Source organism: Columba livia, chromosome 3 (genome assembly GCF_036013475.1).
Source record: "Columba livia isolate bColLiv1 breed racing homer chromosome 3, bColLiv1.pat.W.v2, whole genome shotgun sequence".
NCBI classification, from domain to species: domain Eukaryota; kingdom Metazoa; phylum Chordata; class Aves; order Columbiformes; family Columbidae; genus Columba; species Columba livia.
The window spans coordinates 51,255,501-51,538,813 of NC_088604.1; the positions used below are offsets into that span (position 1 = coordinate 51,255,501).

A 283,313-nucleotide genomic window follows, 5' to 3' on the forward strand; every position below is an offset into this window, starting at 1 on the left:
TTAACAGTGTAAATTGTACAACCAGCTTATCCAAAGAGTATTTTTCATAAATTCAGCAGCAACTTTCTGTTTGGTCTCAAATCTTTTACTATTGTTTTTTCTAAATACCTGACCAATTGTAAAAGTATGATAAACACTTCCTATATTTATCCCTTTTTTTGAAGGGTCGTTTTGGGAATAATCTTCAAGGCTCAACTTTCTTCTTTTTTTTTTCCTTGCTTTAGAAAAAGAACAGCAAAAAACTATATCTCTCAGCTTAACAAAAGAAGTCTCTTTACTCCGTGAGAGTTCTAATCCTCCTGTAATAATATTTTTGAAACCTGGGGAGAGTGGGAAGAAAGAAAGAAGTTATTGCATACCTGTCTTCTCACATGTCTTTCTGATTTTAGCAGAATTTACTTTGCTGAAAATAGTGGTGGGAACCAAGGTACAATTTATACCATGTTTTTCAATTCTATTGATATATAGGTCCAGGAATTGGCTTAGATTCTTTTCTAGGATACTGAATGCTTCAAATGTATGTTTCAATTTTCTCTATACCAAAATAAGGAAATACTGAATTCTTCAGCACAATGTAGCTGTGAAGATTAAAATGCCAAAGTACTTTCCACTGCTTTCCTCAGCTTGTTTATACATGCCATTTCTCATATTGATTTTTTTTTCTTTTGTATTAGTCATTCCTGAGAAACACGAGACTGAAAAAATAAATTACATGGACATGCTAACAGTAAGCACGGATAGAATGAAGTCTTTTTCATAGACCCCAGTTCAGTATTTTGTTTGAGCATACGTAGAGTTCTTCCAGGCAAACTTTTGGAACAGGTGGCAGAGGCAGGGGTCTGTCACCCACTGGATAACACATCTAGCCCACACAGCTTTCCGTAAAAAATATACCACACATCTGTATTTCTTTGAGCACAGTGGCACAACTCTTAAGTGCAGTATTTTTATCTGCCCCAAGATCCATATGCTACAAATAGCTGAGCAGTGACTCGCAATGACCATGGGAGCACCAAGTGAACATGGTACTACATCACTTTTTGAGAGAGTGAAACAAAAGCACATTAAGAGGGCATAAGGAACAATCACTTGCATGAGTTGTGTGCTCCATTTCTACGCACTGAAAGTTTGTTCAGTTTAGACCACAATAAAATAATGCATTCTGCTGATTCAGTTCCTTGCATGCTCTAGGTTACAAATCCATACGAACAAAATTGCTGCTCATTGTCGAGTCATTCAGCGAGCAAGTATGAGACACAATGGACAAGAAAAGGAAAGCAGTACAAGTGAAGGAGCGTTCCCTGTTACCCAATCACGTATTTAGTATCCCTGCATATGTTCTTAAATGAAGATTAGGTGAGCAAAGATTCTCCAATGGGAGTAAAAAGTAAACACTAGGGTCTCCCTAATACCTGCAGTTCAATTGCATTGTTCCATAGCTTCTTGAAGAATGGAGAGTTTAAGAAAAATAGAGGTTCTTTCTTTCTGGTTGGACATTTTAAAGTTATCTTTTGTGAGACTACATAAAATGATTTAGTTCTCAAAGAATAACAGAATTACATAAATAAAAAATTACATAAAAGACGTCTCAGTGCAATTTATGTGAATTGAATTTCACAAGGACTGGTCTATTGTAGAAAATTCAACTTATCTCTTCCTGATCCTTTTATTCTATCTAAACATAGAAATTTATGTCAGTTCAAAAAAAATCTATTACTCTTTCTCATAATCGAATCCATTATTTTCCCTCCACTATCCATCAGGTGAAAACAAGTGCAATAGATAGCTGCAGCAGAACCTTGAACATAAAAGGCCTCAATGAGATAAGTTAAACCCATCTCGCTATGCACTATAACTGGAAATGATAACCTTGATGTTTAATTTAAATCAAGTCATAGCAAAAACTTCTGACTATAATTGTTATCTGTCATATAAATAAAATCATTATAAAATGGAATAAAACTTATAAAAGTATAGTTTTGCCTGTTGCTTTGCCCTTAAGCGAATTGAACTCTGTAAAGGTTCATTACTCTTTTCCACCTTCTTTCTCCAGTCTTTCTTGGTAATAGATCCATTTGATTGAAAAAAAAATGGAAAGAGCTAAAAATAAATTATTAATTTTCCATATTACTCTTTATTTCCAGAGCTTTGCTGATCCATTGCATTGCTGATTTTTCTCTCCTTTGTTCCCCTGCCAGCCCAGGGAAAAAGAGATCCAAAAGTAGAGCTCATATTAGTGTCGAAGTATCTCAGTGTTACTACAGCAGTTTATGGACAGGTAAAACAAGGGAGCAAGTGCAAGTGCATGGATTTCAGCCAGAAAGAGGAACCACTGCATCTCGTAGCAGCATCTGTGATTTCCAAGCTTGGCCTCAGCTGGATTATTGGTAGTGGCAAAGGGACTCTACCAGGCACCAGGCTTTCTCAGAGGAACTCACTGCAAGAGAAAAGTGAAGGCCCTTGCCCCATAACATACCTGCTTTCTTGCCTTTCCTTCTTTTCCACTTCTGCTAAGCAAAGAGTGTGCACTGGTCTCAGGACACACACCAATGCAGTGGATATGGTGTTCAAGCTTGGAAGACGAAAGTCTGACTGCACCTCTTCACCTACAGTACATCACCTTGGGGAGGCCAAACATGCACAATCTGCCTCAAAGACGAATACAAAAGAAATTTCCCTGATGTAATGCCTATAATGAGACAGACCAAAGTTGATATACTTCCTGCTTTCAGCCAGTTCTGCTGCTTGTCTCCCACCTTGGGCCAGAACACGATTGGGGCAGCTGGCAGATCCAAGCTCCATTAAGTGGCTGCATCCGTGCAAGTGCACAAAGAGAAAGCACTAGAGATAAAACGGCAGGATGCAGCAGCAAGGGAACACACTTGCCAGCAGCAGGCCAGGCTGTCAGGCCGTGTCTCCTGGAGGCCATCACATGCGGGTGCCTGCTCCTCACACAGCTCAGCAGGGTGCAGGTCGCTTGCAGCTTCTGCTCTTTCCAGCTACAGGTGGTTTATGAGGCCACACTTGGTAGAGGGACCTTGAAACAGCTATTTTTAGTTTACAACACATGGGTTATTACACACGCCACTGAGCAAAGACTCTTATCTTGCCTGGATAACTTTGTAGCAACAAACAGAAAGAAGCCTGCCAGGGGCGCGTCAGAGAAGAAAAGCAATTTTGGTGCAGTGATTCACTGTTCTAAGGGTCATCTCTCTCCTTTGATTACAAGAGAAATTAAGGAGACAAAGTATTCAACTTAGCTGGACAAACAGACCTCCTGTTCCCCAAATGTTGGTTTAGGAAGACACTAATTGTACAGATGTACTTTCTTCAGAATTACTGGTTTCACTTCAGTGGAGTCCTACAAGATCCTGCTGCCTTCTACCTGAGGGCAGAGGCCAGCAGAGAGCAGCTTGGACCAGTTGGTATAATCTGGAATTCTGAAAACTTTGCTGTTTCCCTGCTGTTGATTTTTTTTCTTCCCAGAAACTCATCTCCTGTGAACTTCACACACCTGTGATTTTTAAGATTATATTTCTTTTATCAACACTTTTTTGAGTTGGGCAAATTCAACTTTTATTTGTAACATTCTTAATGTTTTAAGTCTGAAAAATCATGTTAGAAACAGCGCTTGCATATCAAGATTGCAAGTCTGATTCAGAGATCTTTCCAAATAACAGTATTCCTACTCTTATTACATAAACCTACTCTGTGGGATTTGCTAACCTTATCCCGCAACTGTGTTAAGCACAGCTCCGAGCCACGTGAGAGATGCATGGATTGATGGAGGTTTGATGCTCATAAAGAGCATCTTGTTGGGGTTATGAGCCAGTAGCTAGCACTAGTCTCCAAACAACCAAGGATGGAGGACAGCAGGAGACTTGGCCTGTGAGTGTCCCAGTTCTTTGCACACCAAACCTTAACATGATGGATTTGGCAAAACCATTTAACCTCTTCTTCTTTCAGAGTGGATGACTACTTTCCAAATTCACATGGATGCTATGACAGCTAATTAATTATCATTGTATTGTGCTTTACAAATGTAATGAGTATAAAGAGGGTTGGTAGACTGCACAGAAAATGAAGGTGAACAGAGACAGAATGCTGGAAAGACCCTAAGTGTAGTAAGACGGAAGCAAGAGCAAAACAATAAATAAGGAATTTTGAAGAGTGAATACGTAAGAGATCTGTATAAAAGAAAAGCAAGGTGTGCTGCCTTCCAAAGTAGAGAAGGGGAAAAGGAAATGAAAAATTAGAAGCAAGGCACTGGGAGTAATGGATTTGAAGTATGAAGAGAAGAAAAGAAAATGAAGAAGATTTAATAAAAGCTGCCCAGCCTTTAAAGTGATGAATCTTTTCATTTATTTACACCCTTTTCTGATATTAGAGGAAAATGGTAGCACAGTTATACTGAGCTCACACTATGTTAACACAGTACAGCTCTTAATTCTTGGATTATGTTGTTAAATAATTAACAGATGAATCATAAGTAAATAATTAAAACTTTGTACTCTAAGCCTCACAGTTGAGAACATAAAACTGTCACAGTGATCTCAGATTTTAGCAGAACCAATATCATAGCTAATTAGAAAAACTGAAAAAAAAAAAAAAAATCTTAAATCTGTAACTACAAAGGCTGCAAGCAGAAGTGCCTGGGTTCCATTTCCCGTGGAACAAAATAAAATGTATCATTTATTATTTAAATCTCCTACACTGAAGTTACATCTGGAGAAGACAGAAGCACGGTTTGCTCATTCCTCTGCAAAATACCTAGACTTGCCCTGGGCATTGTCCTGTTCCAGAGGGTCTGTGATTTGGGCAGCAGGATAGGAAAGGGTGTCACTCTAAAATGCTAAGGCAGTCTGAGTTCATGTTAAAGTATCTTCTCCTCCAATATTCCTAAAATTAATAACTATAAAACAAATCCTTACACTTCAATGAACTCATTGGTTCTGTAGCACTGTTTAGCAACACTAAGAACAGCTTCAAGGATCTAATAATAATTGTGCTTATTCTTGCAAAAGAGGAACAGTGGACAAATTAAAATAGATCACTCTTTGCATCCACAAAACAAAATAATTCCTTTTATTCCATGGACATCTGTTTTATTTTCTGATATAGCAAAAGTACATGTACTTCAAGTCTAAGTAAGGCAACTAATCTGAATTCTGCAATCATCACAGTCACAAGATTATTTTCATTTTTTTTTACAATGAAAGGACTCTGTAAGCACAGATCCTGCTGTGCAGAGCCATTACATTCCTTCATGAGAACAACCTGGTAAGAAAGAAAAATCTGAGGAATAGCAAATAATCAATCCAATAAAGAAATGACAAAATGCTACTATGGTTATTGAGCAACACTCATTTCATTTGCTCATTCTTGCAATGTTATTTAAAAAATAAATAAGAGACTTTTTTTTTTTTTAGAAGCTCCCACCCCTCCAGCTTCCTGATGGTTAGACTTGCAAAACACTTTCCAGCAGCAAAAATTTCAAGTGTCTTTGAGTATCAGCACAGGGATGAAATTGTACCAGAATTTCGCAGCATCCCATAACAACTTCCAAGTCTGAGGCTGTGCTGAGTTCAGCCACCTTGGCTACCATCTGTCCCTCAGCCCCTGCCTGCGGGGGTTCATATCACCATGGGCTGGGCATAGGAAGGGGAGTCGGTCTGGAAGTAGCTCTCCAGCTGCCCACAGAGATCTTCGAAGGTGGGTCGCCCGCTTGCCTCCGCGCTCCAGCACTGCAGCATCAGCTGGTAGAGCTGAGCCGGGCAGGTGTCCGGCTGGGGAAGTCTGTACCCCTTGTCCAGCATCTGAATCACCTGGTGACCTGGCATACCTGCAAGACAAAAGGAGTTTGTCAGACTGCTCAGGGTCTGCTTAATGACACCGCATGTCTCTGTCTCTTACTGAGATGAGGCAATGAAATGCTCCCCCATTAGGGACATATACAAGGCTTTTCCTCCACCACCCAGGTTTGCCAAAATTATTGTGACATCTCTTTTGCTTAAACTGTTCCTGAAACCCTCTAGTGTCAGTGACTCCAAAATCTCCCAAGAAAATCTGTCCCACTGCTGAATTTTCCTCACATTTAGAAAGTGTTCCCTAATGTCAGTCTCAAATTTCCTCTAGTGCCGCTCCTGATGGCATTCTGCCTGTTCTGTCACCATTCTCCTACCTTTGCTATGCCTTTGCATATTAAGACTATTATCCCTTTCTCTTTGAGTTTTCTACTCTTTAAACTAAATCTTGATTTGCATAATCTTTTCCCTAGATGTGTGAATGATGTTTCCTCTGCCAGCATGGATCAACATAACCTCTTCTCCTGATGACTGAGGACAAACCCCTGAAAGCAACACCAAGTAAGCACAGAGACATTTTCTACTGTAAAGTTACAGGAAAACTTTGTTGTTGCAAAGGGATAACACTGAACATATATTCAGACAATACCAAGAATAGTGGTGTTACGTATCATTTATAATTGAATAGTTTATTTATGTATGTGTGTGCATATGAACACACTTATAGTTTATATAAGAAAGAGTTGAGGATTTAGGGGGCTGTTTTTCTTTTTTTTTTTTTTTTCTTTTTTTCCAAAATGGTTTCACAGGAGGTGATGTTGGGAATTGAAAAGCAAAATCAATTTTTACTTTTACAGGAAATACCAGCCTGGGACCCTGTGAAATGTAGTTTATAGTGAACATACCAGCCTTCAGGCATGTACGAATGCAGCATAACTTTTTTTTGCTTTAGTCCTTCCCTTGTGTTCTCCTCACCAGCATAAAATGAGTCATAGTCAATCATTTCACTGATATCTTGTGTTATTGGAGCCATGGTTTCTTGAGGATTTCTTACAGTGCTAGGAATAATAGCTGCTCTCATAACATTAAATCTACTTTTGTGGTTGGTGACATTTTATTTCTAATTCTTGTGATCCTTCTCTTTATGGAGAGTCTCCACTACAACAGTCAAATATGAGGGACAGGGATAAAACCACCCTGATTCGTTTTTCAGACACCTTCTTCCTGAAGTGCCTCTGCAGCACTTCACATATAACAATGTGTTCTTCCATGAGATATCCTCAAAAAAAGGTGGGGTGGAAGACAGGAAAACCTTCCCTTTTTCACATTCTGAGAACTGGCATATTTGATCTGAATATTGATCTGAAATAGCCATTTCACTTTGGTACCCATGCAACGCAGGCTGGCTCCAGAGAGAGGAAGCTTGAATCACAGAAAGCGTCAAGGGAGTTTGGGGCAGTCAGAAGGTCTGACCCGCTAACCAGGCCTCATCTGAGCAGCCTTCTTGCTGTATTTACAGTTTTAACCCTTTAAAATGCCCGCAGTACAGGCATTTCATTTACATGTCATTCTTAAGCAAGAAAACGTTAGACATCATTCTTTAGGTAAAAGCACTTACCAGCATAAGGCATTTTCCCATAGGTGATTATTTCAAAGAGCAGTATTCCAAATGACCAGACATCAGACTTAATGCTGAATTTGTTGTAGCGGATTGCCTCCGGAGCTGTCCATTTCACTGGGAGTTTTGTTTCAGGCTTAGCTTCATATACATTTTCATTTTCTACCTGTCATGGGTAAAACAAAGCAAGCCTGATTTCAGATCTGCTTCAGTGAAGCACTTAAGCACCTGACTAAACTAAGCACGTGCTTAATCTTATCCTCCTTTAGCCAAGCAGTTGCCTTTTTGTGGTATAAAGCATCCGCTTGCTGAAGCCTATTGTTGAATTGGGCATCACAGTTGAGCAATGCTACTGTTCATCTGAGGCTTTTCTAAAGCATTTATCATTTCAAGTGAACACACAGCACTGGAGTGGCTTGCGATTAATTATGACGTGCTTCTGTGAATTCTGGACCCGGCATGCAAGATTTCAAAAGTCTGTCAGGAGTGGCAGTGTAAGCGTCATGCTGATGCTAAAGACCAAATTGCTCCACATCTGGTCTTCAGTAAACAGAGAAGACAAGAGCTAATGAATTTCGGAACCTTTCTTCTGTGATTTATTGCAGTGTTGAAGGGCCATTGACTTTGATAACAATCACTTAAGCAGGTTTCGGGGACCAAAGAACAAACTCCAAGTGACTCATATTAACATGCTGTCTTACAGTAGGTTCAAATAATTCATGTAAAGTCAAGACGAAAGACACATAAAAAAAGGAAAATTATTTACTTGCAGATCTGTAGAATTGTATCCTTAAAGTTTTACAGCAGAGACATCTAAACTTTGTGAATATTATTTTCTCTTTAATTCCTAAACATAATTTAGTATACAGAAATCACATTGAAGCCTTGGTCATTTTTTTCACATGCAAGTTCAGGCAAATGCATACAAGATTTTGTTTGTTTGATTGTTTTTAATACATAAAGTAGCTTTCCCAAGTGTAATGCCCTCTACTTTTGAAAAGACTGCTTGTTAGTGTTTTGTATCTACATACTGATAGAGTTGGAAACTTGGCCATAATACTCATCTCTAGAAACAATACATTATTTCATTACACAAATTAACACATACAGAAATAAAGATTTAACTTTTCACGTCTAGTCCTTTGGGATTTTTGCATGTGACCATATTAGTGCTTTGGCTTAGGAGACTGAATATTCCTAGGAAAGTCTGCCAAGATGACACTATGACAGAGTATTTTAGTAAAGTTCAGTTTTAACAAGAAATGTCAACAGCTGTAAATTATTACTGTCTCTAGTGAGGCCTAGGAAAAATATCCATTGTGAGCATTGTTAATTTAAAAATATATATTTTCATGTTAAAAAATATGTAATCTGAACTTATACATATCTAGAGGATTAAAAATTAAGCAAAAAGCACTTTCAAAGTCCCTTGATGCCACTATCAAGCCATTATTCTACACTTCAGTATGTAATAAATCCAATTCTGTTATGAACTTCAATTTCTGCTGCTCAAATGGAAAAAAACAAAAACAAAAAAACAAGAAGCAGGGGGCTTTTCTCTCTTTTTTCTTCTCAGTGCAAGAACATAAATCAATAAAACCAATAATAAGACCTCAAAAATTATGTATTACATACTGACATCCATAAAATATGGCAAATCAAATCTTTCCAACTCTGATCAAATCATTTTCCAAGGTAGGAAATCTCATTTCTAAACCACAGCTCTTTCCTAAGATGATCTTGTTCAGTGTTACTTGGTATTCCACATCCTCAAGGGCTAGAGAAAAAAAAAAAAACTGCAATGGCAAAGAACTTGAAACTGCATCAGATTTAAAGCTCTGAGAGCTCACTTTATGAACACTGCTGTTAGTCATGGAGGGGAATTAGGTCTTTTTATGATTACTACCTGGACTTGCAAGCATCAGGGAGAACAGCAGTTGATCCATTTTTATATGCCTCCCCTAACAGGCTCAGGAATATAATTTTGCCTTCGTTCCTTTGATCTCTCTCTGTGTGGCAGACACTAGTGTTACGGATAGAGGCTGTTCAGTGAAGGGCATTGCTTGCCAGGCTCCTTCCTTGGTGGCTGAGTGGGAAGAAGACACTGGGATGTCATCTTCAGACTGACACAAAGGCACAGGCCAGCTTCTAACTTTGCATGGAATAATGCAGCTAGAGGATGCAAGTGAACAATTTAGGGGTCTTTTTCTCCCCAGGCAGGCCTTTTGCCTGAGCCCAGCAATTGAGAGGCTACAGTTTATACTTTTGTTGACTTCTTCCACCTTGTTCCCCAGAGTTAGAGCCAGTTCACCCTCTCACAACCCACCTTAAAAACTCTTGCAAGTCCAAAGTCTGCCACTTTGTAAACACTGTGTTCACCAACAAGAACGTTCCTGGCTGCCAGATCCCGGTGAATATAGTTCTGGGATTCCAGGTAAGCCATCCCTGAAGCCACCTGAGCAGCCATGTCAATTTGATGTGGCAGGAAGATTTGAGAGCCTGCATCTTCTGTTTAAAAAGAAGACAACAAGGACAACATAATATTTATGGTATTCAGATATAAATAACAACAACTGACTGGTTCAAACAGTCAATACAAATCAACAAAGCTGTGTAATACAATAAAGTAACAGCCCAACCAATTGACAGAGCATGGTGAATGACACTACTTAAAGTCATGCAGCTAATTTCACAATAACTGAGTATCAATGCCTGTCACATGTTCTCTGACAGACTGGATACTAAGTGCAGCACCTGGTTTAGGCCTAGAAGGATCTGCTGACAAAGTTCAAAGAAAAAGGCATTTATAACAATAACAATAACAATATATAACAATAACAATAACAATAACAGTGCAGATGTTTGCCTTTTGGACAAGTGCATAACCCGTTCCAAAATCTGAGTAAATGTCAGTACTCACTGGGTGTAGCAAAAGCTGACTAAATATGGAAAAGCACAAAATTAGTCTTGTTACTTGTTGCCCAATGATTCTTAATAGGAAATATACCATCAACTGTCAAGTGTGACTCTACTTTCCATTTCCAGTCCACTTGACTTCTTCACGCTGTTCTCTCTGTTGCTGCTACTCAACAGTACGACTCCCTGAGCTGCTTTCAAGCTGCCTGCTTCTTTTGTAGAACTTTCTGAAGCAACATGCATGGCATTCCCACCACTGTAAGATCAGCACATCTCAGAAATAGAGGCTTGGCAATCAAAGATCAGCTGTTCAAACAAAGTAGTAAAAGAAATTTGAGCAGAGAAGCTTGCCTCCACAAACGAAGGAGAGTCTTAGATCACAAAAAACTGCAGCTGAAAATACTAAGGCAGGTACCCAAAAAAAGTCATTGGGGTATAACAGATTAGAATTCAAATTCAGGGCCTTTGTGGAATTTTGGGAACAGCTGATATCATCATAGAAAAGAATTTATACCTCAGGGTAATCTAGGTAGGCCAAATCAGTGTTATATTCAAGCATCACTGTCACCCAAAGCAACACTGCAACACTGAAGCATCAGTGCCTACCTCTGTAGCCTCTAATACTCATATCACTTTATTTCAGAATCTTAACAATATCTAAAAGCTGAATCTCTCCTGCTATGTTTATTGGCAGTTCTCATTTCTCATGGAAGATAGTGACTTTTCCTTCCTGCCTCTGTGTTAAAAAAAATAAAATATTTGTAGATGGCAGTTTTTGGTTCCTTATTTTGAATTGATTCCTAGTGAAACCACGTCTTAGTATTGTTTTGCATAGCCTCCTCCAGTTCTGGCATTTTATCTGACCTAACCTTGCAAACACTCCTTATGAAGAGTGTGAAATTCCATTATTTACTAATATATTGTGCAGTCTCCAGGCCCTGAATTTCCTGCTCATCTGAATGCTCTGAGATGAATAGGTAAAAGAAATTAATTTTAAATTATTAAATTTGCCCTGTATGCATATTGTCCTACCTCCTTTTTGAGGCTAAACTCATTGTCATGATAATCCAGTACTAAGATTATTTACTTCTATTGTTGACTCAGAAAGTCTTTTCCGCTCACACACATATGTGTAATAGATGCCTTGATCTTTAAAAGAGAGAGGAGAAAAATTGGGCTATGTCAAAGTCTATGTCTTAACCACCAAGAAAATCCATCATCAGGCCACAGAATAATATAACACTCTAAAGTTCTTCAGTTCTGCTGATGGGCAGACATCAACATTTATTATTCAACTTGCCAGACAAAGAAATAAAACCGCAAATGATGCTATGTTGTATTTAATCAGAAAACAACTAAACATGTACAAGTATCTTGCACAAGTACCTGGGTTTTGGAAACCAGCTTATGTGACTCATTTTAAAATAATTCTCACACTTTTATACTGCTCTTTCAGCTACACAGGCTGTGAAAGTAGAGAAGGATGCAGATAAACTTGAGCAAGGGTTTGTCATTGGTCTGCTGATACTCCAAGCTGGCCTGACACAAACTTGTTCCAAGAGACAGAACATGGTAATGTCACAGCAAAGGATGACCTGCATGCCTTGTATTTAATGAGCTGTTAAACCCTCTGCGTCTTACTCCTTGCAGGGCACACAGGTGTACTGCATCACAGGACAAAGATGAGATCTACTACTAGTGGTGGCGTTGCAACTGAAAGACTATTTCTCCACTGGGGCCTGTTTGGGATCCCAAACTAGGCTGACCTACTGCCTTCAGCATGTGTGCTGAGGGAGGGGAAGAGGTCACTGTTGCCCTGGTTGCTGTAGGATTTCTTGGAGGATTTCTCTCTGCAAGCTGGTTCTGCCCTGGAGCTAAAGAAGGGTAAAGAGTAAGGAAGAACCTCAGCTGATCGGCATCTGCAAACTGTGCATAAAAACAGAGGATGAAAACACACGTCTCTTTTGAATCTGCAGTGCAAATCATGTATGGTAGTCTCATAAAGATTTCTGACTATACCTCCCAAATCCCAGGTTGGGCCAGCCGGAGCATGCAAGTTCAAGCACGGCACTGCATTATTACAACTACAGAGGTTCCCAGACAAGAGCCAGCTCCCATCTGACTGATTCAAAACAGGTTGAAAGAGTTTACAGCTGTATTCATATGGGTACACATGTGCTTTACTTTGTTGTAAAGTGTTTTAAAGGAGGAAAAACTACAACAAAATAACCAAAGTTAATATAAATACCACGCTCCAAACCAGGCACTACCAGTGAATTTATAAAATCTTCCCAAGGCTTATTCTTTATCCTATAAAGAAAATGTAGTGCCTCCATGTCCTTTTTCAGCAGTATTTTTTGACAAAACCATCACCCTTATATGAAAAATTTATTAGAGAAAATATTAAAGAAGGCTTAGGGTGTGCACCCTGTTATAAGCAATCAATCACAGTATCTCATATAGACAGACAGGAAAATATTCTCATTGACAGATGCCTGACAATAAATAAATAAACAAATGCGCAGAACTTTCTCCAGTTGAAAGCACTGTGTCTGTAATAACTCAACCAACTTCATGACTGTGTCACTGACAGAACAAGCCCCAGGTCTATCAGAATTGATAAGAACACACACACATTTATGGCAATTTCATTCACATCTAAAAACAAAGAGAAGTTTTCAGTTGCATTTTTCTTGTACTGGTGGCAGGTCAGTAAGTCTGCATAGCAATGTTCATCAAGAAGTATCCCAAAGTACATTCACAGGGTGCACAGGGAGCTCACATGTCCATCATTATTAAGTAGCTGTCGTTATGGTGGAATGTGGTACTCACTATGCATGAAATATCAGGGATTTTTAAAGCTGGAAAAACATACTGTGTGTTTCTAGGAGGTGAAAATTTAAAAAAGAATGATCTCTGGACTTCCACTCTGTTCCGGTATGCCATATTTACCCATAGTGTACACAGGAACAGCAGCTTTCTGGAAATTATTTTCATGATTCTTGCAGTGGCTGAGTTTCAAGAAAGCTTATCAGGAGCTGTGCGCTGACCATCAACCGACATAGATCACTTCCAGTCACAGAGCTCTACGCAAGCTTCAAATCTCTTTCCTTATTACTCTCACTGAAAGCAATGACTGTTCTCTGACTGATACCTACCAAAACACCTTAAACTTTGCCTCCACCTTAGTTCTCTTTATCCCTCTGTGCACAGGCCATCAGACAAGGAGAGATACCGCTAGGCTGGGTTTCAACTGGGCATTTTTACAACTGTCTGGACGGCTGCCTGCAAACCAACTGACTTGCCACAGTCTCTCTGATGCAGGGCTGCAGGAATGAGCACTCAGGCAAAGATGAGATGCAACCGCGGGGTGCTGAGGGAGCTGGCTGAAGTCATTGCTAGACTGCTCTCCATCGTCTTTGCCAACTCTTGGGAAATGGGAGAGGTGCCCGAGGATTGGAGGAAAGCAAATGTCACTCCAGTCTTCAAAAAGGGCAAGAAGGAGGACCTGGGCAATTATAGACCAGTCAGCCTCACCTCCATCCCTGGGAAAGTAATGGAAAGGCTTGTCCTTGGTGCCATCTCAAGGCATATCAAGGATAAGAGGATTATTAGGGGCAGGCAGCATGGCTTTACCAAGGGTAAGTCATGCTTGACCAACATCATAGCCTTTTATGAGAATGTAACAAGGTGGATGGATGATGGCAGAGCGGTGGATGTGGTCTACCTTGACTTCAGCAAAGCGTTTGACACAGTCTCCCATAGCATCTTAGTTGCTAAGTCGAGGAGGTGTGGTCTGGACAGTAGAGTAGTGAGGTGGATTGCAAACTGGCTTAAGGAGAGAAGCCAGAGAGTGGTAGTTAATGGTGAGGAGTCTAGTTGGACCTGGGGGTCCTGGTGGACAACAGGATGACCATGAGCCAGCACTGTGCCCTTGTGGACAGGAAGGCCAATGGCATCCTGGGGTGTATTACAAGGTGGGTGGTTAGTAGATCGAGAGAGGTTCTCCTTCCCCTCTACTCCGCCCTGGTGAGACCACATCTGGAATATTGTGTCCAGTTCTGGGCCCCTCAGTTCAAGAAGGACAGGGAACTGCTGGAGAGGGTCCAGCGTAGGGCAACAAAGATGATTAAGGGAGTGGAGCACCTCCTTTATGAAGAAAGGCTAAGGGAGCTGGGTCTCTTCAGTTTGGAGAAGAGGAGGCTAAGGGGGCGACCTCATTAATGTTTATAAATATATAAAGGGTGAGCCCCATGAGGATGGAGCCAGGCTCTTCTCGGTGGCAAACAATGATAGAACAAGGGGTAATGGGACCAAGCTGGAACACAAGAGGTTCCACTTAAATTTGAGAAGAAACTTCTTCTCAGTGAGGGTGACAGAGCACTGGAACAGGCTGCCCAGGGGGGTTGTGGAGTCTCCTTCCCTGTAGACATTCAAAACCCACCTGGACATGTTCCTGTGTGACCTCATCTAGGCGTTCCTGCTCTGGCAGGGGGATTGGACTAGATGATCTTCTGAGGTCCGTTCCAATCCCAAACATACTGTGATACCGTGATACCATGATACCGTGATCAGGCTGCAAACGTGCTGCCCACAGCAAGGGCAGCTGCCGTGCATGTGCTGGCAGCTGATATGGTGTGTACTGCACCTGTTGTACTCTGTGCACAAACAGGCCAGTTTTCACCTCTGGAATAGTTGTGACTCATCCCAGCTTTCTCAGAGCTATTTCTCAGGTGCAATAAATGTTTCCATGAGCAGCAATCATTTCATGATGTGCCAGGCTCTTTCAATCAGATAAGCAGCAATCTTCACACAAAGGCACCAAAGATGAGAATTTAAAGGAAATTTGTGCCTCATTACATCTAGCCACTAGATGCCCACAAAACTTGAGATGACCTGGCCCAGGCTTCTTGCAGCCCCTCCCTGAACAGTTCCTTCTGGGCCTGTCCCTTTTCCAGAGATTTCTTGAGCTGTAAGTGTCCCTAGACTGAGCCTCACTTAAAAAATGGTTCCACAGGGAAGATGGGGGAAGGCACATGTCACGGTATATACTGTTTGTGGTATTCCACAGAGCTTTGCCTTATGGGTTGGAGACAGAGAAGAAATTTAACAAGACAATTGCAGTGAACATTTTGTCTTCAAGAGATGGTTACACGTTTAGAGACATTTAGCATCTCAGAGATGCCTGCTAAATTGAAAATGGGCAACAACACCAGAATCAAGCATTTCTCAATATCAGGGGTGAACGCAAAGTGCAATCATTATGCTAGTCTGTTCCAGGTTTTACAACTTTATTTTTAATTATTATTTGCCTTCAAAAGAGCACTTTGAAGTGCTGCTGAGATAAAAGCCCTGATGTGATAGGCAAAGGACAAATTCACGGTGAAAGGCTATCCCTTCCTAGTAATAGATTTCGAAGCTGTTAAGTACATTTTGTGGAAGTGCCTCTATTTCATGTCAAATATGATGAGCTACCCTTCTAGATGCTTATGTTTTTATTCTATCGGTGTATTTTCCCATCTACTCATGGAACTTGGTGGAAAAATGTGGGTCATTATAAGGCAAGAATCAAGCTGTGAATGTGATTCACTCCTACTTCTCAAATACTTTAACACACTGAAAATCCATAAACCTTTCTCTTTCCTCTTTTCTCATCCCCACATGTGACAAATAATGTAGTTTTTATATTAAAACAGAGTGTTGTACTTCTATCTTTTATGTTAGGGTATTTACTAAACTGACAGTTGTGGCACCCCTTGAAATGAGTTTATAGTCTTTGCTTACTTTGAAGGTATTCTAGAAGACTTCCATATCTCATGAGCTCAGTAATAATATAAATTGGGTCCTCCAAAGTACAGACAGCATAAAGTTGTATAAGCTTTGGATGCCGCAAGTTCTTCATTAGTTGTGCTTCCCTCAGAAAGTCCTTTGGATCCATTGAACCTGAAACAACAGCATATAACAAAACATAAGCTGAGGTTGTTAAAGGCCTTCCTACTAGCCTGGCAGTGTTAAGGGAATAACTGAGATCATTTTCCGTCTTTCAAAGTACATTATCATCTCAAATCTTCACAGTTCCTACAGAAAACAGATAGTGCAGCTAAAATAAACAGTTAATGAGTGAAACATGCCAGTTGCACAGGGACAGAGAACATATGTGTTCCAGCCACCAGAAGTATAAAGGCTAAAATTAAACACCCCCAGGCCTCCCCCAAACAGAAAAAAGTGAGGGTACAATGTTAACTGGTATAATTTAAGCAAACAATTATGTTAAAACTGGTTGACAAAAGGACCACAAACTGATGTAAGAGTGCCTAGGTAATGAATATAAAATTTCTGACAAAAATGATGCTGCAATAAGAATTTGTTGCACTATTTTTTCAGCTTCAGCAATCAAAGCCTGAAAGCATTGAAATCACTTTAGCATATAGGGAGTGGATGTGTGCAATTTATATACGCAAAACCAAATACCTATTTATAATGTTTACATAATAGCAACCTTATTAGAAATACCAATGTGCACCCAGATGTAGCAATAATTTTACATTCCCTTAAATGCAGAAGTTTCTTAACAGCTAATGATCCCAACTTTTTAAGTGTTACATAAGGTCACAATATCTCTAGTTCTATTCATATACACAGTGTGCCAATGCATAAACTATGTCAAAGAAACAGTGCAGAAAAGGCACAGGGAGCTAAAGTCACTGGTAAATTTAGAATCAGAGCTCATACATCCTGAATATGGAATTGTTTAGAAAAAGCATGCACAAATAAAAAGGTAAAGCTTTCTCTGTGAATGATCCAGTAATGATCAGATATTCTCTGATGTTTGAGGAAGATGGTAAATAGCATATACTTCACCATACTTGTGCAAACAAATGCGAAATTATCCAACAACTCAAATGTTGCCTTCCTCACAAATCAAAAGAGTTTAATTAAGAAAAGATTACAGTGAAGCTTGGGAGAAAACAAAAATCTACCCAAGTCTAGTCTTCTCTATGACATGTTTAAAAACAAACACTTTTCTTAGTCTAAGCAGACTGAGTCATTTGAGAAGCCAAGGCTGCAGGAGTCTGTGTTTTATGTTTTTTTCTTTAGGTAATCGTCAATGTTCATTTGGGAGCTTGGCTCTGTTCCAAACATGGTTGTTTAAATGAAGTGCTGGGAGGATGCTAAATCGCTCAGCAATAAAACTCCACCAGAAAATCTGTTCTACAGAACAAACTGGCAAATCAGCCTGGTCCACCTTCACCCCACACCTACCTCAACTGCCACCTTCTGAAAAGTGTTCCACTCTATTTCCCAAAACATAACAATGATGTGTGATTTCATATTCTTGCATCAATGCCGGAGGAATGACTCAGAAATGCTTTTGACATAGACTTCATGAAAAAAAGACCATCTTGACATTGCAACTTGTGAGAGAAAAGATTATTGCAGGGGACAGGTGCTCCTCTCCACCATGCCCTCATATTTTGTTTAGCAATATCATGAGGTTCAATCTGAAAACACTTTATAGGATACCATCAGGAAGGACTGTGAAAGTTAATGGATTTCCATGCCATCAGTAAATGGATAGCAGCCAATAATACATGTCCACAACAGGTAAAGGCTATACCTGTTTCCTTTTGTCACTGTCAGAGGAAAGTGGGGACCTTCATGAAAAGTAAATGAGTCACACTTGGTCTGGACAAAATGGAGATTATTATAGTCAGGTGGAAAAAAAAATATCTGTAATGCTAATGCTATGTCCTTTTCCTGTTCAGAGCAGCACAATCTTTACAGCTTTATTTGAACTTTCCACCAATCCTACATTAAAAAAAAGTGCCTAGCGATGTCTTTATTGGGCTTGGATCACTTTGGTATGGATTTAATATTGTGGTCCATTTGCTTACTCTTTTCAAGATACACGTATTTGCTGTGGAAATCATCCTAGAGTCTACAGAGAAGCGACATGGTGTGAAGTATCCTGCCTCCAAAGGTAAACGCATAACATGCCTAGTGATTTAGTATTGGTGCCAAAATTGGACAATTTGATTCTAAAAAAGATAAAGTATTTCCTGACTTGGGATCTACCAAATCACCTGCCCTCTGGTTCGTTATACAGGATTTCTTCACGCCATAGAAAATGACAGTCTGATTTGTTCCCATCATCAAAGTTTGCCTACAAGGAATTTCTCAGTTTAATCATGCTATAAACTTTTTCCAATGAACTGAAACCAAGCAACGTGTTTTTCACACATGACAACTTCCAATAAATTGATTAGGGGAAAGTATTCTACTGGCTGAATAGCAGCAAATCCTTTTTATGCTGTAAAAGTAATTAGTAATAATAACAACAATAATGAACTAGTGACAAAGATCAGTAAGTATTTCCTGCATATTTTATATAGTATCTGTAACCTTCAGTTTTACTTAGCTTATATCTTTGAATAGCACATGTAGCATATAGTGCCCAAAATTCCCCAGAGTCCTGTAGCTCTTATGCTGCAGTTAATAAGTGGATTGGATGCTAACAGAAAAAAATTAAAAGTGTCTTTATCAGTGTTTTATCTGAGATTAGGTTTTAGCAACTAGGTAAGCAAAGTAAAAACTGCCTCTAAAAGCAAGCAACCATGCTTGTTACAAATTCATTAGATAAAGCCTGTCACAGCAGTGGCAAAGAAGTGGCAACACTTTTCTTTGAGGAAGTTTACATAAATGAAATATATAAAGTATATACCACATGGAGTTTCAAACAACGGGGGTTTTTTTAGTCTGCAGTTGAATTACATGTGTTTTTAATGAAGTATATGTTTTCAGCTGTGTTTAAGTGGCAAACACAGTATGAAGAGCAGACTATTGTAAGTAGAAACCACTTGATCAAAAAACAACTAGTTGACAGAAGCCTTTTACTGACACAAGAAGTATCCCTTGTGTAAGACACCAGTTTGGGAATAGATTGATCAATATTTGAAGAAAATACAGTTTCTGCAATTTACTTTTTGAATGAAACATGTTTTTGAAAATGTCAAAGTCCTTTTCAAGAACAAAATGTTGAAATATGTTTCTTTGATGTGTTATATGATGTGTTGCTTTGCCAGAAATCACTTGTAATTTAAGCCTACTTAAAGCAGGTATCTGTTCTGACTACTTTATTTCTGAAAATACTTTGTTCTACAATAGAAGAAGCATCACATTTTAAGAAAAACACTGATAATTTGGAAATGAGTTAGAGAGAAAGGTCAGATATTTTATGTAGTTTCCATTGGCCTAAATGTAGGTGGCCCTTAAATATTTCATAAGCCACTCCAGACACCCTTTGTTTGCAACTTTCAGTAAACCTTCCCAGACAACTTCAAAGTAAACTTGTGCTGTGATCTTGAGTAAGTTTATGTGTAGTATAGAAATAATATTAAAAAGACCAAGTTTTTGCCAATATGAGAGACCGAGTGTAAATTGCTCATATTAAGAGAAGAATGAGATAGGTATCTGACAATCCTCAAGCAGCTTGCTAACCCTTCAGAAACAAACTTATAAGTTAGTGTAAGGTTATGTACTACACTAGATGGAATAAAAGGATTTCTTTGTTCAGGGAAATTGTGAGACTTTCCTGAAGGCAAAGCTTTTTACACCACATATGCACTAAAGAGATGACATATTGAAGAACTGAAAATGTTATTAAAACCTCCATTGACAGTACCAACCCAGAGACTATTTTGAGAAAGCCTCCTGAAAAAAAAAAAAAAAATCATGCTTGGGCAGCTTCCACGCAAAGACAGAAGCTTGGGAGATGCTTTACAATATGATAATGAAAAATGCATCTGTCAACTTGAACAGGCATAAGGAACTTTCTCAGATGCAATTAATTGGTGATGATAGATGTCTGCTTCACGTGCTGACAGTTGGAGAAGCAAGCTAGCCCAGACAGTAGGTTCTAGAGAATCCATCACACTCAGCACAGGACAAAGTGCAAATCCCTGCTGCAATGATTTCCACTTAAAATGAAAAAATAATTTCTCAGTGAAGAAATAAAAACAGAAATGTGAAATGACATTTCCAGGGACCTACAGCAAGACAGTGCTGTACAGAGCCAAGAACAAAAATAGCAATTACTGGCTTCTAGACCATTTTCCTATCTGCCGATTCCTACACTTCTTTGATGTCTGTGGGTCAACAACTCAAAAGTCAGAGATGTTCTTTAGGACAAAGATGCTCCTGTGTTTTGTTTTTTCATTCACACATGCACCACTATGTTTTTGGCTGGTAAAATGTCACCGATGTCTCCAAAGCAGATTCAAACCGCAGTGAACAAATAAGAGAATTATCTGAATGAAGGCATCACATTACTACTGCTTTTTGTCTACAGTCACACTGATCAACAGATTGTTCTAACAGGATCTGTCATTCTGAGCCTTCTAGCCTAAGAGTCATACATTTTAATCACTGTGGGCTAGAAATAATAAAATGCATCCAACTTTTATACCCAGCTGGAGTGTTTTCAATGCACTGCTGAAACACTTAAGCAACTCACTTTGAGAAACTTGAAGAAGGCTTCCATTGGTTCATGCAATGTGGTTCTTGAAGACAGGATGGATAGTTCGTGATAATGCACCTGTATAATCCTCATGGAAAATTTGGTCCTCATACTGGACACAGTAACAAACCCACACCACTCAACTTCTTCACCTGGTGCCTAAAGTAATCGTGTAGTCAGTCACACCCCTATAATGTTAGGAACTTATGTTTCCTTTGGTATTAGGGTTATGCATACGATAAGGGGTTTTATGGAAATCTCAATATGCATTCATGGGATTCTCCCCTGAAGGAGTACGTTTTTTAATGCAAACACTAATTTAGGACAGCATAAAGGAGAATATTAAAACAAGACTACATAATCAGAGGGCAAGTAGAGAACTAAATCCATTATAAACATCCTGGGGCCAAACAGACAAAGTAAGGAAGTAGAAACTCTTCAGCTTCTCTGCAGCACAAAAAACAACAACAAACAAACAAACAAACAAAAAACACAAACAAAAAACTAAACAAACATACCAAAAAAAGATCAAGGAAGAGGGAAACTCAAATCTTTGGACATTTATGACTATTGCAGAGGGGATGTAGCAGCAACTATGGCTGGTAGGCTGTCTTATGAGTGCTGAGGTCTCCTCTTCCTACGCCATGAAAAAAAGTTTTAAATATTGTTGTATTGATGGAAGATATTAAAGATATTTTACAAGACTTGGTGTTACTTTAACCAAAGGACTAGTTTAATTATGAGTCTTGTGACTCTTCCTGCAAGGTTAAGAGAAATCTTGTACAAATATAAAGATCACAGACTAATCATTTTGATATTTTGAAGGTCTCCATAATCCACCACTGGCTATGAAAAAAAGCTTCAAAGAGTAAGGGGGAAATGATGGTTCTGGATCAATAGATTTAATCTTCTAATGTTTTCAACAGTGAAGTGTTGAACATTCTGTTTAGACATGAGCAACAAAGTGCTAGCAGAAACAGGAATTCATTGAAAAAGGATGGTTCATTAAATCTGAAAACATCTCTAGTTGAGTTCTTTTTCTTGCAAAATCTCTCTTACAGTCCAGAAGGGCTGTGTGTGGAGCCATGTCATCTATAACCAGTGGAGCACAAACCCCAGACTCTGAAGCTGATTAAACTAGATACTCCATAATCATAAAGGAAGAGGGTGAAATGACACCCCACCCAGTTCATCAGAAGATAGACATTTCCTGTGGCCTCTTAAGGAACCACAATCCCTATGCAGTTCTTGGTCAGAGGTATCCCAGACTGACCAATTTAAGACCTCAGAGCCTCCACCAGCTTGACATTTTCCTCACTTATGTTACTGTTATATAATAAAATCTGTGGGATTACAAAACACTGCTTGTAGTTGGATTCATCTCCTCCAGCTGAAGTCAATTATTCAGGCACCTAGACCTGAGTTAGTTGTCCAGACTTTACAATCAGTGGAAAGAAATAGGCTTTAATAGCATGTTATTCTCTCATTTTAATGTACATTTCTAGTCCATAAAATGATTTATCAGACATGTAAGTACTTATTTCTTCCCACCAATTATTAAAAAAAAGCCTGATACATCTAAGATGTTAGATGCCTAAGAATAGGAAAAATGTAGCCAGTATGCTACACATCAATGTTTCTGAAAGAAACACTTGTGAAATTTTCAGTTTGTGTGCAATATCTGAAAACTGGATCCAAATTGGAATGGAAACAGATTTCTGAATACTTTAATTATTCACAAGATAGGAATCACATCTTTCCATCAAGTGAGAACTGGCTCCTGGAAAAGTCTATCACTGCCATCTCACCAGAATTCTGGGAGTTTAATTTTTTCCTACAGGTTGGAAGGTCATCTACCTAAACACAATAATTTAAAGTCTTGTAGATGCAATAGCTAGAAATCAGTGTAAGTAAAAAAAAAAAAAAAAATTAAAAAAATTGAGAAATCAGGAGAGTACCATATCACAAGAAACTATATTTAGCCTTAACAAGAAGACTTAACAAGAGTTAAAGAGAAGACAACAGGTAAATACAGATGAGAAATTAGGCCCACATTCTTACAAGTATAGTGATATACCATTGATACAAACCATCAAAGATAGCAGAGGCAAATTCTCTCTGTGCCTCCACCTCAGGAGTAGAAGACTTCTAGTTATTACCTAGTCAATAACAAGCTGTGTTTTGATTGAATATAAATACTCAGAGGGGTGAAATCTCATATAACAGCAAAGTATTCAGACTTCACATGATCTCGGACAGATGTACACTGCAAAACAACACTCAACAGAGAAACTCAAACTAGTAGAAATCCCTTCTGGCTTTCAGGCCTCTATGACATACTGCTTGCATTATGCTCTTCTATACTGTTTGTTACGTGATCACCTTACTTGATTTAGCTGCTCCTGCTTGGAAATGAGAGCACAGTTCCACATCATAATTTCTTTGGTGGTAAAGCCATTGTAACAGAACCCTCTCTATCTCAGTCCCTATATTTGCCAGATCACCTACAGTTTAGTACACCCCTCTTTTGTTATGATGACTTTATTTTCCCTTGGGTCTACACTGTAAAGCAGCTTAGCAAAAAGTCTTGTTTTAAAATACACCCCACTGCCCCCCAATGGGAAGACAACTGATTTAGATCTCCCAGTCAAGGAACAGGGGAAGATCATTTTACAGTGTGTTAGACTTGAAGACTGAAATATTGCCTGTGTGAATATTGGAAGTTTTAATCATCAACATATAATGCATTTCTTGATTACTCATGAACTATTATGTTTTCCATTCACTTACCATCTTTATATTATGATGAATGAAAATACCGGACCTAGCCTTTACTGTAATTTTATTAGTACCAAGCTGAGTATTTATCACTCAGATTAGGGTGAGGGTATTGGGGTTTTTCTTTAATTATTGAAATGTTATTTCTCATGAGTAACGATGAGAACAAGCTATGGAAATCCTATGTGCTAATTGATTACAGTAAGGCACTCCAAATGGTGAAAAATGTTGTGCAGAAGAGGGTAATTCCTTGCAGAAGTATGCTACAAGGTTAAATGTTTCCATGTGAGACTGTTTGAACCATTTTTTTAGAATGAGATAGTTAATGAAACACAATGATAAGAGATTCAGTATTACCTGTACAATTTATCAACATGGCTTTGAGAATCAAAGTCTTCATTCTGAGAATCACCAAGCGAAATACATGACTTCCTTATCATGGTATTAGATCACAAACTCTCTGCTATCCAAGCATCCTATCCAGGTGGGGCTTGTGTCTGCCCTAACTCAATATAACCTACTATGAAATCAATGAGACCACTACTGTTGACTTTAACAGGAAGCAGACTGGAGTAAAAAAACAAAACAAAACAAAACAAAACAAAAACAACAACAACAACAACAAAAAGGAAAAAGTATTGATTAATCAAGCCCTTTTTTCCAGACAAACTACGATAGTACAAAAAGCATCAGAATTGAAGGGGCCTCTTCCTCCCTGCTGTACTAGCCTGTACATAAAAATAACTTTGCAGTGAATATTATGTTTATTCCAGTGTAAAATTTAATTTTTAGCTAACAAATCTATTGAGGAACTTTCTGTGATCATTTTATTGTTTTATAATCTTCTGTAAGTACGTTCTTAGGACACCCTATCACTACAGAAAACAAAAAAAACCTTCTTTTCCTGCTCACGTCACTCTAGAAGTATTGTGTTCTCTGTGTACTGTATCAGCAAGACATTAAAAGGGTAAGGAATTGAACAACAGTCAGAGAACAGATCTGCACAGATCGATGTGGCCTTAAACACATTCAAATCTGTTTCAGATATAAAGTTAACTACCTCTTCCTTTTTTTCAGGTAGAGTATTAGTAGCAGTCATTCAGCTGATTAGTGCCAAAAGGAAAAAAAAAAAAAAAAAGGAGAAAAAAAAGGTAAATTACAAATTACAGCTGTAACTTGCCACTAGTGTTCCACGGTATTTCATTATTAAAAATGAAGTTTTTTTCATTAAGAACTGAAAATATGTACTGTCCATATTATACAAAAGAAAAAGCTGAATTAGTTTTGAAATTAATTAAGAGGCAGAAATGAAATATGATCAAGATAGCTTCCCACTTTTGCATATGCAATATGAGATAAATGTCAGTTCCACTTTCCTGCTACAGAAAATAAGTAGAAATGCATGCACTGCAATTTTTTCAAAATCTAATTATTTTGCTTGATGAGAAACAAATCTTTTCCTAGTGTTAATTGCAACAGATTTCCTTAAAGAGGAAAGAAAGACAAATTCTAAAAGAAAATTTAATGTCACAAAAATTTAAGATAGCTGAGCCTTGTTCTTCATTTGAGCTTCATTAGTTTCCATCTTTAAACATTGTTTTCACACTTTAGGAAGAAACCTTCAATCTTCTGCAATAAAACAGACTTGTCCAGATGTTGCATTAAATCACTAAAGGACAATAAACTTAGGTGGAAATATTAGGTTTTTGTTGCATGGAGAAAAAGGAAAGTATCACACTGGACTGTTTAAACAGAGGTCTAGAACATCAGAAATGTGAAGTAAATCTTTCTTTTGACACATCCAGGCTTGTTCTTCCTTTTAACACCATACTTGGAAAAAAAAATGGTTTACCACCTCAAAACAGCCCAGTAAAGATCATGTGAAAACAATGGGACATCTCTAACATCTGAGCTACACAATGAATCTACTTGAGCTCTTTAACATAAAGAAGACCGAACAGGAATTTGATTAGAGTTTTCTGGTATGTACAAGACTACCATAAAGAGGAAGAGAATAACAAGTACTCTTTAGTCACGGTATATAAGGCAAGAGGTAATGGGTTTGCACTGCAGAATGAAAGATTCAGGTCAGACTCAAGGAGAAAAATATGGGGTTTGGACTTGTGGTTTCAGAAGTCAATAGATATAAGCATTTGGATCCTGGTCACAAAAGGTTTAGTGGATACTGTCCTAGGAAAGAGAAATGGACAAAGATTCCAAGATAGCTTCTGTGTTTACCAGGCAGCTAGGGAAACTCATCAGTTCACTGAAAAAATTATGCTGTCTTTCACATGAATTACAGAATGCCTTTAGTCTGAGCAGTTTTGCTAATTTCGGTTAATCAGAGAAAATATACTTATTTCCTTTCAATTTGAAAATCCCAAAACACAAACAGTGTCCTGATACTAGACAGCCCTAAAACACATGCTTAAATTCCTCCCTGTTCAGGAGACCATTCAAGCAGGGCTCAAGGATATTTAGCTGTTCTTCTAAACCAAAGATCTGAATTTGTTCTGCTTCCTGGAACATGATCAGTAATGCCCAACACAAGCTTTTTCAATTAACAAAAACTCATTATACTGTTATCTCTTTTTAAAAAACATGTATAACATCCAGGCTACCTTTCTTATCTATGTGGTTCTTGCCATCTGCTGGCAGATATTTTATGTTGTTAATTTAAAATGCACAAATTACTTGAAGTTAATGAAAAATAATTAAGAAAAAAGTTAAAAGCTGTATTAGTAACAGGCCTATATTATATGCAAATATTGAGTATTAATGTTGTGTACCAAAAGCTTTGAGAAATTGTGTTCAATCTCGATTAAAGCACTTCTTAAATACAAACTTAACATAGTACATATCCTGTATTACCAAAGGAATCGTTATAAAATAGCCTCTAATCACTAGAAGAAATTTTACACATGCCAAACCAGTAGTAAATCAATCACTTTACCTACAGATGAAATGTAGTCATTTAATTCCATACAAGCAATATTGTACAAAAGAGATGGCCTTGCTGGGGTGGCCTTTTTCTGTGATATAGATGTTGAACAAGAATGAGTTCAGCTCATATAGAAATAGAAAACTGTATAAAATTGCAATTCAAAACAGCAAAGAATATCTGGACCTTGAGCTTTACTAACCTTCACGTTTAAGTGCATGGTTTTTAAGAATGGTTGCATATATGGATAGGGTCTCTTTTCAGTAGCATTTAGAAACTAAATAAGTGCCCTTGCTGATATTTCACATTATTAGCATTTAAGAGTAATTCACATACCTGGTTTTAATGTTTTGATTGCCACAGGGGTGGTATTATTCCACAGTCCTTCCCATACCTCACCAAACTGACCAGATCCTAATTTTTTCAAGAATTTCAGAGATTCTCGGTCTATCTCCCACTGATCAACAGTTTTATAGGACAAATCAAAAGTAGCAGGAATTTGTACCTTGTAAAAGAAAATACATAATAATGTAGTTGAGACTTCAAATATTTTTTCAATGTTATTTTAACTATGTCATGTAAAGTCACAACTTGTATAAATAATGTTTCATTAGAGTACAAACATAATAAAGTAAGCTAAGAATATAAAATACAGCCCATATCCTGGTTACTTTTCATTAGAAATAAGAGGTACTCTAAAAAAATTAAAAGTTAGTAATCTATCCTCTACAAGCTTTTTGAACAGTGACATATTGCTTGCCTGAACCTTGTGGTTTTGTCTCAGTAATTACTTATGGACAGCTAGAGTTATGAAGTTGGAGATTTCATGTCCATATACATTTATTAAAAGGCATTTATAAATCATGATTTGGCATATTTTCTCCTCCAGCCATACAATGATTTGTTCAAAAGAGTACAGTATTTTATTATTAACATGTCAGCTTCAAGAACAAAACTGTGGCACTACCCAGAACTTCCTGATAACAAGCAGATCATCACCATTTTGAAATGGTAGAAGGAGATATGGAGTTAACACCTTCTGACTGATATCTGATGAGTTAGCTTACACAAAATATGTGTTGCATAATGAAGCATTCACTCTTACCTTTAGGCATGGCTTTCCGAGCACCACGCAGAGGCCATCACTGTTTTTTCTATAATAGTCAACAAACTCGTTCAGAGTTTTAAAAGTTTTCCTTCTGCTTAGAAAAAAGCCTCCTTCATCCAGCTTTCTGATTCTGTAGTGCTTCACAGATACACCATCAAAAACTAAGAAGATTTAAATATATTAAATTTTCAGGAATTATAACAGGCGTCAATATAGCTTATGGCTAAACCATCATAACATTCCTAGATGTACTTGTGAGGACCTTAAAATAAAATACTTTATTTTCAGAGGTGACAGCTATAACATATCTCTTTCAAACCAAAGCCCATTGTTTACATAGTTTAACATATCCAGTCTATCAGTGTTCAACCATTCAGATTCAGAGATTCTTCCTTCCACCATAAGAACTGATGCAAAAATACATAAGTAAATCTTCTGTGAGGCAGCTCATGTTTTCAATCTTTTAGGACACCAAGATGAGCTAGGAGCATCTAATTCGAAGAAATCATTTAATCAGGTTTTGATATATCATTTATCAGTGTTAAAATTCCAAATAGCAGCTGCTGTGCTGGCAGACATTTTAGAGCCAACAGATACACCCTCAACACAGCTATGTTTCTCTGGAAAGCACTCACATCTTCCATGGGTTTTACTGAGTTTGGTGCATATTTGAAATATGTAAAAATCAGGCCAACCATCCTCTCTTTCAAGTACCTGATGACTCCCTTTCCATTTAAATGTTTTTTATCCTAATCTGTTATTTCCTAATCACTGGGACTTTTCTTTCCTTACCTCCTGTAGGTTTTTTACCTGCATGTCATAACACCCAAAGTGTCCTTCCCCATGACAATCAGAGTGCTCGTTAGAGGTCTCAGAATGAAGGCAAGGCCACTGCATGCTGAGGCTAGACCTAGACTAGCAGCAGGCCAGAGATGGGCAAAAAATGCGCTGTCACTCACCTAGTATGTTATTTAAGGAATATTAAGCTTGTGATGGCCATGGTGGCTCTGTAATGTATGGCTTAGAGCAGTGCTCTCCAAAGCAGAGTGTGTGCAGCCCAGGGAGTGAGCAAGACAATCCATTGGGGTGTGGGAAAAAAAGGAATTTTTTGTACCATTAATAAATACAATAAATATTTTTAAAATATTGTTTATTTCATCTTTATCTCATACTTTTTAAATTACTTGTGTGTGTTTTATGATGCACATAATCTATCAGTACAGTAGTACACGTATATAATTTACAAATAAATACATAACTAAACATATTGGGGTTGAATGCTCAAAGATCATTTTACTGATAGGCACACACAATCAAAAATTTTGGAGACCACAGGCTTAGAAATCTGCTTCATAAAGCCATATCAGCAGTAGGAATGATACATTGAGCATCAGTAGAGACGGCAGTTCTGAAGAGCTGGAAAGGGATGAAGTCTCTCATGTAGGATGTTATTTAGCATGACACTCCACGACTGAGACATTACTATCCATTTCTGGTGGGCAATGGAGAGCTTATGTTATATTCTGAAGGGTAACTGATTTAGGTCCTATCAGAGCAGTATCCCACCTCACATTTAATGAAACAACACCATGCTTTTCTGTGATGAGTGAAGAGAGAGCTCTCAAAGGGAGGAGGATGTTCCAGTTGCCATCCCGGTTCTCATCACCCAACATTACACCTGCCCAATAGGCCAGGTAGCTCCTTCCACACCCATCGATTTGGGAGATTACCGCTACTGTCCCCTTCTTAGGGAACTCACACAAGCAAAACCTGAAAAGCAAAGGGGAGGCACAGGGGAAAGGTCTGCTGTTTACCTCGAGTACACCTTTTTGTAGCCAAAATTCCAGCAAACATATTCAATTTAGTCATGTTGACTAGTGTCTGCTCTTAGTTGAATAATTTAATGGAAGTACATTTCAACCCTAGAAGCAGCTTCAGTCTGGTACGTTAGAAAACTTAATTATCTAAAAAATTATTATTGCTCTCCCCTGGAGATATTATAGCTGATAGATCCTTGATATTGTAACACTGCAAGAATTCTGGTAGTCACTTTTGTTATACTAACGGAAGAATACACAGCTACACATTATATGAAGAAAAAATTATAGAAAATTATGGGCTGCATGCAATTTAACAAGCTGATATAAAGTATAATTTATCTCACTTTTTAAGTGAATAAGATAAAAAGAAAGAATCTTTCCTTCCTTAAATACTGTCGTGTATGATCAAAAATTTTTCTTCTGTACTGTGCAATTGTCATTCAACGACAGCAGAGGGCATACAGGGGCTGTTGAAAATATCAGGAGATTTTCTATCTGCCACAGGTACTATTTTGAGAAAGGTGATTTACCAATTTACAGTTCTGTATGAGGACCAGAAATAAGAATATTTGTAAATATAACTCCATAGTATAAAGATAATTACATCACACTTTTCAAATGACATTTCTTTTTAACACCTCATAATTAGTATATTTTAATTACAAAATGCATTTGTATTTTTGTGACATATCATTTGGAAATGGGGCTGAAGCAAAATGAAGGAAAAAGTAATTCAGTAACGAGATTGGAGATGTAACGACTTTTCTGAAGCTCACACTAAAGTCTATCTGGCAAAATGCATTGTTATTTATGATGAATAAAAGGCAAACAGGATGACTGTTTTGATCCAGTCTCAGCTGTATATCCCAAGTAATAGCAGTTTGACTACCTGCTTTATTTATAATTATTTCTTGTGAAGCAGTTAATGTTAATGCAAGAGTTAGTTTGAAGGATGTACTATAATTTCTTAAATGAGCTTTGTGTGAAGCCTTATGACTGGCAGTATACAGGTCAGGTGATGTGTGTGGAGAATCTGGAGAAAATTTCTGCATTGATACCACCTTTGCTGGTCAGAAGCAGCTGAGATTGGTGCAGTATTTGACAGAAGGCTGTTTACTTGTACTCCAGGGCTGAGTCTGGCTGTCCAAGTCCTGCACTGCACACTCACAGAGCTGGAGCATGGTGAGGCTCCTCTGCCCAACACAACACAGAGCACGAGTCACTCAGGAAAGAGCTGGACAAAACCCTTCAGTGCTTCCAATCATCTCCATATCCCCGCCAGACTGTTTAACAGGGCAGGATCACAACTTCAGCTTCATACAGTTTGACAGCAACTAGATTTGAAGACTGCAGTGGTGTTCTCCTTGACTTTCCACTCCCCATTAGATTTCTTCTTGGGTTTGGCTTTACAGAAGGATTCTCCTCCCCCTACTTCCCATCATCGTAACACTGGGCCATGCAGAAGTAGATTTCACCATCCCAACAGTGAGAATAAAACAATTTACTATTCTTTTCCCAGGGTAACAAAATTTATGGTAGCATCAGCAGAGTCAGCACCTTCACCAAATGAACCATGGAGACACTAAGGCACCACCATTACCGCCAGTGTCCAAGCAGCTCTCCCATCAGCTGTCCTCCCCCAGCACTGACATGCAGTGCTGCTGGCAGGAGCTGTGCTCAGTCTCCATGCCCAGGATTGATTTGGGAGAAGGGTGGCTTATGAGATCACCCTCACCAGCACAGAACGGGTGCAGGGGCTGCTCCAAAATCATCCTCCTGCTACAGCCATCATTTTACCACTCCTACCAGTCTGTTGCCTCAAACTATTACCTGTTTTTTTTCCTATGCTGAAAGCCAATCTGGTGTAGAGGAAACCACACAATCTTTTTTAGGAGCAGGGATAAAAATGGAAGAAAACACAAACGATTTACATTGTCATTTAATGCAATCAGTCTTTCAGACACCATTATTCAGTGAGGGGGGAAGTAGAGAGCCTCCTGCTATCATTGGCAATGACACTCAATTAAGCTGAGCACATCTAAATTATGGCTTTTAATTAAAAAGAGGCAATGTCTAAGATGGCACCAACATGTTTAAAATTTAATACATTTCATGCCAGATGCTGGAGTCATCAACATAAAAATCTGTTGACAACATGTGCATTTTTAAAAGGGGAAAACCTATTTTTGAAATGTCAAACACTTTAAAATAATAGCAACACATCTTAGTGGCATATATAGTTTGATGTGCTTTCAATTTAACCATTTACAGCTGAGAAAAAACTTCCTGAATTTGAGCTTCTGTTTTTAATTTAAATAGTCTTTTATCATTGAAATCTTACAAATTATGAGTTGTCCCATCAAGACAAGTTAGAAGTGAAAAGTGTCATTTTAATGAAAGGTAGGGGCTTGGGTGTTTTTTATTTTTTTTCGGTTTGTGGTGGTGGTGGTAGTGGTAGTGGTGGTGGTTGGTTGGTTGGTTGTTTTTCTCCGAGGAGATCTATTTATCTCCCTCATTAACATTACATCTCCTATACATTGCCCATCTAAGTATGAAATCAGGCAGAGCAGTCATAAAATCACTTTATGGGTGCCTGGGGCAAAATCTCTCTTTCTTTTCTACTTCCTTTCCTTTTTAGCTTTATTATACTTAAAAGCTAGTCTGAACAGAGAGTTACAATATTTTCTTAAAGACCTTAATTCTGAAAGCAGGTTGTCACTCTTCTAGTCATTCATCAACCCCAGAATGAAACCAAAACAGCTATGGCAAATAGAACAAACCTCATGAGTTCTATAGAAGATGGGAGTATGGGGTCCTGCACTGCAAAAATTGGAATCAGAAATTAGGAACATACTGCAAAATATCAGGTTGACTGTAAGTGTATCAGCTACCATGGAGACAGAAGCCATCCTCAAGAAAACACTGCTTTTTTGCCTCAGCTGTGAGTGTATCATAACTCCTTCTGATGGAACAAAAAGGAGACAGCCAGAAAACTGCCTTCTCCATATTATCTGGTGGGCTGAGCCACCTTCCTTCCACTTAATTCTCCCCACAGTACAATCCAGTTCATCATTTGCTTTAGAATGCACTAGCTCTCCCAAAAGTAGACATAAGTAATGAGATTATGGACGTACAATGTCAGGGCCATTATGTGTACTAGTAGGCTGGAAGTAAAAAAACTTGCGCAACACAAAGAGACGCCATTCAGTCAAGCCTATTCAGTAAGCAACAAATAATATTTAGCTCTTCAGGATGAAGTAGCATGTTGAGGCTAAATTATGTTCAAGCATGGGAAGCTGCTAAAAGATCTAGCAGAAGTGGTAAATTATGTCATTAATACTCACTGTCTACAGATTGCTTCAGATTTTATTCTCTTTCTTTGCCTAAAAGGGTGCAAATATTTAATAAATTTGAGATGACACATATATACATATATACATATATATACATATATACATATATACATCATATATACATATATACATGCATACATGCTCAGAGGGCAACCCACGTTTGTGCATGAAGGAGGACTGGCTCCTGTAGCTGGAGCCTTTCCTCCACGTATATTATGTTCTTCAGCATCACACTTCTCTCCCTTCATCAAACAAACCAGCATGGAAGAAGTGCACACTGGCGGTTTCATATCTTGCTGTTATCAGCCATCATCAAATCTCCTATTCTCAAACAAGCTTGTACAGAAACCTGAAAAATATCTACCACAAGCTCTTATAATTGAATCAAACAAACTAAATCAGATAGAATATAGTTTCTATCCATGTTTTATAAGGAAAAAATTAAATAGCAGCATCAAAGGATGATCTCATCCAACCACAAATGCTGGCCTAATATTTATTTTCATTCTCTTGGATTTTTCTCTGCAGTATTTCACAGTTTAAATAATGTACTGCTGCCCTCCTATTAAAAAAGCAGTCAGGATGCACAATGGAGAATTAAGATTTTGAATCTTTCCTAGAAGGCTACAGTTGGAGAATAGCAAAAGGAAATTGCATTTCCCACCTCAGGTGCACAAGCATAGGACTTTTCATTGATTTTTAGTAAAGTGTCATATATTCAAGTGCCAGCATTCAGCAGATAATGAAGTCCTGTTTATCCTTTCCTGCATAACATCCCACTGTTATCAGTCTAGCTCAGTCCTTGGATGAAAACAGTTCACAGATGAACACTTGATGGAAGTTGAAACCATGTAAGACAGGGATATGTTGTCATATAGAGGGAAAGCATTTTGAAAGGTCCATGGCTATCACAGAACCTTTGGATAAAAGGGTGCACACACAGGGGTCAGTTCAGTCATAGTCTGGGAGCAGCCTGATTCCTTGCTTATGTTAGTTTTCTTAGCACTTCTTTGCAAGAACAAACTTCCTTGAGGGCAAACTAAAGCCTATGGAATGAACTTTCCTAGAACTGTAAATATCATATGGATTTCATAATCTTCCCTGTATTTCACCCCACAGGCAACATATATTTCTTTGTCTTGGCAATAAAAAGCAACTTTTCCATTACCACAGAACGTTGCAGGTGTATACACTTTACTTATGATTCAGCAGGAGAAAACAAGATGTGTCAAAAGTTCATTAAGGTGCTTAATGTGTTTCTGCATAATGCTCAGAAGATGACTGATACATAAACATCCAGGTAGAAGAGGAGTCAATACAAAAGAATGTGGTTATTTACAAGGTGCCTCTCATTTTACTGACGTAATTCTGCATGTGACAACTTACAGTTCATTCACAAACATCAAGAGTCTTCATTGGCATATGGAACTATACAGGTATAGCACGTTAGGAAGTTTGGGTGTATAACCCTGTTGTCTCAGGGACAACATTGTACTCTTGACTCACACTTGTATGACAAGTTTGATAAAACATGTTCACAGGAAACAATCACTGCACAATCATCTAATTATCTAATATAGAAAGTACCATGACATGAAATAAATGACATGTACGTAAATGTAAGTAAAATCATTATCACATAAGTCTCCTTATTCAAATAAAGGGCTTCAAATACATTTTAAAACACATTATAAATCTAACTTTATACCAATGTTTACAACCAACTTTTAAATAAAATATGATTATTCTAAAGTAGAGCTTTGAAGATCTTCCTATAATTTTGCCCCTGAAAACGAATAAATATAAACATAAGGTTGTGCTCTAGCAGAAATCTGATTTTCTTAAACTGCAGATATCTGTCAATATGGTTTAATTTTTATTTTGTGTACTAAGACGAAGAGTAGTGTACAACTGTAATGTATTTTTTGGCATTTTAATAATGGAAATAGTTTATATTTTAAGGCAGCTGCTGCACTAGAAGTACTAAGCATAAGAAAGTTAATTGCTGTTCTGAGAATATTAATAAACAAAGCCTACAAAATAAATGTTAGTAACAACCTAAATGACACCTTGCCAAGTTTTCTTTATGTGTCTCCTGGGAAAGAAAGATTATCATGAACTTAATTTCATTTTCATGCCTACAATTTATCATTCTCAAAAATTAAAAAGTCCAGATCACCTGAGAATTTTTTACAATATTGCTTAGGATGAAAAACTAGAATATACCTGAAAGTGAGTATTCGCCTTTTAGGCTCTCGCTTTCTCGGATTAGGAAGGCTCCTGCCTGGTTTCCAGGTTGTGACAGTTGTCTCTCGGCATCTGCTCGTTTGATTGGGCCAAAAAACCATCTGAACAAATGAAAAACATTAATTTTACCAGTCAGTGAAACATATCAGGAAGATAATTTAGGTTTATAAACACGCTGCATATTTACTAAAAGATAATCTGTTCTATGCTAATTAAATTCCAGTAGCATGGGGGAAAAAAAAGCCCACAAGAACTACACAACATTACGCATTTGAGAGAAGTGTCGATCTTACTGTAGATGGGAAGTCCTACAGATTTCATGGGAACAAGAACTCAAAAGTGATAGACTGGCCTTGTCCCAGGAAAAATTCATCAAGAAATTTTGCCAAGGCTACTGTGGCAGAAACTCATGCCAAGTCCATTGATGCCACTTGAACTACGTAGAGTTGCAGGTATGTGCTAACACCCTAACATCTTAAAAGTCAAAGATCCCTGAAACTGCAGAAGGGTTCTCGGGTTCCAAGAGGTAAACCACCCTGCAGCCTACCCCATTTCACCGCCACATCGATTTCTCAAATGAGTTATAGGCAATTTTTTAGCTCGGCTGCTGGTAAACAAACAAAACCAACATGTCTCTCAAGTCACGGCAAACATCTTAACATCCTTGTTCAAAGAAAATCTACTTGTATCTATGCCCTTTAAATATATTTTTATTTTCTCACTAAACCATGCATTTTACAAGGAATTGTTCAAGCCATGGTTTTAGTTTGCTCCTCTTAGCTCCTTTGCTGCTTTGTGTTGAGTGTAAATTAAATGGAAATAAGAGGAAGATGAGTCAGCATTTTCAACAGGGGTGGCATTTGGCTTCCATCCAACAAACACACAAAACTCTTTCCCAGATTAGCTCCACCCCTTGTTTGAAGCAGATGATGATTAATAGTTATCAGAAGTATACCGTGTACTCATAGGAGAACTCCTTTTAAATTAATCATAGCTGAACCTTTTATGTAAACTTAACAATGTATCACACCAGAAGTAAGTTGCCTATTCAGCTAACTACTTTGTTTGTCAATTACTAGGGAAAAGTACAGAAGGAGCCATCAACAAACTACTTCAGTATGTGTAACACTTGTAATCATCAAGAGGAATGGAGGAAATAAACAACACTGGGTGACACTTTGGCTGAGTAAGCGTGAGGAATGAAAAATGGTTTTGTATGAATAACGAGGAAACAAAAAGAGGTAAATACAGATGGTGCTAACCTACAGTAATAAAACAAAATCCAGATATTCTAGACTGCATTCCTGTCCTCTGATTTGAAGATAATTTGGATAAAATAGTCCTTGATACCTATTTCACCAGGAAGGGAATCTCATTAGAAAGCTGGAATGTGTTAGCAATAATTTTAATTCATTAAACACGTTAATTAATTAAACTAATTAATTAAATTAATTCATTAATTTGACTGCAGGAAACTGAGCCATCAGTAGCTGTTCAAATCCTTGACTGAGTTTCTCATCAAAGGAATGAGAGGACATAGTACAAGTCCAACTCTATACAAGTCTCAAAGAAAATTTGTCTAACCTAAAAATGGAATTCTAACCTTTCTGAAATTTCTAAAAACAACTGTATAACAAAAAACATCTGAAAACTAATAAACTATGATCTGAAAAAAACAAATTGAAGTTATATTTTTCTCCTTGAATTGTAAGATATCACTTAGTAATCTCCAAAACAGCTGCTTTTCATTACTGTATATAAGAAAAGGTGCTTAATTTTGTGTCTCCTTTCTTCATGGATTAAGAGGATAGCATCCTCTCAAAGAGATTCCATTTTGTACCAAAGACAAAAGAGCTTCCAATTAGTAAGGTTGAATTTCATGTTCTGAAGGGTTAAAAGCATAGTCTTTACATGACCCAGTATTTGTATATACACTGCTAGTAGCTCATATTGCTAAAGCTGAAAACATGAGCAGTAATACCATGTATGCAAGAAGAGGAAATTATAGGTTTGTTTGGGAATTACAATTTAAAACAATATTACACGTGTATGTAAGATCATGTCTACAATACAGAATATTATTGTGGGGAAAAATAGATAGATAGATAGATAGATAGATAGATAGATAGATAGATAGATAGATAGATAGATAGATTAAACCACCCAACACCACCTTAAGTGCATATTGTATTCAGGCATATGTATCTGTTCCTTTGACTTCAAAATATTTCAAATGCTATGTTTATTTTTCTTAGATCAGAAAAAGCTTCATGTAAATCATCATGAATTTGCCATTAAAGATTACATGGAGGATATGTAATATGTAGGTTCTGACTCCAGATAAACTTAGCAATTGAAAAGAGCCTGACTTGCAAAATAAGATAATTAGAGCAACAGTATTTGCAAAGGTAAGTGTAACTGAAACAATTACTCTGGAGAGTGCACAGTGGACACATATTGTATATTAGTTCATTTGCCTGACTTTATATGATCTGGTTAAAATGTTTCAGAAAAATATAATGAAAATTACTTTCATAGCGTTTGAGTATGGGATTCTTAGTTCAAAGTCATTAGGTTGGCAATAATAATCCTACAGTACCAAAAGCAATATTCATTGTGAAAAATAACCCCTTAACCTCAAAGCAAATAATTTAATTTGTTATTCTTCTTTTTTAGAAAAGCACATCCAAATTTAAAGTACTTTTTCCATTATAAATGGGGGTTTTAATTCCATTTATAAAGTGTGAAAGGCTTATTTCAATTTCTAGTGACTGAACTTACGTTTCAAAAGGCTTAATATTTTACTTAATCTAAAAGTGTGTATTTTATAGGGAAAAAAAAAAAGTACTCTAAAGAGTAATAAGGAATTAAAGTAATTTCTCGCCATGAGATATTGTACTGTGGGGCAGGAAGGTCAGACCAAAACAACACCAAATCCTTAGTAAATCTATTCAGTTTTTATAGCTCAAAGTTAGATGGAGATTTGGGAACAGAATACTTAGAAAAAAACAGGACTAAGACATCAAGCACCATTCATGGCACATATTACTTATCTAGCACTTTCTCTGATTTCAGTCTGCTACATTGGCACTAGACAGTTCAAGAGAAGCTGGAATTAGCAATTCATACATAGTTTCACTCTGAACTTCAATTTACAGCCAGATCACTTTGGATTACAATTATCAATGCAAGATTACCAGGTATGGCACGAATAATTGTATCCAGGCATGTTTCTATTTCTAGCAGGAGCTGTCTGGTTAGCACAGTGGTAGTGCTTTTCTGTCAGTGAAACCCAAGAGCATGCTTTCTTGGCCAGAACTGTATCCAACACCCCATTCTCTCTTCCTTTTTAGTGTAGGATGCTGAATAGGCTTTTTGGGTATTGTTTCTAGCAGCTTTCTCAAAATCCCTTTTTTCCACCATCATTGATAGTTCTCAGGACCCTTTCATTAAAAATTCCAGGTTCCTTCCACGTCACTTCTGGCCACCATATATAAGAGGACTTACTTTGGGGACAGATAAGATGACCTTCATGTAGGTCCATAATATACACAATCCTTACTTGGTGCAGATGATGCCCAATACTCGGGTACCAGTGAGGCTTCTTGTGATCATTCAGAGCATAGTGATCCCATCTCTGCTAGTCATCAATTCTACTTGCAGGTTTTCGACCACAGGATCAGCAGCTGATGGACATACGGCAGGCTTTGTCATGGGGTGTTCCCTGACTGTGTCAGTACCGTTGCTGAGACCCATACTCCTATCCTATGATTCTTCTCTTCAAGCAAATGAAAGGATATATCTCCATCAAGGTGAATCCTGGTGGCTATTCTTTAAGGGCAATTTTTTTAAGAAATTGAGATCATACCATCTATGCTTATCCCTGCCTCCCCATTCGGTTCAGCTTGAATCAAAATTGAGTCATGAGTTCAATAGAAGTTGATGGTGTTGTTTGGCTCCACCACCAATTTTGCTCTGAAGCCCTCTGTCCTCCAGGTTACAGTACACTGCTGACCTCTGTGTAAATGTCAGAGCCCCATTTACCTGGCTCAGCTTTGTGTCTCCCTGTGCTTTCCTACATAAAAATCCATAAAAATAAAAATAGTTAGTTCTACTCCTGCTTTTTTTTTTTTTCTCTTGTAGCCACGAACAGAATCACTAAAGCAAAGAAAGATAGGCAGGCAAAGTTCTGCAATGCTATACCACTGGCAAAGTTTCCAGTGCCTGGCAACATGCCTAGAAGAGGATAAAACCCCAGTGGAAAGCAAACAAACAAACAAACAAACAAACAACACCACAAATAACCTAATCCAAAAAAGAGTTTGTGAAATTAGTGTTTGAGTGTTCTTCCCTTCCATTCTGTTCCCTCCCACTAATGTAATATCCCCATCTGATCACGTCACTATCATCACTGCAATGTGCTCATTTGAGGCAGGGATTGAAGATTTAACAGAAGATCTCAGCTAACCTGGGAACTTCTGTTTATCTCCTAAAATTAAATCTATCCAACACCCAGACTTAAACCCAAACAAAAGGATTCCCAGCCATAGTATAGACAAAAAAGCTCATAGGGGAAACATTATTTTGTCATCCTACCATTCCTTGGGCAGCCCTTTTACAGCCCCTTGCTCCTCACTTAGACTGGAGCTTTATGCTTGGTCTCTCTTAAATCCCAGACACACTAACTCCTAGCTCTAATGCAAGGTGTGTGCTGAGCCTCAGCCAAGGCCCCCCCTAGTTGTGGGGCAGGCAAAACACATTTTGGGAGACATGTCTTTCCATACACTCAATCTTTCTTGGGCAGACCCTTTATTCAAACTGGAGCTCCTAGAGTTCATCATCCTCCTAACACTAAAACTAATTCAAGACCTAAGACCTTAGGCAAAGACCTCCCCAGACACAGGCTTTGTGAAAAACTCCTAGAAGGGCAAACTTTTCTGTAGTGTTGATCTTTCTTGGCCTCAGCAGCAGCAGTCACACTGGAGCTCTAGGATTCAACTTTCTCTTAATCCTAACCCTCGGCCTTGGTTGACCACTGCCAAAGATTCTCAGTCATGTGAAATGAACGAGCAACAAGGCATGGGCTAAGTCCCATGGAACAGGACTCCTTAGCATAGGCCAGACACAAAAGTCCCAAGAGGACAAATCTCCCTGCAGCCTCAAGTTTCCTTGCAGCCAGTATTGGCCTTTCTCCTATCACAACCTCTTGTGTTTACATTGAAGCAACCACAGTCAAAGACCCCCACACATGGCACAGTTGAAAAATCTGCGACTGGAAAGATTTTTTGGCAGTATATCCTTTCCTTGCTTAGCCCTTTGAAGGCCTACTCCAACAGAAACTCTAAACTCATGATCAAGGATTCTGTGTGCATTCCCCTTTTGCATGCGGGTAAGATCTTCATCACCAAGCCAAACACAAACTCTGAATTAACATCTAAAATGTTTGATTTTCTTGGAAATTTCAGCAGATCCCTCACTGCTTTTTTATTATTCACACTGAAGACCAACACAGAAAATTATATGGAAGTTCTTTGTCATCCATTTCCATTAGGGCTCACCAGAGCCCTGAACAATTTCAGATTTTCATTCAAGTTGCAAGACACTGGAGGTAAGATAAGACTAAAGGCAGAGCTCCGTGACATACTCTGAATTTTGTGAATGCCCAGCTAAAAACGAAAAACACGAGGGATGAGTCAGCAGTAAGATATAGCTACATATAGAAACTGTGATCGTTACAATAGGAATGTGGAAAAAGAAAGGGGAGAAAAATTGCAGAGAAGGACTCCGTGGCAAGGTCATTCAAAGAGCGTGGAAGCATAACAGAAGAAATAGCAGGAAATCAGTCACATTAAATTTATTTTCAAAAACACTGAAGACGTTAAAACGGACACCATGATCCTATCCCAGATCAGTAATTTGTGGCATGAGAGCATCTAATTTCTCATTTTTCATAAGTGCTTGCTACTGGGATTTGTCATCTCACGTAAGGAAAAATCTCATGAGATCACTAAGTCTCAGCAGCTGGGAACAATTGTTGTGATTCCTGTGGTTCCCAACCAGAACTCTTCATTGCAGAAGAAATGATGATGATAAATGGGCTAGCTGGCCCTCCAGTAGATTCATTGGATTGTGTTAACTGTGGCTGTAGTGCTAGGCTATGAGAAGAAGAAAAGATTTTGTAGACTAAGAAGAGCAAAGTCTTGGGTGAAGACAAAAATAGATACTGTATATTTTGAAATCAAATATATCCTAGTTTCTTCTGGAATGCAGAAAGCTTGTGCAATAGCTAGAACAAATAAAGCTTCAACAGTCTATTAAGTTTACATTTTAAATGCCTCAAAATCTATAGTCATAGAAAGCTGTAGCTGCAAAGTCAAGAACCCCAAAGTTAGGAGATGGCAATATTAATATTGCTTTCAGGAATACCCAGTATGATACCATCTTTAATTACATAGTCACATCTATTGCTTCCTACAGTGTTAATATGAATGCTGCTCACTGAATAGTTATCCTCTATTTGTTTTGTCATTGTGTACATCGAGTTTATTTACAGTACATTGTTTAGTCTCTGCTCTCAATATAAGTTATAAAATTACATGAATGGCTAATTTCCTAGCAGCCTCTATTATGGTGTTCACGACTATAATATCCGAATTCTTTATGCACATTCATTAACTGCATTGTGGCAGTTTTGCTTGCAAAATATTTTTTACAGTGGAGAAACATCACAGAAAGGGACTATGGCAATAAGACATTATTATAAGCATTATCTATTCCTTTCGGATGTCCAATTTGAAACACCTAGGGACTATCTTCCAGGGAATTTATCATACAATATGAAGTAGTGTATTCAGAGAGCAATAGCTTCTAACTTCTGTGTGACAGAAGACAAGGAGAGATACATAGAAAACTAAAGAGACAGAGGAAGCGAGATCCTCCAGGGTCTTATTCAGTTACTTTCATCATATGACCATCCTGTGATCGCTGCCCTTACTCAGCACATGGAAACCTGAACAGGCTTGCATGCACCGCTCATCACTGCCATCATTCGTGCAGGACAAAGAGGGCTGCTGAGCCAGCTTGTAATCCATGCCAGGTTTGCAGTCTGCTGTGGGTAAACATCAGCACAGGAGCAGGCACAGAAGTTTACTAAGGGCGCCACCAGCACATCCTCCCTGCACTGAGAGGAAGGCTCCAAGCACTTGATGTGCTTTCCCAAAATATCAAAAATACAGAATGCAGCTGTCAAATTCTAATTAATCTGTTCTGTTACCACATACAAAGTGCAATTTTATTTTCAAAGGCTTAGTTAGTTTGAAGCAAAGTTTTCTTAGGTAGCAAAAAAGCACACACTTTTAATATCTCAGTCTCTCCTACTAAATATCAAAACCTTTCGACAAAGTACATGCACAAATGATTTATTTTACTGTTCTGAGCCATATTTTTTACTTTCAGGGAAAGAAAGAGGCAGCATGTGCCTGGTATCAACTGTAGAAAACTCACATCTGACCAGGTGAAGCCTGGAAAAATTGTAAGTAACCAAACTATTTCATCTGATAGAAAATATTAGGCTCTCCTAATTATAAAACTAATGAAGTAACATAATTTCTCCAAGAGAAAGTTCAAGAAATTAGGAAATATCACTGCAAACATGAAAGCCTTCCAGATATAACATAGTTAAGAAACAGATGTGCTTTACAAGTGATGAAATGCATGCCCGAATGAGAGCGTGGGAGATGAGCACTGCCTGCTTCAATGTTCTCTTTATAGTCTGCAGTGAACCTGATGATGGCACAAGAAAGAAAAGGAAGGGAGGAAGGGAGGGAGGAAGGGAGGGAGGAAGGGAGGAAGGGAGGGAGGAAGGGAGAAAGCAAGGGAGGAAGGAAGGGAGAAAGCAAGGGAGGAAGGAAGGGAGGAGGGAAGGAAGGGAGGGAGGGAGGAAGGAAGGAAGGAAGGAAGGAAAGAAGGAAGGAAGGAAAGAAGGAAGGAAGGAAGGAAAGAAGGAAGGAAGGAAAGAAGGAAGGAAGGAAGGAAGGAAGGAAGGAGAAATCTGCAAAGTCTGCAGTCAGGCTAAACCATGAAAACTTGCAAAAGATTCTATTCTTAAGCATGCTCAAAAACATAGGCCTTCCCAGATATAGCATACATACTATGCCATATCTACATATTTAAATGTCCAGGATTACACTAGGGCTCACAGACTTTTACTCTGCAAAGGTAGTTTCAGCTTCTTCAGATACAAAGACCATCCTCCTTGCTTCTTTCTACAGGCTTGCCTGGGATTGTTTTTAATGCTGCCTATCCCTCATTGTCTTTTATTATCAGATACTGAAGGATGCATAGGACAAGGACAAAATTTAAGAGGAAGGAATTTAAAACTAATAATAAAGGATAGTAAAAATTCAAAGCAGAGATGACTGTAGAATATTATCAAAGGGATGGAGGAGAAGAAGGAAAAAGTCCAAGCTAACAGGGAATGATGAAGAGAAAATAAAGAAAAGGAAAAAGCAAGGACTGCATTTGTTGCCCAAGGGCTATAAACTGCTGCTGCCTGAGCCGCTGCACCTGCTCAGCAAATGCTGGTTTCCAGCTTATTCTGCTCCCGCAGGGCATGTGATTTTGGCAGCGATTTCAGCCTTACTTGGGGAAACAATTTCACAGAATATCCCGTGAACCAGTGTCACAAACTAACTCTTGCTGTAAGGATTGCTCTCTACAGATCTTTCCCCTTTCCCTTTCTTGCTTCATCACACCACTCATATTTGTAATAGACAAGAGAATACTTTAACATTCATTTTCATTGTGTATTTATTGACTAGAGATCATTGCTAAATGTACTGGTTTAAACCTTACTCACCAAAGTACTGTCAGCAAAAAGTGAGTCAAATTAAGTCTTTAAAAATGTTTGGGTAACAACAACCTTCTGTATCTATATAATTAAATCAGTTAAAATCTTAAAACACTGTAAAAGTACCTGACTTGGTCAATACTTGAAATAAAAAATCATTTAAAATGTACATATACAGTGACACGGCTCTGTTCTGATTACTTATTTACCATAATCAGAAACTAGTTTCCTCCAAGTGAAACTAGAAATGCAGGTTTTCAGGGATGGTTTTGTAGGGCAGTACACTTAACCTTTTGCAACCACAATGAATTTGCTTCATACATAAAGATCTGAGTCATGTATATTGCTCAGATCCTTGTTGTTGATTAACTTATCACCAATTAGAATTAAGACTATCCCCACGAATTGTGTGTAGGACCTGGAGCTTCTGAGTCTTTTCACAATGACAGTGGGTAGAATAATTATGTTGGTTTTTGTTTTTGTTTTTTTTTCTGTGGAGGTAAAAATAGAACATGTGAATATTCGTGAAAAACTAAAGGCTCATTTCTACACTATGTAAGCAGCAAAGATCTATCAAAACCGCAGATCAGGATTAGTTTATGTCTTGTATGTATTTAGAAGACTGCCTGTATGTTTAAAAATGGCAGTCTGTCCATAGCAACACACAGTAAGTTCCACTGTGTTTTCCATATTTCAAGACCAACATTGTGGTTTTTCTTTTCATTATAATGAGAATGCACAGTTTTGGAGAATAACAGATCCCATTTTTCTCTTGGCTTTTGGATAACATTTTGCTAATGTTCTTGTCAACAGATTATAGCTGACTGGTTGGTATTTTTCTGTGAGTACTAAATATATGTTAGACTTGAGAGAGTTTTATTGGTGAGATGGCAGAATATACGAGGTGATAACTGAAGAGACATAGAAGTTAAAAAAAAGGGAAAAAAATTAAGTTCTACTTCTCCACAGATTTTCTAAACAAAATATTATAGCTTAATTTGTGAAGGTACCTAATCTGAAGTTTTCAAATGTAAAGGTTTTTTTTATTTCTCTTTTCAAATGGAGTTTCTATCAAAACATAAGCATTTTTTCTTTTAATTTTGTTCAGAAAGGACTAAGTTATTTGAAGACAAGACACGATCAAACTATTCCCTTCATATTTTCTCAGGCTATGTAAAATATCATGATTTGATATACAACTAAAATTAAGGACTCTTTTCAGGAAAAAAAAAACCTAAATGAACAAAAGGTGAAACATTACTGCTTCCTTCTTGCAGGAGGAGGGACCCGTTTTTCCTTTCTTCTCATAATTGTTTTCTCATGAACATAAACACTAGGACACAAGTGATACAGTCATCCATGAAATGGGAACTTTCGTTAAAATGAGGTAATTTAAACATATTTATCAAATATGCCTTAGTCACTATTTTGCTGGAATACATAACATGCATAGAAATTTACATTCAGTAATTTGGAGGGTGTACCGCTGTTACAACAGAGGTAATCCTCTTGGGAATAAACATAGTTGAGCTACCACCAGAAGCAGGCAGAACTTTTGCTACCATTTATTTTTACAAAGATAGGAAATTGCAGGGTTTTGACAGAAATAAAAAAAAAAATATTTATACTACTAGACTCATGGACCAGATTCACCACACTTACATTGCATAGTACCGTAAAAAAAATTGTTTCAATTCACTCCTCACTGAAAACCTGAATCTAACCCTGAACATTAGCTTACCCTACATGAGCCCAATGACGGCAATGTAGCTGTAGAAAACATGCAAAACACCTGCCTACCAAGGCAGGTGGACCTTGTGTATACCTGAGACCCAAAAGAGACCCCAGGCTGCACTAACAAATGACTGGAGGAGTCCAGCTGAAGAAGCTGCAGAAGAGGGCAGGAAATGTGTCAAAAAGGACTTCAAGCCCCTAAAGTCTGTTTTGGTCTAAGAAATAGCTCTGTTTTATGTTACTCGTTTGTTTTTATTAGAAATAATTAGCTGTTCCATAAAGAAAGAGCCTGTCAGGGCTTCAGGGACTTTTACAGTAGGTGACTGCGTGGGATTGTTTGGATAAGGTAATGTTCAACAGTGAGTAAGTGTGGTAAAACCCACCACAGAGATAGACATTTCCTCTTACAGTCTAGAACAAATTTACTGTCTTGAAAACGTAAGCACAAAGATTACTTGGGCATTAGCCTAAAAAATCTGTGACACATTGTGCATAAAACATTTCAGTAAGTACTTCAGTAGGCCATACCTGTACTGACATGTGATTCTGTTGTAAGGGATTATGCATAATTAATTTTTCAGTAGTTGATAATAGCACTTGACTGTGCTGCAAACACGGAAATGAATTTGCTCTGAGTCTGCTTCAGGACGACAAACCATTGCACCTTTGGCTACTCTTGCACTCTGCAGTGACTGGGAAGGGACTATTTCACCTGTAGGGACAGCACTAAAAAGACTAGTGCACCAGCTCTGTAGATTAGTATAGCTCATCCAATACTTGTTTCTTTGTACAATAGGAACAAAACATAATAAAGTAGCCACCAAATCACAATTAGATAGAGTTAATTTGAGGAAATCTCCATAAATATATCTCATCCTGTAAGCCCCCACTTCATTATTTCATAATTTCAACATTTTCATTCATTCTCCACAATACCGGTCATCTGCATGTTGTATTATTTAATCTGCTCTAAAGTTCTTCTTCAACAGGAGAAAATAAATTATAGATGAAAATTGTATTGTATTACTTTTTCTGTGGTGTTTTACTTACATAAGTCCCTGATATTCTTCCAGCTTAAGAGAAAGTTAAAGTTTGTTCCCAGTAGTAGTTTTGTACCTGGATAAAGACTTCATTGCATTTAAAACTTGTTCTAAAACAGCATGTCTTTGGAGACAATAAAAGTCTGCCATTGGTTTTAAAGGCCATTGCTTTGGGACTTTGGGTGTGAAATACAGCCATATAATCACTCATTTAAAAAATAAAATAAAATTTGTTCCTCATGCCCTATTTCTGTTGCACAAAGTCTTCCAAATAGCATTGTAAAATCTTGCATCAGTGCTGGTACCTGCATGTATTTGTTAACACATTCATGAACAAAAGTCCTGATATACTACCATAATATACTCTAAAAGTAGCAATAACTCTGCTATTCATAACAACTGAGGAACAAAGTTGAAACCTTGAGGTAGCCTTAATGTTAGCATGGTACAGAGCACACTAATAACATAAATTGATTTAACATTGAGGGAAACTCAAAAGGACAAGAAAATGTTAAATCATATATTCGTTTAAACCATTACAGCTTCCAAAAACCTCAATTGATTTTCTTGAGAAAATCATTCCTGAGAAATTGTTTTATTTTCTCTCAGGGAAACTCAGCTTAGTAGAGAAGCAATACAGAAACCCTTGGAAACAAAAAGCTCCCCTTGGCTGCACAGGATGCTGGTGGCAGAGCAGATCTCTCCATCCATTTTATGCAGAGCTCTTTCCTGGAGATTCACTTGGGCATGTAACTCCTTGGCCTATTCCCAGCAGCCTGAGCACACTTATGCCCTCTGTCAGGTCAACTTTCAGTGGAGAACAACCACATCACTCCACCCCCAGGGGTCTTGGAAAGTCACAGTGCAGTCTGGCACCCCCAGGTGACCCCAAGCCGAAGGACAGAATAGTTCACATGGGGACAATTTTCTTAACCAAATGGTCTCCCATTTTTCAGGGCAACCTGGGAAAGATGTCACAATAAAGACACCTCTGACTTCCAGAAGTAAAGCTAGAATCACAGAATAATTTAAGTTGGAAAAGACCCTTAAGATCACAGAGTTCAGCTACAAACCTAGCACTGCCAAATCCACCATTAAACCATGTCCCTAAGCACCATGTCTATATGTATTTTAAACACCTCCAGGGATGATGACTCAACTACTTCGCTGGGCAGACTGTTCCAGGGCTTGACAACACTTTCGGTGAAGAATTTTTTTCCTAGAGTATACTCAGCTCTCTACCCCTGTGAAGTCTGGGTATATTATCTGCCCAAGATCCACACACATGGTTTATTTTGCAAGAGATCACAACACGATGTCATAAAGGTATGTCAGCATCAAAGGAAGTTAAAAGTTTTAACTCTGTAGTAAGAACAAGATGTCATTTTCTCTTTGTTTGGAAGTATTCAGAAAATTAATACGTATCTTTCCAAGCCAACCAAGTTGTCGTTCTGGAACAGCAAAAAAAATCAGATTATTTTCTATGTATAAAAATAACACTGGTTCATCCCTGTTAGTGGCTGAGAATATATACACACTTCTAAACATTCATAAATCTGTAGGTATTTGGGAAAATCATACAGTAAAAGGAACAGAAAGCCAAGATTCTCCTTTTAGAAGTGGGGGTAAAGGAGGCTGCTAGGGGGCATTAGGAGAAGCTGCCTCCTCCAGCTGCTGCAGCCCAAGAACCTCCTGGCCAGCTTCCAGAGCCCAGCCTGTGGACCCAGGGACCCTGACCAGGCCAGAGGATGCAGCTGCCACTTTCCTGTTTGCAGGTTCCACCAATGGTGAAGCTGAGCACATGCGTTTCAGAGACACACAGACACATCCAGTCACATAGACTGACACAGAGAAGCCTTTGTCTGCAACAGCACCCACATACAGGGCTCAGATGAGGGCTCCTCCTCTTTGGCCGGCAGAGCCAGAAGGTCATTACTGACCTATCTATCTATCATCTCTATCTCTATCTCTATCTCTATCTACCTCTACCTCTTCTTCTCCCTCTCCCTCTGCCTCTCCCTCTGCCTCTATCCCTCCGCCTCTCCCTCTTTCCCTCCCCACTGCTCCCAAACACACACACATTTGAGGATTCCCCCTCTCAAATACCAGCATAGTCTCCCTCTTCACTATGAATCCCTGCCCTGATCTCAGTCCATGTTACCCTCACTCTCTTCACACACACTGGTGGCCCCAACAGCTGGTTTTGAGACCCTCCTCCAGCTCCACCATCTGGCACTGAGACTCCACTTGCTCCAGCAGCTGACAACATGGACCAGGGGCAAATAAGCTCTGAATCCAGTTGCTGGCCCAGTACTCAGTCACACCAGTGCCCCTAGTAGCTGAGACTTGGCCTTTGCAGCACCCACACATGAGACAGAGGGTAAGATTATGCACAGAAATAGTCAAAAAAGGATTTAATGAGAATACAGGACAGAGTGCATTGACCAGGCTCAGGGTTCAGCCAGACAAGCATACTGACCAGCCCTGGTTTACACATCAACAGTCCATTTTACATTCCTTTCTGTCTACCCCAGCTTTGTTCCTCCCTGATCCCTTTTCCCCAAACATCGCTTCATCACTTGACATAGCCCCACAGACCCTCCTCCAACATCCTGGACACCTAGGTTTGCATCCTTATCAGTTGCAAAGTCTGGGTTTGCCTACTGTTTCTTGATAGCCCAACAACTAGTGCGGCCAACCAGGTTTATTTCTGATTATCGTCTTTGTTAATACTAATCAGGTCAGGTTTGGTGCCTGCGTGTGTTTTTCTCCCTCCCTTTCCTTATTGGCAAGCTCCTCACATAATCTCCCTGAAAAACAAACATTCCCACACTCCACACACCCTTATTAGTGAGTGTTACTTGGCAGGTTTGTCCTCATCACCACCTCCCTTCCCACCTGTCCCTCAGGTTGCTCTCTGTATGACCTTGTGTATGGCTTCTTCGACCAGATATCCTTAGAGGAGCAGAGACTCCTTTCATATGCCCTCACAGAGAATTCCACTAAATTACAACATCAATAGTTTCAAAAGGAAGATAGAGGTTTGTGAGTTCTCATCATTTCTGAAATTCATGGTATATATTCATTCCCACATGTGAGTCTCAGATATTTTTTTTCTCTTCTTTTGTAGTGAGGTTTGAAAAGTGTGCTACCAAATCATTTGTGCTATAAATTCAGAAAAATGTTATTAATTTTTCAGGAAACTAGTGATCTATCTGCTTTAATGAGAGAAAACTAAGGGAAAATGTTTACCAAGATTACCACAGATAAATTTATAATGTAAAATAATAAAGATTACAGACTAGTCTGCATAGAAGTAATGAAAATGTCAATCGCTGCAATCCTTTCTGGAACCATCATTCATTGTTAATTCACTTCCTTGTTTTTCCAGTTTTCATTAATTAAGATTAGTGCACCAGCACAGAAAAACTGTATTTCTATCTGTTTTAACTGATAAAGGAATGTACTCACGATCAATATTTTGTCTGATCATCTGAAAAGCTATTTCCAGATGAATTCTAAGCATGTCTGGAGAATTGAAAACTGCAAAGATGTAGATTTCCATTCTAATTTCTTGTAACTCTTACGGTTTTCTTATGCAGTTATGAATGTCAACATTTAATAAAACTCCCATGAAGAATAAGCTTAACTAAGAAGTTTAATATTTTATTTTTAAAGTTCTAACACAAGAAGAGTCTTCAAATATATCCTATATAGCACTATTTAAAAATCACCAAAAATGCTTTTTCTTCTTACATGTAGTAGTAAATACGGAATAATATTCTATCTTCTTTTAAATAAGATTTAATAAATTACATTCTTTCTTTGCTATGTGCACATTGTTTGCATAACTTGAAAAGAAACAAAACATTTGATTACAGAAAAACATTCTGAATTCTGACTAATCATATCTTTTTCTACTAATCTGTTTTAAAATTAAAGTGCAAGTAAATGCTATGTTATCTAAACTAGGCTACGGGAGGGCTGTACACAGGCATCTCTGCTGTAGCCTCCTGTTAGAAGATAACATCTGTAAGATAATAACTGTACACATCCTGGGTTCAGTTCTACACCTTTGGTAGGAAGCAAAATGAACTGATGAGTTAATCTGTGAGGGTGAAGACACCGAGGTTTGCAGTCCAGGCTGACTTGAGTGCTTTAGGGTAGATGGGGCAGACACATGTGGTGTGTAATGGACCAGACGGGTGCATTTCACAGGGACCTGTGCAGTGCTGCCATCTCCTTTAGTGCCTACTTGAGAGGTTTTAGGTTTTTGGTGGTAGTGGTTTTGTGCCTTGTGTGTTTGTTTGTTTGTTTTTGCTGTTGTTGTTTGGTTGTTGTGGGGTTTTGTTTGTTTGTTTTTATAACTCATGACTAGGTAATCACCAAGCCAGAAAAAAAAAAGTCAAACACTTGTTTAGGAATAGAAAACTTTCTGCAGAGAGGAAAGGATTTTTTGTGGTGCTTGGCCTTTGCCTGCAGACAGAAATAAAGAATTGTGCAGTGTCAACACCTACACTTTTGCTAAACAGACTTGACAATAGGTCTGTAATTAGACATGGCAGTGATGTACCCTCTGACATTGCTTATACAACAGTTCCAGCCTCTGGTGAAGTACAAAGGGAACAGATCAAAGAAAGTGGATGGGCCTGTGCACTTTTCATAAAATCCTTTCTGAAACAGAATAACGGGGCTAAAGGGGCCATTGGTTTGACCTCACAGGGTATCTCTAATGTTTTGTGGCTTAATCTCTTCAGTACAGATATGATCCTACACAAAGAAAGCCCCAAAGTCTTCTATAACCAACAGTGCTCGTTACATGTTACAAAATAATTCTTCACAGCGATACCTGAGTTTGTTTAAAATCAGCCCAGCTTCAGGACTTTCTAGCTTCACTGAACTGTTGGTATTTTCCAGTTCTAAACCTGCTCAGAGATCACTCAGCACTGCACAGCTCTGCATTGTCCTGCATAGAGACCTCAGAGACAGCTATTGAGGAAACAGTAACCATTGTACAATACCTGACAGATGTTTTTGCCAACAGCATTGCTCAAAATCAGCTAACCTAGGCTCATGCACAACACACTCCTACTGAATCTGAAGAAAAAACATCAAACAAGACCACTGAGTTATTCTGAGCAGCATTATGATTTATTTTTCTAAGAGGTACTGTAAAGGTCACCTGGGTTTCAGAATGCTGTAAGAAAAGCCAACCAGGTGTTTGCAGGTTTTTCTGGCTTTCACATAATTCACTGTCAAATCTTTCATAACAGGGGTAATGGAAACTAGTATAATAATGATTATAGTATATAATATGTAACATACACACTAAGCTCAAATAGACGAGGTAGGAAGAAATTTCTTTTTTTCTCCAAGTTTGAATAGACAATGTTGCATATTTAGAAAACCACATTGCCAGAAAAGAGGTAACCTAAATTAGACAAGTTTGCATGAGCTGCATTGTTCATCTACAATGTCATAATCCCTTCCACCTTGCTGAGCAGAGGCACATGTTTTCTGGACATGGGTATACATGTGGATGTGCAAATACTGCTGGCACTTGATGAAATCTGACATTTCACAGTTCTGTAAGCCATCACCTTTTGTGTTCAGTATATCTTTGCATATTTAAGAAATCAACAGAAATTAAGACAAAGTTTGAGATGTGCTTGAAGACAGCACTGGAATGCTCAATCATGACTAAAGTCAAGTGATTAAATTAACAATTTTTTTCTAGTATTCAATCATTTAAATTCAAAAGAGGTGTTCCAAAACACTCATGGCAGTTCCAAACTTTGGGTACTTCAGATGCTGTGAACAGGTCAAAAATCAACACAAGCATAATCTTCAGGCTTTGCAATACACATCATGTCTCATGGGGCTGTTTTACATGGTCTTAAAAGTATCAGCCTTCTAAACTTTGTGCATACATTTGCATGCACAAACAAAAGCACATATATAAAGTATACACATGTGCATACATAAAACATATTTGTTGAAAGAAATACTTGAATTTTTTATGAGTTAATAGACAAATACTTATAAAAAACAGATTTTGGTGATACAGTAAACTTTTCTACTAAAAACTATACAAAAATAGCTTTCACACTTAACATAACATGTTCCAAGAACAACCTACTACTATTTTGCATAGTCGTATTAGCTATGAACAGCTTTTACAAGTTCATTTCAGTACAAGAGCTACTGCTGAGTCTGGTGGTATCCTCCAGAGTTTGTACTGTAATAGAGAGAGGAATTACAAGAGTGGGAGAGAAGGACCGCACTGAGATCACAGAGGATTACATTCAGTTTTCTGAGGTGTTCAGCAGAATCTAAGGTTTCACTTTAAAAAGATACTCTAGGTATTTTGGCTCTAAATACCGCTTTGAAAAATGACCCACATGAACCAAAGAAACCCCATAAGTCTGATTTTGCAGAAAGTCTGAAACAGGTCAGCCCAGGGAATGCCTTATTGTTCATGTACAGAAACTCAGATTCAGTCAATGTGTGAAATAGTTAAAGATGAGTCAGGTCACAGAAGGTGAAGGAATTATTGAGACAGACAAAAATAACCTACAAGTCACTTCTGCTTTCAAATGGTTGTTTAAAAATCTCATTGTGGAATTGACTGGTGACGTTTCACTGATTAGGTCTGGCGCTTGGTTTCCACCAGCTGGGGAATACCTCTGAAATATGGAATATTTCTGAAACTAGCAAAATTTAAAAGCAATTGCTGTGATCTTCTTTGACCTAATCTACTAGGAGTTTGTGTGGATTTACTTCCCTCAGCACAGCAATTTTGGGTCAATAATGTTGGCATGAACACATGGAATAAAGCTGACATTCAATAAACAGTCAACAGGTCCATCAGCATGGCAAGCAAGAGTGCCTTCTAAGTACACTCCACCTTTCCTCTAGGAAAATAAGATTTCATGTCACTCTAACACTGTTTTTTTTATTATTATTATTATTATTATTATTATTATTATTATTATTATTATTATTATTATTATTATTATTATACTTCATTAAAATTAACCATACAGCTGGGCTGTATTTGTTGTCCATAACAATTTGCACTATGTCACTTTCTTGTTTAGTTAAAACAACTGGCAATAATGCAATAAGCGCAGGTGAATGTGTTACTATGGTTCTTGTTTACAGTGCAGAATAACAGGCACAGAAAGAGTACAGAGATAGGAAGGTCACACTCCTTGCCAAGGAAATGTATATCTTTTAATCCAGATTTTGTTGTTAGTTGAATTGCTCTTTCTGTTCCTGGACATGCAAGGTAAATTATGTGACTGTGTCTTCGATTGCATTTTTTGCTTTCCTTTTTCTAAATGTTATGTCTCTAAACCCAGAAAGAACAACATTCCAAAATCATGGGATGCAGCAGATCCAAACTCACTCAAACTTGCTTAGAAATTAAAAATCTATCTGGCTTGTGGTTTTGACTGCTACCTGTGTTGCAGAAAGAAGTAAAGCACCAAGTGTTCTTACAGTTGCTGATTTATCATTAGCACAGTCTACGTCTGCTTTTGGTCAGGTATTAAGTAAAACAACATTTTTTAGTTACAGATTTAATTCTTCATGAATTGAAAGTTCACTGTACAGCTATGGTTTGCTAGACAAACACTTCCGCCCCCATATCCCCCCCTTGTCCCACCTATCCCAGGTGGGCCAGGAGTGCACACCTGCCTCCAGAGGCACTGGGCCCAACCCCTTCATAACCCCTCCACCCTGACAGGGAGAGTACTGCAGGTGCTAGAAATGGTCAGCAGTGAGAAGATGCTTTACTGGTAAATACAAAAATGAAGGGCCTTGTTTAATTAGTCTGTTTCCTCAGCCTTCATGGTAGCAGGTGGGCATTTCTTGGATGTATTTAATCTTTTGCAGCATATATTCTGCAGCAGGCAGAACCCAATCCACAGATTTACCTTTTCCCCTCCTCCTCCTAGTCACACAGAATGTTAGTGATTTCATACAAGTAATTCACACTGGAAGGGATCACTCAAGGAAAAGGAAGCAACCAAGAGAAACTTTTTTGAAATATCATGCACAAATAAGAAGTGTTTCACTTTTGCTATAAGCTAGTTACATTATATAATATAAATATACTAACAAAATATGATATAAAAAAAGTGTGCCTTAAATTTTAACATACAATTTCTACCAATAAACTGAGGAAAGCAAAACAGTCTGAAGAAAGCAACACAGTAAAGAAACCTCATTCTTCCTCTGTTGTGCGGGAACATTCTGATAGCCAAGGATACACAAAAATTCCTTTTGTTATTAATAGTATTAATTTATTTTTTGTTTTCCCCAGAATGGAGATAGTGCAAGTCCTTTCTGCCCTTTCACCAGTTATTGATCCACCTTATCAGCACTACCTCAGTCATGCTGAATGCAGTCAAAGAGACTTCTAGGAAGAAAAACTGTTTCTCACTTTCCTTTTTACTTTACTTCATTCTCTTTCTTACCAAGGTAAAGTTTAAAAAAGCCTTTCTCCCTGAAAAAAATCACAGACACTTCAGCTAGGAGACAAAATGGTATGCTGCAGCACTTGTAGAGAACAAGCAATTATCTTGCATTATCATCTGCCAGAATAGGCAACACAGATCCAGATGGACTTACCAATCTATGACTGTCTCTGCAATGCAGACCATGTCAAAATGTTGATAAAAAAGGCCTAAATTTATTTTCTTGTTGATCATCTTGAAGGCTACAGGCCAAATTGAAATGATTAGCAAAAGAAATTAGACTGCTCTGCATGCAGCTTTCAAGCATATATTGGCTAAATTTATGTAGTGGCCTTGTCATTTCTAAGTCATTCCATGACATGCAGAATATTTCACGCCACTCTATCCCTTTGTTTAAGTGAATTTATGTGGCATCCATGCATGCATATGAACGTCAATTTTTTAAAAAAGTTTATATACAACCATGCTGAAATCACCTACTGAAGAAATAAGGTGAGTTTGGTTTTTCTTCTCAGTCTTCCTAAAAGTCATATCATGAATCAAGTCTGTTTCCTAGAACAGTTTAGACAGTTTGTATTGATCTAATGAGATGGAGATACAGTCCAGAAATAAGCTAAAATTCCCATTGTCTCTGCAGGCATGCAGAAGCTAGCTGGTGCTACGGAATGTGCCTTCAACTAGCTCACAGACTGTTGATCAGCTGTGCCTGGCAAAGCATAAGCAACACGCTGGAAATACATGGTATATATGCATCTTGGCAGGTGAACATATGACAGAGATTGTAAGAGTTCCATTCTTCATCCATTCTGTGCTATGACTGTAAAGGACTGATATAAAGGACAGAAGGATGCAATAAAAAATTTGCTTATTTCCAATCATGTCTATATCATTGCCATGAGCATGCGGCCAACACTGAAGGAGAGAGCTAATTAAAATCAAAACAGAAAGATGACAGAATTTAAAGTTAAGGCAGATAATATGATTAAAGCACTGAATTTTAATTAAAGAGACATCAAAATAACTTTTGCCATAGTCATTCTTTTGCTGCAGGGAAAACAAGGGCTAGTTCTTTAAAATACCACCATTACTATTGTTCTTATTGTTTCACTGCAATAACAGAGGTGTGAAATGTAGAGTGGGTGAAAGGAAAGCCTTGGAGGAAATCATAGCAAGGAATATTCCAGTTATATATAAGTGAAAAAAATCCTTGCCATAAGGATGAAAAACTTAATGGGAAGTGGCTCTAAGCAAATGGGTGTAATTTTATTTTGGGTATGTTTGGATTGGGACAACTGGTTCACATGTCCTTCAAAGGTCCTTTCTAACTTAGTCTATGATTATAGGAAAGGATATTTGTGTGGCCTGACAGCAGGCAGTCTCGAATACTTATTTTTGTTAAAGATCACTAAAGCCAACTGACTTATGAGGAAATCTGAAGAAAGACAGCATGTTTTGCCAGATCACTTTTGGTACGAAACTAAAATCTTGTCAAATATTTTGGAGGAATTACTTCATTTGAGCTGTAAAAGCTCCCAGTTTCCTCCTCTGTTAACAGTCTATAAAGTATAATCCTTTGCCGAAACTTAGTCTTTTTTAATAAAGGGAGAAAATTATGTTAAAAGAGTAAAATAAAACTAAAATTCATTCTGTAACAAGAATAAAACAGAGGTTATGCAACAATGCACTTGGCAAAGTTAACTCCATCTTTGATGCTGTAGGCATAGAAAGATATGAGGGACCTTAAGAGCTCAGGCTTTGTTTTATAACTGAGCAAAATTACTTTTAAAGTGTTAACAGCAAGCAGAAATCTTAGATTACTTAAAATAAAACTAGTTCTTGAAGGAGAGCAAAGGCCAAGCTGAGTTGAATTAGAACCTACCACCATTACTCTAGTGGTTCAAAAAATGCCCTCCCTGCAGATTACTTTCAGCAATTGTAGGAATTCTTTTGAACATGATCATTGAAAGGTTTGTCTGCTGGAATACAGAAATAAAAACAGCTGGTCAAACTCCAGAAATTAGGGTCTTCAGGTTAGAGAGGAATCTTACAGTTGCCCTAATATGTCTCTAGCACAAATCCTAGAGCTGATAAAAGACTGACGTAATCAAATCTGACCCAATTATTCCAGCCCTTGGCAGTACAGTGGGCAGATCATATCAGAGATGGTATTTCAGGTCCAAATGAGATTTAACTGAAAAGCTGCAACATCATCCATCTAAAGTAAAAATTAATTCTGAGGCTAATAATGAATGCCATTTCTGCTGTCTTTTTCCACACTGGTCATTTTTGCCAAAACATACCTCTGGAACTGCGGTCAGACCTACTTCAGCAAACGCTGCCTTTGATTGTAACACACATAAGTAACCCTTCATCCCAGGCTGACTCAGACTTTACTCACCCTCACTAGGGAGCCAAGTAAATGATTTTGTGTGATTTCTGCTCTAGTTCTTAATATTAAATAAGATTGGACATGTTTTGACAGAGCAGAAAAACATGGGCTGCATAATTGAACTCTGTAAAAGTTTAACAAAAATAATTTGTACTCCATTGCTATATCCACTCTTTTGCCCTTTGCAGTACATACTTCAATGGAGTTTGTCTTGAGAGTAGAGATTTGTTTCCAGAGCAGAGACAAATAATTTGGAGGAAACCATAAAAAACTTATCTGTTAGATAAGTTGTAAGAAGAGTTAAAGATGTAAACTAACTTCCTGAAGCTCTAATTAATTGATAACTTTGCAGCTGGTCAGGCTGAACCCTGTTTGGGTCGGGGGTCATACCTTTTCACTCTCTGGGAAACATCTGACACACACTGACTGTTATACAAATAAAATTAATGAACCACCACAGTGATACCCACCTGATATTCCCAGATGCTTCTTAAACAGGTGATTGGGGTATATCGGTGAGGGAAATTATTTAAACCAAAACAAAAGCCTCAACACTCTGCCTTTAATAATTGATTTTCTTGTGACCACAGTGTCTTTTCCTTGCACATACCAACTGGTGTTATCACGAGTAGGACCACCAGAAGCTGAGTGTGGCAGGGTTACTACACAGAAATATTAAAGGCCATAACCTCCTGTCCCAAATCTATTTAATCTAACAGGAAAGAGACTGTAGTGTGTGGTACATGGGGTACTCACGGCTCAGCTTCGATGCTCTGGTCAGGAGCTATGTAGTTGGCAGGGATGTAGCCTTGGAGCTTGCAGCCAGGACGGACTGACCCTGCTGGCAGGAGGAGCTTCGCATACCACCAGCCCTCATGGGACGCATCAAGCACTTCAAGCTTATCCCCAGCTCGGAAGCTCAAGTCCTCCTCAGTGCGAGCCTCATAGTCAAAGAGTGCCACAAATTTGCAAATGTTCACCAGATGCTGGCCAGGCAGTGGAGGTAAAGGTTTTCCTTTTATCTTACTCTCTCTGTCTTTCTGTCCTGCTTGGAAGTCATGCTTTACCACAGCAACATTGGCGAAGACTTGGCCACCTTTCTCATCCTGCTCACCGTCTCTCTCTGAGAAGAAACATGGGAGGTAGGGCTCCAAACAGGGGCAGTGCTTCTGACAAAAGTTTCCCATCCTGTTTCCTTGTGCCTTCCCCTATGTCTGCTTTTCTTTCGCTTTTCCCAGTTGCAATACTCTTAGATCAATTTTTGCAGCATCAACATTTTAGCTTTTTGTAGGATTTCTTCTCTTCCTCCTCTTTTGGCACAGAATGAAACAACTCTTGGCACAGCTGGGAGCTCCTCTCTGAGTCCCACTGAGAGCTCATTACAGGCAGCTCCTGGATCTGGAGTGAAACCTGAGTATCCAAATGCCGGAGCACATGTGCAGGGAATTTCTCACTTCCTCTTTAGAACAGAAAAGAAACACAACAGCTGCGCTGGGCTGAGCTCTGGGAACAACAAGGGAGCGTGGAGCCTCTTCTTCCACAGCAAAATAATGAAGTCAGAACACGTAAGCAGGGGAGGCTTCTCAACTCCTGCCGCTTGGGATGGGTGTTTTCTTATCTCAGGTGTAGTCCTGTCATATGATCAGCAGTGAACGTCTGTAAATTCTGTCTCGGTAATGATTAACCAAGCTAAACTGCCTGTTTCCTTAGCAGTCTCCGACGTGGACACCTTGAATATTTCTTTTTGTTTCCTGGTATGAGCTGGTTTCGGTTCCTGCTGGGAAGCCTTTGCTTGCCCGAGACCAGCAAACACCCTCACCTGGAGCACACCTGCGGCTTCTGTTCTCCCTCACACCCCGGCACTTTCCCCGCTGAGCACCTGCCGTTCAAACCAGTCCTATGGCTTTTTTGTTTTGTTTTGTTTTGAGCTGGGTTTGGCACTTCTTAGAAGTAAAAATAAATCAATGGAGTTAACAGTAATACAGCAATAGAATTTAATTCATTCTTTATTCTGCATTTTAGGGAAACAGAGGCACAAGCCAAACAATTGTTCTAGGTGATCAGTTAATTATACAACCACATATAAAAATAATATCTGTCTTCCAGTCACCAAGTAAGCCAATGAAATTAAGTTGACCAGTATATTTCCATTTGTAAAGCACCTATAACCTGGCATGCAGACTGAGCACGGGTGTCTGGATCCAGATGCAGCAAAGCAGCCTGGAGAGGCATCGGCCACATCCCAGCAGTGCAGCACAAACTTTATAACAGCTGGAAAGCACCACAGCCTGGGGGACACGTAATGTTTGGAGCGGGAAGCACAGGAGATAGCTTGTCTGCACCATGTGTTGGCATTTCAATAAGAGCTAAACTCTTACAGATAAGAGGTCAAACAAAACCCACACATGGACCTTTATCTTCCTGGTGATAGACAAAACTGGCTCCCCTATTTTCTTGGTCAGGACTAACTGCTGTCTTCCTAAGCATGTCTCTCAGCTCCATTTAGGGTTGCTGTCTTCTGTTGCTTTACTTTACCAGAAAAATACCCAACTGAAAAAACAGAGCAACTTGCTTTCACCATGTCTCAGTCAGTTCTTCAAATGAGGAGACCTGTGGCACAGGCAGAAGCCTACTGGTGGTCTAGGGACTGTGGGATGACAGAAAGAAGTCTCCACTGAAAGTTTATCACTATCAGGTGCACCTCCTCTGAAGAAGGATGTGGAACTGCTTTCTCAGTCCTCTTCTGCAATGTTGCAAAGGGGACAGAATAAGGGAGAAAGTCCCATGAGCATTGAGTGATCACTAAACCTCATAATCTGTAGTGAACCGTTTAGGCCTAACCAAAAAATGGCATGTTGATTTTGCAGATTATGAAAATTGTATTTAGTTTCTCAAGCATCACTGAAGATTGTTTTTCCCCACAGCAATTGATCATCACTACCCAGATCAATAAGAATACAGATATCCAAGAGATAGTTACTTTTCTTAGGTCTGATGGTCAATATCCAAAGTCAGGAAAGGCCTGTATTGAAAAAGAAACTATCTTCATTAGTCTTGTTTCAAGAATTATCTACATTTACTGAAACCAGAGAATATTAGAAAAGCAGTATTGAATAATCTGTTTTTTTTCAGTTTGCATACTTGATAGTTTTTCTGTAATGTTTTGTGGTTCTGGCAACTTGAGCATTAACCTGGCAAAGATTTGCACACACATTTACTGCACAGAATAGTTTCATCATGATAACGGAGTCACTGACATTGTACAGAATCAATTTAATGCACAGCTCTTTTCAAGATCAAGACCCATCTTTATAATCAAGTACCAATATACAAACACATTAGAAAGCACGCTGCATTCATTGAGACCACTCAGATAAATATTTATAACTACAGCTAGAAAGGGGCCTAAGCCTGTGTGTATGAATATCTTATATCAAATAAACCCAGGCATTAAATCCATCTTCTCTCCCAATTTATGCCCCTGCTTGGCTTTACAAGACCAGAAAGACTTTTGCTAGAAGTAATCAATAACTATAAATCAGACGACTTTCCTCCCAACCAACTCTTCAGGATCAGTTCTATTTATAAAATGAGTAGACTTTAACAAATAACCATGAAATTCATTAATCAGATTTAAAACACTCCTCAAAAAGGGATAGGAGTGGGGCTGCTGAGAAAGGGTGAGCAGATTCTTGAGCCCATGTAGGGCAAGACCGTGGCTGAGCTGTGGTGGCCACGCTGCAGCAGTGTCTCTGCAAGGGGCTTTGTTTCCCACCCTGGTGACTTTATTGAGGATTCTCTGCATTTCTGAAAATAAAACAGTACTCTTTATGTTTCAGAGACTATATAATTTTATCACAGGTAAGAAAAAAAATATGAAAATGTAATAAAAATGTTCTTGCTGGTTTTACAGAAAAAAATAAAACCTGATAAATCCCATAATCCTAATTTTCATGCTCGCAGTTTGGAACAAATAAGAATAATCATGCATATTCAGGGACTTTTCAATATAAACCATTGTCCAAGCCCTCTGCACTGGTATACGTATAATTTACCAGGCTCATCTTTGCAGCACCTATTTCTGGTCTTAATCTACCTCTTTTACCTTGCATTCCACTATATTTTCTTTCTGGAAAAGGAGGCCAAACAGATCTGTACTGCTTAACTGGCCTTCTGTATCTTCACTTAATTTGTCTTGGATGCTAAGTATCAAACCAGAAATTGTCCAAATAAATAAGCTACTGGATGTAAAATGACTGTGAAAGACTTAATCAGATATATTGATGAATTTTATTAGCAAAAATGCTTTGAGAAGAAGACAAGAGTCTCACCTCATTCTTAGAGCCAGCAATAGTTAGGGAGAAAGATGAATTTATTATGACCAGAATGGCACATTTACAGTCTGGATACTGAAATTTAGCATTCTGGTCCTATACTATTAAAAAAAATCATTAATATTCCAAGTAGTTTCTTGAAATATGCAACACCTTGAAAAAGATGGATCATTTACAATCTCTGTCTGACAGGATCATATAAACTCAGAGTTTAGAAAAGGAAACAAATTATTCAATTAGGTAGTACATTCCCCTTCCAACTAGGTAATTTCCCATTGCTTTTAAAATGTATTTCTTTGTTCCATAGAGAAAAAAGTCCACGCCGATGCTATAGGTTTGAGGATGGCAGATATCTGAAGTTACTTTTTATTTTTTATGTCAGTTACAAAGTCCTATATAAGTAAGGCTCTTGCAAGCAGCCTTACCCCCGCTTAAAGGATTAATTTGCAGCTTTCTAAATCCATTAGATCAAATTCTAATTAACATAAAGTCAATATTCTTTAGGCTTTGTTTACAATACAATCAAGTTTAAACATGGTGGTAAAGAATATTTCTCTTCATCGCCTGAATGGACAGAGAAATAGCTCGTTAATATGCTGTGTTTTAGTAAGCCTAGTACAAACCTAAGCTGCAACACTGATAGTAATTGAAGTGTTCTTGGAATGTACTGCTCTGCATGAACTAAGGTATCCGACTAGGCCATATTAAATAAGTACAGATAAGATTTGAATCCATAATATTTCTAAAGTTTTGTTCTATAGAATTTTTATTTGTGTTCCATGTTTTCAAAAACAACTTTGTATGAGTTTTCCTTACAGGTATTTGTGATGTTTATTGATTTGAATGTACTCAGTATAGAACTATTGGTATAATTACATAAAACCTTACAGTTTCAGGAAAAATGAACCTTCCTCCACCACATAAATATGTAGCTCCGTATTTCAGAGACAGGGAGTGAACATCACTGAGCATCAGGCTTTGGTACTGATGATACATGATATCTGAAAGAATTCCCCTATGCCATTCGGAGAAGAATTACAGTCACAACATTATTCTGCTGAGGAAATCAGCAGTTTTGTTAAGAAATATGAGTCAGTTCAAACTGGAAATTGAAAAAGAGAATGTTTTCTCTTAATAATAAGATGAGATCACAACAGAAACAAAGATTTTCCTCTGCAATTGTTTCTAATTTTGTAAACAGGAAAAAACTCCATATGGGAAAATGAGAAATTAAGATATAAAATACAACAAATGTAATTAAATAACATATGAAACTGCTGCCTGTAGCATCTCTTTCTACATTGTATAATCTTTTTCAAGTCAGTAGTTATACTGCTGCATTAATATATGCTAATTTAAATATTTGACATAATACACCTCGCTTAGAAAAACTTCTTAGCACATTGTGATAAAGCAAGTTGAATGTTCCAGCAAAGTAAAATATTAAAATAATATGATCTTTAAAGAAATTAGATGAAAAGCAAACTCATACTGCTCTGAATCTTTGCTTGGGAAATAATTTAAATGATTAAATTTTTAAAAGTTTTGTTGTTCTTTTTTAAAGTAACAAATTGAAACGAAGCCCAGTGACTTTTTATTACAACTGTCTTTTCAGCTGTATTTCTTTCCATTTGCACATTAGAATGGAACGCATTACCACCACTTTGTAGCTTTTTTATAATCCTTTTAATCAGCACTTCCATTTTGTTTCTGTAATTTGCATATTGCCATTCTTTTCACTGAAAATAAACTATGTGCATAATTTTACTCTTGACAAAATTGTTTACTCTTATTGATTAATCATGTTCCTGGTTTTATATGTTATTTTAAACCATAAATCTACAAAAGACATAGAGTTATATTTGATTCTGCATTTTTCAACCTTAAATCCTTTGCATTTGTAATGAGAAAACTCTGACTATTTATTTTCATAAGGTTGATCCACTAATCCATCTCTACTCTGGAAAGCATTAAAAGCACATTTTCAAGTGTTTCAGTGATGAAGGTTGCTTATTTATTAGCTGAATTTGGGCCTAAAACAGGCTATGTCTGACAGCAAATGAACACAGAGGAATAAGGCTCTGTCAGGGAGTGACAAAATAGAGACTTTCTCCATTTGTATAAAACAATCAGATTTCACTCTGCTTAAATTTAATGTGAGTTTTGCCATTATATGCAATGGGACCAGACCTCAGCCATTATTTTTCATTTTATCGTACATTATTCTAAATTATATACAGCACACACTGCTAAAAATTGGAAGTTAATTTGCTTTCTCTGAAGCAGCCTTTCTGAATAAAACCATGCTGTAGCTCTCTAAGGCAAGAAAAATACATCTAATTGAATCTGTCTCTGGGTGGGAAAAAATACGGTATGTGGATGACAAAGAATTATCAGCAAACATGATTTTGCCATTCTTTTAAGAAAATGTATTCCAAAACTAACCTTGTTATGGATAGTTCTTAAATTTAGGAAGTGTATATGTTTTTGAAGATTATACGATGGGTCAAGATAATTTCTCACATAACTGTATCAAAGTCTGCATGCTCTGCCATGGATGACTTAGGAATATTATTTACCATCTTTATCTTCAGAAGTTGGAATTGCATCAGCAGAAGCACAGAAGTACAAAGAGAGATGGATGGAAGGGAGAAGTGTATCAAAACACTGTACTAATTATTTCACCTGTGAATGAAAGTGGGGTGGGTTTTTTTTATTTGTTTGCTTTGTTGTTGGTTTTGGTTTGTGTTGGGTTTTTTTCCAAAAAAATTAAATCTGTACTCTCCCCTGACCTGTACACATGGGAAAGGTAGCATCTTACAAGGAGCTAAATCTTACAATTAGAATATATTGCTATACCTTTTAAAGAAACAAATCCTTTTAGTGACTTTAGATTACTGAAATATTACATGTAAAAGCAGTAGAAAACCACTAGCTATTAATTTCAAAATACAATAGGAATAGCATAGCATAATACAGAGGAACAGGGCTGGGTCTATGATCAGTTCCTGTGATTATATGAACCTTGTGTACTGTCTATCCACCTTCTAGGTTAGGTCTCTCTCTCCCATTGTATATTTTCTATATAGTTTCCTATTTCTTGTTTTCTTTCTGCTGTATCTGTCTTTCAGAAGCATGCAGTAAGATGCTGTACAAAGAACATTACCCAACACGCAAGACATGGTCCTCATGAGAGTAAGAAAATGGAATAGGAAGCAGGTACCTTTAGCGATACTTTCAGTGAGTACTTGTGATAGAGATTTCTGTTGTTGTAGACAAAATAATTTGCTTACCTTCTCTGACAAAATTTTCCCAAATTCCTTTTCCTCTGTCTTTGTTTCCACAGCTTTAAGCCATACCCAAATTTCCCCTCTCCCTGAGAACTGCATGAGGCTCAACACAACAACGTAGGTAAATGTGAACACACTGTTATCCTAAAAGCAGAAGAGGCATCTCTGACCTTCTTCACAGACTTACACAGAAATAGAGCACAGATCTTGGATCAGCATGATGGAATCTTCTTTATGCTTAATACATACTTAGAGTTTTAGAATATATTCCTCTAGATCACTTTCTTCTTACCAAAATCCAGCATACTTCTTTTTATCCTTTCATCAGGTCATTACTAGACACCCTCTAGAGACAGAAGCAGAACAGTAAATATCCAATGCAATTTATATTCAAAATAAGCTCTTATATTTAAGATTTATAAGTATTACTATAAGCATTTTATTATTGCTGCTCCAAGTAACATCAGTCTCAGTGTTCAGTATACTCAGTAATGAGCACATACAGAAGATAATATTTCTTAAATAGAAGATCAAGCACTCCTGGATGATGACTTATTTCTAAAGAAAGAAAAAAAACCTGATTTTTCTATGCATCGTAGTTATAGAAATAATTTGATCTTGAAAATCCTAAAATGGTGATGATTGTAATGAATTAAGTAAATTGTATGTTACTTTAACAGCACAGATTGCTGTGTTACATTATTGTGGGTTCATTATTTCCGTACTCAGCCCAAGTGAGGCCAAAACTGGAGCAATGTGTCCAAGTTCTGGTCCTGTATTCCAGAAGAAAAAAAAATTATGGAATGATTTGATAATGAAGGAGGGATGAATGAATATCAGCCAGATTGAGAAGGAAAGATAAGTGGATTTGAGACCACTCAGCCTTTAAGGAAGGATCTTAAATAAACAAACAGAAAGAATCCGTGGGAAAATACATAGCAGCAACTTTCAAACAGATAGAAGGCTGGTGCACAACGATGTGGTTCTCATATCTGTCAGGAATAGGACACAACACAAGAAAAAATAGACGCTTTAGAACAATAGAGACTTTGTTTTGACATGGAGGGGGGAGAAAACTCAAGTGTGTTTTGTGTGTAAGGACTGTTAACACGGGAAGAAATTGCCTCAGTGACTCTTTGATCCTTTTTAAGAAAAAGTTAGACAATTGAATATTAAGGATGTTTGTAGGTGGATTGATCCTGCCCTAGGGCAAGAAGATGACTGTCTTTAGGCCTTTCCTAGTTATGTTATCTTCAAGTCTATCCTTTTATACTTGTAGCATTTCCCACTGGCTGTTCGATAGCTCCATTCTTTTATGCAGACTGCCTATTGAAATACACCAGATTTGTCTTTTATGCAATCATTAGCAAGCATAGGGCCTAAAATACAAGCCTGTAACCTACTTGAACAACTCAGAAATCCTCAGAATGTCTGAATATTCCGATTTTGTTCACAAAGAAATTAAAGCCATAAGCAATTAGGTTAGATGCACATGAACACACCATGAATGAATGGAAAATGAAGACCGAGAACTTAGGAGTCCTGCTCTGCATTTTATGCTTAAAAGTGTAAAAATAAAATAATGGTGTGTTCACAAAAAGCTTAGAAGAAATAAGGCAGTGTCTTACAGATCACAGACACTGCACAGTTCTTTCACCATAAAATACATACAGATCTTTGTTGGAAGTATGGCTTCCCAAAAGGTCCATATTTCCAGTGCAATTTCTTTTGACTAAGTGTAGCATACATCCAGCTCAAAAAGAAAAATCTTTCAAAGTATCTTTAGACAAGTATTCAGAGTTTGAAAATATATGCTCATTAAGGGCCCAGCAATCCGTCTTGACTATTAATCACTCTGACAAAATCATTGATTTTCATTTCCTTCTTTTCATGTTGTGTGGGAACAGCCTGAGCTAGATTACAAGATCTGAGAGAAGTGATAAGGACAATAAGCAGGCTTTTGAGAGATTCTGAGCACCTAGTGGATTACTATCTGTTTAACCTTTTAATTAACTCTTGGGTTTAGTTTTGGAAATTTTGCCTCTTTAGCAGAACAAGTCTCATTTCTATGCTGATGAGACACAGAATGTAACCAATATAGTACTGAGGTGACAGATGTAATCAGATGTCCCATTCCCAGCAGGATGCTGTAAGTCGTATGTACATGATTGAAAAAAGTTAATGTGTCCATATTTTGTGCCATATAAAAAAGCTACTAAAAAAACCCAATAAACAGTAAAACTTGTGAAATCACTAGAATTTAATCAAATCTTAAATCCTGATCAATAGTGAAATAAGTGCACAGGGCTTCTCTACCTAGTAACAAGGCACCCCATGTGCCACAGAGGGATGCCTTGAAAATTATGTAGTATTTTGCTAAACTTTTAAAGGTCTACTAAGGAAATAGTAAATGCTAGTGACTGTTTTACAAAGCAAATACTCTTGACAGATTTCGTTCTCCTACTGAGAACCAGGATATCCTTGAAATGTATTTATGTTGTTAGACCTATGTCTACTAAAGCATCACTGTGTAATAAGTCAGAGGCCTGCTTTTGCATATTAGCTTACTCCTTTGATGGTTCCTAAACAAAAGTATTTCCTTCTAAATGTCCTATACTTAAAAAAGGTACCAAATCCTGCAATCCTGCTCAACTTTAAACACGTGAATAATCCCACTGAAAGTATAATTTCATGCCAAATCCCAGAAATGCATGGTACCTGTGTGATTATCACAGATTACTTATGTTTCTTTCAAGATGTGATTGCAGGGTCAGGGACGAAGCTGGGTCTGTGGTCCCGGGGCCCTTTGAGATAAATAGGTGCTGCATTCAAATGTCAAATGGGAGCTGTGTGGTGGCTTTTCAGGGGCCACTAAGGGTAGTTGTGTGCTGTGGGTCTAATAAGTGCATCTACCTGAGATAGGAGTAAAGTTAGAGCTATAGCATTTTTTGTTTGTATGGGAGCTACCTCAGACTGCAGGAGGATAAAGGGAGCTCTCAGGAGATGTGCATGCAGAGCTCCCTGAGCTGGGCCATTTGGCTAGGCCTGAGACACAGGGTCCATCCTCCCATCAGTCCAGGATGGAAGTTACAGTTCTCAGATAGGGAGTTTGTGCAGTGAAATATAGGGAATTATCCCAGTGGGGAGATTGGGCATTATGCTTCAGTGGGGATGGAGGTTCTCTGTCAGTACAGGGTGGGGACGCTGGGCTGTGAGGCACTCCTCTACCCAGCATTGACAAACTTCATAGGTTAAAAGCTAAATCAGGTGCAAACCTGAGGTTCTAGCTCTTACCAGTGTGCTAAAGTACATATATATAAAAAACCAGCAACAACACTTTTCAGTTTGAATTATTCTACTCCAAAAGTATTTTAATTTGTTTTTAAAAATGAACACGTAAAAATCTAGAATGTTCTGAGCTTACTTTTGTGTAAGAAGTTGTTACTTGTCTAAAATGGAAATGTTTCATGTTTGTTCAAACTATTTTTTTATTTTCCATAGCAATAAAAGGGCCCCTTTCCTTTTTTAAATTAAATTGTTATAATATTTGCCTAAATAGGCAAACGGCTGCAGCTGCATATCTGGGACAAAATATGATTGAAAAAGTCAACTTACACAGCCTTAGGAAAACAAAACTGAAGTTTAAGGCAAGTACAATGGATTAAGGTCCCGATGACTCAAAGTGAACTCCAAGGGATGCTCCATTGTATTGTAATGCTGCCCTCTTAAGGGCAAAGAAAGCAAGGAGCTGCTCTACCTGTCTAATTCAGAGGCCTACAACTTGTGTGAAAGCTAAGATTTGTTTGAAGGATTTTGACATAGTTCTCGCACCTTTACATACATTACCGGGCTCTTTTACATTCCTTTCACTCTCTGGGGCATTTTAGTATACTCCCGTGCTCTAAAATTACACAGTGGTAGGAGCATCTTCTGCATGGAAAGCAGGCATGAGGCACGATGAAAACTAAAATGCCTCTCTTCATGTCTGTAACAGCCTTTGACCCATCAGATATCGCACTTCACATGTGTTTCCTGCAGGTTGCTAAATGCGCCAAGCACGCGCAGCACCCGCTGCCCTGTCCTGCCCGCTCGATGGAGGTCTGTGTGCCTGTGGGCAGCCCCACTGCCCAGCCATGCTGGTAGGGGGGACTGTGGGCAGGGGACTGGAGCTCCCTCTGGGCAGCCTCTCAGTCCCAGCCTCAGCCTGAGGGATGCTGCAGCTGCAGGAGGTGAGACACACCACAAGCAATTATAATAGAAGAATCATAGGAGTATAGAATCATTTAGATTGGAAAGGACTTTTAAAGGTTATCTAGTCCAACCACCCTGCAGGGACAGGGACAATGAGCAGGGACATCTTCAACTACATCAGGTTGCTCAGAGCCCCATCCAACCTGGCCTTGAATGTCTCCAGGGATGGGGCATCTACCACCTCTCTGGGCAACCTGTGCCCATCTTTCACCACCCTAATCATAAAAAAATTTCTTCTTCACGTCTAGTCTGGATCTTCAAGTTTAAAACCATTACCCCTTGTCCTATGACAACATGCCCTGCTATAAAGTCTGTCCCCATCTTTCTCATAGGCCCCTTTTAAGTACTGAAAGGCTGCAAGAAGGTCTCCCCAAAGGCTTCTCTTCTCCAAGCTGGACAACACCAACTCTCTCAGCCTGTCCTCATTGGAAAGGTGTTCCAGCCCTCTGATCATCTTGATGGTTTTCCTCTGGACCCTCCAACAGTCTAATGGATGAAAAACAAAACTTCATCAGGATCAGCATTTTAATACATGTTATTTCTCAAATTTTGCAGAGGGTTTTGAAATTGAGCCTACTCACACATGTACTCTAGACCACTTGAAAAAGCGGATGATGGGATGACTTCTCCCACCAGCTATCACAGGGAGGTGACTGCAGTAGTAAAACAGAATTTCTCCTTCAGCGTGACCAGTTAGAAACTTCCTTTGCTAGGACAGAATTTACAGTTTTTCCCAATGGCTTATCACCACATATTTACAATATAAAAGTAATTACTATGATCCTTAAGTTAACCGTGCAAAAAACTAAGTGATTCGGACATCTCTGAGCAGCTCATGGAACTATCAAACTTGAAAGACAGAGCTGAAAAAGGAATTTGAAAGGATGCTGTTAACATATTAAAGTAGTTCAGTTTTCACAGAGGATTTCAATTAAAGGCAGCTCCATTCTGAGAAAGGCCCTAGAGGGAGATGTCAGTATGTTTAAAAGATTCATCTGAAAGGAGGAAAGAAATTGAGAGACAGAGCAGCACTTTCAAAACAAGTGAAAAAGAAATACATTTGGGGGGTTATTGGCTGAAAGTAAACTGCCATACTTTCCTGTTATCATGTTTGTGCTGTGAATACTGAAGATAAAGGTGATACTCGCTTGTTTATGTTCTCTTTTCTTAGAACTGAAAACCAATTCTCTTCATCAACATTTTAAATACTTCTTTTTGTCATCTTCTAATTTAATCTGCAGCTTTGTGCACCTGGTATTTTACTTGCTGAATCTCTCTATTGGCGAGTATTGTTCCTCACACAAAGTGGTTTAAGATTGAATATGATTAGTACTTTTTTGTTGTAAATTCTAAGATAGCTTGTTGTTACTGGCAATATAATTGTGCAGCACTCACAAAATCTGGATGTTCAAGATTACATTCATCTGACAGTGAACAGAGTGGCCCGCAGATTGGACTAGATGATCTTCAAAGGTCCCTTACAAACCAAACTGTCCCATAGTTCTATCAATGAATATATAAGTTGCAAATGTTTGTCCAGACTTTTCAATACTACAGTGTGTTAAGTTGTTTTTTGTGGGGAGTTTTTGTATATAACGTTTTACAGGCATAGCAAGCAAAGTTAAAATTTTAAAATGCCATAACCTAAACACAATTTTGGAAGCAGCATAAGCCCTTGTGGAAAAAAAACAGTCAATCTGGCATAAGAGAGATGTACTGTTATAATCTGCAAGTCAGACATACTTTAAGTTAATGTGACAATAGTGTGAAACAGCAACTGTGGGTGAACACTTCGACCTACTGAAGTCAATTGAAACTGTGGTCATTGACTTAAGTGGTGCAGGAATTTGCTCCATGTTTCCTAAACTGGGCAGCTTTAGGAAGATAAAGTGTCTTGTGCTCAGAGTTCCCAGGCTGCTGCCTCATCTTCAGAGTTGTGATCCCTGGATGGATGTCCGTATACTTAGGTTCACACTTGTTAATTTCAAAAATATATACATACATGCATGTATATATTTAACATCTATCTAAAACATATGTATGTATCATTATGTATATCTAATTTATGATATGTATGTATAATGTATGGTGTATATGATATAGGTGATGTGCATATATATACCTGCACAACAGCATTAGAAAATATATTAATTTATGTGAAAAATACTGAGAGCCTTTGAAAGAAGCTGCTATGCAATGGTCTCAGGTACAATTATGCAATCCATTTCTTTCTTGCTGTGACACCTCAAGTGCTCATCCTGTCCTACTACTAGCATTAGTGAATTTTATTCCTAATTTCCATATATTTTCCTGTCTATTCCATTTTCTAATCTGATACTGAACTTCTCTGTAGCATTTTTAAGCATATCTGATAGGTCATGTTATTTAAATTTCTCTCATCTGTGTCTACCTGAGCATAGCAAACTGAATTTTAATACATAAGTACATTGTATCTCATTCAGCTATTTGAGTATATTTCCAAAAGCATTTCACTCTGGAATACCAAATCATCATTGAGCTATCCTGTAAAAATCAAATCATAATTTGATATAATCAAAACATAATTATTCTCACATAATCAAAACTGCTGTTTTGCACTACTGCTGTGATTAAGCACCCCAACTTTGCCACCTGCAAAGCATAACGCCTACAGCTGTGCACAGGAAGGCAATGCTGGAAAAGATGACTTGCATTAAATGTTTTGTAACAATTGCTCTCAATTCAAAGAATGTTTATATTATTCTATTTATAGCCATACAAGAATTGAAAATAATATTTGCAGAGTAATTGAACTAGACTTCAATTTTTTCTGGATCAAAACAAAGTTTTAGTGGTGCCACTGGAACTGCAGAGAGGAATGAAGAGGTCCTGCAAACAAGGCTGTCAAGCCCTGCTGTTAAGCACCCTGAGTCTGACCTTAACTAGACAACAGATTCAAGTTCAACCACAGAGAACAGAATTGAGCCAATGCCATTCACATCTGTTTCCTTTTCTGCAAACATGGTACTTCTTTGCAGACAGCACTTTCTTTCTAATTGCACTACAGCGATACTTGTTGGGCAGACACCTATCAAAATACCCATTTGATTACATTATCTGGATGCAGACTGTACCGTTCTGAATGTCATACATTTTTTGATTACCAAAGCTGTCAAGAAATTAAAAGGTAGTTAGTTACCTCTGAGGTTTTGTTTTTTTTAACAATGTTGTTTACTTTATGGTGTTGCTTCTACCCTACGGGGACTTTGATAATGAAGTAGTAGTAGTAGTGTTTGTCTACTTACAGTGTAGCATTGACTGACAGCCCTCACACTAACCCAGAGTAATTCCTTTCTTCCGCTCCCACCTGCGCCCTGCTCACCAGGCCTGGCAGAGCACCCTCCAGTTGACTTGCACCTCTGATGAACTGCAGCTGGACCCCTCCGTTCCCACGCCTGTTCCCAAGCGCACGAAGCTTCGGCGGGAAACGTTATTTTTGAAACCCGAGCGCTCGGACACGCCTCCGGGCAGACTGCCTTGCGCTCGCCTTATCCAAACCTCGTTCTCCCCGCCGCGGGCTTTGCCGCCAGGCTGTCCAGCCCGTTCGGAGGGGAGAGATGATCCCGCTCCGCACTCCGAAGCGACCCCGCGCAGGTGAGGGCAGCCCCGCCGGGGCGAGGGCGGGGGGCTCCGACCGCCCCGCCCCGCGCCGCAGGAAGCACCGCCCTCGCTCCTTCCTTCTCCTCCTCCTCCTCTTCCTCCTCCAGCCGCCTCTCCGCGGCGGTGGCGGCGGTTTGGCGATGCAGGGGGATTTCTCTCTGGCTGACTGCGACGTGATGGGCTTCGACCTGGACCACACGCTCTGCCGGTACCACCTCCCGCAGAGCGCACGGGTGAGTGCGGTGCGGCGCGATGCGGTACGGCCTGGGAGCCGAGTTCCCCCCCCCGCTACGCTCCGTGCCGTTCGCCACTGCCTGCTCAAGGGAAAGGGCAAATGCTGGGGAGCGGGGCGGCAGGTCCCGGGGGTTGCGGGGGCCGGGAGCCCCGAGCCTCCTGGCTCAGGTGCCCATGGAGAAACCTAAAATGATAAACACAAGTGCACGTCTTGCCAGCCCGTTCCTCGGCAGGCCTCTGCCCGAGCAAAGGGCACAGCCATGTCTTCTCCCTTGAAAATGGTGCTTCTTGAAATATTTCCTAATTTTAACGGCGTTGAGGAGAAGGTAGAGCTCCCGCCGCCAAATGGAGAGATGCTGTAGGCAGAGTTAGGAGCCCGCAGCACTTTCGACAGGCGACCTTTGCAAACTTTCTGGTGCTTAAAATAAGACGCCGAGCTTAAGGGCTCTCAGCACCTCTTACTTATCCCTGTTGTCCCTGTTGTACTGGCATGTGCTCCCTGATAATCTTTCATTGACGCGTCCTCCTTTGTTGATGTCAGGACTTTGCCATGGAGCTGTCTTCTGTCATGGATGCTCATGGTGTCCCCTTCTCCCCTTTTGTTTGCCTCCATTCACCTACCATACATTTTATGCCGCATGGGACTCTTATACTAATTGCAAGATGCTTCAGAATTTGGTATAGAAACAAATGTTTGAGATGTCCCATTTATAAAAAGGTATGATTCAGTGTGTCCTTCATTGAAAAATTGCATTGCTTCCTTTAGCTGTGGGTCACTTTTCTGTAGGGATGCATCTTTTGTACAAAAGAGGGTTTGATAGTAGCAAGTTATAAAATGTAGGAGCTCTTAAGTTCCTGCTGGAATGTATACAACTCTAGGCTTACCTTCCATGTTTATTCTGTTATGCCATGCACATTACATCTTGCACAGGCACATCCTTCCTGGTAGGAATTTTGTCTGATGAAGGCGTATATTAGAGAGTTGATAACTATAAAGAGATAAAATAAATAATAAAAATAACAAAATAGAGGAAAAAAGACAAAAAAAATCCCAAAAACATTTACTGAACTTAGTTCTCTCTTCATCTTCTCACAGAACAGAGAATGACACCTGCCCATTGCTGACAGGCACAGCTGAAGATGCAGTTAGTTCCTACTCTTTCAGTGTTGGCCTTCATTTTAGTCTTTCTCAGACGTTATTCATATTCATTCCAAGAGTGGCTTTTGTAATTAAGGAAAAAAAGGCCAGGGAACAGGTTTAATTAAAGAATAATGAGAAAAAGGGAGTAATTACTATTTTTATGTGGTCTTTAAGGGCCTAGTACCATCTTCATAAATGATTTTGTACAACTTTACCAGCATGTTACATTAATAAATCACTGACTGATGTATCAGGCTTTAAAAATATTCTTTTTTATGAACATATAAACAGTAACGATTTACTTACTAGTTCCCTGTTTTCTTCAAAGTATGTTCCTTTGGATGGCTTAAAAATTTCCCCTAAAGATATTTGTTTATTGTTTCAGAATCCACTTTTTGAGTATTGGCAACTATGACACTTTAAAATAAGAAAAAGACTGGGGAGGGGTGAGTAGTGATTAGTCTTAGGTACGTACCATCTCTATTTCCCAACAGCCTTGAAGCATGAAGACAATAAGGTAGAATGCTGTAAATTTGGTTATGCTGGACACATTGCACCAGAACTGTTGTGTGAACATCTTGAGCTGTTTTCCAGCCATGAAAAAAACACTTTCAGGCACTATCCCCTAGTAGTGGAGGCAGAGGGGCAGGGCCCCAAGGTCCCTGGTTTGATTTTTGCATAGGAGGCACTAACATTGTATCTTGACAATTTCAAGGGAAGCAGTGTCTTTGGTCTCACTTGTTCAATATAAAATTAATGCATTTATTTTTTCATTTGTAGTTAATATATGATAGTTTTGCCCACTATCTGGTAACGGAGAAGGGTTATGACAAGGACTTGCTGACTCTAGCTCCAGATAGCTTGGACTTCTGGTGAGTATGTTGAAAATAACACAAACTTCCTTCATAATTTCCTTTATTCTGTAACTGTTACAAAGCATGGAAAACAGCTTCTCTTATTAGGTCATTGTTGTTATCATTGTCAAGCCCAATAGATAAATCAAAAATTACAGTTTTAAATACTTGTTTGAACAAATATTTGTCATGAGATAATTCTAATGTGGTATTTTGAAGAGAGAACTGAGCATCCAAGCTTTCTTTTTGCTTCCAGCTGACTAGGGACAAGGCTTTTAGTCTGACTTAATCTCTTAGTTTATATATCTCCTTTGTTTGCTACCTTCAGTTCAACTGGCAAATCCTGTAACTATCAGAATTCAGTAATTTTTGTCTGGACAGGTGTGGTTTTGTTTGTGTAAGGCAGAATAATCCCAAGAACCTTCTGAGGAACTGAGGAAAGTTGGCGTGCCAGGAGGTAGCAGCTGGATGACAGGTCAGACACAAATCCGTGATGCAACAGGCTGAAATGCAAGCTGCTTCTCTGAGCTTGGTGGCCTCTGAGCAGGAGAAGCCTGAACATTAATCTCTTCCAGCTTTAACAGGTTATTATCTAGGCCAGTGGGGTGAGGGCTTGATGGGCAGATGATTACTAAATTTTTTAGGAGAAACACAGCAGTGTGTTATAAGTAATGCATGCGTTACTGTGGGACCAGTTCGGATCAGTTGTTTCTGCAATTCAGTATTTGACTCGACAGTTTCGAACCGGATTTATTTCAACTTTCATGTGATAAGCAATGTATCTGTATTTCTCATCTTTTGAGCTCTCTGATGGATTAAATTCTTTGTTAAGATCTAGGTATCTCAGCTTCAGTTCCTTATTGGAGCTGGGAATGTGGACCAGCAAGCCCACAGTGCTGGTAGCCAGTGTGTCGATGCTACTCACCCAGGTATAATTTGTGAAGGGCTGGGGTCCGTTTGCTGCCTTCGTGGCACATCTTCTTTCCTCTGGGTACCTTATAACAGCGGATGAAGGTGGCATTACTTTTTCAGTCTCATTTATTTGTTATTATCCTAGCCACTGAACTCTGAGTTAACTTTTCAAACAACATAAGTGAATGTAGATTCAATTATCTGTAAGGTACAGATTTACTAGGAGGGTTAGGAACTCTTGTACGCTGTCAATTCTTCACATTGTTAGCACTGCTTAGTGTGACAATGTTTCTGATTTATGTGTTCTTGGATATTCAGTTGTCTCATTCAGAATTATGTTCTGCCCCTCTTCCCCTTAACTGGTGTTATCAGTCTAGTAATAAGAAGTTGGGGAGTTGCCACCAAGAAAAAAATATGTTTAATAGAAGTGGCTTAAATATCACATTTCTTAGCTGTATATGTTTGGGCCTTAGTCCTCCAATGTTATCTATAGGAATAGTCAGTGAACAATGGAACTGGATTTGTTTAGTAGGAATTTGCTTTGTAAGTGAAATCCGGTCCTCATTGTAGTAATATGTATTTGCATATATAGAGCATTGTTCTTGTATTTGAAGAGCTGTGATTTTGCTGCCTTTGTGTAGCATCATTGTATACCTTCTGTAACTGCATTTCATTATTCTGATCTATAGCAAGGCATTAATCTGAAAGCTTTAAATCTTTGTTTCTTCCTTAAACTAAAATTATTCTTAGTTGTAAAGGCTTGGTGTTGGACATAGAAGAAGGAAACTTCCTGAAACTAGCAGAAGATGGAACAGTTTTAAGGTAATATTGACAATAAGTTTATATTGTTAAACACAAAAAAATTTTCCTCCTTCTGAAAGCCATCTTGCTGTTTTATTAAATATTTAAAATACTAATTTCAGCATACATTCATTTAGTAGAGGTAGTTTAAATACTCTTTGGTAATGTGGTGCTCAGTTTTTATTCATGTTACATACACATTTTTTTCATAATATTTCCATACTAGCTGCTAGTAAAGAATATCTCATTTTTCATAAACATCTAACACTCTGATGGCATACTGATCTTGCAAGTAAACTCACTTTTTCAGTGGTTGCCAATGTACTCTTTGTGCAGTTCTGCTAAGATCCAGGTTGAGGTTTTTCACTGAATTGTGATTAACCTGACTCAGAGTCAGTGCTGATGACTAATGCTAATGACAAGAGCACTACTGTCTTTCTACTGTACACATTCAAAATAATTTAAATAGCCTGAGGTAAGCTAAACACAGAAACCAGTACATTTGCTTTCAAAATTCTGTTTTTTTCTCTTAAAAGCTGTATTTTCCCTTCAGTCATCATTTCAGTTCATCTTTAGTTGCTTTTTCCCTCTTTTCTTTTTTAAGAAGACTTCTGTTTTGAATCACAAATCTTAAAAATAAATATATCTAAAGTATGTCAATCCTAGTCCTGTTTTCCCCTTAATTTTTTTCTGAAATAAAAATCTCTTCGGTATTTAAGATAGAATAGTATGTGGGAGAAGGAACTTGAAGATGCTAGGGAAAATCAGATCTCATAGAAAGAAAGAAAGATCTGTAGTAGGTCTCTGTGTATCCTGAAATTCATTTAGTGCCATGAATTTCAGAGTACTAAATACAGAATTCAAGACTGGAGGATATATACCACAGTAATAGGAAGAGTGATAAAAGATTGCTTCTCCTAGCATTGCCTGCATTTGCTTCAAACCTGGAGTCCATGTCTTCTTTTTGGGGCCCAATTTGATGGTCAAACTAGTTGATTTCTAATTCCTAAACAGGCTTGTACTTACTTCTGTATTACACAGCTGCTTGTGGGGCTCAAACTAGCACTTTTCCATAGTTCTGCCCTGCACTGTGTGAATGTTCCCAGGCTTCGGAATGATGTATAGGCTTTCTGCACTGTGTTTTATTGTGCAGTGTATATGGATGGTTCAAGTATAGCATGTGTCCTGACACAATTGAGAACATTCGACCCATACAGAGTGATTGTGTTAGCAGGTGAGGCACAGTAGCTGTGCCCCCAGCCAACCAAACCTCTGTGTAGTAGGGCTTTTATTGAGGACTGTAATGTATATGTTAAAGGCTTAGGTCCTGGGAAGCTTTGAAATTAAAATATAAAGAGTTACTTCTGATCAACTTGCATGCACCTCCATATTCAGTTGCAATGCATTACATTGCACTAAGAGTAGTTTGGCTGTTTCTAACTTCCTCTTCTCTCTTTTTTTTGTTTTTCTTTTGGTAATATAAATAACTTAATGCATCAAATAGGGCAAGCCATGGTACAAAGTGCATGACATCTGAAGAGATCCTGGAGACATTTGGAAGGAGGGAGTGGAAGCATTTCAGTACAGTCAGTGGAATGGTTTCCCGCTCAGGTTAGCAAGTCCTCTTCTTTGAAATTGCTCTGACCCCTTCAGTGCCTCATAGTGTTAGTTCTTACCACAAATATTTAAAAATACCTGAGCTGAGAATTACTGGAATAGGTAAATGTTTTGGGGGAGAGTTGTTTTTATTTATTTTTTTTTTATTTTCAACTGTTAATATACAGTTCAACTTAAATTTAGGTCACCAGTGATGAGACAAATGAGCTGACATGATAGGCATGTTTTAGTTATAAAGATAGGCACATTGTTCCTTGATGAAGTAGATTAAGATTACCAGCCTATATAATTTCAGACATAGTTGGTAAATCTTAAACTTTTCTTAATTGCTGATTTATTACTGTCCGTGTTGCTACTGGAGGACTAGGTGCAAGTGCAAAGAACAGAGCAGGTCCAGAAGCAAAACTTCCTCTCCTGCAATTGAAGTTTCTTGGTTTTGCTTCCTCTCTATTCTACTTTGAACTTGGCAATTGTGGGTAATACACATAACATGCTCAGTTAAATTGCATTGTCCTGTGTACTGGAGATATTTTCCTTGATATTTCACTGACATAAACTTATGATGGTTATTCTAAACTGCAGGTAGTCATTTGTAACAAGGTAGGAAAGTTTTTTTTGGTCATATAGCAAATGTGCCTTTCTTATTCATTGGGAAGTGTGCTTGGTCTCTCTTGTGAATGTTAATTCCTGTTTTGCTGACTTGTTCTTTAAAATACCTAAGAGAGAGCACAAAGAAGATCATGAATTAAACAAAAAAGAAAGATCACTAATCGAGTCATTTCACTCCTAGGAGGTAATTGTTGAACGTGATTTCTGTCTAGGGGGACATTTGCATCCTCCTGATTTTGCTCTGTTTTGGAGGCTCATGTAATAATGTGGGTATGCTTCCCCTTGGGCTAAGGTGCTGTCTGCAGCATGTGCGTGCAAAGGACAAGACTGTGTGTAAGACCTGTTCAAATGGTTGTGAAACAACTTCTCAAACTCTGTGTTTCCACTGCTAGGGAAATAGATATTTTGGAAGAGTTGAGTGAAACTTAAAACTCATGGTTCTCCCTCATCTCTTCCACCTTAAATTTTAGAACCTTAAAATGTAGTTTTAAAATCTCACTGCCCCGATATATGTGAACAACTTTCAGTTTCCAGTTATGAGCATCAGAAGTGGGAACGAAGGTTAACAAAGATTAGGAAGCAGATAATGCTTGTTACCAGTAAAATCCAAATCAGAGCTTATACTATTACTTAAGAGTCTTTTTATTTGTGATTAGAGCATACAATTCAGATTTCTAAAAAAAATACAATTGTTGTTTCTTATTTTTCCAGCTAAATACTATTTGTACGATAATTATTTTGACCTGCCAGGAGCTCTCTTGTGTGCAAGGGTTGTGGACAGCTTAGATCAGGTAAGAGCTGGGTGATTTGAAACCAAGTATTGCATTATCTTTCTCTCCCCCACCACACTTCTTGCATGCGTTATTGAATGCATAGAAATAGTATATTGAACAAAATCAAGGTCTTTAGCTTTTTTCATGTTTAGAACTTTTCATGTTGGACTTAGCTTATTAAAGTTGTCTCTTAGGATAATTGTGAGCTACATGGCATGTTTGAATTAAATGTACTTCCACCAGAGGGCACAAATAACTAGGATGTGAATAGAAATGCACTGTTTTCTCTCGTTTCCTATGTAACATGCAGAATATAGTTCTTAAAAATAAACTTCTTAAAAATACTTGATGATAGTTGAATTAAATTTGTCTTCTGAATAACACAGTTTGATAAATTGCAAGGTGTTAATGACTTGAAAGCTTACCTCCATCCTTTTTTAAACTTGTTTTTGTCTTAAATATGTTGATCTGTGTACACAGATTGTAAATACACCTCTAGAATAATATCCAGAATTTTTTTCTCTGCTAAACAATAAGTTAAATTCTTGAGGCAGAAAATAAGATTTCTTGAACCTTTTTCAGTGCTTTTTAGATAGATAGGATGTCAGAAGTCCTGCATTTGAAGCTTGATGCTAATTGATTTGATTGTGTTAAAGAAATGTTGACTCTTTGACTTGGGTGCAGCTGCAGGTAAGAGAAGGTTCCTCTCATACAGTAAGTATAGTGGTGTCAGAAGAGAACTGACATAATCTGGCTAAAATTCCGGAACACTGCAGCACTGAAAATTGCCAATACTGAACTTTGTCTGCAGAGTGAAATGCAGAGCTGCGAGATGGGTATCTTGGATCTCTTTGGGTATCAGCTGATTTGAGGCTTTAGCCTCCACTCCAGAATAGCATGTTAAGTAGATTGCTGCCTAAGTCCTAAGTGCTGCATGAAGAGTCAGCTAAAGCTGCTTTATCAGGAAATACTGAGGACAGGTGCACCATAAGACTCACAATTTTGTGCCTGATTAATCCCCTTCCTTTACTGTTCACAGCTTAGGACCCTTTCTCAGATGTAGACATCTGTACTGTATTACTTTAGTTTATATTTAGACTCAGCACAAATCACCTACATATTGGGAGAGAAAGCATGTCTCAGCATGTGTGTTATAAGCTTGCATGTTCGGTTACTAGTTCTCAAGCTGGAACACTTGGTTCAGTGCCATCGTCAGCAAGAGAGAATTAAACCCATGCTGTTTCTCCAGAGAGCTACCAGAAGTGGGTTGTGCACCTTCTTTATCAGCTAGAAGTTCCAGAATATTTTAACAGATGTTGGCCCAGTTTCAACAGGAGGGCTACAGGAATTCCCTGGAAGGTTAGCATCAACCAGATGAGAAGGATGCAAGACAGGAGATGCTCTCCAGCACTCATGCCTGCAACATTCTGCATCCTAGGGGTTAGAAACCGTCACACTTTCTTCCTCCACATTTCTAAGAGGAAGTAAAGGCTACTGTTTAATGTTCTCGGAGCCTGTTCAGTAAGGGCTGTTTTCTTACCATTTCCAGACCATGTTCTAGGATCAGGAAAGCTTCCTACTGAAAACAAATGGGAGAATTTCTAGGTTTAAATGCAAGATGGTTTTAGACACGAGTTGGATGCTGGACTGTTCTACACTGTTACAAATGAATCTGCTTTTGCTGTGTCCCAAGACCAGGACTCTTACATAATTTCAGGCAAAGCAGAGGAGCTTCTTGGTGTTTTGGATCTTCACACTGAAGGTCTTTACAAAATACTTCTTTGTCCAATACCTCAGCTAATGAAATCACATTTGATAATCAATGCCAAAATCATGGTGGACTGCATGGGCATGCATGCAGTTTTCTCTCTGCTTTCTGAGAATTGCTGCTTTTCTTGTACATCTCATGAAATGGCTGCTGGTTTGCAAGGGATTAGTTTGTCAGTCATCTTAGTCTTCTCTGATGTCAAATGTTTTGAACGTAGTGTACTCACTTTTAAACTAGTATCCATCTATGCTCAAAATGATGCTCTTAAGGAAGTTACCTCATTGCACTGATTTTTTTTTTCTTTTTTTTTTTTTTTAAAAAAAAGAAACAAAAAAAGCCAAACCCCCAAACTAAGGAGGAAGTCATCCACTTGCAATGTGAAGGGGGTGGACAGTTGATTCTGTCTGTCCCAAGGTTAGTGCTACTATTGTAGGCTAGTGCCATCGCCACTGGTCAGATAGGTGCTCCCCAGCATCTCCTGAACATGGCTCTGAATAATGACCTTGACAAGCAGCTAACTGAAGATTGACATATATGAAACTTTTTATTAGTCCTTTTATGTATCTCTGCAATGGTTTGCTATAGGAATGGATAAAAAAATCTTAAAGCCACAGCATTGTTATCTTTCCTGCTCTTAACCTGTAGAGCCAGTGGATGCTAAGCAGACCACCATGGTGCTGTACCAGTTGTGCACAGAAGAGCCTGGCCGTGTGACTTGCTGGCTGTGAAATTAAGGGCAGGCTACTCCTCTGGAAGCCTCCATGGCAGATTAGGCCCGAAATAGCAGCTTGCTTCAGTACCTATAAGCTACATGTTTTTGGCTGGCAATGTTAAGGGTTGGTTTGTTCACTGTGGTGTTTTGCGTGGGTTTGTTTTGTTTTTTTTCTTCCAGCTTCTGAATTTTTCCCTCTCTAGAAAATGCCTTATGCTTACAAAATGGGTCATTATCTAGGTATCAATGCAGAGGTAAGGACACAGAGGGCAATGCCATGTAATCTGTTAACAGTTGCATTGGAATTTATCCTAATGTAGGTGTGAGAAGCCTGTAACATTATGATACCTTCTATGGTGTAGAAACTCCAAGAGACTTTACTATCTGTTTTACTGCTGCTTAATACCTTGTAACCCTGAGCACCCCTTACAAACTCTGTAGATAATTCTCTGCTCTCTAATACTGTCTGGCTGCATAATTGCATCTGTGTTTAACTTACTGCTCCTAAAATTTTCTGAGTTGTAGAGTGTGGGTTGATAAGTTTTTCTTCTTCCTTGGTGAGATGCTGAAAGGGCAGCTGAGGGCAACTGGAGCTCTTCTGTGCCTGGCTGGCTTTCTAGAAATGCTGAGAGAGTGTGCATAGGTGCAGATCGCCTTCCCCTGTCCTTCTGCTAGAGCTGGGCTTTGGCAGCCTTCAGAGTGCGATGTAATGTAGTGCTGAGCAGCCTGGCATCTGGATGAATGTTTTGTACAGTGTTTGGGGCAGAGCTGTTGGCAGGAGGACATTACCTCTAAATTACAGCCAAGGGTTTTGCCAGTGCTGAGGGTGGAAGGTGATATTAGTGCCAGGCTGTAAATAATTTCAACTGCTAATTAAGTACAGTATCTGCAGCTCTAGGCACTTCTTTTTCGCAGATGTGAGTGGGATGGCTCACTCAGTAAGATGCTGTTGTGTCTAATGCTGCCCTTTGCTGTAACAATTCCTCACAATATGAATCTTTTCTCATTTCCCTTTCCTCCCTCCACCCCCAACATAACCTTTTGAAGTAGGGAGATAACTTTTGGTAACCACAGACAAGTTAAGCTGGGTACTACTGAGTCCTGCTGTCCTGAATCCTACTGTCTAAGACTGTTTTACTTCAAATACTTTAGTTTATTAATGCCATTCCTGTCACTGTTTCAATACGAAAGCTCAAAACAGCTGATATTTGATATAATGACTTTTGACACTTACAGCATGATCGTCAGAAAACATATGACTTCTGGAAGGACATGGTGGCTGCTATCCAGCATAATTATAAAATATCAGCTTTTAAAGGTAAGTGAGTTCAATGAAAACTTACTGTAATAGCTGAAAACATTACATGTGCTTGCCAGAGCAAAATAATTTGCAAATACATTGTCAGCTACTCAACACTGCTTTTACTTTTCGAACATAGAAATTGTTGTATAGTATATACCTGTTTATCCTAGAATAAAACATCTTTATTTCTATTTCTGTTTAATTTGGCTGAAACTGTTTTGCTATCTTTAATAGCACTTGTGATGTGCTACTTCACTGAATTTAGAGGAAAAATAGTTTCTTACTGTGATTGGTATGGTAATGTGGACATCCTTGAACTGTATTTTGATTCTATTCCTTATGTTCTTCTAATCATAAATAAAATCACAAATGCATTGGAAAACACATTAAAGTACTAAATAATATTTGATTTTTTTTTTTTTTTTAATGCTCTAGAATTCCTCATGTAGTATTGACACAATAGTGAGGAGATTTTTAGGGTGTTTATAACAAAATAACAATTGTAGCAGAATTTTTATTTTAATAATAACCTTCCTCCACCCAAAGCCAACCTTATAATATTGTAATCTAAGCTAGAGTTGGAAAACATCTTGGATACTTTTCAGCTAGAAATTATTCTCCTTCTTCCACATACTTCTGAATTGCTATTAAGCATACAAAATAGTAAGTTGATAATAAAGGTTAACCATCTTGTGTGTACACACAGTTAATTGAAATTATTTGTAGCTATATGTGGTTTTTTTTTTCAAAAAGTTTATCTGCAGCTCAGTTCAGAATTCTGTATCATTTTGCTGGTAGTATTTTCCAATAGAATTACTGCTGTTAATGCAACATTCATTAGGTACAGATGTAGTTTGGTCCCTCTTCTTACCTTTTGTTTACCAGAGCTGCACTACTTGCTGTGTTCCTTTCAAATGTAATTGACCAAGTTGTGTTAGGTTCCACACAAAAATAGAAATTGATGTCAGGATGCATATTGTAAGACACCAAGATATTCGTGAAATGGTATGTGTTGTTGTTACCATGTTTCCATTTGAGCTTAAGTGTGATTGATAGTTAAGAATTCCTCTAGGAACTAATTAATACATGAAATAAATGTATCCTTTGTTTTTTGCTGATATTAAACAAATCCTAATCAACTGTAACTACTTTTTAGCATTTTTGTTAAATTTTTTTTTCAAATCATGAAAGGCCTTTATTTTACAAGGTGTGGATCATGCAGCATTTGGCAAAAAAAGAATGATTTTTTTTTTTTTTAAAGTGTTCTTTGGAAATAGTTTAACCAAAAGTTAAAGTCTGATCTTTGAACTCATATAAACAGTTGCTCGTCTTATATGAGTATCTCTTTGTGTGTATGTGTGTACATTTATGGCTATACATACCTATCAGGTACCGATTTGTGCATGTCACTATGGAAACTGCATGAAACACGTGTGTGGTTTGACTTAATCCTATCAGAGTTGGTATGTAATTTAGTACACCTCATTTTCAAGAGGCATACTCACAACAGTGTTGAAAATAACTGACAGGCATGAGTTATTTTGGCTAAAGCTCTGTAAAGCCAGAAGTTAAACAATGCAGATTGTATATACTGCTTAAACATTCTAATACATGAAAAGTGATATTCTCTGTCATGCCTTGCTTTGAAAGGCTTCAGAGTGGTCTTATTTTCCTTTTAATAACATGGTCCAGTAGATAAAGCACTGAACAGGGAGTCAGAAGAACCAGAGATAATTTCTTCCTGTATCACTCAGCAGCTGATATTCCCACAGAGTATCTCTTTTTACTCTAAGTCCCTCTGTGAAATGAGAATAGCAGTACTAATCTGTCACAAGTTTGTGCCTAAGTTTTTAGGGATTTTTTTCTCAGCTGTAAGCTTAACATAACTTGAGGAAACTCTTAAACCTGGCTCCAGCCCAATGTCTACATGCCAAGAAGCCCCACCATCTTTCTTAGCCCAGAGTCTGGCCTGAAAACCACAGCCTCTTGCTATAGCTCCATGTCCTTGGTACCTTGCAGAGGGTTTAACCCTTCAGAGAAAAGCAGTGCTCGTTAACAGTCAGTCAAGGTAAAATTTCAAAAAGAAACGTATTAAGTGGTCAGTTGAGGAGCCGCAAAGGTCCCATATTGAAATGCCGCCTAAGTAGTACCATTGTCAGTGATGGAGCAGAACGACTGATCGTTTTATTTTTTGAAACAGGTGTTTGCAAGTCACTTTGGTTTGTTGTCAGTATGCCCTTGTTTCTCTGTGTCCCTTCTCTTTTTCACATGATTTCTTTGATCATAATCAGGTGTCTGGTAGATTTTGCTTTTCATTGTCTTAGCTATGGTAATTGCCTTAGATAATTGTTGTACAATATTTTTTTTGGATGACTCTTTCAGATAGGATTGTCCTGAATCAGCTTAATAAAGGGTGTTAACCCACTCTTCTACTTGTAAAGAAGCGAAGAACTGAGGCTTGCAGAGGGAGACTAAGAGTTCTAAAACAATCTTGTGTTATTCAGATCTTCCTTTGTGAAGAGTAACTAAAAAAAAATTGAGGAAAATCTATTAAACAATACTGTCGGAAATACATGATGTCAGATAGCAATGAACACAGATATTTGTACTTTCAAAATTGTAATTTCTTACCTGGTAATGCCTGCAAGAATTGCCTCTGCAACTGATACTCACATTGAGCATTAAATTACTTGAGTAAATCCTTTTCATAAACATTTAACTTATTACTGGAATATTTTGCAGCTTTAAAGTGATTAAACATTACTTTGTGTTTTACTTTGGGTATATTCTACATAAGTTAGTAAAGAGCAATTTTAAAAGAAATAGCAAGTGGCGATGTATTTTACGCTGTAAAAATATGTGGGCAAAGGTCCACAAGATACTATGGAAACAAAGTTTGATCTTTAGAGGAGTAACAAGGGCTTGGAGTACTGTATTTTTATTGTACTTGAAAAAAATTCAGATTGGGTGATGATCTTTTTTCTGTTCTCTTTTTGACAGAAAAATCAATAGCTTTTTGTAGGAGAAAGTTGCATGATAACTTCTTAAAGCAGGCTGTTTTAAAATGTCATCTTAAAAATCTTGTCTCTCTTGTATGATTGTCATTCCCTGTAATTTCCCTGACACTTTGGAAGACTGTAGAATCTGTAGTTATATAGTGAAAATTATATACTTATAGTATCTTCAATACATTTATAAGATTATATTTCATTTTGGAAATAAAAAGGTCATGGCCAATATGGCAGCTTCATAAATTGCCCATAAAAAGACTTGGAGAGATCTGTTCTCAGGTTTTAAGGATGCATCTTAGAAACTTGTAATTGACCGTTTTTCACAAAGAAGAAAATTATCAGGGAAAGAAAATGCTAGACTTAACACCTGTTTTGTAGTGACTTACATTTTTGTTGTCTATGTGATTGATCAGTAGTCTGAAGTGGTATGCTGATGTATCGGCAGTGTTACTTTAGGGAGGGAAATTTTGGAACTTTCTAAACTACTCCAGCCTCTCTCTAACACAGCATGCACACAACACACATACAGACGTTTTTAATTGCAAGTTTATGTTATTACCGTGTAGTCTTGGCAGAATATAGTAGATCTGGATGTCTGTGATATTTTATCCTTAACATGCAACTTCAAACGTAACAACAAAAAGGCAAAAGTGCTTTTCTGGCCAAAAGGAAAGAATCCTTCAAAAATTCTGCAAAACATCAGGAATTTCCTAAGGTTGATTGTAGTTCAGTGATGAGACATCATTATTTATCTTAATTGTGAAAATAGCAACAAAGAATCAAACGAATTTGTTACACTTCTCTGCGGTCTTTCCACCTAAATACCTAAATACAGAAGGGATTATTTGGGTGCTTTATGTGTTTTACCACTCAAGAACCACTGAAATTTGTCTCGGAAATATTTTTTAAGCTTTTGGAAACAAGTTTTGTACTGTTACAGGCTCTTATGTTTTCATTTTAATATTGTATTGTATTTTCTTTCCTCTAATGCCCATAATGCAGAAAAGATGTGGTTTCTGGAAGAGCTTTTGATAGGTTGCTGATCTGTATAATCTCTAGCTTTTCAGTGTCTGAACAATTACGAAAGGCCTTCAAAAAATGGTCTTGAGATACTAAGGTGTAGACCTATTTGAAGGGGTATTCAAGGAACAAATACATTAAAGGACAAAACCTGATTTAAAGTGTATGAACAAAAAGGATTAGTGAATCATGCTTTTAAGAATACTGTCTAGGCTCCGTTTGTGCAAAGACTAGTTAACTGAAATCACAGGATGGGCAGTAGCACACCCTATGTTTAAATATTAGAAAGTGCTGTTGAACTAATGCAAGTGACTGCATAGGAAAACATTTTTTAGTACCAAAAAAAAAAAAGTAATTCTTAGGAGTTCTGTAATTAATATTTGGCCTAAGCCAGGAGGGTAGACAAGTGGGGATAGACAATTCAGGCTCAAGTGTATTGAGTTTTATTTTGGCTCAAAAGAAAAATGTCACAGGATTGCTACTTAGAAAATGTGGTGCTGCCTACTGTATTATTTTATTATAAACTTTTTTGTTCATAGGCCTATGTACTTTTGGTTCAAGTGATTAAGAACTTCTGTTTAAAAAACTAAGCTAGAATTAGTAGTTTAAGGATTTATAAGGTTTTGATGGATGTGACACTTTTAAAGCACATGAATGGTAACTGTCATTGAAAGAAATGTGTTACCATTATGTGTTACTATTATGGTTTGATAACTTATAAGCACTAATTTTACTAAACTAGTTTACTTAATACCAATAAATTCTCATAGTGCTGTAACAGATTAATGTAATCTCTAGTGTTTGTGTCTACTGACTAATTACTGTCATAATCTGGTACATTTACGATTTAAGTAAAATATAGTCCCAAGATAGTTGTGTTTTAAAGGCATGAACTGTTCAGGGGAAGACAATGCAAAAATAGTCTCCAGTTTGGGGTGGTAAAGCTGTTGTGATTTTTGTGAGTGCCTGCATGGTTGTGAAGATATGCTCTTTTGGAGTTGGTGTTAGTTGTGGGTTTTTTTTATTGTACTCTGAACATTACAGTTTTACAGAATGTTAAGAGCTTAAAAAATAATGAACTATTTTGTTGCTGTGGATTACTACGTGTGTATCAAAGAAAGCTGAGTGGATTCCCAGGCTTTAAATCTGTTTGCTTTTTTGTATTGTGGAAGTATTAGACCTTTAGTAACAGCTAATAATTCATTAGTCTACCTTTCTCCAAGGTAGCTATTCATGAATAAGAAAAGTGGAACTAAAAAATGTGACATGTTATGTACTATATTGGAGTTATGTTTTCTTCCTGTTCGATAGTTTAAAGATGAAGCTGTCAGCAGACAATGTTACTGAAGTCTATTACCTGGCTTTTGTGATGACTGTGCTCTGAGACTGTTTACTTTGAATGATACCTTCAGTTTTTGCAGGTGTAGTGAAGTATGATCTAGATTCCTGGAATGGCTACTTTACATATTATGAAAGTAGATTGTTAGAAATTCTGATTTTTCAATTTAAAAAAAAGGAGAGACTGCATTATATACATTCATAAAATTTTAATGTTGCATTTAGTTAGACAATTGATCATCATTTGAAACAACTTTCTTATGCCAGTTCTCTAAAATACAATATTATTCTACTAAGTTTGAACCAATATCTTCCACTTTCTCACTCCCTCCTCAATTTTTGTTTCAAAATGGAAGTTGCCTGGTGAATCAGATCAGCACCCAGCTAAAATGGTCGGAAGGAGAGAGTGTCAGAACACTGTAAGTGGGATGCTGTTAGATATGAGCAAATAGGAAACCTGAGAAAGAAGAGTGAACGTAGTCAGAGGAATAGAGACCATTAGATTCTGAATTGGGCAGTTGGAGCCACACTTGATCATTCTCCATGAGATCGATGACAGCACTGCCAGAAGCCTGGTCGAGGTATCCTTTCATGTACTCATCATAAGTGTACATGATTGGGGAACCATTTTTGTAGAGTGCAACCCAAACATTTGTTCCTTTTGCATGTACATGGTAGGAGAAATAGTACAGTCCAGGGATCCTGCAGGTGAAGATTCCTGTTCTGGGGTCATAGTGTTGCTGCCTATTGTACAAGATCTTGTCAAATTTTATGGGGACTGTTGCTGCAGGGTAGGCTTTTGAGAGGATGACACTGAAAGCAGACACCGGCATCTCTGTAAGAGCTTGGTTTACTCCTCCTGCTTTAACATAGCTGTCGGGCATCTGTGGGATTACAGCTTGGCCAGGGGGACCAGGAGGACCCGGGGGGCCTGGCAGACCAGGCTCTCCATTGTTGCCTTTAGGCCCAGGGGGTCCAGGTGGTCCCATGGGTCCGCTCAAGCCTTTTGTAGTAATACCTGCTGGGCCTGGCAATCCTGGTGCTCCTGGCTCACCTTTTGCACCAGGGGCTCCTGGCAGGCCAGGGGGGCCGATGGGGCCTCTGGTGCCAGGTATTCCTGAAGGTCCCCTGGGGCCTGGCTCACCATTGATCCCTGGCACTCCTTTAGCTCCTTGTGGACCCATTGGACCAGGCAAGCCAGGTAGCCCAGCATGGCCAGTGTCGCCTTTTGGACCTGGGAAACCTGGGTGTCCCTTAGGACCAGCAAGACCCTGCTCGCCTGGGTATCCTGGTTTTCCCTCTAATCCCGGTAGACCTCGTTCACCCTTGGCTCCTGGAATTCCCGGGAGGCCTGCAGGGCCCATGTCTCCTTTGGGTCCAGGTAGGCCATTCTCACCGGGCAAGCCTTTGGGTCCTTGGGGGCCTGTGTTTCCTGGTGGCCCGGCAGGGCCTGGTTCTCCTGGCACGCCAGCTGGGCCTTGGTCTCCTTTGTTGCCTGGAACGCCAGGAGGACCTTCAGGCCCTCTGTGTCCCTTCATCCCTGGCAATCCTGGCTTTCCAAATCCTGGAAGACCTGGGGATCCAGGCAAGCCTGCAGGTCCAGGGTGTCCTTTGGCTCCAGGGATGCCTGCTGCTCCTGGGGGTCCCATTGGCCCAGGCTTGCCAACGATGGCTTCTCCAGGTTCTCCGGGGGGGCCCTGGGGACCTGGGATACCAGCTGCTCCGGGTGCGCCAGGTAAACCCCTGTCACCTTTCAGACCTGGCTGACCTGGAAGACCGTTTTCACCAGGCTTCCCCACTCCAGCGGGACCGGGGAGGCCACGGGGCCCCTGCGGGCCTGGCAGACCCCTGCCACCTGGGCGGCCTGGAACGCCGAACCCATTTTCTCCCTTTTGTCCATTTATACCGGGGATACCTGGCTCTCCCTTCTCGCCTGGGGGGCCCCTCGGCCCTTGAGCTCCTGGAGGGCCTTGTGGTCCTGGCTTGCCAGGAACAGTCAGCCCTGCGGGGCCGGGAATGCCGGGGGGTCCTTGTGGCCCTCTTGCACCTGGGAGCCCAATAGGTCCAGCTTCTCCTTTCTCACCATTTAGTCCTCTCTCTCCTGGCTTTCCTGGTAGACCTGGCAAGCCTGGTTTTCCAACTGCAGAGAATCCAGGTGGTCCTGGGGGACCAGGGGGGCCTTGGGGACCAGGACTTCCAAACCCTGGTTTTCCTGCGGGACCTGGTTGTCCTCTTGGTCCAACAGGGCCTGGGGGACCAGGGGGTCCTTGTTCACCCCTTATCTGCACACCTGTGAGAGAGAGGAAAACAGGTCAACCAGGGCAGCTATAACAGAATTGCAGGCTTGTAGCATGACGGTGAGTTGCATGAAGGGTTAAATTAACTTGAACCTCATAGAAGTCAAGTTTCTAATACTGTATTTGGTCACTGAGAACCTGATGTTCAAAGCAAAAGTGTCTCAGAACTAATATATGAATAAGTAACAAGTGCAAATGTGTTAAGAGTTGTGTTGTGAGCTACAAGGCCTCTAGAAATTTTTTTGGCTTCAATATGTATAGGGTCATCAGAGAGTTTAAAATATGCTGTGCAAGTAGATGGAAACTATTACCAAAAAACCAGGCAACTGATAGAGCACGTAATCAGACTTGCATCTTGATAAACAAAACCAGAGAAAGCTTCCTGTGCAAGTGTAGCTTCTTTTCTGAAATTACTTGGTGCTGCATTTAAGTAATGAGATTTTTGGTCTTTTCTCTCCCATTTCCAAAAGTGGGCCATGAATCTGATTTTTTTGGTAAACACATGAATGTTACATTTTCAAATACTGTCTTAAAGATTTTTGTTTGTCATAAAAATTTCACACAGTGGTGGCAAGGTCACAACTGGTAATTCATCTTACTGCAGTCAGAATTACGGCTTTTTTTTTTTTTTTTTTTAATATAATGCTTCATTTTCTTAGTTATCAAAACAGCAGGTGGAGCCACTTAACCAAATGTCACACACAGAGGAATAAACAAACAAGTTCACTGCTTATTTTTTTGTGCACTTTGGGGAGCTTGCAGCTTCATCTTGGAATTGGGATGCTGGTTTCTAGGAGATTGCAGATAAGATTAACGTGAATATTGTGAAACTACTTCAGTAGTTTGTAGCATCTGGCAGCATTATAGAATGAAATAGCATACCTATGATGAATGTTAATTTAAGAAGTAATTTTAAGAAGAAAAACTGGGATATAGGAATAGCCTGGATTCTGCTTTTTATAATAATGGCAACATATTCTGTTTTATGGTTATCTAAAAAAGATTGATCATTTAAAATTTGCATTTCAGTCTCTTACAAAAAGAGCCGTGTGTTTTTATGCACGTATATGCAATGACTATTCTGCTGTCTCTTACATAATAAGTTTCTTTTTTCAATCTGTGGCTAGGCTTTGTGAACCGAAAATGAGATGAAGGAAGAAAACTACTCTTGTACATGTTGTGTTTTAGGAAATAGAGATGTGCATACGAAATACATTATATTGTTGTTTGATACTGGGTCTGCAAGATTGCCTTCTTCCTCTGCTGTCAGAGAAATTGTTTTTATCTACCAAGTATAAAGAGTGCATTTTCTTTTTTGCTGATGTGTAAAATCACCACAGATGTGTATCGCCTTATTTTGTACACCTTCCTATCTTATCCTCTTTAAAGCAGTGAAAAGGAAGATTGTTTTAAAATCCTACACATAGAAAGAAAGCGATGTCTCTGATTTATTGACAAACTGAAAATACACATCCTTCTCAGCTGCAAAGGAGGCTGTGGAATCTGCGAGTACCTGTGACAACTCTGGTGCAGTCTTCAGTATTTTACTTATATTGTTGGATTTCTTACTACCAAACTTGTAGATTTAGTACGGTGCAATTGTAAGTTGGTTTTCTTGTATAAGAGGCATAAGATATGGCAAATTTTAAGAACTATGTCATATGAAAAATTAATTTGGGAAAGGCTTAAGCCTGTCAGAATTAACACATCCCCTGCAGCAGGCATGGTGTGTCAATGTTATTTACACATTTTCTGTTCACCACAGATAATAGAGCTGCCATCAGAGGAAATAGTTTACTGAACTGGCAGACTCAGAATTTATTTCATAGGTTCTATTTATGGATAGAACTTCAAAAACTATATATTTACACCAGAGAATACAGATAGGTCAGATCAAAGCCTCAATACAAATACTTAAACAGGTTCCTGAGCTAATGATGTTTCAGTTGTATAGTATTAGGAGGAAAATACAAATAGGTTTTTATGTCAACTGCATCAGACTTAAGCTTCAGAGTGCTTCTCGCTTTTCACCATGTTTTAGATGCACTTTCGTATCAGTCCTAGGTTCACAAAGTGGGTGCTGTTTTTTTAAATAAGATACTAAAGGCTTTGTCAATGTTCATACTATTATACAGATTTTCTGTGAGGAGCTATATTGTTTAAAAGTTTTACTGCTTTTAGATTAAAGTGTCTGGTAATTGTACTGTCTAAATACAATGGTAAGTCCTCTGAGGAAAGGACAGTTGAACACATTAATGAAGTAAGATTTTTATCAAGAAAATTCAAGTAGTTGCTGGCTACTCTTTTATATGTCTTGGCAGATATCCTGATGCAAAATTGGTTTGTATTCTCTGAATGCAGTAATGTCCTAATTATATATTGAATTAATTATGAAGACTTTAGCATAACCTGCAATAATGGCTTCTTTAAGCATTGCTGAGCAGTCAGACTTGATTCAGTGATTATTTTCAACTAGAACTTTTCAAAGATTTCAAGCCAAAGAGCTACTGGTATATGTCCTGGTATGCTGAAAAACTGATGACACTAAATACATAGAGAAAATGAAAGTATATTCTGACTGGAGAGCTGTCAAGAACAAGATTCTTAAAAATTCACCAAATCAAATGAAGCTTTAATAGGGTTTAATTGCCAACAGAAATTGTATGATCTATTACATATTGTCCTGAGTCACAAGTTTGGGCCTAAACTGAAATTTTAGTTCCAGGCTGCTTCAATGTTTGGTGGCCAAGTAGGAAAAGTAAGCTAGGATAATAAAACCTGCCATATGCTACTTGAGCTACCTGCATGTGGAAGAACTCACAAGACAATACAGTTAGATGAATTTGCTTCTGTAGTCTCCTGTTTTATTCTTCCATGATCATCTCAGACTAGAAATTATATTCTCTAACAGTCTGTCCTCTTTAAAATCTTCCAAAAACCCTCTATAGGATGCTTATTTTCCAGACTAGAAGAACAGCAGTGGTTTTCCAGTCTTCCATTTTCATGCTTATTCCCCAAATTAAGATTAGTCATTCAATTTTGAATGACTGGTCTCCCACATCTGTAAAACTGTAGGTTGTTCCTGCTTTGAATGTCTAGTATATAGTCTTTATTATCCTTCATAGATAGACAGCATTTTGCACATCTCACATGTTAATTCATTTTCATTCTAAATGTGAAGATTCATGCAAATTAGATTCTGTGTTAATGTATGAAATGAAACCTTAGATCAGGATAATTAATTTCCCTTTTCACCATGTTTTCTGTCTCCCCTTCTCCTTCCTTAAAAGAATAATATAAATATGTGAATGATTTTGAATGAAGTCAAGGGAAAACACCGTGAGAAGGTAATGAGGGGAGAGGGAGGAAATGCAATTCTAACCCAGTGGAATTTCTAGTTAGTAGGTCCTCAGATTAGCTGTTTATGTACATGTACCTAAATTCATTCTGAGAGTGCTGGTAGTGTTCCAGAAAGCTCTTGTGCTGAAGGCAAGGGAGGAAACTGTGGCAATACTTTGGTACAGCCCAGAAGAACAGTTTTGGGGGCGAATTTCCCAGCCATGCTGCTATCACTTGGCTCTTACTGCAGAATGTTCGTGGAGCACGTGGGCTGGAGCTGGTTGGGGTGAGATGGGAGTGCATCTTGGGACTCAACGTGTGCTTATCATGGGCATCCAGTCCATAGGATCAGATTAGGGCTATTCTGAAGTGAAACCTCCTAAGTGAAAGTAATGTGGATGCTGCATCCTGAGCAGCAACTATTCTGCTCTCCAAATCTACTTCCGTTATGCTTCCCTATTTTCTAATGCACATGTAGCCTAAAATGTTCCTTCTCTGGTGAAGAGAAGCTGCAAATCCTGTTTTCTGCATCCCATACTTGGTTTCCTCATTTCTGCCCAAGTTTGATTATTACGGCTAAAAGTAGATGGGATACAGCAAAACAGAAAGCTATTCTGAATAGCCTGTTGATGTCTGAAAGAAAATAATATTTTTCAGTGAGGTGGGGAGGGAAGGGGATCTTTATGACAAAGATTCAATTCTCTTAACTGTAGTTCTGATAATTTTGACTAGAGACTACTGATAAGCCTTTTAGGGACAATTCATAAATAAAACCAACACCTAGGAAGTTGAGAAGTTTTGATTTCAAGATTTTTTTTAAAAAAGAGCTTTGGCCTAACTGTGGAAAAATAGAACAACTCACAGTTTCAAACACTAAGTATAGCCACACATTTGACTTAAAAGAACAGAGGTGATACCCGGAAATAAGATGTCACAATGTTTAGCATTGCAATTATATAGTGCCTATACAATCTACCTACACAGTAAGAGTGTTTTATGAAATGAGAACTTTTTATGATAGAGCTAGAATGGTTATATTACTATGAAATTAGTCTGATAATGAAAGTATAGGCTTAAATCATGCATGAAAAAAACTATGTAGAGGGCTAGGTCATACTTTCATGATTATATATCAATCTATTTTTCATTTCTAAACTTAAACAGGTAAATATTTGGCCATATGTATCAGATATATACTTAAATTCACACCTAAGGTCTGTTTTGAGTAGAGATAACATGACAGAATACATAGAAGTTCTTTCTGAATATTGTAGGTGACAGGTCTGTTGTTAGTAACCCCAGTATTCAATAAATAAATTTGAGGATAATTAGCATCTTGTCCATAATTACGTACACAATCATGTTGTATTGTTCCCACTACTGAAGATCAGATCTGTAGCTGTGATCTATATGCTTTTAGTGATTATTGTGTAAAAAAAAAATAGTCTGTGGCAAGGGTGCATCTTTGTAAATAGGAAGCAACTGCCAGAGCCACTGCCAGTTTCTTCTGCAGTGGTGACATTATTTTAATAAACCTAAACTGTTAGTAAAAGTTGAATACCAATAGTATAAACAAAAACTTTTACTCCTGTGTTGACCCATTAGGAATAATTGTGTTAGTTTATTATCAAAAAATAGTAAACTTACCTTGACTCTTTACATTGAATGGTAGAAAAGGTGGCCCCTTGATGCTGGATTGTTTCTGGTATCTCTCAGAAAAATATCCATCACTACCATGGACAATGTTCAAACAAAACAGCAGCAGTAAGGATATTTGTAAATGCATGTTTCCCAATCCGTTCTGTGTTAGAAAGGAGAGAAAAAGTTTGTTATAAAGAAAAGTTGTTCAGTTCTGTTTCTTGTGCATGAATAAATGTGTTTTCCAAAAGTATTGGCATTTAACATTATTTTGTGTTGACTTCCTCCTGCTTTCACTAGTTGTGAAAAATCCTCTAAGAAAAAGGAAGTCATTAATACCATCAGTTTGAATGATAGAGGTCTGATACAGATAGCTTAGAGGCAATAGTCTCACTCTTAGGCTGGCATCCACTTAAAATTATTAATTTCCTATTTAAAACCACTGTCTTCAGAAACAGTGATTATTTTCCTGTTTACACTAGTGCTCCAAAAGTAAGTTCATGAGTTGCATGTATCAAAACTCCTGAAATGAAGATTTCAGTGGAAAGACATAAACACTCTACCACAACCTTATTGCCTCTTTCTAATGCTGTAGCAAATGAAGAACAAAGTCCTGGCTCCTTCAGCATCAATGGCAAAAATCTCATACTGCCTTGCTTGAAATCAGGCTTTTCTCTGTAGCCTTTCAAATTGCCCCAGTGGCAGTGAGGATGCTGTCACTGCTTTTAAGTATCACCCCCCTTCCCTTCCCAACCAGAAAACATGCATCCTGTAGAAGTTACCTTCAAAACCAAAGAGAATGAAATTGTAACATACCAGAAGTGTTGTGGAGCTCCAATGCAGAGTAGTAGAGCAGTGAATCCTCCTCTAGTGAGGAGTTCTTCTGCCACTGGTGAGTGAGCAGAAGCTGATGATTTCAAGTGTCACCCTTGAGTATTTATACGATTTTCTCCCTAGGTGGGTGACTGCTGTGCATAAGCTCCTCCCCAAAAATTAGTAAGCAGTAATTATCTGTGTGTATATGTGTGTTTCTTAGGGGTGGGGGAAGCTATTTTGGGTAGTCATCCTAGATCCTGTTGAGTGTTTTTTGTTTTTTGTTTTTTTTTTCTTTTTCCCTAGGATTTCTTATTGTTGATGAAATTATATTGCTTGTAGTTAGTATTTTCTAAAATTTTACAGCCACTCGGTTTTTAGAACTGAGAAAGGTAACATTGGGAAAATACCATGAACTTGTAAGGTTAGTAATTCTAAGTTCTTCATTTGGATTTCTCTGTAATTGCTTCAAGGAAAGAACTACACATTTTGCACTTTGAGCTGTTACCTTCAGGAGTAACCCCACTAAAGTCTGTGCAGATGACTTGTAATTGTTATTGGGATATGTATGGAGAAATTACAATCAATTAAGTTGTTAATAAGGGAGTTGTATGAGAACCTGAAGATTACTTTTAAGCAGTTATTGTTTTAGGAGTTTATCTTCACAGTGTATTTCTAGACTTGTGTTTTGATGCTGGAGGTACAGTACTACATATATGATGTAATCTGCAAGTGATGTTTCTGTATTATGAGCTCTGGAAATGCAAGCTTGCCTTACACAATGAGAACATAATTGTATCTAGTTGTAACAAATGTATTGAAATCCATACTCCTTAAATTTGCAGGTATTATACAGACAGATATCTGGAGCTGGTAGAGCTTTTCTGAGCTTTTCTGCATTCAGCAATTGACTTTTTTTAAGGTTTGTTTAGTCAAATGCACCTATTGCTGTACTTTTACTGGATGCATGTTTTTTTCCTAGAAAGTAATTTGTTTAGTGAATTTAAACTACTGCTGTTTTACTGTTGGTAGATCGAACTTTGCAGCTTCTCTCTTTTTTTTCAGATTATAAACCGGTTTTAGGTGTTAAAGTCTGTTAATCTTGCTTAACATACTGTATCCACACAGTGACTTTTTTTTGGAATGTTACAGTGTTTCAGCATCATTTTGATTAGTGTTCAGTACTAAATAGGCAGTGATTTTCAATCTTGAATTATCTGTGAGTCTGAAGGGCAAAATAAGAGAGAAGAAACAAACCTTTCTAATTTAGGATGGATCTGTAGAACTAAATATTTAGTGCACTTTGCTTTTATCAAACGTTCTTAGCAAAATGACCTACCTATAAATTAACTGTGTATTGAAACTCTTTTGCCAATTGCAGACCTTTTTCACTTGTTACCTGGTATTCAGTCTTGTAGGAGTTAGATTTTTGGATGTGTCTGAAATTCTTTGTTTCCTTTGCACTAAAAGTTAGTGGAAAAACAAAGACGAATGATGTTTGTGTTACTAAAGTAAGCTGAGTGTGTGCTACAAGTTAGTGTCCTGGTTCTGTGTGAATGTATTTATTTTTCAAGTTAACTTATGTCATTTGCAGAAGCTGTTTGGGGAGCCTTCTGGTGAGGTACAAGCAATATCTGTGCAGAAGAACATGCAGGCACCCATATCCTAGTACCAACTGTAGAAATACTGTAATCAGGCAAGGGTACTAGCATGTAATATTAGCGGAATACTAATAAATAACCTGTGTTACTGTGAGTTCTCGTGCATGGTAGGTACAGAAGGGACACCTGTTACCGTTCCAGCCAAAAGACTGAGCTGGTGGCCCTGAACTGTGTGGCTATCCTGTGGAATGACAGGTTAACGTGGACTGAATTTTACCTGCTTTGTGTCTTTGTTTAATTCCGCACTCTTCAAGTAACAACTTTTTTGGCTTTTATGTATTATGGCAAATATCCTAGAACACAAGTTACTGTACTGAAAGAGACCAATGGACCATCAAGTCTGTTCTGCTTAGAATTGTGCTAATAACTTTGCTTACTAGAGGGCTGTACTAATGTTGTGATTTAAAGACTGCTGCAATCATTTATTTAATAGATTGTCGACCAGTTCTTTTCTTCTATTCTTCTTCCTAGCCATCCTCTAAACAACACTATGTTCCATTTTTTGTAAATAAAGACTTTCCACTTGCGGAGGTCTTCAGTATGAAGCCTGCTTTCCCCATTAAGCTTGCATGTCCAATCTGGTCACAAGCTTTCAGAGAATGTTTGCATGTCTGAGATGACATTTCTACTCCTGCTGTGTTCATTCAGTTCTTTTTAATCTTTTTAAGAAGGAAGCTTTGTCTTCAAGTTGTTTGTGTAACTTTTCAAGGTACTTAATTTAAAAATTATTTTCTATAAATTCAAATGAGAATCCTGTGATCCACTTTTGACAGAGGCAGAAATGTATGGGCATAGAATTTATTTCCTTCTTGAAGAAATACAACTCCAGCTCCTTTTTTTGGTTCACATAAATCCAAAAATAGCTTTTGATTTTAAAACATTTAAATATACAGCCCTTAGTGGGAAGTGTGGTTGTTGCTAATTTGACAATATTTGGTTAAGAACAGCAGGCAACAGTTTTATGCACACACAGTTTCATGCTAATTTCTAACCTAATTCATAAATACCCCCAAAGCAGGCACATTCCTGGTACAAAAGCACCAATAATGTACACTGATATTTGCCCAGCAGCCTCACTTCCTCCTTGGCTTCTTCTGGGCAGGAAGGTGAATAATTTCTGTGTGTTTCTGTGTAAATAGGGATGATTGTGGGGTCAAAACGTATATACAGGCAAACCCCTTGTCCCTGTGTTTGACCCAAGCTCCACCCTATTGTGCTGTCTTATGCTGCTTCTTTGGCTTGAGGTTTTGTTTTTTGTGGGTATGGGAAATTGAGGTAGAATTGGAATTCACTGCTTTTGTATGTTTTCCTTGTTGCTGTGGATATGCATATGAAAGGTAGGCTTCGGTATATATTTGCATGTGTAAAAATACATGCGGCAGGCATACCTGTGTATACCTATTTGCAGTAACAGCACATTTTAAACAAGAGGTTATTTGCTCACCTCTTTTCGAAACAGAAACATTTAGATACTTTTGTTTTATAGTTATGCATTTAGAATGTTGGTTTTGCTTACAAATGAAGGTGTCTTCATTCCCTCCTGCTCCCCCTGTCCCATTACTATAATAATCAGGAATAACATATGATCCATTGCACCACTCTAGAACTTACTTTTTAGTTATGTGCTGGCTGCTTCTCTCCATGGCAGTGTAATAGCTTAAGTCCTAAGTTTAACTGCAATGAAAACACTCTAAATTACAGTTTCTCTGGACCATATGAAGTAGGTACTGGAATCAGTGTCTTTAATGCCATTCACGGCGGTCTGCAGTGTTTTGTCATATTTGCTGACTGCATGTTCAGTTTGTTGTTTAATGTTGTTAGAAAGCAGGCACTCACACATGCTTTCCAAAACCCCCTATTGCTGCAGTTTCCTACTCCCACAGAGTCAGTGGAAACACATGCATAAATAACATGGAAATGACACCGTGATTTGGGAAATGGGAACTGATTTTCACCACAATTCTGAAAATTACTCACAAAGTGATTTGAATGTGTCCCACAATAAGCAACTGCTATGAGGAAGAAGTGTGGAACACCTTAATTCAGCATAAATATTAATAAAACCAGCAACTTCCCTGTCACATACCCCATCCCCACTCTTATTCCCCTGACCCCCAAAAAAGGAAAAAGGAGAAGCAAAACTCGGAGAAAGGCTGGGCTTAGCCCTTGCAGTAGTTGGGAATTGGCTGAATATGTTCCCAGTGCTGAGGATTTTCAGTGTAAATATGCTTAGATTTATTGTTTTCATTTAGAGTACGTGATTTTGCTTTGTGCACCACCTGAGCATAAACCATGTGCACAGTTTCAAAGAACTGTGAGTTATCTGAAAGTAATAATTCACAGCTTTAACTCAACTTGTGTTATTTTTAATAATTAGCTTTTAGTCTTAATCCTGACTCTCTTTTTTTTTTGTAGTTATTGCTTATATTAAAATATAATAGCCAAGGAACCTCAAGGGGTTGTTTACTCCTTTTGTTTGGCTGGGTAATCTCAGCTGTGAAAAGGCAAGAATCTGTTGATGGGAGATTTTTCCTGTAGTTTAAAAAGAAGTCTGAAAAATTTGGAGTAACTTTTTGTTGAAGACACAAAATCTCAACGTTGTTAAGAGGACGCAATTATTTTGCCACTTCTGCTTCAGTATCTGTGACTGGTGCTTCCTGATGTTGTTGGTTCCAATTTCGTTATCTGCCTGAAGCAAACTTTGAAGGCTCTACCCTAGTCTGTGTTCTTCTATTAAAGGGTATTTTAACAGCTTGTAGCACGATCTCTGGTGAAGAAATTCTCCAGTTTCCAATTTTAAGTTCTTCGAGAAAGGCACTTAGGAGTTTCTAAGTGTGAGTTTGAAAGCCTGCCATGAAATTAAAGAAGTAGGTTTCCTAGTTTGTGGTGCACTTTATGACACTCTGGAAACTCCTAAATCATCTCATCTCCATGGTTTAAAACCATCCTCTCTCCCTCTCCGTCACACAACGCTGCGGAGTGTTCGCACGCTCCTGCGATAGCAGCCGGGTGAGTTCTCAATGGGAGCGCAGGGGAACAAAGTGTTCCACTGTACCTCAATGGGGAAAACTAACACGGGTTTTTCAGCTTCTCACTGCTCACAGTCAAATGTATCCAGAGAAATAGGAAGCAGGAAAATGTATAAGTTCAATAGCTGTGGAAACCTGAGGGCTTTTGTTTTGTTTTCATTGTTGTTTCTTTGTTTTGTAGTTATTGTTATATTGTATTTACATGGAGGGTATTTTCTCTTCCAACACTAGCCACTTGGGCTGCATAGGACTGCAAAACATCTTAATGAAGAAAATGTTTACCTTGCCAATTGCAAAATAAATAAGATTTCTTTTGAGTTTCAGAATGTATGTCATCTTTTGTAATTAATAGATGCTTCTTGAGGTAATCTGCAGGGCTGTGCAGTCCCATCCATATTCATACTTTGTGATACAATAAACAATTCTCTCTACAAACAAACTGTGTTACTCCTACAGTCCTGTATTAGTCTTTTTATAGATTTAGAGCCCTTGTACTTCTAACACTTGTAATTGTGGTTGAATAAATGTCCTACTTTCAAGTAGTAATGGAAAGATGGTCTGTATTTATTCTGGCACTGCAAAACTGACTGACTGCTGGCCAGTTTGTTCTGTTCAGCTCAGGTAACTGTTGATCACAAGAGTTCTATTTAGTATGGTGGTATATTTAAATAGATGACACCCAGTTAAATATTTACAGTTGTATTCTGACTAAGTTAACTTGCAGAGGCGCTGAATAACCATGCCGAAACATCAGGAAAAGATGTGTTCTGCATCAGTTATAGAGAAAGCTTTGAGGCTGATGTGAATGTCTGATTATACATTCCTTCAGATGTTATTGTTAAAAAGCATTCATCAATAATACTATGTTGTTTGTGGCCCCATTTCATTATGCTTTTATAAAGATAAGGTAATCTTCACCCATCTTAGAGAATTTATGGTACTAGAGCAAAACATACCAAACATAAGTACTGGTGTTAGGAAAGATGTTTTCCAGTACCTTGGGTATGCTGCTGGCCTGACCTCATTCCTTTCTCATTTTTTTTTTTACTTCTTCCCCTGCCTCTGAAAATAAAAAGAAGAAATATTGATCAAATGAATGCATTAATTTGAAACTCATATCAGTTCACAGAATCACAGAATCGACTGGGTTGGAAAAGACCTCAGAGATCGTCGAGTCCAACCCTTGGTCCAACTCTAGTCTGTTTACTAGATCATGGCACTAAGTGCCATGTCCAATCTCAGTTTAAAAACCTCCAGGGACGGCGAGTCCACTACCTCCCTGGGCAGGCCATTCCAATGCCTGACCACTCTCTCTGTAAAGAATTTCTTTCTAATATCCAGCCTAAATTTCCCCTGGTAGAGTTTAAGCCCATGCCCCCTTGTCCTATTGCTAACTGCAATAATTGCTAAATTGCTAAATGAAAACAGAGCAGTTTTCAAGATATTGAAAACACAAAGCTGTTTTTATATATTGATATTTATTCTTCTTCTCACAAATGCATTTCTGAGTAAGTAGTGTAAATGTTTATATCTTTAAAGTTTGGATTTTTCACTACATTTGCTTAAAAATTTAAGCATGGAGGTGATAGCAGGACTTGTGTCTTTATGATAGAAGAGAACAGAAATGTCCAGGTAACTTTGTGCACAATTTAGGAAAAAAAGAAAACAAAAATCATATGGCTTGGCCACTGAAGAGCCTAAGCAAATACAAAATTTTGACTTGAAATATTTAGGAGAGGGTTCCACAAAACTGTTTCTGGAGCTGCTTAAATGTAACCAGGTGAAGAGGTTTCCAGTTCCTTTTGCCTCAAATTGCTCATTTTCAGCCTTCTGCCTGATCTTGACTGCACTCTCAGTTGTGTCAGTACAATGCTTTATGAAGCTTTCCTGTAAGCTGAGTAAGAAAGAAAATTATTTGGACTAAAATGCAATCAAACTTTCCTGGGAGTAATGGAAGGAGGGAGGCTTGTTTTCTGTGGGTCCAGATCATTTCACAGGATGTGTTAAATGATTTTAAACACCCGAAAGATATAATTGGTCTTTAAAGATTACTGCAAGTAGTCTTTCTATTTTTAGTAAGTTCCTGAGGTTCTGGTTTAAAAACCTGGTAGTAACAGCAGAAAGAGCCTGCATATAAAAATGCTAGATAGTCATTTTCTTGAGATGAAGCAGGGATATTTTTATGTTTTCTTTAATTCATGGTCTATTTTTCTCTTATATTAGTGTATTTAATATCTTGTTCTACCTCTGTGCCTGCTGGACTCAAGGTTTCTTTCAGACTCCTCTGGACCACAGTGAATAAAGTAGAAACCACTGTAAGAGAAGGGTGGGAACCACCCTACTTTCCCAAGGGTGAAAAAGTTCAAGTAGTTCCTCAAGTGTTACTTAATTAGAAGAATCCTCCAATTAGTTGGTGAAAAATAGGTGTAACAGCTGCTGTCTCAAGTGTACCCACTGGAGCAGGTAGTCAGCCTTCTGAATAGTCTCGTTCATTGACCTTACTACCTGCTGTGGTTTGGACAATTGGCACAGAGTTGTTTTTAAACTTTCATGTTTAAAAACAGGTGCCAAAGCTGGTGGTGGTAGGGGAAATCCAGACTTGTACAGCCAGAACAAATAAAAGTCGTCTGAGTTCACTTTAAAAATAAGGGATTTGTTTGACTTTTATAAGTCTGGCATTTTAAGTATTGCTGATTCCTTTTCATTTATTTAAATGGAAACGTAGGAAAGTTCTGTTGATGAGTGCATATAAACGTTCCATACTCTCTCTCCCTTATGCAAAATAAACTTGAATCTATGGAGCCTAATTGTTCCTGATGATTACTACTAGTTTCACTAAGCTGAGACTGGGTTTTTACAAGCATTTTACTGTCATAAAGGAGAGTCATAATTACCTGCTTGTAATAAAGTCCTAATGAAGTGGCTGCTTTTATTATTACAGAAAATGCATCAGGGCTGCAAAGTTTTATAGGTGACGCTATGTCAATGTCTTCTGCATTTCATAGGAGAAAAATCATATTGATATGAAGAATTTTTAAAGTACTGTAACCGGTAGGCTCTCCCATTCAAACATTTGAGGATTGAAAGATAGCTACATAGAAGTGGTTCATATGTGGAGAAGGTAAATACATTCCAAACTACAGGAACAAAAAATTATCCAGATAGGAGGGAAGCATCAGCACTACTAATCTCATGACAATCAACCTGACCAAACTGCCAGCTTGTTTCCCATGGTTCATACTCTTGACCCTGCTGCTGCTGTGGTAAATGTCAGAAAAATAAAACTGAAAATTCTACTCTTGCTGGAGGTGACATTAGATGATTTCTGCACCCATTGATGGTGAGATGTAAGCAAGGATCTCCACGGAGTGAACAGATAGGAGTCTGATGTATTTCTGATGCATACAGAAATTGCAAGCAGAAATTGCTTGAGGTTTCGAGTGTTTTGCTTTTGGATTTAGGTGTGCAGGTTCCATTGAAGATATCAAACCTTTCTGGACATTGACAGTAAATTGACTGTACCTTTGACTTCATAATTGTCACCACTTTTTTTGATTTTCTGAGATGTCGATATTGCTACAGGTCTGGAGCGGAAGAAGTCTTCTACAAATCTGCAATAACCAGGATAAAAAGTTAGGACCTTGAAATGGGGGCGAGCAAGAGAGTCAGATATGATAGGAAAGGGGATATGGAGGGAATCAGTTATCTGTGTCACATAGTCTGGATTGTGATGTGGAGTCTGAGTTTGATGGTTATCTCATGCAACGTCTTCCTTGAGAAGAACCTATGGGTTTCTTTAGTAACAAAAGAAGAGGAGGGAGGACACTGCTGCTCCTGGTGCTCCACTTTTACTTAGCCATCGTTGACTATTTTCTGATTAAACTTTCATGAAATGGGGAAGAACTGTGAGCAGTTCACCGTACTAGGTGAATGTAAGCCCATGTAATATAGGAATTCAAGAGAAAAAAAAAATGGTGTTTGGGTACAGCTGAGCTGGAAATTAAACCGTCTTACATGTTGGTGCCTTAACCTGGGCTTGAACCCATCCTGTCTGGCTATGTGCAGGCTCTTGGACCTTAGTGCTGAAAAGCTGAAGCAGTTTTACTCTACTTAGCAGCCTGGCTGCAACCTGTGCTGAGCTGCTACAAAACCAGAGGGAAAGGCAGAGTAAATGCATTGTGGTCAGCTGGCACTGTGCTCCAAGCTGTTGTAAGGAAGAGCAATCATCATCAATGAGTAGTTTGTGATTGTCTACTATGTGTTTGCATCTTAGGCATACTTGTGGGTATGTTCATTTTACTATGTATTATACTGTTTTGACTGAGGTTTTTCATTGTAGTTTGAATATAAAACTGCTACAGTTTTATTTCATTTTATACTTGCTATTGAATGGATTTAGTAGGTCTTTACAGGACTTGAAAGTCAACTTCAGAAAAACCTTTGGCAAAGGAAGTCTGTTGTCCAAATTCTCATCACTTCTGTGTTTCCGATTGAGCTTTAAAATGGTAATTTTTTTGAATGTATTTTGGCTGGCTGGGGAATATATCTATATCATTGAAATATAAGGGAATGAGACTTGATAAAGATCTGTAGTGAATATCTACTCCAAGTGTCTTGGACTTGTCTGTGGTTTCACCTCAGACAGAAATTAAGAGGAATGTAACTTAAACAAGTGGCTGTCTGCCCTGGCACATATTCCAGACCGTTCAAATGGTGCAAAGATTTGGCCACCCACAAGCTGTAGATCCTAGTTTGAAAGCTAGTATCACTATTTGTATGCAGAGGAAAAAAATACCATATAATGACTTGGAGGGCTTTTTAACATGTAAAAAGGGAAGATGTATTTGTACCCTGGAAGTTCTGAGACTGTTTGCCATGTTACTCTAAATTATTTTTCAACAAAAGCAAGTGTGGAATCTGGGAAGCTAGGGCTAAAATGAATGCTGTTACTTGCTTGAAGTGTTTCATTCATGCTGGTTTCATGACATCATTATCATGAAGTCTGATAGAGTCTGTTCAACATTGCCTTATTGCCATTGCATGGCTTATCAGTATCTGGTTATCCAATTCTGCATTAGAAACAAGTCAAAATTCTCTTTATATTTGCAGTGTCATTCTGCATGCTAGCGTGTTTGTTTTAAAGGTACTTCACGTTTTTGCTGAGAAATAGACTTCTGTATTAGAAGTAGATGCAGTAGAATAAGGAAGAATACCTGTGTACAGAAGATCCATCTGAAAATTGAGTAGAAGTTAAAGGAGTGAGATTTGCAATCTGGTTTTGGGATTGAAACTTTCATTTACCAGTTTGAAATATTTATGTATAAAGCTGAAAAAAAGGAGAACATTTAAAGATGTTCAGAACCTAAACATAACACTGTTTGTCCATTGAAATGTTAGGTCACCAAGAACATGTTGGGTCATTCAGAGAGAGCTTATTGTTTCAGAAAATAGACCTCCTGTGTAACCTATAGTGGGATGTATTTGCTTACCTACGTATTAGTACATAAAAGTAAAATTAACATTAGTACCATATTTTTCTCCTGGTTGCTTTTTATACCTGTCTAAATCCAGATCTTTTCTGGTATGTCCTGTGTACATAAATTGTTTTGGGTTTCAGAGCTGGATTCTACCTTGGGCTGTGCTGATGACCGCAGGGTGTTTATGTGAACTGGGCTGAGCTTCTGGCAGACTCCTCTCTCCAAGGCCTTCGTGCAGTACTCTGTCCCTGAGACACTCATCCCATTTAGAACAGGTTTTTTTGTTTGTGTACCAATAGTTCGCAGGTACTTTAAGGGAAAATATATTTAGGCTAGTTGTGCAGGGAGTGTCAACACTGCTGGGAAACTGAGTGCTGGAAGGAGCATGAGTGGAATTTCTTTGATATGTGGAATAATCTCTGGACAACATTTAAAAACTACTTTATAATAGCGACGGATGGTTCTAATACCTTTTCCAGTTTCCGTGGATCAAAAACACTAGCTAAAGATAAGACAAACTTTTGCATTTGTAAAGGAACATCTATTTACAAATTTAATGGGGGTAATGGACATGGTTTTGTCGTGTTATTTCTTGATCTGCTTTGAAATATTTAAACTTCTGCTGGGTCATCTTCTAGAATCACAGAGAAAGGCCTCACTGTAAATATTCGTATTCTCTAAGAAAACAGTCTGCAGTTTCTAGAGAAGCTGTCACAGTGATATTATCTATGAATCTGTCGGTTAGGGCTAAATGGGCTCATGGGATCTCAGAATCTTGGTCTTTTGAGAGTGAAAAGTCAAAAAGCAATCGTAGAAGTAAAGGATCAGAGTATTTTGGTTGAAAATTGACTTCTGCAACTTCAAGAGTAGAGAGCAAGTTAACATTTCAATGTTTTTAAACTGTCCTTCTGAAAGATAGCGCAGGCAGCACAACCATCTGCCTGTTCTGATGGAAAACTGACTTGGGCTGTTTGTTCAAAGCCCTGGGAGAAGCCTCTCTCCTGAGTTGTTAGTGCTGCCCTTGGAGTCCCTCATTCCTGGGATACTTGTAGGGCCAGTATGACACCTCAGATGCATCTGCACGTCTTTTTTATGTCTAATAGCTGTGGGCAGTTATTTTGAATACTTACATGCATACAACTGCAAAAAAGTTATTGTTAAGAAGACTACATTTTGTGTTTGGAGTTACATTATAGCCTACAACTAAAACATCTACTGAAATGAAACATTTTTTTGCCCTCAGATATACTGTAGGGCTGTCCAAATCTCAACAAAAAACTTATCGCCAAGGTCTAATAGCATCTAGTTATATTGAAGATGACTGCACAGTGGCCTATGAAGTAAAATATTCCTTTTTTTTGACAGTGGGGTCTATACTGGTTTATACAAATGTGGATCAGGCCTCTGTTTTTTTAAAGGATATGTATGGCCCAAATCTTTATGTAACAAAAATTTAATTTATAAGCAGAGTCCAACAATCTAGTTCTGAGTTTCTGCAGTCAAGCTTATTCCCCATCAAAACTCTCCCAGCTCTCTATACCCCTACACTGCAGCACTTTTGCATTTATGCCACAAGCCTGGAAGGCCCATGAGAAGCATCTCAAGTTTCTGTTCTTGTGCTTGGAGGATAAAGCAGAAGCGGTTATACTCTGCTACTGCCTCTTCCAGAAGAAACACGGTCTGTTGCTTTTGGGGGGTGTTCCAGCAAGCAGCTGAGTGAATGTGAGGTCTCAGGGGCTCTATGTACAGGTAGGCTCTTGGGAGCATTTAGCTGCCAAACTCGTCCTCATTGTGTAAATGCATTCCAAATTTTGTAATTATTGTATTGAATTTCATGGCAGTAGCTGAATGGATATTTTGCATATTACACCAATATGTGACAAATTATAAACCTATGGAAAGAATGAAGGGCTTAAAGCTGCTTTACAAGATGGATGTACAGAGCTAGGGTAGATAGGCTTTTTTCCCCTAATATTTTTATTAAAAAATGGACACACAGTTTTAAACTAATCTTTCTGAAAAAGCAATAGTCTGAGGTGTAAGAAATTGGAGTTGGAATGGTGATAATGTAGCAAAGTTTTAATTGTCTGAAAAGCTAATCCTGAGGAAACCTCCCCCTTCCCACTAAAGATGAAGCAAAATGCTTTATAACATCAGGTAATTGCTGTAATGGTTAAGTTCTCCTCTTATGCTTTTCCAATTGAGGGCAACAGTTTTTTGTTTCAACTAAAACTACTTTCACAGTTTTTACATTTTATTATTGTTACTACTAATGACATTTAATAGTATTATTAAAAGCTGTTTAATCTACTAAAAGTGATGTTGGAAGTGCTGTGTATTGAAACTAAATATTACAAATTAAAAATAAATCTTCAAAAGGAAAAAAAAAACCCACGCACAAGAATACAAGTCTTTCCTATGTGTCCTTTATAATTGTATAATTAAAAGCATGATCACTTTTTATCTCTGCATTCTCTTTTCACTGATATTTGCCTTCCCTTGAGAACCTCTTGCCAAATAGTTCCAAAAAGTAAGAAACCAGTGGTTTGGCAAAGTTTAAATTCTTAAGTATACTAGCTTTAGGCTTGCCATCTCTTCCCACTGGAATTTCTTCTCTTCTTCATCCCAGTCATTCATGAAGTTTGCACCTTTTAGAGATGAGTATTGCAATGTTCCTGGCTCTTTTTGAAGAATAATGTGTTTTACTTTTGAAGTATGTATTTAAAAAAAAAGGCAGCAGAGTAGTTAAAGTTGTTTGGTTTGGTTTGTTTTTAATTCTGTTTTCCCAAGGTCTGGCATTTGTTTTCTTTTGTCTAGTACTGAATGTTTGCTCTGAATTTTAGTTATTGTCCTTCGATATGAGGACTTAGAAGTGCTTTCTTTATTCTCTGTGTATTGGAGCTGGTTGGTCTATTGATCTTGTGTCCTTCTACATATATCAGAATAATCTGTAGAGGACTATAAATATGGTTTGGAATACCAATGCATCTTTTGGGGTGCATTCCTTGGTGAAAGCAAATTGTAAGATAGTTTTGGAAACAGGTTGATCATTACAGCATGTAAATAAGGTGAGAGGATTAGAGTTTTGAAGCTCTGCATACATGCATAAGTGATCACTCTTCGGCTTCATCTCTCAAAGTAACCAGAATATAAAAAATAGCCTTTTTTTTAAAAAAAAATGTTTATTTTAATTTTGTTTCTGTTTGTTTTTCCCTGCCCTTTTATTCCTCCTAGATATTGTGGTTAGGCAGGTACTAAGGATTTTCATGGTTATACAGCCTTGTAGCTTGTCTTAGTGCCCTCATGCCAGGAATCTTGGATGCCAGTGGCATATGATCCCTCCTGTTTCAACAGCAGTAAATTGATAGAATCATAGAATCATTCTGGTAGGAAGAGACCCTCAGGATCATAAAATCCAACCATAACCTACCTCTAGGACTAAACCATGTCCCTAAGAACCTCATCTATATACCTGTTAAACGCATCCAGGTATGGTGACTCAACCACTTCCCTGGGCAGCCTGTTCCAATGCCTGACAACCCTTTTTGTGAAGAATTTTTTCCTAATATCCAATCTGAATCTACCCTGGTGCAACTTGAGGCCGTTTCCTCTTGTCCTATCACTTGCTACTTGGGAGAAGAGACCAACACCCTCCGTGCTACCCTTTAAAGTCTCCTGCCTTGTTAGGCACAACACATTTTGATTTGAGTTTTGTAGGTGCTTGAGTACTCAAAATTGCGTCCGTCTAGTCAGCGAGAGATCTAAGCTCATGCCCCAGACAGCTTCACTCCTAAGTGGCAGAGGCAGTTTTGTGCTCTGAATACCACTTTTATAGAGGCAACTAATTGTGGTTGTCAGATGAGGCTGGAGATAAGATTCCAGATGCATGACTTTCTCCAGGTGGCTGGCTGAGGCATTTTGCCACTCAATATATTGGCAATTATAATTCCATCATGAAGTATCTCACTCTTCTTTGTCCATTGTTTAGTGAGCTTCAATACTGAATGCTCTGTAATGCCTACGTCTCTTTGAGTCTGGCCCTTAGTGCCCGTGAATGGCAGAACCACCCAAAAGGACTCAGTCACAGCAGGATGCCATCCACATTTTAAGGCAAACCTTCCTAAAATGCAGTTGTAAGTACCTTCATTGATGGAGGAGGATGAGATCACACAGATCACCACATTTTTATTATAGTTTGTATTTAGAACAGTGAGGCACTGGAAGATGGGTTTGTTAATTTTATTTTTTTGGACTGATGGGACGTGTTATTTGCTTATAGCTACTGTTTGAGACAAGATATTATGATAGGCAGGTGTTTTGGATTGACCCATTTTTCTCAGTGTTTCTCTTGTTCCCCAGGATGTTTTCCAAATTCCCATGCTATAGATCGGACCAGATTGGAGGCAACTGTTCTATTCTGTTTCTTCTTAAGCTGGATCACCTTTGAAAGACTGAGAGAAACAGAAGATGTTTGCATATCATCTTGCTTGTACTGCAAATATTAATCTTGCTGCAGAGTGTAAGAACTTATTGCAGAAGTGTTCTGTTGTACAAAGTAATTTAAATGGCATCTAACAATTAGGTAAATTTATCTGCCCTCATACCTATGATCCCTGTTGATTGTTCACCTATTGGTTTTAGGAGCATAGGGGGACATATTACAACAGTAGAAGATTCCAATATGGAATAGTAGAATACAATAGAATCATTATAGAACAGCCCAGGTTTGAAGGGACCTCCAAAGATCATCTGGTCCAGCCTTTTGTGGGAAAGGGATCTTGGATGAGATTATCTAGCACCCTGTCCAGTTGCATCTTGGAAACCTCCAGTGATGGGGACTAGTCCTACCATATCCCTGGGGAGGTTGTTCCAGTGTTGGATTGTTCCCACTGTAAAAAATGCCTTGTGTCAAGGTGAATATTCTTGACAGCAACAAAGGTTTTTGTTGATTTGTCTTTCTTTGTGGTTGGTTTTGTTTTTGTTTGTTTTTAGCAGAATAGAACTAATAGGGAAAAATGCATTTTAAGAATACCTCCTCCTTTGCCTTTCCTCTGCTCTACTGTTGATTTTTTTCAAAGCCTGTCAGTTCTTGAATGTTGCTTTCCAAAATTTACAAAAGGCAAAATCCAAACTAAGGGCACAATAAAGGAAACTTATTTTGCTTTCAGGCTATCCTCTTTCACAAAGCATGTCAGAATGTGTATTTACTCCCTTTAGAGGAAAAGGATTTCACCTGAAGACTCTCGGGGCTGGTGGAAGTGGGTGCTATAGAGAAGACAGTTAGCTTTTAACTGGAAATGTCAACACTGCACGCTTTACACTTAAAACACGTAAGCAATAAATTTTAGAAAGGAAAGCCCGTCTCTGCCTTCCAGTGATTCCTTCTATGCATTTCTTTCCATCTTCTGTATCTTCAGCTTTGCTGTCTGCTCCTCCATATATTTGATGCCTCCTCCTACTATTCGCTGTGCTCTCTATGTGCCATTCAGTATGGTATGTGTGAAGGAATTTCTTGCTTCTCCTTATATCAGCTTTTGATGCTGCTGCATTACCAAGAAGAGATTCCTTGGAACCAAGCAGTGTAAGTAGGGTGGGAGTCCTTTCCTGAAAAATGAGGCCCAGGCAGAGAAGGAAATACATTTTTTGAGTTGGTACAATAGAGGCTTTAGATAGCAAGAAACTGCTGCATTATACACTATATTCTTCTTGCAAATTGTCTGACCATATTGAATCACTGATTTTAAATAGTATAATATAGCTAGCACATAGTTGAGGTAATATTTTAGTCTATTTAATCGTGCCTTCAAAAACACTGTATCCAAAACTCAATATTTAACATGAGATTGCTGACGATGCAGGCCTGTCCATTGATTCACTTTAAAATGCATTCCTGAGAAAAAAGCCAGCAATCCTGAATCTTCAGAAGGAATCACCATCTACTTTAGGTGAAAGCTTTGGATTTTCTAATGTTGTTGTACTTTCTGTCATACTGTCATAGAGCAGAATTTTCATTCTGTCTCATCGTAAATAGCCTCTTTCTCATTCAGCAGAACTGAAGGTAATTTGAATTTGAGTGCTAGCCTGGATGTACTGGGTGAAAACGAAATTTTACATTACACTCACTATTTTTGCTTGAACGCACTCAAAAAAAGAAGAACCTACTCCCTGGCTCTTAGCTCTGAGAAGCTGCGGAGTACCTCAGGCTTGTGATGAAATGTCTGTGTTGTCACAACAGCCCAAGAATGCTGCCTGCTCCATCAGGTCTGCTTTGACATTCAGGGCACTTTTATTTTATTGATGTCCATGAACTTCGCAGGATCTTCATTCAGCAGGGAAAAAAAAATATAGATATTTTTATGATATTCTACTTGTTTCAGGTTTCTTCTTGCAGTTGCTCAGTCACTTGTTTTCTTCAATTATATTTAAACTTGGCAAGACTGAAGAGCCTTTTTGCTATCTGAGAAATCACTATCAGGTTTCACCATAATTCTCTGGAGTCGTGATGAGTCTCCAGCTTATTCTTCCTTGAGCAAAACATAGTTTTAAGTATTTTCAGTGGCTAAAGCCAGATGGGGTCATTACAGTAATTCATTCCAACTGTCATAACACAAACCAAATAAGCTTGCCCAGTCACTTCTGTTTCTTCCCAAAGTATATCTGAAAGGACATAACATCCTAGTCTTAATTTAGTTGTGGGTTGCTCTGTTTGCTTCACAGGGAGCTCCTGATTCTCAGGAGGAGAAATCCTGCTTCACCCTGTAGGGGAGCTCCCTGTAGATGATTTGTGATCACATCTTTCAAATGTTTGTCAGGAATTTTTGTTGGTTTTTGTTTTGTTGGTTTTTTTTGCTTTTTTTTACTTTCAAATGTGAATTCTCTGTTAAAGTGCTGTGCAATACTATTTTACTATGCAAGGGAAAATGAACTTCATTAAACAATGCAGGCTTGTTTTGATTTGAGAGAATTTAAACATCTGGAACTATCATAGATGACTACTTCAGACACAATCAGTCTTATATCTCCAAAGGAACATAATTTTTTTCTTAGTTTAGTATTTTCAGAACACTTCCTTCTCTCTCAATTTCAGATTTAAAAATTACTTCAATAGTTCCACGTTCACATCTTTTTCTTTTAATCAGATTTGTATCCTTCTTCTTACTTATTTGAATATGATGCCTATTCTGTATTTTGGATGCAGCATATATGTGTATAGTATCTACATAATATGTGTATATATCTACATATACTTCATGTAATTATACAAATTGGGTAATAGACTTGCACAAATAAACTTCACAAGTATGCATTTTTATAAAAAGACATATTCTGTGTGTATGGAGATGAAAAGTTATCTAGCATCATCTTATTTTCAGTATTTGATTCCAGCACCATTTCAGACCATATATAAATATCATAAATTAAGGATGTGGTTTTACAAAATCTTTATTAGTTTTGGAAGGAGTGATGTAAAAAATGTATCCTGATGAGTTTATGAAATTACACAGAAAGTATATTACCATTTATTTTTAATTTGTGGTTCATTCTTTCTTTATCATAGGAGGAACATTCCTCAAACTATTTTTGATGTTTAATCTTAGGTGCATCAAAATCTTTGGTTTTTTTAAGTATCATCTTTTCTCTTTCCCCAAAGAGTTTTAAAAAAAGTAATCATACTTTGAGAATTATTATTTTGTGCTTTTTAGAGCTCAGTTAATTATTTGTTATGAGTAGCTTCAAAATTATTTCAGGCTCTGTACACTGAAACTCATCTTTGCACATGTTGAGAAGCAGAATGACAGGCAACTATTCACCAGAGCAAACATCTAGACTGGCCCCCTGCATCTCTAAGTAGAGTCTGTTGGATCCTGACTTTGTCCATATTGACTAAAGTCCTGCCCTCGTCAGAGGTTTTCTATTAGAGTAGTCTGCTAAATTAGTCTGAAGTGTGTCTTTTGATCTGAAAAATGAGTTTAAACAGGAAAGGGTTGAAATAAGGCTGTAGTAGCAAATACAAATGAACAAAGGAATGCTCTCAAGCCTGGCAGCCCCAAAGCCTACATGACCTACCAGAAACATTTCACAGTGTTTCTATTGACAGATGCTTCACTGAACTTGCATCTAGCAAGTTCTGCTGAAAGACACCCAAACAACTGCCTTTTTTTTTTGGCCAGAAGAGTGGATATAAAACCCTTTCTGTGACTTGCCAAATGCACACAAATAAATTTGGGACACTGATTTCTATTTGGGACTGTGGTAGCAGGTTGTACTTTTCCTCTGGCTGTCATTAAGCCTTCACAAGCTCTAATTTCACATTTGCACTACTCACATTCACATCTGCAAGTGCTAGTTTCTAGTTGGCCCTATTAGATTTGTTGAGCTTCCCTTTAAATTATCAGGAAATTGCCTCTTCTCTTACAGCTGCAGCTTTATAGGAGGGTGTCCCTCAGTGTGTTTCATGCCTCTGGCCAGCTGCACCAAGCAAATCCTGCTTTTTTTGATATTTGGACCTCTGGGTTCATTGGGCACATCTGTGCAGCTGGCACCAAACCATTGTACTCCTGCAGAAGTGGGCTGGCTGTGAAACAGGCTTCAGGTAGAAGCTACATGATCATCCTGGAGTGGTGCAGTGGCTGAGCACTTGATGGATGGATGGATGTGTTAGCAAGGGAACACGTATGCTAATGCAGCCAAACTGCTACCAGGCTGCCATTGCTTCACATGCAGCCAGCCCAGGGTGTGAGCAGAGTCTGGTTGCACCTGCCTGGGCAGATGTCTCTGCTGCATCCAACAGATTGTGTAGAACTGCCAGTTCTGGTCACCTAAAAATAAATTATCAAATTACGGCATAAAGAAATAGTACTGTTACAGAATATGAATAGAGTGGAAAAAGACTGCTGCTGGAAAGGGGAAAGAACATTTTCTTTTAGACCAAGCTATTTCCATCAAAATGCCAGAGCATACAAAACTGGGAATTGGCAGGAGCCTCCTCCATGCAGCAGTTCTCTATTAGATGCTTAGTGGAAAGCAGCTTTGGAGCTGGATAAGTGGGGAGGCTGGAAATCCTATTGTATGTACTTATGATTTTGAACCAAAGAACTTATTCGTTCTGAACTGCAAAATGTGGTAGCTGGTATGTGGCAAATGGCAAGGTTCTAACAAATATGCATAACCGATTAAGGAGCATGCTATGGAGCGTTGGATCCAGGGAGGACAGGTTTGGTGTCTGTGACACTGCTTTCCTAGAACTTCACTAGGCGATTGAGCAATTTTTAAAAAAGTGAAAGAGAAATACTTCCACACCCATTGGAAAAGCAGAGATTTTCCTTTCAGCAGAGAACATCTGTTGTTAAACCTATATAAAATACCTTTTTACTGAGAAATCTGTGTTACTGCAGTTTTTACAAATATTAGAGATTGAAAAGAGGACAAGAGTCTTTATGAATTAAAGATCTACTTCTATAGAGAAAATAAATTCTTCCTTTCTATCAAATGAGATTTTACCGTAACCTCCATGACTCACATAGATTCACACACACAAAAGGCACAAAACCCCACAACCTCATCCCCAAGAAGAACTCTAGAGCTGTTGTCTTTCCTCATTTTAAATAGATGTAGTTTGTGTTAGTATTCTGGAAATGTGGGTATATCAAAAGCCCCGTTTTACACACCACACAATGTGAACAGCTAAATATTTGTGTAAGTGACAGTAGGTAGCATTAGTCTTTGTCTCCTAAAAAGGCTCGTCTAGATAATAGTATAAGAGCCACCTTCTTTAGAGCAAAAGTTGACTCATGCTTTTAGTTACTGATTCAGCTGAACAAGTTCTGCTTACAGCACATGAACAGCCCCATATAGGCGCACAAACTGTTCACATGATTAAGAGAACAATTATCTTTTTGGTTAGTGTGATGGTGCTTTTTTTCCTGCCATAAAGAAGGTCAAGAGTCACAGAAAATGGTTTAATTTATCTTTTAAAAATATGTTTGGTGCTTTACTGCTAGAAGCAATATTTTGGGGCTGATTTATGGCTGGAGGAGCCTCCAAACATGGGTTAGGAGAAGAATTATCTATTATTATATCAGGCAACATTATTATAAAAGGCAAATTTTGGGACTTTAAAGAATTAAAAAAAAAAAAAATCTGTGCTAATCAATCCTCAAGGCTTTTTTTTTTTAACTTTTTTGTAGTTGTTGCAGTTGGATAAATAGGTATAAATACTTCAAAAACTGCAGAGGAACAGCATACGCTATAAACGTAGCTTGTTTGAGACCAACTACAACTTTGGTATTTGTGATGTTGGGTACAACCAGGTGTTTTATACTAGTCTGCCTTAATTCAGTGGAGTTTGGATTTGCCCAAAATACATATTGATTAAAGGAAAAGGTAAGTGTTCAAATGGTTTAGTGCTGCTACAACTTAATACCCAGTTCAATCACTGGGCTAAAGATTTTTTTCTGAAAAATAATTTCCAGTTAATCTATGCATAATTTTCATCCTGTGATGGATTAGTTAGAGTTCCAAAATAGCCTAAGGGAAATGTCGAATGTTGATTTACAACGTTACTAATACAATGTTAGAAACAAGATTTTATGCCTTGAAAGAGCAACGGAAGCAGTTACATGCAAGATGTGAGTGGTTTTATGTGAATGGAGATAAAAGTGACATGTTTGATGAAGTGAGTTGTTAGAAAATGTCATTATATTCCTCAGTAACTAAATTCTCTCTGTCTCAATATTGGTTTAAAATCTGGGTTTCTTTTTTAAAAGCACTTTTAATTCAAATACTCTTTTGTTGGGAAAACATTGTAATATGTTTTTCCCTGGAACCTTTTTTCTTCTAAATATTTTTGTGAAAGGCTGTGAAGTTTGTGGCTCAGTTTCATATGGTCTTCATTTTCTCTTGCTAAAAGCAAATTAAACTTTATATGTATGTACGTGTGTGTGTATGTATTTATAGTGAGAAAGGAGGAGAACCTTCAACCTGGAAAAGGTGACAAAAGACTAACAAATATTTTCCCATCACTAATTTAGTTATTCCAACTTAGTTATAGATGGTCAGCTAGTAAATTTCTCATTCTAAACTGGCCTTTGCTCATGAAACACATGTTTACTTTGGCTGCAGGAGCTCTAAGCAGGCGTGGTATGAGAGCCAGACAGTGCCCAGTGAGTTGAAAGGTCTATTAAAAAGTTAGAAAGTGGGCAAGGAGGAACAGTGCTATGTATTTATTTGGACTCAACAGTGTTAAAACATGGAACTGCTTTCTGTGGCAGTAGAGGAAGCATATTTTTTCCTGGTTGAAAATGTAAGATAACATTGGCAGGTGACTATTGATTATTTGTAGGTTTACAAGAAATCATTAGCTTCTACTATAGCTAGAACTATTTGAATGTATCCTGTTCTATAGACCTGTGTTGTTTACTTAACAGTTCATGAAAGAAAAAGAGTAAAATTCATGTTAATACTGAGGATAGAGAAAATACTTAAATTGTTAACAGTGGTTTGAGTATAGCCTGGGAGAATACTATTCTTTCTGAAGCTGGAATGCAGTTTTTCTTGCGTTTGCCTGAGGAGTTAAGTCCACAAATTACGGCAGGTCAACTGATTTGTGAATAGCTCTTAATTTGTAAAATTTAATGTATAACTTAGGTTTTTTTCATTGCATTTTTAGCTTCAAATTAGTTTTTTAAAAATTATGTGATAAAATACTGAAATGTAAAATGAAACAAGGCATACGTTGGTATCTAAAACTGAGTAACGCAGTTTGCCCCTTCTTCTTTTGCACATCTTTGTCACTGTTACATACCTTCCATCTTTCGCTAGTCTTTTTTCTTTTGGTTTTCCTGATCTAGTTCAGATTGTGGGGTTTTTTTCTGTAACCAATGTATTTTATTATAGCCTTTTAAAAATATCTAAATTTATTTTCCTCATTTCCCATATCTAATAATATTTCTGTATGGTATCACATAATTACATATGTAATTATTGCAATGTGGGTTCATGTATGCTTAAGTGTAAAATGGAAACAAACCATAGCATTTCTAATCCATTTGGCTCCGTAGAACTAAATGAAAATAGCAACTTGTTGGAATTGTTTGTTGATGAAAGCAGAAGGATTTAACACTTTTCCAAAACTGGGGGATCAGTGTGATTGTGAGAGATAATAACCAATACGAAATTTTGCTGTAAGCTGGTTCATCTTAACAACAAAATTTCTTTGCATGACCTTTTGAACAACTTTAGTCCAATTCCTTATTTCAGTAGGACAGAGGAGCTGGACAAAGGTATCTAGTGGATTGAGAACTCCCATCATCAGAAAGAACTTTTTACTTATCGCAGCACATCCCAGCCATCCTGTCAAAGCAGCTTCAGCACCATCCAGTAGCATCTCTATATTCATATTCAACATACAAATTATTCCTTATGTCCTTTTGCATTATGCTTTCTTGTTATAGTAAGAGAAATGAACAGCGAAGACAAACATGGGTGGCAAACAAGTCAGGATAGATCTTTCTGCCTCCAGACTTGAAAACTCTTTTAAAGGAAAAAGCATTTGTAAACAATAAAAAGAATATATACCTGAGTGCTGAAAGTGTTCTTACATTTCTATTTAAAACTAAAGATGTCTCTGAGTAATTCCCACAGATATAACATTATGGTTACCTTTAATAACTCAGCCTACAATTTCCTATGTGTTTACTGCAAGAGTTTAAGTGTTTAGCACAGAAAATGTCATTTACATGGGCAGGAGAGATTGTATTTAGAAAATTTAGCCCTCAACTGTTGGAGTACTAGATTCTTGCCTTTTTATTTCCCAGTAGTACCTAATTTTTTGAGTAGAACTAGTTGCATTTAGATGTACGGATGGCGAAAGAGAGCTCTCAACTGAAATCGTAGCAGTGTAAGTTGTTTCACAAAATAGATAATTCTTTAAGAAGAGAAAAACAGAAACCACAGGAAATAATATCTTCAGCATTTGTGGCATTTGCAAGTTACTTTCCATATTTTAAAAGTGTTCCAGCTCTTTTTCTTTTGTGGTATAATGCTGCTTCCTAATTTAATAACTTTCAAGATAATGTTTGGCCTAACAAATGATTGGAATAAAGCTAAGGAAACTGTAACACTGAGAGATTTTTGCAAAAGTTGCCCTTAACATCTGAAATGTGGAGAGAAGAACTTCATTCCAAATTTGACATTTGTCTCTTATTTTTAAGCAATGACTTTAAATAATTTCACATGTATTACACAACATCTTTACCAAGTGCATGTTTTTATACTTCCTCAATTGTATTCGCTAAATTTCTGCAAGATATGCACTTCTTTCTCATTCAGTAATGCCCACCACACTTTTGTCTTCCCTTAAACTGTCATCACCATTGGAATGCTTTATTTGTATTCCCAGGGGTAGGTACTTGTAGGTTCACGTAATATGTGCTCCTGTGGTCTGTTAATTCAAGGTAATTTGGAGGCAGGAGAATAAGCCACCAGCATGTGGACAGAGTCCAAAGCACAATGGTAACTGTCATCCCCCTGTTTCCGTGCTTTAACTCCGGGACAAGTCATGTAATGAATTACCTTGCATTAAAACATCAGTGTGTGAATATGGACTTAGTAGCCTGTGGTAAATGTGAAATTATGAGAGTAATTAATGATATTCTTTAAGGACTAAGCCAAAGTTTTAGAGCTGAGCCCATCTAGTATACTGCTGCCACCAAAAGGTCAGTGTCTCTGCCCTTGCTCTGTCCTCTTCTCCCCTCCTGTGCACTTCTCATTCCCTTATGCCATGTGGCAATTGTCAGGTTCATCTGAGATCTGCTTTAGCTGAGATAGCTAAAACTAACCAACCTTATTTGCTGGCTTAGTTTTCTCCCATTTCAGAAAATTAAAGAACATTACAGAGATGTTTCATCAGCATTGGATGGAAGGAGTGAGCTGAGGAGGAACAGGTCCATAAATCACTTAGCATGTTTCATAGGCCCTGAGCACAGTAGACAGTTACTATGCTTTAGCTGAGTAGTGTGAATTTTTTGCACCTTGTATGCAAAACAGAGCCATTTGTTCTCTTATATGGTTAGAAGTACACGGAGCTCCTGAAAATGAGCTGTGTTGCAATTTATCTGTAATAACTTTGAAAGGTTGATTATATCAGTGCACTCTAGATATTTGAAATCCTTTTGGATTACATAATAGTTTGGGGCATCCTGAGTTAAAACATGGTGTTCTACAGGAAATCAAACCAATCTGGATTCAGATCTACGACAGCCAGTAATTTCAAACTGGTTCATGCGGGCGAGAAGTTTATATTGGGGGAAGGGGTCCAGTGCTCCTCTGGCCCAGCTCCTCTTTTCCCATGTACATCCATGACTATATATAGCCACAACAGCAGCATCTGAACAAATTGGATAGCCAGCCCTCCAGAGCAGACATGCAGGGGCCCGGGATGTGGCCACCCTCCTGCCCATGATCACAGATTTGTCAGAGCTGGTTGCAGGCAGCTCCAGGTGGACCACGCTTGTGGGCTCCACTGGATGAGGCAGCTCAGCAGCTGGGCACCAAGGCTGGACTCCTATTGTGTGTGGCTCATGCCACAGCAGGGGAATAGGACAAGCTGTGATATTGTGCTGTCCTAGAGACTGCAGGAGTTGTCAACTTCATAAATATTAAGGAGAGCTGTTTCTTAGTTGAATCATAGCATCATAGAATGGTTTGGGTTGGAAAGGACCTTCAAAGGTCATCTAGTCCAACTCCCTGAAATGAGCAGGAACATCTTCAACTAGAGCAGGTTGCTCAGAGCCCTGTCCAGCCTGGCCTGGGATGTTTCCAGGGATGGGGCATCTACCACCTCTCTGGGAAACCCATTCCAGTGTTTCACCACCTTCATTGTAAAAAATTTCTTTTAGTTTAAAAACATTACCCTTGTCCTATCACAACAGAACATGCTACTTTTAAGTACCGAAAAGACACAATAAGGTCTCCCTGGAGCCTTCTCTTCTCCAGGCTTGAACAAGCTCAACTCAGCCTGTCCTCACAGGAGAGGTGCTCCAGCCCTCTGATCATTTTTGTGGCCTCCTCTGGACCCTCTCTGATGGGTCCATGTCACTTTTCTAAACCTACAGCAAGAACCTATTAATCTAAGTAAAGTGCAAATGAAACCAGGAGACTTCCATTAGTACAATAGCAACTGTACAGACTTTTATATAAAATTTGGATACAAACAAAAACATATGTGCTATTTCACATCATTCTGTGAACTCTAGGTTACATGTTGGAATAGTTCTGAAAGGTTCGGTTTCAAGATTAAAATATAATAGGCATTTGATTTAGTAAATAACAATTATGGTTGTACCTCTCACTACTATTTGAAATATTAAGCATTTTTAAGAGCTATGTCTTATATAATTCAAATACAAAAGTAGACTCCCTGAAGTTAAATTGATTATTCTGAATCTCTCAACTTTTCGGTATTTTAATTAATTTTTAGTTCCTGCCTTTAAACTCATGACATTGTCTTTACTGCAAAATTGTTGCCATTTTCCCTGCCTCTCCTTGACAAAGATGGACAGTGCTGTTCAAGGGAAAAGAAATTAGGTCACCTTATGGAAATGTTTGTCGTAGAATAAGCATTATAGGAGAAAAAGGAAAAACGGAGTATAGAAGTGACAAAAAATCTGGAAATGAGTTCCCATTGTTCAGGAAGAATAGCACAGCAGCTTTGCATACCTCAGCCACAGGGGAAGGTCAACATCTGTGTATTCACTGAAACACAGACAACGTGTTTAAGTCTGTGTTTAAAACTGAATGTTGGCTGTAGATGATCCTACAAAGAAACTGTCAGAATGCAATGACGTACTTTGTCAAGCCCAGTGTACTGACTTAAAATAGTCCTTAGCAGATGCTTGGGGAAGGGAAGGAACAGGCTTGGCATCCTAAAAGATTAAAAGGTCAATAGGTCGTTCAATTTGATTTTAATTTCATGTTTCTTGGGCCTTCAGTCACAGTTTCTTAATACTTGGAGATTACAATACTTCTGTGTTGAAGTACACCTATCATGCTGTCACCTTTTTATTTCATGATAAAAATGTAGTTTCTTGGTATGTCTTGACTTTTTTACAGTGTGTGTATGACCAGACTGTGCCAGTTGTACTCAGGGCCAGAGAGCAGCAGGCAATGGCCCTCCTCAGTTTCCTGGCCTGAGAGGTAGAGAGGGAGCTACCAAAACACACCAAAATGTTCTGCAACCTGTAAAAAATACATTGACACCAAATTTTGAGTACATTAATGAAAAATGTTGTCATGTTAGAAATATGTCCAAAGCCAAACAATATTCAATAGAATGATATTAATTTGGTGATTCCTAAATGTAGCTTTGTATAAGGTAAATTTTATTATGTTAATCCATTCCATAAATATATTAGAAAATATTCTTAATTATATCCTCAGATAATGTCTTAAAGTAAGTTGAGATAATCACCCAAAGTTGTAGTTTAGTGCACAGCAAATAAGTCAATTCCTGGACGAAAAAAAAGATAAATTAAAATATTAAGTTTTAACTGATGTGTACACTCATACATTTTGGAGGTCCTTTAGGCTACCACTGGAAGATATACTGAATCTTTAATAACTGCATTCAGTAACTGACTATTATGGGAAAATAAAGCTCAATAAGCACCAGCTATGTTTAGGAAAAAAATATTGTCTGTTACATCTCCCTCTCACTCCATGTTATATTATTAGGGATATTCTCCTTTGATTTATGCTACAAAGTAATTCAGGTCATTATTATTAAAATGGATACTTTTCTTTCTCCAGGCTGTTTTTAAAAGGCAGAATTATCAATTTTCATGGCAAGCTATGCTAAGCTAAGCTCTTTTACCAATCACAAAGTCTTAAGTCTTTAATTTCAGAAAGGCCATGTGCTGTATCATAGGGGAATTTCTGGCACATTCATTTTAAAAAGAAGAGCATTCTGCTCTTTGTAACAGGCTGCTTAGGTCTTCTGCACCAGTAAGATATGATGTTACATTTAAAAATATATTTGGCTGCTTTATATGCAAAAATGTGTTAAAAAGTAAATGCTTTTAGATTCTTGATGTTATTGGAAGACAATACCAATTTAGGCATGAAGGATGGACATTTTCTTTGGGGTGGTCTCCAGCTTTCTCTCGTTTAAATACTGTTCCTGTTGGTAAAGGTGAGGATGAGTGTAGGGGTAGGTCTCACAGCCAATGCACAGATCTTTGCAGCTGATGACCACCTGCAGGAGACCTTCCAGATCCTCCACTTCACACTTGAGGAATCCCTAAGAACATGCTGGGATGCAAGATGACCTGATTGAACAGACCTCCTTAAAGAGGTGGTGAGCCATTACAGAGCTTTTATTATCAATATAACTGCAAATACCTGGAATGAAAGACTATTAATTAGTTTTCTTGAAGCACAAATGTTAGTCTTGAGCCCCGAATCAGATGATCGCTGTCTAAAAGTGTCTTCAGTGGTTTTATTTTGTTATAAAGAAACGGAAACACAGAAAGTATTGAGCACATTGAGCAATATTGAGTAATTCCAGTGTCAGGAGGTACAGGGTTAGATTGAGGAAAGGTGGGTTTTCATATGAGCAGATTTCCAGTGCAGTGTGGAGCTTGAAGGAGGGGATCAGAACTGTAATTTTGGGAGGGTACTTTGATGACACAAGCTTCAGTGGGAGACAATTTGGCAGTAAAACTTCAGGAGACATGCAGACTTGACATGAGGAAACATTCCTTAATCAAGGAGGTAGTCACACATTGGAAGGGGTTTCCTAAAGAGGTGAGCAATGCCCCAAGACTGTCAATGTTTAAGAGGCATTGGGACAATGCCCTTAATAATGCGCTTTGACTTTTGGTCAGCTCTGAAGTGATCAAGCAGTTGGACTAGATAATAATTTTAAGTCCCTGCCAGATGAACTATTCAATTCAATTCTATTCCATTCCATTCTATTCTAATTCTGTTCCAAAAGGATTGGAAAGTAATTTGAAGTAGACAGGGGAAAGCAAGAGGTTTTTAGGAGACATTGTGGGGAAAAGGAGATGGAGTTATGTTTGAAGTGGCAGTGTGGGGAATGGCCAGAGTTTAGGTGAGCTGAACTTTGGGAGGCAAAGCATTGGCAGTCTGGGATAGGGAAGATTAGATTTGGGAGGAACTGGGACAAAGTAATTAAAGCCAGGGGCTTTAGAGAGGAGGAGTTTGGGGGAGGATGACAGAAGATATGGGAGGTTCTATGGCAAAGTGAACCCTGAGTCAAGATCAGAGGCTATTTCTCTCTCCCAGACATATGCATGGTTTTGAAATATCTTTACTGTGACTTTTTGCCTTTGTAAAGCCCTGCGTTTCAAATTTCAGGGACCTATTTTCTTAAACACAAACAGCTTTAGGATTCTGATTTTCCTTAAAATCCTAAGTTAGCAAACCCAGCATTCGTATTCCATCCTTGATTCTCTGCTTTCCCACTCCCCCTATGCAGAAAAAGTGTGGAGCGTAACTGAGATCTGCAGCTGTGACAGCTTCTGTGCTTTCCTTTCACAGACTCATTCTGGAGCACGTTTGTTTGTGTGTGTCCTGGTGATACACCTAAGGACTTCTTATAACAAAAGCTGTAGTAGAACTGGGTCAAATGTGTTTAAGTAAACGAACTAGAGATATAACACAGTAAAAAAAAAAAAATTAAAATAAAGTAATACTAAAAATCTAATAGATGGCAATACAATTAGGTTTGAAGTGTTCTTGTTAATACTGAGCAGACTAATGAGTTCTTTTGAGTTATCACCATGCGTTATTTAATTTCAAATATGAAGGAAGTGTGTGGGCAAAATTAAGCCCATACTAGTACTTTACAATATAAGCTATAAGATAAGGTACAGAAGAAGTTGCCTTGGTGGCGTCCTATGCCAAATTTAGGCCCTCCTATACTAGTGTGTAATACAGTAACTCTGATAAGATGACTTTGCACTTTATTGAGATGAATGTTTTGAAAATGTTGCAGCTTAGTCTAACTATGTCCATAGAGTGGAGCTGTAACTGTTGGCACAGTGAGAGCCATCTGGAATCTGCACTGAAAGTTAATTTTTGTCCCTTCAAAAGCTAGTTTTCAGATCTTACACTTTCAAGTAAATGAAGGCCAACACCACAATTGGTTACTGATGAACATAGAGTTCAAAGTAGGATTATGGGGTAAAATTTTTCATCAAACTTTTCTGGGCAGACTCTGAAAAATACCTAAATATTTCCACCCTTTTGGCCCCAAAATAGGCATCAGTTGAGAGGAAATCGTTGGAGGCAGGAGGAAAAAAAAAGGAGTTTTTAATGCATCCTCAGTATTACAGCTGTGATAAGCTGCTTCTCAAAAAAAAATGGTGATTTTTGTAACCCTTGTTACACTTCTTCATGTAGATGCATTTCCAATGCATTTAAACCATATGAGCAGACATCAAAACAGATGCAAAAAAAAAAAAAAAAAAAAGAAAAATGAAGTATCTGTTTTCAATCTAATTTTTCAGCACTTTTGTGCAACTGACACATTTATGTTAAGCTCAGGCAGTTTTGCATGCTGCTACTATAAGTGCTGCAAGGCTGCTCTGGAATATTTTAAACAGAAGTCTTTTGAACACACAGGAAATATTCATTGTTAGTAATTTGTTAAATTATCAGGCTAGTAAAAATCTAATATATGATTAATCTGGGACACAAGGTTGTATTTCTTTCAGTTGGTTTAATGAGTAGGACAAAACCCCCATTCAAAATATGTCCCCTTGGAAATGTGAGTGAATTGCAGGAGAAATAGTTTTCTGATTGTGTACATTGCATGAAGGAATATTAAATGCATTTGAAGGCACAGCTAAATCATTCTGCAATCCAGGCACTGAGTGGAATACTTAGTGCTATTTTAACATTTGTATCGTTTCCTGAGACTTGAATGGAATGTCTTTTTCCGACTTGCAGTAGTGTTTATTACTCAGTTATTCAATGCTTGCTAGTATAATCATAAAACATAAGCAAAAATCAGCAAATTTTATGAATCATCTTGTTTTATATAATAAACATTTTTATTTTTAGAAAACGCTATATTGGATTTTTTCTTTAAAAACACTATGGTTGGGGACAGTTGTAATTACTACGTATTTTAATCATCCATCTAGTTCCTTTTCGGTGTCCAGCTACAGGAATTTGTGTTTGTCCTACCTTTTAGTTGAATGAAAGCTGTCCCTCGATAGAGGGAGTGTCTGCTTGCCAGCTGTCACCGCAAGTCCCTGCTCTCTTAACTCAGGGGTGCTCCTCTTGCAGCAGGCACGGCTCACAGGAGTGCTCAGCAGGCATTTCAGAAGACTGCGAAGGAGGCAGCCCTCTCGGTCAAAAACCCCTTTTTTGGTGGCTTTTGGACTTTTTAACGTATTGAAAAGCTGAGTTGAATCATATGCTGGCTACCGACTGATGGGTCTGCCTTCTGATTCCGTTCCAGGAGAGAATAATTTTTTGTTTCCCAGCAGAAAATGGCTCTGTATGAGAGGTGGAAGGGGATTCTCACTTGTTTAAACCATGTGTTCTTATTTGCCTGTGTTAAAGAGGAGCATGAAGTTTATTTGACATGTCTGTCTAATGGGATGGGCTTTTTTGGACAGCAGAAAACAAATTCTGTTATATTCTTTAACCAATAAAAATTACGTCTTAGGAGAAAAAGTTACAACATTTTGCCATGTTTGTTACTCAATTTATATTCTTGTAGCAAAACTCAAATTTCCAAAAGGGGAGACAAGCTTCCTAGAGGATCTTATAAAAGCCTTCATGTCTGTTATCCAGTTTTCTGCTTCTGTGAATGTATGGGTCAGATACAATATCTGTGAATTTTTTCCATAGTATGCATACTTTTTCCAAGTATTAGTGTTTCCTGGAATTGAAGAGAATAATCTCAAATCAAGATATTCCCTTTACCACTTTCCTTTACCACTTCTGAATTTGTTCATTCAAGTGCTGGATTCAAATGATTTGAAAATTACATCTTTTGAACGCTGGTTTCATGCCTATGATAGTCCCATACCACACTCTCCAAGATGACTATGCTGTGCTTTATTGAATCCATATTTTGTCTCTTGTTTTCTTGTTTTTGTCTTGTTGATATAAGATATCTCTTATGCTGATGCTTACATTCAGCATGAACAGCACTTTGTTATCAAAGGAAGGAAACCTTGCTTTTGCAGTATGTTCAGTCACTGCCATAGCCCTTAGGACAAAGTAAAAAGTATTAGGAAGTATTAGTAAGTACAAATCTTACGATGGCAGTGCAGGTATGAATTATCATCATATACCTTGGTTGATGCAGATTAATCTTTTTACGGTCACTTTCATTTTGACATTTCTATGACATGAGACTTGTAACTACATTTTCAGAGTGTTTCTGAAACAGCATTAGTTACATTATTGTGCTATTTCAAAATGCAATATCAGAGAAGTTATATACTTCTACTATTTTACAGAGACAAGACAAATTGTCATGTTTGCTGCTCCTTAGTTTCAGAGATATTTCAAGCCATTTTTCAAAATTCAGTGCAAAATACTTCAGAATTTAGATGTCAATATTATAATAGGCTCCATGGCCGTGAATTTAATCTGCAACAATATGGGAAATATGTTTTTCTCCTGATTCTTTTCCGCACGTAGGCAAAATCTTAAGAGACTAGTTTGTCTACAGCTTTCGGTCCTCTTTGTGCTAAGGAGACTTGGAACAGGGTGCGTTGAGTTTCTAGGCAGGAATAGTAAATTATGTAATCCTGCTGGCATGGCAGCACTACGTGGGAATAGAAAATGCATAGGGAAGATGGAATCTTTGAAGAATTTTACTGCTTAAATCCATAATGCAAATTTCAGAAGTGTGTATTTTAGATTGTTGCTGAAATGTAAAACCAGAGCACTTTAACATCAGCAGACAGCCTATGCCTTTACGTAAATTTCAAGGACTTACATTATAAAAAGTAAGTTTCTTATTGATATGATTTTTAGATGGTAGTGGTGGTTGTTACTGTTGTTGTTAGTATTAGTATTATCTGTGAGTAAACCAACTTGTTCTTTGCATTCATGGCACTGGCCAAACCATTTTCCTGAAACTCTCTACAAAAAAATTATTTTCGAAAGGTAAAGAAATTGTCATGATGCAGCCATCTGGTGTGGAAAGCCTTTCTGTAATTTATAAATCCACTTTTAAAATATTTAATTGCTTTCTCAGTTGATGATTACTGTAGTTTTAATCCTTATTAACCATTTGCTTATAAGTTCTCCCTTCTATCTCGTCTTACAGATGTGCATTTTATATAAGCTATTCATGAGTTTTCTATAATGTCTGTCATTTAAAGTGTCTAAGTGACTCCCAGGGAAACTGGTGTGAAGCAAGACAAGACATTTGTAGACATGTCTTCTGCAGATACCAGAATTCTTTATTCTTCTTTCTCTGTTACATTTCTCTTGCTTAAGAACTCATTTGTTCTTTAGTTTTGTTTTTGTGGGTTTTTTTTTGTTTCAAGTTTGCTTCATTAATTAGACTTTGCATCACACCTATTTACACTGCCATATGATAGATCAGCCAGATTACGCATAGAAGTTTTTTCACAAATGTATGTTCTTCAAGTATACAGATTTGTCCTTTACCTATGCCATCAGCTGTATTTATTTTAACTTGGGGTGGTACTCTTAGGTAGTATTCACTGATGGCCTGCAGAGAGTGAGCTTGATTAAAGCTCGCAAAAGGGGGTTGCGACGAGGTCCTTTGAGCGCAGTGACTGGATCGGAGATGGACAGCAACGTGGACTCAATATGAGGTTGCAATCAAAGTCAATTTAGTAAACTACTGGCATGGTTTTTATATTCTTTACAGCAGGCTCAGGCGTAGCGACAGACATATGGTTGGTTAATACAAAGCAATCACGCGTCCCACCCCCAAGGTGATAAGTCATTCACTGTTGTCCATGCATTGTCCGGCGCTCTGTGACATTCACTATCTTATCACCTCAGCAGAGATAACATTTAACCAGCTCAGATCACTTCTTTGTTCCTCACTATCTATGAGCTTTGGTCTGCTGCTGAGTTTTGTGTGTCACGCGCAGGATTGTTCATAAGATATTTTCTGATACAGATGGTGAGCTCGCTCTTTCAAAAAATCTTCTACAATAGCCTATTCCTTCATCATAGTTTATATCCTGTATACTAGTCAGGAGGACAACAGAAGGCATGTTGAACCCATGTGGGGCACACATGCCACGTGATATCAACTAGATCATGTAGGTGTCATGAGTATCTTTTGTATTCCACTGAGCAAAAGTAGAAGCACTGGTGTTGATCCTGTGGAATATCAGTCTTGATTAGTTACCTCCAATACTATTGACATACAAACTGGATATTCTTCTCTGTGTGCATCTGTGTGACTTTCTCTGTTGCCTCCCTCTGCTAGTACATGGATGATTCCTGTCCTGTCAGTTACGAGTGCCTCGTTCCAAGTAAGAACACGCCAAGATAATCCTTGCACTATAGCAGAAGCCGAGTAGAGTGGGTTATATCTGCACAGGCCAGATCCTCTTAAGCAACTTCCAGACTCCTCTTATTATTTGCCGTGGATTCCCACTTCTTTGCTTTCCTCAGCTTTCTCTTCACTTAAGCAGAACATAAATTTGGTGTCATTAGTACCAAATACTACTAGGTTTTCATACATAGTCTATATGGTAGTTCTTCTGTCAAACAAAGTAACTCACTGTCATCATGTTATAAATACAATTTCAATTACAGTACTGGCATAAATAAAATATGAGCCAAAAATCTACTTTTAATCCAAAAAGCCTGATCATCAGACTTGTTATTGGAATAAAATTTTATGTCCGCAGTCTTAACTCAACTTTAGGTGATTGTTTGGAGTAGATGATAATTCATTCAAATATTTATATATTTTTCAGTAGGCTATCTTCAGTACAAATTTGATCTTAGAAATTACATTATGAATTATTTAAAGAAAATGCATCTACTGGATCTCCTTCTAGAAAACAAAGAGAAAAAATATCTCTATATAAAAAATCATTAAAATAATTACGTCTTTGGCTTTTTATTAAGTCGTTTCAGACTAACTTTTATAGTTAAGTAACATTTACAACAGCATTTTTTTTCTTAAGAAAAAAAAGTAGTTCTTGAGCTATTTTGCAGTAACCTTATCCTAAAGTTAACATTTATTTCTAACATCTCAAAAAGCCATGAAACAGATGCCATATTGATTTGCTGAACTTTTGAATCATTATACATATATTTTTTGGTATGTATACTCTTTGTTTCACTGAAGAGTATTTTTACACAAAAGTTAAAATGACATCTTAATAAAGAAGATATTCTTTAATGTTCTGTTCTGTGGAAAAGAGAACCGTGTCTTTCTTCAACAGTGGTAAAGCTTGTGGTCTCTCAAAAGCTCTGGCTGCAATTTTGTCCTCAACTCCACTTTCCTGTACTTAATTGAAACATCTTTCATCCATACACTTCAAGACTAGAATTCATTGCTCCATTAGATACGGTTCTCCTGTATCTATGTTCTTGTTTCGTTCACATACAGCCATCTCTCTTGAACAGGCACCAAGCTATAAATGCATAATAAATTCTACCTTGCAAAAATATTTTATGTCCTTAGATACTCCTAGATTTTCTTAAAATGATTTAGCCTGATCGCAGGCTTTAGCCTGGCCTAAGAAGCTTTTTGAGGCTTTATGCCTTATAAAAATGTAAACTAATTCTGAAAACATAAACAGAGCTGGGGGAGGAGAGTGTTGTGTTTAGGAATGAAATAATACACAACGGGTATCTGCAACTCATCTGAAATGAGCGAATAAAAGAAATTAACTGTTACCTTAGTGTGAGCATTACTTTTCAGCATTTTCAATGGCAAAATGGTAGAAATTATATGTAAGTTTGTTAAGAGGGAATAATACTGCAAAAAGTTTCTGACTTTCTGCTTTGCTTAAAAAAAATACTTCCTCCTTGAAAAATATAGTACTAACATGGTAAACTTTTGACCCATTAAAAATACCTGCATGGAGCTCACACCGCTGTTAAGGAGACAAGAGTTTGTTTCATTATCACAGGTACTGCTGGTGGTGGTGGAAAGAAACAAAACCAACACAAAACAAAACAAAAGAACCCACAACCAGTATGTATATCAAGGGCATCACTAGCAGAGACAAAGACGTCTCATTATCCCTCTCTACTCAGTATTTGTCAGGCCACACCTGGAATACTATATTTAGTTTTGGTCCCTGCTACACAAAAGAGATGTGGACAGGTTGGAGAGGAGGGTCCAGAGAAGGGCCACAAAGATGATCAAAGGACTAGGAAGCTGACATATGAGGAAAGGCTGAGAGTACTGGGCTTGTTCAGCCTTGAGAAAAGAAGGCTTAGGGGGCATCTCATCACCATGTTCCAGTATTTAAAGGGTGGCTACAAAGAACATAGAGCTTCCCTTTTGAGAAGGAATCACATGGAAAAGACAAGGGGTAATGCCTACAAGTTATTCCTGGGCCGATTCTGACTGGACACAAGAGAGAACTTTTTCATGATGAGAACAATCAGCCATTGGAATAATCTCCCCTGGGAAGTGGTGGATTCCCTAACGTTGGACACTTTTAAGATTCAGCTGGACAAGGTCCTGGGCCATCTTGTCTAGACTGTGCTTTTGCCAAGACAGGTTGGACGAGACGATCCTTGTGGTCCCTTCCAACCTAGTACTCTATCATTCTATGATTCAAAGCTCGCTAAGAAAAGCATTGTAATATATAGTACTCTGAATGCCAGATGACATACTACTGGTGTGAAATGGGGATGTCGTTAGAGCAGGAAGGCAGTGCGAGCAAGATCTGTGATAAAGACAGAAATTAACAGATTTCTGGTTTTTATGACCAGATGGAAATAGTTTGTCAGATAGTACAGCTAAAATAATTATTTTTAAGATGTACATATCCCAGTGAATAATGTGATTGATATTCCTGACTTCATTGAACTTTTTTCATTTGTTAAGACACAGCACATAGAAAAGTCAAGAGGTGTCTTGATCTTACCTGTATTTTTAGTTCTACAGAAGGCTTATTGTGTGATTCTTCATAAGCCACTCAAACTTTTCCTTTTTCCATTTCCCTTATAAAATAATGATAACATATGTTTGCTTCAAAGGAAAAAGCTCTTTAATAAAAATGTCATGGGCTTGATCTGTCCAAATGAAAAAAAAAAAAGTAAAGAAATAGTGCATTTGAATGTATTTCAAGAGAAGACCCATCTATACTGTTCAAATTGCAATTTCTTTGTTTCTTTCTAAAAAAAAAGATACGGTTAGATTAACAAAAACAACAACAAAATATTTGATATGATTAGATTAACATACCCTCATGAAGAAAAACATCAGTTTGGATTCTGACATTTGGTTCTGTTACTGTCATCAGAATTGACAAATCTGTTATTTCCCTCTGGAAACCTGTATAAACATGCTAAGGTGCATTGGGAAAACATTTTAAGAGCTTGGGCTTTTGTCTTTGTTTTGTTTTTTACAAAAGTTTAAAATAAAGATTTTCTAGGACATTTCAGGGCATTTCCAAATTTCAGGCCATTACAATTAGGAATTAAGCTTCTTGAGTCTTCTTTCAAGCAAATATAAAACTAGCAAGATCCTCCCAAAACAACACATACAGTGTCTTCTTTTCAGGCCCTGCATCATGTAATCTACTTCATAAAACTGTCCAGCTCACTTTTAAAGCTCAGATTTATGGCCTTCAGTAGCTCTTCTGGAAGGCAGTCCCACAACCTCTTGTTCTGATGGTTAAGAAAGTTTCCAGCTTAAATCTGTCTGTGGCAAGTTTGTAGCTTGTTGCCCTTGTGACTTTTTAAGATTAAATTGTCCTTCTCCCTTGCAGAGGTCAGTCTAATGATATGATGTATTTAACCATTTATATGATTCTTGCCCTTGCAGTGTTTTTTTTCAAGATAGGTTGTCTGTGTTTTGAAAGACTCTTGCAGAACGTGGACAGACATTTACTCAGATGAGATCTCACTACGCTTTTGTAGATTTGTATTAACTCTTTGCTGTTTCAATGAACTTTACCTTGTGTAGTATGTCTGAAGAAGTTATTTGTGTTTTACAGAGTCCTGGGTCACGCAAAAAACACGTTTTCCTCCTGTTTGATTTCTGGGTGATGAGCTACTATAATGAAAATGTGTAATAAATAGTCCTTGGGGACATTTTTCTCATACAGTTCAGAAGTTTAAATGTTAGGCACCTAAGTCTTCCAAATGTCCTTTTTGAGTGACAGTAGAAAGAGGGAAGAATCTCTAAAGAATATCCATTCATCCCATTCAGACATGTGTCTAAACTAGAAAATACAAAATTACCAGCAGGCTTATTCACATCTTTCTAGTGATTATAAAAGGAGACTCAACAGCTGTGAAGATAAGAAGTTTTCACATGGACTGGATGAGATTAATCCCATCTCAACTGCGGGATGCTGTACTTTATAATACTGTATTTCATCCCGTGCATACTATTCCGTCCATTTTTCCCTTCACGTGATGTTCTCCCCCCTTTACCCTGGCAATGCTTCTCAATTTTTTTCAGACTTCTTGCATTCATTCCTATTTTAGGGGTGAAATCACAGAGTAAAATAGTAAACAAAATGAATGCCAAGACTAATTCAGGAGAAGCACTATTGGTAGAGTAACCTGTTTTCAGACCAGAGGTTCCCCTTTCAGCACAGCTCATTGGCATTACCTCTACAACAGTCACTTCAGTCAGCACCTTCGCCATCTTTTTCTAATCTTCATTTTTTTCCAGTGTACCTAGTAATCTCCATTGTGACACTTTATCAAATGTTCTGCTGAAGTTCAGATAAAAATCTAATCTCTCTGTGCAGTTCTTTTGTCTGGAAAATCAGGTATCCTATCAAAGGAAAAAATCAGGCTAGTCTGACATGACCTACCTTTGCTGAAGCCGTGTTACATTTTATTCTATTGTCCATTTACCTTCAGCCATTAATTATTCTTTCCTTCAATTTTTAGCCTAAGATTAACATAGAGCCTGAGTTGTGAACAGATAGAGTTTTGAGTCACTTTTTATCCTCTGGTGTTGGCACAAATCCTGTTATGATTTGAGCATATTTTGTAGCTCTACCTACGTAACATTTTCGTTAAAAATCCTTTCTATCGGATCCATTATTATGTGACTGCTTTTCAGAGTTCAGAGATTAAAGTGGGCTTGTGAATAGACTCAGGTGCATTAATGTGTTTAAGCTTTGCTTGTGCCTTGACTAGGATTATGGGCTGACTTAACTCAGCACATTCCATTTAATTTGGGGATCATATATTGATTTCTACTATAGTGTTTCTATTTCTTCCCTAGAGCCATTTCAGCAATTCTCTCTTTTCCCAGTCATTTTAGGCTCTCTGCTTTTTAAAATATCATTATTTGTCCATTTGGACCTGGAGGCATTATATTAAAGGATTTCCCTTTTCTTGAGATGCAAGTTCCAATTAGTATTTGAATATTTGATATGGAGAAATTCAGGTGTCCTTCATCAATGTGTTGGTCTTTTTAGCAATTGTTTTGTCTGATAAGATTCATATTTTCAAATACATCTCAAGGGAGCTCTTGAAAGTGCTTTAAAGTATGTCGTCTCTGCTGAGTAGTTTATTTTACAGGTAAAATAAATAGCTATGCATGTTTGATAGTAAAATTAAGCGTCTATTACTTGCACACTTTTAAGAGATTTTCTGATTTATCAAAGCTTGTTTTCAGAGACTGTTTCATTGCTTAAGTAGAAAGTAAAAGGATTTGATATTCATGACCAAACAACTTTTACAAAACGGTCTGACTAAGATATAAATGTGTTATTAAAAGGTAGCAGACTAAAAGATATTTTGTGAATATAATGCAGTGGCATTACATTGCTCAATAACAATTACAGAATTATTGTGCTTGTAAGTGCCAAAAGGATGTGGAAAGGAAAAAAGACCAAATGTCTTTAGACATGTGGCCCACACAATCTGGCTCTCCCATGACAGTATGGGGCCTTTTGCTGTCTAGATTTACAAGGGCTTTGAGAAGCCAACATGCTGAGCCATTCGCTTTACAAGAAAGGAGAAATACAATTGATTAATGCCAGTTTGGACTGGAGCTGCTTTGTTTGCTCCCTCGTTTGTTTCTCTGAACTAGCAACCCAGTTCCATAAACAAGGGAGTAGAGTTACAAAAAATATCACAGCTGAGTATTTTCTTATGAAATCAAAACACTTCACCATCAGTGACACTTGGCTGAAAAATTATTCTACTGTATTCAGTGTAAAGAAGGAGGCTTATTTAGCTCAGAGAAAGAGGATTATTTAGCTAGTTTATTCAAATGTTTAGTCAATGAGGTTTTGGAAAGTTGCTAATGAAATGCGGAGGCCGATATTATCCTTGGTAAATGTGACACGGGACTCTTATATGCCCCATCAGGAATACTCTGTACTATTTGCTGTATGCAAAAGGCTTTCCGTCCTTCCATCTTCCCATGGCAATCAGAGGTCACTGGGACACCCTTTTTCAAAAGTCTCCACAATCCCAAGTTCTTAATCCAGGTTATGGAATGAAGCAGAAACACTTGCTACGTCCTATTGGATACTGATGCTATATCCTCATATTTAGGCTTGGGATCAGCTAGTTATGCTGATTTTTTTTTTTTCATTCAGTTTAGCTTAAGCTAAGATGAAATACAGAAAACTAATTGCAGAATTTACAATAAAGAGCATCGTTGCAAAGTTTTATGAAGAAAGTGAATGCAAGTAAAAAGAGTAAACCCACACAACTTCGCTTAGCGTAAATATTGGTTTAAAGGTTTATTTTGTCTCCATGCCTGCTGACTATGGTTATATTCAAGCTGACATCTCATTTTTCCCAAATTATGGGTGTTTGCTGAAAACAGTAGAGATTTGTGTTGTGTCCTTTTTACCTGCATAATTAAAATTCATCTTCATGAAAGAAGGGAAAAAGAGGATGAAAAAGGTGATAATTCATATTCAGACAGTCCTATGCCTCTAGTCATTTGGTATTCTTTAATCCAACCCATTCTTCCCTAAGCATTGTTTGCTATCTCCTGTTTTAGAGACGTTCATGTTTAATTGGCCCAGCTGAGCAAATCTCATCCTTCCAGCCAGGCTGAGTTTCATGTGGCTGAGCATTGGACATCGACAATTAGGCATCTGTTGTCTAGATTCCTTTTTTAAGCAAAGGAAATGAACAGGCGTTTGTAGTGTGTGACTCACATGATCTATTTTAGACATCTGTGGACACTAGGATGGGAGCAGCAGCATGCTAGAGACACCCCCTTGTCTCCACCATCTATAAAAGAAGCCTTGCCATCCTGTGCAGATTTAGAGGTTGTCAGCCTTAGGTGGGGTGATTCCCATCCTTAAGGACTGTTCTTGTGCTAGGCTAGGTTTTACCAAAGCAGTGATTCATGGAGAAGCCCTCTCCCCTTCTCGTAGAGCTGGGAAATTTCCATGTTCCAGAGAGAAACTTCTCATTCTCCCTCTTTGCTCACCCCACAATTACAGTGTCGTGTACTTGGGACCACATGTGCACCTCAGGAGAGAGCTCTTATTTAGGACTGGTCCCAGAAGTGACCTGTCAGTGCTGGCATCAGTTCATTTGGGAGCTTCTCACTCTTCTTCATGGCACTGTGATGAAAGCAATCAAAATCTGCCTTGGAAGACCTGAGGGGCAAAGAGGAGTCCCCAGCGCTGCTCTTCTCCATGATCTGATGTAGTTTCAGGACTTTGCCAGCGTTCTGCTTGCATCTGCAAATGTTCCTGCAGCAAAGGGAAACAGAGTATGTTAATCGATATGAAAACTCAAAGCTTTCACAGAGACAGCGTTTATAGTAAGTAGAAAACATTGTAGGTGTTCTAAAACTGGTGTAAATGTGGACAACTGTAAAAGCGCATTTAGGAACATCCTTAGCGTCTGAGTGTGAGCGTCTTCAGTCACTGTCTCTTGAGTTGTACCTGAATGCATGTGTTCTTAGGCTCCGTGATGAACCTGGCCTAATGCTCCTAATGCCTGATCCAGAACACCACGTGACATAAAGCGCTAGTGTAGAGTAAAGTCACTTTGCTGATAAGATTTTTCTCCAGAAATATCGACAGGTTAACTTTGTCTCAGCAGGCTTTCTTTGAGGCCTCTGCCACTTGAACTTTATAAACTTGATCTCCATTTAGCATAAAACCTGCATGAAGTCATAATATCAGCATGAAGAGCTTACTATAGTGTTCTTTAGGAAATGTGAAAGTTATGTGCTTATGTCCATGTTTGATCTGGTGCAAAATTGGGTGATCTGCTGGAGTACAGTTCTGATATAAATGTCTCTGGATCTTAGGTTTTATCCTGTTACACTTCTGTGAACTTACCTGCCTATTCTGAGAATAAAGAGACCGCGATAAAAGAGAAACCACCTGGTGAAGGTATTAGGGTGACAAAGCTTCTTTGATTGCAACTGCACCTAGTAGTCCCTTCCCTAGTGAATGTTGTTCTGGTTCTTGGGAGGCATAACAAGAAGGGGACATTCTTATTGCAATTAAAAAAGAAATGGGAACAAAAGAAAAAAGCACATTTTAATAAGACAACACTGTTTATGCTTGATTTATTCATTTTTAGTTCTTGATTTCCTAGTAGAAAAAAAAGACTAAAAGAATAAAGCAGTAGAGTTACTGAGCCTTTAGTACCCCTCTGTGGTTCAAACACATTCCAAATTTTTGCTAGTGTAGATTTCATTAATTTAAAAAACAGTAATATTTTCAATATCCTAGCTGTTCTCCTACATTACAAAGTACACCTGGGCTTTGGTTTTCAAAGCTAAAATATAGCAAACTGTTAATGGAATTTTATATTTGTGCTCCCAAGAGATTTAAATGAAGTCTTGAGGGTAACCACAATCCCTGGCAAGAATTCTCTTTCCTATTAAAGCTGACCTGGACAGCGCTTGCTTTCATGCCACATTTAAATTGTCTGGAGAAAAGAATCTCTGTGGGAGACATCGTGCATTCTTCTTGCCTCCCTGCCTCTGACCAGCCCAGCAGAGCCACTGTGTCTTAGTCATTAGCAGTGGAGAGAAGGAAACCAATACTTCCCAGTTCTGGAAAAGAAAAGCATTCAAGAAAAAAAATACTTACTACGTCCCACAAATAATGAAAGGTCTGTTTGATCGCCAACAACTTGCTCCTGACCTGATGAACTGGAAAATATTTTCTATTCTCCTTGGGTAAGTCTTGTCAGCGAATTGTTTCAGGATTTCTTGGGATGGATGAAGTAATTTAACATGTGACTTGTTTAGGGTTTTTAAATATTTTGATTTATTTATTCAGTATACTTCAGTTTGCTAATTATCTAGCGTGAGCAGAAGCAATTAGCTGCCAGTAGAACATTAGCAGTGAGCTTTCTCTGATGTTCCTGCTACAGATTTAACACCTGCATTAAACCCTTGTTCTAAACCACCACCTGGACATGCCTCAGTCTCTGTATTAATAAATTAAGAAAACTGATTTGGAACAGTTAGAAATACAAACAGCAAAACAAAATTAATGTATTATTTGCATACATTTTTATATCAAAGAGGTACATTCATTTTTGCATTTACAGAGTTTGAAGTTATTTATAACTCCAAAGCAGAGATTTGATAAATACAAACTTGATTGCTAAATATAAACCTGGAATGAATTCTTATGGTCAAATGTATAAAGTTCTTTGAAATTGCATGTACAGTGTTGTTACCATATTACCTTTTAATGAGTTTAAAAACAAAAGAAAGAGTATGGATGAGATATGGAATCTAACTCTGTATGGGATCTGACTCTGTTTACAGTGCCAGCTACTTTATAACTGCTATCAAACTTCAGGAAAAAAAAAAGAGATCAACTTAATTTTAATAGGAAAAAAAATCAGAAGACTTAGAAAGGGATAAGAGAAGAAAAAGAACTGGAAGTTATGTGTGCAGTTTAAGTAGGCTGAAAAAAAAATTAAATCATTTTCCATCAAAAGCAGATAAGTGCCTGCTAAATAGTGATACTGCTGATAACTGATTTTTCTGACAAAACTAAAAAAAAAAAAAAAAAAGAAAAATTGTACATGATCATGAGCTGTATTTGGAGAATTATAAATGTCAAAGAAATCTGTCAGGAAGCCAGATAACTACTTTAATACAGAATTATCAGTCTGGTACCTTACATCAATCTTAGAAGATGACTTGAACTGTCCTGCCGGTAAATTTGAAAACAGTGTGAAATATGTCCAGTCACTGGGGATATGGCAATGCATCCACTTGCCAGCATGAAAGCCAATTTGTGGCATTAATGTTTATTTCAGAGGGAAACTAACTTCCAAACAGCTGGAGGATACCAGCCAAGCTGCCTGCACGGAGAGCAAGGGAAACCAACACCGAGGGGAGAACATCACTATTGAAATCCTTTAAGTCTCCTGTGCCTTTGCACCAGCTATTTGCCTTATAGAGCTCTGAGCAAAACCAAACAGGAAAGATCTTAGACCTGTTGTACTGCCAAATATTTTGTGGTCTCTGGGAGCTTGGCAGTTGGAACTATGAGACCTGTGTGGTATGTGAGAGGGCTGGAAAGGCTTGTGATGAGCAGGGAGGCACTGACAGCCCTGATGGGTCTGAGTAGCCAGTGTAGGTGCCAGGCGGCCTCTTCCTTGGACTTCAAAGAGGGCAAGTGAAGTGATCCAACAGCGAGAAGGTTTCTCCAATACCTTCAGGTGAAGTACAAACTCCCTAATTACAGTAACCTCTCTACTTACCACACTCAGTTGAGTTTATGAAGTTATGAGTTACATTTCAATTCAAATACACCCGCCAGTCTTTAAAAGCTCACTGTTCTTCTTCAGACCTGGTATACTAATTCTGTGATGGAGTTGTACTGGTTGCAAACTATAGTCACAATATCATTTATCTCAGAAAAGGATGCATTAGAAAAAGCTGTGTGGCAAGGCTGTCCCACCCGGAAGTGGCTGTCATGGTATGAAGGGCCTTTATTTGGATGAGGATTTCTAATAGCCCTGGCCTGGACCCCTCTCACCACAAGCTGCCACTGTGTCAGATCTATGAGCAAACAAAAGAGCCCCAGTTGGACAAGGTAAATATCAACGATCCAAAGAAAAAGAGAACTCAAGTGGTTTCTCATCAAAACTTTAAATTCGCATAACTGCACTGAATCAACCCCTGCGAACACCTGAGCTTGGTACTTTAGATGAAAAGGTACGTCCATAATGAAGGGTTGCCGTGCCATTTGTGGGAGCTGAAACATTGCAGTCACAGGGCTACAAGAGCCATATATTCTTTTTACATGCTGTGAAGTAAAACTCAGCACTTCAAACTATTAATGAAGGCAACTCTGTAAGAAAAAGTTCGGTGGTGTTTCACAGCATAATATTACCCCAGCAAAAGGCTGTCAAATCACAAAGTAATGGGAAGGAGATAGAAGGATGTAGTTTGTGGACAGACTCCAAGAAGCCATGACTTCTGTTCACATTAGGTTCCTTAAATTCTCATTTCAGGACCTCCCTAGTTTGTAAACAGCTGTGTGGATGGTGTAGTGGTGATGTAGCCTGAGCAGAGAAATGATGCAGCCATGAGGTGTTCATGCTTGGTTTTGGAGAAGAGATTGTAAATCATGCCACATACACCAGGGATCAGCTTCTAAAGATCTCTGTCACAGAGGGCAGGCTTGGCAGAGTGTGACCTTCTCCACGCATGTATCTGGCTCATGTGCAGCCCTAGTTGTGAGACTGTGGTTGCACCCCAGCAGCCCTCATGTTGCCAGATACCATGACAGTTTTCCTTTCTTCAGCCTGTGCTTTGGAAGCAGGAAAATACTTTGGGTGTAGGCATTAGAAATCCCCCTAATGCTGCCTAAGGTGGCTAGGGGCATTCTCTTTTTGTTTGACAGACTTTTAACGGACTTAAATACAGCTATGAAGCATGTTGCAAAGTACTGTCTTTTAGTTATTCATTTTGCTTGCTCCTGGTACCCAGATCTTTGCTTCTTGCAGTAGTTATGATGACCAAATCCCTGGGATGATTAGTGCCTTTCTCTTATGTGGTCATAAAGTGTTTGGAGTGAAGGTAATATGAGCTGTTTTGCTGCTACAATACCATTTAGATCAGCTTCCAAAAAACCTGTCATGAATTCTGCTTTCTGCTGCTGTTGGTGCTTCCTGACCAGGAACCTGACTCACCCAAGAGGCAGCTCTTGTTCCCTTCTCCCTCCCCTTCTCAGGCCTGGCCCTATGACTTCTGCCACTCCTCCTCCCTCTTTTCCAAAAGTCGTTGTTCTTAGATTGAAAGCAGACTTCAAAAATACCACAAACCCTTTTCTTCTCTTTGAAACAGCCCTTCCTGTGCATACTGTATTTACAGAGTGACTTGCTAGCAGTGTGGATAAGGCACCGCTCCCCGGAGAGAGCAGAAAAGAATAAATGATGTGCATGCACGTCATTCCCTTGGTCCCGCCAGTGTAAAAGCACCAGAGGGCATTTTCTTCAAATATTTTTGGTTCAATTAAAAATGGCAAACCAGATAAAAGTTTTGCTTCACATTTGGCAAAATTCAGATGGATAATCATTCTTTAAGAAGTTGAACATAACCATGGTCAACAGTGAAATTATTAATTTAACAAAACTACATTATTTTCTCTTAGAGTTACTGAGGTACTAACACTGTAAGGCTTGGTTTTGACACTTACCCACTAAATACTTGCTCATGTAACATTTTATCTGATGAGCATGAAACATTTGGGATTACTTATAGCTTTCTTTCTAATTCTCCTATCTATGGGGTCAGGCCAAAAGCTAGACATAAATCTTCATAATACAGGTATGAGGATTTTAACAAATGTGATCATTAAAGGTATCCTAGTCTGCTGCCCTGTGTGAAACATTTGATTTCTTGTAATGTATTATTCAGCTTCTGAATCGTATAATCAATACCCCACACTATTAGATGCCATTTGATTGCTCAAAAGTATATATTATTTCAAGCCTGTTTTTTTGTTAGAACTGTATGGATACTTCTAAAAGATCTTCCACATATGTCAGGATTTGTAAGAAAAATGCCACTGGAAGACAGGAGAGGCTTTATAAAATACTATCAAGCTTTAATTTTCAGGCATGTTTGTGACACAGTCAATTAAACTGATGAGTAATATTTTCTGTATAACAACAATTACATCTCCCCCCATGAATGCAACAAAATCAAGCAAAGAGCTCTTGGCCACCCAGTCGCAGCAAACAAACGTTATTTTCTGCGTTACATATAAACCTGTTACTCAGTGCTTGGAAGTTAATTTTTATGGAAATGGAACATATCCTGACACATAAATTTTTTGTAATTGTGGATTTGGGTTAAATTATTGTGGTTTGACAAAGAGAGGCCACAGGTTAGAATCTATAATAAATTTCAGGGAGGAATGGGAATGAAAATGAAGAGGCTGTATTTTAAACTAAAATGGAAGACCACCAGTAGGCTGAAAAATTAAGAAAGCTGAAAAAAATGTCAAAGAGAAGAATTTGCAGTAGTGGTAGTGGAGAGACTACTTCTGACTTTAGAGGTCTGTCTGGAGCGGGGCCCCACCACCCACCAGCAACAGGACAGCAGTTGTGATGAGAATACCCTGGGATCTCACCATGTAGGGGGTGGCGGTGTCTTCTGGGCCCAATGTAATGACACAGAAGGATTTTTATCATTGCTAAGTTTTAAACAATATTAAAGATGCAGGCATACACTTTCACTTGGTCAATTGTTAAGAGCAGCTGAATGGTTCATAGCTAGGATTCAACAGCAAGGTCACCTCTGATTCATGTCTAGGTTTTTTACATGTGAATCATCATAGAGATAACTAATGGGGTTGGGGGGGGAGGGTGCTTTTTGTATTGAGCCTTGCATAGGTTTAGTCCCTCATAGGGTACAAGAGAATAGAGGGGTTTTTTTTCCATCAATTCAGTTCATTGCATAGGTAGGTTAACCTTTCATCATTTTTGTGGCTTTTTATTAATTTTCTTTTAGAGAAGGTATGACTTTGTGCTGTGGAGTGTGAGTCGAGTTTTAAAAACCTGTCTGTACCAAAATAATCTTTATTAGACAAAGACTTAAAAAGGCTGTTAGTTTTTCATCCCATAGTCAGTAACACATTTTTAAACTTCGTGTGTAAAAACCTGCAGCTGTCCAAATGAAGCATGTCCTCACTTTTTCTGCTCTTTTGTGGCCCCTTGTTATGCATTTCCTCACAAGTTGAAAGGCTTTGCTTTACTGGCATATCTTCAGCCATTCCAGGTAATCTGACTAAATTATTTTGCATCCTACCAAATGATGAAACACTGTCAGTAGCTGGGAGAGACTCAATAAAAGTATTCACTCCTCTGTGGAACTTGCTCCCTCTGGTGTTCCAGCAAAGCCAGTGCTTGGTGGCACTTGAATCCAGGCTTACAATTTAATTACATCAGAGTAATAGGGAAATATTTTCTTTACAAGATTCGTAAAATTATTTTAAAAACTTATTGTATTGAAATCTTATTGTGAAATAAGATTCTATTCACTCAGTGTCTACAGAGGCGCTTGGGTGGCATTGAAGTGAGTATAAAAGCAATACACGTACCTTCCCATATGGCTCTGAATTCTGTCTTCCTTGTAAATAATCCTTCCATTTATTATATGTTTTCATTGTATTCACAATTTTTATGCTTTCAGAATTAAAGAAAAACAATCTGCAGTCTCATTTTGGAACCTTCATGTAGAAGCATCGCTTGTTTGGTTTTTGTTTATAATGTAAAAGTATTTGGTTTTATCAAGTTAGAAAAAAATGGCATGTAAGTATGCTTCTAATTTAAACTGTTCCTAGAATATTTCTAGAAAACCTATTTTGGGAACATAAATTATCCTTGATACTGGACTGGAATTATGTTTAAGAATACCAAATAGGGGAGTGAAGGGAACTTTCTGTATTCATCTGACATGAGGTATTTCAAGAATTTAATCCTACGCCTGGTGAAATTAGTATTACATATCCCCCTTACTCCTTGAAGGATCAGGACCAGACCATCAGGAAGAGGTCATGTGGATAGCAATGAAGGTGGTAGAAAATACTTGAAAAAGCAGGAGGTTCATTGATGCCTGTGAAAGGCAGATTATAGAGAATGGCAGAGATATTACAAGCTCCATTGCAGCTATCCAAAATATTTATCTGGTATCAATTTTTGTGGATTATTACATACATTAATTGCTCTCTCACCAAGATCAGAAAGGTGCCCTTACTAAAAACATTATTGGTGAACAATCGAGTTGAAATTTCTCTTGAACACTTTATGTAAAAATGAATTCTGCTTCAACTGATAAGTATAAGACATAGTATGGTCCTTCAGTTCTCACCTGCTGCACAAGAACTAGATATTTCATTTTATGACTTTATTTGGGGAACAAAAATCTCTACCTTAACGTGGGAGAAAACTTTGAATAAGCCAGTTTCCTGTATTTTCGAGTGATGCAGTTGTGCTACATTAGAAGTTGGATACACGCTTACAACTCACATAAGATTGACTGAGTAACATGAGAGACGTATTGTGTAGCAAAATTTTGTGTGTAACAACTGAAATGCTTCTTACATGCCAAGGATTGTAACTCACTCAGACAAACTTACTGCACTGTGGGGAAATACTGTCATGGGTTTGGGTTTGTTCTCTGCACTTAATAAGCCAGAGCACTTTTCCAGTCTTGAGCTCCTGCAGTCATCTCTATATGCATTTTGTTTGGCTTACATAAAGGGCATTTTAAAGAAGGTGGGAAGGAGTTTAAACTTCCCAGATGAGCACTGTGAAAGGTGGTTTTAGATTGGCATTTTACATGGGGCATGTTCCTGGGTTTGCAAAAGGCATAAAAAGTTACTGCCTGTCAGGTGAGATGGAGTGACTGATCGCATATGTGCACATTAAACCTGTCCCCACAGTGAAATAAAACGCTAGCCTGAACAAGGGAGCAAAGGAAGCAGGTGTGTGGGTACAAGTTCTCAGCTGCCAGATGGCAACTGCTTAGATTTACTTGTTTGATCACTTGCAATCATCTGCAGCACAGAAATTAAAACGAGAGCAGGAGTAGGAGCAAAATCAGCTTGTGTCCTTTGAATGTGTAAAATTTCAGTAACTGATGCTCAGCCTCTTATATTTAGAGGAGTAAAATCCTTGAAGACCCTTATCCCATTGCAGTCAGTGTGAATTTTGTCAAAGGAATGTGAATAAATCTTTAAGAGGCATGCTTATGTTCACCTGTAAAATATCTCTTAGTAGTACACAATCAGCTATGGTCAAGTACCAACAGCTACACACACATCAAACTCTATAAAGCTAGAAAGCATCAGATACAAGCTATTTAGACAGCCTGTGGCATGATGCCTTATGTTTCTATACGGTGCTCCCACTCTTTGGGCACAAATATTTATGCAAGAATACAACCAAAGATTCAGGATAACCCAACAAAGACTTTTACTATCACAACTATTGTAGTGAGCTAATCAAGAAAGAGCAGGAGGTTAAATAAAAATTCCAAGAAAATTTGTATTATAACCCTTCTACATGTTTCCATTCATAACAGTGTGTGCTGTCGTCCTCATATTTTCTAACAATGCATTTCTTTAGATGAATTACTATAGTCTATAAATGCATCCACATTACTGATTCCACGAACAGCAACCAGTCATACTGTAGTCACACACTGGGCATTCATCTTTGACATCTGAATAGCTACTGACATCAAGGCACCTCAAAGTTGACTAATTTTTCCACTCATATTGCAGCTTACCTAAATATTGACTGTTACTCCAGTCCTGCCTGTACCAAATCTGTCCACAACAGACTATAGTTTAATATATTTCGGTTGTTCTCACTTATAAGGACATATTTCATTCCTATAGAGTAGCGCATATTTTTTCCACTTGACTATCTTGAAATTGCCATCTTATATCCTCCTCTGTTGTATTTTCTAGTATAGTTTTTATTGTACACTTAGTCATCCTAGCCAGCAGTAAAATTGTGTTACCGCAGTTTGAATTTCTGTCAAAGGCAGGTTTATGCTATAAGAGCTGGGTGCAGGCATTGTGTGTCCATCCTCATTTTGACACCTTATATTCCATTATGTTAATATGGAAAATATACTGCCGGTGAAACCACTTGCATCTTTGATTTATTGAAGACCTTATTTCTTGTATACCACTACCAAAGTGAATAAACACTAACAGCATTAAATTGTACTCCCTGGCTTATCCCAGGATGCTGAAATAAACCATAGGCCAAAAGTTCTGAATTTTCAGAGAAAACTAGCATCACCTTTTACTATCTCAGAGACTTTGGCTGTCTAAACATGGGAAGAGAGTATGAACGTAAAAATAGAAATCCGAAGATGATTTTATAATTTTTTTAATACTGTTTCATTATAAGAGAATAAGCAAGTGTATGCCCACATTTCACAAAACAATATATTTCTATAAGCAATAATATCAAATATTACGTGTTATCAAGCAAATATGATTTTAACTTACACATGCAGCCTTGGCAATTGGGTAATTTATATAATACTACCAAAGCCCCGTACAGCCTCATAGAATCACAGAATGGTTTTGGTTGGAAGGGACCTTTAAAGTTCATCTAGTTACTCTTTTTGTTTTTCTAATGCATTTATGGCATTCCAAAATGCTTATCTTGTCTACTGGTCTGACTCTGTCTGTCCTGAGCTGCCTGTCTCATGGCAGGATGTTCTTGAATTCATTTCATATGTTTTTACATAGATTTGCTTCTATGACTTCCATTACATTAGCTCTTTGTTGCCCACAGAGACACAATTTCCTGCAACTGAACTCCTATATGAAAATTGTCTCTATTTACAACTAAAGATAATTTTGTCTCCAAGTTTGTCCCGCATAATTTTTGATATTACTATATTCTGTATTCCTTTTTCCATTAGTGGTAAAAATAAGGTTTTTAGAAATTTTACATATAGAAAAGCTATAAGTTATCCAAATATCTACCAATTACAAGAACACATAGGAAATTACAGCCCTTCATCTAAAGGTTCTGTAAGTCTTTACGTATACACAAACCTGAAAATTTAAGATTTCTTTGAGTACAGTTACTGATTTTTTCCATCCACTAGCCCATAAATTTGTAGTTATAATGGTATAATGGCATTTTCCATAAAGTATATGTATCTTTCTGTGCAAATACATCTTACACTCACATGTGTGATATGTGCACATACAGATTTTGTTTTATAGGAGCCTTTACCAGTGGATACAGGTGCAGACAAATACCTGAAAGATCTGCATATATCTGGTATGGTATTACCAGACAAAGTTATGTCTTTGATATTCTCATAGTTTCAGATGACTGATAATTTCCATTTAAAAGGAAAGAAGAAAACCTTATTTCTACTTCTGTTTCTTTTTGTTGATCTTATACAGCAGGGAAATTGCTTTTAAAAAGCAATTGTGAGGTAGCTACTATTGCTAATATAATTAAAGATTGGTCCTGATAGAAGTACTTTAATGAAAAAAATAGAAAGCTTTACTTTATGTCCTATATCACTATAAACAGTCTGAGAACAGCATTAATTACAGATACATTTTCCACACTCAGTTCATATCTTCTTAGCAGAAAGGAAGTGATAAAAGAAAGCCCATATAACACATGATATTAAGACAATAATCTGGCAGTAATGTTCAGATATCAGTCCAAGAAAATAAGTGAATGAGGATTAAAATGTTAAGTCTCATTATTGCAGAATGTATAGAGCTACATGTGAACATGCCGTTGCCTTTGGCATGAATGGTAATTTAAAGCCTAAAGCTGAAGCAGGACTCCTTATATGTCTGTTTTCTTGGGACTTAATAACCAGTCCTGCAGTCTGGAAAACAAAAGAGCTGTTTGTGTGGCACCTGGTTTCTTTATAAATATTCAAGGAAGAGTTTTGTTGCTCTATGGAAGCAGCCTCTACAAATATTTTAAATGTACCATATTTATAAATCGGGATTGTTCATGCAGTCTTTACTTTCATGAATACTCCATCCTGTTTGGATAAGTCCCATGTAAGTGGGATTTAAATGGCAGGACTTTCTTCCTCACAGCCTAGTGAGGGTGCAAGTGGTAAGCAGGCTCTCACCTTCTATGTGTTTTCTTTTCCTCATCAAAGAAGGGTTTCATTGAGGGTGTAGCGTGAGGGGAAGAGAATTGGAGTGGGGCTGTTGTTGGTGGAGTGGAGGTCCACAAAAACCCTCGTGCTCCACAGCCCACCCATGCAGGAGAGGGGTGAGAGGGTGCCCAGAAGTGCTCAGTTCTGCAATGAGCGGCCTGGGTTCTCAGCCAGCACATGCTGGGCTGCCAGCCGTGGCTCAGCCACATACGTCCCCTGGCCGCTCCTGTTACCCCTGCAGTTTGGGGTGCTGTAATATCGGCGTCATTCCTGGCTGCTGTCCTGGGGTGTGAGTCAGGAAGAGACTCCTCCTCATCAGCGCAAGGCAGAAAAGAGCCCTGAGCTTTACAGCACTGTCACCATGTAGAAAAGAGAGTCCCAGGATCAACCAGCTATCTTCTGCTGATCAGCAGACACCAGGCATTTTTAGTGCTTTTATAGCTCTGCAATTAACATAGATATTTTTAAAACATGTACCTTAGTCTACACACTGTGTAATTGGAGTTTTTAGATATAAGCAGGTTTGGATTTTTGACTAGCAAGAGAAGGAATTCTTTCCAACAGTTAAATGGATGTATTATACTGTTACAGTTGCTGAACCACTAGCAGATTAGTTATAGAGGAATAAAGAAATGTTTTTTTCAAATATTATGCTCAAAAAATAAATATTATATGAGTTTAACAGACCTGAGAGATTGAGCCCTGTAAAGTTTGCATCGACAAGAGCAGCAACAGCATTTCAACAGTGCTGTAAGGAGATATTCTGTAGTCAAATATTTTTATCAAACATATAAATTGCCTTATATTTCCAATATTTCCTGCTAGTAGCTGCGGACAGCCATACGAAAGTGGCCTCAGAAAGCCAAGAGTTGTCACTTGATGGAGACTGTATGTGACCTGAAATGGCAAAGTGTTCTACCCAAATACATATGATCTATCCAGAGGATGTTACTATCTGCTTGTCACAAGAGGTCTCTTTAAAAGCCATAGCACACTTGGACATGAACCCAAATGTACCTTCAAAAAATTTTGCACTCCACTGTCCTAGCTGTAAATGTAGCTGCTTTAACATGCAAGTTTCTTCAAGCTTGTATGCTAGATTGCTCTCAGCTTGAATTGTCCATCTAGCATCTCTGCAACTCCTTCATAGAAACAAAATCTGCCAAAAAGTTGAGATATTTCTCACAAGAAAATGGTAGTGAAAGTGGCCGTGAGGGTACATGATCTCACATTAACAATTTCTGATCAGAATGAGGAAAAAAGAGAGATCAAGCGTAGCAGGTATCCTTAGTCAGATATTTATATGGCATGTAAGAGGGCCCATGTTCACATTGTTCCACCAGATTTAGGCTATGATTTTGGACTGAGATTTCCAAAGGATGAGCTTGAAATACAGAGCCAGAGAGTAATTCCAGGTTTGATGATTAGGACACCTACACGCAGAGAGGTATTGTAAAGTTTGAGTCCCTGTTGCAATATGAAGCAGAGAGGGTCAGATAAGTGAGATTAAAGTACAAAACCAAAATCACATCAGCAGCTGGCTGGAGCCATGTTCCAGCAAGGCAGAGACAGGACTTCTGCCTGGCTTGCAAAATGGACTTGTGTGCAGTAGGTGACTGTCAGTCCATGTGCACATGTGTTTCTCCCTTATTTCTTTTTCTTTTTTTTTTTTTTAAGACATTGTGTTTAATCCTGAGTATCTGGAATCCCAGAGAAGTTCAGGAGCTAAAAATAATTGTTTCTTGCTTACAGAAACCCTTTTTCCTCCTGATGCTCACTCCTGGAATAAATCTGGGCTAGCCACCATTCCTTTGGGATCTATTTTACATTAAGTGATATTTACAAGTTTAGTTTTCATCTGTTTGCTCTTCTTTGCATTATGTTAAAGCAGAATATTCAAACTTTGAGATAAAAGAATTAATAAATACAGATTTCCCTGGGCTCTAAACTGTGAAATTATTGTAGACAGACTGACCAGCAAGGGCTTTTCCAACAGCACTTTAAGTATAAATTGACGAAATTTCTTCTTTTCCATCCTCCCTGAAAGACTGATGAACTCAATGCACAGGCTTTGTGTAGAATTAGGTAATTTAGTTGTGCAATTTGTAAAGCATTTTTAATGGAGACTGTACATCGTGTTAAATTTATAGAAAGCAGCCTTTTTTTCTTTGTTCTTAAGCTGATAGTGCTGTAATTAGAATATACAGGTCTTTGTACTCGAAAGAACAGCATTAGGAATGGAATATTCCTCTCTCAGTTTTTCTATGGCAACTTACCTGGTGCAGATGGGAGAGGGGTGGTGTGCAATGAAAGTAGCATGAAATCAACACTCTCTGCTTTGTTTCCGTGAAGTTGTCAGAGCTCTAGTTTGTGTATTGTTCAGAGTGGTGAAAACCATGTTATTAATAGCAAGAAGTCAAAAGCTGTGCTGCTGCTCCTTGCTGAATTGATTCCTTTTACTGCTTACAAGGAAATTTTGTTTCTGACTTAATTGTAGGTATCGTTATCCATAGGTGAGGTGAATAAATATGAACAGCAGCATCACTCATGAAAGCAATGGGTGGAGGTGAGGGTGCATATTCGTCTGTAATATGTAATCGTAGTACCTTAGGAACTATAGAAGATCTTTTCCATTTAGCACACCATTACAAAAGGGATGGGTTGTGTTCACTTCTTTTTTTAAAGATCTGCGCTTACAAGATCATACAGCCTCCTAGGCAGCTTTTCCAGTGCGTCAATACCCTTAAAATTAGAAACTTATTTTTAATCTAGACTTGCCTGCAGAAGCGTAAACTCACTGCTTCTTGACTCATTGGCCTTGGTCTCAGGGGACAGATTATTCCTTTTTTCTTTTTTTCCCCAAGCAGAAGCTTTCTGCATGTTTGAAGACTGTTATTATTTCTCTCTCAGATTTATCTTTAATCTGTCAAATCACTCAGTCTTTTCCACTAAGCCTTTCCCTACACCCGCATCCTGGTCTCTGATGGTTGCTGTTTGTGGATCATTGCCATTTGGGGTCATTTTGGTGGTGCTCCTTTTTTCAGTTCTGTTCTGTCATTTGAAAAATTGGAGGGGATTTCCTGGGGCCCTTCTGCTCTCATGGAGGCCAATAAATAGAGAAAAGAAAGAAATGAACAGCCTAAGAAATGGCAGGGGTTTGCCCTCTCGATGCATATGTTTTGATGGTTCTTGATAACAGGCTGTGGTGCTTTGGGCTGATGGTGCAGCTCCCCACCCGAGGGCATCTTCCTCCCTACTCCCCAGGGCTGAGGGTGCTGGGGGTGATGTTCCTGCAAGGTCTCCAGACACAAGGTGCCCTGATCACCAGATGGCATCACCCACATATCATCTGGAGAAATACTACCAGAAAGGGTGGGTTTCCAGTCAGAAAGGTTGCTCTCTCTCTCTCTCTCTCTCTCCAGTGCCGTTACGCTGAACTATTGATATGGCAAACAAATACGGGTACATGTAGGTTTTGTTTCCTCCAACTGTGCTGACTTCTTAGAGATAAAAGAATGCCTTTATACTGTCTTACTGCAGTGTCTAAATGTAACCTGACTCTCTTCTCACCATTTAAGCTCTTTGGGTCTAAAGCCCTAATGGGCTTTCTTGGTACATATTCCTGTTAATATTTCTTTAACACATGGAGACTGGAAATAAACTTCCTCAGTCTCATCCAGGAGCTGGTTTATGAAGCTCTGTAGGCCAGAGCCATGAAAAGTATATGATTTGAGAGCTGTATTAACAGGATGGCCAGTGTGAGATCCTAGACAAGAAGAGTAAGACTTTTGTTATACGTGTTATGTACTAAAATATGATAATAAGCTTAACTGAAGGTGGTATTCTTGACCATGGAACAAAACATATTTTTCCACCTGAAGAATATTCACTTTAGATGTTCAAACATTGCAGTATAGATTGTGAAGTTCTGGAGAATCAGACTGATTTAACTGAATATGTTTGTCCAACAAATTGTAGTATATTCTGCATAGGTTTAGTGCTGTGCCTGTGGATTTCACATCACAAATTAATTGATCTCATACACCTTGATAAAGCTCATTTATTACACTGCAAACTGTCACAATATTATAAAGCAAGCAAGTGATTTATTTTAAGAAAGAAATAATTTCCTCTAAAACATAGCAACAGATCCTGTCCTACCTTCAAAGTACATCCTTCCTGCTTTGTAGTGTGCTGTGGAAACATTGCTATGTTGATGTAAATATTTACATAAAACCAGAAGGAAAAGAAAACACAAGGAAAGAAAGAAATGCTGTTTCCAAGTTTTGTGTATAAAAATTATGGAAGGTCATTCAAACCAAACACATCCAGACTCCTTTCTAACAAATATCATGTGTTAGCAGTCCTCATGAAATCAGGCTGCAAACTTGCCACATGTATACACATGCCGTGTACTTCTTAGGACATTTTAATTTGTGTTCTTACCCTTTTCTGAAAGAAGGGATCTGTACACATGGGATGAGGCAGGGCAAGTGTTGTGGAGTCAGGCTGATTCTCGCAGTGGGAGCAGTTGTATCAGCAAAGTAGAACTGCTCTGGGCTGTTCTCAGCCATTTAGGAACACTAACAAGAACAGATAGCATGGGAAAACCTGGCTTTCTCTTCTGGTGTCCATGGACCTCAACAAGAAGCAAGAATAACTCTACGTGGGATAAATCGTGCAAGCATCTGGCTGTGGCATTGCACTCCTATGAGCCTTAACCATTCTGCAGACAGGACACTGCTGGTGCGATGGGAGATGAGGCAGGACTAGGAAATAAGAGAGTGAAGGCTAGGGGCAGACTGAATGGGTTTGTTCTTTAAGATAGGAAGGGGGGCCAGTATAAGGAAATGGTAGTTTTTTAAGTTTGCTTGAAAGGCTTTTGGGAAGAAGTAGTTAACAAGTTATATTTTCAAGAACAGATACAGAACTCCCCTTAAAGCTGACTTTGGTTAGGACTAACCCTGAAACCTGCAGCCTTGAGGTTCTGGGCTGGCCATCGTAGATCTTCGGTCCACTGTGAAACTCAGATAGTGGGGAGGGGGAATGATGTTCAGATGTCAGAGCAGCAATAGCTGCTAATTTTGACACTATGACTTCCATTTAAATATAGCTAAAGCTCTTGTGCTGTTCCTGACAACCTTGGATGTGGGAATCTCACCTCAGAAACGTGAGAGTGGGAGGTAGTGTGGTGGTTCCTGCTTCGTTATATCAGACTAGAATAAACAACAGCTGTTCTTGGCTTCCTTGAAAGAATTTCTAGTCGTTCAGCCTCCTTTTAGTTTGAGACCTATCTTTAGCTACAAAAGTATTTTAATTTTTGCTGTAAGCTTCTTGTAGGCCACAGGAGTAGAAAATGAGTAGAGGAGGAAGTGACCCATGAAATATTTGCAGAGGTGATGTTTTGTGTGTGTTCTACTGAAGTGTTTCGTTCAGTATATTAAATATTTATATAGCCCTGCAATCACTATTAATCTGAGTAGTCATGTTTTCCCTAGCCCACCGTGAATCCTTACCTTATGGTCACCCCCTTAAAATTAATCAAGGTGAACATAGAGTTGTCATCACTGGAAAACCGTTTATTATTTTAGAAAACATGATCTATGTCTGCCTGACCAGAGCTGGATGTTGCTAAAAATATTGAGAAGATTGATGTTAGGTGAGCTGTATATGTTTTCTTTAACAGATACACAGGCAGAAGAGGCAAATGGAGCATCACATGATCCTGTATTTCCATTAGTAATAAGTAGTCTGTTCAAAACTGAAGTGCCACATGCAAAGCATTTTCTTTGTGATCATAGAAATCCTGACTTTTCTGAGAACATGGGAGGAAAAGTTTTGTCTTTGATTTGACACACTGATATATCTTCCCTATGTATAGGGATGCACTATTAGTAGAATACAACTTATTCTTTATACTGGTCTATTTGTCATTTCTGTTCATATTTCTTAGCTCCTCTCTTCTGTCGGTTTTCTGTCATTTTTGCCCTTTTCTTTACCGTTTTATTCCACTTATACATCCAAGAGTAGCTTGAAAGATACTCTTCTTTGTAGGCACCACTCATATATAAAGGCGCACAAGCTAATTCTTAGCTGTGACAAGCAGAGGTTCATCATGTTGCTGAGTTCAGCCTCGTGACACGCAGCAACTCATCGAGGTGTCATTCTGAATTTCTGGTCTCACTGGCCAACCCACCCATTCTCCTTTTTTTCCCTTCTGTCCTCCCAGAAAATCTGCTTTTCTCTTTTCTTTCAGGTGAGAACAAAAGATTTGGTATCATAATACTAAAATATCCTTTTTCTCCAAATTCATTGTCCTCTTTTCATGTCTGCTCCTAGTTAACTAAGAGGTGTAAATAGCTACTATTCTTCCTGCGTGAACTGGACCAAGATCCTTAATGGTTTGGTCTGTTAAGAAACTGCACTGTAAGGAATTGAGACAATTGCAGAAAACATAAAAATACATATTTTGCATCTGTCACACTTCTTTTTTGCTTTTATGACATTTGCCTCTTCCTAACCTCCTATCTTCCTGGACTCTCATCCTTTTATTCTGTTTTTAAACATCTTTATCTCCTGGGGAAGGAGCGGGATGATTTATCTCTTCCTGCTGCTCCCTGTTCCTGATATCTGCGTCAGCCCAGCCCTCCAGAATGTAACCGTATTTTGCCCGGTCATCCCTACTTCATGCTTCACTCTACTTTCTTATCTTGCTTTATGTTAACATTTCCTTCCCTCTGTGTCTCATTTTGCTTCTGCTGCTCCTACTGGAATAAACACTTGAGCTTAAGTGAAAGGAAATGAAAGATGACTTGTCTAATGTAATTTTAACCCTCACCCCCTTTCTTCTCTTCTTGCTTCAACTAGATGAAATGTAAATTCTTTTGCAAAATCTTCTGTAATGAAGGTATTTTCCTTGCGTTTCTGTTGAATGCTCATATTTGTTGGATAGGTTTATTTAGAGAAGAGAAGAGGACAACAACAATGGTCAAAGAACTATCTGTCTCTGTTCATTCTAAAAACCTGAACCACTGCAAGACTACAGTGGAAAGCAATATAGAGTGAATATAGTTGTCTGCATCATTGTTGATAGTAAACACTTTATTTCAGCTCTGCTCTATTCATCAAATTAATAGCTGTTACCTACCAGCCTGCATTCAAAAATAGGGAAGAAATATAATTTCTTACTCATGCCAGAGCTGCAGAGAACTTGGCTATGGGTATTGATGGCTAAGCTGTCAAGTTGCCTTTGAATTCAAAAGAGAGAAAAGTCACATTCCCAAATACTGCTTTCGTTGTAAGATACAGTTAGTTGGTAAAGCCACTAAATACAGGCTACAAATTGGCAGCTGAAAGTTTATTTTTCTTGGCTGAATTCCAGGGATTTTTTTAGCCTCATACCTCTGTGCTTAGCTAAATCGTATAAATAGTGGTTAAATTCTTTTTAATTCAATCCAGTAGGTGCCCCTTAGAAGCAGTGACAATACTAAAAAGAACACTGTGTTTCTCTGTTTTAGTTCTGGACTGAAACCTTGCCAGAAACATGCCTCTTGAACATTTGCCTTTTTTATAATCCAAATAACACTTTAGGGGTGAAAACTGCTGTGTCCTGGCGGTGCAGATCCACAGACACTGAATCCAGAGGAGTCCAGAGCCAGTGGGGTGTGAACTGACCCTGCCAAGGAGAAGTGGTGTAATAAAGAGCACAAGAGAAATCCACAATTGTTTTTTCCCCTAATGGAGGTATAATATTAGAACATCAAACTGCATACTTCAATAAAGTAATTAAAGCAATTGAGACTGTAGTAGAGGAGGGCGGTTGGATTAAAGACTGGATTATTTTTTGTGCTGGAGGACTTCTGCCAGTCATGGCAAGCTCTTTGTACGGGCTCTTTCTGAGCTTGGTCTGGGGGTTCTGCGTTTCCAGCTATACAAAATTTCCATCACACTTGCTATCACAGCTGCATTACAAGTAATTAAACTGTAAGGCAAGATGATGCAAAGAACATCTTGATCAAATTATAATGTCAGATGAGACAAGAAAAAACAAACCCCAAACTAGACACTAAAGGGACCTCTGATAAGACACACGTAGAGAAAATTATATTGCTTTGAAAATACAACAGGACATAGATCTGATAAAAGGCTCTGTCAGGACTTCAGTATGTGGCAGTTCTAGACAAATGATTTTAATTGCTTATATTTCTGTCCTCTGCTTAAAATGAAATGTATTTGCTGAAGGAATAATTAATAGACTGCAAAGGCAATTATTATTTTTGAAAGTGTATATGGAAGATGATTATATAATAATCTCTTATAAAGGCTAGTTGCTAATTCACTATCCCATGCTGTATTTCAGAGATTTCAGATAAACTCCGAATTGTTTAATAGCAAGAATGGAAATCGAAAAACTGCATTTGCTCCATGGCAACATACATGTAATAAATGACACAGCTGTGCACAAAACACTTAGATGTTTGCTTTCTTGTTCCACATCATTGGATTAAGTTTTCTCATACAATCACAGGGGGTAAATATGTTGATTGTTGTGGTCATCTTCTTTCCATTTTTCTCCTATTTTCAGAAAGTGTTTACACTGCCAAAGAGCCAGAGGGTGCTAGTGTAGGCTCTGGCGTGCATGCAGATAACTGAAAACAGTAAGAGAGACATTCAAGGTGAAGTTGGCGCATTTTATTTGTGGTTTTGCTTTCACTGATTTGTGGGTACGCACATCGATGTCCATAAAGCCATATGATAAGTGATGTTCATAAAAGAGAGGGAGAAAAAAATAGAGATTTTATTTTAGGCAGTGTACAGATAACAGCCTATCAGTCGTAGATCTGGTGGTGACCACCAGTCCCCATTTTGTTATACTTAATTTGTGGACCAACAAAACCTCTATAAATAGTGCCTGTAGTTCCATTTTTAAGTTTATTTAGTAACTTGGATGGCCCATAGGTATTATGAGGAAGGTACTGCAGGCTAGAGACATTTCTTATTTCTCAAGAACAGTGTTTGTCTGGAGAATTGCTTTTTTCTTTTTCAAGAACAGAGCTGTGTGACAGTTGCATAAAGTCACTCTTACTACCATTAACTCACTTTCTCCTTTCCTCTGTTGGCTCTGGTAAAATTAGTCCTTTTTGTATTTCTCACTGACTCTTTTCTCAATAGAGTTTTCTTATTGTTTGTATGTCTTTTCTGCTTTAGATAAACAAAAGTGCAGCATATGGCATAATGGTAATATATATTCTGAAAAAAAATGCTTCATTTCTCACTGTCAAATCATTCCATTTGATTGCAAAGGGTTGACTTGATGCTATTTCTCCATTATATGTTAAAACTTTCGCAGCTCTTTTTGCCAACAAGGTGCCTGTGGCTCTGCTGTCCTTCTCAAAATTGGCTCTTGCTCTGATATAAAGAGCAAGGTTTTCAGCTTTTATTTTGTTTGTCTTTCAATAAAATCTTGCAAGCTTTGGTGGTTAAACCCCTTCACAGGTGTGAGTATATATTCAACCAAACTACTTTCACCAGATGCAATAGTATGTCAGGAATTAAGTTAAAAACTACTTTCCTGGTCCATGTCGGCCTAATTACAGTACAGTATGCTTTAATGAGGGTTCTTCTGAGGTACCTCTGCCTGATATGGCAAACAGCCCAGAGGCAAACTTCACATCCTGATGTCAAGAACTGATTTATTGCTTGTCTGCAATTAACAGTTGAGCTTCAGGGTCTGGATAGAAAACTAGAATAAGACTCTCTTTCAGCTCATATGTTGAATCTAGAGTTGTTGACCTTTTCCAATGCAGATGTAACTCAAAGGCCAAATATCATAGGTTTATCACATAGCAGATACTGCACAGAGTGTGGACAAAGGAGACAGTGTTGATTAAATTTAAATTAGTTTCATATCAAAGAAAGGTTATGGAGGGTGAAAGACATTTAATAAAGAAAGAAAAACAAACAGTGCCCAACAGTAAAGTTCACATAAAACAGATCTTTTTACCTTAGCATAACAGAGTGATCATTGTATATCTAAATTAACTTTGCTATCTTTCTTTTAATTGTTTGAACCTGTGAGAGCTAATGCCAAGCCTGCTTTGTTTGTGTCCCACTTCATTCTCAGGCAATGTTGTGCCTTTTCCAAAACAACGAAGAAAAATTGTCATAGCATAGCATATGGAATATCATTACCAATGACAATACTGAAAAAAATTATGTAGTTTTTGCTCCTAAAAGCTATTAATATATTGCTCATCTCAAACAATATTCACCCCCCAGAAAAGAGGAGGGGAAAACACCACAGGGAAGCTTATTTCATAAATCTGCTTCATTTAATCAAAAAAAAAATCATTGGTCTTGGCTAGCTCACAAGGCAAATGTCATGGCGTTCCGTAATGCTGGCTGCAGGAACACGCTCCTATTCCCCTGGCACAGGCTGTTACACAGCCTGACCTAAATACTACGAAGAGCTGGAATAGTGACTTGGTTATGAGTTGGGAGCCTTTGTTTGAGAGGCTTTCCTCAGATATAGTAATTCACTCTGTAGCTTTTGGGAAGAAATCTGTAAAGTCACAGTACAGAATAAGACATTTTTGCCTCCTGTCTTGCTGCAGTGAAAACAGCCAATTCAAAACTTCCTTTGGGAGACATTTTTCCCTCCATCTGTAGACGTTTGAATGTGTAATTTATGAAATAGTGTTATGTTTAGCACCCAGCATCATTTCAGTCTTTCTTTGATACTGTTTCAAACATACATGTTCTCTTTCATTAAATAGCTAAAGTTCAAGTGGTTTAAATCTTACTTTTTAAAGCTAGAGAATAGCATTACTAACATACCAGAAGGCTAAGTAATGTCTGGGATTTATTAAATCATTCAGCAAAGCTGACCACAGACAGTTGCATATAGAACAAATGCTGGAAGAAAAATAATCTTGTATGAGGATGTTCATTATCCTATAACAGACACAGACTGAGAGCCAAATGCTTGGTATCACTCTGTCTCTACAATTATTATATTTCTTCTTAGACCTTTGACTAGCTGGACATTTTTGGTTATAGAGGGTTTGAGCACAGAAGAAATATGTAGTCTTAGATCAAGGAAATTATAAAAAGGTAAGTTTAATGTTGATTTGATGTCTTGGTAAAGCAGCTATGCATTCTATCAAGGTAGATATTTATTGGTGACTTTAATGTATAGGTAACATTTACTGCCAACTTAGCATTATTGCACACTTTTTAAAATCTTGCATTCCAAGAGTGTATTTTGTATTCAGCAAAGTGTATATGTTATATTCGGCCAAAGAGCATTATTGAAGCTGGATTTGGGGTGGGTTTTTTGCATTCGTTCCTAGTATCCCACATACCTGTGAGTCTTTGCCAATTTGTCTTGTCAGCCTTTCATAGATAAAGTGCTAGTTGTGAAAAAGGGAAAAATATTAAAGTGGATGTTATTCATCAGACAATGCTAACCTAAATTGTCAGAAGTAACTGAACAGATGTTCTTGGGAAATTCAGGTCCTTTACCATTTTCTAAACTTTAAACCCATTTTAAAATCACTAATTAAGTGTCCAAAAATTGAGCAAAGGCAACAGGAAGTAATTACTTGTTGTGTAAGACTATAATCTGTAATTTATGTATCATTTTGTGTTATGAGCAAAAGAACATCAAACAAAATAACTATAAAAATTGCATAATTAAAAAGTCATACAAACTTATTTCTACTACAATGTATCCTCTTAGTTTGACTGTTTTTTTGCTTTATATTGAGTTACAACCCAGGGAAAAATTTAAACTTTTCTTCGCCTTTTTAATTTAGTATTGTTTGCACATAAAAGGATATTTGTTATGTGGATTCAGTGGTTTGTGAGCAGGATTGGATAATACATAATTATGTTTTAATTTTTTAGAAGACTGTGGGATGTATTTCCCAGAAGTGAAAAATAACCCAGACAAATATTTACAAAGATGTCCCGAGTCTGTAAAAAAGTGGCTGAAACAACTGAAGAGTGCTGGGAAGATTCTGCTATTAATTACTAGTTCCCACAGTGACTATTGCAGGCTCCTGTGTGAACATACTATTGGGTAAGTGCAATGTCCATTTCAAATTATATCTGCCAGACAGCAACTGTAGATAAGTTGGAAGTTGAGTTTCTTTATGTGTTGTGAGTTATTTGGATCTGAGGTTTCAGGTGGGCCTCTCTCTAGTAGAGTGTCACAGGGTACTCCAGGAAAAGTCATCCATCAGTGAGCCCATGGGCTGCATCTGACCCACAGGGCACTTATATCCTGCATCTTTTCTGGGCATCATGATGGGATTGAAGGTGACAGGGTATATTTTTTGGGCCAACACCCAGTGCATCATCTGAATCCCAATTTTATCATAATTTTTTCCTGGACTGTCTTTTTCAAGCCACTTCCTTTCTGTACTTCTCCAATCGTGAGTGCAAGTAGTAGTAATATTTCATTTCCTTGCAGCAGATCTGCATGGAAGAGCTCACAAATGCTTCTTCCCAGTGGTGGTTTCCAAGAGATGGTTGTGCATGAGAAATATGCATTTACAGGTCACAGGAGAAAAGGCAAAACAGGTAGTTCATTGCACTTGGAAACTGTTTGTGATTTGTAGTTGCTGATCACACAGCTATTTTTAGCTGTAATGTTAAGAACATGACTGGTCAAGTCAAATTCAGTGAAATTCAGCAGAACCATCACTTACATCCCTAGAAGCAAATGAATCAGTGATGCAAATGGCTAGAAACAAAGTAGGGCAGTGTGAAGCAACCTTAGCTATCTGGATACACGTGGGAACAGCAGAGTAAATACAGCAACACAGTAAGAAAAGCATGGGTACGGTGAAAACCAGAGCTGCCTTCCAAAACCAGTCCTGCCAGTATCACTTCTCTTTTGTACTCACTGCTAAATGCTAAGTGGAGCATCTGCTGTGCCAGTTCTTGCTGCCTTGCATGAACATTATATTTGCTCATTTGAGGGGAAAATCTTATCACCTCACAAAAAGCAATTTTCCTTATGAGTAAGATGCCTGTGAATTAACTCTTTTGTGTAGGTCTGCCTAGTTATTTTCTGAATGAAAATTTGGTATAAAACTAAATTCTTGGCCACATGCAATGATTTTGGCTTTCTTTTCCTTGGTGAAAAATGTTTCAGCTGTTTAAGGCAGCTGTAGAGATCCAGCTGGAAGACAGTAAGCAAGGTAGGAGAGGGGGTTGGTTGCCTTTCAAAAGACAGAAAAGAGACGTTCTGCTAGAAGGATACTGGATTACTCTCTCTTTCCACATGTGTAGGATTTTCTACAGTGTTTATTACAATCATGTTTTCCAGTGACTCATGCAATGTAGCTTACAAGACATCTTCTGGAGAACTGAGTAGTCCACTGTCCACAAGGCATTACTGAAGTATTTTTTCCTGAAAAAAATTCTAAACATTTTTATTGCTTTTGTGTATTCTATGCCTCTTGTATCAAAAAATAAGACTCTGCACGCCCATGTTGCTTTTGCAATACTGGAATGTAGCCTAGCTTCACACCTGTTATGTCTGCCTTTAATTTGACCAGGCTAACTGCATTTCATTCTTTACATAAGCCCTTACGAATTATGTCTATGTAGTCCTTTACTAATTTATTTCCCTACTTCTTTCAGTTAATCAATATGATACTGAGGAGTTCAGAACTGTACAGTATTGCATGAAAAAAAAAAAGTAAGGATAAAGATGACAAGCTGAGATGTGCGTGAAGTTTTAGCCTCTTACTCCTAATATCCTTGCCTTGTAACTGTCAACCTTTTTGTGCTTTATTTAAGAAGTTCCTTTTTGGCTAAGAAATTGTTGTCCACATAAAATCAGCACTGAGAAATTCATGCTTAACTGTATCATTTGCTATTTTAAGAGCAAACTATCCCATTTGTGTTCATCTGACCAAGTTGTCCTTAACTGAAAGACCTTTTAGTAGGAAGAGAGGAAGTCTAAGAGAAAACCTCATTTTGAAATAAAATGAGAACCGTTTCCCAGCCGGAGCACACACATATTGCTGGGATCAGTGTAGAAGGCGTGTAAACCTACAGAAACAAATGCCAGTTCACTCACACTAGTTGCCACATCAAGGTGTGACTTTTCAGCCTTACCTATCGTGAGAATATGTGTCCAGTTCACTGAATGTTTGTTAGCAGGAGTGCACTTAAAGACAGGTTAATCATCACATGGTCACTGAAGCCGAGTGTCATTTCACCTTTTCATGTATGTTAGCCATCTAAAAGCAAGGAATTTTTTGAAACTGGTTATATTGATTCCCTCTGTGGTTAGTGGAGAGAAAACACTGAGCCTCATCCTTGGCCATTCATTCTGTACCATAGAATTATGTCTGAAATAAGTGGGATGAATTGTCTTCTAAGAATGTGGATGTTTCTCCATTGGCTCTGTCTGTGGTGTGGATCACTAGTTGTGAATTCAACATGCAATTTTTAAATGGCTAAAGTTATGCGAGATACATCCTACCCTTTGTCTCAGCCATTTACTGTAACCACAGGCCACTATACCAAGCACAAGCAGTAATGGGAACAGATTTTCTCATGTATAATGTTAATAATGTAACACAAGGTACAGGTTCTCATAAAATCAGTAGCTTTGTACATGAGATTTAGTATGATTCAAAAAAGACCATAGATAACACCTCTCTTCACACAAATCAACAACAAATTTCTTCAAAAAATCAGTAAACGTTTAACTGAATCTTGTGAAAACTGTTCATTCTGTTTAGAAATTTTTTACACAAAGCGCTCACCACTGTTCCCACGAGTCTTTGTTGTGCTCCTGTAGCATTGGCTTTACTTAAAAAGTTCGTGGTTAACTTTCCCATGAAATTGTTATTTGCAAAGTATGTTCATTTAAAATGTTTACCTCTATCAATACTTTTCACCTATGGACAGAAGTGCCATGCCTGTTTGCTCAACTTCTGGAATCTTCCATGCAGAACCTAATTTTAAAAACACACCATTGTCATATTCAATACCAGTTCTTTTAAAAAGGTCAAAGTTTGCATACAATCACAAGTGAAGAAAAATAGACAAAGCTAAAATTTCATTTGAGGAAGAAAATTTAAAGACATTCCATTTTAAGTCTGGAATGTCATTTAGAACACAAAATAAAAGCTTGAAGATAAGCTCATAGGGAGAAAATTCAGTATCTTAGTTAAGATATCTCAGTCTCATGGGAGCTTGAGGATTATTTGAAAATGACAGAGTCAGCTAGTTTACTTCCACTAAACTTTCTCTACTGTTGATAGCATTTTAGTTGCCTGTACCCCTCCTGGACTTTCTGTCTATGGTTTCTTTGTTCCATCCAAGAGTATCTGTCATTTTTTGGATGTTATAGCCAATAAAGTCACATAAGCAATGAAACATTTCTAATAAAATAAAATATTTACAATTCCCAATAAAATAATAAATATAAATAAATAATAAAAATAATACTTTAAAAAAACTCCCTTTAAACAATACTTGTCTAATTATATATTTTAGTAACCTCAAAACTTGTTGGTAGTATTATTGTTATTGTTTTTTGCTATGGTTCTCAGCTTGATGATACAATAAGTGAGGTTAGATTCCTTAAAATAAGGAAGACCCTTGCTAGAGTAGGAATAATTGGCACTTCCAGAAATAGCCCATCTCATGATAGGACAGGTGGCATGAATGTTCCCCGAGGTTGCCTGTTTTTCCCATTTGCTTTGTAATGTTACTGACTTGTATACAGGTCTCTTAAAAATGGATAAATATAAGTAAGTCCCACTTACATACCATGCTTAAACATTCAATTTCATTTAAATTGATGGGGATTCCACAGTTCAGATATCAATCTGTATTCTTACAGAGCTAATGATCTTTGAAAAATCTGAATTCAGTGGTGGGGTTTGGCTGGCAGAGTAAGACTCATACTTGGTAGGTGTTTATTTGTGAGTCACATGTCTAACCTCCCTGTAACCAACAGGGATTTAGTCAGAGCAGCCAGTCGAGTCTGAAGAGAGAGTTCAACTAACAAAATGACATTTCAGCTTTAGGGTATGTGAAACCACCCTGTAGATTTCATTGGCTGCATTAATTAGATGTCTGTTGACTACAGAGACATCTTAGACACCCATTAGGCATACTGTACATATAGGCATTAGGCATAGGCATTAGGCATACTGTACATATGCCAACAATATAAGCACCTGTGTTTAAGTGTCTTCAGTTACTTCCTACCCCATCACTTGATTTCATATATTCTGCTTTAAAAAGGAACTCCCTCATTTACACCTTTCTATACTTGTCTATGCATATGCTGCCATCTGAGATTAAAGTACACCATCTGTAACATGTTCTCCTGAGATTTAAAAACTCCCTGGACCAAGGAACATCTTTTTGCAAATAAGGATTGATCCTGAAGGTCCAGCACTGTGTGTTTTCAGCCAGTTGTCTTCTCAGTTTTGATAGTCTCAGGAAAAGAAGGGCAGTAGTGACACTGAACTAGCATCACAAAAATAAAAAAAAAAAGTGACAGAAGAAGGTTTTACTGTTTTCTTAAGTCTTGAAGAGTATTTAGTGGCATCTTAGCTAATTCATTAGTTTAACTAATTCAATTTCCTTTGCTTTCTAGGAATGATTTTGAAGAGTATTTTGATGTTGTGATCACAAACGCTTTGAAACCTGGTTTCTTCTCCCATACCCCAAACCAAAGACCTTTCCGAACTCTTGGTAAGTTGCAATCATGACTCCTTTCTCATCTGCTTACCTCTATCAAAAAAAAAAAAAGTTAGGATAAGATAAATAAGAGGACTGAGAATGGGAGAACTGGACAACATGTTTTGAAAATCTAGCACTGCGAAGAAAAATAGACTCTATACAAGACTCTTCCACAGATAATAGTAAAAAATTATCTTCAGACTGAGAAGCACTGAGAAATTAAGAATCACACTTCTGAGGACAATGGAAAGGCAGAGCTGTGTCAGTAATTAAAAATGGCATTTGGGCTTAAACATTGCATCATTAATGAAAAAGGATTAATGAATCCTTTTCTTTATTGTGCTGACAAGGTGTCGTACACAGTAAATGAAATTTAGTTCTGGGAAAAAGCATAGAAGAAATATTTCAATAATTAAAGGAAATTCAAACAACAGTACAAATAAAATAAAAAGTACAAAACAGTACAAATAAAAAATTGCAAAGCTGAAGGATATTATTTATTATGGAAATTTGACATTATTAAATGTGTGTACTTTGGCAACAAAATGACAGAGTAGGTGTGAAGGAAGTGCCCCTATACTCACTTAATATAACTAAAACAATCTGAAATGTTTGGCAGTGTTGTCCATTAAGTAATTAAGGCTGTAACAAAAGAGGTTTATAGGAGTTCATTGAACTGCAAATAACAATAGTAATATGGCTGAAGACAGTTATTTTTCCATATTTTAATAAATACTTTTATGATTGTTACCTGAAAATTAATCTGTCGCGGTTGAGACGGACAAACGACATGGACCAAGTTCTTTCAAGATGAAAGTAATAGATGCCATTTATTGCTACAAGTGCATTTTTATACAATTCTACCAGTTCATGTGTCTTTTCACTACTGGTTACAAGTTACAGCACTAACATCTCATTGGTTAATTTTTCTATCATCCATGTTATTCTTCTATCCCCTTCTCTCTCACGGGTACATCTCTCCTCTCTCCGGATACTCCTTTACTCCCATCCTTCTCAAGGGTAAATCTTAATATCTCAATGCTGATCTCTACTCTCATATTTTCTGTCAAGGATTCCACAGACCCGCTGCAGTTTCCCACATTAGTCTTATATCCAAAATATTATGTCAGCATATATTGAACTGTATTTTAGTATTTTATGACAGGAAAGTCAGCTGTTCCAACCCAAAAGAAATTTTGCCTGTGGAACTTTTACAGTAAAACTAAAATCAGCAGCGGAAATATATATTAAAACTGCGTTTAAATGTTTCACAGATTTATGTAGGAAAATAAGTAAATGTGATTTTTAAAATATTAATTTAAATAGGAAACTGCCAAGTTGACAATTTGAAGAAAAATAAGCTCAAAAGGGAAATTGAAACTATTTATATGAAAGTAAAGGGGGAGGAGGCGAGGTGAGAAAAGCTCAGTTCTGCAAACATTTTATTTAGTTTCATATAATGCAAATTGAAAATAAAATGTAATTCACTTTTTCTCTTCGGATATTTTTTAAACAATCTAATTAGCCTGACTTCCTAAGGAAATCCTGCTGTGTCCCTCTGTCAGTAATCCAGCCAGCAACTTTGGAATCTCTTGGCCAGCTTAAGTAAATTTAATAGACAGCCAAAAATCTCCCAGACCCTTTGACAAGGCTTTTTTTGTGCAAACAAGAGCAGACGGAGGGAGAAGACTTGAAATTACTGTCTCCATTGAGAATACCGTGTGGCTTAATCACCTTATTAGATTGTAAGTACCAATTTTCCTGAAGCTGTTCCTTTCTCATGTGTTCAAACAGGAGCAGCATTCCCTGGAGTCCTCTTACAGACTTGCTGGTTTTCATTCACTTTATATTTTGGCATTGCAAAGAGGCTCAAATGAGGGTTGGTCACTCATTACATGAAAACCGTATTAATACAGAACAAAGTGTAGTTATGTTATGGAGACTTCACTACCTAAATGGATAAGGAACACAAACAGAACTGAAACAATGATCAGATAAATAATTTGCTGAAACTACTAACCTATGAGTGGATTTTTTTACTAGTGTATTTGTATTCAATTTAAAGTAAGAGGTTTCTTCTGAAAGACCAACCAGAACATTCAAAGCAAAGAATTATGCATACAGGACAGGTTTTTAGAGACATGTGTTGAAGTAGTGAAGAGCTTGTTTAAAACTGCGTGAAGTTTAAACCGTTAAAATAGGAGTAGTTGTATGAGAAAATGCCCAAAATAATAACATACACTTTTAGAATGTTTCTTTTGCTGCCCTCCCTCTCTGTTTCTCACAACAAACATAAAGCTTCAGGGTAGACACTGACAGTTTAACCCAGTCACCGTAGATAACAAGGAACACAGTTCATTTCTGAAACAGCATACAGAGGAGTTTGTAACACATTTTAAGGGGGGTGGTTTACCAGTTTCCAGAAATTTTTAAGGCTCTTTAAAATATCAGAACCACTGAAAAATCAACATTTCAGTTAATACTTCCTACCTTTTATCATTATAGATTTCAGGGAAGACAGGAAGAGCCTCTCTGAGAGCACCAGACATACTATATCAGGGAGACAAAACGTCCTTATTTTTGCTTTAGGAAAAAAAATAGCAGTGAACATCATACTAAATGTGTTCCTAAAGCACAAAGAGTAAGCTTTTGTTTGTGTCATTTAGGGAAAAAAGCTCCAGTAAGTGAAACAAATCTTGTTCTGTGAAGAAATTTGTTTCAGAAAATGAACTGAAGTAACTGCTTATCAATCCTATCCATTTCTCCATGGCTAAGTTTCAGCCATGTTCTTCCATCCATCAGTGGGTCTGAATTACAATAAATTCCTAATCATACTTTATTCCCAACTATTCCAAGGGAATTGTGTCATAAATGGACTTAAGGCACAAAATACAGAATCTGTACTTATTTCAAACACCCCGAGTGTTGCATTGGGTACTAGAGCTAAATTTTAGTTATAGATACCAGGATTTTTGCTGCAGATTCACTAAGGGAAAGGTTTTGAAGTTTACTAAAGAGAAGGATAAATTCTTTCCAGTGAATAATTTCAAAAAGGTGACTGTGTTCAATAAACGTTTGAAGGAGGATGAGAAACAGGACAAAGAAGACATTGTCTAGAAATGTGATACTGGAGAACTGCTCTGCAGAAATGTTTTTTTCAGCAGACAAGTAATTTTAGAACTAATCCATTTAGAAACCATGAAAAATTATTTTAATTGTGCAATTAAAGATGCATCACTGCTTCATTTGAGTTTCAAGACATGCATCATTTAAAAGAACGAAACACTGTTTGAAATCTTAAGAGATTTGTGTGGCTGCTTTTTATTGAACAGGAGCACTAAAAGTACAATAATTACTTAATTTGCATGATTTTTTTTTCAAAATACTATTTTGTTAAATAGAGGAGTAGGTTATACATATCTTTCGAGGTTTTAGAATAGCTACCTTTGTTTTTACCTTGCATAATAATTTTTCTAGTTAGGAGTAGCTTATGTAGTTATGCACATAGTTTATGAGAACAATGCTATGCAAAAAAAATTTTACTCCCATAATACGACTACCCCATAATTTACTTGTTATTCACAATGTTACATTTTCTCATACAGAGGGAAATTCCTTTAAATAGTTCTTGAAAATACTGGTAGTATTTCGAGCTATTGGATCTCAGGATCAGGTCGAAAATGTTTGTGTAAATCCTATGTTGAGAATGTAGGAATTTCTTTGATACAGCTACATCCAGCTTAAAATAATATATCTCTCCATTAAAGAGTTGAAGGAATACTGATAGCAAATACAGTTGTGACTCATCTGATAATCTGTAGTATACCAAGATTTCTGTAACATTTGCCAACAGAGCTTTCCCTTTATCACATCGCTCATTAATGTCATTCAGTTACTAGCCTGCTTGCCAGTTTTGATCACTGTGGAATATATTTTTTAGAATGAAAAATTAAAATAGAAATGCTACAGATAAGCTTACATTCCCTGAAAGCCTTCTGGAAGTCTGCGTGCACGGGGAATTTTCACTTGCTCCTGAATAAGACTTTTGTATCTTTTATTTCCAGCTCAGGAACAGTTACTGTCTTTTCTTGTTTTCTGGTATTTTCGATAAACGGAAAATGTGTTGCTCATTGTTGAGTGTCTGAATTTACAATGCGTATTTAAGAGTGTATGTATATCTTGATATATATGTGTACATAGATGCACAGGCTGAAAACAATCCTATATATGGAGTAGCAGTGGGTGCCATATTTCTGTGAGATTGTGTGTCCTTATCCAGTGCCCAAAGAAAGAAACCCGCTCTCCTTTTCCTGCAAAGAATCTCAGGTTTTCAAAGCCCACTTTCAATTGCGCTTTCAGGCTGTCTGCCTTGTTCCTGCACTTGAATTACTTTCCAGCTTCTGGTGCTTCTGCTCCTGATGTAGCCCACAATTTAGGAAGCTCTTTCAGTCCTCCAATTTTTCACAATTCTCTGGTAACTGCCATTTTAAGAACTCAAACACAAAAGCTTTTTTCCTCCTTCAGTCATTCTTCTCTATCCTTTTAAAAATACAGGAAAAATGCTATAAACTGAAAGGACGAATTAGAAAAGAAAATAAGGGGACATGATATAAAATGACGTATTTCTGGGCTGAATACAGTCTTTGATATTTAGGAACTGCAACACTTCAGAAGAAGGAGATGATCCCATGTCTGCTATTTAAGTTTTCTTCTGCAGTCTTCTGTGACGTCTGGGCCTGACTATTGCCAGAAATGGGAGAGAGAACCAGGTGAACTATCAGGACTGAGCCTATATAACTATGTTTATACATTTATATTCTAAGACCTTTTAGACCTGAGGAGTGGGGTCAGGAAGGGAGTGCATTCATTTTTCTGGAAGTTAAATTTTTAAGCCATGTAATTTCTTTTTGGCTCATTCTTTTTGTTTGAGACTTGTGTCTTTACCACCAGAAGAATACCAAAATACTACACAGTAAAGATTTTTAAGACCTATCATAAAACCAGGATATCTATAAAAAATACGAAAATTTTGAAACAGATGAAGTTGTACCTTTACAAGGAAATATATCATTTAAATAGTCTTGCATTTTTCGCTTATTTGAAGATCATAAATGCCATGTCTAGAAAATTCTGATTAAATTTTCAACCAAAGCACACTGAATTGAGTCTACAATATAGCTCAGTTTTTGCTATGTAATAGGTATCTCAGTTGCTACTTCTACAGCGAAGGCTACCTTGATAAGAAAAAAACCTTTTTCTTTCACGTCAGCCTGTGAGGTTAAATTCAAGAGAGCTTCTGTAATCTTTTTGGCTACGATAGTTGTTTCAGTCATCTCTTCTTACCAATCTTGTCTTGCTTTAGATCATCAGATCTTCATATTTAAATGGAGATTCAAATTTGACTTTAAAAGTAGTTTTAGATTTAACCTTGAGCTCCTCACAGATACGGCAGCACGACTGTTGGTGCAGAGACTTGATATTTGGCGGAGAGCTCAATCTCCCAACAGTAACCTGGGCTTTTGCTGCACCTGTGAATCCTTACAGAAATGTAGGGGCTGTGGTCCTCAGTCTGCAAAGACTGTCATGTTTTCCACAGCTTTGGCCTGCATTAAGCTCCTCCAGCCACAAGTCATGGCTGGGATTAAACAGGACTTTTTCTGCCGTCATTTAATGTGGATCTCTGGTTCATCTTTATCACTGAACACTGAATCTCAGATGCCCACTGCTTCCCCCACTAGCAGCAGAGGACATGGGGGGAAGGAAAATATGAGGTAAAGGCAGAGGTGCACAAGGACACGTGTGTGAGACAAAGATTAATGAGAGTGGTGGGGGGAGCCAGGTGAGGGGAAAAGAAAGCACAGGAGGAGGCAGAAATAGAGCAGAGCAGAACATGTAAACACACAGAGAAGAGATTTCACTCTGTGAAGGGATTTTCTGCACTTTAAGCTTTTGCTTTTTGACTTCTACCATTGCCTCATGGAGGACTTTTGAAATAAGTTTAACGTGTCAAACCAATAACTTAAACAGGTTTACCCACATACTGCACAGACTGGCACTCCCAGCCTGCCCTCCAGCCACAGGAGGGGATGCTGTGCTGCCCTCCCAGGGGCTCTATGACCTCCAGAAGCATTTTGGGGAAAGCCCACAAAGAGCCTCTTCTCCTGCTTCTCAGAAGACACAAGCAGAATAACAACACAGAGGAGACCTGTGTAACCTAAGCCTCCAATGACTTGGGGTGTGCCTTTATTTAACACAGCTGTGCTTGCTGCCATTCTTCTGGACATGGTGCCTCTTCATATCAGCCTGTCTGAAAATATTCTATAACATCAGGCCACGTAATAATGCATATTTGCTGACAGCTTGTGACAGAGTGGCATATAAATGTTGCACTGGCTGCAGACTGCATTATTCAGGAGCAATAATGTCCATAACTGTTTCCCACGTGTCTTCTAAAATGACTGCCTTTATATTGTTATAACATCCCACAGTGCCATACAGTCTGTGAAAGCAATGCCATTATTTTCAAGGAAATCTTATGTAGCAATTCTTTGCAGTCTATTTGCACTGGTTTTTTATGTATTTTCCTGCTATTTAGGAAAGAAAAAGAAGGGCTATAACTAATAAGTAATCATATTTTGTACACTAGTTTTCAAAATCAGATGGTTTTGTGCCTCTTGAGATCATGATATTAAGATCAAGAGTCTTCTGACTCTTCAGTATCAGAAACAGGTTCTGCATGTAGCTAACAGTAGCAGGTCCACTGTTTTAAGAGATAACGTATTTGGTTCTATACCCAAGCCACCAATGAGATATAATTCCCTACTCATATCTGAGACAGAGATTTTCATTTTGTCCGTCATTTTTGGAGAAAGAGGAGTTTCTTTTTAAACAACTAATTGGATGATGCTAAAATGGATGATGATATGGAAATATCTTTATATTCAGTAATAGAACCAGACCTTTTTTATTATCAAAACCCATAAGGATTATGGAACTGCCTTATAAAGCTGGTTTCTCAGATGACATCCTCTTTGGCAGCATGGTCAATGCCTGAGTCCACTTTCTGAAAAGCAGCCTAGGGTAGGCCAGGAGGGCTGACAGTGGATCACACATACAAACAAATTTAATATCATGTGTACAGGGTTTGTTTTCATCGTCCACCAAAGAAGCTCAGAGGGTATTTCCAAAAATCTACAATATCAGGCTCCTTGGGCCTCGTATCACCTCCTATCCTTTGTGTAAATTATCTTAGTCTAAAACTATTCCACTTCATGTACTGTGTTTGCACAAATATCAGCCACTCAACAGTTCATGTTTTTTTACAGTGTAAACAGCTGTCTCAGGGACTTCTGGTTTCCCAATATTATTTATGTGCTGTAGAGATCCATTAAAAAAATCAGCTTATGTTACCTTGTAATCAAAGAGATCTGTCAATTAATCTTTTTATAGTTTGCTAGATAGTACTTGTGTGTAGTTTGGAATCAACAGTTTGGGAATCATTTGGGAATAGAGGTAATAATTTCCTATCATGTCATCAACATTTGTAATTAAGCCATGGGATAGGTAAGATGGGAGACTGTAGTTAAGGACCTCTTTTCTAACAGTTAAATTTTATTTCATGTTTGATAAACATAGAGTTAGTTGACAATAATAGTCTGGATTTTGTTTTTTACATGTTCAGTATGGTGGTCTATGTGAAAGTATTTAAAACAGATGAAAAGGAAAATAAAGTTGGACTAGCGCATACCCGCATGCTTTTGCAGAGTAGACTTGAAGTCACAGACAGACATTTTTTTATTACTAATTGGCAGTGTATCATTTATAACCCCTTTGCAAAATGGTGCAATGGGGCACTCTGCAGTTTACACTGATGGTATAAAGATCCAATCATACAATGACATAGTTAAGGTACTATAATTTCTGCAATTTGCCACTCTGTAATAGTTAGGCTGTGTGGTAGCAAAAGAAAGAGCAAGCCAAACTTTCCCTTACAGTACACCCTTTTAGGCAATCTGAGCAGAGAAGCCATTCCTTTCTTCTAGGCAAAGTAATGGAGCACTTTTGGTTTGTTCTGGTTTTATTGGAATGGGCTTTAGTGCTACTTGCTCAGGAGTCTTGGGAGGCCAGAATTTCATTGCATCAGTGATGACTGGTCTCAGGCATTTTACAGCATGTCAGAAGCAGAGGCTGAGTGGCCAATTTCGATTTCTACCAGGGGGTCACAGCGCTGGCCTAACCACAGCAGTTCTTTATAAACCCAGAATATGGGCCAAACTCTGGGAATTCAGTAGATGACCACTCTTAACTGTCATGGGAGGTACCTGGTTGTCAGCCAAGCCAGCTGTTGGCAGTTTGGTTGAGTTGCTGCTTTTTGAGCTCCTTTGGCCAATGCCTCCACCATATTAGCCAGAGGAGCTACCATGACACAGGCTAATTCTTTAACACTTAGTCTGTTTTCCTTAATATTGAGGCTTACGCAATCACAAGGCTTGTGTGGGTAGGAATTTCTGCCCATCCCCTACTGCAAACCTCTATCAGTAATGCAATTTCATCCACATTTGAGTGTGGCCTGGTATTCTCAGAGATATTACAGCCTCTGAAGGCTGGAGAGGAAAAAATGGGTCCGTCACTGCAGCTCAGAGAAAGGCTACAGTGTAAAATCAGTCCTGATTAGATACCAGACTATCCATCCAGGAGAGCCTGGCCACAAATGATCCACCTACCAGAGGATCTGTGAGACTTTGCACCCTATTAGATATTCAGAGAATGCAAGTGCAAGGCACAAATTCAGCTCACTTACTTCCACTGTTGTTCATAACAACTCCTTGTTTATTTAAAAAATATAGAAAAAAAAATCTATAGTCTTTGAAGTATGGCATCTCTTTGTTTCTGAGTATCAAGATGAATGCTGAACTGTGGATACATTCTCCAATGCCTATCCTTCTTTAAAAGAAAAAAATTAAGTATAGATGTCGAGCCAAGTTCTTTATATGTTTGCATAGTGTTCAAAGAACCTCAGAGGATAAAAGGAATAAGAAGTTATTCATCTAAAAGTCAAAACAGGGAAAAATTGCAAAGTGCTTCTACATAAAGACAGCAGGGGTTGCTTCAGCTGATTACCTTTGATATTAAATCACGTGTTTGGCACAAAGCTGATAAGAATATTACAGAAAGCTAGTTCAAAGAAAGCTAAAGCTGCTGCTTTCAAAAGCTGGATATCAACAATATTGCTTTTGTTAAAACTGGAAAACAAGTTTAGCATAATTGCCAAGTATTTGAAAACCAGAATTTTTTGTGCATGGAAAGTGCATTTTCATTTTCAAAAAGAGTTGTACTAGTTAACACTACTGCAAAATCCTAGTTATTGATTATACTAGGTTGTATTCAAGGCCTGGATAAAACTCAAAACACAGTTCTTTAAGGTACCGTGCAAGCACACGGTAGGAGTCATTCTCTGTCCACAAGGAGCCCACAGGCAGACCAGAGAAACAAATGGTAAAATAACAAAGCACTGACTTTTCTGCTAGACCCAAGGAACTGAAACACCAAAAGATTGAATGACTTACCCATAATCATATCTCTGGCAGATCTGTGTATTTAACTGAGATTTCTATGTCCTAATCCAGAAACAGTGAAGAACTGTAAACTATGTTTGTGTAAGAACTCCATGAGTCTTGATTGTGAAAATCCTTTTAGCCCTTTCCAAAGATTTGTCATAATGCAGAAATTAAGATAATGTAATTGCAATTAATTCTGCTGGATTTGGTTTTTTATGGTTTAGTGATATATCATTTATAAGTTTGAGGAACTGGACCTCCTAACTTGATGTGTTCTACACTGAAATTATTCAAATTATTCAATAATTATTTCAGGTTATTGAAAGCAATAATTTGTTTGTTTTGGAAGACAGTTCCATACCAATGATTTCTTAAAAATGGTTGTTGGTTATCAGGTCATGTTTGTGTTTAATTTTAACAGAAGAAACTTTCTTCAGAGGGAAGCATGTCAAATGCTTTCTCAATATGGTGAATTATTTTAAGTTTTCCAAGCCTGTGTACTTAGAAGTATTCTATCAAAGAACCTGTTTCTGTGAAATAAGTTGCAAACTCTGTAAGTCATGATGATGCTTTAAATGTGGTTGCCAAAGTGGTGACATCAGGATTGAAAAGTAACATTTGTTTTAACAACAATATTTAGTTACTATATAAATTACAATTAAGGAGAGCTATCTATAGTAGCTATAAATAATTGCCTTTAAACACATAAACCATGTGATAAGGAGGTCATTAAAAATCAGGATGTATAGAAAATCCTCCATCATAGTTTTGTGATCACCTTCTGGTATCGCTATTTTATTTTATTTCAGGGTATTAGCAGACAATGGAACAGTTGATACAGTCTGGTCTGGATTGTACCTGCAGTACCAAAGAGACAAAGCACGAAGGATCCTGCAGTTAGGAAACCCAATTCATCCAAAAAAATGCTGCTTGTTTTTACAGCAGAATGATCTGCTAAGGACCTGTCAAGCCTGTCCTCTATCTGTAGTGAGTCCCCACAGAACCTGAATATCCTAGTCTGTGTTTTCAAAACCGAAGCCAAAATACCTAAATGAACAGTTTGCATTCCAGACAAAACTCTGTTCTCTGGCTTACAAGAATTCACCTCCAACACATGAAAAGATAATTAAGAGGAGATTATTTTTTCCTCTATAGTCTCTGAGAAAACAACCAAATGCTATGCAAGATTCGGAAGGGATGCAGTCAGCTCTCAACATAGTTCACACTTAGAGTGTGATAATACTCTAACAATGTGTAATGCTGAGGAAGACTTGGGGTTTAGGGAAGATTTCTCACTGACATGAAGACCCAGTTCTGTGTGGAAGGCAAAAGCAAGAGCACATCTTCCATACACGAACAAGACTTGCAACACTAACTGTTGTTAATAATACATTGAGCTCTCACGCTCCTTCAGTTCTCTTCCATAGAAATGCTGGAAGTTTGAAAGGTTTGGCTAAGCAGTTTGTCTGAGGGACATGAAGTTCAATTTAATTTATTGAAGAGAACATTAAAATGTAGTCTTGATGATGAAGAAGTTTGTGGCTCCTTTACACTGGGTGCGTGAGAGCTCAGACTAGTATAATATAATACCTGAAGAATGTCTAGCAGATAATTCAACACCCAGAGTTCTAGACTCTAAGGGGTTTTTTTAATATTGCTTCTGATTATATTAAATATTTATTTTCACACGTTTTTAATTTCATTCTGTTTCTCAGCATATGTAAGTGTCTGCCAATGACAGGGGGAGAAGAGCTAAACTGAAAATATCAAAAGACTGAAACACTAGGGAAACAAACCATGCACAAGTCAGCAGCTGTTTTGGCATGAAGAGAATGGATATCTCCTTTTTGTCTGTTTTGTGCATTTTTGATATAAGATGGTTAAACATATACATTTGATTTCATTCACAGAATAAAAAAGATCCCCCTGGAAAGCTCATGAACTCACACAGATCATTACCAGACTCTACTGCTGTTTACAAGTAGGATGTCATGCCCTTTATGGCTTAGTTCAAAAGATGGCTTCTCTTCTTGCCAAACCTGTATTAGAGAGATGGATAGTTTTCCAAAGCTATTTTTTGCCATCAAGTTGCAAGCCTCTCCCTTAAACAAGAATCTACTCACAACTGCATAGTAAGTGTGATGCCATATGTCAGAAGTCACAGAGGTCTACCTTGAAATAAATAAATAAGTACCAGGAATGGATATAGAAACAACAGTGTAGAGAAACTCCTCTGGCTACCTATCATTTGGTGTTCCTCAACGATCTCCCATTGTAGGCAATGAAGAGCTGCCCAGCATGGTGAGTGGAGGGCAGCACAAGGGCCTAGGCCGCACTCTTTTGTATACATTGGCCCCATTGACCTAGTGCTGCAACCTGCAGTGGCTTTGCTTCATATTGTAGACCCTTTACATTATATTTCTGCATGTGGAGCTCAATCTCAGCCATGATGGACTCATTGCCTAATCATAGGCCTCTGGTGCTAATCAAGAGCCCCAGGGAATGCAAGCACATGTCTTGCAGAAATGGCACAGGACCTAAGGAAGACCTGTGCCTTCCCAATTTGGACTAATGTGCTGGAGGACCTTAGAGCATCTCAGATGTCTCTAGGCACCAGTATATTAGCAACTAAGTAGAACCAGTCTGCTTGCTGAGTAGAAAGCTATGATCTCTACAGGTCTACTCTTGTGCCTACAGCAACCAAGGTCTGCCTGTCTACAGGATGGATCAGTACAAGTTCATAAACTTTACCACTCCACAAGGATTCAGTGCAAACCTGTGTGAACTAGGTTGGTGGATATTTCATTTAAACTTCACATTATTGTTCTTAGGCAGCTGTCAAAATCCACAAAAAATTTCTCAAAGAAAGAAAGATTACCTCTGTTACAGAAGGACTTATCAGTATGACTTTGCAGGGAAAAATCGTTCTTTGGTACAGATCACATAGGTGTAAGCAATAAGTGCTGGAATTTGGGGGGGTTCATTTATGTTTGTTCTTCATGTAATTGCTTTCTTCTATAGGATTCAAAAATAAGTAGATTATGAGAGAACCTTATAAAGAGTTACCTTGTGATTTTATTTTTAATTAATTTGGAAATTGGGATTGAGTTAGTTTGTAGTAGAGCAAAAATAAAGAGTCGTGTATAGTACATTCCTGGCAGAATGAGGGCTGGCAACCACTGCAGAAAGCTTCCCTTTAGCATAGTTTCCATGGATCTGTATGCGCTGGTTTTCATTAAGAAGCTTTAGAGTTCTCTCGTGTGTTCTTCCAAAATGTCAAGCTTTTATTAAGGTTAGTCTGCAGAACTGTTTTTCACAGGAAGCACATGTTGATTTTTGTACTGCAGGCATCAGATCTGCTATTGGAAGCAAGTAGTGAAATGAGCTGGCTAGGAAGCCCTAGAAATGAGCTGGGTACACGACGAGGAACCGTGACCAAAGTCTGGGCCGAAATCTGGTTCACTGTGATACGACACTGAACCTCTGCCTCAGTTTCCTGTTTTCTAAAGACCAAAGCTTAGCTAATGTTTATGAGGCATCCAGGAGAACTGCAAAGGGGTCAGCGGTAGAGGAGAACTGCAACAAATAGCAGATATGGATTTATTGTGCATGGGTGAAATCTTAGGTGTATAGATAGTTACCTAGCTCACCAGCAGCTCTACCTCTCCCACTAAAAAAGGTCAAAGAGCACAGAAATGGACTTTTCTTGGATAGCAAGCCATCTTAGTACACTGCATTATTTAGATGAGTAGCAAGTCCTCTGCAGCTGATGTTCAGAAGCTGAAAGCTCAGGAAAAGGTAAAAGTGATATGCCATCTTCTTCCTCGCTCTCTTTGTTCTTCAATTTTTATTTATTATTTACAGAGTACTCCAGATGTCTTAAACTTTAATATGTATGTTATGTATGTTGCATATATTTCTAGGTGGAGTTAGCGACCCCAAGACTCTCTCTTCATTAGTAAACACATTCATTCTAACCTGATTCTTATCTGCTGTGAAACCACTGTATATATTATTACTATCCACAGATCCCAGGTGTCTCCGTGATACTGCCAAACTAAGGCTGAGCTTTCCAAGATGATTATTTTTTCTGCAATTATAGTAGCGAGAGATTTTATCTGTGAAATTCCTGCATAAGGAGATCTGGCACAATGCTCTTAGTTCTGAAGGTAAAGCACATTTTCACATGGACACTAAGAGATTTTGCAAACCACATGAAGTGCACAGATAAGGAACTTGAAAAGCATTACAGAAAGTGTCACAGGGATCATTTCCCTTTTACCTCTTCAAAAAACTCATTACTTCAAATCTTTCATGTCGGTCTTCCCATCAAAGAGTAACTAAATGTTCTTTGCCAGAAAGGAATAGTTTACATTTTTGCTTACCAACTCCAGCCTGGTTACATTGTTCTGAGATTTACAGTGAGTGTTTCACACATAATGACTTTTGCTCTTTCTTAGAACATTAATTTCCTAGCATTTTCCTGTTTTTTTATTAAACATGATGTTCTACTATATCTCAACAGATCCAATAGGAAGAGGTTTTCTTGTTCTTTTTCATTCTAGTGCTCCCTCACATGCCTGAGTTTACTTCAGAACTAAGCAGAGCTTAAAAAGCATCATGTTCAAGCCCTGTCATGTTCTCTGCCCCTCCTTTGAATTCATCCATGACTATGGTCCACAGAGTCATGAAACTGCACCCAGGCCTCAAGACTGAACTTCCCGACACCTCTCTGTCTTCTGTCACACACACACATCTCGTCCTTCCACTTCTGCTCCCCATCTGCCACAGGTTGTAAGGCTCAACAGGGAGCTTGGTGTGCACACCCTGCAGAGACAGGAGCTGTGAAGGGCAGGAGAGGCATAGACCACTGGAAGGAAGATGAAAATATTTCTTAGTTTGTCTGGCCCCCAGGAGAAGTTTTTCTGCTCTCTCTCATCTCTGCATTCATGGCCTGAGCAACATCATGGCACGTTTTTTTTCTTCTTTTATCCAGAGTCTACATAAATCCACTTCTACCTGTCTCACCTTCATCTCACTGCCCTCCTAAGCCACTTAAATTACTATTGTTGCCACGGTACCTAAATACTTCATGAACTTTAATATATTAACACTTACAGGACTTATGCTACGTGGGAGCTTTCAATGCTTCTATTTACACACACACACAAAGCGCCCAAGGTCAGGTAGGAAATCTGTGGCAGAACTGGTGACTCCCTGTCCCAAAAGCCAGATTAACCCAGATCAAACCATGGGTGCAGCATCCTCCCTGCATGTAGCCAACTAAGATTGCCCAAACACACTGCATTAGGATGCTGTTTCCCTGCTGCACCCCCGAGGACAAGCACCCTTCCCAAGGACATCCTCAGTCACAGCTCCCCTATATCTTTTGGCAAGGAACATACCTGAGGAGCTGCTGCAGCTTGGCCATCCTGCTCTCCATCTGACCCGCACTCCAGCACACCACTATTCTGGGGAAGTTCCCTAGTTTACATTCTCTTTTTTTCTCCTGTTAAGCTATAAATTGGCACAGTGCCACCTAATTACTCACCAGCTCAACTCCAAACAATTCTCTTTCTATAGCACTTTCTGGTAAAGGCTTCCAGTGATGGATCCTAATGTGTGCATTGCTCATGGCAAGGGTGCATTGCACAACCCCACATTTTTTAAGTTCTGTCTTTTTTTCTCTAGAAGGGATAGCAATAGTATCAAATATGGGACAGGATATAGTAAAAGCATCTAAGAGTCCTCCTTATTGCAAAATCCCCACTGGGATTTATTGAAGATACATTAACATGATATATGTCTCCAAAGAGAGATTTGCTGAAGCTAAAATCAGCGTTAGGTCCTGAACTAGCTTTTGGTGCTTCTTGAACGTTTTCTTAAGGAAAGGGAAGCAAAATATGAGGGAAAAAATGTATTGGGAAAAAATGTATCAGGAAAAAAGAAAAGTCTATTTGCTACTGAACATGACCACCTACTGTGATTGTTTGACTGTTTTACTCTTTTCTGGTGTGTATGATATTCTGTCATAGCTATGATTTTAAACTATTAGTCGCAGTTTCTATATTTTCTAATAGAAAATGGTCCTTAACTGTTTAATGCCATCATATTCTGATTATAATTAAAGATTTTTTCTTTTATTTTTACTTGAAGTGCTAAGTGTTATCAATAACCTATAAAAAAAACCTCACAATTTAGTACATATATGAAGCAATGCCAAGGTAGTCTCTTCCCTGACAGCCATATTCAAATGGCCTTAGTATCAGTATGATTTTTAAGTGTATAATGTAATGCTTCTCTTCTGCCATGTGACAAAAAGAAGGGCAACAAAGATGATTAAGGGAGTGGAGCATCTCCCTTATGAGGAAAGGCTGAGGGAGCTGGGTGTCTTTAGCTTGGAGGAGACTGAGGGGTGACTTCATTAATGTTTACAGATATATAAAGGGTGAGTGTCACGAGGATGTAGCCAGGTTCTTCTCAGTGACAACCAGTGATAGGACAAGGGGCAGTGGGTACAAACTGGAACACAAGAGGTTCTACTTAAATTTGAGAAGAAACTTCTTCCCAGTGAGGGTGACAGAGCACTGGAACAGGCTGCCCAGAGGGGTTGTGGAGTCTCCTTCTCTGGAGGCATTCAAGACCCACCTGGACACCTTCCTGTGTAACCTCATCTAGGTGTTCCTGCTCCAGCAGGGGGATTGGACTAGATGATCTTTCGAGGTCCTTTTCAATCCCTAACATTCTGTGATTCTGTATGTAATTCTTGGGACAAGAGGAGCCAGAACCCTTCTCTCAGTAGCATCAGGTGTTAGCTTTTATTTCCATAAAAAAAAATTATTATTCTAGGTGGGAATGTGCACACTTCACAACTTCTAAATAGCACGATAGCTGTGAAGAACTGAGAGAATAAGCCATTTTCAAGTTGTCTTTTTTTTTTGTGAGAAATTTCCCCTTTTCAGACAGGGAAAAAGACATGTTTGAGTTTTTAACCTCAACACAGCAGCAGGGGGATGCCCAGGCTCCAGCGGCCGGGCCCCTGCTCTCTTCGGGAACACTCTCACCACCGCTTGCTGAGCTCTGGGCCGAGGAAACTGCGGTGGGCTGGGCTTGGGTTCTGCTTTTTTAATTAGTGAGTCAGAGGGATGTAGGGATGGTCTGAGCCAGGTTTTAATAACCACTATCTGCAGCTGTGGAATGCTTGTGTGGTAATTAACAGGCAGAAGGCTGGGGTGGATTTTATTTTTTTAATTCCCAGATTTCATTTTTTGCCTGTGGAATTTTGAATCTTAGGTTAGTCTTTAAAGGTTGATGTAAAACTGCTTCTTTCGGAGGCAGACGATATTTGGAGAGCTGGAACTTCAGACAGAACTAATCAATCAAATTAAAGTAGGGACTTTACATAGTGTAATAAGTTAGGAAAAAAGAATAGAGCTTTCTCATAAATCATAACTCAATTTGGCCATATAAATAGTTTTCATATAAAAGTTTATGAAAATGTCTATTGTATGTTCCAGGCAAATGAGTATGTGCAATAACTGTGCATGCTCATGTCTACTTCACAATTATTATGCCTTTTGAAATAACATATTTTAGGGAACTGGAGAAATAAAAAACAAAGGCCCATTGCAGCAGGGTACACATATTGCTTTGTGGAGAAATGGTTGTTCAGAATCAAATGGACTATTCTAGTTTATGTGGTTTATTTTAAACCTGAAGTATTAAGATGTAGGGGGAAAAAAAAAAAAAAAAAAGGTCTTTCTATAACTGAGGATTAAACAACTTTTGTTCTTTTTTTTAATGTCTGAGGCCAAAGTAAATGAACCGCAGGAAGTTTTTCCCCACCACATTGCAGTGTCAATTTTCAGTGTGGAAGAGTATGGTCCAAGAGCAAATTCCAATGTAACTTATTTCAGTAGGTATTGCTAGAATGATTTAGACAGTTAGGATAAGATGATAGATTACAGTCTGCACAGTGCAAAGAAGCAGCTTTGTGTGTCTCAGTTTTATTTTAATTATGAAAATTAATTGAGACATTTTTCTGAAGTGACAAGCTACAGAACTGACTGGTGGCCTTCTTCTCATCTTCTGTGCTTCCATCCATCTTCTGTTTGCATCCACTCTTCAAATCTTTGTACAGTGGTGAAGCACACCCTAGTAAGAAAGGCTTGAACTGAACTGCATATTCCTGTAATGATCACTTTTGTTTTCCTCAGTTACCATACCTCTCTTAGCTCATTTGAATTTAAAATGTTTTCTGGAAAAACCCATGTGTCCCCGTAATTACATATGAATCTGTAGCATGACTATGGTATCAATATTGATAGGGTTATTTAGGGACATTTGCATGGATATTTTGAAGTCCTCATTTATAAGGCTCCAGAATAAAAGTGAGGTCCAGAATAAAACAGTTCTAGGGCGGAAATATATTTCTTTTCTTGCTTGCAAAATATGTGCAAGGAAGAAGTTAAGTTCTCTGTTTATGTCCTTCTTACCTTTCCAAAATAGAAATTCTCTGAGTTATAAATACAATAAAGGAAATTATGGAAAAAGCTTCACCAAATCTGCACATAAACTACGTTGAAAAATGAACACACAGATGAATCATTTTCCGAAAAGTTTTTTTTTTTCCTTTTTCCAAGTAAAAAAAACCTTATTTGTATTTCATCATATCAATGTTGTAGATAGAAACACACTTTTCATTAGCCAGGCCATTCCCAGGAAGGTATAAAGTTAATGCTTTGACAGAATTGAAAACAAATTACTAAATCTGCAGTGAGCTGTTATTTTCAGTTCCTGTAACACCGTAATCAAAACTCTCTGAAGAAACTTACTTACTGACTTCTCTAAAGGAAATACTGATTTTCCTACAAACAAGTAAAACTTCCGCCTTGTCTCTACATGTCCTGTTGCTTGGCACAATTAAGAAGTAAGGCATATTTTAATAAAACTAAAAAGATTTAAGTAAAATCAAATGTGTAAAACTTTTTTATTATTATTCTTATTTTTATTTCTCTTCTCTAAGAAGTTTGTGGTTCTTATATGCCCAGGACAATTTGAAAGTGCACTATCTTGTACTTTGGTCTTACCAGGCCTCATAAATGAGCAAAAGAACAGAAGTCCGCCATGAGAAAAAGAAGTGTTAGTAATTGGATAAGTAACATTTATGAATTATTATGAAATAGTTTATTTTTTTGCACAGGATGGTATCTGTATTTTTCTCAGCTTTATCTCTGGTGTTCTTTCAGAATATTGCCACCTTTTAGTAGTGCTGTTTTTTAGTTCTCCATACAAATTAGCACATATATGTTGGGGTGGATGAGCATAAGAAAGATGTATCATTACCTGTGTAAAATTAAAATTAATGTTCCAGTTTTCAAGAGTGAATTTTAATTTTGATTGGTTCAGCCTTTTTCTCACCAACCATAAGCCACCTTAAAGACAGCAGGAATGGCAGGAAGGGAAACTGATCTTCAGGCTTTTTCTGAAAAAAATCAGATTGGACAGCCAGAAATGGAGATGGCCAAAATCACTAGTCAGTTTGGGAAGCCTTAACCTTATATTTCAGCACATCACGCTAAGGGAATAACTTGTTCCTTATCACTTCCCTGCAGTCATCTAGTCAGACAGGAGCCTGGCAAGCACTGGTCCACGTGTTGGGCAAATGGATTTCAGAGCTGCTTCCAGGGCACAAAAGTAATTCATGGATGGAAAAACAGACAGTAATAGCTATGTGAACCCTGGAAACAACCCAGGAAAGGTGGTTGGTCTACACGTAGGAATTTGGGGTACTACCCTACAGAAGTTTGCCTGCAGGGTGTGAAGTTTTACCTCTAGTCAGCTTGTAAGTACTGTCTTCATGGTGGGCATGCCCACAGGGGAGCTCTACAGCTTATGTCATCCCGTCTCATTACCTTTACAACTGAAAGAACCCACCATGAGGATTTTTCTTATGCAGGTGCCTTTGCCTCAACTGTAAAACCATGTGGTTTCCTGCCCTGAGTCCCCTTATGGAAAAGAGAGTTTGTGTTTCCCAGTTGAACTTGAAATGCCATCTAGAATCAGACAGTGCTTGGCGGCCAGACTGGAAGAGAACCCAGCTTTTATGTTAATGCCCTCAGGGCCTGAAATGACATTATTTTAAGTTGCAGAGAGGCATATTAGTATGATAGTTGTGGGTTATAAAATGTACTTGGTTTACAATAGCCTCCAGAGGCAGTAACCAGCCTGCAGTGTGCTAAATGCACACGGGTACCTGCACAGGGTGAGAGCCCGAAAGGGTGAGCTGCCCAGGGGTAGGAAGAGGCAGGAGCAGGTACAGACACGAGCAGTGACAGAGTCACCACGTTTTTATTCTATTGCAGAGTTCAAAAGAACAAAAAATGTCGGTAATCCTAATAGCTGGTTTAACTAGATTTGTATGGAAATGAGTAAAAGGCTGTCAGGAGAAAGGCAGGAAGGCAGAAGAAGAGGCTGCTGGGGAGCTGTACACACACTCACTGTGGTTAAACCTAGCACATCTTTGGTTGACATGGCCTCCGGGCACTTGGAGGTGCTTTCTTACCCCGTCTCTGCCCAGCCAAGTAGGCGTGAGGTGTCCTCGGGCTCTCAGGTGAGTCACTGGTGGGTTCTAGCCCCGGCACGTAACCAGCACTTGCCATAGGGCACCCAACTGGAGGAGCAGCGCAGGGTAGGGGCCTCGGGGGTCGTGAGCTGATGAAAATAAACCTCAGTGTGAGTGTGGATGAGCATAAGCAAATAACTGTCAAAGCATAAATGCACCCTCACCTCTTAGCTTGTCTCTTAACCTCAGGCTTCCCAAACAAGAAGCCCTTCCCATGGGCTGGGGTTTGACAGTGTAAACACAAGCCAGATTAAGGATAGAGCTCCGGGCTTAAGTCCTGGGCTGAATATTTAGTGTGGACACAGCCTCAGCACCACATGTGTTTGCATCTCGGCGAGTATAACCCATAAACGGGCAGCAAAGTAGACGGCAATAAGCAAGCGTGTGCAGTCTTTCCCAAGGAGCACCTCTGTGCCAAAGTAAATTACCATCAGTTGTCATTTCAAGGGGAATAAGCTTCATTGATTACTTTTTGCATATTCTTTCAGAATAAAACCAGATGTTCCTCAGCCCATGGTATAAATCTGCAACTCACATTTAAAGGCAAGGAAGAAAATTCTCACAAGAAAAAGGATATTGAGTCTTGTTAGTGAATTGGTTTATCTGAAATAACGTATCTGCTAATGGCGATGGGAGTGCATTTCTGAATCAGAAAACATTTCCCAAGGTTTTAGACACACCGATATGCAAATTGCCATTCCAGCAATATTAATATTGCACCAGCATGAGTCAAGCTTTTGTTGTTTTTAAAAACAAACAGTAACTTCTTTTCAGGAGAATTGCTCTGAATTACTGTTGAGGTTTGGGTGTTTTACTAGAAAGATATTCCGGGTTTAATTATTTTAATTTTACTTGCTTGCTACCTTTATGTTTCTTGTCTAGGCATGTTTTCAGTCTACAGCCAGGAATCCAGGTTGCAGTGATATATTAGACTTCAGAAGGAAGCAAGTCACTCTATCTAAATCATCTCAGAAATTCTTTTTGGTTATCCAGTCTTTTTGAAATTGTCAGGACGTTTCCTTTTCCTCCCAGCTTATAAGACCTCAAGCATTAGTATCCCCGCCTATATATGTGTTGCTTCCTGCTGAAGGAATATTTATAGCATTTCTGACCTTTGAATGAACTTTCATGAATCAATAACAGCAAAGTGGAAGGAAGCTCAGCAGCAGTTTTCCTCTTGTCTAAGTGTAGCCAATGTTAGGCTTGGAATATCTAAAATATGTTAGGAACTATCATAATCACATTTATGCAGCATTTTTGCAGGAAATTTGCAGATTTCTTCAGCCATGTTATGTAGCTACTATCTGAAGAATACATTACAATGCCAAAGACAATGGTGTCATTAATGGGGTTTTGAGTTGTCATGTATCATTTTTTACATGGCAGGACTACTGCAAGAGGTCTTAAAAGCCAGAGCTGGAAAATAATTTTCTTGGCTATATTTTGCCACAGGAAAAGTGGATTAGAAACCCTCGTTTCTGATTAATGACTTAGTGCAACTGAAACACCATTTATTTAATCCCACTTCAGATTACAGAAAGAAAACTGATACAGTCACCCCTAAATGTGTGAGCACAAGCAGCCATATGAGATGGTTGGAGACAAGGTTTGCCAGTCCAGATTCATTATCCCTTTAACCCTGCAACTCAGCTATCATAAAGAACCTTTCCTAATTCCTGAGATTTCTGAAGCTCCTTCCAAAAACAAGGTATTCCCATAGTGAATTAGGCATCTCAATGCTGTTTGCAGCCTCCAAGAATAGGGGAGAAAACCAGGCTTTGAAATTTCCCTTCATTTCATTGCCTAAAAGTGAAGTTCCTAACTTAATTAAATGTTTTCCTTGTCCAGAGCTGGCACCTCTAGAAAGTGCTTCTTGCACTCTCTTTTACCTACCGAGGGAGCCTGGCCAACTAGTTCAGATTGTAACTGTAAAATAGAAGCCTGAATTCCGGATGCATCAAGTTAAGTAGGATGAATCGCATTGCTAGGGGTGACAGTAATAGATCTCACAGACTGACAGATCTTCTACCTTGTAATTAGCGTGAATTTTTCCCGTCAGGACTGTCCCTTGTGCCTTTCCGTGGACGTGGCAAAGCAGGGTCATGCTCTTTGCCGGAGCCTTCTGGTGCTGCTGCAATACATCAGGCTCCTGTTCATAAATGCAATGTTGTTACTCCGAAAATCACCTTCATAATAGTTCCATTTTTCTCTAGTATTTTCCTGATTGGCTGAATGGAGAGAATGATAGCTATACAAATATTCACAAATTTCAAGAAACTTTTAATAGCAGCTCAAAAGAGTGGTTTTCCTAAGTTTCTTTTTCTCTTTCTCTATTGTTTGAAGATCATGTCTACTCGTTCACCCAGCCTTACAAATATGTCTAAAAATACCGGGAAAATAAAACAAATTTGCTGAAGTTTGACAGCTTCTGTTTGACCAAAAGTTATTTGGTCAAAAGTATTTTTAAAAACAGTAAATTAAGGAGATTTTTAATGAATGTTATCATACTTACTATTATCATCAGGATTCTGAAGAAAATCATAGGAGAAGACATTTCCACACAAGTTCTACATGAATTGTTAGTGTCAACTATGATTTTTTTTTGTTTTGTCTTTGTTTATAAAACACCTTTAATATAGAATCATTTAGGCTGAAAATAAATCCTGTGTTTATTCAAATTATTAGATTCATAATACTGAAGAATTACTTACTGCCTCTCCCCACATAGCTATTTTCCTCTTTTTGATTCCTTTTTTCTTCCTTCAAGGACCAATATACTGTCCATGTACATCTTCAGTGCTCTTAAATGTAAATCTGTCTTGTTATTTCGCTGTTCTTCCAAAATTTGCATTGCATCTTTTAGCAGTCTCTAACTGAGGGAAGTTTGCTCTCTTTGTCTCAGTCTTCTTCATAACACATTTTAAGTAATTTAAGAAATTCTATAAAGAAAAATTGAAGTCCTGATATTCCATCTGAGTTAGATCAAAGTACTGTATTGGCTTCCAACCTTGTAGCATAAAAAAAGGCATATTTGATTGAGGCTGAATAACAAAATCACTCTTCTGTTGAACCACTTCAATAGACAGAAGACCTTAATATTCATACTTCCGATGAAATTCTAGTTTATTGTTTTACTAAGGCTAGTATTTTGGCTCCAGCAAGAAGCTAAAAGGAATTCTTCTGGCCATAGTACATGGACCTGAATGAGCAATAAGGTTACATGGACACCAGGACAGATCCAGCTACTTTGGGACCAGCTAGAAATTAAGCCTGTGGCACAATTAGGTGATAACCAGGGAGTTTCAGCTTCTGCAGATTTTTTTGGCTCACTGACAGCTGCCAATGTGGATATATGACAATGTGGATTACACCACCAGCAGCAGTATTGTCCACTTGTCATTTCTTCAAAACTGGATGATAACTGGAACTGCTCATTGTGTGTGCTGATCTAAGGCTGGTGATGGCTGTAAGAGCTACCTCAGTCTGTTTTGTTGTATTTATGTCAGTGTTTAAGCAGTAGGTAATCTGTCTGTGGGGAAAGGTACACGCTGGCTCTTACAGCCTGTCTTCTCTAATGATTTTGCCTTAGATCTGCAGCAGCTCCTCCATCAGTCTGGTCCCTGTGCTTTCTTGCCTTCGCTGCTGCAAAGCCCGTGACTTTGATTCCTCAGCTCTGCTGTAGCCATTGCAGACAAGGCTCAGCTGCTTTTTTTCACACAAATGTCTGCCTACCCTCAACTACCAAACACCTTGACTGAACCTGCAGTCGGTACCAGGACTTGAGCCAGACACTGGAGCTGGATTAATGTCAGAATAGACCGTGATCTCCAAGTGGTGCACAGGCAGCTTCTCACATGTCTCACAAATACAGGAGCATGGGCCGCTCTTACTAACAGTGGGTGATTTTGCTTGGTGATTTCAGAGAATGACGAGGAGCAGGAGGCTCTGCTGTCACTGGACAAGCCTGGATGGTATTCCCAAGGCAACACTATCCAGCTTTATGAACTACTGAAGAAAATGACTGGCAAATTGGATCCCAAGGTGTGTTATAAGTGGGAGTAAATCTTTCTGAAAATACCTTGTTTCCATCTAATATTCACCAGAGAAGCTTTCCTTAAAGTTATTGATGTGATCCATCACAAATTTTTGCTCAGGTTATGCTTGCTGTTGTCTAACAGACTGCAGTCCAGAACTGGAAATAGCATATTAGTCTTCTTGTCAGTAGAATATGTAAACTTCTAGATGTTTTATTCCATGTGCATGGTCATGCATTTCAGCAGGCTGGGCAGAAAAACATTCTTCCTGAAGAAACAGATCAAATAGATTAAAAGGTGGCATCAGTGAAAACTAGGATCATGGTTTTTTAATTACAGGTCTGGATGGGTGAAAATGCCACTGAAGATGGTGGGACCATATTTCCCCTAGTGGGTGATCTACCCCCTAGGCACGGAAGAGTTCTGAGTCGCCAGAAGATGTTCTATGTTCTCTCATGTTTCCAAATTTGTCCAAAATTCAACTGCGTTGTGTAGTGTATTTTCTTAGCAGCCTTTTCCACTGCTTCCTGGCAGTTTATTACTGTCAGTCAAAAATCTCAGCGGTGTCCCCTGTGCCAGTCCCAGCTGGGCATCCGTGTCCAATGTCCCTGGAGGGTGAGAGTGAAGAGCATGTGCAGGACCAGCCTTTTCCTTACAGAGCTGGTTGATGATAGAACCCCAAACTGTGACATTAATAATTTCTGTATGTGTCATGGCCAATTGTAAACACCGAGGACTTTTCATTAGGTTGTTTTAAAGCTCTTTTTCTCTCTCTGTGAAATAGTTTGCTTGTGTTTTTGAACTTTTAATTTGCTGCTACCCCCACAGGTTGTTTATTTTGGTGACAGCATGCACTCAGATATTTTCCCAGCCCGTCACTATAGCAACTGGGAAACCGTCTTCATCTTAGAGGAGCTTCTAGGGGACAAAGTTACAGTGCCTGCGGAGAATGAATCTGAACCGTTGGAGAAGAAAGGAAAATATGAGGTAAGGGTTCCTTGCAGATGTGTACTACAAGAGAATAAAGTAAGTTGCAAAAAAGTCTCATGCCACCCGCTCTGAGAGTGAGCTTACTTGTCTTACCAGGCTGCTCACAGCATCAGCATCCCTCACAGATGTACCCTCCTTGCGACACCAGGTACATCCTGCCGCGGCTTGGCATTGCTTGGGGGACAAAGAACCTCTACCCAGAGCTAAATTGTGGACTCAGAAAGACAGCTGTATGTGCAGTCCCTGAACCAAAAAACATAGTCGTCTTTTCAGGAGCAATAACCTGCCCTGCACCCTACAAGGAGAGATTTCATGGCGGCTTATCACAGGTCCAGCACCTGAACTCTGCTGAGTTCATGACGTTTCCCTGCGTGTCATGGCCAACAGTAAACACAGAGGAATTTTAATTAGGTTGCTTTAAAGCTCTGTTTTCTCTGTGTTAAATACAGTTTGCTTGTGCTTTCCTTATATACAAAGAACTTTTAATTTGCTGCTTCCCTCATAGGTTGTTTATTTTGGTGACAGCTGCGCTCAGATAAGAGGGACTGTTCTGAACTGGTCCAATGCAAACTACTGATCATTTCCTCAGATAAATAATGTGATTTTCAGGTTGATTTCAGCTGGGAAACAGGGCCTTACCACAACTGCCACACTTTAATTCTCCCACAGATGTTGGAAGGTTACTGTGGCTTATCTTTCTCTCTGCTCCTGAAGAACAAAGTAGAGAGACAATGGTGCTCAGATGGTCGAGCACCATCAGTTGTACCTCCAGCGTGTCCTATGTAGAAACTACAGTGCAGCTTCACTCTCAATTTGGAGTTTCTCTTCTTTTATTAGGTTTCTAAATAAATAGGTAATTTTCTTCTGATTGCACATATATATATATGTGTGGTTTTTGCACTTTGCTTTGAAAAGCATGTAACTTTTTTTTCTTGTTAAATAGTTGTTCTTTGTGCTTAAAAAGGTAACTTACTGATAGAAAGATTTTTTTTTTGTGGGTTGCTTTTATACTAGAGATATTTTTAATCTGACTGAGAAGAGCTTTAAAAGCCCCTCTTTTTTATGGAGAAAAGGATTACTTCAATGTGACTAAAACAATATAGATATCACATCTATTTCTCTACTTTTTTAGTAGACCTATCTATTAGTTTCTGCCATTATCCCAATTTCTAAACTAAGGTCAGGCAAGGACATTTGTGTCACTGAAAAAAAGGAAATATAATCATTACTGTTTAGGCTTTTTTCTGGGTTGTAGTAAAACAAAAATGAAGACAAACTCAAGCCTTCTATCAAGAAAAATGTGTTTCACAGTAAGAAAAGCAGGGGGGCAAAGGAAGAGTGAGCAGTAGTGCTGCAGAGGTGAATTTGATTTGACTTAATTAATTATTGCTATAAAAATAATTAATTCTCCTCCATGAATTTGTTCATTCTCTGACTGGAGACTGCTGCACTGCTGCATAAAACATCTTGCAAAGTTTGGGGTTTTTTATTCAACCATGGTTTCTTAAACACATCCAATATGTACTTTTGAAGCACACATATTTAAACAAACAGCCAGAACATGTTTATTCTCCTGAAGTACAAAGAAAAAGTTATTGAGTGATGTGTTTCTAAGCCCTTGATGACGATTCATTTTTCTCTTACTGCAGTACCTCTGGTCGACTGCTCACAAGATCTATCTTCTCTATCAATGCAGTTATCAAGCAGGAAATTGAGACTTTTAGACAGGTGCTTGACATTTCACTAACACTGTAGTACTCCCGATAAGAGATTGCAGTATCTTGGGGAGACACCACCCCTTCCACACACAACCCCTGTTCAGTTTACATCCGCTACCAGTGACAGCAAGTGAGCAAGGGAGAAATGAATTGCGCTGATTAAAGGAACCTGAACCAGGGGAGCCCTGCCAGGTCAGTGGTGTTATTTCATTACCACACTGCTCACTGGAGTCTGAACAACAGGTCACATCCATATCTCTGCAGTTGACTGGACACCACTAACTTAACAGGACTAGTTCAAAGGGACTCCCATTACAGGCCTATGAAAGTTTTATTTTCATTCCCCTAATCAACTTCTCCCATTAATCCTTTGGTTAAGAGGAGAGAAAAGCCAACTCAAAGGATTGTACAAAGTCAGGTGTTCTTGGAAAACTAGACAGTAACAAATTAGATTTAGTCTTATTCATCAGTCTTCTCATTCACTGGCAATTAAAAAAATACACTACTATTGCAGATTTTCAATGCCATGCTGTGTGTGCAGAGAGAAAACTGAAAATTGAATACAAGTTGCAATCTCCCCTTCTATCGAACTTTACCAAATATTATTAAAGAAATAAAGTATTCTAATTTGCAATTGCATCTTTCAGAAAGAAGTTACCAAAAACTGTTTTCAATTGTTTGACTGGTATTTCATCACTAACGGAGGGGAAGAAAACAACATCCTCACACAAAAACTGGGAGGCTAGTAATTTCCATTTTCATTAGTTTTTGTCTTTCCCTTCAATTAAATGCATTATGTAAACCAGATACACATAACTGTGAAATTATGGTAACAACTGCAGTTCTTTCAAGTGTGAGTCATAACCAAATGAGCAAGAGAATAGCAAACTAAAGCTATTCATGCAATTACTTGGCTCCTAAGTGAATTGCAGCATGCAGGGGGAAAAAAAATACCAAGGATTGTGTTGAAACAAGATTCCCCCCAGATTTGGGGGTTTGTTTGCTTGGCTGGAGGCTTTGTTTTTGCCTTCTGTTCTTTAAATGTGTGATCAATTCCATCAATGAAAACTCGAAGAAAAGCTGGAATTTGTCCCAGGATTTTGAGGGAAACTATTACAGAGGAGCTAGTCGGTTTGTAAATCCTTGGGCTATAGGAATGAATGGAGCAGTAATGGAAGAATTTATTCACAATTATAGATTGCGTTTTTGCAGTTGGAAGGAAAAGCTGCTTTTTACAGTATTGCCTCTGACTCGTTACGGGGGAGGGGACCAGAGCCTTCAGCACCCCAAATTTCCAGGCCTCCCTTGCCATTACCATAGACAAGGCTAATTACTCTGTGCCTTTGGGCTCTGTTGGTCTCTGTTCCCATTTATCTTTAACACAAATCTGACAGTACTTTCAAGAACAACCCGATGGGCTGTTGTGAAGCCTGGTGAGTTAAAGCAATATCCTGAAGTGATTTGGTGTTGATCTCTTCTCCCAAGTAGCAAGTGATAGGAGAAGAGGAAATGACTTCACGTTTTGCCAGGGTAGGTTCAGATTAGATATTACGAAAAATTCTTCATGGAAGGGGTTGTCAGGCATTGGAACAGGCTGCCCAGGGAAGTGGTGGAGTCACCATCCCTGGACATGTTTAAAAGGCATTTAGACAAGATTCTTAGGGACATGGTTTAGTCCTAGAGTTAGGTTATAGTTTGACTTAATGATCCTGAGGGTCTCTTCCAACCAAAATTATTCTGTGATTCCATGATTCTATTATTTTATTTTAAAGTCTGCTTATAGTCATTCATATTGTAGTTTAGGTACAGTGCTCGTAGGTGAAATGTTTTATATTTGCACATGATTTGTGTGGGACACGTTCTGTGCAAAATTTAGACCAGTGGCAGGCTTTCCCATTTGCACTCCCAGCATGAGTGTGTTGTTCAGGTGCGCCTAGTTGCTGTGACCAGCACAGCTGTCCTAGTGGAAACACCTCAAATACTTGCTGTTATACTGGCAGAACCATATTTTGAGCATTGATTTTTTTCTGGCACAAAGGGTCAGTGGTGGTGCTGTTACTACCTTGGCACAAAGCACACAGCCATCAGTAGCATCCGTCATATTGGATGCAGTGCAGTAATCCTAGTGATCTGCACTTGATACAAAGACGATGATGCAAATGGCAAATCTCAATCTAAATAATGCCTTTAAAAATACTAACAGCTTGATTTTTCACTCCTGTCTCCTTTACATCCTTCTTTCTTTCATCTTTTTACCAAATGTAGAAAAACTTCAGATCACAGCTCCCTTCCTATTTGTATTTTAGAAAGGTCATTTGTAAGCTGACAAATCAGTGTTACCCAAGGGTCCTATTAACAGATTCTGTCTGCTCTGTTAACAGACCCTATTTGTCTGCTGTTAATAAAGCAAAACTGATAGTAAATATTCCAGGTGGTTCAACTTAATGGAAAGTCCTGGGACTTGAAGAATAGTTTGTGCCATCTCATTTCTCTGAAGTCTAACAATAGTCTTTGAGGCTTTGTACCTTGGACAGGCACAATCAACAGCTGACTTGCTACTGTCTGACCAATATGCCTGGGAGCAAAACTGCATGCTTGGCGGGATTGCATAAGAAAGAGGGATTTCTCAGCACTTCCCAGGATCTACTGTCCTGCTGCAAGAGCAAACCCCTTGTTTGGGGACTAGAGGGATGGCTGGTGAACCTTCCAGAGCTCCTCACCCCTACTGTTGAATGTGTGCCTCCAGGCATGTGAGGTATTAACAGAGGACTAGTGCCTCTTTTCACAGATCTATAGATTTGTGGAACATAGTCTGTCCTTCCTTGCAAGCTGTGAATGCTGAAGATGAACATATGGACATCTTCTAGGCATCAGCTGGGGATGGCAGGGGGAGCGATATCTGATACTTCCTAAGGATATGGGCAAAGTTTTGCCAGCTCTTTTCAGATTTGAGATCAAGATTTAACCTACCAAACCACCCCTGTCATGTGGAGATAAGCCAGTAACAAAATTACAGGAGCTCTCTACCAGATGATTTGATGACAACTCATATCTAACTGGGTTTGGTTTTACTAAGGGCTTGGACTGTAAATCCAAAATGTAACTCCTTCTTCCTTAACAAGGAAAAAATTCCCACTCTGAAAATCAGACCTCTGAAAAAAATCAATTAATTTCCTTAGATTGCAATTTAAGTTGCCTGTTGAACCAATTATACACTTCAAAAAGCAGAAGCCTCATATTTTTTCTCTTGTCAATAAACAAGGCCCTGTCTTTTGTGTAAATGCTTATGTGAGCCAGTACTGTGGTTCTTGTTTTGACTAATCACCTGAACAGCTGTAACAGCTTTCAGAGTTTTCTGCATGTGTCGTCCAGATGGCAAACAGATTCTAATTCAGCATAGCATCTACATTTAATTATAACTGATGCAAAGTCTTGGGATTTGCATGGAGAGATAAGATTTGGAAAAAAAAACTAAGATGCTGACCCTATGTGTGAGGGGAAGGAAAGAAAAAAAAAAAAGAGCCCAGCTCTTAACTGCCTGTTTTGAAACAAAAGATATGGGGGTTTTTTCCCAACCTAGTTAGGTCATAAGACAGAAACCAATAACTGTATTTGTCCAAGTCAATACTTGCTCCCCACCCCCAGCTGTGCTCAGAGAAAACCTGTTATGCAGAATCACAAAAAGAATGGTTCTGTGTTTACTGACGTGGTCTGTTTGGCTGGATCAACACCTTTCTTGTGATCAAAACCCACAGACCTCTGTCGTAAACACAAATTATTCCAGCAGATTCTCAAAACTAGTAAGAAAGGGGTTAAATGGAAAATAAAGTACAAAAGTTCACAGATCTGAAGGCACACGTTAGAATATCTGTTCTTCTATGCTGTGCTGGCCAGAAAAGTTACTTTGCACACAAATTACTTTAACAGATTTTCTATAGTGTAGTTCACAATTTTGTTTCTGATTTTTTCATCTTTCTGTAGAGGCCTCCTGGAGCTTTTTTCTATCTGCTCATGGTAATATATAGCAAGTTTCAAGATGAACTGCTAAAAAAAAACAGTTTTCCCAATGCTGCTTTAATGCTTTCTTTAAAACATAATGAGTCAACATGTTGTTGTCCAAAAAGAAACAGAAAAAAAATCCATTTTTCACAATTTGCTAGGCAGTTGTATGGCTCTCCATGGGTCCTCTGGCTGTGTTCTCACTCATTCTTCAGCTCAGAAGTAGCATGACACAGGTGGAGTGATGTGTTCTTTGCAGCTACTCCGTCCAGCACCGGGAGACTCCTTTCTCCTGGGAGGAGTTACAGGCTGTGCCACTGCTACCCAGCTTCTCCAGCAGAGAAAGGCAGCAGGCCATTCACACTGTCAAAAATAGGAAAATGGGGAAAAGAGAAGATTTTTTAAGGGAAAAATATTTAAACCCAACTTTTTATGTCCTAGGGAATCCACAAATTGCATAAACAAGAGCTTGGGGAGTTATGGGATGAAGATTGTTATTGTTTTTTCTTTATAATATTTCAAAGTCACATTGATCTTGAGATACAATACAGTTTTCCCAGAAAATCAGGGGAACACTAGAGTTCCTTAAAATGATGGTTGTGGTTGGATCAGGAAAGGAGATCTTTTTTCTCTATTACATATTTCTCTATTTTTCTTTCAGGGAGGCCAGCTGAAAACTCCTTACTTTATATCTGAACAATGGGGCTCTTACTTCGTGGACAGATTGCCAGGGCTGGAAAATGCAGAGGAAACTTTAGTTCGCACGTGGTCCTGTAAATGTATAAGCACTTACAGCACTATCGCAATCCCTAGTCTTGAAGCAATAGCAGGTAAGGAAGATGGCTTTTTTTTTTCTAATGAGCATGTAGTATTCATAGTAACTTTGTAATACTGTAGATCTATTTTTGAGATTACGTGTATCCAAAAGACATTCAAAAATACTCTGTTCATATCACACAACCATTAATGGTAGTGGCTGTTAAGTACTTTGATGTTTGTGCTTTTAAAGTTGTCTGATAACACCAGTTTTTTGTTTGTCTCTGCACATGTTAGATATTGAATTTATTCTATGTTAGAAGCCATTCTGTGGCTTGCTCTGGAAGTGTTGGCCTAGACAAAGCACATCGGTCAGCCACACTCTGTGAAACTCTGCCCGAACCACAGCTCCACTTGCAGGGCCAGCAAAGGCTTTAGACCACAAACATGCCACCAAGTTTCCAGCTACAGATGAAGGGGTGAGAACCAGAAAGGCAGGTCTGTATAAATTAGTGAGTAGTATCACTGCCTGTCATCGGTGGTGGAGCCCCTGCAGAGTCTGTTCCTCCATGAGGAGGGACACTGTGTGCCATCCCTTACTGTGTAGGACCGGTGCTGGGACAGGGGCTGGTGTCTGGAAAACTTATACCCCAGAGCTAAAGGACAGGGGAGAAATAATGTTTTTAAGTTGCAGCTGTGTGTAAGCTCAAAGCTGAAGATAGGAGAACATCTCTGGTTTCTTAGAGAGAGAGGTATTTCTTGTTTGTTTGTGCAGAAGAGCAGATGTTCATTATTATGGATGTTGAGGAATTCCTGACTCCTCTCGAATACCTTGTCTGACTCCTGTCACAGCAAGCTGTGAGAGCCCCTGCTTTGCCAAGCCCTGAAGATTTTGTCTGCAGTTGTAGTCATAGCTTAGCTGCAGCTATTCGGGAATAACTAACTGGAGAGATTCAACAGGGTTATGCGAGTATGATGCGCTCCAGCTTTTCCTTTTCTATTCATCTACTTTAATTACCAGCAGAGGATTTTCCACTGCCAAGCTGCAAAAAAGCAGGCTTTCCCTGAAGGTGTCCTGCACCCTCCACTGAGTTGTGAACTCACTAGTAGTAATATCTGACCTGACTTTTGTGCATCTACACAAGCGATAGCAAGTGCCACATATAAGTAAATAACCCAACAGCTTGCAATCTGCAAAAATATTTGGTGAAAGGCAGACAATTGCTGCTCCAACTATAAAACTGATTCTTGTTTGAATGCAACGTTATGTCTGTGCATAAAGAACAGCTTGGTTTGCTTTTCAAGACACATTTTTCATTGAAAAAGATTATTCCAAAAATTATTCAGCATTATTCAATACTAGTAGTGTTTTACAAAATAACTCAGTTGTCATCAAAGTCCATATAAAAACTCTTTTGAGAGCATTATTAGAAATTCATTTTGGGTAATAAAAAGCCTGTTTCTTTTTTTTTTTTTTTTTTTTAGTAGAGGAAATACTTTTAAAAATGTGAAAAACAAGCTGGAATAGAAACAACTTTGAAAGTTCTCTTTTTTCACCAACATGTTTTATATTTGGTGCAGGTGCCTTCTAATAGTTTTACCTGAAGACTTTGTATATGGAACTAAAGGGAAGGATCTGATACTTACCCGAGAGCATTGCAGGGAAAGGATCTCACAGAGAATGCTGCTCTTGCAGGTTTTGGGCATTCAGAGTATAAAATAACAGACCATAGACACAGATTGTATGTATAATTAGTAAAACAACCGCTTGGTGACAAAATAATCCAATCTCTCCTTAAGTAGCTTTCTGTGCTAATACACTTCTGTCCTCATCTTTGGTTGAAAATTCAGTATCTGACTTGAAAGGGGTTTGCATTCAAGGGTGCATCAGAAATCCTGAATCCTTATCTCACCTCTGACAAGGAAAGTATTAGTGAGATTGCAGATTACTGCATCACAGCTTGTCATCTCAGCTCCCCTGGCAGTCCTTGAAGAGGAAGTGACATTTTCCTTGTGCATGAAAAAGGACACTTTGTTTATCACTGAAATTTCCCAAAGAACAGAAGGGATCTTCTGTAATACCTTCTCTGTACTTTCCTCAGTTTGGAGAGGAGAACAGATAAAGGTCAATTAACCCCCTTCGTTTAAGACATTATCAGCTTGACATTAAGACAACATCAAAAAAAAGTTTAACTGAAGAGCACTGTTACAGTTATATCTTTGTAACATTAGGAAGATATTAGTTGAGTTGGAAGTTTGCTAAACATTTCATAGGTCTTGCATGAGCTAATTCTCCTTACCCATTTTCAGTAAGCAGGAAAGTTTTTCTTAAGTATTAAAAAGCTGATGCGCTTATGATTATATTGACAGTATATGGTTGATAGAATAACGCAACACTCCTCCTCCTCCTATTCTAAATGCCTCATTCACAAGTCCATCTGTTTCTTTGCTTTTCTGCTATTTAATGTCTCCTCATTTGTAGCTACCTTACAGTTTTTGTCCGTTTTCAAGCCCAGTAATATTGGAAGCCAAGTTTTCCAAACCAGGATCCATTACCAAGGGAATGTTACATTCAAGTTCACACATGAAAATTAAAAGGTGTAGGGGTCTGTCTGAAAAATGGTGTTTTGCATAAACCACGGTTTCTAATACAGCCTCCTCCACTTCAGGAAGTTTGGTATAAGCCAAGTAGAGGCAGGTACTTTTATCTGTCATACCTGCATAATCTGAACTTTACCTGCAAGGAGCAGGTGACCGCTCTTGTGTGGCCTTTTGATCAAATTTCCTGATACCCATTTAAATAATATGTCCTGTGTCACGTAGGCATTCCAACAATAACTGCATAAGGTCTCTTTGACTGAGAACATAAAATATAAATAACATTTTATTTACTAAACAAGTTTTTGGAGAAAAATTCACTAAAATAACTAGTCAGTGCTAGCATTTTAGGTTGATATTTAACAATTATTAGATTCTAAAAGTTTTATTCATATTTCAAGCTAATGCTTTTACTTTGATTCTGATCATGGTTGGTATTTTTATAGAAGTCCCAGTTCAGAATATTCCATTATGAGTAGCTGTGGAATTTTAGGGTTCATGCTGGAATTTGGTGAGTTTGCTTTGTTTCTTGTTTGCAAATAAAATATTAAAAAAGAGGGCCTTAAATCCTAGAAAAGAGAACCCAAGAAGCTTTTAAACTTCATGATTGTTAACCTAATCTCCTGAATGTGTCTTATAGCCTCTGAATGTTGAGGTTTGTCATAGGATTAAAAATTACTACAAGCAAGACTGAGCGATGTTGCAACTCAAGAAAACTGCATTTCAGAGAAGTATTAGTGCAAATATAAATATTTTATGGGGACAGAGTTAATTTCACACTTTGGCGATTTGATAACCAAGCTTGTGTCATGCATGAGGATAATGTGTTCTTTTAAATCTTGCATGCTATATGAAATACGATCATGCTTTGCCCGTATGGTATTGGTGCATAAGTTTTTCTTCATGCCTTATTATTATTTCAATTAGCTAGTACAAGAGAAAAATCTGTTATAATTTGCCAAAGCTGTTTCTTTAAAGACCCTACAGATCTGTACCCTGCCACTTGCTGCAGGAGTTTGAGTCATCAGCCTGCTTGCTGTATAAATATAATGATGAAATTGCCAGTGAACCATGGCAAAGAAGTTCATGTTTCTGCTTAGAGCGGCAAATTATCTGCACAATGGAAAGCCCACAGCTGCTGTGGCTGAGGCACAACGTGTGGGTCTTAGATACACGGGTCTGCCCGTCACAGATCAACTGCAAATTGCAAACCTCACACTCTTCAACATGTGTTTTAAAAGTGAATGCCCTTGAAGAGTCAATTATTACCACAAAAGTCATGAATTTCACTAAGCAGGTAGCCATGTACTCCCTTATATATCCTGAAAAATATCATTCATATTTACTGCTAAAGTGAAAAAAAAATCCTCCATACTTTAATACATTAGTCAATGGTTTTTCATTGACATTCCATCATTTAAATTCAAATCCAGCTCCTATTAAAATTAAATTAGTCTTTCCTGTAACTAGAGTGATAATTATGTACTCTTACTTACTCAAATAATACAATAGCATATAATTTCCTTAAATGTATAGAACTATCTATATTATATATTACTTGTTAATTAGTAGTAATCTTTTATATTTAAAGCCTTACCTCACAACCATGCTTTTACTTACCAGCTTCAGTGTAAAAGTGTATCTATACAATATCAGCTCAAGACTGCTTTGAGGATTTTAACTGCTTTGGGGCTTAGCTGCTATAAATGGTAGTTGCTTCTGAAAAGCCAAAGAGGTAATTTTTATAAAGAAACTTTTGGTACAAGAAATTGATTTTTAAAAAATTGGTATGCACATACAGCAGGAACATTTCTGAGGTCTTTTGGTTCTGAATTTTTGACACAAGTAAAAAAAGATGGGTAGCAAAGATAATTGACAGGAGAGATGATGCATGTTCTGAATGTATGAACAGCATCTTTCTCTGTGTGTAAATTAAAGAGGACCAGATCATGTAGATCTGATTCATCTGTTCCCAAGAAACCAGTTTCAGTGTTTTTAATTTAAGAGAAAGAAAAACATGCTCAGCAGGACAGACAGATATAATTAATTTATTTTTTCAGCTGCAAAATACAACTGAAACTGACAATAAACTTCATTTCAGACATAACAAATTATCATTCAATAAAACAGAACTAGCTTGTAAAAAGTCTCCGAGACCCAGTTGTTTCCCAAAGGGTCTGAAACCCCACCTTTCCCAAAGGATTTGATTACTTGGTAGTAGTAATTTTCAACACAGAAAGGACAGCTTTCAGTGTATTACAATTTGTTCAGCCTCTCCTTCCTCCTCCAGAAAGGTATATTCACTTGTGCCCCTGAAGGCCATGTCAAATCATGCAGAACCCAAAAGATTACTTCCTGGCCAATAACTGACAGCAATGTTCCTGCCATTGTTATTCTGCTCTGTGAGATGTCAAAGTACAGCCACCTCTGAAAGATTAAAGGGAGAACTCATGAGCAACTCATTAAGAAAGGGGGAACCACTCAGACATTTCTGCTTTAAAGTTATCCTTCAACTCAGGCAGCATAATTTCATTTACAGGCTGTAATTGAAGCTATAATTGGGTTTTGACTAGATTGTAGACTTATGGGGTGAGTTTGGATTGCTTCTTTAAAAACCCTGGTGGTAATACAAAGTGTTGATAATTTTTGAGTGTGAAAAACAGTGAAAGTAAGTAAGTCACCAAGTATTGGAAATATTTATTTGACCAGGTTGGAATTTTATATAACCTGCAATGTCACATGTATAAGAAAAAATTGCTGGAAGCATTTATGTACTCTGGATTGGTGCCTAACGTATTCCCTCTCGATTAAGATGGTAAAACACACACAATAAACAATGTAGGCTTTGTCTTCACTGCTTAAAAAGCTTAATGTGTGACTGTGTGTGGCTTTTCACCTTAAGGTAAGCAATGTTTGTCACTCATCCAGAAGAAAGAATAGGGAAAGGGCAAGAAAACATTTGTTCTACAAGAGAGGGGAACGTGACAAATTTAACCCAAGTTCGGAGAGTAAGGCTGATCTTGGTGAGTCTACCTGAAAATGAAAGTAAAGGGGTATATCATCACTGCATTTATCTTAATACAGCTCCTTCACAGTATCAAAATGCAACTTATTTACTTTTATTAATCAGTCAGAAATGCCTGTAATCTCAAACAATTTCTTATTTTCAGGCTAACTTCTTCACCTTACCTCAGAAGCCCTTCCCACTGCTCTTAGACCCAGGATGAATCATTCAGACAAACATTAATTAACAGATCCCTGAAAGAATAATACCTGCTAGTGGGATCTTGGCATTGTTAGGATTTTTTTAAATTAAGTCTTCATCTAAATATTTTTAAATAGTACAGTCTAATATTTTATTTTGACCATTTCCAGATCAAGCGAAGAACCACATAGGGCTATTTTCTCAAGGGACCTCAAAAAATGACCATTTAAACTAAAACAAAAAAGAGAGAAATTTCCCTCTTGTACAAATTTTCTCCTATAAATACAAATCAGCAAAGGAATTTCTAAGGCTTTCCTTCACTGCAGACTCTGTCAGGCTCAGATGCAAGTTCAATACATAGCTGTTTTGTTCAAGCCGGGGCCAGCGGTCCCTTGGCCATAGGGTACACCCAAAGTAACGTGAATTGTTACTGCCAAGATAACTGTGGTGAAACTGCCTGCCACGGGCAATCACAACAGCCGTGATGGGATGGTCTCTCCATCCCCCAGGCACTCATCCCTCTGCAAAACTGACAGCGAGGCTGCTGCTCCACATCTCCCTGCAGTTTGCCACTTGGCTTTTCTCCCATGTCACCCTCTTCTATGTTAGATATGGCAGAAGGGTAACCAGTAAAGGACCCCAATGGCAGGAAAGCTGTTCTTCAGGACAAGTTCGTGCTACAGATGTCTGCTGGCAGAGCCACAGGCGTGATCTCCCACCAATACACCTGTGTTGGCAAAAGCTTCTACATTGAAGGTGCAATTAAATGAGCAAACCTGCACTTTCGCTGAGGCTAGTTTTAGTCTTTATTCCAAGGTGCCCAGGAATCATAGAATCATAGAACAGTTTGTGTTGGAAGGGACCTTCAGAGGTCATCTAGTCCAACCCCCTGCAATGAGCAGGAACATCTTCAACTAGAGCAGGTTGCCCAGAGCCCCATCCAGCCTGGCCTGGGATGTTTCCAGAGACGGGGCATCTACCACTTCTCTGGGCAACCTGTGCCAGTCTTTCACCATGCTCATAATAAAAAAATTCTTCCTTATGACCAGCCTGCATCTGCCTGTCTTTAGTTTAAAATGATTACCCCTTGTCCTATCACAACAGGCCCTGCTAAAATATCTGTCCCCATCTTTCTCATAGGCTCCTCTAAGTACTGGAAGGCTGCAATGGGGTCTCCCTGGAGCCTTCTCCGCTCCAGGCTGAACAAGCCCAATTCTCTCAAACCTGTCCTCATAGGAGAGGTGGCTCCAGCCCTCTGATAACTGGCTCATATAACACACTGCAAGTGCCAACTACCTCCTCCTCCTCCTCCAGCAACGACTTTCATGTAACTGATAACAGGAATACTTTTGTCGTGCTGAATTCAATATTTCAGGAGCTTTGTTTTAGTACAGCCAACATCTGACCTCCTGTTTAGGAAAATCAGCCTTAGAAGTTTTGCTAGAAATAACTGCTTTCAGATAAATCCACTTGTGACCTTGAGGGGTTTTTTTTGTTTTTGCCATTAGTATACTCCTTCACATTCCGAGCCCTTGCTGCAAGTGCTGCTTTGACTGTTATAAAATATAAATGGGTCAAGAGATAAAAACACTTAGCATTTAAAAGAAAACCAACACCTGTTACAGTTTACGTGCAGACTGGCAAGTCAGGTCACTCAATAGCTCAGCCGAACTGATGAGCTCCCCTGCAGCAGTTGTGCTTTCTCCACTGTTGAATTATTGTTAGAAATTGTTACCATTACAAAATTAATTTTTTCCTTTTTTTTTTTCAACAGCAACTTTGTAATACCATGAAAAAATTATGGCAAAGGTTCTAAGCCAATGTAAATTACTGGAATTCCTGTAAAAGCAAAAGAGATAATACTGGCTGGCAATCTGCCTCTGTAGTTATACCACCTGGATGCTGAGCTGTAAGACGTAACTCTTTCTGTGTCTTCTGAGATTTGCCACAATTAAGCAGTTCAAAGACTTTTCAAGTTAAAACTTGGATATAGCTCGTGAGGCTTCAGTTTTCCTCCCTGTGCCTTTTCCTTGGTGATAATCGGGAGGATATATTTGGATTCCCTTAAGAACACAACCCTGCTGTTTACTGGGAGGTTTCTGCAGCATCTGGCTCCAGCCCTGCTGACTGCCAGGGAGCAGATCTCATCGAGGGGAGGGGAGTTTGGCTTTCTGCAGGGCTTCGCAGTCGTCACTGGGATGCTGCTGGGGTGTCATGATTAAAAAATGTTGGCTTTGCTTTTGTTGGTCAGTACTGCAAAATGATTCCTGACATTTCTGCTGTGTATTTTGGGAGAAATCTCTTTTGGTCTTAGACTGTGCTTTTAATTGAAAAACATGCCTTCCATCTGAAGAGCTTAGTTAAGATTATATTTGTTTAATGTATTGGTTTGTTCAAGGAAATCTCAAAAAAGGATTAGACATGAGTATTGAGTTTATCAAGCAGGCTTGTGTCTGGATTAGATTATAATTGTCTTCCATTCAGTTACTCAAATATTTTCCTGATCACTCATCGAGAATATTACGTTTTCCCTTCTTCTTGTGGTTTCTTTTTCCTTCCTTATGCCTGGAACTCTAGTTTTTCTTCTGATAAAAGCTTGTGGCTTTCATTTAGTTTGCTCACACTGACTGAACGCACACAGACACTGAGATGTTCTCAGCTTAATAACTACGAAATAAATCCAGCTGTAATACCTAAATGCATAGATATGTGTGTACATAAACATCAGAGCACAATGTTTTAATTATTGTTGTGTAATACCTGGATCTGGATAACTGGCACATGGCAAATGGAACACAGTTACTGAGAGTGGTTACTGTTCAAACATCTTCATTTCCATTTTATTTACCCCAGGGCTGTGGAGTCCTGCAGGTGAGGTAGGGCAGGTCAGGAGTCCTGCTTCTGAGCTCAGCCTAAGGCTTGTAACTCATGAGGGCTGCCCAAGCCACTGGGAAACGCTGGTAATGCTAAATGGTCACTGCAAAGGAAACTAGTTTTCATCACTCACACTCAGGCTGTGGTGTGGGAGCAAAGAAATAAGTGGGACAGAAATTCAGGGGGATGCATCTACTAACCTACGTTGCTGTAGATCTAGAAGGGGACATAGACCTTGACAACCTTCATGTCTGACTTCTAGGAGTCTTTGACTTTAAAAGTTAATATGCTATTTGTCTTGGGAACAAGATGAGTCTAGGTGGAATTATCCAAGTATGACAGAAGAATTCGGAGAGTATGGTCCTCAAGCAATTTGGTAGAGCCATCTAGTTCATTCTTCCAGACTCAGGTTTGTTCAGGGTTGCCTTCAGTCTGTTCAGGGTTGTTGTTGGTTTTTTTTTAGGAGAGTGCAATAAAGCATGAATTTTGTGCTGAATTCATTATCAGTGTTGGTTAGAACTTATTAGAACCTCGCTGTGAAATAATCTCTCAGAGAGGACTAGGTATCTGTCCCCTCCCTTAATTTATGACTCTCCATCAGGATTAGGTGAGAAGTGGGTGCCAAGATGCAAAGATCTGCTAAGACAGCAGCAGTTGTGAGCATGCACAGCAGCAGAACCTGAAGAAATTTTCTGGCAAAAATACTAGGAAAACAACTTGGAAATAAGCCACTATTTTTTTTTTTTTCCTGAGATTGGCTTTATTAAATACTATACCTTATTTTTTACTTGTTTTTTGCATCAAGCTGTGGCCTGTGCAAGCAGTTCAGTTTAGTGAAACAGAGCTGCTTATAGCTTCCCTGGGTCATCAGTGCTAACATGGAATAAGACCAGATACAAAATGAATTACTGCAGTGTCCAGGAGGCAGAATCCAGACCTGTATCATTGTTGTTTGTTGATTGGTCAGTATTGCTGGACCTAGTGATACCATTACCACTTACATCAAAAGAAGTTGGATCGAGCCATGGTGGTCAATTCACATGATGCCTTTGCAATCCAGGACAACTGTGATTTATTTTAAGTTGCAAAGTTTTTGCAGAACTTATTTTAAATGAACTTACAGAAGTCTTCATCTATGACATTTTCTGGATCTCCATTTTTTCATAGATTTTGTATTCCCTCAAAAAAAGTCTTTATTTCTCTTTCCATTAGTACTTGTTTTTCTTCCTCACTGTGTGTAGCCACTAAGATTCCACATATGCCTTTCTGGATCAATCCAGAGCTTTCTCATAAATGTATCGCACAAATAAAGCAATAATATAGAATATTGCATACTCCAGGCAAAGCAGGTGCAGGAAATGAAATCACTGATGAAAAACAACTGGAAGTAGAGGAGGATTTTTACTATATGTGTGATACACAAAGTCTGCTTAATAGGTGAAGAATAGTATTTGCTTCATGCAACTTTCACTGATGCCTTGGGCAACATTTTGACATATAGACACCTTCTGATCATCTTCCAAAGTCAACTTGCTCAGACAAAAACAATATTCAAATGGATAGATTGGGGTTTGAATAGTAAAAAAGTCGTTATTCTCTTTCAGACTCTTGTGCATTGTATATAGAATGGTTTTGGTGTTTTAGCTGGTTGTGTAAAGCTCATTTCCCAGGAAATATCAAACAAATGGCCATTTTGATCCAGCTGTTTCTTTTCTTCAGCATAAGCAAGTCTGCCCCATTTGTGCTACTTTTGCTTAAACTAGTCTTGGGACGTTCCAGAATGCTGGCTAAAAAACTAGTGAAAGCTTTTATATGAAACTAACTGTGTTGCGTTTAACTTTTATAGCTCATAAAGATATTCTGAAATATTTGTTTTCTTTTTTATTATTATTAGTTATTTTGGAAATCTTTGTTTTAAATAGAGCTGTCATAAATAGACTCAGCAGCCAGTAAATCCACTGGGCCCCCTGAAGACTAGAATAACATCTGCCTGTTCTGCCGTGCTCACAACAGGCTCCAGAAATTCCCGACTCAGACAAAATGAGAAAATGTCCTTCTTTGACAAGCTGAAGTAACCCACTTTCTAAAGTGTATTTCACTTCCAGTCAGGTCTCCTCCCATTCCTACTTTATTCCAGCCTCTATCTGATTTTTCAGCTGGATCTAAATGCTAATTTGCTTGCTTTAGTTATCTTTAATATGGTTTTAAAGCTGCGGACTTGAATGCTGCCCTAGTGCTGGCCTGTGAATCACTCGTGAGACAGACCTGAGCTTCCTGTTGTTTGTGCCGAAACTGCTCAGATCGTGGTTTTCGGTTTCACAAAAGTTGCTGAGCACAAAAAAAAAGAAAAGAAAAAAGAGGTAGAGCATATAGTGACAGAATATCATCAACTCTAAGTTGCTCCAAATAAAGAATAAAATTTAAAAGTTGTCATTAATAACTTACTGTTAAGATGAGCTGAGTAATAGTTTTTATGTTTTGCTTTGGTTCTAAACGCAACTTGGGAAGGAGCTAACCCTCTTTTGTTGGTTTGGGGTTTTTTTCATTTATTGGAAGGGTAATTGTTTCTTGAATGAAGTTTCATTTGTATGGTTTATTTTAGTTTGGTTTCTTGAACTTTGAATATGAGACGAGCATGGGAAGTATCAGTTTTCTGGCGTGAGGGTGGGTGGGTCACAGCTGGCAGTGAAGACTTTCAAAAAAGCTACAGAAAAGAAAGCTCTGACTGTTCAGAACTGTTTTAATGCATTCAGTGTTCTTTACAGACTGGAAGTGATGAGTACGCCAAGTTACAAGTGCAGATTTCTAAGAATGCTTGGTACAAAATGATGTTGTTGACACTGGACTGCAAGAAGGCCTAAGAGCGGGTGCCTTTGGGGAATCCTGCTGTTATAGGCATGAAGAAAAAAAAAGAGAAAGAAGAAACTGAGTTCTTTGTTTTAAACATAGCCCTTTTGTAAGTAGATTGCTGATACAAAGGAGAAAGGTGACAAATTGAAGAATGAACTTGAAAGCATTCTAGTGGGAAAATTCCATCTAGGCTCAATGAAGATTTTTGTTTAAGCATTAGTTAAATCATTTTCTATGACTAGCATTATTTCAACAATCAACTGAATATCCTTTATTGCAGTTGAGTAGACTCTGAAAGTCAGACCGTCAGACAGCTGAAGATGTCAAATAAATACGTAATCACACAGTCTGATTGAGTTCTAATTCTGGCTTAAGAAGTACTGCTATTCTCCACAGGCTTATCTTTGATGTGATATGGGTTGTGTTGCTAATCAGATGTGCTATGTTTCTGTCTTTCAGATTTACCACTGGATTATAGATTTACACGATTTTCCTCAAATAACTCAGCAACTGCTGGGTACTACCCAAGCCCTCCAAGAGCACTGCTGCCAATTGAGGAGTCAGTGACTATGAAATAGGTTGACGTCTTTTTCCTTAAATAACCCTGTGGCCATTACTTAAACTGCTATGAAAGGCTAATGGGTGAAAATGCTGTGTGATGCTTCATAATATAGAATGATGGATTAAAGCAGACTCCTGTGTAGACTTGTGTTTCACTTGTTGCTCTGGTCCAGCCAGAACAAGTGAGCAACGCATCTAAGTCTTCTGACCACCACTACTTTTTGCAATGTGCTTGTTGGCTTTTTCCATGCACTGTCCACATCCTTCAAGAGAAATGTACTAGTAATAACTCATCCCAAGTTACATTCTACATTTTCAAGGATTTTTTCAGTACTATCCCTATTTAAGGTGATGCTGTTGCTACCAAAAGCCCCAGAAAAGCCATGAACCAGACCCTAAGCCATACTTCATTAAGAGTTACTTTGGACTGCCCAGGTTATCACCATAGTATGATCAGTGTTTTGCAGGCTCTGAGGAATTTATTCAGTCACTGTAGCTGTTCTTGGAGATACAGAAAGACTGAGGCCCAAAGAGAAAGATGCATCATACCCAAAAAGAGACTTGAATGGGATTTAGGCAGCTAAATGCACACTGGCAGTCTTGAAAGCTTTTGTCACGTGCTTCGTATTCCTGAAAGTGCCTAACCACTATTCAACAGCAAGGTTCCCTGCAACGCCTTTTCCTCCTATAGTCTTCAATACCTCAAGAGTCAGTGCTCTTCTGCAGAAGGAGGGAAGCCTGTGTACACTTCCCTTCTCAGCTTGAGTGGATTTGAACCCATGTTCTCCACCTTCCTGGGAAATCCTTGTGAGAGTGGGAAGGCCATAGCACCCAGCTATATAGAGCCATCCTTGCTAAGTACAGCCTCAACCCAAACGAGAAGCAAGACTGAAGACATGAGCTGAATATGCCCATTTTTATTGACTAATTTAAGCAAACAGGCATCCTGTTCTCTGTGAATTTCTTTCCAAAGACCCATTCTCCGGTGTTTTGGACAGGGAGCCTTCGGTAACTAACACATGCAAAAACATGTCAAAGACATTTGTTTAGTCAGCAGTTGTGTCAGACTAAGATGGAAAAATTTTGGATAAATTTCCCTCGAAGTTTAAAGAACAATAAAAATAATTTTTTTTTTTCATATTTTCAAGAAAAATAATTTATTTTCTTAGGCCTAGACAATTATCAGAATGGATTTAACTTGTGTTAACATTTGTGTCACCACAGGTCACTCTATATTTTTGCAGTTTCACCAGTTAAAATATTTTGTGTCAGAATCAGACACAGACACCATTCCACCTCATTTCAGAGTTATCAGCTTTTGTTTCCACACTTTTTTCTTACCTTTACATAGGATGTTATTTTTACATTCTTGTGATCCAGTATATTTACAAGTAAAATGCAACATTTCCAATTTAACAGTAAGCATTTATTTTTTGAAAGGGAAAAATAAAACAAGTGAGGAAAAAATTGAGAAAAGCTTTGCCTAAAACAAGGTGGGTGAGGAAGGAAAATGAAAGTGCCGTTCTCCTCCTCTTAAACTATATGCTGAAAATATTTACTTAAGAAGGTACCAATAAGTAACACTTGAGTACATTTTGTAATTTTTAAATTAGTATCAATGTCTAGCAAATCATGAGCCAGCAAATCTGGCTCATGATAAGGGTATGATTTGTACTAAGCAAGGAATTACCCAGATTAAAATTTCAGATCCCTGATTACAGCATCATTTGAAATTCTGACTTGAATCAAGTAATCCTCTGCAAATAATTTCTAACTAGATTATGATCCAAAACAATATTTTGTGCCCTCACGCTTTTGTTGTTCTGAATTTGGATCTGATTTTTGTGGGTTACGGGGATTTTTTCTTGCTTTTTATGGAAAGTTAATTAATGTTGAATTGTTAATGGAAATTAGAGTGAAAATCATCTAAGTCAGCCCTTGGTTCCTGGCATCTCAGTGGAGAAGAAGTATTTTTTTTTTCATGAGAGGGTGACTGATTGCAAGGACAGACTGAACACGGGGTTTACCAGAACAAATACATCTACAGGCTTGCCCGGCTGGTAGGTGACAGTACCCATTTCTGACAAAGGCTGTCACCAGCCATTTGCACTTGCTGCCAGAGGGACCACACAGTAGCAGAGAAAGAAGTAGACCACAGAAGGCCACTGTAAGCATGACTCCATGTGCCACCACAGTCTGTGGCTGCAGGAAGACTTAGGAAAAATAATGGAAGCGTTTGCCCAGAAAACAGTTTTCCTGTGAAATCAGGACTTAACGACTCTTACTAAAGACTCTTCTCATTCAAGAATTTCTGAAGATTATGCAGGTCTTATTATGAAGCCCTCCAAAATAAAACAGAGCATTGTCTTTTAGGTTGGATGAAAAGGTTTCATAAATCCAGGCAATTTTTCCAGTCTCTCCAAACAGACTTGCAGTACCAGTATTTGTCGATTCAGCCACCGGGTTGCACATGCTCAGCAGAACTGATGGCGGGGCCTGGCTGCCCCGAGTGGCTGCAGAAGTGGAGGTTGGCGATGGAGAAACTTTAGGAAAGCAGTCGCTGCTGTGGTGATGAGAGAGACGCTGGAAATGGAGGTGGCCTGGAGACCAGGGAGAAGATATGCACATGGCAGAAAATTGGTAAAGAGCTGGCCATATTTAACATGCTGCTGTAAAGGCACCAACTGGGCTTCCTCCTTCTTTTTATTTTTTTTTAAACTCCTGAAAATCTCTGAAATTTCTTGGATTCTGTTGTGAGAGGCCATTAGCAGAAAGATCTCTGAAGTGCCTGCAAAACTATCTTGAGTATTGGCGGGGAGACATAAAGTCATAAAGATTAAAATCACTATGTTTGGTTATATAGCCCTGAAAGCCACAGTTTTGCTTAAAACCAGAGATGAATACCATGTCTCTTTTGGTATAAAGCATATATGTCTGAATTTTAAAATAAAGAGAGTTTATTTCTGAAAAAAAAGTTTGTTCTCTGAATTTATTTTATAGCTGAGCAGCAAAGAGAAAAAAGGGAGACAAGGTTACCACGGAGCAGTGCAAGGAGAGGTTCGTGCTACAGCCTTGAACAAAGCAAAGCTTGACCCACTCAGAATAAAAGATATATAAATCAACCAAAAACTAGTATAAATTAATATCTTTAATAAATTAATACCTTTAATACCTGTAGGAAAGTCAGCTTTGATGCAAAGCAGAGCTCACTGCAAGTGTTTCCTGAATAGGGCTTGTTCCTGGAAACTAAAGGCTTCTTAGTCCCCAGTGAGTAAAAGTCAAATAAACAAATGCAGATAGCTCATCTGTGGTAGACATGGGGCCCTGCTGGACACAGGCCTTTCTGAGGCTGCCGCTTCCCCAGCTGTTGGGGCTCTGCAGCTCATATGAGTCCCAGGTGTGTGACAGTGCAGCAGCGCTGGGTCTATTCCTAAGGGAATTCGCAGGAAAACTTGTGTGATGATTGGCACCAGGAACAAGCACTCCCAAAAGTGGTTTAAATCTGCATAAGTAGCAACCAGCCATTGTCCAGCCTGATTATGACAATTTACCTAGGGAAAAAAAACAGCTACAAAACAGGGACACAGTGACATGAAAAAAGTGGGTTCATACACAGATGTGTGACTAGCAGATCTTTTGGGATGCAGGAGGGCTCCTGGCAGGGTGTCTGGACTGGCCCTCTAATGTCCTAGGGCTTGAGATGCTGTGTAACCACTGGTCTCACCCATCCCCTGCCATGACCTGAAATGCTCCAAACATTATCTGTGTTCAAATAAATAAACTTTAATCCTGCCCACATTGCCTAGCATGATGTATTATCACAGCAATTGGCTATAGCAACTGAAAACAATATGACCATTTCACCATGACAAGAGAAAACCATGCCTGCCGTGTCCATCTAGGTCATGTTGTTGCCAGCAGCTGCACAGGCTCTAGGGTTTTTAACAATCTTTTTGACAGATACTTGAGAAATTGAAGAAATGTAACATATCTCACTGGCAAGTTGGAGCTTACTTATCAGTTGATATATTGTAAAATAGGATGCTGAAAATTATCTACTGCACACAGTACACAACAGTGATCTTTGTTTGGTGGAAAATAAATACAAACCCTGGCCCAGCCCCAACTCATTGGCCCCAGTGCACCCTGGATCAAATCTGGCTACAACCAGGCTGAAAACCATGTAATAATCCAGTAAAGCCTGAATTATCATGTATCACAATTGAGATTGCCTGGATTCAAAACTGTTCACTTGTATTTTCCTGAGAAACAGTCATTATCCTGTAGAAACTTCAGTTTTCTTCTTACCAAGAGACCTAATTCAACCTGAGAGAGGAGTGGGGTACAGCCAACATGTATTGCCCCAGCAAAACGAATGGTTTCCAACCCAGCCTTGGAGTGCATCTCTTCCTTGTAAATGCATAGTCATATTTTCTAGCTATGTGGAACACTATACAATTTGTAATCCTCTTTCTTCCCCTGAGTAGAGATGTGATTTTACATTTCTCGCATCAGCCTTGTTTGAAAAGTGTTTGGACGTGACTTGTCCAATCACATAACAAATAAATATTGTAGTTTCACCTTTAAGTCTTCCCTCCTGTGGCCAAGTATGCATTAAATCATACCAAGGCAAATGACAGCAGAGTATAAGAATGTATAAATTAACAGGGAGCTGCCAACAGTGAGAATGTAATGTCTGAGCTTCCACGCCAGCCTTCATTTGCCACCACAGGGAACAAAAAGTAAGTGTAAAACATCCTTTTGCACACAACCCTGATGTTTTACAGCAGAGTTTCTCAGAAAGGCAGGTCTAGAAATAAAGTCTTCTCCTCTGTAAAAAGGTGAAAGTCTCACGTGCCACACCATAGAGCGAGCGATCTGATGGGAGATGTTGCTTCTGACTTCCATGGCAAGGGAGCATGACACAGGCCAGCTGCTGTTCCTCAGTGTCATGGAAGGAACGAGACAAGATTTCTGGACCATTTGAGTGACTGAATTTTAAAACAAAATATGCCTCTTTTTGTACACATGCTTGGATGCAGATAGAATTGCAGCTGAAGCACAGCATCAGTTTTAGGAAGGAAAACATGCAGCTAAGCTACAGGAACCTTATCTCTGGAAAGAGTGGCAGCTTTACTGGTGTAATGGATATAATGGTGTAGCCACAAACGTCTAACAACTGTCCAAGAACCAGCCGTTCCAGCAAGCACATAGCAGATCTAGAAGGCCCCAGGGGAAAGGCTCAATCCCATTATAAATCCAGTTGCCTGTAATTTTGTTTTCTGCAATTGTGAAAACATCAATCGTCTTTCATGAGTCACAATAGAGGAAGAAAATATATATATAAAAAATAAAGGTTTTTCTCCTGAACCCCTTCAGCACAAGAAACAAATCCCGCTTTTTTGTAAGCATTATAAATAGTAATGCTTAACTTGAAAACAGAGCCTGGATTAGAGACAAAATAAGATGGAATCCAGGAAGCTGAACAGTCTCGGAGATTTCAAGCTTGAAAGGCTTGCCAGCGTCTTTACAAACCAGGGAATCCTATCTGCAAATCAGTGGACTAGTACTGTGGCCAGCATAACCCATCATTTTCCTGAGTATAGGACAAAGGTGTAAGTGAAATCTTGTCAGGATGAGGTGGGTAGCCACAGCAGTTCTCTGGCAAGCATGGCAAGACCACAGAGGTTTTGCAGCTGACCAGATGTCACAGTTCACAGAGGAGCAAACATCTAAAGCACCGTGTCTAACTTCTGCTCCCACTGCAGCTAAACTGATTTAATCAGAACTGTACTCAGAAATCCCTCGTGCTGCCCACTCACGCTGCCAGAGCACATACGTAGTTCTCTCACACATGGTCGTAACAACTTTTAAATACTTGCACTGAGGTGAGAAACCATCGCAGCCACTTCAAAACGATGTTATGGTTTCCAGCCCCTTTCGCAAATTAGATGGTGCAAGACACAAAATGGCAGCAGCACAAATGGGAAAAGTCTGCACAGCACCCAGAGCAGCTCTGACAGCCCAGGCAAAGCAGATTGTGTCAGCCAGAAAACTGTTTCTGTTTTCCATTGACTACTAAATGTTGAATACAAACACTTAAATACTCAGTTTGATTTCCTCATACAAGGTTGAAGAACTTTTAAGAATGAATAAGATCATAAAATATCTTACACTGTATATTTTAGGAAAGCAAACCTATTAACATTCAATAAACCTTCTTCTAGAACAACATTAATGCAACTCTTAAAATTGTGAGTCCATGTGCCTAACATATTTACATTTAAAAGATTAATTTTTAAAGCCTCCACCACCTCTGAAGGATAAAAGTGCAGGTGAATGTAACAACTTTTCTCTTGCCTTATCTCAAAATATTACCTGAGAACTGCAGTTTTCTTGCTCCACCATCCCTGTGGAACCTCAGGCTCACACTGGGAATTTAAATAGGTAATCCTGAGTGTTGAGCACTCTGCAAATCACAATAATCCAGAGAAAGAAGATGCCTTTGTAAATCTTGTGGAAAGTAACATGAGGTTATGAACTTGAGAAATTTTTTTTTTAATCTTGGTTTTATACTGACAGAAGGCTTCAAAAATATCTACTGGAGAGCTGCTGCTGAAGCAGCTGCAGCGCTGTTGGAGCCAGACAGCAGCAGTGAACTTTTATATCCCTGTTTTCTCCTTGAAAACTGCCCAGAAAAAAAGGGCATGAGTGCCCATATGAATACACACATGAACAGGCAACAATAAAGGGCTAGGATGCCATGACATGGGAATGCAGAAACTAAGGGAAATTACCTGCATTTCATGGGGGCTGGGAGGGATTAGGTCAATTAAACAAACTAAGCACTCCCTGGCAGTAAGCAGGAAAATCTCTGGGTCAGACAGGTGATAGAAAATGGAGTACAGATAAAGCTCGAGGAGGATAAGATTGAAGGTCAGCATAAAATGACATTAATAGCTCGGTAGGGCAATGGCTAGAGGGTATCAGGGAATGGAGATTACATGTATTACAATAAATAATAACTACCAAAATATATCTATTATGTGGAGTTTTCCTCTTTCCTCCAACCTTTCTCCTGTTATTTTGTAGGATTTGGGGATAGCTGATACATTTCTGATATTAATCCATAGACTAAATTAGCAAAAAAAAAAAAAAAATTGTACCCTGAAGACAAGTAAACGACTCAAAGAAAACAGATTTGATAACTACCATTAATATGTCTCTCACTAGATTGATATTATTAAACCTAACTGTACAGGTCTTTGTATGTGTGTATACATACAGGAGTCCACATTCAGAAGCTACTGCTGTGCAGAGTGACTGTCAGTGATCCACAAGTAGGGACGTGTGTATGAGTGAATGATCATGAGGTGGTTGCAGACACCCCTGAAATAGCAGCAGTGCCCTGGAAAGCACAGGAACAAGAACCAAAATACACAATAACCAACTAATGATGCAGACTAACGCAACAACCTCATGAAGGCCCAAAAATTAGGAGCAACAATGAAGCTGTCTTTAGGGAAAATATGTCTGACCACAACCACAGCAACGAGCTGGTGGGCACCATTGCTTCAGAATCAAGTGTGCAGAGTTGTTCACTATGGTAGCCTCTAGTGCTGCAAATATAAGTATGATCTTTAAGTGGAAATAAATGTCTAATGCCTGTGTTTTCGTTTGATCTAATATCCCCCCTTTGAGTCTTGGCTGCAACTAGGGATGCAGGAAATTAGAGTGAGATGGTTACAAAAAGAAATGGAGAGTCAGCGACAAGTTCAAATACAGTTACTAAGATGCACCATTTTCATTTACAAATCTCTAGTGTAAGAAGGAAGAGATAGTACAGTAGTATGAAACACAAGAATTGGGGATGGGGCTAAATAAGCAACTTGTGGATATTTTCATGAATTCCAGCAGTTGTTACCTGCTTGGCTTTCCACATATCAAGTGACTCCATAAAATAGGTGGATTCCAGCCTTAAAAATTCTAGTCATTGGAGACAGTGTGTTACAAATGGAAAACATTATTGCAACATATCCGGCATCCAGAGAGATTGTGGCAATCAGCTCTCAGGGAGCTCCGCTGAAGTCTGTCTTCAGAAAGTTTCTCTCAGCATGAGCATTAATCGTTTGTGCTCTCCAGGGGATAATGCTCCGTTTGTAACATCGCAGAAAATTGGAAGGAAAGAAGTTGACATGTTGAGAAAGGTCACACATTTGAGAGCAGAAAGTAACAACCAGTTCAGCGGAATGAAAAGCCACATGTTGCTGGGTCTCCCCAACTCCAACCTGTTCTGGTCATCACCAGAGAATAGAAAGGGTAAGTGCTAAAGAAGTAGCAGGCCAGTTAGGCAACACAACAGCTGCTAGAAAGAGATAAACCTAAACCCAGCTGATGTCTACAGTGGTGTAAATGCAATAAAAATGATACTGTCCTGCTGTCATGAATTCTGCTGTGGAAAGGCACAGACCAGATGATACACATAATTTTTAATTTGATGCAGGTCTTTTTTGGTGTTTCTCAGTAAGTACCTATGTACCTGCTTTATGGCTGCTGTCTTCCTGACATGTCTATGGACCAATCTGTCTCCACTTACCTCTGTTTTACCTCTCCTTGCTGAGGTTACTGATGCTGCAGCTTCCCATTCATGAAGAAATCTGCAGGAATTTTTTCTCATCCTTCTGTCTCCTGGCCTCAGGCTAAACCAGGCTGAACACATGGTGAGAGCAAGAAAGAAGGAAAGAAAGGAAATGTAAAGCAGAGAAAGATGTTCCATTTACATACAAAGAAACGTTGTTCAGGAAACAATCTAGTGCTTTCGCTTTCCAGCTACCCTACTGACACTTTGGCTAACACAATGTAGAATAGTAAAATGCTGCTTTTGTGAGGAGGAGAGAAGTATTTCCAGGCTGTAGATATAGGAGCAAAGGAAGGTAGAGGCATTTGATGCTCTAACGCATCTTTCCAGTCCCATAAACGTACCCGGCACCCGACAGACCCATAGGAAACAGCTGGCTAGATCTTCCTTTGAGAGAAATTGCTTTACATCACACTAAATATGCCCCAGCCAGAAATGTATCCTAAGTAGCTTAGGCCTGATTTTCAGTTTTCCAACTATTTCTGATTCTCAGGACTGATTGCAAGCTACTCCTTTTCATTACGTGATTCTGGAGATGTGATATTTCTGCCCATTGCCTACACAGTGAGCCAGATTCCCAAGTCCCTGAGTAGTAAATGGTATGAATCATGCAACACTCTCATAAGCTTGAAGGATGTAGTAGGAACAACAACAAAGTTAGGACACCGTCTGGTCCACACCCTGGCTGGAAAATAAGACATAGCCAATATTCCCCCCCCCATGGAATTGGGATAAGATTTGAAAATTAGAGCTGCCTTCATGTGGCACTAATAAAGTCCAGGGGGAAGAGCTGGGCAGAGCAGCCCAGATCAAGGAGAGCAGGGCAAGTCTCCAGATTTGCAGTTCTGCAGTTCAGCTACAAGAAGACACTGGCCTAACAGTCATGCCCTAAAGATTTCAGTTCACAGTACTAAGATCAGAAATCTTCACAGCTGGACACAAAAGACAAAAGGAACACAAGGATTATGGTCATAAGAAAATCAATTGTTTTGGACAATTAGTGAAGGAATCTGGAGAACTTTGTATTTTTCTCTTTTCAGTTGAAGAGTTTTACTACTTAATGACAAAAGTAGAAGTGCCTCTGACATGGAAATTAGAGACCAAACAGATCACACAGAGAACAGGACTTCAGTGACAGGGAGGTACTTTAAAAAAAAAAAAAAAAATATATATATATATATATGGGGAGAAAAAAATGCTGTTGCATAGGCTGGGCAGGAAGAAAGAAAAGAAGAGCCACGGCTGTGTATGTGGAAAGGACTGAACATCCCCCCATTTTCACAACTAAGTGAGAACCAAAGGCTTTAAAATGTATAATGCATCAGCAGACACTTGGTGTCTCCTCCAGAAAGCATAAGCCCTGCACCACTGGCAGCCCTGCTGCCTTCCTTTCTCACTGTCCTAGCACAGCAATGGGGTTTGCTCCCTCTTCACATCCTCATGACCCAGCTTGTCAATCAACAGGAAAATAGAGTGCATTTCCCCTCTGTGCAGGCTAGATAACCACAGGGTCTTCTTGGAAATTTTCACTCCTTAAACTTCATTTACTATCTGGGGCGGGGGGAAGAACAGATGTTATCAAGACCTCCTAACCAAGAGCTGGCTGCTCACAGTGTCTCTGACGCAGTGGACATTTTCAAGAAGTGCACTGTATACTTCGGTGTCTAAGGCAGTGACTTCCATGTGTGTGACCTAAAAAACTTGCCATTGTTGGAAACAGGCAACATTTCCCACATACATTTGGCTCAGTTACACAGACACCAGACATTTCACGTTCCCTGTAATGTTGCTTGCCATGAAGGCCAAGAAAAAATAAAGAGCATGTGATATATGACTAGAACAGTGTCTGACCTGAACAGTTTTCAAACAATTTCCATGGAACATGCTCTGCACAACTGGCCAAGTCAGTGGTCTTTAGCTCCAAAAGGTAAATTTAGCTCTTCTCCAAAATCCATTCTGGAGCAATGCCACCTGAAATGTCAGTTTGCTGTATGTTCAGTGTCGCATGATGCAATTTAAGGAAATGACAGCTATAAAAATTCTTAATCTCCGTGGGACCTTTCCAATAAAAAAAAGAAGAAAGGAATAAATAAAATAGGGTTCTGATACTTGGGAGCAGAGAGGGAGAGAGAGATTTCAGGGAGAGAAGCACCAAGGGAGTAGAAATTGTATGACAGCAAGTTACAGAGTCAGTCATTTAAACCAACTTTATGGTTGATGGCAAGAATAGGTAGCTTGAGGACATGATTCACCACATCCTAAAGAAGATGTCTAAAAGAAGACAGATGAATTCTACCCTAAAAGTATTTATTTTTCTCTGCAGTTATAAAGAGACTCTAACATCACTAGATCAGAGGTAGTTACCAGTCAAGTATAGAACAAAAGTGCATGACACGTTCAGAGGTTAGATGGATCCCACCCAGAATTTCTGCTCCAGATTGACATTGTTTTATTGTTTAATTGTTTTCTTTTTGCTGTCATCAGCAACAAATTCACTGGCATGAAGCAAGGCTAGCAAACCACCAAGAGAAGGTCAGCCTTAGCAAGGGAGGTTTCATCCATTGCTAAAGAGGTGAAGGGCATAGGAAGATCAAAGAGGAGCCATAATCTTGCCTGTGCAAGTAGCATTTTGAACGTAATTCTACAAAACGAGACTGGAAAGGACCTTGACAGGTCATCTGGTTCACCCCTTGCTCTAAGGCAGGATCCATCAGACTTCCTAGACCTGAACCATTCTTGTCAAATATATGTCCAACTTGTACTTAAAAAGCCTCCAGGGACAGAGCTGCCATTCACTCCTGTTTTATTTACCCTCAAAGATACTCTTCCCCCCCCATTTAGCCTAAATATCTGTTACAGCAATTTACATGCTGTTCTCAGAGGATGCGGACAAGAGATAATTATCTTTTTTTCATCAGCTTTTACATAGCTGAAGGCTGCTACCACATCATCCTCCAATGTTCTCATCCTTAGGCTATTTTTTTCAGTCTTTCCATATACATGAAGCTTGCTAAAACTGGGGTCATTCTCATTTCAAGATTATTAGTGGTAATGCTGAAATTAATCTAGAATGGGCAGACCTTGCCTCTCTTTGATATCTCTGAATCATCCTATAAGTTTTATTTATTTAGCCTGACAAGCACCCCGTAAGGTATTGGGAAGTAAAACAAGCCCGATTTTACACAAAAGGACATAAGGCAGAGAGGATTTTCCCTCTCCACTCGGTGCATGTAGCTCAACCACAGTCTAACTGCACACCAGAGCATGATCCAAGCAAATCCAAGCTCATCCTCTATGAGGCAGAAACCCAAGTGCACAGGTGATAGGAGAACCAGTGTGCTTTGCCCAGGTATTCAGTTGTGACAAGGCAGCACAGTGTGGTTTCTCTATAATATGGATAGATACATCCTCAGACTAAGATAAGGATCTCAAAAGCTGTTTGGGCATTATCCTGTTCAGAATTTTAAGGGGTAATTCCATTTACCTTAGAGTCAGATACTTAATATACTTAAATACTTAATGATACAGACTTTTGACTCGTTCTCAGACACCTCCCTCCTCATCACTTTAGGCATTCTGATGATTTTAGAAATTCCAGTAGAACTGTGCTGTTAACTACAGCTGGTCTGACTGGGGGAGTCTATAGCTCTTCTTGTGCTCATTTGTGTCACAACATTAATATTTTGCAACTCTACCATCCATGCAGTATAGCATAATACCATTCAAAGAGGTGTTTAGAAACATAACTTCTAATGATGAATCTAGTGTTTGCATGATGGAAACTGAAGCACCTAGTGCCTTTAGACATGTCATTACTGGTAAAAAAGCAAGGCTTCATTCCAGGCTCTGGCATTGCTCTCAAACCTTGCAGCAACAGCTTGTGGATCTCTATTCATTATGCTGAGACTGTCAATAGATATTGCTCAGAAATACAACAGAGGTGAAGGCAAATGTATAGTTTCTAGTTTCATGTAGTTTCCACAAGTTTTTTAATCTTGATAGAACAGCAGGAAATCACACTGTAAACCACAAAGAGCCTGTCTAAAACCATCCTCAGAAAACACAGCTTTTACATTTTAAAGCCAGTGAACCGGGGACTCAAAGCCCACTGACTGATTCAGCAACATCAGTAAACACATTATTAGAATGAAGAATAAACTGTGTGAAATGCAAACTTAAGGTAGCTGAACACCATCCTGGTCTATCACACGTAAATATTTTTATTTTCATTTCAGTAGAGTAGTCTGAAGATGATAAAACATGAACAGCTTCTGGGAGCCAACAAACGTTTGGAATTCTTCACTTCACACTTTTTCTTCGTTATAGTGACTGAGAAAGCAAAGAGAACTGTTCCAGAGGTTCATTTAAGTTTAACCTCTTTCATATTACTTTCCTAAGTATCTTTCAATTGAGTGGCTGCAAAGATAATGTCAGGGTGATTGGCTTGAATGGTCATGGTGTTTCACATTTTCGTTTTACATGGGAAACATTTATGTAAGTAGTCACACCAGACTTAAAAGGGCAGATTGACAAATTGGCTTTTTGTTTCTTTTCCGGCTTGTGGAAATTTTTGGATGGGAGGTCCTAGTACTCGCGTAAAATACGATGACAGCAGTAGAGATGGACATTGTATATGAATGGGTCACCCCGCACGCTTTACCCGCCACAGCACCCCTTGCCCGAACCCTGGTACTGCTGCCTCACGTTCCAGGTGCAAAAAAATCAAATCGCCGGCACTCCGGAGTCGGGGCCAACACGTTCCCTGCAGAGAAACAAGTCCTGCCGCGGAAAGAGAGAATTAGGGTATTTCCGTGCAGCACGAGCTGGGGAGGAGAAGGGGTGGGGGAAGAGGGGGAGAGTGAAATGCGTCTGCACGCCAGGAATAAATAAATAAATAAGCACACGGAGAACTAAATGAGCGCTCCGGGCCGGAGCGGGAGGCTGCGCAGCCCGTGTGCCCGGCTGCGAGCCGCGGCGGCGGGGCCGTGAGCGCCAGGCGGGCTCCCCGCCGCCCCGGGGCCGGCCGTGCGGTGCCGCCATGGCGTGAGGGGCCGGCGGGGCCGGGGGAGGAGGAGGACCGGGGAGAGGTAAGGAAGGAGGGCGGAGAGAGGGGAGGCGGGAGGTGGAGCGGGAGGGGGGAGTCATTTTCTTCCTGAGTTGAAAAACGTCCCCCCCCCGCCGAGCTCCGTCCCCCAGGGCTGCGGTGGAGAAACTTTCTGGCTGCCGAGCGGCGGGTCCGCGCCGAGACGAGCCAGGCAGGGGCCGCCGGCGGTGAGTGCCCGTGCGGTGCGGGGCAGCGCTCCGCTCCGACCCGACCCCTCCATCTATCCCGTCCTGCCCGCTGCGGGCCCCGGGACGGCCGGCGGCGGGGAGGGCCCCGGGAGCGCCCCTCCGCCAGCGCACGGCTGGAGGCGGTGTTTACCGGCGGATTTGGGCAGGGGGAGGTTGGACCCAGCGCTCCCAACCGCGCCAGATGCGTCTCCATCCCCAGGGCGCGCTGCTGACGGCCAGCGGAGCGAGCGGGCACCAGGTGCCGGCGGGCGCCCCACGGCAGCGCCCGGCGGGGGCCGGGGAGCGGGGGCTGGGTCCAGCCGGTGCGGGAGCGGGGCGGGGTGGTGTCCCGGGGCGTCCCGCGGGGAGCAGCCTCCAGGCACGGGCCTTTCCGGGCTGTCCCCGGCGGAGCGGACGGCGGGTCGCTGCGGCGCGGGGCTTGCGGTCAGGGCACCGGCGCCTGGACACCCGCACCCTTCCGGAGGTGCAGGGCGGCTCGCAGGATGGGTCCCCGTGTTCCCGGGGAGGTGGGAGCGGAGAGACATCCCGGTTAAAGCTGCATCTCTGGGCGACGTGTCTAACAGCTTTCTGCTCCTCCGTAGCACCGTTGACGCCAGAGCCTCCGAGCCTTTTGCTAATGAGTTAAGCCTCCCAAACATGCGAGTGTGAAAGGTAAGCGGTAGCATCCTTGTCTTGCACCTGGGGAAGCTGAGAGACAGGAAAAGAGGGATTTGCCCGATGCAACTTCCTGCCACTGTTTTTGTGGTGGTTTTTTGTTTGTTTTTATTTGTTTTGTTTGTTTGATTGTTGTTTGTTTGTTTGTTTTGTTTTGTTTTGTTTTGTTGTTGGAAAAGCTCTAAGTGCCCTGGGACCACAATTATTAACTCGCAAAGTTCAATTTCCTCAGCCCCAGGATGGCAAGTTGCTATTGTATGAAAGTGATGCATCATCACTTGGTGCATCTTATGCCAACTCTTGAAATGTATGAATGAAGGTAGACATTCCCTCTTGTTTTCTGTTGTTCCCTCTTGAAATCTGTGACATTTTCCTGCCTTTTCAAGCTGGAGTAGCTTTTTTGGACATAAGCAATGGCAATACAAGAAATAGATACAATTGTGAATGAAATACAGGAAATATTGCTCAACTACTCAGAGGTTTTTGGTTACCCTAAGATCAATTGCAATTTAAATGACACTTAAGTTCTAATATAATCTAAACAAAGACAAAGCAAATCTGAGCTACATATTGCCACATTATGTTTATCATGCCAACAATGATTATAACTCGAAAGGAACAATTCAGCTGAAGGGCAGCAGTGGGAATCAATAATTCAGATGCTGTTTATTACTCTGAAAGACTCTTGCTGGGTAGCCTTGGGCAAGTCACTCCACCTCTCCATGGCTCTGTTTCCTTCCTCATAAAACAGATAAATGTGCTTGCTTGCTTCACAGGGGTGATGAGAGGTTTAATTAATTAATTTGTTTCATAACTACTTGGAGATCCTTGGGTGCATTTTTGTACAGAAGCGCTAAATATTATTTCAGCTATGCGTTCTTTTACTGTGTGTCATTTCTTGTGTGTTTCTTAAGTGACCTAAATGAGCTAAGGTTTTAGTAGAAGTCAACAAAGTAGCAATGCTTGACTGGAACATTCTTGACTCTCCCTAAACTTCACCAGGATGTGAAAACAAAAATATACTTATCACAGCATATTTTCTTGAGACCGAACTACTGTTACTTTACCAAAATGCCATTTTCTTTTCTTGTTATTAAAAATAAGAGCCTGTTGTTGTTTTGTTTGAAGCATTGTGATAGTTTGCGTAATTTTGAATTGCCGTGAAAAAAACCTGAGTGCTGTTATTTAATACAAGAGCAGGATTTGAGGACAGTTTAAAAACCTATCTGTATCCTCTACTGTGGAGACTCATCTCAGAAAACACTTGGTGCTGTTTTGCCACTGTATATGCATATACAATCTCTTCTAAAACCTATTCTTTGGCCATAGAGAATATGGATTCCAAAGGAAGAAATATACGAGCTGAACAAATTGATTGCCTGTGGTAAAAGTGCATAGATTTTGGTTGCCCAAGTGAGCCGAGTTTTTGTTATAGTTTATATTAGTTGTTTTAACTAGTTATTTAGTAAATGTCTGCAACACAATGGAGAGGAATTTAATTACCTGTCAGAATGTTAGATGTGGTTTTCCTAGGTTGCATACAGTTACAAGTAAAAAGGAGTAGCGGAAAGCCAGTTTTAGAGTGACATCTTGGTTTTGGTACTTTCTAAAGGCTCATCTCAAACACCATGCACATGAAGTCACTGTGTACTATTTATTTCCCTCAAGTAAAATAACAGCAAGCATGTATGGTTTTGAAGAAATTGGTGGTAGAAGGTCATTCCCATCATCAGGCAGCTTTTGGGTTGGGAATGATCATAGTGAGCTTATTTGCTAGTGGAGAAATGGTCGCATCCTTCAGTACCTGAGAGTCTGAGCAGTGAGAACTAGGGTTAAATGAGGCTGTAAACGGGTCTGTGAAACTGAAGTGTCCCTTCTCTCAGAAGTGATTGCATTTAGCTAAAAATGAGTCACATTCCTAGGCTTGTGTGTGGAAACTTGCACATCTGGCACCCACAACATACTCTAGCAATGCGAAGAAAGAAATTTGGTTACTACTGCTATTGTTCTTGGACGTTTTGCAAGAAATAAAGGCCGTTTTCCCTGGGTTTTGTTGTTGTAGTTGGCTTTTTTTTCTTTTTTTTTTTCTTTTTTTTTTTTTTTTTTCTGGAGGGATTAAAAACATAAAGAACAACTTTCCGTAACTATTGTTTCCTGGTTTAGACTTGGAATCCAAGTATCTGAACAGTGAAAGAGAATATGACTTTTTCTTAGCAAGTTGTATTTAATTGGTAAATATGATATCTCAGCAGCAAGTTTGTCCTGGCTGTTTATTCCTTCTTTGCTATCTTCATTCATGAAGTAGATAAAACAGTTTAGTTACAATAATGTACTCCCAAAAGTTGTTAAACCATGGTGCTGGTTGTTGTTCAAGACTGTAGCCATGTATTTATTATTATCAGACTCAATATTTGGCAGAAAGCCCTTCCTTTGAGCTACTTTTCTGTTTACACGGGTAAGCATTGTACTGATGTCTGTTAGCCCAGCTAAGCCCAGCAGGGATGTGGTGAGGTGTGACAGAGCTGCATTAGCCAAAACCCCAAACCCTTGTGTGCTACACTTTGGCTGGACCTAGTTACCTGGTCAGCATGGGAACAGAGCAGAGGAGGGAATTAAAGCCTGCTAGGAAAATGGAAATTTAGCTGAAGTCATTTAGCTCTCTCATTAAAGCTTTATCAGTAGAAGTTTAGCAGAAGTGAAGTGTTTGTAACGGAGAGCTGACTGGAGGGGTCTGGTCATCTTGGGAATCACATTCAGGACGGAGCACTGGAAATAGTTTTTCACATCAGGTGCTGGCATCACACTCTCATCCGATATTGGGACATAGTCAGGTGTGAAAGCTCAGGCACAATGCAGCCATTATGTACGCAGACTGAAATTACCTTTGTTTGGTGTTTCTGGTTTTCCCCTTGCCCAGATTCACAGAGTATAACAGTAGAAATAGGCAATAGCATTATCTAGAGCAGGTTTGCAGGGACCTCAGTCACTAGACTCAGGCAGGTACTGTATCTCAGAACTAGACAAACATCATTTTAACGTAAGATTTCCTTTACCACAGTTGTCCTGGTATATTTTCTTGTTTGGTTTTTGTTTGTTTTGTTGTTTGGTTTTTTTTAATCAGAAATACTAAAAATGCTAAACATTTGATATAAACCTGGTATGCTTTCTTAAGTCTCCTAATCAAATGACTGCCCAGAGTTTTAAAGAGTTGTTTGAAAGCATTTATGCTGATGTCATGTCATTTTAAAGCCTTTTAATCAGATCCTTCTAATTGTGATGCATCACATTTTTTGCCAAAACAATGTGTCAGGTTTCAGTTCTGCTGGGAGGGCTATGCCTGCACAACTCAAGGTCAAAAATGAGATTATACAATTCTAAATTTCATAATTTACTGTAATTTAATGGTTATGTTGATGCCTACTCACACAAATTGGTCATGCCAGTTGTGAGTAGCTAAATGTTACAGGAGTAACGTAGCCTTCTAACTCTATCTGCATTTGAGGCTTCAGTCCATGAAAATGTAATTGCCACTTTCTATCAAGAGTATTCTGGGCAGCAGTGAAGACAGTAGTGATAACCCCAAAGGAACTATGGGACAATACATTTTATTGTCTGTCCAAGTTTGTACCTTGAAAAAAAATCATCTGCTTCTGGGTACATATGTATTATATCTGTAGATATATAAATGATACGCCACATCTACATACATATATGTAAAATATAATAATGAGATAACAGACGAAAGCAGCAGAGGTATCAACAGAATTGTACCAATAATAATGAACAGCATATTGATCTGCAGTGAGATGTGACTACTGGATAGAGTGGTGCAATTTAGGTCTACAACAACAGAGGCATTTATCCTGTAGCAAATGAAATAGTAGTTCTATGTGAATACACATTTGAGGTCTGTGTACACACATCTTAAGATGATACGTAGATAATATAACAGTAAGTGTTGATTTAAATTGCCTAGATTGAAGTATTTTTAAAATAATAAATTGGCTTTGCTGGTGCTCTTACATGCAGTCACAATACTTTAACATAAATAAAAAGTAAAATTTGAAAATAGTTTTGCGTGCAAGACTGAGTCATAAACAGGATATAGAAACATAGTCAAAATGAGTTTGATCCCATAGCAACTGAAGGATATGATGTGTTTTAGAATTCCCATCTATTATTATGATGTCCTGTGGAAATGCTTCACAAATAAAAACATCTCTTTGATCTCTTTCAGCTGCTGAAGTCTGTAGATAGATATAGATCCAGAGAGTGAGAATTAGTTTTGTAAAACTCTGTCTGGAATATTTCATTCCTTTCACACATCTTAGAGGTAACCGAATGAAGGACGAATAAAACAACAAGCAGGAAAGGTTAAAGCTGTTAATTATCCGTAGTAGAGGCGAACAACAAGCCGGAGGACTTACGGCATTTACAAGTATTTGGAAAGTTTCAAGACTAGTATTAGTTGGGAAAGAGGATAGAAATTAAAGTCAGAAATTGAAACACTAGTCTCAGTATCTGAAGTCTGATGCTGTAATCAGCCTCCTAAAAAGTGAGGGAAGCTCCCTGGCATGCAGCAGCCTGAGCGGGGCAGATTAAGCACCAGGAGGAATTTTGTTTTGACAGCAGTAAAATTGGTTTTCCCCTTTTGCACGTATGATTAATTTCCTCTGTCCTTTATCTGCGCTTCCTGGGCATTGCAATCACCCTCTGAAGGTTTTCCAGCTCTTCCTCTGCACCGCGGTTGTGCCCCCCGATCTGTGCAGAGATCAGGCTCTCGCTGACCTCAGATAATCTCTTCCTTTGCTCATTCCCTCTTGTGAGACGTGGTTGCGCATTTGGGTTGGAGGCTGCTGTCAGAGCAGACCCTAGGCCTGGTTTCTGATGCCCCACACCTAGGGGTTCACACTTTTACAGACCCCCTGAGTGGGTCCATGTGCATGGGCCAGGAAGATTACACTACTTCTTGGCAGCTGCTGAATGAATACCGTGTCACCACCCAAATTGTTACAGGCACTTTTGTTCTGTGTTTCTGCAGTGTCCATGATAATTGTAGTCCAGGGCCCCAAAAGTGTCCTGTGTGCTGTAATATAAGAGATGGATGAGTGATTTGCAGGTTTAACTTCTGGGACATTACGGAACAGACAAATGTAGTTAATACATCCTTTTGGCCTATACAAAAATTCTCGGAACTGTCTTCCATTAGTGTTAGCATTTATGGAAACATTTCTGAAAAGAAAAATCTATCTTTTAAAATATTTAAATGGCCTTTTGAAAGTACTTCAGCTCAGGATAAAATAAAAAATGCTGATGATTTAAAGGAAATCTTTCTGTGGTAGCTTGTAGTTTTACGCCTTTGATGGTAAAAGTGACTGAGCTTTCATTCACTAAATGTGGATGCCTTAGCAGGCATGTCTGTACTGGTTGGGAATGATTGCCTTCAGGATTTTGCATATCAAAATTACTTTCTTACTCATTCTATGCTGTGAAGTATGGAATCAAAGATCCCAGTAAGGGTTAGGGATAGTAAGGTTAGCGCAATCAAAAAAATTATTGCGAAAGCATTTATATGGTAGGATAAACTATAAAATAGAAGAAAATTCCAAATTCACAGGTTATGGTTTGGGCATGCAAACAGTTTAAATCTTTTTTTTGCTTGAGGCAGAGAAAAGGTTATGCATTCAGTGTGCAGGTGTGTATACCCTGTTAATTTATACATACAGAGGTGAAATAGACAAATAAGCTTTCAAATTAAAGGAATAAGCAGATGAACCTTCGGTCACAGATACCTTACACATCCTGCTGTAAACTTGCAAAAATACTTTGCAGTTGCTGTCCTATCTGTAGCATGGTGGAGAATGCGTGCAACCCTCCATTCCCCCCAGAATGATGGTCTCGCACTGCTGGGTACTGCTCTAAATAGATCCATTGAATTTTGTGTATAGATCAAAGGACAGACACAAGTTAAAATCTTGACTGCTGACATGATGTCATACACTGATAATTCTTATATGAACTGGTTGTTTCTGGTTGCCTTTATGATTTTCATAACACAGCTGTTATTCAGACATATAAGTTGATCCAAAGCGTCTTTTAAGGTGTTTCAGGTCGCTTCAGAACAAGTGCGATACTAACACCTGGATACTTGAGCTATGCTTTAGCTATATTTTATTTTATTGTAGATTTAATTCTGAATTATATTCAGGATTTCAGTACTTAAGCTTTTAAATACCTTTGACATTATATAATTGTGATGTGGCATATTTCTCGTAGTTAAAAAATCAGAGGAAGAAATGAAGTCATGTCCCTCGGTGGTTAGGGTCAAAATAGGTATTTTTCAAGTTATGAGCAGTGACTTTTATACCTTTCCAGCATTTTTACTGGGGAGGCAGATGGTCATTCGTGTTCTATCTGACTGACAAACAGGGGGGATGGAAGAACGACTCCTGACTGCTGTTGCCTGGGGACATGAGAATTTCCTGCACTGGTGGCCAGCCCTGCAGCTTTGTGAGAGACTCAGCAGTGCTGCTGGCTGATGTGGGAACTGTACAGCTTGGGGCTTTGGTTAGTAGATTTATTATCATTGCTACAGTACAGAAATAAGTTTATACTTTTCTTGGTCCCACTCCATCTGTTGCCTAATTTTGCTATATCAGATATGTTTCTGTGAGTCTGTAGGAACCAAATGGCAATGTATGCGAGTTAGTCTCTATTGACTCTTTTACCTCTCAGTTTTTATGGACTTAGCCTGAATTATTTAGTACTTAGATGTCATGGGATTCAGTTAGAGGACTTAACTGCTCTCCGATTTTTAAATATGTTTGCAAAATATTTAGATCAATGCTACAACTGACATTGTTGGACAAAATAACTCTCCAGTTGATAATGTCATGATTTTAAAACACCACTGTTTCCAACTGATAAATTCGGTTTTATAGATTCTACTTCTTTATCAGCAACAAAGTCATCTGCAGTGTGTGTGAAAAGATTTGCTAATGATTTGAGGTACTTCCTATAGAAGTTTTTTCTCCACTGTGATCCAGCCTAGCACTCCTGTGGCAAAGCAGCCACTTTTTGGCAGCTGTCAGCATTGGTACAAAAAGATGCAAACCCATCTGCATTGAGTGGAACAAGATGTTCTGCACATCTTACTGCAACATTACCTATTAGTTTCATGGTATAGGTATGGCAGTAGCTGTTGCTAGTGGTTGAACATTTCTTGTTAAAATATCTATGACTCTCTTAGCTGTTTTAGCACTGGGTGCTAAAATGTCTCATTTTATTTTTAGTGCTAGTACTTTTGAATAGCTTAACAACATGATATTATCATGTAACTTAAGTTGTGGCAAAAGTAGAATGACACTGGTGTTCAACATGAAATTCAGAACTGACTAAGCATTACATTTTTTTTTTCTAAAAGCTTGGTTTCACTTTGAATAATTTATCAAGAAATTATGCAAATATTTATGAAAGTTAAGTCCTTGCTGACTCAGAGGTCACTGTCTAAGGTAAAGATTTGCAGGCTGAACGTGAAGGTTTGTTTTTTGTCAGTATGGTGGAACAGATTTTCCATTAAATGTTTGCACATAATTCTTACCGTAACACTTGTGGAGGTAATTCAAGTAGCAATAATGAGAACTGTAGCCTTTGTGAAAAACAGGAGCGTTCCAAAAGAAGACAAAGTTGTAAAATCTGTGGAAATAAGTCTTTAAATGGTAATTTTGAGATTTAAAGTAGTTAAAACCTATGTTTTGTTTTGCTTTGTTTTTTCCTTACAAGTATAGAGATTTCATACTTGAGCAGAGTTTCAGTACTCTTAACTTCACTGGAGATAGCTTGGTATTTTGCAGGGGGGTTCACAGGAAAGCCAGTGTATCTGCAGCAGAGATGCCAAGGGTTTGCCTGCAGAATGTCCTGAGCAATCTGGAAGGAGAAGATAGCATGGGAGTGGGAAGCCCAGCTCTCACCGAGAGTGTAACTCCATCCACCTTCTTCTGGCCAGAGAGTCTTGTTCCTGTTTGAGCACTAGCTCTGCCCAGGGTACACAGTGAGGTAGAGGAGGATACAAGTGTCCCAGCAAAAAGCATCCACAAAGCATAGCAGCTCTTCAGAACTGATACTGCAGAAAGCCACAATTCTCTGCATGTTTTTATTTTGGTAATGAGCCACAAGGTCAGATTGTTTCAAGAATAGCTGTGCTGGCTAGGGTCCTAACGGTGCTGTCCTCCCCTCATCCCCCAGCGCTGCCCCTCTCTCACTCCTCTGCTGTCACCGCTGGACCAGCCTTTCTGTGCCCAGGAGGCTGGAGTACACAGGACCTCTTTTTTATTTGAATTGTGTATTAAACCAAGTTTATTTGGTCAACTTATTTGTATATATCAATATTCAGTTTAGTTAGTGGCATCAGTTTCACAATTTATGTGTTTCTTCCTGCAGCTGAACATCTAGTCATTAATGCAGATGGGGAGAACTGAAATAGTTAAGATTTAGTCTGATTTTTTTCTAGAATAAATTATGTCCTTTGCTGTTTGTTTCTACTGGCAATGGAGTGGAAACAATGGCAAATGCTCTTTCAATCTAGGACTAAGTGAGAGCCTTCTCGAAGCTCATAGCATTTTCTTCAATGGGAAGGCACCCTTCAGCCTCCTTTCAATTTTAATACTTTATCAGGTCGTGTTTCCCAAGCTGAATAAACCCCACCCCCTATTTTCAGAAAAGGTTGAGCTTTTCTTGGAAGATGTGTCTGGTAATGATGTAGTGTAATATGAGAGTAAGGAATTCTTTTAACTTTAAAAAATTATTTTGTGCATGTGATTTTAAGCAATCAGAAAGCCTAAGCTCCTATTCTTCTGAGCCCTGCACGTGAAACAAACTTGTGGCAGGTTCACTTAAAACTGGTGAGTTGGAGCTAATATGGCTAGTTATCTACATATCTGGCTTCACCTGAGCTCTGCAGATAATCAGGGTTTGTATGTGTGTTTTTGAACAGTACTATGAGTTTCTTTAGCTTTCAGTATGCGAGTTACCTAAGGAAACATCAAAGTATAACGTTCAACACAGCTAAATATGCATTCTGTGTCAGTGTTTCTGGCTTGTGGGATGTGGTGTTTGTTTGTTTGGTTTTGTGGTGTTTGTTTTCTGCACAGGTATATCTATACCATTGTAATGAATTTTAAATAGTCCCTAAATTATACTATTTTGGTCACATTCATCTGCTGAAGGTACTTTCCTTCTTTGGCAACCACCTGCTAATTTCTGAAGTGGTTTTTTTATATATCTTATCAATCAGTGTAGTTTCTAAGCAGCTACTGAACTGAGTGAGGAAGGATGATCGTGCCCATTAGCCCTTTGGAGTTACCTGATTGAGTCAGTAAGGCAGTGAAGTGTGCTCAGGTCTTGTCCTAGGCAGCGAAGTGCTTGATGGTGGTTGTAGCTGAAGGGAGTTCTGCCACTTGAAATCCTTATGGGGGTGGTTTGTTGTGGCTGTATATAGAGCCATGCAGTTTGTATTTCGTCACTACCTGGGTGATAGTTTATATTGCGGATCTACATGTTTATTCTATGTGGAGTTTTGTCATCATTTCATTATTACTTTTGCTGGTCCTGCTTTTAAGGGCATCACAGATGAGCAAATGTGCAACATCTGTCTCCTCACTCTGTAGGACAGTTTGAGCCATAGTCATGCCTTAGAATCATCATAGAAACATAGAATGGTTTGGGTTAGAAGGGACTTTCAAAGGTCATCTAGTTTAACCCCCTGCAATGAGCAGGGGCATCTGCAACTAGATCAGGTTGCTTGGAGCCCCATGCAGCCTGGCCCTGAACGTCTCCAGGGATGGGGCAACTACTACTTCTCTGAGTAACCTGGTCCAGTGTTTCACCAGCCTCATTGTAAAAAAAATTCTTCCTCATGTCTAGCCTGAATCTCCCCTCCTTTAGTTTAAAACCATTATCTCTTGTCCTGTTGTAACAGGCCCTTCTAAAAAGTCTGTCCCCATCTTTCTTATCAGCCCCTTATAAATACTGCAAAGACACAGTAAGGTCTTCCTGGAGCCTTTTCTTCTCAAGGCTGAACAACCTCAACTTTCTCAGCCTGTCCTGGGACCTTCCTGGGGGATTCTCTCCACGTGGTTGTGGCTGGTGTCTCCACAGAGGTTTGTGTAGGAAGGAAGGTGGCCTCTTTTGCTGCCTCCTCCCATTCACCTGTCACACCAGCCTGGGCCCTGACAAGTTATGGGACAGGGCTTGCTGGCCTTATCGAGTCATGGCTGCCAATGGTTATTGTCTTCACGTCATGGGAAAGCTGTCAAGAATAAATAAGAATGATTTTGTAGCCCTGCTTTTGTCAATCCCTATTGACTTTCTTCCAGATCTTGACTCTGAATATGTTCCCTATGAATTTACTGTAGATCAAGTTTCCAGTTATGCTGTTGTTATTCTAAGCAATGTGGTATGGTGGTTGCTTCTCATGCCCAAGCTGAAAAAAGGACTTACTTTATTAAATGCATACATGCATAAGAGGATAAAATGAGGGGTGTTATTAAATTCTTAAAATACAGAATATGAATTTTAGACAACACTGAAGTTGTTTGTTGCTGGTGAAATGTTGGGAAATGTGTGTCCAGATTTACAAAGTGGGAGTTCTGGGCAGCCTTCCTGTATGTTCTTTAATCTCTGGTCAGAAAGACCCTAATTTAGAGAACTCTTACAACCATCCCTAAATTTATGTATGTGCTTAATCCTTACTGCTTGCTGGGATTTTTTTCTGATTGCATAAGCCAGGAAACTTCTTCCAGTGTATGATGATCACAGGAAAAGTTACAGGCATCTTTTGCCTTTTGTTTTGTTTTGTTTTCCAGATTTATTTATTTTTTAAGTTCTTTCCTCTTTCCCTAGTTCTAAAGAATCATAAGGGCTTTAAAAGCAGTTCTTCTCAACAGTTAAAAAAAAAACCAAAAAACATTTCAAACACGATGTACCAGTTTGGCTGGTTTTGACTCCTTCCTTTCAAAATGTACTGTTGTATGGTTTCCTTATTTACAGATGAGAATATGAGTAGACATGAGTATGTTCCGATAAACTATGGTTTATGTTTCTTTGTATGTGTGTATGTGGTGAGAGAATATGTAGATATAGTAAAAGTATAACCAAATAAACCACCCTGTGATCTCCGTAACGTGTCCTGTAATTATTGGTTTACATCCAAAAAAGGGCAAAACTTACCTGGAAAATACATTAAAGTACTATGAAAATGTCATATTTCATTATACTCTCTTAAAGTAATTATGCTGCACACTGTGATAAATAAATGTAGGCAGTTAGAGGGTGCAATATTCTTTTTACCCGAGGCAGGAATGCATAAGAAAAGATGTACATCTTGGCCAAATTTGCTTGCTCCCAAATTAATTTTAGAAGCTGAACACAAGCACCGTGGGTGTCTGTATGCGCAGTAGTTGCTGAAGGACCTGGTCTATCGGGGTTGCCTCATTGTCTATGCACATATTAATTACATTGTTGAATCAGGATGTGAGTCTCTAAATAAGGTTTTAGCAGCCTAAGTTTCTGTTAGAAAATTTTGGCATCTGTAGGTAGGGAGCTTTGGGGGAAAAAAAAAGGTTGCTTTGTACTTCAGCTTCTTGTAAGTTTTATGTCTGAATCCTGTGAAACAGGTTTTCCATGGAAGAAACATTTCATATTTGTTTTTAGGTTTTCTTTCCTTCTATTTCTCCTTTTAATAATTGAAAACTACTGTTCATTATTTACATAAAACTGTCTCTCTTGGGTCTGCTTTCTGTAACCTTTCCCCTTGGAAGAATTCTAGGAATTTGCTGGCTTTCCTCAGGGGAATCCTGGCCATGTTTTATCTGGGACTCCAGGCTATATAGTTGGTAATTTGCAAGAAGTAACTTACTATTTTAAATACTCACATTTAACCTCCACATAGATTTGCCATTTGAGCATATTTGGGGAAGTCATGTATGTAGGAAAATATGCGCTTTAATTTAACATTCAGCCTTCTTGGTAGCTGTCACTAAATCTCCACGTGCAAAATGGAGAGCACCTTAGAATAATAATAATAATAATAACTGTAAAAATAGTGATGCAAAAATCCTGAATGTCCTAAAGGCAAGGTATTTCAGCTGTTTTTCTAAGGCTCTGCCGCTTTGTCTTTGTCTTTTTTTCTTTTGGACCTTTTTATTTTTTTGTTTCTTTTTTTTTTTTTTTTTTTTGGGGAAATGAGGACGTGTCAGAACCAGAGGCCTCAAGCACAGTATAAAATGACCCCAGCACAAACCTCCAGCATTCCTCATCCTTCCCTCTCCAGCTGCTAACATCAGCCAAGGCAGCACGCAGGCTTGGCTGCCGCCAGCACAAGCTCTCTGGCTCTCCCCCTTCCTCCTCCTCTCCCGCCCTTCTCTGCTTGCCAATACAGTCAGCAGTGCTTCATGTTAGGCACCGTTAGAATTATTTGAAATCTAGAATAGAAGATCTGTCAGTGTGTTCCTTTTACTCATATTGGCTACTAGAGGGAAAGATGTGGGAGGGAGGAGCTTTCTTTAAACTGTATGGATTTTTCTTTAGAATGTATTGCTCAATAGATATTTTGTCTGAAGTACTCATATAGAAAAGATTTGAAAGCCATCTGGACAATACGTGTTTTTTTTTAAGTCTAGATGGAATTGTATTTCCTAGTGTATTTCTGAATTACAGTGTCTCACAGATGCATTTTCTAACTCTCTCTTTCACGCCCATCTGCCGTAGGATATTTCAAAGATGGTTCGGCTGCCGTTGAAACTTGGAGATCTGATGCCACAATGAGGACTCACACACGGGGAGCCCCAAGTGTGTTTTTCATACACGTGATTTGCTTTGCCTTTGTCTACGGCGCCAGGGGAGACCTGGACGCGATGGTGCCTTTTGTCAATGCCAACTACGACAACTACCCCATGCTCTACTTTTCCAAAGGGGACATGGAGGTTCTGCGTCGCCAGGCCACCACCACACACCAGCACATTGCAGCTCGTCTGATTGAGGCCGTGCAAACAATGCTGTCGAATCCTCTGGAGTACCTTCCTCCCTGGGACCCAAAGGAGTTCAGTGCTCGGTGGAATGAAATTTATGGCAACAACCTCGGGGCCCTGGCAATGTTCTGTGTGCTCTACCCTGAAAACATCGAAGCCATCAACATGGCCAAGGATTACATGGAGAGGATGGCGGCTCAGCCTAGTTGGTAGATTTTTGTCCTTTCTTTTTTTTTAAGTTGTTCTTACTGTATAAACTGCTTGCAATTGGGGAAGCGAGTGGATGAGTGAATTACTTAAATTATTTCAGTTGTGCTAACATTCACTTTAACAGTGACTAACTTGCTGAATGCATTTACCCTCATCTGGACCAGCAGTGGTGCCACGCAGCTTTTCACCTTCACTGAATATACCATGTTGCAAATTAATGCTGAAAGAAGGAGCATGACCCTTTGTGTACCATCCTAACTGCTCTACCGCCAATCAGAAGCCAGGTTTTAAATCTGATTCGTGGAAAGAAGCATTAAAAGTGTTACTTTTTTTATCTCCCTTTTTCCAGATTTGTACTTTTAGTTTGGGTAATTCTTCCTTAGGAAGGCTTCAGGAAAGGGGAACCTATGAAAAAGGTATAACTAGATGTAGATAAAAATGAGACTGAGTTTCTGCAGTCTGCTCTAGCATCTATCTGAGCTTTCATTCAGAGCTGCAGCTCTACTTTGCTGTACATTTCTCGGGCCTCTCCCTAAGACATACTAGGACACGACAAGTATAGTTGTTCATCTGATTAATGGAACTGCCTGAATAACTAGCATGTTGATGACCACGTCCCAGATTAACTTCACCTGGATGTGAGTTGTCATCCACAGGTTTCTCTGTCCTCACTGTGCCACACTCTTTCGATGGCGCAGAAGTCAATGTTTTCACTGTACCAGTGAGTCTAGCAATTGGGACCCCAAGGTCTCTCTCCTTACCTTCCTTTTTTCATACCCACTAGCAAGTTACCTCCTTTTTTTTTTTCTCAGACAGACACATTTCCATACCCACCTGCAGCAGTTGCCTCTCCGTGCACCTTGCAGACTGTGCCCCGGGGTTGCTGCCTCTGTGAAGACGTCAAAGGATGGAAATGTGGCCTTGGCCAGAACAGTGGCTTCTGCCCAGGGCAGCGAACTGGAGCTGCGATGGGGCACCGCTCCCCTCTGTGGCAGCAGCTCCATGATGACAGCAGCTCAGCAGGAGTCTGAGACAGATTTTTCTAGTCAGTAGGGGAGGATGCATTAGGTGTTCAAGAAGTATTCATTGCTCAAACTATTATTCTCTACCTTTTTTGGGTTGAGACCAACTAGCGGCATCCTATAAATGACATCCGTCCATGCACAGTAATTGGAATTATGCTGGATTCGAGCTCGCATAAGTTGGCATTCATATCCTCCTGGTGGGTATGATTTAAAAGGCATCAGAGTGTTGTGGTTGCCCTGTACCAAGTGTTAAAGTGGTAAGTGCCATAGAAATACAGGAACTAGAAAAAAAGAAGTAGGAGAAGTAGGAGAGAGGAAGGATGCACTGAGCTTCAGTTGCATGCACGTCATGGAAGAGACAACACATGGGAGTTGTGAAGAAAAGTACTGGCACAACAAGATGGTGATAATTTCCAAAACCTTCCACTGAAGTATAGAAATGCAAAGCTTCATTCTTTCTTACCTCCAGAGGCAGTCTGTGTTTCTCCTGGCACACCGGCAGAGGGGCATATCTGTACAAAGGTGAATCCAAGAATGTATAACCATCTTTCACAGGACCTATGGACTGCTCCAAAGTCAACGTCTTCCTCCCTATTTCCATTGTTCATATTCTTTCTTAACTTGCTTTGAGCAGTGTAAACACATAGCTACATGGCCATCTGATTTAATGGAATAAGAAAGAGGAGGAAGTAATACTTAGAGTAGTGGAACTTGTGTCTCGTTTTGTCAGTTTCCTACACCTCACTCACTGTCTCAACAACCTCATTTCAGTTCCTTCTGTACAGTGATTCCTGCCCTGCTTTTACTGTGGTTCCTCTGTCTCTTACCGTAATGCTCTCTTTTGTCCCAGCTGACCAGATACCAATCAGAACTGAGCAGATACCTTCTTTCCGCTTGACTTAGATAATATTCACCTCCCCAAAGCTACTGTTTTTCTTAAGGAAGTATCTTGCATTACCTTGATGAAAGAGAAGCCGTGCTTTCCCTGTCTTTCCCTTCTGATGTAGACATGTTGGTCAGCAAACAGTCAAGGGTTAATCGAGGTTCTCTGCTTTGCAAAAGAAGTGGATGCAGTGCACCTAGGAGGGGAAGTACAGAAGGAAAAAAACAGAGGCGACAGGGCTGTATAAGCTCCAACTGTCTTTCTCTTCAGATGCTGTGACAGAAACACGGACCTGTTTTCCGTTTTTGTTTCCCCAGAGAACTTATGGCTGAATGCTGTCAACATAGAGTTCGCACTATAGCTCCATAAGTGATGTTAGTAATATAGATCCCTCTCCCTTGTCCAACTGTGAATTTCAGGAAGAGTGTAGGAACATAATATCTCTGAGGCATGTACTGCTCTGCCTGGCTTTGCTCAAATAGGTCAGCAGGTTCAAAAGCTGAAGGAGTGGACAGATTGCGTAAATCTGCTTTTCCTAAGAAATTCAACTAAAAAGTACTAGCAAAACATGTTACAATTAGGATAAGACTTGGAGAACAAACATGGCAAATAGGGGAGTTGTGGCCTGAGCACTACTAGCAGGCAATTTAGATGTTATGGCATCTAAAGTACTGCTTAAGACTGTACATTAACTGTTCTGGCAAAATCATAGTAACAGAAATATATAAAAAAAAAGTTATTTAGCCTATTTAGGCATGTTTAGTTTACCTTGGACTTTGGGGAAAATATCATTCTGGATGATAAATTACAAATGTTATCTTTATTAAATAATTTGAGGGTACACATGTTCCGATCAGGAGGGTGGAAAGAAGGAGCAGTTTTGATGTTGCCCAACTTAGGAACCCTGAATATTAGGACACTCATCTGCCAAAACATGTTCAGGAAAGAGGGCTTGTCCAGAGAAGTATCAGTAAGAAAAGTAAAACGGAGGAACTTTTCTGTCCCTAGACTTCCTCTATAATGTAGGTGCCTATACTGCCATGTAAATTGCCTGAAAAAACTGTCATTTTGTCACTGAGGCATTCATCAACCTGTGTTGGAAAGTTAAATCTGGCAGTCATATAGATTCCTTGTCAACAGCTTCATTCTTTCAACAGTCTAATCTGGATTTATTTTGCTGTGCTGGCATGTCATTGACTCTAAAATAATTCTAGAATAAAAACAAACAAACAAACAGATGGACGTGTTTCCTCTAATTTTTGCAGATATATTAAACAAAATCTAAGCCTTTCCAGAAAACAGAAGTATATTTTAGTAGTGTGTGGAGTAGTTGCATAGAATAAGTAGTTTAACATGTCACTGGTTATTTGTCCTAGCATGTCAGGAGATTAAGGAGTCTGACATGTAAAATTTCATCTTTACATTTATGAGAATCCTTGATAGTCCAACTATGGTTCAAAATCACAATTATGAGGAAAGTCTACCGATAACTGATAGGCACATGGAAGGGCCATGTAATTAAGCACCTTAATCTTTTCTCATCAATTATAACAGTCATTTTATATCACATAATAAAGTACACCCTTAATTGCATTCCCATTCATGTAGCTTAACAGAGCTTGAGCTGTTTGTCATAACAACCGATGCTGATAGGCATGCTGCTCCTAACAGAGCATCCGTAATTGCTACATCCTGGAGTAGGTTTACATTTTAAAATAAACAAAGGGGCAATGGCTAATAGCTAACTATAACAATCACTCAAAATCATATGGGAATATGGGAACAGACGATGTTTTGGAGACTAGCAAGAGCAGGGAAACCTACTGCATTAATATTTGAATAAAAACAGAGGAACTTTAATGGTTTTGCCTTTAAAAATTAAAAGCTGGTGTTAAATAACTGACTTGTTTTTCCTGGGATTTGATATCTAGATGCTGTCTAAAATCTTAGGTAAAGTTTGTCCTTATATTTAAGCCACTGTTATCTTATTTTACAGGGACCAGGGGATATAGATGAGTTTTCTGGCACGTTATCTCTGGCTGGCCCCTAGAGCACTCCCCACCAGAAGTGCGTTTTTGGCCGAGGGAATCTGTACTCGTGATTCTTTCCATATGCTGCCTCAGCCTGTTCCCGCACCAAGCAGAGTGATGTAATTGGAGTCACACATTGTGCAGAAATAAGAGTCCAGTCAAATTCTGTATTCTGGACAAAGCAGTGAAAAACTCTCTTCTTTACTAATCTCACCTTATAAACAAATGCCTTAGAAGTTCACAAATTCTGCAAGCTTCTTACAGTGGGAGAGGTGTCCCAGTTCGCAAATGCCAAACAAGGGTTTTCTGTACCTTTTTTTTTTTTTTGCCACATAGTTGACACATGTTTTTTAAAGACAAGTATGTTAGCAATGTGCAGTAAGGTGTGGGATTTGACAGTAAGTCTGGCTCCCTGGGTTTCACAGGGGAGATAATTACTGTTGATCATATGCAGACATTTCAAAGAAGTAGCAATGAGTAAGAAGAGGCTAACGGGAGGCTTCAGCATAAGAGATCTGTGACCCTTCTGCTATTTCTTATTAATTAGCAAGCTTTTTGTTAGCCCCTGTTTGGATCATGCTATCGGACTGTTGCTGTTAGCTTCTGGATAGTGCTCAGTGTTGAATAATATAAATTACGAAGTAAGAATATGTAAATATAAACAACGAAATGTGTAGATAAATGTATAACTAAAATAAATTCACACATGCTGAGTTGAAATAAAATGAGTCTCTGTGCTGACACCACAAATTTAGAACAGCTGTTTGACTCCCAATAATCAAACAGCAGTCACATTCAGAGAAGACTTAGGAGAGTTTTATAAGACTGCAGCATATTGGTTAATATAAAAGAAGCTTGGGGAATGCTGAGATTGTCTCCTACAGGGAGGAAGAAAAAGGAAGGGTAGGAGGATGAATTTGGTATCTGGAATATATATTATGTTAGCAAGCGAAATATCAATCCCTCATGCTGTTTTTATCTTTTTCATATGTAGCATTTAAAAATAGAAATTGTGCATGACTGTGAAATTAAAGGGCTAGGTGGATTTTTAAGAGTTTCTTTTATACCTTCTTTTTAATTCATAGGATCTCTAGGAGATAAATTGGTGCTGAAGTTCTGTGATAGCTACAGGGAGCTCACTTTGTGTCTTGCCTCGTATAAAAATTTGCTACAAGAGCTAGAGGTAATCTGTTGAAATAATAACATAACTAAATTTCTGTGCCTGCTTTATATGCCATTAAGAACTACTAAACCAGACTTGGTTCTTGTTTGTTAATCTGTCAACACAGAAGGATCATGATTGATACTAAGAGCAAGCCCAGTGTGGAAAGGGCTCTCTTGTGAACAAAAATGAGAGAAGAGACTCTGAAAGAAACTTTAGAAGCGGCAGAATGATGGGTATAGATGTATGGGGAAACAGACAGAAAGAGGATGGAAAACAGATGAAGGTTTCCAAAGGAATAAATTTTTGTTTGTTTCCTCAACACCCACCCTACTTTCATTGTAAGCTCTTAAAGCTTCTGAAAAATGTTGTCTGTATGTTGGGTTTGTTTGCTTTGCTTTGGTTTTTTCCCCATAATTAAATTAATGTAGCCCTTTATTTTCAATCTCTACTTTGCCTGTCTTCTTGTGAACTGAGCTGCAATGAATATGAGCATGTAGGAGTGGCTGCTGCTGAAACACAACTGGCAAAGAGATAAAGGCAAACTTGTCATGTTTTACATTAGACTTCAGAAACATAAATCATCAGTTTTTCAAGGATCTTTTTGTTGTTGCAAATGACTGAGCACTTAGGTTGTGCAGATAATGGGGGTTTTGTTTTGGCAGCAAACCAGAAAAATGTTGGGAGAGTGAAAGTTGAGAGATTGTTTTGGGTGAAACAGATCTTTTTCAAGGATTTTTCTTCTTTCTCTCCAAAACAAAAATTGGAAGATATTCTTCCATTAGTGAAGAAAATATTCCATTGGAGCACAAGAAAATATTTTATTTTGGAGGATTTGTAAGAAAAATACTAGAAATTGAGTCTAGTTTATAAAACAAATGTTGGTGGTCTCATTCCCCTTGGTAAGTATACTCCCTCTTGGTATGTATACTTCCTCTGGCCATGAAATACTATTTCTCTCCTTTGCCTGATGGGAGGTTTAAAGCTCCTTCCCCCAGAAGTGGGTCAGAACAATATCAAGGGTCTGTGGAGTGCCGGTGTGTTGGTATTGGCATTGGCAAGACTCTACAATTATGCAATCAATTCAGGATCGAGGTCAGTTGGCTCTATTACATGCCACATTTGCATCCACACTTGACATTTAGCATGCATTAAGCTCAAACATGCTGTTAGCTAGCTACTATGCCTAAGGTGGATTGCATTGAAATGCACTAAAGGGCTGTCCTTGAACTAATTTTCACCTGAAAAGTACACAAACTCATTTCCTTTGCATCCACCTAGTGACAGTGAGAGATTCGGTACTGAGGCCTCACTCAATCATTAGCTTAATCTGCCCTCAACCTCCAAGAGTTATTCTGCAGTAAAGTTATTTGTAGTGGGAAAGTTCAGAGCATGAAACTTCAGGATGTGGATTACTTGTGTAATGTATGTGTCAGGATGTGCTTAATGCTTCAATTTGCACGCAGTGATGCCGTATTGCTTGTTGACATGGAGGCTAAAAATCAGATCTCACACTGCCTGGAAGGGTATTCAGTTTCTCAAGTTAGAGAGTGTTATTCCCTATTTATTTTAATTTGTTTTTAAGAACTGTATGCAAAGTGGAGGAAAGGCGATTCTAAACATCCCATAGGCTATGATCTGGGAATTCTCTTAAGCAGAGGAGTTTGATTGAAATCCTAGCATGAACTGGGTAGACAGTGTTTTTTCCCTCTTGGCTTATATTTCTTAAGAGAAATGCTAATACTTCTAGTTTCAGTAAGAAAGCAATTATTAGTAGAGAGAATTGAGGGGAAATACAGAAACCCATTTTTACTGAGAGAAGAGACAATATTAGCATTAGGAATGTTCTTAAGAAATGGAGAGGTAGTGGTAATCTTACCACAATTGTTGTTTTTGTTTTTGTTTCAAGAGGACAGGATATTGCTTTTTATTTCCCATCCAAAATTTTATACAATTTCTATACTTAACTAGAGCATGGAACCACATTTAGTGAAGGTGGTATGTGTACTCTTAGACTTTGACAATACAGTGTATGAGAGATGGTTCTAGACAACGTAAATTGATGACTGAAGAACTGGGTCTTAACCCCCACCTTCAGATTCATTGTTCATTGTAGAAGATGGCAAATCTAAAACAGATGACCACATTGCACCATGCTAAAATTCTCAACACATGTAGGAAAACCATATGACTTACCCATAATACCAGTCTTATCCATGATCTCTTTATTTCTGCAGTTTCTTCACAGAGGATTTATATCAAATTCTCAATGTTTAAAACAAAGTAACAAAAATATTTTATATGACACAGATAAAAAGAAATTAAAAGAACACCCCAGGCATCTATTTGTCCTGTGTCCTTCACAAAATTTGTCCAGACAGTAGTTCTTTGTGCAGAACAATGCATATGGCTTTGGATGTTTATGGAGTTTGATCGTTAGGCAGCAAACCCATTGAACACTTTTTACTCTCTTATAAACCTTCTCAAGTTTCCAGATAGGCACCTCTTCCAAATACAGGTATAGGTATATAAGTGTAAAAAAATCTCTGTTTTGTACCCTCCATAGGGATGCCTTTATGATTTAGCAGTTATTTTAACATATGTTTTAGAATTTTTTGGATAGTTGCTTTTGCTGAAAGTGCTTATGTTGGCAACTAAGTTTAATAGTTACTCTATACTAGAGAATCCATTATAGACATTTTTATTTACTTTAGATTGATTTTGTTAACATGTAATACCTCTAAAAGACCAAAGCAGCTAATATAGCATTGAGGTAAAGGTTATTTGCTGTCTTCAGATGCAGTTAATTTGTAAGATGAGGTTCATACTATCTGATGTAAAGTTTTACTCGTGAGAGGCTTAGAAAATAGCTGCTTTCCAGTGCAAAGCATTGGTGTGTTTCTATCTATCTTTATTTGAATAAAGCTTTTTTTAAAAAAATATTTCAGAGCAGAGTAGTTAAGCAATATTCCTGAAAACTCTTTCTTCATATAATGTATTCAATGCAGGCCTATGGTACCGTGCTTTCCCACAGTTTATCAGCCAGGCTATTTACCAATTCTGACACTGGAGAGCAATTTGAAAAATGAGAGCATAATTCAGATACAAAAAGCATTTAATGTGTGCTACTTGACCATTCTTCTTGTGAATCATGTTCAACATTGTTTGGTGTACATTGTTTATTCCATTGAAATTCAGTTAATGGAGGTGCACTGATTCATATCAGCGAAAGAGTTATCGCTTGAAGAACAGATGTTGGCTGTCGTTTAGTATGTTTAGAAAATGAGGGTCTTTAAATAATCATCTTTAATTTTGTGTATTACTTGTGTGCATCTCCTCTGTTAAATTCCATACAAGACAATATACAGAGCTGCAGTTTGAGGAAAGTTATGACAAAATTACTTTGTCTAACCTGAGGTGGGTAACCATGCCAGTATTTAGGCTTAGTATGCCTGACATAAGGTTTTTTGCATCAAAAGTTTGGGTTTTTTTCTCGAAGTCAACAACATAAATGCAGTTGTAACTGATTGATTTAGTGCTTCCTGTGTAGAAAAGTGCTTTCTACTTTGTCAGAAGTGGTGCCACAGAGACTAATAAACACTCTTATACTATAGAATTCGATGCAGTAATGCATTCAAAACCAAGCATAAAGTTAGTGTACATCTTAACAATGAAAGTTACAGTAAGTCTGTTCCACTGTCAAATCCCATTTAAGATGAAGTCAGGTTAAGATCATTAAATAGCTTTAGGTGCATTCTGATTAGCAATTTGTACGTGTTTAGAAGGGTACTGTACTTTGAATTAAATGTTTTAAATTAACTCAGGTTCTTTCATTGTTCTTTTTTTCCCCCTTAATATATAGCTTAGCCTCAATCACTTTTTAATTGTACCAGGCAGAGGTCTTTAAAGTGATATTTCCTTTATGCATTTGAACTCTGATTTTTGAATGTGCAAAGGTTTAGTGAAAAGCAGAACTAAAAATACTTTTGAAATTAGGATACATAATATAGCTGGTCAAAGGTATGTTTATGTCTCAAAGAATTTCTGACAGCAGTTATAGTGTCAGGGTGTTCCGTATAACCAGTGTAGAATGCAACTTGAATTTTATGTATATGACTAACAACAGTTTAAAAGCTTTTTCAATCATAATCAGAGATGAAAAAGCAGAAACAGCTGCAGGGAAGGAATTCAGATTGACAACTAACCATTTAACTCAGATTTTCAATTTTTCTGCATCAGTGACACAGTATAAATATATCTGGAGACTAGGAAGAGTTACTGCCCAGTTCAGCTGTGTTTTACTCCAGTTTATCTGAAAATATGGAAAGAACAAGCATTTAGGAAAAGTATGTAAATATTTTGGCTCACGGGTTTGTTATTTTTTGCACAATGATTAAGCAAAAGCGTAAATAAGAATTTTATTATATCTGGCTGGAAGCCTTCACTGTTAAGTTTAGAGTTTGAACAAGGAACAGAATGTCAGAGAAGTTCCCAGCATTGACAATGAAAAAAATGGTATGTGGAAGCTTGTGAATGTGGAGAAGATGAGTAGTAAATTTCTAGAACTTTTTTCTTGATGCTTTGACAGTTATTTGTTATTTCCTGATGCTTTGACACTTATAGCTGTCTGTTTTAATATTGTTCAGAACCATTTTCTGTCAATGCCTGTCTGTTAACTAAGAAACAAAATTGTGCACACAAAAGAATCCAGTCCAATAAAAACCCTGGTTCAGAAAAAAGGTCAAATCCTGCTGCTCAAGTAAATGCTGAACGCATTCATGTATTTAATTAAAAATCTGTGTGAGAGAGATTTCATTGTAAAAAGCTAAAAATGAATGTATAACTTCACTCAGTGGAAGATGGGACTGAAGCTGAGAGTAGACAAATATTTAAAACTGTTGGAAATTTGTCTAATCAAAAAGCCTACAAAGGCTTGCTTTACCTACAGGTGTGAAAAGGCCAAGTTCATGTGAGTTCTTCCAGTGCTGTTGGATGTACTGAAATAAAAATTAAAGGTCATTTTCCTCACTTGTAGATGCTGCGTTTTACCAGTTACAGTGTCCTAGGTTGATCATCGTAATTTCTATATGGTTCATTCATGTATTTGAATACCAATACATTATGCTCTTAGAGCAGAACGAGGAAGTTTTTTAGAATCTTGCTCTTTTGGTATTTTTCCTCATCTGTTTGTTCACACTGCTGCTTATACCAATTAAGATTACATCATATTTGTAGAAGCAGAATAGTTGAAGCTGGAAGGTGTCATATTCAAAGATGCAACACAATTTCCACTGATTACAGTAGGACACTGTCTCATCTTAACAACTTAAAATTCATTTCTGTAACAAAAAGTATCTTGCAAAGTAAATGAAACATGAAATCAACTGATGACTGTTCAGTTTATCAGTGATTTTATTTTCACTATGTATTCCTTCATGGGTTTTTTTTAGAACTGTGGCCTGAAAGTACTGTCAGTACTGCAAAAATAAAATCTTTAGTAGCCAATATATGCTTGATTTAAGATAAATATTTTTTTTGTACTACCTCCACCTCCATTATGAATTTTCTTGGTACAAATTTACTGTTTTCCTAAGTTCAAGATAATAATTTGCTACAAGCAGGTATTTCCTAGAAAATAATTTTGAGTAGTGACACTGGTTTTTAATGTTCTTAGATATGTTAATTTGAACTGTAGTTATGAAAGTAAATTTCATCATCTCTACTTCTAGCATTGAATATGTATGTGAAATGGAGAAACAGCATTGTGAGTTATTTTATTACAGTTGCTTTAAAGATGTCAGTCCCGTAGTCACCATTCAGGAATTTATCAACATTTGGCTTCCTTGGAAAAGAAAAGAAAATGATTGTTACAGATTTTTGGATGAGTATAAACTATGGGATATTACTTTCTCACAAAAATGCTGTGAATCTTGCTTCAGATAAATAAATTCCATTTCTGTGCAATCCATATTCTGCATATCTGTTTCTTCTAGCAAAGCCTAGAATATTGCGGACACTGTTTTCATATTTAATGACTTAATCTTTCTAATAAATTTAATGAGCTTTGAAACTTGATGTTGTGCATATTTAGGAAAAAAAGCAATGGCCTCAATGCCTTGATAAGTAGCTTACTGCTGTGTTAAAATGCAACATGAATTGCCTAACTTCAGAGAGATTAAGTCATACACACATCACAATACGTTAATGGAGAAAAATAAGTAGGTGAAATTCAATTAATTCACATCTTTCTTTATTGACAGGCTAGTGAAGGATGCTCCATGGGATGAGGTCCCTCTTGCTCACTCCTTAGTCGGTTTTGCCACTGCTTATGACTTCTTGTACAGCTACCTTAGCAAGACTCAACAAGAGAGGTTTCTTGAGGTAATTGCCAATGCCTCGGGATATATGTACGAAACATCATACAGACGTGGATGGGGCTTCCAGTACCTCCACAACCACCAGCCTACCAACTGCGTAGCCCTGCTGGCTGGAAGCCTGGTTCTGATGAATCAAGGTATGTGCTAAACCATAAGAACACTTTTCTGAAGTGCATCAACTCAGTCAGCCTTTTATGCAGGAAAGTTCAGGAACTGATACAAATGCTTCTGAGAGTACAGCCGTATTGCCTTGGCTCTTTTGCCGCTTAGAAAAATGTGATTCACTGAATAGAACAAAAGTCTGTGGGCAAATGTACAAGGTATAATATATATGCACATATATCTGTGTATGTAAATTCAGTTATCTAGCTGATTCTGGAATTCTTACCTCACTGTAAGAATTAGAAATCCTCTTGTGTATCATCTCCCTAGTCCAGCTTTAGAGACAGAGTCATTCAGGGTAGTTATCAGTAAAGAGTGATGTGCTTGGTCTCCTTGCACAGTGCACTGAAAAGGTCAGCAGTCAGAAACACCACATGCTCTGACCTGAGTGCTAGACAGCAGGACAGCCTGAAGTTTGGTCAAAAGACTTCAGTCCTGCCTCCCTGAAACAGCTGCAAAGGTGTAACTGTACCTACCCAAAGGCCACGGCTCAGGCCTTTCTTTCCAGCATCCTTTTCTACGGAGATGAACAGGGCTTTACCTTTGTTCCTCTGAACTGTGCCTTTGCACCCCACAGCCTTCATCCAAGAGGTGTTTGTGCCAGGTGTCGTCTCCTTTGCTGTGGAGACAACCCGTCCTTCCCAGTTCCCAGAAGAATAACCTCACCTGTTGTTTTTGGCTGGTCTGCCTGGGAGCTCTTTCCTCTCCTCCTGTCTAAGTGATGCACAGTGTAAATGAGAATGTGAGTCTTGGCGTCTGAGGGAGGGAGCAGATAAGAAATCCTGACTTTAAACCAGAATGGTACTTTGGCTGAGAGGTGGAAGTCATGGAGCCAGTTCCTACTTTTATAAGAATGCCTCAGTAATTTATCAAGTGATTATTTAATATGTGATAGAAGTATTTTGAACACATGATGCCCAATGGAACTGCTTACTTGAGGCAAGTCAAGGAAAATCTAGTTTCTGAATGCTGATGGCCTTGCCAAGCTCTTCAGCCCTTCCAAGAAAAAGCACATCTGCACATCACTGGAGCTTTCAGGTGCCCAAAGAAGTGTGACAAAAAAGTGTGGCACGTACTGAATTTGGATGGGTCACGTTTTTGTTAAGTGTTTGTCAAAACAAGCACATTCACTGATGTGCATATTCTGAAAAGCATCGAGGGTATGTGTGGAAGTCATTCCCTTTCCTCCTATCTTGTCTTCCACAAACTCAGTACTCAGACTGTTTATTCATTGGGTTTTGCTAAATTCCTCATAATTCCATCCTTCCCCAAGCCTCCATTGCTGCAGAAAGCTGGCAGTTTGTAAGATGACTCTGCTTTTCATTAGAGTATGGACCATAAGTATGCTCTGTGTCAGGCAATGATAACACCACAAATAAAGTCAGGAAATATTTCTTTCACTAAAGGTTGGTGGGTCAAAACAGCCTGTATATGTCTAAATGAAAATTCAGTTGTTTTCAATACAGAGCAACTTTATTTTTTTTTAATGGAAATTTAAATGGAGTTTTTCTGTTGGTCTAAAATAAATTTTTAAAAAGTGTTTGAAAAAGTTCTTATTCCAAGATGAAAAAATTGCTCTAAAGGAGATAAAAAAAGGGAGGGGTGGGGAGGGAGAAAGGGAGTAAGTATACTATTTTTCCTGTGTCAGATACATAGCAATTGCATAGTATATCCTAGCGTACACCTTTCTCCCAAAAGATTTAAATTCCAACTAATAATTTTAAATACAATTGAGCTATTGAAGCATGTAGGGACTAAATAGCCAGCTTTAAACCAGGTAAAGATTGTCAAAGGACTGAAAAATGAAACTGATTGAAATGAATTCCAGCCACACACATATATTGAAGTCTTTGTAGTAAAGTAAACATTCAGATATTCAAAAAATAAACTTGAGTAGGGCCTAACTTGATATAGGTATTGCTTATTTTAGGTGAGATTTGTTCTGGTTTGTTGTGTAGCCTGACAGAGTGTTGAGTCTCTTACTTTTTTTGCTTCTAATGTATTATTATTCTTGTAATATACTACAAGTCTAGGGTTATAGCATAGCTATACACTGAGTAAACAGAACATATATGCGTTACAATGGTAAATGCACTGGGCTGAACCACGGAAAATACCGTTCTTGTCAGAGGAGTAGTCAAAAGCTAGATATCGTGGCTGTTGTGTGCACAAGGGAAATCAGTAGAAGCATTTGGAATTTTATTTGGACAGACTGCTGTGCTGTCAACTCTATCAGAGTAATGAAGTAGTGTCAAGATAGCTGTGAGTATAGTAAGTGGAAATAAGTAGCACTACCTACTTCTATTGCTCAGGACCTCACCATCATAGTTGTCTCCTCAGCCAGCAGATAAAAATACCGTGTTAGATTCAGGTTGTCTGTTTAACTTAGACATTGCAATTTTTTTTCTCTATGTTAACTGAGCGGGATTTGGCAGCCTTGACTAGTAGGACGTCTGCATTACTCATCACTCTGCTGAGTATAAATGCAGTAATTGTGGCAATGAAATTGAACAGTCACAGTAGTGGGTTTGAATGTAGATCATGTGCCCTTAGCCTGGCACGTGTGCTTCATTCAGCAGGCACCGCTTCACCATGTCATGGGGTGCAATGCATGCCAGCTGAGCTCTGCTGTACGGTGGAAATAAGCCTGGTTAAATCCGTCTTCAGACTCTTTGAGTTGGATAAACACTAAGTTGCCATATAGAAGTGCAAGGCAGTTGGTCTCTGTTTAGTCCTACCTCTCTTGCCAGTGAATCCAAGAGAAAATAAGGCACATAGCCTTCCTTCTGCTGGGGTCCATGTGCTGACTTCTGCAATATGCACATGCAGTGCTGAGGCTCTCATGCTTGTGCTTGTTCCTTCATGAAAGTAGATGAGTCATGAGAAAGTCTTCTCACAACCTCTTCCCAGCTCTTGATTTTTGTAGAGCAGACCAGAGTAGTAAGACCTCTGAAAGTCTTTTAGTTACAAGAAACATAACTGTTTAGGGCTTGTATGTGTGGAGGCTTAACGTTAACTCAGTTGGAAGATTAATTTTATTCTGGGATTGAAGAATCTGCATTTGGAATTAACGATGCAAAACTTTTCCAAAATAACTTATATTTGGATAATCCTTTAGGTTATAAAACAAACTGAAAATGTAAGTAGAATGGAGCATGTCTTAACACAGAGTATGAATTAGTAGAATATTAGCTAACTGCAGCTCAAATGTGAACTTCTTTGTATTTATAAACCCTGAGGTTCTCCTTGTCACACTGGTGGTCATACCAGTGAAAAATTACTGTCTAGAATATTTACATTATTGGAGCCCTCTAGTGGGGACCGTAAGTTTGTTTTCGTATGGCTTTAATTTGCTATAAAGTAAATAGTCTTGCTGTGTGTCTTCCCTTTTTGCATGTCCTAAGTGCATTAAGGAAATTTTCCTTTTAAGATAGAAAGCATAATCTCACATTGTTTCTTTCAGGCTACCTTCAGGAAGCTTACTTGTGGACCAAGCAAGTGTTGGCAATCATGGAGAAGTCAGTAGTCCTGCTGCAGGAGGTCACCGATGGCTCCCTCTATGAAGGGGTGGCTTATGGCAGCTACACGACCAGATCGCTGTTTCAGTACATGTTTCTTGTCCAAAGGCACTTTGATATCAATCACTTCAGCCACCCCTGGCTCAAGCAGCACTTTGCATTTCTGTACAGGACTGTCTTGCCGGGTAGGTCCTTTGGGTGGATGAAGGTGAATCTTCTAATTCTTGAAGCAGCAGTAAATGCCATACTTGAAGTAGGTCATTTTAAAATAACATTGTACATGGATTTTTTTAAATAACCTTTTTCTTGCATTTTGCTTCCGTCATCCATCAAAACAGTGACACCGTTATTTATCACCTCTTATTAAAGATCACTGCTTATTAAACTCTGGCTTTTAAAACCAGTGAAAAGATAGAAACATCATTTGGGAAACAAATGCTTCAGAATTTGATTTCTAGTTTTCAAAGTTTGAAACAGGCCTGTTTCTGGGGTTTTCTGTTTGAAAAATAATATACTTAGAGATTCCTTTTGATAATTTCCTTTGCCAAAAACCATCACACTAAAAGATTAGATGAAAGGAGTAGCAGATGATGAAGCCACGATAAAAATATCAGTAAAGGGTAGAAAAGTTTTACATGACTACTAAATTTCCACAATACAGTGAAACAGATTTTTATACCATTTTTATTAAAATATTTTTTTAATGGAAAATGTCATTGAGTCAAGTAATAGGTTTCTCTGTGTAGTCCATGGGAATATGAACCTTTTTTTTTTTGTCAATGTGGGAGCTAAACAGAAATATCTGGTATCACTAATGGGTCAGTTTTGCAGAGTTTAATATTGATGTTCTCTTGCTGGATCTCTCCACTGCCTTGTAGTGTGTTTTAGCATCTCTGATTTGAAGTTCTGATTCTGACTAAAAGATGGAGATGTACAAACATGAAACAAGTTATAAATTAATAGATATTCCCAACCCATTCTGTCTTTCAGAAGAATTCATTAGGAACTTAATACTGTTCAAATCCCTGGTTAAGAAGACTCTTACAACGTTATTGGCTGTAGGAACCCCAGATCTAGCCATGTATGTAAGGGGGGGGCTGAGCGCAGCTTTGTCTTGCCAGCACAGGCAGGTGAGGAGCTGCGCCAACTCCATGTGAGACCTCAGGCATCTACTGGGGAGAGGTTCCTAAGAGCAGAGTGAACTCATGCTAGCTGTTTCAGGGTGAAGCTCATTTCTTTTTTCCTGGGGGCATGTCTGTTTTCTTGCTTTGGAGAATTTGGACTGACACAGGAAAGGCGAAAGCTGTGAAGTTACCTTTGCCAGATTTGAGTGAGGAGAGGAAGTGGATGGGACATTGCTTCTTACTTTTTTTTGTAGTGCTTTGTCTGTAGCCCAAAGCTGAAGAAGAAAAGAGAGTATTCAAGTGAGCTACAGCAGAAGGAAACAGCTCCTGTGTAACCTGTTTACGGCTCATTTAGAAGTAGCTCTAGAAACATCTGAAAAGGCGTCTTCTGTTTGTGTCTGTTTGTACTGCTTGGCTTCACCGTCATGCTCTACAAACACTTCCTTGTACATTTATTTGTTCTTTCTTACATTCTTTTACACTTTTTTTCCCAAGGGTTTCAGAGAACTGTGGCCATCGCGGATTCCAACTATAACTGGTTCTACGGGCCGGAGAGCCAGCTGGTGTTTCTTGACAAATTTGTCATGCGCAACGGCAGTGGGAACTGGTTGGCAGAGCAGATCAGAAGGAACCGAGTGGTGGAGGGCCCAGGGACACCGTCCAAAGGGCAGAGGTGGTGCACTCTCCACACTGAATTTCTCTGGTATGAAAGGGAATGAGTGGGCTCAAAAGGAACATGACAGCTGTTTGCTATTAGTGGTAATTCGTTATCTTTAGATTTGTACTGTAGAAGCTGAGATCAGGCTGGGCATGTGTGACCCAGAGAGTCATTTGGCTCAGAAGAACTTCTTCACTTAGCATAGATGCACAGTATGTGTTACTACAGGGAACAAATTCATCTTGTCCTACATCTGCTTTTGTGTTTTCTTTCTGTTGCCTATTGCTTTTATAGAATATAAGCGGTTCCAAAAGGACTGAAAATTTGCCAGCATGCATTCCATGATTTATCTGATCTATTATAATAGTTCTTAATCCAGCTGTGTTCTTTAATAATTAATTGGGTGAATATCTAAACCATAGTTTTATTTTAAAAGCTATAAGTAATCATACAAACTTTCTTTTAAAAGGTAATGTAAGCAGTAAGACTATTAATACTATTAGTAGTTTGTACACACTAATTTGCAAGATACGCTTAGAAAAAATATAATGATAGATTACTAGATCCGTATTTTCAGTATAATTTACATCTCTGTTAACTTGTATGTCAATCTTCCAAAAATAAGGAGTGAAAAGACCTAAGAGGCTTTAGATTTTAGATAAAGATTTAAATTCCCTCAGTCTGTGGAGAGAACAAGTACATTTTCAAGGAGTTAGTGTAGCTCTATTTCTCTCTCTTACAAGAAAGATTTTATTGAATATATATTTTTTCACATTTATGATATACACATTACAATGCATGTTTATTAGGCTCTAAGGATCCTCATCTCATTATTTGCAAAATACAGAATCTCTTCTCTACAACCCCATTCCATCCTTCTTTTTTCCTGTGTCTCCAGGGAAATTTGGAAATTTACACTTACAAAATTCTTTTTAATGTCAAAGGAAAAGAAGTATTTTGGGAGCAGTTTAGTAAAAAAAAAGAAAAAATATCTGAATATTGCGACAATTGCCTTTTCTCTGTTGGTCTCATGATGAGGACGTCCATTTGCATTAGAGTCTTAGGAAAGACGTCTGCTTTTAAGGGAATCTCCATCAGGGACCACTAGATATACAGCAGGCTCCTGGCACTGGTTCGAATTGCCCAAGGTCCATATGTAGGACATGAGCTGTGAGTGTCTAAGGCCCGACAGAGGCTCTTGGTTAGCTGTAGAGAATAAACCTGATGAGGAACCATCTAACAGAAACATTATGGGGCTTAATGATGGTTTCTTTTTTTTTTTTTTTGCTTAAAGTCAATGCCAGAAGGTTAGGTTTTGTTTTCCATGGTTGTTTTGTTTGTCTGTTCTAATTCCCAAAGATCAAATAAAAAAAAAAAAGCTTTGTAACCTTTTCTGAAATTCAGAACTCTTTTAAAACCATATGTCTTATATCTTACAATTTATACAAGAAAGCCATGAAAATTTTTCTTCAACCTAGCTGGAGAAGGAAACTAACATACACTAAGTGATATAAACCATAAAAAATTATCCTTTAAAATGCCTTTTCATTAATTTTTAGTTTATTGCTAATTCTGTTTGAAGTCTACAGACTTTTTAAATCACCCGTTTTAGGGAAAGAGATACGCTGCTTCTCTTGGTTAAGTAGTCAATAAATAGGTACAAAATAGACAGTGTCTATAGCCTGGTCCTAATGTGCCTTTTTTAAAGATTTGCATTGCAGTCAATAGCTTTGTGATACAAGACAAAAAGTCTCTAGTTTGAAATTAGTGGTACTCTTATTTTTGGACTGTGGAAAGATTGCTTGTTTTAAATGTGAAGTGGATACTTTCAGCAGTTAATCTGTAAGAAGCACACAACAAATTTGTATAGGGATTAGTATGCTAAACATAATTTCAACTGTATGATTAGTTCACTCAAGAAACATACATGTGGGATTTACATTATTAGCTTGCTCCTTGATGTAAATATTGAATTGGCTTTTGAGTTTTGTACAGGTGCTGATAATGGAGTCAGTCAAGTGATTTTTAAAACCATTTTCCTCGTCTTTTTGGCAGGTATGATGCAAGTTTGCATTCTGTACCTCCACCTGACTATGGAGTTCCCAAGCTGCATTATTTTGAGGACTGGGGAGTAGTAACCTATGGAAGTGCTTTGCCAGCTGAAATCAACAGGCCTTTCCTTTCCTTCAAGTCAGGAAAGCTGGGAGGACGTGCAATATATGATATTGTTCATAAGAACAAGTACAAAGAGTGGATCAAGGGGTGGAGGAACTTTAACGCTGGCCATGAACACCCAGACCAGAACTCCTTTACTTTTGCTCCCAACGGCGTACCTTTCATAACAGAAGCTCTGTATGGGCCAAAATATACCTTTTTTAATAATGTGTTGATGTTTTCCCCTGCCGTGTCCAAGAGCTGCTTCTCCCCATGGGAAGGGCAGATTACAGAAGACTGTTCCTCAAAGTGGCTTAAATATAAACATGATTCGGCTGGTGACTGTCAGGGCCGAGTGGTTGCTGCCATGGAGAGAAGCGGAGTGGTTTTTATCAGGGGAGAAGGAGTGGGTGCATACAATCCTAAACTGAAGCTGAGAAAATTGCAAAGAAACCTCATGCTTCTCCATCCCCAGCTTCTCTTGCTAGTGGACCAAATCCATCTAGAAGATGACAGCCCCCTGGAGGCAGCAACCAGTTTCTTCCACAATGTGGATGTGCCTTTTGAAGAAACAGTTGTTGATGATGTCCACGGGGCCTTTATTAGGCACCGTGATGGGATATATAAAATGTACTGGATGGATGACACTGGCCACAGCGAGAAAGCTACCATTGCCTCAAGGATGTATCCCCGGGGCTACCCCTACAATGGAACAAACTATGTGAATGTAACAACCCTCTTGCGGCATCCTGTCACAAGGGCCATTTACCTTTTCATTGGGCCCTCCGTTGATGTGCAGAGCTTCACCGTCCGCGGAGATTCTCCACAGCTGGACGTTTTTGTTACCACCAGCGAGCACGCCTACGCGGTGTACCTGTGGCCCGTCGAGGATGGGTCCCGCTCTGCCTTTGCGCAGGTGATTGCAGACCGCCAGAAAATTGTCTTTGACCGAACCTCTGCCATTAGGAGCTCCGCAGTGCCAGAAGTGAAGGACTACGTAGGGATCGTGGAGAGGAACCTGCAGCATTTCAAGCCTGTTTTCCAGCAGCTTGAGAAGCAGATCTTGTCTCGTGTACGCAACACGGCCAGCTTTAGGAAGACTGCTGAGCGCCTGCTGAGGTTTTCAGATAAGAGGCAGACAGAGGAGGCCATTGACAGGATATTTGCAATCTCACAAAGGCAGCAGCAGCAGCATGGCAGAGCAAAGAAAAACAGAAAGGTAGCCAAAGGCTACAAATTTGTCGATGCAGTTCCTGACATTTTTGCACAAATTGAGGTAAATGAGAGAAAAGTGCGACAAAAGGCACAGACTCAAGCACAAAAAGAACTGCCTGTAGATGAAGATGAGGAAATGAAAGATCTTCTGGATTTTGCAGATATCACTTATGTAAAGCACAAAACTGGGGTGTCAGTCAAAGGCCGATCAGGGCTGGCACAGATGGTGACAACTGCTCGAAGTAGTGCCCCATCAATATCAGCTTCTTATACCCGCCTCTTTCTAATTCTCAACATTGCTATTTTTTTTGTCATGTTGGCAATGCAGCTCACATATTTTCAGAAGGCCAAAAGACTGCATGGCCAAAGATGTCTGTATGCAATACTTTTAGTAGACAGCTGTATATTATTGTGGCTGTATTCTTCTTGTTCTCAGTCACAATGTTAGCAGAAGACCTCTACTAGTCGACCAGTTTATGGTCTTATACGTCTATGCAAAAGCATTAACCCTAATAGGGCCAAAGATTATCTTCTTTTTTCTGAAACATTCCAAAAACAGCTGGGGAAAAATTGGTTTCAGATCAGAAGGGATGGAAGAATGGGGCAAGCAATTAATATCTCAGAAAACTAAGTACTTAATAAGTACTCCTCCTTTGTGTTTTGAGTTGGGCCTCACATCTGAGAGAGTGTTATGCTTTGTTCATCTGATTTCAGTAATGTAAAGTTGTAATTATTTTTTTGGTGAGAAGAGGCCTCTTAATAGATTTGTTTCTAAGGGCTTTATTTTTTCTGTAGAACTGGGTTTGCATTTAGTGAGTTTTCATTTCAGGCTGCTATGGATGTCTCTGGACATTCTCTTAAGAAAAGGACATTCAAACACAAGTATGCAAGGCCGACCTTAGCAGTAGATTTCATTTCTCTTTGCCAAACCAAAGAATGCTTCAGCATGGGACACTCCTGTATAATTATTGCAGACCCTTACCTCATGTTGTCTCTTCCATGCTTTACAATCTGGCATGGTGGGAAATGGCAATCATGTCAGTACTCGCCAGGTGAGAGGCACAATGCCTAGTAGGCAGCAGCAGAAGGCAAATAAGAGGCTAACTCAAAATATAAAGGAACACTATTCTCAGGAAATAAAATCCTTTATTTTTCAGTCAAGTGTAGACCACAGAAAGATGAATTCTATATGGTCTGTTCGCATTTTTACAAGGCAGGGTTTCACAAAAGTTTTCTATAGTTTGAAGCACATCTTAGTAGGGAAATAATGTCCTAGATCACTGCCCTTCCATATGCAATTGTAAAAATACAAACAAAAAAACAAAGTGATCCTGTGGTAACCTCAGCAATTGCTAGTATGGAAAAACAATTATTAAGGAAGTATTTAATGTTTTTTTTCTGTTCATATGGCTAGAAACAGAGGACAGTTAAACTTGTGTGAACAGCCTGTTCTCTATAAAGCACCAGCAAGGGTTCTGCAAGCTCTTGGTGGCCCCAGGTCAATTATTTGAGGATTAGTGGTAAAAGGAATCATGTGGTTTATGACAAAAATAAGTTTGACGTCTCCATATATGTCCCCTTATGTTCATTAAACTGATTTCAAAAAAACATAGCTATTTGAGAGAATGGAAGCTCTTTGGAATTGAGGCATATCTGTATATCTTTACAGAAAAACAATTCTTCCAGTACATTTGCTAAATAAAAACGTTTTAATTGTCTCTGTGGACAAGCTGTTTTTCTTTGATCAAAATATTTTTCACAATAATTACAGTAATCCTGTTCATCAGCACTTTGTTCAAACCACAAACATTTGTTTCCTCTTCTTTACACCCATTTAGGTATCTGTTGTCTGCATTACTGCTGTTAAGGCTTCTGTGGGTCTATGTGTTGAAATGTGACAAGCTTTTCTTGTCTAAAAATCTTCAGTGAACAGATTTTCACTAGGTTCCAGATACTGAGCCAGTTCTGAGTGCTGTATTTGTATACATAAGCCCTACTGCAGTCTTCTGGATTTATCCAATATAATTTGGTACATTTAGTCCAAGCAAGGGTTTAGGACCCCAAGTTATTTCTGATGCATGCAGGATCAGTGGAGAAAGAGAGCCTTCAGATAGCTACTTGGTCCACCTAAGACCTTGAAACACCTTCAAGACATACCTTTCCCTTTTCCCTAATTGCAAAAGGCTTGTAGGCGGAGGGAGCTGAGCCTGGAGAGTGTCACACAGCAGAGCTCCGTGGTGGTAGTGGTGCCTGCTGAAAGTATGACTGGGTAGTGACAGGCTGCGTATCACTGGAAATGTCCTATTTCTGCCTTTGCACTCTGATGACATGAAGACAGGCAGAAATAACTGCTGGGTTATGTTCAGTTTGAAAGACACAATTTTTTCAATATTAGGTGATACTGTTATTGGCTGTCAAATACTGAAAAATCAAGATGCGGGTACTTTTGCAGTTCATTTGTATGGCCTGGACCATCCCTCCCCTGGTAACCAGTGCCATAAAATTATGCCAGAGTAATTCAGGGAGTCACTGTGCCATACAGGTGAATAACCTGTGCTTCTGTCTCCATGTCCTCTTCTTGCACATATGAACCTTCAAGAAAATGAAGAGCCGTGGTAGCTTTTCGCCTTTATCAGCCTAATGCCAAAAGTGGAGTTCATACAAATATTTAAGTTTATTTCAAGTCTATGAATGTTTAGCCTGTGTCAATTTTCTACTGCTTTGAACAATCAGCTCAGATTTCTTGATCTGCTTTGTAAGTATGGCATTTGAATTCTAGCATGGGATTTGTGTAACTGTCAAATGAAGCTGCAGAATTAGAGATTAGAAAGTAAGGTATGGTCATGTACGTTAGCTCTTATTTACAGTACACTTCTCTGCACCTTTTTAGCAATGCAAAGGTAAAGAGGTGATTGCAAGAGCTGCCCATGCTCACAGCCAGGTCTTACAGCAGCTTTTACAGTAGACCAGCACTCAGTTGAATAGTGTACATATGGTGATGGACTGAAGGGAAATGACATGTCCCAGTCTGTCCTGAATGGGAGACCAGACACATTTCAGCATAAGGTGGGAATCCAAGGGTTTTCCAGCCAGTGCTTGGTTTGCATCTGGCACCTTTCTGTTAACAATTTCTGAGTTGGCTGCATGTGACTGTCATTACTGGCCAGGCTGAACTTAGATTACACAGATGTAACTTTGATTCAGATAGGGAAACTAAAGTTTGCTTCAGCTAGTCATGAAGCTATAATTGTGCTGAGTATATTTCAGATGTGAAAAGAATCTTGTGTACTTTCTCATTCTTTTCTGGGCCAGAGCCTTTAAAAAGTCCCTCTCCAATGGTCATGTAAGTCTTGTTTCCATTCCTTGCTTCCATCCTTCTTGTTCTTCTTACTCCCTATCAGATATGACAATTTTTAATGAATTTTGAAACAAATTGAAGAACAGATGGTTCCATGCCATCAGCAGCCAGCAGCTCACACTGTTGGGTAGAAGTGTCTGTGTCATGATGAAGAAACAGTTCAAGCCCTCAGATGGCAGCATACACAGAAAAATCAGAGCTGCCCTTGCTTTGCTAGGAAGTGCAGTGAGTGAGAGCAGACAAAAGGGATCAGCCCAGATAGCCCTGCTGGCTGGTGGGAAGGCTGGAAAACGTTGGTGTTCCTCAACACTTGCTGACACAAGAGAGAATGCATTTGTGTCCTTTGTCTGAAGTGCAAGAGAGAAGCAGTCTCGGTGAGCTCTGTGTCCATGACAGAGGCACTTAGCACTGGTTTCATCTGGATTGAGTATACTGGGCAACTTTTGACATGTCACTGTATAGTACCCAGTAGTGAAGTTATCTTTCACTCCCTATTTTAGAGTCACACTAGTGAAGTGTTTCCGGCACAAGCCTTTGCTTCCATTCTTATTCTGCTTCTTTTTGGCTTCTAAAAATGTAAATTTTCTGCATTTCTGATCACAGGAAAAGATGGCCATCCCACAACTGGGTGTATGTGGATGGGTTCCTGTATTCATCTGAGACCCCACTGACTTCACTCAACTTCCCTTCAATAGCTAATGTTCAGTCATGCATGCCTCATTTCAGGACTGCAGCCTAAGTTAGTTAGTCTAAAGTTGGTTCAATGTATCCCAAACAAAAATTAATGGGAATTCAGCCCTCAGGTAGCAGTGTGTATGTTTGAGGGTGGAATCCTTTCCTTAGCTTTTTTAATGATTTTTTGAGTCCAGCTAAAAATGGGCTATGTATGTTATATACATCGCTGTGACTAAAGGAAGCAAAGGGAATGGAGCACATTACATAATTTCTTAAAACTCGCAAGAGCAAAGCTTATTCTGAAAGATTGTATGTCTAAAATACATCAAATTCTTCTGTTTGCCTATGTATTTTCCACTGATGAAAAGGTTTTTCTTAGTGTTTGAAATAATAGAGTGTTTGGAAAACAGCTGTGTTTCTGCACTAGGACATTACATTCACATTTGTTTGGTCTGCAAAAGTCTTAGTTGGGATCAAACATAATTTGTCTAACTTTAATCCCTTTGCTCTGGCTACTCTCTTAAAATTCAGTAGGGTAACTTCAAGCTGGTAAATCAGACTCATCTAAAGAAGCCAAGATGTTATCTTCTGTCCTTCATTGGCAGTTGACTCCAGGAGGTCTCTGCAGCAGGAGGCCAATGAGATCCAGTGCTGGGTATGTCCATACTACCATCAGCACACAGATTGTTTTCTAAACTATTTCAACCTTGGAACAAATAATGGCAAAGCACTTCAAAGAAAGAGCCCAGGACCCTTTCAAGGAAGGAACATAGCTGTTGTTTGCTTCAGGCAGCCAGGAAAACTGGACCAAACTACACAACATCTAAGTTCATTCTAAAAAAATACTCTGAAAGACAGGATTATCATTGGGTCTTCCTCAAAGCTGACATCCTAATACAGATGGCTGGCTAATTTAAATTTGTGCTTGCCTCAGTTGCTACTTTACACTGCACAGTGGCTGCAGCCATTTAAGTCAACAGGAAAACAAATAATTTCGAGAAAATTTAGATTTCATCTTCAGTTTTCAGTGAAACTGACCATGACTGCAGTGGCCCTGAGCTACTAAGGAGCACATGAATCCATATATACAAAGCTATATCCTCTCTGCTTTAATTCATATTAATAAAAATACAAAGAGAACAATGTAAATCATGCAGCCTTTGTGGTAGCGATGTTCTCGTGGTAATGGGATTATTCAGTAAAATACCACAGATTTGTTCTCACTCAAACTTCCAAAAGGCAGAAATAAAGCAGGAGATATAGTGTTGGCATGCTTTTATATGTCTGTGCTTTCCACAAAAATGCCTGCAATACTACCAGAGTTACTGTGGAATCCTCACAGTACTGAAAGACAAATGGTGGGTTCCTTATAGTCCCCCTGGGCCTTGGTGATGCTGTGGAAACTGTGTTCTTCTCATCTGTTATCAGGTAAGCTTGAAGTTTCAGGAGTTAAAATGAGCTGTGTCTCCTCAGCTCAGCATCTAACTTGTGCAGGCCCAACATTCAGTGTTGTCCTTCTGGTCTGCAGATATTCACCAATCACAGAAAGAAAAGGCATGATGGGGTCCCCTAGGAAAGATAGCCGTGAAGAATGGGCTGTCAACACCATTTGTCTGGCTGGTAGCCTGGTCTGTGTATGAGAGACCCTCAAAGAAGACCTCAGTCCAGCAGGGTCTCCGTGACTCATCACGGTGATGACAGCTCCTTCCCAGGTTCCCTCATTTCTAAGAACCTCTGACACAGGGACAGGCAGCAGCATAGTGATGTTCATGTGCACAGCATACCCATAAAAAGGTTGGCATGTGGCAAACCTAGTACACATGAGTTGTATCACATTCAGACATTTGACAGGACAGGGTCAAGTATGTATGTCCTCTATGACATACATAGTGTATCCCATTGCAACAGTAAAGTTGGACATTGCCACCTAAGCCAGGGGCACTTGCTTTCTCCTCATACATAAGCCTGCTGTAGGCAATGAGCTGTGGCAGAGTCATATGCCTCCATGAGGAAAGAAGCTCCCAATCTTGTTATCCTGTTTGCCAGTGTACCTAGCCATGCCTTCAGCTAAGTGCAAGTGTAGCATTTTCCCCAGATGCTACTTTTCCTGGCAGGCTCCTCAGGCTGTTAGAAAAAAACAGCATTCATAGCATTTATTAAGAGGTTTAGGGAGTCAGAGAAAAGTTGCTTAGCATTTCAAATGTGTTGTTGTGTGAGACATTTAACATTATATCATAGCCTTTCCCCGCTTTGACCCATGCCCAAAAACACCAGTGATTTTACTGGTTTTACTCCTAAATGACCCTGGGACAATCTAGAGGAAAGCTGTCCCCCTTCAGCCCCCAGGGCTATGCTACCAGGAACAATAATCCACAGCAAAAGGATAGATATAGATATAGATATAGATATAGATATAGATATAGATATAGATATAGATATAGATATAGATATAGATATAGATATAGATATAGATAGATAGATATAGTTTGGTGGGTTTTTTTTCCTTTGCCCAATACATTTTTTCACCAGTAAGCACTTGCACTCCAAACATTACACACTCGGTCTAGCTACGTATCTTCCACCAGTTGGAAGACAACCTTCAAGGAGGTGGAATGATTCTAAAATCATGAGTATAAAATGCCTAGTTTTCCACTTTGTCTTCATAAAGGTTGTAACACAGGAAGCTAGGAATGCCGGGAAACACGGGCCCATTGAATCTGCCCACAGGAAATGCCAATGAAGGGAAATGGAGGAGGATGTGCATGGAAACTTGCCTAGACTGTCACACTGCTGGAGAGTAAGCTAGATTAATTCAGCCTGTGGCAAGAGAAAGTAGGTGATCAGCATACGGATTTTTTTCTCCCTAAAGAATGGGATTATCCTTAGGATGAGGAGCTGAACTCTTCAGGACATGCTAAGGAAGGCCATGTTGCTTCATGACATAGTAAAGATGCTGAAGCAGTTTTAGTAGATATTTACTGATTTTTATAGTCTAGAACTATATTAACTTATCTCGTGCTTGTCTTTTTTTATATGGCATAGCCCTTATTTTGATCAAATAAAGTGATTTTATTCTTTCATGTATTAAGTTTGTCAATTAATGAGGGGGACTGTGATTGACCCATTGGCAGTAATGAGATCATATTTCCCCAGTGAGTGGTGAACAGTATGCAATGGATTAGCTTTAAAATGTCATATATGTCGCAGTTGAGACGGACAAACGTGGTTCTCCATTATTTACAGATGGAACAGTAAAGGCAAACTTTTCCATGTCTTGTTCTGCTAAAGGAATAGTAAAGAAACAATGCTTCAAATCTATTACAACGATTTCCCATTGCATCGGAATCATTGTAGGAGAAGGTAAACCTGGTTGCAAAGCTCCCATAGTTGCCATAACCTCATTAACCTTTCGTAGGTCATGTAATAATCTCAGTTTTCCAGACGTCTTTTTGATAACAAACACAGGAGTATTCCAAGGGCTATGTGAGACCTCTATGTGTCCCGCAGCTAGCTGTTCCATCACAAGAGACTGCAGGGCTGCAAGTTTTTCCTGAGCAAGGGGCCACTGATTGACCCATACTGGTCTTTCAGTTAACCATCTTAGTGCTAAAGTGGGCCGAGAAACACCCTGCATCACAGTGACCCCTGCCAAAAATCCGTAGTTATCCGTACTCCCCACTGCCCTAGGCAATCCTTCCCCCATAAATTCAGCGGGGCAGGGGCCACATAAGGTCTCACTGTAGTCTTTTGGTTTTCAGGATTAGCAATTACTATTGGTTTAGCTGACATCAAACTGTTTGCGACTCCACCCAGCCCCGTCACACCTACAGTATTTGAAACCAAGGGCCAAGAAGGAGGCCAGTCCTGTTGTGAAATTGTAGTGACATCTGCTGCTGTATTAAGCAGTCCAGTAAGGGTCACCTGGCTGGGAACAAAAGCATTCATTATGAGTGTACAAACCATTTGTGGCCTTTTCTCCAACACTGTTTGAGACCAAAAAATAAGTGGCTTTCCAGTTGAACCAGGTCCATTGTCCCCACAAAGAACTTGCTCAGTCCTAGGAACAGAACTCTAAAAGGGCACAAGTTAAGCTAAAAGTGTTCCTTTTTGTATTGTCACAGGTGGTGTCGCTGTGGAAACCAAGGCACAAATTTGTCCTGTATAGTCTGCATCAATAACCCCCACGTGTACCATTAATCAGTACCAGGGTACTACTTGATCGTCCTATTAACAAAGCACTCAGTCCCCTGCCAGTTGGCCTCCAAGCATCCAGGGGCACTTTATGCACCTCTTGAGTTTGTTATAGTTACTGTGTGGGCGGTGGATACATCCATCCCGGCTGCTCCGCTGGTTTTTCCTGATAGTGCGTCACAGAGGGCTGCACGTGCACTGACCCCAGAAACGGATTGCCAGGGTTGCAAAGCGTTGTTGAAGGAGGCATTTGTGTCTGCACGCGCCCCTTCACGCTCTTCTTGTCGTTTCCCTGTGGCAGTAGCTGTCCGTTAGAATGATACCTAGAAGGGCACTGCTTAGAAAAATGTCCCTTTTTTCCACATTTGAAGCAAGTTACTGAGGCTGTATCAGAGACAGGTGTGTGTACAGCTTTTGAAGCCTGTTTGTTTTTACGTGGACTGATGGGTCTTACATAACCATTCCGACCGCGTTCATAGCACTTTTGATATTGTGTTTTAGCTGCTGCCATAGCAGCAGCAAGTGCAGTCATTTTATGTTCCACTGAACCGACCTTGGCACAAGCAGTAATCATTGCTTCTAAAGTTGGATCCCCTGGCAAAGTTTCAATCATTTTTTGGCAATCTGAATTAGTATTATCACGAGCTAGCTGTTTTACTAGCAGTCCCCGGACATTCGCATCGAATACCTGACATTCGACAAACAGTAGTAATTTTTCAACGAAGGAAAGAAACAGCTCTTTAGGACCCTGCTTGATAGCAGTATATCTCTGTTTTGGTTCTGCCAGCTCTGCTGTTCTAATTATAGCCTGGATCCCTATGGCCTTCACTTACTCAAGCACTAGAGGAGGCCATTGTGCTTGAAGTTGAGGATCAATAAACTGCCCCGAGCCCATCAATACATCCACACCAGTAGAAGAACGGGGATCGCTTTCTGGGAAGCGTGCATTTACCACTGCTTGTGCCTCAGCCCTTTGCTGCCAAATACTTCGAAACACTGAGAGCTGTACAGGTTGAAAAATAATCTGAGCGAACTGAGAAACATCGTAGGCAGTCATAGCTTCCATAGATAACAAACATAACCACTACATAACTGCAGGGGAGTTCGGCCCGTACTGAGCAGTGGCTTTTTGCAAATCTCGAATTACTTTCCAGGAATAAGAAACGTGCTCATGGGGCTCCCCCCCTGCAGGGTTATGGTATATGATGGGAAACACCATAGAGTCAACAGGTTCAATGGGTGGCGCCTCAATAACAGGGGTAGGAACCGATATAGTTTCAGATAAGTCCCAGTCCCCCACCTCCATAGCTTTTTCCTTCACCCTTTTCCAGAAGCACATAGGGTCCCGTGGTTTAACTGTCATCGAAGCTGGGGGTAAATCCCAACTTTTTGGTAAGTTCGGTTTACGCTCTGAAAGTCTACCCCCACCCTCAGGAATTTGCTCTGCAGCAGCGTGGGAGGGGGTCGGGGGCAGGCTGGGGGGACCCAAATCTATAGGAATTAAGTTATTTGGCTCGGTCTGGCTCACCACGAGGGGGTCCTCCCCACCTAAATCTTCAGGCAAGGGGAGATAGGAAAAAAAATGTCCATTTTTTTCTTCCGCGACTGATAGCGGCGGGGCAGAGGGTTGAACTGTGATTAATGGTGGTGACACAGATGGCGGAACCGTGGTTGATGATGGTAGAGCAGAGGTTCGAGCCGTGGTTGATGACTGCGAAGCAGTCGGTTGAACGCACTGCTCTGACCGGTGTTCTGGGGGCCCCTCCCGAGATCGTATATAACCCAACGCTGTTTTTTCATGTGAGTCTTTTATAGCTTTTATCTGATCTTGGGGCCACACATATGTATACGATTCTTTCATAATTTTTTTCTGATCTCGGGGCCACACATACGTATGCTCCTCCTTTATTCCTTTTAACTTTCCAAGAAAGTGCCACGGATCCTTATCTGTGTCAGATAATATGGACTTGGGTGGTTTTGACGAATCTTTAGTAACAGGGGGGGTCGGAGTAGCAATTAATCTTGCTTTTTCCTCTGAATCTGGCCCAGGAGAGCCAGGAAGACCATCCCCATCCGCCACCTCTGCCTTATCCTGTTGCTGTTTTAACTCTTTCAGAGTATCTAATAACAAGCGCCAGGTTGTTAACAGTTCAGTTGCTTCCTTGGACCCTTGGGTAGCACTATCAAACAGTTTATCTCCCAAGTCCATCCATTGTGACACACTAAATGCTGTCACAGGATTAACCTCTAAACCTTGTGCTTTGCCCCATAGTAACATTTTTCTTAAAGTCAGTTCCGGAAGGCTAACATCCCGCTTCTTCAGAAGCAGCTTCCATGTGGATAATATAGTACTCTCTTCTTTAGATAAGTTTCACCCCCCTGTTCCCGGTAGCTCACCTACTCCTTAGCGAGGTGTCTTTTCAATGATCCAGATCTTCGGCAGCTCTCCTCGGCTGCTCTTATCAGCTGTACCGGGCTCCGTCTCCGCAGCTTTTCTTCGGCTGTTCACAGCTTCACGCTGTCACCTTGTCATGCGAGATCCTCTTCAGGCAGGGTTACGTCAGGGTCACCAGATGTTGCGGTTGAGATGGACAAACGACATAGACCAAGTTCTTTCAAGATGAAAGTGATAGGGTAATAGGTGCCATTTATTGCTACAAGTGCATTTTTATACAATTCTACCAGTTCATGTGTCTTTTCACTATTGGTTACAAGTTACAGCACTAACATCTCATTGGTTAATTTTTCTGTCATCCATGTTATTCTTCTATCCCCTTCTCTCTCACGGGTACAACTCCATATCTCCAGATACTCCTTTACTCCCATCCTTCTCAAGGGTAAATCTTAATATCTTCAAGGCTGATCTCTACTCCCATATTTTCTGTCAAGGATTCCACAGACCCGCTCAGTTTCCCACACATATATCTCACTTTGCCTCAGAGGGCCCAATGCTCTGTAGGAGATTCCTCAAAGAAGCTGTGTGGACAATCTGGCTCTGACAGCAGAAGTGGTGAACTCTGGTAAAACACAACCTTGTATGCCTCATAAAGTTTCCTCTGGTGGACCCAATTGCAGATTGCTAATAATAGGAAAATAGGCAGAGGACCAGAGTCCCTGGGAGGGCACTTAAATAACTCCACCTTTATGTAAAGTAGAGGAATAGAGAAGATGTTTAATAACAAAATATAAAATACAGCTACAAATGCCTTATAAATAAAAGGACAATTATGATGGAGTATTTGTGCATTACAGAATAAATGTGGCCAGACCCAGAGAGTTGTAAAGTAACTACTAACATTAAATGTAGACAACCGGGAATGCTTTGTCCTTATGTCCTTATGTCTACATCTTTTGTAGCATATGATCAGACAGCCTTAGGACACACACAAAAGGAGCAGAACAGAGTCAAATTTCAGCTATTCAACAATTACAAGACAGCAAGATGTGATGGCACAACCTGAAGAAAGCAAGGACACATGGAATACAAAACATTTATAATAAGAGTACAGAAATATTTTTAGTTTAATGCACTTATATTTGCAAAGTAATTTTATGACATTTCATTCTCCACAGTAAATGAAAAAAACTGAGCTTTGTTTGCTTAGAACTGACTAGCTGACTACCAAGGCTAATTTACCCAATTACAAATTAGTTAACTATAATCTGCCTCACTAAGGTTCCTTAATTTCATCACAAAACCCAACAACTTCTACGTTTCTAATCCTATGAAAATATCATATATTTTCTTGTAAACTCGGCAAATGTTTTTCACTCAGTCCCCAAACAACACTTAAAGAATTGCACCAACTTATTTATGGCACTTATAGATTGTAGATTAGCGTAGGTTGAACAGGAAAGCCCTCACGCTGCTCATCACTGTAGGACACTTGGACTGGGTTCCAGGACCTCTCCATCCAGAAACGAGACCTGCAGTGGAACTGTGTGGTTAAAAGAGCAGCAGTAAATAGTAGTAAGAGAAAATTAGTGCAATGGCTTGTGTGACTGTACCGGAGTTCATCCATCAGAGCCTCCTTCAGAGCTGCATTTGGTTTTGCAGACCTGGTTCCTCCCTACCCACTACATTTCGTTTTCAGCCAAAAGCTGCTCATAAATGTAATGCCTTAAAACAGCAGTGTAATGTACACAAATGCTTGTAAGCTGTACATGCTCAGTCACAGTGCTCCTTTTCAGGCTGCCGCTCTGCTAAGTGTTAGTACTATTGATGATTGATGTGGTGCTGCTGAGCTGTGTGACACTTCACAAACATGTAAGAAGACTGTCTCAACCGTAAAGTCAGAATAACTTCCTCCGTTTCACAAACTGGGGTAATGGGCCTCCAGGGGAGGTCAGTCCACCTGGAAGGTGGGGGCAGATCTGCTTCCAGACAAGACCACTGCTAGTTTAGCATTAATTTCACCCGGAACGAGACAAAAGATGTTACAAGAATTTTCTTGGAATAAAAAAGAATTTTCCATATGTCTTTCTGAAGCGGGCACTGAGAAATGCAGCTTACAAGTCTTTTACTTGAAAAAGCAAGTCCAGTTGTTAAAAAAGAGGAAAAAAACAGAGCTGAGGTGCTCTTTTCCATTACATCAACAGATGTACAATATTTTAGATGAATAATGTGAAGAGGAAGCTGAGCTTGATGAGACTAATGAGAGGAATTTGAGAGAGGATGTGCCTTGGTCGTAGCAGCTACAAAGATAATGATTTGTAGAAAAACAAAACCAGTCTTCTGCTATTTCAAACAAATAGCAAATGTCCCAGAAAGAAAAAAAATAACATATTGTGAGGACTCAGTAACATCACTAAAAAAAGATCTATTCGACAGGTACTTTCAAAGCCCCACAATGCATGTACAGACACAAATATGCTGCATTCAAGACCAGTATTATGCATTTGATAAAACCACAGAACTAGACTACAGCTTTTTCCAGCTAGAAAATATTTGACATTCATTCAGCTGTAAATGAAAGGACAGGAATAAAAACATCAAGGAGAAACTTGACAAAATATTGAACAAGTCGATTTGTTTTCAGCTAAGCCTCTCCTTTTAATAAAGTATATTTCAAAAGAAAAAGATGTTTCAAATAACAAAAATAATGATTTTGTTCTAAAAAAGGCCATCTTTTCTATTACAGCATTGTTTTCATCCCCCTTGCAAGGCACAAAATTTAATGCGAATCCCTGCAGAAACAACCCTTACATTGGAATTCTGGGTTCTTTAACAGAAAACTATTTTTCTGAACACTTTCCAGTTAATGCATTACAGCTGTTGCAGCCAGACAAGTGTTAATTTAGAGGGCAAGAAGAGTTGCTCCGAGAGAACAACACTCTGCACCTCCGGCCCTGCTCCCAGCCCCGACCCTCTCCTGCCCCCAGCCCCGCGGCTGCTCCCCTGCCAGCCAGGCTGGCCCAGGCCGTGGCTGCGCCCCACTGGGCCCCTAGCACAAATACTGCCCCGCTTCCCAACCAGGGTGGTCCCTCCTCCCTCTCCCACCTCTTTCTGCCCAGTATTTACTGGAAACATGTTTGCTTGGAGGGGAGGGTTAATCCTTTTTCACACAGAGCTCTCCGTCCTTTTTCCCAGGAAACTTGTTCCTGAAATAATATTTTATTGCAGATAAATAAAACACTGCTAAAATTAGGCTCAGAAAGTGAAGTAGCAGGGTTTCTTGGCTCTACTCTTTCCCCTGTGTGGTCGTTGTCTGCTCCAGAGAGCTGCTGCTAGTGGTTAGCATCCCTTGTCAAACCAGTGGCTCTCAGAGGCAGCCCATGTCCCTGTCTTCATAAGGAACAGCCTTTGAAACTATTTCACCTTGCTTCTGTTATTTCTGCCATCCCAGCATCCGTTAAGAATTTTCAAATGAGCTGAATTCTGTTTTCAGGGTATGCTAACTACTGCCTCTAGCTGCCCCTAGGTAAAAATCAAGGCAACAATATTTGCTAACAATACAAAGTTGTTTCTAGATAGTTAAAAACAAACCTCTGCTCTAAAGAACTGCAGATATACTTTACTAGACTGCCTGACCAGAAAGCAAAATGGCAGGTCAAATTTAGTGTAGAGGAAGTGGTGTTCAAAGTGAAACCAAATCCTGCCTTCACAGATGATAGACTGAGCTGGCTAAGATCGCCGCTCAGGACTGATATTTTTTAATTATAATACATAGCTTGCTAAATATCAACTCAGTGCTTCACAGACAATCAAAATTCAGTTAAAATTTATAAATTATTAGCAGGAAATAGAGAACAAAATCATGTCAGTTTGCCATTGTAGCAAACTGTGATTCAGCTGCACCTTCAATGCACTGCAGATTGGCCATACCCTTCTCCCCCACTTCCCCTCATGCCAAAAAAATGATACCTGAATCTGAGGTCATAGTTCAGGTAGCAACATGGATTTAAAAAAAAAAAAATAGAGATGTATACGTCAGACAAGGAAAGACTAAATATGTTAAGGGCTCCTCAGCCTGGAAAAGAAGGGGATTTGATGAAGGTGTACAAAATCATGAGTGGACAGAGAGACCAGGGAGGGATCCATTGTTTCATCTCTTCCCATTCCAGAACTTAGGGGCATCAAATGGGATGGTTTCAGGTTTGAACGAAGGTTAAGCACATGTGCTATTCAATATATTTGGACGTTAAAACATCTGCATAGGTTAAAACCAAAACCATAAAATTTACAGAAGAAATACATCAGCCAGTGTTAAATGCAAAGGAAATCACTGAAATGCAGATTCATGGGGTGTGAGTGTGCTCCTGAGCTTCCTCTGTCCCCATGCTCCTTCCCAGTGATCCGCTGTAACCAAGAGCTGCCCAGACTAACTTAACCTTCAGCCTGATTTCAGTCTTGCTGGGTTTATGTCCTTTATGATTTAATGTCTTTATGTTATATGGCTTCATAACAACAAAGTAAAGTTTCCTCCAGACTGAGGCAAGCATTTCAGTTAGTGGCACGGTTTCCTCCTCCGCAACAGCTCAGTGCTGAGCACGGCACGTCTCTGTTGTGAGTCTGGTAGCCACCCACACCAGCACTGCCTACTCTGGCACTTCCATGCCATCTGCTCAGCTGCCCAAAGGGCTGTAAAGGCCCTTTGGAATGTTTAAATGACCCCCAAAGTTCATTGAAAATAATGTGGGTTCTCACAGAGTTTTGACAAGCCATTGTGTTTCCACCTGCTTGATTCCTGCAGCCCCAGGTTACAGCTTGGAATGATACAGGCAGCAATCACACCTTATTGTCTCACCTACACTGGCCAGTACAAAAATAAGGCTGGGCCAGCAGGAAGCAGCATTTGCCTGAGCCTAGGGTGAAGCTCTGGCTTCGTGGTCAACCTCTATGCCATGATAATGCCCAAAAAGAATCAGTGCAGTATAAATTACAGCATTCAAAATCTGATCAGGATCCATTCACATTGTTGATGCACCCAGTGAGGCAAGAGAGCTCCTCGTTCATGCAAGAGGTGGGTGATTTTGACCCTAAAATCCCAGGTGAGTGGTTGTGGCAGGGAAGATGACAGTGACCACCAGCTCCCTGGCCAGCTGCACATCTGGATGTCACCAAGCATGTGACGACCACAAACTACCACACTGCCTACATCACCTCAGAGAGCTTCAGCTACATGGCTACAAGCAAGAAAAAAAGCTTCCAGCTCCTTAATTCTGAGTGCCAGTTTACCTCATCTAGACTTAGATAAGACAAACTGTATCTAGGAGCCTGGTCAAGCTCCTCCAGGGCACAAAAGAAACCTATGGATTCTGTGAGCAAATTTTTTCATAGGCAGCTCAGTCTTCCAAGCCCAGGAATCCCTTCCATATATTTTTCTTCATTATGCAAGCCTTTTCCATCACTTTTCCACTTCGTGCTATTTCACAGAATCACAGAATGTGAGGAATTGGAAGGGACCTCAAGAGATCATCTAGTCCAATCCCCCTGCTGGAGCAGGAACACCTAGATGAGGTTACACAGGAATGCGTCCAGGTGGGTTTTGAATGTCTCCAGAGTAAGAGACTCCACAAGCCCCCTGGACAGCCTGTTCCAGTGTTCTGTCATCCTCACTGAGAAGTTTCTCCTCATATTTAAGTGGAACCTCCTGTGTTCCAGTTTGTACCCATTGCCCCTTGTCCTATAATTGGTTGTCACCGAGAAGAGCCTGGCTCCATCCTCGTGACACTCACCCTTTACATATTTATAAACATTAATGAAGTCACCCCTCAGTCTCCTCTTCTCCAAACTAAAGAGCCCCAGCTCCCTCAGCCTTTCCTCATAAGGGAGATGCTCCACTCCCTTGATCATCTTTGTCGCCCTATACTGGACCCTCTCTAGCAGTTCCCTGTCCTTCTTGAACTGAGGGGCCCAGAACTGGACACAATATTCCAGATGTGGTCTCACCAGGGCAGAGTACAGGGGAAGGAGAACCTTCTAATACACCCCAGAATGCCGTTGGCCTTCCTGGCCACAAGGGCACAGTGCTGGCTCATGGTCATCCTGCTGTCCACCAGGACCCCCAGGTCCCTTTCCCCTACACTGCTCTCTAACAGGTCGTTCCCCAACTTATTCTGGAACCTGAGGTTGTTCCTACCCACATGCAAGACTCTACACTTTCCCTTGTTATATTTTATTTATATTTTTATATTTACTAAGTTTCTGCTGACTTGGGAGTGGATTTATTTTTCTGGGCTACAAAGCTGCCACTTCCTTCTATGGAGGATGGAGTCCAAAGTCTGGTTCCTGGCAAATGGTACTCTGGTAGCTGGAGCTTCAGTGGAAACCACTTGCTGGGTCATTGCTATGTGTGCACTGGCTAATTTGCTCTAATGAATTAAAAACAATAAAACTACATTGAAAAAATAAAATTATTATAGTTGAATTTTCTTCAATAAGAGAACAAGCCATATTGTGTTGCTAACAATAAGGCAGAATAAAAAACTATACACAGTTCTGGGTGGTTTTCTCACATTTTAGTCACACTTTGAATCTGTTGCCTCACTCAAAAGCTTCACTAAAAAGATAATAAGGTTCAACACATTGCTAGTTATAATGCATGTGTGGACAAATACAAACTATTTTTATAGCTACAAAGATAGATCTTTGCTGTTTTGATATTGATTACCGGCTTCCACTGTGGTGTCCACTTGACGGTGACACTGTGCAGTGAGCCCATGTTCTTCTATTTCCTCTAAGGAGGGCAGCTGTTATGCCTCACTGCACCACCTCCAACAACAGAAAGTGAAAGCTCTGCAAGCTACTCTAAGCTGTGGGAGCTCCAGGACACTTCTCTTTCTCTTCCCCTTTCTGACTGAGACTTTGCTCTCCTCAAAGTAAGAAGAGGCAGAAAATGGAGAAGTTACATGGGATGTTGGATATCTGCATCCGCCATCAGACCGTTCTGGGTTACAGCCTTGTGTCTCTACTGACGGTTGCCAGCGAGCACATCTTCTCATCTGTGCTGTTCAGGTGTCCCTGCAGTTCTTGGAACTTGCTGTATGGCTCCGTCTTCCTCCTGGTGCCTGCCCTCATCCTCTTTCTGCTTGGCTTCGTGGTGAACGCCAGGACATGGCACCTGCTGACGGGAATCTGCCCTCGGAGGAAGGGATGCAGGTCTGACCCAAAGGAAACCTGCACCCGCTGCTGCCCCGTGCTGAGTCAGGTGACAGCCAGAGCTGCGGTGGCCCCTCTCACCTGGGTTGCGGTGGCCCTGTTCAGAGCCAGCTTCTACGAGTGCGCGGCCAGCGGGAGCAGCCCGTTAAAGAACCTGGTGTGCAGTGAGAAAGGGGGAGAAGCCTGCCAGGAGCTGCTGTTCCAAATACCCTGCAATGAGAAGTTATCAGAGAAGATACCGGGTGAACTCCTTAGGCTCCAGGCACAGTCCCAGGTAAAGCCCCACTGCTCTTTACCCTACTGGCTTCAGCCCTGGCTGCTCGATGTATGGTGGTTCCTGTAAACAGTCCTTGTCTCTCACGCTATATAATTCCAAAAGTCGTTAGCAAAAAAACCCCCACACTAAAAGATTGGTAGTGAGTGTATATTTGTGCTATTTCCTGGTTTTGCGTGTTTGCCGCTTACAAAACCTCTTCCAAAGCTTGGCAGGGAACCAGGCTAGAGACCAGGACTTTCCACAGCAAGTTTTCAACTTATTTAACTTAGACACGGTGCGAGTTCTTCTCTTTTTCCCTGAATACTTCAAATTTTTGTAAGTATGTATTAGCTGAGGGGAAGCTGAGGTCATGAAAAGAGAGGAAACGGGTGTCTCTTTGCAACAGAGAGCTGGCAAGTGAAACAAATAAGGACTGCTTGTTTGCCTATGAATCTCAACTCTTGAACATATTATTAATTTCATACTTGTATTCTATAAGATTAGTTAAAATAACTACCTGTCTTGTTAAAGTGTTCTTGTGCTGAAGGAAAACAGAGTAGTCGAAAATAAAAGCATATGTGGGTGGATTTTTTTTGTTTGAACTGAAATGAAACCCCAAAATTTTGGCAGCACTCCAGTATTGTTTTAGGTTTGTTTGGTTGTCATGTTATCTACAGTAGAAAAATCAGATTTTATCAGTTTTCCCCAGGAAAATAGGAAGAGTGGTCAGTGGGGTGAAGTTTATAAGATATTATAATGTCTCAGATTTTTATAAATTCCTGTTTAGTACAAATGCTTATTAAAACAAAAAGTGTTTCTATTTGTTAAATATTTAGCATGCTGCTCCTCCAAGAAAAAGGCTGAAAAGGGGCAAACTTTATACCATTGAATTCAGATAGGGTAAGAAAGGAGCAAAATCAAGGAAGACTGACTGCTACAGATATTACAATGAAATGTAAAAGAAACAAACCTGTCAAACAAAACCAGAAAAAGTGTGAGAACATTTTTATTACTGACCACAATTTTCAATATCTGATCTGCTTTCAAAAATATTAAGAAACAAAAAGAAAACAAACTAATTTTTCTTCAGCACTCAATGTTTTTCACTCGAAAAGAAAAAAAAGATCAGCCTGAGGTGAAAGGGGATGCTGTGAGACCTCCTCTGCCTGGAGCTTCCAGCTAAGTACCACTGGGTACTGGAGGGACCAACATTCGCTAGGACACCTGCTTTAGGTGAGGCCTCTGAGACTTATCTAGGGTTGTTAAAATTATGCACAAAACAAGAATGAATTTCCATATTCAGTAGTCAAATCTGTGTCCTGCCTACAAAGCCTACAAATACAACTTTTTCTGTGGTCTGTGGCAACTGGCTCTTTTTTGCAGGCTCATACATCAGGGAGAGCAATTATTTCCCAAGAGCAGACAAAACGTGGTCAGCAGGAGCTCTGATTTGCAGTGCCTGAGGAGGACAGGGTGATTCTGCACCCTGTGTACCATAAATCTGACCACAACTGCAGATACTGCCCATCAGTGTCTTGCCTTGCAAGCTGAGAAAGCTGGATATAACAGAGGAAAGAACTTCACCATCTCTTTTTTGGTATTCATCCTTAATTCAACAAGCTCAGGGGTGCAGAAGTTCTGTCAGACTGACTGAATTGTGTGCATGGGATCTTCCCGCAGTGATCGGAGTGTTCCAAGTGCTCCAGGGAGCCTTTGCTTACAGTGTTCATGTCTGCTTCAATGTTAAGCTCTATACTCCTACATGTGGCCATGCAAACCCACTCTTAACCTCTCTGTTTCTTTTCCAAGCTGTTAGGATGGCTCGTGATCACCGTCACAGTGACCGGGTATCTGATTGCAACATGTGTCAGCCACTGTCGGTCCCCAGTTAGCTATCTTCAGCTCAAATTCTGGAAAATTTACCAGCAAAAAGAATGGGAGCTCTTTGAGACCAAGGCTAAAGAGCATGCAACCAGGCTGGCAGAAATAAATACAAACGCCTTTTTTGAAGGCACTAACCAAGAACAGTTTGTGACTCCCAGCAATGAAGACTGGTGGAAGATTTCATCCTTGTATACCTTCAGCTCGCAAGAGCAGTATTATAGCACGCTACACAAGTATGTCAAAACAAACAGAGGCAACAGTGTCAGACCCAGGGAGGGAGATCAGAATCCTTCTGGTTTAGAATTTGTGGATGAAACAAATGAAAGCGAATTGGGATTTTAGTGAAACAAAACCTTTGCAACGCTGGCAATCTTTTAATCCTACTGATATAAGAAGAGTCTTATTCTGTGCTCTTATTGAATTCTGCATAAATTGCATGTCAAAGCTAACAGTTGTAACCCTCAGCAGATTTAAGTACACTGTATTACTGTTGCTTAAGTACATTTAAATAAATACATCTGTCATGATGAGAGTGTTCATATATTGTTGTTCATGAAGAAGAGTCACATGTGTAAAACAATAAGCATCCACAAAGATGTCAGCACATTCTATGTCAAATTATTACCAAACACCTTAAGAGCATTTGGTGGCTGGAGTGACAATACCAAGCCTTCACACCTGGCAGTATCAAAAAGCCAAAAAGGAATTGAGGTTTTGATCAGAAATTCAACTTAGCTCATTAGCTCTCACTTGACACTATATGTTTCAGTGGAGTTTAGAGCAAGCTCTAGACTAAAACACTTACCTACAATCAATTATTTTCTCCAGACAAATATTGTATCTTTTAAATTCTGGGAAGCAAGTAGCATTTTGGAGCTACCTGTGCATAACAAAGGACTCCATTGGAATTACTTCAGCTGCTTATCAGTTTGAATAGATGAGCAAAAAGATCCCAGCCATTTTAACTCTTATGTGCTCAGCAGCTTTGGGTAATAAGAGTGAAATTAAAAACTTCCATGGAGGAGAATTTTATTCCCCGCTTCCTGATCTTGATCATCTTCTGCAACAGGCCTTCTTAATTGGCTCTATTGCTCACTTCCTGTAATTGCAAAGCTCTTTAATGGAAAAAAATAGGCATTTGAATGCTGCAGGGAAAACATGCCATCATTAAACTTCCTGTTTATGTTTCATTAATATTTTTTATATTTTTTTTTTCTAAAAAATGCATAATTATTATGTTGGGGGGTTGTTTTGGTTTTTTTTTTTGTTGTTGTTGTTTTTGTTTTTGTTGGTTTTGTGTGTGTGTTTGTGTTTTGTTGGTTGGTTGGGTTTGGTTTTGGCTGGGGGAGAAGGGTTTTGTTTTGTTTGTTTGCTTGTGTGTTTTAACATAGAATACTACATATAGGGGGTTGTCCCTGGCATCAGTACCAAAGCTACACCTGGATGTTCCTGCCACATACACTATTTTACTTGATCCAGTGAAACGAAAAAATAAACTTAACAGGAGAGTCAATTATACTGTTAATCAGTATTCTTTTATTGACAGTGCTAGGGAGCTCTGGGGATCGTTCTCCATAAAGGCTCCAAAGACTGGATGCTCTTGCGTTGCTTATATTAATATAATTATTACATATGCATTACAATTTTTGAAAATTTTGACATACACTACATCTATATTAAGAAATAATTGATTATATTAGTTATAATTGTTTAGTTTCTTACTTACAACACATCTATTAATTATTAGTTAAATATAAACTAAGCACTCTGCTTCTAAACAATGTATCACTTAATCTTCTGTCTCTGTCTTGTCATGCAGAAGGATCTAAAACTTGAAAAATATCCCCTCAATTTGCAGGTGGTCAGAAAGCATTTATCATGCCAATTGGTTAATGATGGCTACATCTTTTATAACTTAATCACAGTATACATTAATTTGGCAGCTTCTCTTCACCAGAATAGAGCCTGAGTGCAAATTAGCATGTTCTGAGGAGTTAAGCTTATGCATAACATGGCAGTATAGGTGAACATTTATAGCACAGCTACATACTTAAGGACATTATAATCCCACAATCCATATTAGTAAATAATAACGTTCTTATCAAAGAACATCTAATTATAAGAAAGATGCCAGTTTTGAGTGAAGAATGATAAAGTTAATTTTTTTCTCTGAAAATGTTTTAGAGAGCATTTTAAAGAGATGAGTCAGATTGTTTGGTCCAGCTGTCCTTTCACTCCTCCCAGAAATCTTCTCTTTCTAGACAGTGAGCTCCAACTTGGAAACTGTTCAGACAGACAGACAGACAAGAATCCCATAAAGTCGTTTGTTACAGCCATTTTCCAAGGAGGAAGGAAAAGCCTATTTTAACTAGCTGAATATAGCAAGTTTGGAAGCTTCTTATTATAGACTGAAAATATAATACATAAAGGGAAAACAAGATTTAATTCTGTTTGTAGAAAAGTATTTTTAAAAGCATTCCTTTTGTCACAGAGTCACTGACTTGCTCAGTGCTCTTTTCTTTTCAAAATACTTGATGATAATAGAGTAACAAGTGTCCATTTTGTTACTTGCGTCTCCAGGAAGCACAGCTCAGTTAAAAATGTTCCATTTTACCTCTCGTCTTGAAGACTTCGTTTTTTCATTGACATCTAGAGAAAGATAAATCTACACTGGAATGTTGTAAATGGGAAGGAAACAATGTCCTGGCCCCACCGAGGTCAGTGCCAAAACATTTCTTGACGTAGCGGGGCCAGGCTTTACCTTAGATATATAATAAAATAGACTGAAAGACTCTAGGAACAAGCTATGTCCTATTTTCTGAAGAGAAGCTGCAGTGAAAACTCTCTCTGAATCTGTGTTAATCCTCTCAGCTGTGTCTGGGTGGGCTTTTGCCACTTCCCACTCTTGGTCACAACTGCCAGGGTCTCATTACCAAAGCTGCTCATTATCTCAGCTTTGCAGGGAAGACACAGAGCTGGCACATCTAATTAAAATCAATTAGTAAAGGTTTCAAATGGGACTGCAATACATATCTTCAAGTTTGCTGGCAATGACAGTAGCCCATTTTTCACAGATGGAGTGTCTTTTGGGGGAATGAAAATGAAACAGGTTAGGCTTTGTTTGGTTTTTTGTTTGTTTATGCAGTCACGTTGGAATTTTGATTTCTCCTCACCTTTACGTAACACTCATATCTTCTGTATGTAATTCCATTTGTAACCAATGAAATTTCAAGGAGAAGCTTCAGCACACTTGTGAATGCTCTGTTAGCCAACTTCAAGCAAAGGGTCTGCACTAAAACAAAACACTGAGGAGCACTTCTGTGAATATGTTGACAAGTGAAAACTTGTATGTGCCTAAGATAGCTGATGTCAGCAACTAATGGTAATGTAGTGTGGGTCACTATTTTTTCTGCTATCACTGGTTTGCTACCTAACATTTGTTTTTTCCATCTTTAGAAAACGATGGACAAGGTGACCCAGTGTAGGAAGCAAATACAAAAAAACTAACAGCAAAATGTGTGTGTGGACCACATCTGCCCAGCACAGAGCTGAGCCAAGAGGAATGATGGTTGCAGGACCACAAGCGGGAGATGACACGAGCATGAACTCACACCCACTCTCGTCTGGCAGCCTTATGTTGCCTCTTGGCTTAATCTCTCACCTGTGCTGCCTTGACTGGCTCAGGCATTTCTGCTCTATGCTCATTTGCACGGTGGAAGTACATCCTTCAAAACTTACCATGTCCAAGTAGAAGTAACGATTTCCTTGGGCTGTTTATTCTGAAATACTGAAACCTAAATGAACAGCTTTGATGTCATACACAGGGCACCACTGTAAGTGTTTGGCGCAGAAGGAAGGGGAGGAAGCCTTGGCCACATCAAAGCCAGGCTGGCAAAACTGCAATGGCCCCAGGATGATATTAATGGTCCTTGCTGTAAAAATGTTGTAATATCCAGCTCTGACTTTGCCAGTTAATGCCTGCAGGCAGAAACTCTTTAACAGGCTCTGAATACACAGCAGTCAGCATATGAGTCTAATGCACCAGAGTTTTAAGTAAGAGAATAGTATCTTTTGAAGTAAGAACAGTATATGTTATTCACTTTCCAGACAATATTAAAAAGAAGGGAATATTTGGTTGGTAGGATTTTGCTGAAAAAAAGGAAAAGTGGCCATTGCCTTGCAAGGAACCTTTTTGTGGTCAGCCAAAGTCACCACATGTCCATTTCAGCCAGCTGGGCACCACCAGCAGAAACCCCACTGAGGACTCCTGCACAGGCAGTGAAATCAGGCAAACTCTGTAATACCCTTCGCTCCTGAAAAAGGAAGAAAAAAACACAAGCCAAACCAACCAAAACAAGACCAAAAGAAACAAAAGAGAAAAAAAGAAAAAAAAAAGAAAATAAAAGAAGACTTGTTACTTGTTGTAACGTGTAACATGTAACATGTCACTCAGTTCCTCGGATCAGCTGACTGAAGCCAGCTCGGCCGGAGCCGGGAGGGAAATCTCGAAGCTACAGAGGTAAGAGAGGGTAAAGAGAGGGGTTTCTGGTCGCGTTTTCGATTCCGCTACCCGGGAGTCCCCGGCAGCCCTTGCGGAACCGGCTGACGTGGCGCGACCGTTACCACGGTGACGGGGGTCACACCCCTCCCCCTTGCTTTGAAAAAGCCTCCGGGAGCCCACCAGGTGCTGGGAGGTGAAGTGCTTGTGAGGCAGGTGAGCACCACCCACACGGTGCTGCAGCAGCGACCGGGGCTGCTGGTGCAGTAGGGCTCAGAGGTTCTGTCACTCTTCGCTGTTAGACCTCTCACTTGTTGCTGGTGACACAGACTGGGGTGTGGCAGGGTAAGTAGACTGGACACAACTAGCTCTTGTAGGTGAGTTTGCCCAGGGTTTCATTTTGTTTTCTTGTCCCCAATTTAACTAAGGGTAGTAATGGTTTCTAGAAAAAGGAAAGCTGTTGCTGCCATGGATACAAAGAGTGTGTCTA

At 38.9% G+C, this 283,313-nt stretch overlaps 5 protein-coding genes across 10 annotated transcripts; 3 read left to right on the forward strand and 2 right to left on the reverse strand.

Moving 5' to 3' along the window:
* Positions 1-4,338: 4,338 nt before the first annotated feature.
* Positions 4,339-59,366, reverse strand: FRK (fyn related Src family tyrosine kinase). The gene is made up of 8 exons (XM_005507462.3): positions 58,352-59,366; positions 35,081-35,202; positions 27,679-27,842; positions 26,910-27,078; positions 16,123-16,281; positions 9,749-9,930; positions 7,423-7,588; positions 4,339-5,842 (listed from the first exon to the last, which is right to left on the reverse strand). The coding sequence occupies exons 1-8, from the start codon at positions 58,780-58,782 to the stop codon at positions 5,634-5,636; spliced, it is 1,602 nt and encodes a 533-aa protein (XP_005507519.2). The 5' UTR covers positions 58,783-59,366; the 3' UTR covers positions 4,339-5,633.
* A 13,646-nt stretch (positions 59,367-73,012) lies between these two features.
* NT5DC1 (5'-nucleotidase domain containing 1) lies at positions 73,013-213,207 on the forward strand. The gene is made up of 12 exons (XM_013368627.3): positions 73,013-73,342; positions 75,265-75,356; positions 77,001-77,072; positions 78,556-78,662; positions 79,989-80,068; positions 83,767-83,848; positions 161,650-161,824; positions 166,382-166,479; positions 190,571-190,689; positions 191,511-191,669; positions 198,051-198,219; positions 210,132-213,207. The coding sequence occupies exons 1-12, from the start codon at positions 73,067-73,069 to the stop codon at positions 210,248-210,250; spliced, it is 1,548 nt and encodes a 515-aa protein (XP_013224081.2). The 5' UTR covers positions 73,013-73,066; the 3' UTR covers positions 210,251-213,207.
* On the reverse strand, positions 89,392-127,807 carry COL10A1 (collagen type X alpha 1 chain). 2 transcript variants are annotated; one of them, XM_065056715.1, is made up of 4 exons: positions 127,668-127,807; positions 105,502-105,590; positions 96,486-96,639; positions 89,396-91,492 (listed from the first exon to the last, which is right to left on the reverse strand). In XM_065056715.1, exons 2-4 carry the CDS (start codon positions 105,511-105,513, stop codon positions 89,637-89,639), a joined length of 2,022 nt encoding a protein of 673 aa, XP_064912787.1. In that variant the 5' UTR covers positions 105,514-105,590; positions 127,668-127,807; the 3' UTR covers positions 89,396-89,636. The 2 variants fall into 2 exon arrangements, with proteins under 2 accessions (XP_021150124.2, XP_064912787.1); XM_021294449.2 differs by lacking the exons at positions 105,502-105,590; positions 127,668-127,807 and adding an exon at positions 97,293-97,429 and having other exon boundaries at positions 89,392-91,492.
* Positions 213,208-223,747: 10,540 nt separating the features above from the next.
* DSE (dermatan sulfate epimerase) lies at positions 223,748-260,078 on the forward strand. Of its 5 annotated transcripts, none has more exons than XM_065056717.1 (7): positions 223,748-223,958; positions 224,745-224,814; positions 237,583-238,051; positions 249,413-249,666; positions 253,155-253,394; positions 254,829-255,036; positions 257,047-260,078. In XM_065056717.1, the coding sequence occupies exons 3-7, from the start codon at positions 237,636-237,638 to the stop codon at positions 258,806-258,808; spliced, it is 2,880 nt and encodes a 959-aa protein (XP_064912789.1). In that variant the 5' UTR covers positions 223,748-223,958; positions 224,745-224,814; positions 237,583-237,635; the 3' UTR covers positions 258,809-260,078. The 5 variants fall into 5 exon arrangements, with proteins under 5 accessions (XP_064912789.1, XP_064912790.1, XP_064912791.1 ...); XM_065056718.1 differs by having other exon boundaries at positions 223,956-224,142; XM_065056719.1 differs by lacking the exon at positions 223,748-223,958 and adding an exon at positions 223,971-224,142 and having other exon boundaries at positions 237,583-238,047.
* Positions 260,079-275,794: 15,716 nt separating this feature from the next.
* Positions 275,795-278,852, forward strand: CALHM6 (calcium homeostasis modulator family member 6). The gene is made up of 2 exons (XM_005507458.3): positions 275,795-276,459; positions 278,251-278,852. The coding sequence occupies exons 1-2, from the start codon at positions 275,923-275,925 to the stop codon at positions 278,665-278,667; spliced, it is 954 nt and encodes a 317-aa protein (XP_005507515.2). The 5' UTR covers positions 275,795-275,922; the 3' UTR covers positions 278,668-278,852.
* The last annotated feature ends 4,461 nt before the right edge of the window (positions 278,853-283,313 follow it).

What these genes read in the sequence shown, in the direction of transcription:
- FRK (XM_005507462.3), bottom strand. Translation starts at nt 58,782, where the DNA reads ATGGGAAACTTTTGTCAGAAGCACTGCCCCTGTTTGGAGCCCTACCTC. An exon ending in TCGGAAAGCCATGCCTAAAG is followed by an intron (nt 27,079 to 27,678) that starts GTAAGAGTGAAT and finishes TTCTTTTACAAG; the next exon opens with GTACAAATTCCTGCTACTTT. An exon ending in TCTTCTAGAATACCTTCAAA is followed by an intron (nt 9,931 to 16,122) that starts GTAAGCAAAGAC and finishes CTTTTTAAACAG; the next exon opens with AAGATGCAGGCTCTCAAATC.
- NT5DC1 (XM_013368627.3), top strand. Translation starts at nt 73,067, where the DNA reads ATGATCCCGCTCCGCACTCCGAAGCGACCCCGCGCAGGTGAGGGCAGC. An exon ending in CCAGATAGCTTGGACTTCTG is followed by an intron (nt 75,357 to 77,000) that starts GTGAGTATGTTG and finishes AATTATTCTTAG; the next exon opens with TTGTAAAGGCTTGGTGTTGG. An exon ending in AGAAGAAAGGAAAATATGAG is followed by an intron (nt 191,670 to 198,050) that starts GTAAGGGTTCCT and finishes TTTTTCTTTCAG; the next exon opens with GGAGGCCAGCTGAAAACTCC.
- COL10A1 (XM_065056715.1), bottom strand. An exon ending in ATTCAATGTAAAGAGTCAAG is followed by an intron (nt 91,493 to 96,485) that starts GTAAGTTTACTA and finishes TCTCTCTCACAG; the next exon opens with GTGTGCAGATAAGGGGTGAA.
- DSE (XM_065056717.1), top strand. Translation starts at nt 237,636, where the DNA reads ATGAGGACTCACACACGGGGAGCCCCAAGTGTGTTTTTCATACACGTG. An exon ending in ATGGCGGCTCAGCCTAGTTG is followed by an intron (nt 238,052 to 249,412) that starts GTAGATTTTTGT and finishes CTTTATTGACAG; the next exon opens with GCTAGTGAAGGATGCTCCAT. An exon ending in CTCCACACTGAATTTCTCTG is followed by an intron (nt 255,037 to 257,046) that starts GTATGAAAGGGA and finishes TCTTTTTGGCAG; the next exon opens with GTATGATGCAAGTTTGCATT.
- CALHM6 (XM_005507458.3), top strand. Translation starts at nt 275,923, where the DNA reads ATGGAGAAGTTACATGGGATGTTGGATATCTGCATCCGCCATCAGACC. An exon ending in GGCTCCAGGCACAGTCCCAG is followed by an intron (nt 276,460 to 278,250) that starts GTAAAGCCCCAC and finishes TTCTTTTCCAAG; the next exon opens with CTGTTAGGATGGCTCGTGAT.